General features: G+C 49.1%; 77 protein-coding genes across 77 annotated transcripts; 42 read left to right on the forward strand and 35 right to left on the reverse strand.

The window, feature by feature from the left end:
- Positions 1 to 464: 464 nt before the first annotated feature.
- Positions 465 to 2,774, forward strand: PG994_009245 (WD40-repeat-containing domain protein; the record flags this gene model as incomplete). Its single annotated transcript, XM_066860654.1, has 4 exons — positions 465 to 687; positions 752 to 2,120; positions 2,178 to 2,285; positions 2,309 to 2,774. 4 exons carry the CDS (start codon positions 465 to 467, stop codon positions 2,772 to 2,774), a joined length of 2,166 nt encoding a protein of 721 aa, XP_066714243.1.
- Positions 2,775 to 4,313: 1,539 nt separating this feature from the next.
- PG994_009246 (uncharacterized protein) lies at positions 4,314 to 8,386 on the reverse strand (the record flags this gene model as incomplete). The annotated part of the gene is made up of 4 exons (XM_066860655.1): positions 4,314 to 5,862; positions 5,925 to 6,583; positions 6,634 to 7,355; positions 8,365 to 8,386. 4 exons carry the CDS (start codon positions 8,384 to 8,386, stop codon positions 4,314 to 4,316), a joined length of 2,952 nt encoding a protein of 983 aa, XP_066714244.1.
- Positions 8,387 to 9,748: 1,362 nt separating this feature from the next.
- Positions 9,749 to 10,822, reverse strand: PG994_009247 (uncharacterized protein; the record flags this gene model as incomplete). Its single annotated transcript, XM_066860656.1, has 1 exon — positions 9,749 to 10,822. The coding sequence occupies one exon, from the start codon at positions 10,820 to 10,822 to the stop codon at positions 9,749 to 9,751; it is 1,074 nt and encodes a 357-aa protein (XP_066714245.1).
- A 2,490-nt stretch (positions 10,823 to 13,312) lies between these two features.
- On the reverse strand, positions 13,313 to 15,248 carry PG994_009248 (F-box domain-containing protein; the record flags this gene model as incomplete). The annotated part of the gene is made up of 5 exons (XM_066860657.1): positions 13,313 to 14,050; positions 14,411 to 14,454; positions 14,552 to 14,640; positions 14,715 to 15,198; positions 15,239 to 15,248. 5 exons carry the CDS (start codon positions 15,246 to 15,248, stop codon positions 13,313 to 13,315), a joined length of 1,365 nt encoding a protein of 454 aa, XP_066714246.1.
- Positions 15,249 to 16,441: 1,193 nt separating this feature from the next.
- PG994_009249 (uncharacterized protein) lies at positions 16,442 to 17,904 on the reverse strand (the record flags this gene model as incomplete). Its single annotated transcript, XM_066860658.1, has 2 exons — positions 16,442 to 17,502; positions 17,556 to 17,904. The coding sequence occupies 2 exons, from the start codon at positions 17,902 to 17,904 to the stop codon at positions 16,442 to 16,444; spliced, it is 1,410 nt and encodes a 469-aa protein (XP_066714247.1).
- Positions 17,905 to 20,478: 2,574 nt separating this feature from the next.
- On the forward strand, positions 20,479 to 21,567 carry PG994_009250 (uncharacterized protein; the record flags this gene model as incomplete). Its single annotated transcript, XM_066860659.1, has 1 exon — positions 20,479 to 21,567. The coding sequence occupies one exon, from the start codon at positions 20,479 to 20,481 to the stop codon at positions 21,565 to 21,567; it is 1,089 nt and encodes a 362-aa protein (XP_066714248.1).
- A 1,307-nt stretch (positions 21,568 to 22,874) lies between these two features.
- Positions 22,875 to 23,193, reverse strand: PG994_009251 (uncharacterized protein; the record flags this gene model as incomplete). Its single annotated transcript, XM_066860660.1, has 2 exons — positions 22,875 to 23,134; positions 23,187 to 23,193. The coding sequence occupies 2 exons, from the start codon at positions 23,191 to 23,193 to the stop codon at positions 22,875 to 22,877; spliced, it is 267 nt and encodes an 88-aa protein (XP_066714249.1).
- Positions 23,194 to 24,000: 807 nt separating this feature from the next.
- PG994_009252 (mannan endo-1-6-alpha-mannosidase DCW1) lies at positions 24,001 to 25,355 on the reverse strand (the record flags this gene model as incomplete). Its single annotated transcript, XM_066860661.1, has 2 exons — positions 24,001 to 24,737; positions 24,797 to 25,355. The coding sequence occupies 2 exons, from the start codon at positions 25,353 to 25,355 to the stop codon at positions 24,001 to 24,003; spliced, it is 1,296 nt and encodes a 431-aa protein (XP_066714250.1).
- Positions 25,356 to 27,967: 2,612 nt separating this feature from the next.
- PG994_009253 (uncharacterized protein) lies at positions 27,968 to 29,612 on the reverse strand (the record flags this gene model as incomplete). The annotated part of the gene is made up of 4 exons (XM_066860662.1): positions 27,968 to 28,637; positions 28,695 to 28,798; positions 28,881 to 29,164; positions 29,243 to 29,612. 4 exons carry the CDS (start codon positions 29,610 to 29,612, stop codon positions 27,968 to 27,970), a joined length of 1,428 nt encoding a protein of 475 aa, XP_066714251.1.
- A 925-nt stretch (positions 29,613 to 30,537) lies between these two features.
- Positions 30,538 to 32,350, forward strand: PG994_009254 (Cytochrome P450; the record flags this gene model as incomplete). The annotated part of the gene is made up of 4 exons (XM_066860663.1): positions 30,538 to 30,715; positions 31,032 to 31,396; positions 31,429 to 32,229; positions 32,315 to 32,350. The coding sequence occupies 4 exons, from the start codon at positions 30,538 to 30,540 to the stop codon at positions 32,348 to 32,350; spliced, it is 1,380 nt and encodes a 459-aa protein (XP_066714252.1).
- Positions 32,351 to 32,882: 532 nt separating this feature from the next.
- On the reverse strand, positions 32,883 to 34,610 carry PG994_009255 (Chk1 protein kinase; the record flags this gene model as incomplete). The annotated part of the gene is made up of 2 exons (XM_066860664.1): positions 32,883 to 34,452; positions 34,525 to 34,610. 2 exons carry the CDS (start codon positions 34,608 to 34,610, stop codon positions 32,883 to 32,885), a joined length of 1,656 nt encoding a protein of 551 aa, XP_066714253.1.
- Positions 34,611 to 35,616: 1,006 nt separating this feature from the next.
- On the forward strand, positions 35,617 to 36,294 carry PG994_009256 (ubiquitin-conjugating enzyme E2 C; the record flags this gene model as incomplete). The annotated part of the gene is made up of 3 exons (XM_066860665.1): positions 35,617 to 35,723; positions 35,792 to 36,124; positions 36,192 to 36,294. The coding sequence occupies 3 exons, from the start codon at positions 35,617 to 35,619 to the stop codon at positions 36,292 to 36,294; spliced, it is 543 nt and encodes a 180-aa protein (XP_066714254.1).
- An 855-nt stretch (positions 36,295 to 37,149) lies between these two features.
- On the reverse strand, positions 37,150 to 37,905 carry PG994_009257 (60S ribosomal protein eL31; the record flags this gene model as incomplete). The annotated part of the gene is made up of 4 exons (XM_066860666.1): positions 37,814 to 37,905; positions 37,654 to 37,739; positions 37,475 to 37,549; positions 37,150 to 37,353 (listed from the first exon to the last, which is right to left on the reverse strand). The coding sequence occupies exons 2-4, from the start codon at positions 37,735 to 37,737 to the stop codon at positions 37,150 to 37,152; spliced, it is 363 nt and encodes a 120-aa protein (XP_066714255.1). The 5' UTR covers positions 37,738 to 37,739; positions 37,814 to 37,905.
- A 1,082-nt stretch (positions 37,906 to 38,987) lies between these two features.
- On the forward strand, positions 38,988 to 40,246 carry PG994_009258 (RGS domain-containing protein; the record flags this gene model as incomplete). Its single annotated transcript, XM_066860667.1, has 5 exons — positions 38,988 to 39,181; positions 39,245 to 39,288; positions 39,359 to 39,559; positions 39,661 to 39,950; positions 40,010 to 40,246. 5 exons carry the CDS (start codon positions 38,988 to 38,990, stop codon positions 40,244 to 40,246), a joined length of 966 nt encoding a protein of 321 aa, XP_066714256.1.
- A 1,104-nt stretch (positions 40,247 to 41,350) lies between these two features.
- PG994_009259 (uncharacterized protein) lies at positions 41,351 to 42,299 on the reverse strand (the record flags this gene model as incomplete). The annotated part of the gene is made up of 3 exons (XM_066860668.1): positions 41,351 to 41,987; positions 42,059 to 42,210; positions 42,267 to 42,299. 3 exons carry the CDS (start codon positions 42,297 to 42,299, stop codon positions 41,351 to 41,353), a joined length of 822 nt encoding a protein of 273 aa, XP_066714257.1.
- A 2,275-nt stretch (positions 42,300 to 44,574) lies between these two features.
- PG994_009260 (Cu2+-exporting ATPase) lies at positions 44,575 to 47,790 on the forward strand (the record flags this gene model as incomplete). Its single annotated transcript, XM_066860669.1, has 4 exons — positions 44,575 to 44,684; positions 44,740 to 45,596; positions 45,640 to 46,066; positions 46,125 to 47,790. The coding sequence occupies 4 exons, from the start codon at positions 44,575 to 44,577 to the stop codon at positions 47,788 to 47,790; spliced, it is 3,060 nt and encodes a 1,019-aa protein (XP_066714258.1).
- Positions 47,791 to 47,816: 26 nt separating this feature from the next.
- Positions 47,817 to 48,167, forward strand: PG994_009261 (CLAP1; the record flags this gene model as incomplete). Its single annotated transcript, XM_066860670.1, has 1 exon — positions 47,817 to 48,167. The coding sequence occupies one exon, from the start codon at positions 47,817 to 47,819 to the stop codon at positions 48,165 to 48,167; it is 351 nt and encodes a 116-aa protein (XP_066714259.1).
- Positions 48,168 to 49,072: 905 nt separating this feature from the next.
- On the forward strand, positions 49,073 to 50,133 carry PG994_009262 (uncharacterized protein; the record flags this gene model as incomplete). Its single annotated transcript, XM_066860671.1, has 2 exons — positions 49,073 to 49,282; positions 49,339 to 50,133. The coding sequence occupies 2 exons, from the start codon at positions 49,073 to 49,075 to the stop codon at positions 50,131 to 50,133; spliced, it is 1,005 nt and encodes a 334-aa protein (XP_066714260.1).
- Positions 50,134 to 50,944: 811 nt separating this feature from the next.
- On the forward strand, positions 50,945 to 51,673 carry PG994_009263 (uncharacterized protein; the record flags this gene model as incomplete). The annotated part of the gene is made up of 1 exon (XM_066860672.1): positions 50,945 to 51,673. One exon carries the CDS (start codon positions 50,945 to 50,947, stop codon positions 51,671 to 51,673), a length of 729 nt encoding a protein of 242 aa, XP_066714261.1.
- A 547-nt stretch (positions 51,674 to 52,220) lies between these two features.
- PG994_009264 (uncharacterized protein) lies at positions 52,221 to 53,306 on the reverse strand (the record flags this gene model as incomplete). Its single annotated transcript, XM_066860673.1, has 3 exons — positions 52,221 to 52,354; positions 52,474 to 53,065; positions 53,151 to 53,306. The coding sequence occupies 3 exons, from the start codon at positions 53,304 to 53,306 to the stop codon at positions 52,221 to 52,223; spliced, it is 882 nt and encodes a 293-aa protein (XP_066714262.1).
- Positions 53,307 to 55,314: 2,008 nt separating this feature from the next.
- PG994_009265 (F-box domain-containing protein) lies at positions 55,315 to 56,463 on the forward strand (the record flags this gene model as incomplete). The annotated part of the gene is made up of 1 exon (XM_066860674.1): positions 55,315 to 56,463. The coding sequence occupies one exon, from the start codon at positions 55,315 to 55,317 to the stop codon at positions 56,461 to 56,463; it is 1,149 nt and encodes a 382-aa protein (XP_066714263.1).
- Positions 56,464 to 57,235: 772 nt separating this feature from the next.
- Positions 57,236 to 59,145, forward strand: PG994_009266 (acid protease; the record flags this gene model as incomplete). The annotated part of the gene is made up of 3 exons (XM_066860675.1): positions 57,236 to 57,437; positions 57,529 to 58,549; positions 58,617 to 59,145. 3 exons carry the CDS (start codon positions 57,236 to 57,238, stop codon positions 59,143 to 59,145), a joined length of 1,752 nt encoding a protein of 583 aa, XP_066714264.1.
- An 825-nt stretch (positions 59,146 to 59,970) lies between these two features.
- On the reverse strand, positions 59,971 to 60,298 carry PG994_009267 (uncharacterized protein; the record flags this gene model as incomplete). The annotated part of the gene is made up of 2 exons (XM_066860676.1): positions 59,971 to 60,244; positions 60,291 to 60,298. 2 exons carry the CDS (start codon positions 60,296 to 60,298, stop codon positions 59,971 to 59,973), a joined length of 282 nt encoding a protein of 93 aa, XP_066714265.1.
- Positions 60,299 to 60,756: 458 nt separating this feature from the next.
- On the reverse strand, positions 60,757 to 61,911 carry PG994_009268 (uncharacterized protein; the record flags this gene model as incomplete). Its single annotated transcript, XM_066860677.1, has 5 exons — positions 60,757 to 60,909; positions 60,963 to 61,187; positions 61,250 to 61,323; positions 61,400 to 61,793; positions 61,867 to 61,911. 5 exons carry the CDS (start codon positions 61,909 to 61,911, stop codon positions 60,757 to 60,759), a joined length of 891 nt encoding a protein of 296 aa, XP_066714266.1.
- A 1,832-nt stretch (positions 61,912 to 63,743) lies between these two features.
- PG994_009269 (Platelet-activating factor acetylhydrolase) lies at positions 63,744 to 65,135 on the forward strand (the record flags this gene model as incomplete). The annotated part of the gene is made up of 3 exons (XM_066860678.1): positions 63,744 to 64,015; positions 64,581 to 65,058; positions 65,115 to 65,135. 3 exons carry the CDS (start codon positions 63,744 to 63,746, stop codon positions 65,133 to 65,135), a joined length of 771 nt encoding a protein of 256 aa, XP_066714267.1.
- A 3,342-nt stretch (positions 65,136 to 68,477) lies between these two features.
- PG994_009270 (uncharacterized protein) lies at positions 68,478 to 69,156 on the forward strand (the record flags this gene model as incomplete). The annotated part of the gene is made up of 2 exons (XM_066860679.1): positions 68,478 to 68,573; positions 68,692 to 69,156. 2 exons carry the CDS (start codon positions 68,478 to 68,480, stop codon positions 69,154 to 69,156), a joined length of 561 nt encoding a protein of 186 aa, XP_066714268.1.
- A 172-nt stretch (positions 69,157 to 69,328) lies between these two features.
- Positions 69,329 to 70,623, forward strand: PG994_009271 (uncharacterized protein; the record flags this gene model as incomplete). Its single annotated transcript, XM_066860680.1, has 2 exons — positions 69,329 to 69,653; positions 69,815 to 70,623. 2 exons carry the CDS (start codon positions 69,329 to 69,331, stop codon positions 70,621 to 70,623), a joined length of 1,134 nt encoding a protein of 377 aa, XP_066714269.1.
- Positions 70,624 to 70,643: 20 nt separating this feature from the next.
- On the forward strand, positions 70,644 to 72,038 carry PG994_009272 (uncharacterized protein; the record flags this gene model as incomplete). The annotated part of the gene is made up of 1 exon (XM_066860681.1): positions 70,644 to 72,038. One exon carries the CDS (start codon positions 70,644 to 70,646, stop codon positions 72,036 to 72,038), a length of 1,395 nt encoding a protein of 464 aa, XP_066714270.1.
- Positions 72,039 to 73,300: 1,262 nt separating this feature from the next.
- On the forward strand, positions 73,301 to 74,037 carry PG994_009273 (uncharacterized protein; the record flags this gene model as incomplete). Its single annotated transcript, XM_066860682.1, has 2 exons — positions 73,301 to 73,418; positions 73,505 to 74,037. 2 exons carry the CDS (start codon positions 73,301 to 73,303, stop codon positions 74,035 to 74,037), a joined length of 651 nt encoding a protein of 216 aa, XP_066714271.1.
- Positions 74,038 to 75,092: 1,055 nt separating this feature from the next.
- On the reverse strand, positions 75,093 to 78,217 carry PG994_009274 (Sporulation protein rmd8; the record flags this gene model as incomplete). The annotated part of the gene is made up of 6 exons (XM_066860683.1): positions 75,093 to 75,397; positions 75,586 to 76,243; positions 76,317 to 76,889; positions 76,979 to 77,032; positions 77,543 to 77,698; positions 77,927 to 78,217. Coding segments are annotated over 6 exons (2,037 nt in total), but the record flags the coding sequence as incomplete, so codon positions are not given.
- A 459-nt stretch (positions 78,218 to 78,676) lies between these two features.
- Positions 78,677 to 80,013, reverse strand: PG994_009275 (uncharacterized protein; the record flags this gene model as incomplete). The annotated part of the gene is made up of 2 exons (XM_066860684.1): positions 78,677 to 78,872; positions 78,920 to 80,013. The coding sequence occupies 2 exons, from the start codon at positions 80,011 to 80,013 to the stop codon at positions 78,677 to 78,679; spliced, it is 1,290 nt and encodes a 429-aa protein (XP_066714273.1).
- Positions 80,014 to 80,989: 976 nt separating this feature from the next.
- Positions 80,990 to 81,490, forward strand: PG994_009276 (uncharacterized protein; the record flags this gene model as incomplete). Its single annotated transcript, XM_066860685.1, has 2 exons — positions 80,990 to 81,070; positions 81,101 to 81,490. 2 exons carry the CDS (start codon positions 80,990 to 80,992, stop codon positions 81,488 to 81,490), a joined length of 471 nt encoding a protein of 156 aa, XP_066714274.1.
- Positions 81,491 to 83,628: 2,138 nt separating this feature from the next.
- PG994_009277 (nicotinate phosphoribosyltransferase) lies at positions 83,629 to 85,007 on the forward strand (the record flags this gene model as incomplete). The annotated part of the gene is given in 2 exon segments (XM_066860686.1): positions 83,629 to 84,154; positions 84,169 to 85,007. The coding sequence occupies 2 exon segments, from the start codon at positions 83,629 to 83,631 to the stop codon at positions 85,005 to 85,007; spliced, it is 1,365 nt and encodes a 454-aa protein (XP_066714275.1).
- Positions 85,008 to 86,080: 1,073 nt separating this feature from the next.
- On the reverse strand, positions 86,081 to 88,821 carry PG994_009278 (uncharacterized protein; the record flags this gene model as incomplete). Its single annotated transcript, XM_066860687.1, has 3 exons — positions 86,081 to 87,303; positions 87,410 to 88,596; positions 88,634 to 88,821. 3 exons carry the CDS (start codon positions 88,819 to 88,821, stop codon positions 86,081 to 86,083), a joined length of 2,598 nt encoding a protein of 865 aa, XP_066714276.1.
- Positions 88,822 to 89,718: 897 nt separating this feature from the next.
- Positions 89,719 to 91,695, forward strand: PG994_009279 (HET-domain-containing protein; the record flags this gene model as incomplete). Its single annotated transcript, XM_066860688.1, has 2 exons — positions 89,719 to 90,357; positions 90,466 to 91,695. 2 exons carry the CDS (start codon positions 89,719 to 89,721, stop codon positions 91,693 to 91,695), a joined length of 1,869 nt encoding a protein of 622 aa, XP_066714277.1.
- A 1,537-nt stretch (positions 91,696 to 93,232) lies between these two features.
- PG994_009280 (MFS general substrate transporter) lies at positions 93,233 to 94,762 on the reverse strand (the record flags this gene model as incomplete). The annotated part of the gene is made up of 2 exons (XM_066860689.1): positions 93,233 to 93,723; positions 93,793 to 94,762. 2 exons carry the CDS (start codon positions 94,760 to 94,762, stop codon positions 93,233 to 93,235), a joined length of 1,461 nt encoding a protein of 486 aa, XP_066714278.1.
- A 1,277-nt stretch (positions 94,763 to 96,039) lies between these two features.
- On the reverse strand, positions 96,040 to 97,670 carry PG994_009281 (NAP1-binding protein; the record flags this gene model as incomplete). The annotated part of the gene is made up of 2 exons (XM_066860690.1): positions 96,040 to 96,908; positions 96,965 to 97,670. 2 exons carry the CDS (start codon positions 97,668 to 97,670, stop codon positions 96,040 to 96,042), a joined length of 1,575 nt encoding a protein of 524 aa, XP_066714279.1.
- Positions 97,671 to 100,960: 3,290 nt separating this feature from the next.
- On the forward strand, positions 100,961 to 101,828 carry PG994_009282 (uncharacterized protein; the record flags this gene model as incomplete). Its single annotated transcript, XM_066860691.1, has 2 exons — positions 100,961 to 101,094; positions 101,171 to 101,828. The coding sequence occupies 2 exons, from the start codon at positions 100,961 to 100,963 to the stop codon at positions 101,826 to 101,828; spliced, it is 792 nt and encodes a 263-aa protein (XP_066714280.1).
- Positions 101,829 to 105,489: 3,661 nt separating this feature from the next.
- Positions 105,490 to 108,321, forward strand: PG994_009283 (uncharacterized protein; the record flags this gene model as incomplete). The annotated part of the gene is made up of 4 exons (XM_066860692.1): positions 105,490 to 106,154; positions 106,328 to 106,508; positions 106,574 to 107,768; positions 107,870 to 108,321. 4 exons carry the CDS (start codon positions 105,490 to 105,492, stop codon positions 108,319 to 108,321), a joined length of 2,493 nt encoding a protein of 830 aa, XP_066714281.1.
- Positions 108,322 to 109,541: 1,220 nt separating this feature from the next.
- PG994_009284 (Wdr1p) lies at positions 109,542 to 112,398 on the forward strand (the record flags this gene model as incomplete). Its single annotated transcript, XM_066860693.1, has 3 exons — positions 109,542 to 109,688; positions 109,751 to 110,642; positions 110,696 to 112,398. 3 exons carry the CDS (start codon positions 109,542 to 109,544, stop codon positions 112,396 to 112,398), a joined length of 2,742 nt encoding a protein of 913 aa, XP_066714282.1.
- A 4,373-nt stretch (positions 112,399 to 116,771) lies between these two features.
- PG994_009285 (uncharacterized protein) lies at positions 116,772 to 117,420 on the forward strand (the record flags this gene model as incomplete). Its single annotated transcript, XM_066860694.1, has 2 exons — positions 116,772 to 117,129; positions 117,200 to 117,420. 2 exons carry the CDS (start codon positions 116,772 to 116,774, stop codon positions 117,418 to 117,420), a joined length of 579 nt encoding a protein of 192 aa, XP_066714283.1.
- An 825-nt stretch (positions 117,421 to 118,245) lies between these two features.
- On the forward strand, positions 118,246 to 118,856 carry PG994_009286 (uncharacterized protein; the record flags this gene model as incomplete). The annotated part of the gene is made up of 2 exons (XM_066860695.1): positions 118,246 to 118,423; positions 118,477 to 118,856. 2 exons carry the CDS (start codon positions 118,246 to 118,248, stop codon positions 118,854 to 118,856), a joined length of 558 nt encoding a protein of 185 aa, XP_066714284.1.
- A 747-nt stretch (positions 118,857 to 119,603) lies between these two features.
- PG994_009287 (uncharacterized protein) lies at positions 119,604 to 121,358 on the forward strand (the record flags this gene model as incomplete). The annotated part of the gene is made up of 1 exon (XM_066860696.1): positions 119,604 to 121,358. The coding sequence occupies one exon, from the start codon at positions 119,604 to 119,606 to the stop codon at positions 121,356 to 121,358; it is 1,755 nt and encodes a 584-aa protein (XP_066714285.1).
- Positions 121,359 to 122,423: 1,065 nt separating this feature from the next.
- PG994_009288 (uncharacterized protein) lies at positions 122,424 to 122,951 on the forward strand (the record flags this gene model as incomplete). The annotated part of the gene is made up of 2 exons (XM_066860697.1): positions 122,424 to 122,557; positions 122,636 to 122,951. The coding sequence occupies 2 exons, from the start codon at positions 122,424 to 122,426 to the stop codon at positions 122,949 to 122,951; spliced, it is 450 nt and encodes a 149-aa protein (XP_066714286.1).
- A 1,686-nt stretch (positions 122,952 to 124,637) lies between these two features.
- Positions 124,638 to 126,208, forward strand: PG994_009289 (uncharacterized protein; the record flags this gene model as incomplete). The annotated part of the gene is made up of 4 exons (XM_066860698.1): positions 124,638 to 125,069; positions 125,124 to 125,388; positions 125,652 to 125,831; positions 125,886 to 126,208. 4 exons carry the CDS (start codon positions 124,638 to 124,640, stop codon positions 126,206 to 126,208), a joined length of 1,200 nt encoding a protein of 399 aa, XP_066714287.1.
- Positions 126,209 to 126,760: 552 nt separating this feature from the next.
- Positions 126,761 to 127,018, forward strand: PG994_009290 (uncharacterized protein; the record flags this gene model as incomplete). Its single annotated transcript, XM_066860699.1, has 1 exon — positions 126,761 to 127,018. The coding sequence occupies one exon, from the start codon at positions 126,761 to 126,763 to the stop codon at positions 127,016 to 127,018; it is 258 nt and encodes an 85-aa protein (XP_066714288.1).
- A 642-nt stretch (positions 127,019 to 127,660) lies between these two features.
- Positions 127,661 to 128,891, reverse strand: PG994_009291 (proline iminopeptidase; the record flags this gene model as incomplete). Its single annotated transcript, XM_066860700.1, has 3 exons — positions 127,661 to 127,961; positions 128,113 to 128,199; positions 128,311 to 128,891. The coding sequence occupies 3 exons, from the start codon at positions 128,889 to 128,891 to the stop codon at positions 127,661 to 127,663; spliced, it is 969 nt and encodes a 322-aa protein (XP_066714289.1).
- Positions 128,892 to 129,621: 730 nt separating this feature from the next.
- PG994_009292 (3-hydroxy-3-methylglutaryl-coenzyme A reductase) lies at positions 129,622 to 133,224 on the reverse strand (the record flags this gene model as incomplete). The annotated part of the gene is made up of 2 exons (XM_066860701.1): positions 129,622 to 129,991; positions 130,049 to 133,224. The coding sequence occupies 2 exons, from the start codon at positions 133,222 to 133,224 to the stop codon at positions 129,622 to 129,624; spliced, it is 3,546 nt and encodes a 1,181-aa protein (XP_066714290.1).
- Positions 133,225 to 135,834: 2,610 nt separating this feature from the next.
- PG994_009293 (isochorismatase) lies at positions 135,835 to 136,587 on the reverse strand (the record flags this gene model as incomplete). Its single annotated transcript, XM_066860702.1, has 2 exons — positions 135,835 to 136,482; positions 136,531 to 136,587. The coding sequence occupies 2 exons, from the start codon at positions 136,585 to 136,587 to the stop codon at positions 135,835 to 135,837; spliced, it is 705 nt and encodes a 234-aa protein (XP_066714291.1).
- A 550-nt stretch (positions 136,588 to 137,137) lies between these two features.
- Positions 137,138 to 138,735, reverse strand: PG994_009294 (uncharacterized protein; the record flags this gene model as incomplete). Its single annotated transcript, XM_066860703.1, has 3 exons — positions 137,138 to 137,568; positions 137,657 to 137,951; positions 138,196 to 138,735. 3 exons carry the CDS (start codon positions 138,733 to 138,735, stop codon positions 137,138 to 137,140), a joined length of 1,266 nt encoding a protein of 421 aa, XP_066714292.1.
- A 1,072-nt stretch (positions 138,736 to 139,807) lies between these two features.
- Positions 139,808 to 140,795, reverse strand: PG994_009295 (uncharacterized protein; the record flags this gene model as incomplete). Its single annotated transcript, XM_066860704.1, has 2 exons — positions 139,808 to 140,428; positions 140,478 to 140,795. The coding sequence occupies 2 exons, from the start codon at positions 140,793 to 140,795 to the stop codon at positions 139,808 to 139,810; spliced, it is 939 nt and encodes a 312-aa protein (XP_066714293.1).
- A 2,613-nt stretch (positions 140,796 to 143,408) lies between these two features.
- On the forward strand, positions 143,409 to 144,268 carry PG994_009296 (uncharacterized protein; the record flags this gene model as incomplete). The annotated part of the gene is made up of 2 exons (XM_066860705.1): positions 143,409 to 143,473; positions 143,533 to 144,268. 2 exons carry the CDS (start codon positions 143,409 to 143,411, stop codon positions 144,266 to 144,268), a joined length of 801 nt encoding a protein of 266 aa, XP_066714294.1.
- Positions 144,269 to 144,521: 253 nt separating this feature from the next.
- PG994_009297 (uncharacterized protein) lies at positions 144,522 to 145,549 on the reverse strand (the record flags this gene model as incomplete). Its single annotated transcript, XM_066860706.1, has 3 exons — positions 144,522 to 144,985; positions 145,066 to 145,315; positions 145,376 to 145,549. 3 exons carry the CDS (start codon positions 145,547 to 145,549, stop codon positions 144,522 to 144,524), a joined length of 888 nt encoding a protein of 295 aa, XP_066714295.1.
- Positions 145,550 to 146,764: 1,215 nt separating this feature from the next.
- On the forward strand, positions 146,765 to 147,757 carry PG994_009298 (copper transporter integral membrane protein that functions in high affinity copper transport; the record flags this gene model as incomplete). The annotated part of the gene is made up of 3 exons (XM_066860707.1): positions 146,765 to 146,959; positions 147,022 to 147,548; positions 147,613 to 147,757. The coding sequence occupies 3 exons, from the start codon at positions 146,765 to 146,767 to the stop codon at positions 147,755 to 147,757; spliced, it is 867 nt and encodes a 288-aa protein (XP_066714296.1).
- A 141-nt stretch (positions 147,758 to 147,898) lies between these two features.
- On the reverse strand, positions 147,899 to 149,797 carry PG994_009299 (uncharacterized protein; the record flags this gene model as incomplete). Its single annotated transcript, XM_066860708.1, has 1 exon — positions 147,899 to 149,797. One exon carries the CDS (start codon positions 149,795 to 149,797, stop codon positions 147,899 to 147,901), a length of 1,899 nt encoding a protein of 632 aa, XP_066714297.1.
- A 1,459-nt stretch (positions 149,798 to 151,256) lies between these two features.
- Positions 151,257 to 152,299, reverse strand: PG994_009300 (Cytochrome P450 monooxygenase FUM2; the record flags this gene model as incomplete). Its single annotated transcript, XM_066860709.1, has 2 exons — positions 151,257 to 151,909; positions 152,143 to 152,299. 2 exons carry the CDS (start codon positions 152,297 to 152,299, stop codon positions 151,257 to 151,259), a joined length of 810 nt encoding a protein of 269 aa, XP_066714298.1.
- A 938-nt stretch (positions 152,300 to 153,237) lies between these two features.
- Positions 153,238 to 154,594, forward strand: PG994_009301 (uncharacterized protein; the record flags this gene model as incomplete). Its single annotated transcript, XM_066860710.1, has 5 exons — positions 153,238 to 153,481; positions 153,529 to 153,859; positions 153,914 to 154,161; positions 154,211 to 154,341; positions 154,424 to 154,594. The coding sequence occupies 5 exons, from the start codon at positions 153,238 to 153,240 to the stop codon at positions 154,592 to 154,594; spliced, it is 1,125 nt and encodes a 374-aa protein (XP_066714299.1).
- A 578-nt stretch (positions 154,595 to 155,172) lies between these two features.
- PG994_009302 (uncharacterized protein) lies at positions 155,173 to 155,967 on the reverse strand (the record flags this gene model as incomplete). Its single annotated transcript, XM_066860711.1, has 1 exon — positions 155,173 to 155,967. The coding sequence occupies one exon, from the start codon at positions 155,965 to 155,967 to the stop codon at positions 155,173 to 155,175; it is 795 nt and encodes a 264-aa protein (XP_066714300.1).
- Positions 155,968 to 159,286: 3,319 nt separating this feature from the next.
- Positions 159,287 to 160,331, forward strand: PG994_009303 (uncharacterized protein; the record flags this gene model as incomplete). Its single annotated transcript, XM_066860712.1, has 4 exons — positions 159,287 to 159,306; positions 159,478 to 159,681; positions 159,804 to 160,075; positions 160,162 to 160,331. 4 exons carry the CDS (start codon positions 159,287 to 159,289, stop codon positions 160,329 to 160,331), a joined length of 666 nt encoding a protein of 221 aa, XP_066714301.1.
- Positions 160,332 to 164,261: 3,930 nt separating this feature from the next.
- Positions 164,262 to 165,033, forward strand: PG994_009304 (uncharacterized protein; the record flags this gene model as incomplete). The annotated part of the gene is made up of 3 exons (XM_066860713.1): positions 164,262 to 164,363; positions 164,467 to 164,859; positions 164,968 to 165,033. The coding sequence occupies 3 exons, from the start codon at positions 164,262 to 164,264 to the stop codon at positions 165,031 to 165,033; spliced, it is 561 nt and encodes a 186-aa protein (XP_066714302.1).
- Positions 165,034 to 165,561: 528 nt separating this feature from the next.
- Positions 165,562 to 166,515, reverse strand: PG994_009305 (uncharacterized protein; the record flags this gene model as incomplete). The annotated part of the gene is made up of 1 exon (XM_066860714.1): positions 165,562 to 166,515. One exon carries the CDS (start codon positions 166,513 to 166,515, stop codon positions 165,562 to 165,564), a length of 954 nt encoding a protein of 317 aa, XP_066714303.1.
- Positions 166,516 to 167,113: 598 nt separating this feature from the next.
- PG994_009306 (transposase) lies at positions 167,114 to 167,497 on the reverse strand (the record flags this gene model as incomplete). The annotated part of the gene is made up of 2 exons (XM_066860715.1): positions 167,114 to 167,360; positions 167,400 to 167,497. 2 exons carry the CDS (start codon positions 167,495 to 167,497, stop codon positions 167,114 to 167,116), a joined length of 345 nt encoding a protein of 114 aa, XP_066714304.1.
- A 584-nt stretch (positions 167,498 to 168,081) lies between these two features.
- On the reverse strand, positions 168,082 to 168,294 carry PG994_009307 (kinase-like domain-containing protein; the record flags this gene model as incomplete). Its single annotated transcript, XM_066860716.1, has 1 exon — positions 168,082 to 168,294. One exon carries the CDS (start codon positions 168,292 to 168,294, stop codon positions 168,082 to 168,084), a length of 213 nt encoding a protein of 70 aa, XP_066714305.1.
- A 9-nt stretch (positions 168,295 to 168,303) lies between these two features.
- PG994_009308 (uncharacterized protein) lies at positions 168,304 to 168,783 on the reverse strand (the record flags this gene model as incomplete). Its single annotated transcript, XM_066860717.1, has 1 exon — positions 168,304 to 168,783. One exon carries the CDS (start codon positions 168,781 to 168,783, stop codon positions 168,304 to 168,306), a length of 480 nt encoding a protein of 159 aa, XP_066714306.1.
- A 501-nt stretch (positions 168,784 to 169,284) lies between these two features.
- PG994_009309 (uncharacterized protein) lies at positions 169,285 to 170,425 on the reverse strand (the record flags this gene model as incomplete). Its single annotated transcript, XM_066860718.1, has 3 exons — positions 169,285 to 169,746; positions 169,856 to 170,017; positions 170,078 to 170,425. The coding sequence occupies 3 exons, from the start codon at positions 170,423 to 170,425 to the stop codon at positions 169,285 to 169,287; spliced, it is 972 nt and encodes a 323-aa protein (XP_066714307.1).
- Positions 170,426 to 172,154: 1,729 nt separating this feature from the next.
- PG994_009310 (amino acid transporter) lies at positions 172,155 to 173,363 on the forward strand (the record flags this gene model as incomplete). Its single annotated transcript, XM_066860719.1, has 4 exons — positions 172,155 to 172,246; positions 172,316 to 172,469; positions 172,536 to 172,621; positions 172,709 to 173,363. The coding sequence occupies 4 exons, from the start codon at positions 172,155 to 172,157 to the stop codon at positions 173,361 to 173,363; spliced, it is 987 nt and encodes a 328-aa protein (XP_066714308.1).
- Positions 173,364 to 178,580: 5,217 nt separating this feature from the next.
- On the forward strand, positions 178,581 to 181,327 carry PG994_009311 (uncharacterized protein; the record flags this gene model as incomplete). The annotated part of the gene is made up of 5 exons (XM_066860720.1): positions 178,581 to 178,727; positions 178,795 to 178,899; positions 178,977 to 179,371; positions 179,530 to 180,054; positions 180,913 to 181,327. The coding sequence occupies 5 exons, from the start codon at positions 178,581 to 178,583 to the stop codon at positions 181,325 to 181,327; spliced, it is 1,587 nt and encodes a 528-aa protein (XP_066714309.1).
- Positions 181,328 to 182,540: 1,213 nt separating this feature from the next.
- PG994_009312 (synaptobrevin) lies at positions 182,541 to 183,628 on the forward strand (the record flags this gene model as incomplete). Its single annotated transcript, XM_066860721.1, has 2 exons — positions 182,541 to 182,714; positions 182,774 to 183,628. 2 exons carry the CDS (start codon positions 182,541 to 182,543, stop codon positions 183,626 to 183,628), a joined length of 1,029 nt encoding a protein of 342 aa, XP_066714310.1.
- Positions 183,629 to 184,080: 452 nt separating this feature from the next.
- Positions 184,081 to 185,431, reverse strand: PG994_009313 (uncharacterized protein; the record flags this gene model as incomplete). Its single annotated transcript, XM_066860722.1, has 5 exons — positions 184,081 to 184,353; positions 184,421 to 184,672; positions 184,754 to 184,842; positions 184,893 to 185,105; positions 185,218 to 185,431. The coding sequence occupies 5 exons, from the start codon at positions 185,429 to 185,431 to the stop codon at positions 184,081 to 184,083; spliced, it is 1,041 nt and encodes a 346-aa protein (XP_066714311.1).
- Positions 185,432 to 187,057: 1,626 nt separating this feature from the next.
- Positions 187,058 to 188,470, reverse strand: PG994_009314 (uncharacterized protein; the record flags this gene model as incomplete). Its single annotated transcript, XM_066860723.1, has 1 exon — positions 187,058 to 188,470. One exon carries the CDS (start codon positions 188,468 to 188,470, stop codon positions 187,058 to 187,060), a length of 1,413 nt encoding a protein of 470 aa, XP_066714312.1.
- Positions 188,471 to 190,320: 1,850 nt separating this feature from the next.
- Positions 190,321 to 191,881, reverse strand: PG994_009315 (uncharacterized protein; the record flags this gene model as incomplete). Its single annotated transcript, XM_066860724.1, has 3 exons — positions 190,321 to 191,111; positions 191,169 to 191,415; positions 191,474 to 191,881. 3 exons carry the CDS (start codon positions 191,879 to 191,881, stop codon positions 190,321 to 190,323), a joined length of 1,446 nt encoding a protein of 481 aa, XP_066714313.1.
- A 2,178-nt stretch (positions 191,882 to 194,059) lies between these two features.
- Positions 194,060 to 195,520, forward strand: PG994_009316 (N-acetyltransferase; the record flags this gene model as incomplete). The annotated part of the gene is made up of 4 exons (XM_066860725.1): positions 194,060 to 194,121; positions 194,238 to 194,289; positions 194,669 to 194,908; positions 195,191 to 195,520. 4 exons carry the CDS (start codon positions 194,060 to 194,062, stop codon positions 195,518 to 195,520), a joined length of 684 nt encoding a protein of 227 aa, XP_066714314.1.
- A 1,982-nt stretch (positions 195,521 to 197,502) lies between these two features.
- On the forward strand, positions 197,503 to 197,898 carry PG994_009317 (uncharacterized protein; the record flags this gene model as incomplete). The annotated part of the gene is made up of 1 exon (XM_066860726.1): positions 197,503 to 197,898. The coding sequence occupies one exon, from the start codon at positions 197,503 to 197,505 to the stop codon at positions 197,896 to 197,898; it is 396 nt and encodes a 131-aa protein (XP_066714315.1).
- Positions 197,899 to 199,097: 1,199 nt separating this feature from the next.
- On the forward strand, positions 199,098 to 199,444 carry PG994_009318 (uncharacterized protein; the record flags this gene model as incomplete). The annotated part of the gene is made up of 2 exons (XM_066860727.1): positions 199,098 to 199,202; positions 199,331 to 199,444. The coding sequence occupies 2 exons, from the start codon at positions 199,098 to 199,100 to the stop codon at positions 199,442 to 199,444; spliced, it is 219 nt and encodes a 72-aa protein (XP_066714316.1).
- A 1,295-nt stretch (positions 199,445 to 200,739) lies between these two features.
- Positions 200,740 to 202,671, forward strand: PG994_009319 (Alternative nadh-dehydrogenase; the record flags this gene model as incomplete). The annotated part of the gene is made up of 3 exons (XM_066860728.1): positions 200,740 to 201,127; positions 201,235 to 202,539; positions 202,598 to 202,671. The coding sequence occupies 3 exons, from the start codon at positions 200,740 to 200,742 to the stop codon at positions 202,669 to 202,671; spliced, it is 1,767 nt and encodes a 588-aa protein (XP_066714317.1).
- Positions 202,672 to 203,549: 878 nt separating this feature from the next.
- On the forward strand, positions 203,550 to 204,683 carry PG994_009320 (uncharacterized protein; the record flags this gene model as incomplete). The annotated part of the gene is made up of 1 exon (XM_066860729.1): positions 203,550 to 204,683. The coding sequence occupies one exon, from the start codon at positions 203,550 to 203,552 to the stop codon at positions 204,681 to 204,683; it is 1,134 nt and encodes a 377-aa protein (XP_066714318.1).
- A 2,252-nt stretch (positions 204,684 to 206,935) lies between these two features.
- PG994_009321 (phospholipid-translocating P-type ATPase) lies at positions 206,936 to 211,176 on the forward strand (the record flags this gene model as incomplete). Its single annotated transcript, XM_066860730.1, is given in 6 exon segments — positions 206,936 to 207,975; positions 208,005 to 209,830; positions 209,848 to 210,131; positions 210,188 to 210,286; positions 210,337 to 210,854; positions 211,005 to 211,176. The coding sequence occupies 6 exon segments, from the start codon at positions 206,936 to 206,938 to the stop codon at positions 211,174 to 211,176; spliced, it is 3,939 nt and encodes a 1,312-aa protein (XP_066714319.1).
- Positions 211,177 to 242,958: the final 31,782 nt, after the last annotated feature.

The following is a 242,958-nucleotide window of genomic DNA, read 5'->3' on the forward strand; positions in this document are numbered from 1 at the left end:
TCTCAGCTTACCATCCCGATTGTAAAGGAAGGGGCACCCCCAGCTCGGCGAGAGGTTCCATTATCCAACCAGGAATATATCTGCTGGGTGTCTCTTCGTCGACACTTGATTGACTTGCAGCCAATCATCCATCGTATTCCGACTTCCTCCCAGCTGAGACCTTAGAGTCCTCCCTAACTTAGCCAAGACACGGGCTTACCAGCCAGCTAAGGCAACCAAGAATACACCTATCAGCGCCCCAATCAACCCAATCGAGCTGCTCCCCGACCTTGATAGTCTGCCGTCGCTTCGGTGAGGCTCGCGGGGCAACGGCCAACCAACCTTAATAATAAAAGGCTCGTGAGCAACCACGACAGCCTCCTGAGTGTTGATCAAACCGACAATTACCATAACTACCTAACCCATCATCTATCGCAACCTCTCCCGACTGTGTACGGCCCTCGTATGTCTTTCGGGTCGCCAAGATGAAGTCCACGCCATTGATCATACACTGGCACGACCAAAATTCGCCCATTTACTCAGCTCACTTCGAACCTCACGGCAAGGGCAGACTAGCTACCGGTGGAGGAGATAATAACGTCCGCGTATGGAAGGTCGACTGTGAAGGCGAGGACAGGAAGGTCGAGTATCTGTCGACCCTGGCAAAGCACACCCAGGCTGTCAATGTCGTGCGATGGGCTCCAAAGGGTAAGCACCGGCTTTTCGAAGAACCTATGATCTAGAGTACTGACATGTGGTCGTTTCTGCACAGGCGAAGTCCTCGCGTCGGCCGGTGACGATGGCAACGTGATTCTCTGGGTCCCCTCGGACAGTCAACAGCCTGTGTTTGGCAGCGAACAGCGAGAGGACAAGGAAACATGGCGGGCGAAGCACATGTGTCGCTCCACGGGGGCCGAGATATACGACCTTGCCTGGTCTCCGGATGCCGCCTACTTCATAATCGGAAGCATGGACAATGTAGCCCGCATCTACAACGCAGGAACTGGCTCTCTGGTGCGACAGATTGCCGAGCACAGCCATTACGTACAAGGCGTGACTTGGGATCCTCTAAATGAGTACATTGCAACCCAGTCCTCAGATAGGTCGGTGCACATCTACTCTTTGAAGACCAAGGACGGCCAGTACACCTTGAACAACCACGACGAGAAGACCACCAAGGTTGCCAGCCACGCCAAGATGGACTTACCACCGAAACGCATTACCTCGGAGAGTCCCGCCGCACCCGACTACCGTCAGCAACTCGCGGCCGCTGTTGATACGCCGGGGGCTTCCATGGGTTCGCCTGTCCCTTCGGCCCCTGGTACGCCAACTTCGGTGCCCCTGCCCATGAACCCTCCCAGTGTGGTGAGCCACAGCAGACGGTCTTCCTTTTCTTCTCATTCGAGGCGTTCCGTCTCGCCTGCTCCCTCACTTCCATTGCCTGCAGTGATGCCCATGGAGCCGTCGCCCAAACCGAGCAGTTCGGGGATGAAAAACGCTAGTCTTTACGCAAACGAAACCTTGACTTCCTTCTTCAGACGATTGACGTTTACCCCGGATGGGAGTCTTCTACTTACCCCGGCCGGCCAGTATCAGATACAGCATGTTACAGCAGAAGGGGCTCGGTCCACCAACAATTATGAGGTGATCAACACCGTCTATATATACACACGAGGTGGGATTAACAAACCACCTATTGCACATCTGCCGGGACACAAAAAGCCTTCTGTGGCTGTCAAGTGCTCGCCGGTCCTCTACACATTAAGACAGCAGAATCCCCCTGCAACCAAACACATCACCATCGATACGTCGTCAGCTGAAGACCCAATCCCTGCGTTGCCTGAGCCAATCTCAAAACTGTCTCCTGCGCCTTCAGTGATGGATCCGCCGCCGCCACCACCACCAACATCGGCTGCAGCGACAACAGCGACAGAATCAGAAAAGAACGGTACTCCGTCAAAACCTCTCAACTTGGAGACAGGCGCGTCTACACCAGGACCTAAACCAACATTCGCTTTGCCGTATCGCGTGATGTATGCGGTGGCTACCCAAGACTCAGTCCTTCTGTATGATACGCAGCAAATGACCCCCATCTGTGTTGTCAGCAATCTTCATCTTGCGACTTTCACTGACTTGGCGTGGTAAGTTACATGGAGCAGAGTGAACCTGCAGAATACAACCTACTAACACCTGATCAGGTCGAGTGACGGTCTAACATTGCTTATCTCATCATCAGATGGATATTGCTCTACATTATCTTTCGAGCCCGGGGAATTGGGACAAGTTTATACTGGCGAGATGGGCACGTCCAAAGCCCAGCCATCTGCAGGCATAGCATCTTCAAACCAAGCCACCCCATTGCCTACGCCCACGTCCTTTGCGCCTCCTTCACCTTTCCACGGCGTCTCGCATCAACATCGAAACTCGGCGAGCTCGTTTGCGGCGCCATCTCCCCGACTACGGCATCGTTTGTCAGCATGAGGCCGTCATCGCCAGCGCGGTCAAATAGCACATCATCCGTCACCACACAAGCATCAGCGGCTGTCATGACGAATCCAACATTGATTGGTGGCAGCGTGCCTGGAATTGCGGCTGCCAGTTCCGGGAAAGTCACAGGCGTCCCTATCACAACGCCCCCAGAAACACCCCGACCAAGCGCTGGCAGTACCGCAACTACTGCAGGAGCTACTGGTGTAAAGCGTGAAGCAAGCGAGAGCGAGAACGATGGAAGTGCTGGCAGCCAGCCGAAAAAGAGACGAGTAGCGCCTACGCTTGTCAAAGACTCGACGGCATAATGTAGCTTCGAAAGGTGGCTGGGTGATGGACGTCGGTGAGCCAGTCAACACCTTGCTGAAGATCCATCAGACCCCGACGACGTTAGGAGGATCGACACGTTTGATTTGTACGAGTCTTATGAGAACGTTTCGTACGTACCCAAAGAGGGAACACATGAGATGAGGACACTGGAGGTTTCAGGCATAGTCAGGCGTTACAGGCGGGATGTATGTAAAACAGCGCGTTCTGTGCAAGGAGTTTGTTGTTGTCAAGCCCATGTTTTCTAAGGCCAGGTTCGTTCATCCTCTTTGTTATTCCATGTAGCCAGGAGAGCCAGACTTGGGTTGCCTGTAAGTATTTGTGTGCCATTGTGGACTGCTTTTGCTCGGCAGGGTTGTGCTACCGCTTACATGGGAAAAGTTAAGAGAAGGGAGGAGCTGTGCATACTCTGGTTGTTGCACTGGAGAGATACCATTTCATTTCTATTGGCCGTCAAGGGGAGTCATTTGTGTATGTAGTTAGTAGCTTGTCGAAAAACCTGCGTCTAACTAGCTTCAGTTGACGAGATCTTGAGATGTATCGTTTATTGTGAACAGAGGAACCCGTCAAACAGCCCCAGCCAGTTTACAGCTGTGTCATGTCACTCGCATTGGATCACATACGAAGGCAAAGGATAAGCCTAGGCTTTGTTTCATACAGCCACATTTTTGTCTATATACGAACTGTCGAGATCTCCCCAGCATTCATCCATGCCCATGCCACTTCAAACGATGTGATCCATTTCCACGAAGCTTCGCCAGACCAGAACCCCTCATGCAAAGGGGAAAACCAATAGCTACCTGCTTTTGTCTTCCAAGATTGATACCGTCCGAGAACTCCAAAGGCAAGACCAGATTGTGCAAGAGTGAGAAATCCCAAAAAGAAGGTCCAGCAGGGCGGGGTTGCTCGACTCGTATCGGCGAGCATTGTGTAGAAACTCATCCGGGTGTAGATCCAAGTGGTTTCACAATAGTATATCGTGTCGCTAGCGAACATCTATCATTGCGTGTAGCTCTCATCCTGTAAAGAGGCGGACGTTGACCACGAGAAGAAGAAAGAAAAGACATAACAAAGTGAGAATAGCATCCCTTGGGAGCCAGAACAGAATCAAATGAGTGTCGAATGTAAAGAAAACCTGTCAACCCATCCTCGGATGTTTTGATTGACATTGTGCTGGGAAACGAGTGTCTAACAACGCCAGCAAACATATGTCAAGTGTCTCCAAATGCACCTGACTTTTTGGTATTATTACATGGCACCAGGGGGGTCCCCAGGCCGAATGATGAGGCGACGGATCCGGATATTCCAAGCAACGGAGTCGGTATATGAAAAAGTATGGGCCACAACATACAGGCGAGTGATGCCGAAAGACAGTCTTGACGGCATATCGGTAGATTCTCTGCCCTTGCGGTGTGTTGGGTAAGATTGGGCTGGAGGAAGGTTGTTGTAGTGTCAGCCAATCTGTACTGCAGGAAACGGTCCTAAGTCGGGCTTGCCCCGGCGTGTCAATGGCCACTAGCCTATGAGACGTGGACAAGGATGACGATAATGGCGATGAGAATGTAGATTACTGCCTCGACCACGAGCATCAACTTGATCGTGTCCCTCTGCTTCTTGGTGAGACGGAAGACCTTGTCGTCCGTGTAAGATGCAAGAAGTGTATTGAAAGAGCCGTGCAATGCCATGACCCCAAAGAAAGGAAGAATAGACAGAACCAATGTCATGTAGAAGAACTGCTTACGTCGCTGACAGCCCCAAGGAGACGTGATATCGACTTCGGCGGACTCTACATCGGTGACGCTGGGCTCGTCAATTGCATGTCCGCCATTTCTCCGAGCACTCTTATCAACTGGAAGTAGCCGTGGTTGGCGCGGTGGCTGCCCGATGGTGAACCAGTTGATTCTGGGAGCCTTGGAGTTCGCAGTATTCACATTTGTGATGGGCGTCATAGAACCACGCTCTCCTGCTGTAGGTGTGGGCGTATCTAGAACAGCCAGCCCATTCTTGTCTCCGCCTACAAGCCAAGAAGGTGGCGAAAAGCATGAAGATAGGGTCGAGGCCCTCCGAAACCGTCTAGTGCTCGAATTTCGATGAACGTAAGCACGACGTGGCTGTTGCAGTTGAGTAGGCGTAGCCATATCCCGGCCAACCGTGCCACTCATCGCACGCTGATATCTTTGTGTGCTGTCCTCAGTTTCGTCTGTAACACCACTTTCCCTCTGCTTCATCTGCAAATCCTGTGCCTCATGTAGATCCAGAAGGGGGAAAGGAAAATTCGTGCCTGTAGGAGTAGTCCTATTATCTGTAGGACTGACTGTCGCCACGGGTTGAGATTGCTCCCCAGGATCGAAATAGGCGTCCTCGATGCTGCGATCACGACTCGGGCCTGGATTTTGGATCTCCGTGTCACGTCGTTCATCATATGGATTAACTTGTGCATTAGCCAATTCCAGGACCTTGTGCGTGTTGATTGAACCCATCGAAGTGGATGGCAGAGTGTCGTAGGTACCTCTGGTAGCTTGATTCATGGCGCTTACTTGTCCATAGCTGGAACCCGAGTCACGAAAGTCGTACTTGGAAGCCTTAGTACGATCTCGTGCGTGGCTGAAGTAGCTGCTAGGCTCAGCACGCTGATATCCGCTTCGTCTCCGTGTGAAGGGGTTTGATATCTGTGGTCGCATGTTTGGGGGAAAAGGGTGCAGGTTCGACCTGAAGGGAACGTCCGGTCTGACCCGCAGCGAATTATGGGCAAACCCATTGACACGCGGAATGTTCGGCCTTGGGAGCATGACCCGCTGCTTGGTGTCTTTGAGGTCGCGTACATTATATCTCTTCGATGACGCAGTAATATCACCAGGCGGATGTCGGAGTATGTGATTGCGTGAGTTGAATCTTCTTAGTGGTGCCTCATCACTCTCGTGGTCGGAAATATCGGCGACACTGCTTCCTGTAGCTTTGATGACCTGGCTGGCACCATCATCACTGGATGGTGCAGTAGCACCAGTGTCGAATCCGACTTCACTCGTCGCCTCAGTGACCCAGTCACCCTCTTTTGTCGCCTCCTCGGAACTGCAGCGCGTGTGCCACTGGCCCTCTTGGCTTCCAAGCCAAACAAGTGATCATGTGCATACTCATTGTCGAGGACGTGCCCTTGTGCTTTTAGTGTCATGATAATCATTCTGATATCACCGTCGTCGCACTCTGGCTTTGGTCCATAGCCACCCAGAGCATCCATCGTTCTGGCATCAAAGAAACTTCCCTTTGAATGGGCCAGATGTGGACGGGTAGCAGTTCTGTCAACCTTGTCATTGGCATTCACAATATCCTCCCCTGCTGGTTTGTTTCCAGGATACGTGAGAGCGCACTCCGTATCTGCCCCGACCTCCAAAGCTTGGCTAATCTCCCTTTCTTTGGCAGCTTGGAGTACTGCTCTGTACTCTCTGCTGTCGTATTTGAAGGGATCGCTGTGTGAATCGAAGAAGCTGCCACCTTCTGAAGACGAATTGGCTTCGACACGCGGATCAGATTGGTGAACTGGGTCGGCAAATACATCATTGGCATCGGACGGCACACGCAATGGCATGGGCAAAAGGCTGCGATGATCATGTCTCAAGTATCTCAAGGTGTCCTCATCAATGAAAGAAGGATCTGATTCGGTAATAGTGACGTCCTCATGGGACAACGGCCTCGTGCGGGTTCTGACATCGTCATCAGGTGTATCCAACATCGACTTGTTTGGTGACACACTGCGAGTAGGCGTCGAAAGAAGCGGCTTCGTATGGCGGTTGCCCTATTGATGGTTAGATAATACTACCTTGAGCCTTGGGACCTTTCACTTACTGCCGGAGATCCTGCCCGTCCACTGTCCTGAGCAGATGGTTTCTGGCAGGGGGGGTTCGAATGCGATTGAGCTGGCTGGCTGGAGTTCCGATTGCGGCCTCGAATTTTCGGGAAGGTGAGGACATAATCTTGGTTCAAGCTGCCATGGCTTGATTGTCTCCTAATGCCCGTTTCAACATACCGATGAAGAATCTTTCCAACCGTACTCTTGGAGGCGTCGGGATTCTGGTTCTTGGCTGTCGTTTCGCCCACAACCTCTTCTGAGCTTAAATCAGACACATTCTCAATGGCCGATGAAAGAGCGCACATCGAAGAACTCTGGGAAATACGCTCATTATGGGTGAGAGACCTGCCACTGTCCAAGCGCTGAGGATAGGCCGATACAAATTCGGCCGGTCTACGAGACAGCTGACCGCCGAGCATCTTTCCATTGCTGTCAGGTAGACTTGGGCTCGAAAGGTCTTGCAAAGGGATATCATGGCTAGAGTCATGAGTTGGGGTTGCGAATGGGTTGTTCGACTTCAACCGGTTGTTTCCTATGATGTTGCGGTGGGCCTCGCTGAAATCGCGGAAGATATGGCCGCGGGGCGTCAGACTTCGCTTGGGTCGATCTGGAGTCTGCTCATGTACAAGCTCCGGAGGTGAATGGCTGAGGAAAGAGGGGGGAAGTCGCCCTCTCCACGGTGCTTGCTGCTTCCAGGCATGATGACTGGTAGTAAAACCTGGGAAGGGAATGCGTGTTAGTCAAGGGATAATCGCGGGTAACCAAGCCTTGGTGCGAAGCAGGCAGCCACTTACCTCCTAATGGTTGCGAGAATAAATGACAATTCGGGGATCGCAGGTAGGTGCTGACAAAAATTTGCCGCCCTAGAACGAGGCGTGTAAGTCCACTGGCCGGTTGGAAGGAGAGGGCGGTTAGGGGAGGAGGCAGGTGGGCTTACCTGAAGACTCCAAACAAGCTGTCAAGACCTGAAAAACTCGACTTCAAGATGATGATGGACTTGAGACGGAATTGGGGGGAAGATGGCAACACCGTTAGAAGGAAGAAGTGCAACCGGAAGAAAGAGTAGTACCGGTTGTGAAGTGGAAAACGAGGGAAGGTACGACTGATGTGCTGCTGTGGGGGGGGGGGGGAAAGGTTGTGACATTCCTTGATCTTGAGATGGACCAACAAAAAAAGGACAAGAGCCTTCAGATGCTGTGAATTGTCTGCTTTCTCCTTAGCAGATACTACGAGGCTCACACTGCTGGGAAGATGGTGGTGTTGAGATGCAATGGATCACAGAGTGTTCCCCAGTCTCGACGATTGCAGTATGGGGTATGCATGTGTTGTGTTGCATGCTGGTGGAATTTGTCGGCGATTAAATCGAGAATATTCATTTGGTGTTTTGGATATTCACAAACAATCGCATTGTCACATTGCCTTCACATCATTTTCGCAGTCACAGGTGCGTATTGTTGGACACAGCTTGTGGCCCACCTTATGGTAGTCAAATTGGTTCACTATTCACTTGATAGACACTCCTTCATCACCCTACTTGATTTACAATTTAGGAAAGCAGCATGAGATGAAACTTCCTCCTCCCGCTGCTGCTTGAAGAGGTGTCATCCTTATGATACCTATGTCGTCGATTCCCCTATTTTGCATCTAACCTCTCAGAAAAGGAACACTAACACCCCCAGGTATTCCACACAAAATCGATAGATAGAGACTTGCAAGCATATACGTACGATTCCAGCGTATGTCAGCCATTATGGACCTGGTACTTGCGAGGTATGTAAGGGGATGATGTATTCTTTCTATTTCTCCTAATCTTCCTCCGTTTTGACACTGGTTCTCCACGGCTATTTTAACCCGCTCGAGGACCTGAACAGGCGTGGGAGCCTTTTGACGGGAAAGTGTAATATAATTCCATGAGGGCCTTGTACTCTGTTGCTCCCTAATACCGTACTCAGACAAATCCCAAAGCCACGTGCAGAGTTCAACATCGCTTCCCTTCCCTACTCTCCGATCCCCTTCTTCTCCCCACCATCACCACTGGCCCTACAGACCTTACAGAGCAGGTCGGCATCATGCCAGTTGGTCGCAGCCCTAATTAAGCACAGGTTACACCTCCAGCAGCAGGAGAGGCAGAGCGAAGAAGAACACAAGAGCCCAAGTAAGCCTCTTAGTAATAGATAGGTGATGGGCCGGATGGCGTTTTCTACTGGAATTTTCAGTGATGCAGATTGTTTTTGTAGTGGAGGTGGCAGGAGTGAGTAGGTAGGGGTAGGGTCATAAGCTTGCCGCTGTCAAGTAGAAAACTCACCATCTGGCATGCTCATTGCCCTACCTCTTCAGTATCAGGCGGGCTCATTGTAGTAGTTGTGATTCTGGTAAGTCTGGGAAGCAGGCTACCTGTCCAATTGGACCCCAGGCTCCCAAGGAAGAGCAAGCTGTATAACGTGATTGTATTATCACATGCCGATGCAGAATGCGTGTCTTCAAGGCAGATCAGGAGGGCATATTCTTTTTTCGCCTTGAGGCAGGCAGGCTGTGGGGATCAAGAGCTGTCTCACACCAAGCGCCTGTCTACATGTATGTAGTATTACTGACTACTCCTTTTCTGATTGACTCGGATCATAATCGCAGATGACAGCCTTACTTTGACCTTCACCATTCAGAGGGGCGTACGGGCACTGCAACTGGTCTGGCCAGAGATTCATGCTTATAATATATTGGTAATACATGCAATAGATAGATGAGTGCCTGTGTTGCCCATCTCAATGTAGACCAGTCTCTTTGGCTGGTCTAGAATTTCTACAAAGAACAGTGCCCAAACCGCCGTATCCCAGAACCCAAGTAACCCTTGAAGCCGCCGAGAGAGAGAGAGCCTTATACACAGATAAGAGTATCTACAAGCTGACAATTAATGCGCCCCGGATCTAGTACACCCATGAACAATACATGACTCCCAAAAAATGCCACACAGCCCAGGACATGGAACGCCGGTGCCATGCTTTCAAGTAAACAAAAGAAATCCCAACCCATGGTTCCCAATAAAAATGCCATAACGTTAAGCCAAAAAGACATCGGATTGAGCTTGCTTCCATTTCGCAAGCTGTGGCGTTCCAGTTAACGTATATCAGGCCAGGCGCTCCGAGACCTGGCCATGGGAGGAGCCCAGTCATCATGCCTGGGGAGTTGCAAGTTACAACTGCTGTGGACGTCGTCGTGATCGTGCGTAATATGTGTTTGACGGAAAGCGTCCAGGTCTGCCTCCATATTGCTGAGGAATAACGTCTCGGGCCCGGCCCATATATCGATGAGCTTTGCAATGCGGCGGAAGCCCTCGGTGTGCCCTCCACAGCGTCGAGCGCTGTGACCACAGCGAACGAACATGTAACTGTGAATCATCTCGTGCAAGAACGTAGAGATAAGCAGCCGTCTGCTATATCTTTTATCCCTCAAGTAATGGTGTGAGAGAATGATGAGAGTCTCGATCTCTCCGGTATGAGCCGCCTCCCGCAACGCCGTGGTCCCAATAATTGTGCTGCAAAACTTAGCGTTGGAACGATCGGACCAGTCCCAATCGACACGACCCTTGAGACTGCCGAAGAAGAAGATTTCGTTTGCCGCATAGAATATGCTCTCGAGAGCGTCGTTGTCAAGCGTAAACTCTTGGCCTGGAGACCTGGGCGAGATAAGGCTCCTCAAGACTCGTTCGACCTTGGTGTTACGGCCCCGCCGAGAACGCTGTGAGATGTGCCTCTGGACCATGCGAGCGGCTAAGTCGTCCAGGCGACTGTCGAGGTCGCCATCCGCCTTCTCCAACGTGCCGTCCTCAACAGCCGGCGAAAACCCGCTTGGTGTGCGTTGGTAAACGGAGCCGTTATGCCCACGTGCTGCGAAGTTGACACTTTCGTAGACCTCGCCGACCTGGCTCCTCGCCGCTGCGCCCATGCCGTGGGGGCTACGGTCTGGTACCACACAGGGATCACCAGCTTCCTTGATGATGAAGAAGGCTGGCCGGTCTTCTTGCTGGAGGCGGCTTGCTAATCGTGGGCGTTTTGACTGTCGAAACAGTGTCTCATCATACGACGGAATGTAACAGTCATATCTATCAATGTAGCGTTTGCCTCCGGCCAGTGTTGGATAAGCAAGTTGCCTATGATCGGGTACGGCGGAGGCACTTGATGACCGCTCCATGGCAGTCCCTCCAAGATGCCAGCCCTCCATTGATCATAGTTGGCAACAAGACTGACCAGGATGGAGGGAACGGACACAGGCCAGAGATCACGAAGGGTCGATGTTGGTGAGGAGAAGATGAAAAGATGCAAGTGATCGATCTGTTGGGGGACTGAGTAAGAACTTCACACCCGTCAGAAAGCAGACATCGTTGCTTGCAGCAGCAGATGCGGTGTGAGACGGAACACCAGGGTGGTAGAGCACGGAGAGCAGTGCGGTGGAAGCTCGGACACAAGAGGTCGAGAGCAAAAAACCCTTGGACGAATTGTAAAAACAAAACAAAAAGAATATTGGCAGACACGAAAAGGAAGGAGGAGAGAGAGGAAGCTTTTTGCCTCACTGGGCATCTATTGGACGGAATGACACCATGTAACAGCCGATTGGAACAAAGAATGGGTGGATCGTGGTTGTCTCAAGAGTCAGAGTCGACCAGCAGCAACCAGTCTTCAGGTTCGAGGCAATGGGACCCAGGGTTAACCTAGACAGAACCTAGAAAGAGAGGGAGAACCACATTAAAAGGATGCATGGTCTTCCTTGGATACAATGCGCTGGGCGTGTGCGCTTGCAGCACGGCGCACGCGGGATGCACTCTGACTGCCGGGACCGCGGATCACACCCTTCGACCGGGGATGATTGGATGGTTCAGATGGAGTGGGTAAACAGATAGAGGGTTCAAAGAGGGAGAGCTTGGAGCGTTACTGTAGCCAGCCAAGCACATCCCTTCCTGGCACAGTATGCCTGTACTAGAGGACTGGACTGGACGGATGACCAAAGCTTTGTCGTTGCAGTTGCAGTAATGACCCGGCAGACAGCGGTGTGGAAGATATATTGACTCGGTCGCCGTAAGCCCCCATGCAGCCAATCTGTCCTTCGGTGATCACTCAGACCTGATTTCTTCTCACCCTCTCTTCCCTGTCTGAGACAGCAGCAAATGCAGTTCATCAGGTTGAGTACAGCATAGCATATTGCATACCCACTACTGTCCACCTCACCACACCGCACTGCATCGGACTGCACTTGCATACATACGGTGCTGTACCATCCCCAAGACTAGAGTACAGTTGGCACGTCTAGACTCGACTCCAAAATTGTGGAGGGGCATGGTGGCAAAAACCACCTGAGCTCTGGGCCGGCCGGGGCAAGCTGTAGTTAATCGGGAAGTTGACAAACAAAGTCGTCGACAGATGTCGTCAAATATCTCAGAATTTGGAATGGGAAACAACGGGCATCGTCCACGTTGCTCGACTGAATTGGACATGTGCGCCTGCACTCGAGAAGATCAGACACGGACCAGTGGATCACCCACTTGGCTGCTTGGTTACAGGGGGGGACTGCTACCGGTAGACTGCTGGCCAAAAACTGCCCACTGGTTTAATGCATTGCCTCTTCTCATTGGCTGCCTCACGTTTCGCTGCGACAACAGCAAGGCAAACCAGAAGGAAGGAAATTCTCGAGGCTGGCAGTCATTTCCACTCCAATTTGCCTCTAATGGAAAGGTTCTTGTTGGAGAACGTCGATGGTATTAATAGGCTGTAGGCTGCATGGGACTCGGCGAGAAGTAGGTATGCTGCACTCAAAACAGTACGATATGCAGTCAAGTAGGGTATCCAGTGTACACGTACTACAAGACTTCGACTTTACCACTTGATGGGACCCGACTGCTGGAGCGAACCTCCTAACCTCCTGCGTCTGACCATAGATCACCACATTTTCCAAGTCCACTACCGCGCATTTGGAATACTGAGCATATTGCCCCGCCTCACCGGCATTGGCAATTGGCAGGATCACCCGCCTTGCTTTCAAGCTCCAAGCAAGCCCGGCAACGTATGCGGGGCTATATTTTGAATTCAAGTAAATAATGGCTCCGAGAACCGATCTTTTCCATAACCACCCTCCCGGAGTCTCCTTGTGCTTATTTGCCTAGAGCCTATATGTTACACAAGACTACACATAGCCATCTTATCACTAGGGATTCGTTCGCTATACAGAGATGAGATGGCGTGAGAAGCTTCTCCACAACATAAAGCACACAGCATGACCACAAATTTTTGGCTGATGCTCAGTACTCGAGTAGGTAAGCGACTTTCAGGGTCTATTCCTTCTTATTCCAGTCGTTATTCCACGTTATCTCAGTGTCTCAGAGGGGGTCTACCAAGCAGGAACTTTAATGTTCACTTACCTACCTACTTGTGATCGTATTGCTTCGGTGCTGCGCTTGCACACTGCCTTATCGCTGCTATATTGTATGTAGAACCGCTGCTGCTGCTACGTAATGCCAAGTGGACCAGATAGGAAGTAGACAAAGAACCCGCTGTGGAGACTAGGGGAAAACGAGACGTGGACATATCGAGATGATCCTACCCACAGTGGGGAAACCACTCTCGCTGCGATGGGAATCCATAACAGCCGCGATAAACTTCGTGATCGCCGTTATCCCCGTTCTCCCAAACCTCAGCCGCCGATACCTGCTCCAAGGACCTTAAACAAGCGGACCCCGTCAGCATCTCGCTCTAGGGCTTGCCTCATTCTCTCCTCATAGCGTTGTTTCTCTTTCTCGACTGCCACTTCCTCGGGCGTTCTTGTGTCTCCTTCCTCGAAATCATCAGCCGTGAAGCCTTGCTTCGATGAGAAATTAACCAGCCCCAGCTTTTCGCCTGTCCACAGCAGGATGTCGTCGTCGTTGGACTTGTCATCACTAGCTTGACGTGACTGTGTGGATAGGAGCTTCCGTGCAATCTCTCCAGAGCCGGGCATCTCCGTGAAGAGAGACGGGTGATCAACAACCCTTTCAGTTGGCCCAATGTAGTGACGGCGGACCTCGGTAAACCCGTCCCTCTCAACCCATTTCAAATAGCCCTGGCCATCCGAGACCACGAGACAAGTGCCATGGTTGATCACCGAAAGCAGCTTCGACTTAGAAGCTGTCTGTCGGTTTTTCATCACCGAGTTCAGACTGACCCCATAGGACTCTTGTCCCGGCAGCGGAGGCCCTAGGCCGTATATCTCAAGTGAGCCCTTGGTATTGTACTCCCCACAAGCAACCAGAGTTCTGCCCCCTGTCGTCTCCTTGATCTTCTCGACTTGTTCAATCGAGAGCTCGCCCTTTCGACGGAGTTCACTATCAACACCGGAGAAAGGGTAAGGGAGTGACGTGAGGCTGCAGAGTCTGGCGCCGGAGTGGAGAGAGCCCTTGATTGAAGGGAAACATGCGTCGGTCGTAGTTCAAGATGTTGGAGAAACGCCCGGCAACAAAAATATCATCGGATACCGCCTGTTTGTTTCCAGGTTGTTCAAGGTGTAATATGCTCAATGGGTTTGAGTGAGGTAGCGGCGCGTACGGGGAAGAGGATCTGAAGACAACAGTAGTGATAATCGCCGTGGCGAATATCTGTCAAAGTCGTCGATACGCTCTTGGCGAGTTTGTTCAACATAACGCCCATACCTAGAATCATGCAAATGAATACCATGGAGAGTACCTATAGTTAGCGGAACTCCCGGCTGAGCGCTAGACATTGTCGTAATAGTCCACTCATAAGGTTGATCCCCTACGACCTGAAGTGTTCCCAGGTCTACTTCCACGACATGGCCCTGCACTGTGAGATGTGAGTCAGTACATGATCTAATATGGAGATTGACACCCGCACTTCAATGTAGCGCGGAAAGCAACTCGCCATCCATGAATCCACTCACCTGCAAAGAACGCTCTGCCTCTGGCGTTGTCGACACTCACGCAGTCTGGGCTCAAGTATGGACTCTTGGAACTACCCATGCGGAGCAACCTAGCCTTACTCTGCTGCAAAATTGAACCTTTTTTCTTGCCAGGGCGCATGCCTTTGACATCCCATAAGCATACAGAGCCGTCATCGAGGGGGAGACGGCGAAGACTTCCTCGTCACCATGCTGGTAAACCGCAACGCCCTTAACTTCGATAGTGTCCTTCAAGCCGCCGTCCCTGAGTTGAGGCCGCTCAAACCACGAGACTGAAATGGGGCTGTTTCGGTGGATGTACTCGTCGTACCAGCTGATGGTTTCACCAGGAAAGGAGGGGTCCCAGTTCGCCGTGATCTTCTGGATCTCCTTCTTCCGCGCCCCCCTAGAGGCCCACGGGAAGTCCAACGGCGGAATGGGTTCCCTGTCAGAGCTGTGGTGGTCTTGCGAGGCTGCGTCGTCGCTGAGAGCCCCTTCGAATATATTGGGGAGGCGTACGCCACGTCGGAGGTTAATACCCTCTAGGAAGGAGGACGTCAAGAGGCACCTTGTCCGCCAGAAAACATTATCGCGGCTCAGCTTCAGGAGCCTCCGAGAGCAGCGTTGGAAGTGGATAATATCTTTGGTTTCTAAAACTGGATTATCAAACCCCAGTCAGTGTTGCTCCACCCGGCGTCATATTTGCGCCTGCGCGCCGTATTCTGGGGACCTACAAGACAGGATCTCGAGGATGATCTCGTGGGGGAGAGACTCGAGAGCCGAAAGCCCCGCCATGTCCTCAATTGGGGCACGGTCTCGGACTACACGCGTGTGTGCATGGACAAGAGAGCTTATAGATCTAGGCGATAAAGGTTCAAAGGAAATAACGGGTAGTATGAATACTGCGGTTGTATTTTCTTCTTTCCAGCCTGCTGGGCCGGCGGGTATGGTATGTGGAGGTGATTGGAGGGTTGGTTAGCTAATCAATTACGGAAAGAGTTGGAAATCAATTAACCTGCTAGGTGCCCCGCACCCAACTCCCCAGCCTGTTTCCCCGCAGTACTGTATGTTACCAGCTCTTATCGTAGAATAGATAACACTTTGTGGAGAGATGCAGGTGCCTTTCTTTGGGGGTTTGCGGTCACATTGCCATCGTATGAAGAAGCATGAGGAGAAACTAGAGGCTCGGATGTGCTCCATGTATCATCATCAACACTTTTGACATTGACATAGGCTATGTTGGGAAGGGCCCAGGCCTGCTCAGAACAAGCCCGTGACAGTTCCTGTATCACATAACGTAATCCACGGTCTAACTGAACACACGGTCCAACTGAACACTTTAAATCGCATAGAAAAACTATCCGTGCGTAACCGTGTATTTTAATTAATCTTTATTTAAATTAAACCGGATTTTGAATTTTATATTCCTTATAACGTATAATATAATATTATTTAATTTTTATTCTTTAAAATAATATATTAAAGCTTATAAATTAAAATATATTAAAATAATCCTTATAATAAATAAAGAATAAATCTTTTAATAAAATAATTATAAAATATTTAAAAACTTTACTTTATAAGGTATTTTATAATAAATATAAAATTAAAACCCCGGTTTAATTTAATAAAAAACTGATTAAAGTGCACGGTTACGCACTAATAATGTTTCTATGCGATTTTAAGTGTTTAGTTCAACCGTGTGTTCAGTTGGACCGTGGATTACGTTAAGCGAATTGTGTTACAAGTGTTGACCGTTTTACTTTATGCACGTGATCGCCAAATGCCATTTCGCTATCTATCTTGGTGCAGAATAAACAAAAGCGGCCTGTAACTGTTACTGTCTTATTGTTTTCATTTCTCACTCGGCCACTATGAGCCTAGTCAATAGTCTTAGCCTTGGTACTTGAGTGAGAAGACACCGCGCTCAATGCTGTTGAGCAGGATGTAACCGCTCTTGAAGTAGGGGTAAACACTCCAGGATCCATCAAAGGTGGCCTCGCCATTGACAGCGTCATCTTCAGGACGGCAGTCGAAATACCCAGCCTCCATGAAGCCACTAGAGGCACCCTCGTCGCGGTCAATGGAGCGCACATCGACAATGCGGAGTCCCGAGCCATAGTTCGACTGGTACGAGACGCCATCGATTGTGTACTGGTTGTGATCGATGCTCTTGGCAGGGCTCTTGTAGACCGACTTGAAGACGGGATACGTGAGGTCCGTGATGTCCACGACGTAGGTCGTGGTGCGCTGGTCAGCCGCGGGGCCGTTCTTGCGCATCTCGTCCAGCTCGTCGTCGAGCAGCAGATACATCATGTCGGCGTTGGCGATCCAGCCCTGGTGCGTGTAGGTCGCGCCGTTGTACGTCGTGCGCGAGAGCGTCACGGGCGACGGCTTGCGGCTGACGTCCACGATGGTTAACGCATCCTCGTTGTAGTTGAAGCAGATCTCCTTGCCCTGGTATGCCACCTGCGGACCTGTGTAGATGACACACTGCGCGTCGTGGACGTAGCCATCCGAGCTCACGCAGCCCATGTCTTGAGGCCGCTCGGGATGGAGAACATCGATCATCCAGAGCCCAGCCCGACATGGCAGGGATCGCTCGGTTCCTACGACATAGATCATGTTTGTCTCTTCATTCGCAACAACATTGTGGCTGCTGCCAAAGGCATCGAAATGAGCTGTAAGAGACGACAAGGGGAAGGTCACCGGGCTGGCTGGGTCAATATCGAGAAGCTTCCTCATGTCGAAGATTTGAAGGCCATGGCCTTCCGCTTCGGAACCAATGTAGATGTGGTTCTTGATCGTTTTCATGTCTCGCCACGTTGAAGGTTCGGTCTGGGTCGGCAGCCGGCCCAAGTAGACCAAGCTGCCGTCGGATTTGACCTCAACGAAAGCGGTGCCTTCAGCTTGACCGACAGCGCCAAACTCACGCCCATCGGCAGAAGTCCATCCTTTCCAACAGGTTAGCTTTTCCGTGGTACGCGAAAGACATCGGAAGACTTACCCCACACATCGTTGCCCTCTAAGACCTCGATAGCACCCATGTCCTGATGGCGGAGAAAGTCTAACAGGTCAACGCGGCTGCAAGCATAGCCAGCAGCGGTTCCATTGACACATGCAGCGGGGCCGGCTCTCTCGTATCTATCACGATCGTAGGTTCCTGCAGCTCGCTGTGCTTCCCTGTGTCCGATCTTTTCCTGCTTCATGGTCGCCATAGAAACAGCTTGAGGGGCATTGAAGGCTTGAAGCTGAGCAGGACCGAACATCTGAGCGTTGACCTGGGCTTCGTGAGGTCGAGCCTCACTGCTAGCGCACATGGCGGCTAGAAGAAGTGACGCAGCAGTGGTCTTCATCTTGACTTGGCCTTCAATCAGACGAGTGAGGATACCGAATGGGAACAAGAAGGACACTCGTCTATATGGTGCCGGTTTTCACTGTCAAGTCGGGAGTTGTGTGCCAATATGCATTTATGTGTCCGTGTTTGTTGGGCCACTGGACATACTTATATGCTGTCAGTACGAAGTCCATCTGTATACTCCCCACGGATTATGGATACGATTCGCTTTCTCGCAATCAAGGCTGGGCACTCCATCGACCGCTACATGAAAAAGCAAGGACCTTCCGCAAATAGCAATAGGTGCCGCTCCCAACTGCTCTAGAGTATAGCACATGTATTGTTATGGGCGACAGCAGACATTCGGAGGAACCTATCTCGGCTCTGTATCCCGGCTGCGTGGTGGCGACTGCGCGAAAAGAAATGATAACAATCTTGGCGATAACCTTGGCTCTTGGCATATTGTTGAGGCAACCTAAGAGGCAGTTGCCTATGAAAGTTCCACATATAGAGAAGTAGATTCTTGGAATAATTCAATAACCGACCAGGGGTAGCAGTATCTGCTGCAACTTGGTATTTGGTTGTCTGGCCTGCGATAGAGCCTGGTCTGATCCGCCATTCTGGGGGTTATGAGCTTCAGACAAGTCAATGACTTTAGCGGTGGATATATCTCGTTAAAGTGCTTGCAAAGTTGAAGCCATCAAGTTGGATCTACCGACCGTACTCAGCTTTCGACGACTGCATCGTGGCTGACTAGCAGTATTGATACATTTTCGATTTTGTTATCAGACAACTCTCGTAGAATATTGCCGGGAACCGTTGGGGAACATTCAACTTGCCATATTTGGCAGCTGACTCTTTCGCCGAAATCCTATGATTCCTGGGCATTAGGGTTTGCCTCCCGGCGATATGAATGAACTAGAAAGTAGAGCTTCCTTCCTGAGCCGGAAAGTACCGTCAAGTATGGCGGCTCGGCCAAGATGTTAGCCGGGTCGTCCGGGAGATGGGGTGCGGGGGTCCCATGGGACTTGGAAAGGATCAGCGGGGCGGTTCTTAGATGGATATGCATGTCTTGTCACCTGCCGAAAATGGTTACAAGTCTCCTCTCAGAGCCTCCGTGATTATCAGCTTGCAGTCTGTCAGACTATTTGGATACTTGTGGATGTGGGTATTGTACGAATTCGTTTTGGGGACAGGGTCTACTCTATCCGCTGGATCTGAATTTGCATCACTGTGGAAGGACATCTTGTCCCTCTCAGCTCCCCATCCTGTCCGGAACTAACAGTATCTCCGTCAGGTACTCGGGTGACATAGGCGAGGTGGCGCGCCGCGAGCCTCATACATGGCATGCAGCTTGGATTCGGACGCCAAAGCCATCTCGGCCACCATGCTGGCCAGCGTCTGGTCGATGCTGATGCTGGTCCGTCCCTGTTTCCACACGATGCTCCTGCATCAGTCGCGACTCCGGTTGAACGACTCTACCAGTTCGTCGACTAGATCCAACGGTCCGGCCATACCGCCAGCGGCAGGAGGAGATTGGGAGGACGTCTTTGCAGTACTCGAGTGTTCAGCCTCTACAGAGGTCGGTGTTGGCTGTGGCTGACGGTCATGTGTGTGACCTGGGTTTATGATGTGACGAGAAACGGTGTTGGCACTAGTTTATTTACTCCTTGTCCACTCACTGAACGTCCCCTAGGGCTCTAGGCTGACTTGGCTAAGCACTAAACCATCAGGGGGCTAAAGGCACCGGCACCGGCACCGCTCAAGCGAACCAATCATTGAAACCCCCGACCGTTACCGTTCACAAACTCTTGCCCTCCTTCGTGCCATCTACAGCTGATATTGAATCTACAGTATCACGACAGCAAAGCTTTATTCCTCGGTCAGGACCTGGTGCGTTGTCCTGTCTAGAAATCATTACTTGATCAAGTAGAACTGAAAAGCAACCACGGATGTCTCAGAACACACAGCGCAGCTGAGAATACCTCGCGTCACAAATACATAAAATAAGCAAATATACAGGATGCAAATGGCGCTGGACTAATTCTCGTCACATCCGATCAATCGCTGATTAGAGTAATGGGCCACCTCCTCTGCGAACCCCGAAGCGCCCCCCTGAAGAAGGAAGAAGAGCGAAAAACGGTTTATTCTGACAATGCCACAACCCAGTCGAACCATGTGGTCACAACCAGGTTCTATATGAGCAAGCCAGTTGTATGTTGACGGCGGGCTGTTTTCTTTCTTCGACACTGGTCTGTTGGGTTCAACCCAGTATATCAAAGTACCAGTGCAATGCAGCAAAGACCAGCTTGAGTCAAACATACTCTTAAATTGGTTTATATGGCGACTGAAATCTCCTCGCGGGAACCATTTACTACTAGGAATCTGGAGAACACCAACGCTAAGAGCGCAGCCATCTCATCTGACACCCCCGTTGCTATATATCACAAGCTTTGGGAGGCGTTCGTCAAGTCGCCACTGTCAACACCAAATTACTCCTGGTTAAACCTCACATAAAACTTTTCAGGGTCACTCACGAGCCATCAAGACGCAATCATTCACCCATTCGTTCACAACCACAGAATCATGCGCAATGTCTCCTCGGAGCGCCAGCGTCATGACAGAGCCCTTTACGGGCTTATTCGATGACGTCTACCACCTCTACACCTACACCACCAAATTCTTCAGCCTTGGCGATAACGACGACACTACTGCACCAGCAGAGGCGGGGATGGGGTTGGGGACCACCACCCCCAAGCCCAAGCCGTCGTATAATTCTGGCAGAGGCAAGTTTCACATTGACTACCAGCACAAGGTCATCATTCATATCCTACACAGCTGGGAGCGCACCGCGCTACATCAATACGCCGACTATGAGGTGCGCACGCAGCTGGTCCGCGACCTGCGCCGTCTGTACGAGTGCCTGGACATCCTCTTCTTTGAGGGCATGCTGCGGTTGAAGTACCGCTGCCATGGCTTCCGGACCAGGCCTTGCGAGCGCGTCCGCCTCGACATCTTCGAGTCCATGCCCTCAGCATGGTGCGGCGGCCTGCGTCGCTACCTGGGAGTCCGCCGGCACGCATTCTCCTCTGGTGGCTGTGGCAGCGGTCTAAGCAAGCGCTGTCGTGGTCTTAGCTGTGGTGGTGGTGGTGGTAATGGTTTTGGTGTTGGTCGTGGCTGCTGCCGTAGTGGCGACAGAAACGGAAGGGAAGACGAGGACGAGAACGAAGAAGAAGTCGAGTACGACGAGCACCCTGGCGCGACGGTCTGGACCAGCCTGCTCTGCCGGAGCGCCAAGTCGCTGCGGCGCCGGCGGCGGCTGCGCATCGGGCTCGTGCTGCGCAGCCCCGACGACGGCGGCCACTACAGCATCGAGCACCTGGTGCGGGCGCTGGTGCACGAGATGTGCCACGCGTACGTCGAGAAGATGTGGGAGGCCGCGTGGCCCGCGGCCGACTACGAGGCCTTTGTGCGGCACGGCGGCGACGGCCACGGCGTGCTGTGGCAGGCGCTGTGCTGGAAGGTCTTGGAGGAGATCGAGAGCTGGGGCGTCGACTCGGCGCAGGGGCTCTGCCGCCAGGAGCCCATGCTGGCGGACCTGGCCCTGAGCCGGGCCGGCGTGCTGAGGATGCCGGCGGAGACCGAGGCCATCTTTAGAAGCCTAGGGCCGGGGCTAGTGTAAACTTCAGTTATTAAAGGGGGCTAAGGAAGAAGTGGATTGCGTGCCCATAGTTGGATAGACGGAAAACGTAGTAATGGGATAAATAATGACAGGAATAGGGGACAAAATCACCGCCAATGACACCAATAGATGCTTCACTTTTTGTTTCAACCGGTATTGGACAGAAGTGAAGAGCACGCTGAGTTTGGTTGATCCATGTAACAATGACTGTATGCTTCATAATATCGAGGGGGCTGGTTAGCCCCTAGGGGATCATACATTGCTACTATTCTATACGGGTTTCTCGACTAGGGTTGAGACGGTATGTGATAACAGCAACATCCCATGGGCATCGTGTTACCTGCGCTGTCTTTGTAGTAGATGCACATGTCGCTTGTAATCCTTACCCCGGTGAGGGAGTGTCGGGCTTCGCCCTACCCCTATCATAGGATTAAATCACCTTATAAAGCCTAAAATGTCTTGATTCTTTCAGCATCTGGTTAATTGCCATCTCACCGAGTGGTTCGATTAATCAGATGTTCCTTTTTTCATTGCTTATGGGTTTTACTTACCTGTCGGTGCAGGTTTCGAATCCCTAATAAGCCTGAAGCTTCGAAAGAAATTTGTGGTTTTTTACATTGAAGATGCAGTTTCTATAGAGCCAGCCAAACCATATGAATCCTAATAACACTGTTTTCTACCCTGAATTGATCTGTCGGAATCGAGCCTCGTCGAGTGGTAGTTGACCAGGTGAGCCGAGATCTTGTGCTTTTTTTTGTACGGCCAACTTCCGACCCGGGGTTCGAATACCTGACAAGCCCCCCTGAGGACAACACAGAGAGATTCTTTTTTAATTCCTCTTCAAGAAGCATTCAACCCTTATAGATCCAAAGCCCATTATTTCCAATAACGCTTTTGTCTACCATGAGTGACAGTGCTTGACAGGCGTTGTCTCCAAGTGGTTATTAACAAGACCACGCCTCCCTTCCTGGTTATTCTTAGTATCGTGGTTTTCAGGACTCGTACCTGAGTTCCCAATGGGCCCTGCGGCTACTGGTGCATTTTTTTCCATTGCCACTCTTTTAAAAAAAGCTAGAGAGGAGACTAAGTCTATACTGAGTCACCTTCACAAAATCGAAAGATACATAACAGGGTGAAAATTACCCCTAAACAGCCAACGAGCACAAAAATAGGGTTTCTATCCAATGCCTTCGCAACTTAAGAACAAGTTTCCATCTGAATGTATCACAAGTGCCTCTATAGTCAGCTGGGCTAACGTCAACATATAGCAAAGTTATGAAACACCCCTTTCGTGCGTGTAGATGTTCCTAGCTCTGTTCCACTGCCTGTATCTCCACCGTGAAGAACTCAAGCATGGCCCGCCGGAACGCCCCTTCGTCCCTCGCGTACGAAGACAGAATCACGGGTGCCAGCTCGTTCTCTTGCAGACCCAGCCCACTGTTCTCGAGAAAGAAAGAGACCGCCTTGGTCACACGCCCTTCCCGGTAGAGTTCCAACGCGTTGTCGACGGCCCCGCGTTGCTGCTCCCCCAGTCGCTCATAGACTCGATCGTACTGTTCCGCTGTCACTACGCTCCCATTAGCCGCCACCTTCAGGTGGTCTGGTCGTCGTGCACTCACAAGGCATCATGTATCCTGTTGGTTCCTCGTTACTGGTTCCTATCGCACTCGGTCTCCGTTGCGTTTCCCTACCTCACGACCAATTCGAAGCACAACACTCCTGTGTTAATATGCGTACCTTCTCCCGTCTTCTTTGTCCTTTCTTCACTGCAAACGGACAACCTTCCCCGCCGGTCATACCTTTGTTCCCCTTCGCAGTAATATAAGATGCCTTTGTCGTTATCGGCTCCCCGGTACACCCCCCTTGTGCCGTCCTATGGTCGCGTCGTCCCCTCCGCCCCTCGTCTGTCGACCGGTGTATTTTCCATTCTCTGGCCAAAAAGGGTTTGTAGGAAAGAAGAAAGGGAGATTCTCTTACGTCCCGTTCAGCTTTTTCTTTCTTGTTACCACTCTCATTACCTTCTTCTCCTCAATTAGTTCGTCGGGGATGTGATGGGCTGGCCAGTTCTGCACTAAACCAATCATTTTTGACTCTACTCGCTTCGCGAGTTCCCAGATCAAAAATATTCTTCTGCATACTCATACAATAAGATTCATAAATAATACACTAATATTCACGAAGAGTTAATTTAGAGCCATGTACGGCAGAATAGAAATGTGTCTTTGATGTTCCGAGATCTGCTCGTCTATGACACTGAAAACGCCGCTGTGATACGGGAGAAAATAATCTAAAACCCTCGAAGTTTTTTCCAGACCTACTACGCCTCCCTATTGATCATATGTTTTACACAAATATCCATGTGATGATATTCTGGCCGTTACTCGTTGTTTATAATAAGTTTACAGGGGATAAATCCTGTAGCCATGAAGCCTTTTACGCCTTCTGGTGGACACTCTTCGAGAACTTGATCCGGGGCTGGGGAGTTTCAGAGGGCTGAGCGGGCGTGGGGTATTGAGCACCTTGAGCCGTGGCCAGCTTCAGGGGCGCATCCAGGACCAGCAGGCTCTGCACGATCTCGAGGGCGCTGAGCTGGGTGCCGAAGTCCTGCTTCCCGGCCAACGGGGTGCTGGCGGTCCAGAGGTTGCCGCAGGCCGCGCCGCTGCAGGTCTTGGCGGCGGCCGTCGCGCTCTTCTCGAGGAGGTCGGTGATGGTCTGGCGGACGCTGGGAACGAGGACGGCGGTCCGGCCCATCCAGCGCGCCAGGCTGGACTTGAAGCTGGTGTTGTCGGTGTTGCACTTGTTGCTGGCCTCGCAGGCCTCGCGCATGATGCCGTCCTCGGTGAAGAACTGGGCCTTGGCCGTGTTGACGAGGCCCTGGACCCGCTGCTCCCACACCTTGTCGCCGTTGGTGTAGGCGAACATGTTGGCGGCGCCCATCATGTAGGTGGCGCTGTTGTAGGTCCATTCGTTCTTGTCCTTCTTGGTGCAGTTGTCGCTGCCGGCATCACCGGCGCCGTCGACGACGTGGAAGTCGGCGGTGACGAAGCCGACGCCAGTAGACCAGTCCCAGACCTTGTTGGCCCAGTCGGCGTACTTCTGGTCCCCAGTGTACCGCGCGAGTCTGGCAGCGGTCTGGAAGAAGCCCCCATTCGTCACGGAGTTCTTGTAATCTGTAATTTTTCATTAGCCATCATCGTTCTTAAGCTAAAACCATAGACTGCTTGCTTACCGTAACCCTTGGCCGCAGGGTCGAACTGCCACTTCAAGCCGCCATTGCAGGTTCCAGCGTCCGCAGTCCAGCGGCTCACGAAGCGGTCAAATGCATTGCTGCCGATCTTCACCCACGCCGTCTCGCAAGGCGAAGAGCCACCACCGGGACAGGGCAGGGGGTCGAAGTTGTACTCCATGGCAGTGAGGGCGTTGTAAACCCAGTAGGCCTGGTCGTCATTGGCCTCCCAGCTAGCCTGCGAGGCGGGGACAAAGTCGTATTTCTCGCCGACGTTCTTGGCCAGGGCGTCCAGGAGGGGCTGCTTGTAGGTGGTGTCGTTGGTCAGGAGGGTGTAGTCGAGCAGGCCGTTCCAGGCGGTGCCCGAGAGCCACCAAAACCAGCTCTGGGGCTGTTTGAACTGTCCAGTGGTGGCGGCGGCGTCGTAGTAAGTATCGAAGAGACCCTTGGCGATCTGGTCGGCCGTGTCCTTGATGGTGATATCATTGTCTGCGGCGAGAGTGTAGGCGGTGGTGGTGGAAGCCAGGGCCGCAGCCAGTCCGATGCGAGCAATGTTTCCCATCTTGGTGTGGGTATGTGTTTCAAGCAATGAAGTTTACTAAGCGAATATGGTACTCAGGGGTGCCTTAAAGTAATGAAACAAAGAAGTCCAAGGTATGTAGGTTGGTGGTGAGAATCGAAGCTGCTACTGGGCAGAAGAGACTGGAAGGGTATGGTTTATGTGCGTATGGCTCTGCCAGCATCTAGTGAATACAAGCGTGAACAGAACGGACAAGGAAGAACGAGAGGAAGGCAAAAGTGATTGACTGGATGGTACAAAAGAATGGCAAGGTCAGTCAGAAAGAGCAACAAGAGGGAATGGAATCGAGAGGAATGAGCATTGTCATGAATTTAAAATAAGCCAACAACCAACGTTGAATACATTGAACAATCGCCATGGCACTCGTAGCATAGCCCCCCGCCAAAGAGGTGTTTGGCTGGCTCGACCGATGGGTACTTGGTGAAAACCGAATGACGAGCGTTGCCGCAGATGGATCGACAGGCCAAATCCGGGCATCCGCCTGGTCCAACAAGGACTGATGAACAGGGGTCCAAAAGCAGGGGGAAGGGGTTCCAGACGGTCATTCTGGTAGGTCTGGTAAGGAGGGGCCGAACGGAGGACGTAGCGACGACGCACGAGAGCCAATCGAGCTTCTCGCGAATAGATTAACACTTCACCCCAGCCAAACCCGAATGATTGGATGACCAAGAACCGCCGTGTTGGGGTGTTGCGGGCGTACCGCTGCGTGCAACAGTACCTACTCCCCACTGCGGTTACGCTTACTGCGCACCACGGGCTACGCAATCAGGTACATGTGGCCACTAACTCGCAGTACCTACAGTAGCGGTTAGCCTGTACGCCCACGGGCCAGAACCGGGTCCTCCCCAGTTGCCAAGCTTCCTCCTCCAATGCGGGCATTCGCAGACAGCTGCCGCGCATGAAACGCCGGCTTCCCTCTTCGTTATTAATAGGTGAGCATTTAACCCATCTTGACTCGTGTTGGGCCAAGTGTGCCTCGTGTGCCTCCTTTTGGACGTACCTGTAAGACCGTATGTAGCCCCCTACCCCTTCAATCTATTACAGCCTGTTACCGCCGGCACTTCTTCCTTTCTTTTCTCTTTTGCATGCTGAAGATTCAAGAGAAGTATGTAAGATAACATTACGCCAGTCAGCTGGTCAAACAAGCTGATTGCATTTGCTTGCCCATCCGAGCTCTGAATCATAACACCAACTCTGGCAGCTAAATGGCCAGGACCACAGAGCGTTTCGTGTCGCCCTGTTTCTGCCCGTGTACTGCAACTCCTAATTATCCGATCGCTTGATCTTATGTCGATCATCGATCAGTGGTGACGGGTGTTTGGTTCAATGCCATGTGTAGCGTCCGCCCTTTTCGTCCATCCCCCCATGCTGGAGAAGCTGGGATAAAATGGGGTCAACTCATGGAGACAAGCATAGACTGACACAAATAGCATTACGCGCTTATGCAGCAATTATGCATTGATAGCATAAGCAATTGCCCCATAAATTACTATATCCTGACATTACTATATTCGGCTCCTGAGCCGGCTGCTCCTGGGATTTAATATTAGCGAGATGCCCGAAAGGGCCAGAACGTTATTCTGTCCTTTGTCTCTTGTAAACTGCACAAAGCATCTTGTTTGCTCACTGACTCTGATGGGTTGTCTGTTCCCGAAATTCCGCCATTGCCACGCGTAAAGATACATATGGCATCCTTTATTGATAATATGGATATTTACAAAGGCTTTTGCTTTGAGACATTGACTTGTCATCATCTTGCATCATGTGTCGGAGTGACTAGATCCACTACATGGATACGATGTAAGACACTGCCATGGCCGGAACTTCATCTGTTTGCTCAGCTTACACAACATACAGTAAGCGATGGGGAGAGTACACAGCCTCATCAGCCGTCTAATAAAAGGCCTTACCTGAGGCAGGTGGCTCCTATGCGGCCGATATAATATCCTCCGACGTCCATATTCAATAAATCTGGGAATGGGGGCGAATTCTGCAGTCTCGAGCTCTGCTACCTGGACCGGTCTGCTTATGCTGCATAATGTAACTACAGCCCCGGGCGAGTTCCCCCTAGTACGAGCGCCGTTTAACACAATTATATAGCAACCTGGCCCAAGACCTCCAAAGTAGGCGCTTACGGACTTGGCATACCGTGTGAGGTGCTGTGAATCCCACCACAGACTTAAAACTCGACTCGCAAAAAGGCCGACACCGTCACTTAAACTAATAGCAGGCAATAAGGTGATCGCCGAGTATACACTGACACAAGCTCGCAACAGGCTCGTTTAGCTTGATGGTAAAGCACCTTGACTCTAAGAAGTGATAAGGGGATACTGGTTCGAGTCCGGTAGCGAGCATATTTCATACTTACCTTTTTATGTGCTTCATACGTCTAAGCCCATCGAGGTATCTTATATATAACACTTGGCTTTGTTCACACCTAATTAGGTATCTATTTAGACAAGAAGTCCGAACCCGCCAGAACTGGTGGCTGAACTTGTAACCACCTTTTTATATGTTTTTTATTTACTATATATGCCCACTGTAGAAGTACATAGGTATATGGCTTGTAGTATTTCTCTAGATGTCCAAGTACATTAGTCGGTATTGAAAAGTATTTCCTCCCACTTTCGTCTGAAGGACGACCCAAGGGGCGTATCTAGCCAGAGAACGACCCTCATTTGAGCGAGCACATCTTCCCAAGTGTACAACCCCAGAACCAGCGTGCTTTCTGCCGCTCGTGTTCTGAACCACTGATGCTCTGCGGTGTCGACAGAGGCCACAAGACCCACCGAGACCAGCCACAACAACACCTCGTCGTGCTTGCGGCCCATTGCAAGTAGTATTTCAAGCCCGCTCTTGAGCTGAGGTATGATGCCATTCATCATCGCCGTATGCGGGAAATAGGTTGGCCCATGTATGATGAACATATAAAGGACCACAGCGTGCCGGATGCATTCCGATATTGTCGTAGACTGAGAATACTGATCCGTCTGACACGGTAAAAGCAATAGCCTATGAATGACGTAGCAGGTCAAGTCATGAAGGTCAGTTGTCGATAAGCCTGCACTTTGTGACTCTCGGCCAACCTGATTTAGGCGGACTAGGATGACGTGTATGTGAGATTCCAAATCAGGAGCTTGGATGGACAGGACTTCCGGCTCTATAGGGGTAGAGCGCCACTGTGATATAGGGCTGAGCCCATCCCCACAGCCCTCATCATCCTGGACTGGAAATTGCGGAGAACCTGTGACAATCAGACATACCCTAGGCACATAGTCACATTAGTATCGTCCAGTCGGGTTCGAGTAATACATGACTTACCAGGCAACCATCCGTGCTGTCAAGGGGCTCGCAAGCTTTAACTCGTTGATCCCGCCTCGCATTCTCACCATTCGTATTATACCAGTGATGTGTAGCTTGCTGATCTGAAAGTTCCGCTTCCCGTGCTTCGTTGTTTTGTACGGTTAGCCCGGCCAGTTGGCAACAAGATCAAAAGGGGGGTCTCACTTCGATGGCGGCCAATGTGACAACACTATCCATGGTTGCATCTTCGATGGCTGACGTGGGATTTCCGATCTTCTGTCTCACCAGTGACAGAGAATCTGCCATGAGCATCTCGGATATGGGGAAGCCTTTCTGGGCAGCTAGCTCTTCGTCCAATGATGCTGTTTGCAAAGACACGTGGAACAATGCCGGGTCTTCCAGAGCAACAGGCCACCATGAGACGATGAATGGGTTGGAGTCCGCGCTGAGGTCTAGTGGGTAATATTGAAAAGCGATTTTGGATAAGACTGAGAGCACGTTTAGCAAGTGGCCGGTAAATGAGCATAGACAAGTAACAAGATTAGAACAACGTTTCGCAATCTTACAGTGATATATCAACCGTTGTACATGCTGCCGTGGTAGACGGGTCCTCGGAAACGAATCAAAGGGGTCGAGTGAAGTGATGCTCGTGGGTAGTGATACTATCAGCTGTTCGGAGATGGGTGATTCCGGAGCTTGGTTCCGGACCGCCAGCATCGGCACATCATGAGTGACAAGAGTCCAGTCGTGGCCGTTACGAGTGGGAGAAGCCGGCGACTCTGGGGACTGGGATTCGGCAGGCGAAGTCAGAGGCTCATTTGCGTATGAGCAAGTGGCCTTCCTTTTGAGGCAACGGGAACATTGCGGTGTGCGGAGGTCGCAGCTGAGCTTGGACTTGGCGCAAGCTTCGCAAGACCTCCGGAGGGTTCTTCGCATCATGAAGTGGTTCGCGCAAGCCGGATGCAGATGTGGTGGGATGTGTGGTAGGCGCTAGCGAGCAGAGCAGCCCCTACCGTAGTGCTCATTTTGCTGCTGCTGCTGCTGTCATCCCTAGCAATTCCGGGTAACAGGGTTGAGTAAGTCGGTACGGAGTAACGAATCTGCAGACCGCTCCAGGGAAGTGCAAGCAAGTGGAAAGTTGGAAAAGACTGGACCACCTCAATGATGAACATGTACGAAGTCAAAAAGCGAATTCGTCACTCAATGGACAGGAAATCGCGCTGGGCCGGTTGCTGCTGCTTACGGGATGTCGAATGCCACAGTCACATTTGATACCTACCCAGGCTTGCCTAAACTAACTTCGCAACTGCGGGTTATTGGGGGTTAAGGTAAAACTAGGCCAGAAGAGGACTAGACTCCGAGCTTCTGCGGCGAGAGAAGGAAAAGGGGGGCACAACGAAGGGCAGACGTGCAGACGTGCAGACTGAGAGCAAATATCCGAGCGAATGGCTACTGGAAGGGGTCTCATCGGAGACTAAACCTCTTCCGGCTAGCCCCTCTCTTTTCCGAGATGCCGTTGTCGACTTCTATCGATGAGGTAGGCTGATGACACCGCTGCCCCTGCTGCTACAGAAGGGAGAAACAGGCACAGTTGCAAATATGAGGGCCGTAGCGAGATCAAACTCGCTTCCGGGCCGCAAAATGGACTGTTCAATGTCAATCAGGACCCACTGCTGGGACTGCTTGGAATCCTGATAGCACTTACATCCCATCCATATATCCATATATAAGAAAGGACACATGTCCTCTAAGCGCAGTGTCTTGCTCTTTGTCTTAACTGATACAGGCTCCAGTGTCTCTGGGTGAAGTTTTAGCTTCCAGCGTTGGTATTTGGGCGACTTCATCCTAGTCTAAACCCATCATGGCTTTCATTGTCCAGGGTGGCAGTATCCTGCCATCTTCTTACGCTAATGCGACCGAGAAGGTCCAACAGACTCTGACAGGCCAACTGGAGAGTTTTACGTCCAGATATATCGCGGACCTCGGTTTCTGGAAGATCGCCCTGACCATTCTGCTTGCCTTGGTCGCGTACGATCAATGTAAATCCCTAAACGTCAATAAACCGTTCTTCCCACATCCCACTTACACGTTAGCAGGTAGTTACATCATACAGAAAGGATCGATTGCCGGCCCTTCATTCAAGGTACCCTTCATAGGACCCTTCATTCAGGCAATTCACCCAAAATGGGAAGGCTATATGCAACAATGGGCCAGTGGCCCCCTGAGCTGTGTATCCATCTTCCATAAGTAAGTTCGCCATATGATGTCGGCATTTAGGCCCAGGTACTAAACAGTCTCAACAACAGGTTCGTCGTTTTGGCTTCCGACAGGGACCTTGCGCATAGGATCTTCAAGTCCCGGCCTACCTAAAGCCCTGCATTGTGCCTATCGCAGAAGACATCATGAGCCCGAAAGCCTGGGTCTTCAAGCAGGGCAAAGAGCATGTAGAGTACCGCAAGGGGCTCTCCGGCCTCTTCACCAACAAGGCCATCGCGACGTACCTGCCCGTGCAGGAGTCCATCTACGACCAGTTCTTCTCCCAGTTCGTCGCGGACAGCAAGGCCAACGATGGCAAGCCGACTGCTTTCATGGTCCGCTTCCGCGAGATCAACTGCGCGCTCTCTCTCCGTACCTTCTTCGGCAACTACATCTCGCAGGACGCGGTCCAGCGCATTGCCAATGACTTCTACCTCGTCACCGCCGCCCTCGAGCTCGTCAACGTCCCCTCTCCATGTACATCCCCGGCACCAAGCCGTGGCGCGGCAAGCGCGTCGCCGACTCCTGCCAGGTCGACTTTGCCCGCTGCGCCGCCGCCTGCAAGGAAAACATGGCGCGCGGTGCGGAGCCGACCTGCGTCGTCGACCAGTGGGTCCTGCACATGCTGGCGTGCGAGCGGTACCGGGAGCGCGTCGCCGCCGGCGAGACGGACGCGGAGAAGCCGCCGAACTTGATCCCCGTCTTCTCCGACGTCGAGATCGGCCGCACCCTCTTCACCTTCCTGTTCGCGTCGCAGGACGCCTCGAGCAGCGCCACGACCTGGCTCTTCCAGGTGCTGGCGCAGCGGCCCGAGATGGTGGCCCGCGTGCGCGCCGAGAACCTCGCGGCGCGCGGCGGCGACCGCCGCCGGCCCTTCGACCTCGACATGTACCCGGCGCTACCCTACACGCGCGCCGTGGTCAAGGAGCTGCTGCGCTACCGGCCGCCCGTCATCTTCGTGCCCTACGTCGCGACCAAGAAATTCCCCATCACGCCCGACTACACGGTCGGCAAGGGCGCCATGGTCATCCCGTCGTGCTACCCGGCCCTGCACGACCCGGCGGTCTACCGGGACCCCGAGACCTTCGACCCCGAGCGCTGGATCAGCGGCGACGCCGAGTCCAAGACCAAGAACTGGCTCGTGTTCGGCGCGGGACCCCACGACTGCCTGGCGCGCTCCTACGTGCCGCTGCAGATGGCGCACATGATCGGCAAGGCGGCGTTGGACATCGACTTCGTGCACCACCCCACGCCCCGTTCGGAGGAAATCAGAGTGTTTGCCACCTTGTTTCCCATGGTACGCTGGCCCCCTTCTTGGCGTCTTGATACTACTACCTGTATCTTTCTGGTTGCAAGATACTCAGAACTAATCCGTGATTTAGGACGGCTGCCAGCTTGTCTTTACCAAACGAGAGTAGGCATTTAACAAGAAATCGAAACAACGGGGGGAAATACCAAAATTAATAATCAACGATAAAGAGTAATCTTGTTTAACAGAAGGGTAACAGGCAAATAGATGGCGTCTTGGATGGACCATGAAAAAAAGATGCATTCTCGCGGGATTCATACCCAACAAGGCTTATGGCGAAGCGAGGAACAAACACCTCGTATAGATATTACCCCCAGGGAGAATTTTACTTCAGCGGCTGCCCATCTGAACGGTTTGCCTACCACTGGAATCAGCGTTAGCAGCGAGACACGTTACTTACGACTATGTGCTATGCTATTCATCTACACTAGAAAGGGCTTACTGGAAACCTAGTGTATATCCGTGCCATTATTACACAATCAGGCCAATGCCTCCGCCTTAGCCAGAACCTCTAGCACAAAAACTCCTTGCCAATGAATCTACATACATACATGTAGTGAGCCAATAATTAATACATACCCCAATGCAACCGTGGAAAGCGAATGCACTTACCCCTGGTCGAGACGAGACCGGGCGCCCTCCTAAGCATCCGGCTTATAAACACCATCTTTGCAGAGCAGTACCACATTCTTGAAGAAACGTCGCCATTCTAGCGGATCACCTTTTGTCTTCACGAAGCGTACCTCCAACAGTTCTTGCGACTCAGGCAGGTAGTATTTGTCAACCATAATCTCTCCGTATAGACCTTGCCGTCGTCCGTCCGAAGTCTTCACCCTCAGAGTCGTAATATGATCGCTCTGCCCGATGTACGGAGTACCCGAGGGCAGTGGCACGTTCAGGTTATGAAGGGCATCGCTGAGCATTTGCACGAGGAGTTGGGGAGGCATAGGGGAGAAGAAGCGCGTGAACCCATGCGCAGGTACAATGTCACGAAATTGTCGGGCCTTCTGCGTCAGCGTTATTGCCACACCCGGCGTTGAAGAGAACTGCGATATGGACGGTTCTTCAGCCAATGCCTCAACCAGACTCGGCGACTGCGTGTGCGAGGTGTAAGCGCCCGCATCCGCACGGGATGTTGGCTGAGTAAACGAGACATTGTGAGCTCCTATAGTTCGCAATTGGGGGCGTTCCCAGTCGAAGAGCACGTCGTGGATAGGTGTTTCTGGCTGTGTAGCCGGTGTCTTGTAGTCAAACACAGGGGCTGGATCAATATCCATAGCATCACCAGTCGCGGCCGGTTGTGAGTGTCGCTGTGAGGATGATGGTTGCTGACTGAAGTCGATGCGGAGGTTCTCAAGCATCTGAGTGGCCAAATTGAGGGGATCCGAAATTTGCCCGTTCGCTGCGAGGAACCTGTTGTGACGAGTATACCATGGGTGCTGACGGATCTGCGCAAACGAGAATCGCTTCTTCGCCTCGATGTTCATCATACCGCGAAGGAGGGATAGTGCGTCGGATGGTATTCTCCCCCACAGGTTATCGGTGCTGCGGCCATTCGTTCGCACATACTCCTGGAACTCCCAGCTATCCTTAGTCGGCTGGTCCCATGGCGTATTGCCAACTAGCAGGACGAACAATATGACGCCGCAGGACCACATGTCTGTCAGCTCAGCTGCATATTTTGTCACCTCGCCCGATTTCTTGTCGGTCCTGCCACTGGTCAAGACTTCAGGCGCAATGTACGGTGGGCTGCCGCACATGGTAGTGCTCAGCTTGTGCTGGCCCTTGTACTCGAACATGGTCGCCATGCCGAAATCAGCCAGTTTCAGGTTTCCGCTCTCCGACATCAGTATGTTCTCTGGTTTGAGATCGCGATGGGCGACTCCCTTGGAATGCATAAAGCTCACTCCGCTAACCAGCTGCAAGAAGTAGAGGTGAGCGATGTCTTCAGTCACCCCCACATCGGCCTCGATCTTGTCGAATAAGTCGCCACCTTCTGCATACTCCATGGCTATCCAACGCCAGACCGAGTCTTCGCCAGTTGCAAACCACTCGATCACGTTGGGATGTTGTCCAATGTGCGAGTGCAATGAAACTTCCATGGCGATCTGCTTGGCAGATATCCGGCCTTTTTGGACGGCATAGCCCTTGTGTATAAGCTTCACTGCGAAGACAGGAGTGGGTGTGTCCAGTGGGGCCGCCTTCTTGATGCTACGCGTATGGAACTATTGTATTAGTCGGGATTCCAGATGATGTTCTGCATGTTAGACTGGCAATACTGACGAGGCATAGGCGCCCCTTCCGATGGTCTTGGAGATGATTCGGAAGGGCAGGTCCTTTGGAAGGGGATCAAGTTGGGACTGTAGCATGATAGCGCGTTAGTAGCTGCTCTGGTCTGTGTGTGCGTGCGGTGAACGGTGAGACAGGCACCCCGCTCATTAGGGAGTCCCAAAAGGGTTGCCCAAGTGGTTCTTCAAGTAGTAGTGGCTTCTACTTGTAGAGACGAGGCCATCGCCAAACCCGACGCGAACTACTCACCATTCTCGCTGCGTTACGCGATTCTGTCGCGTATTCTCAATTAAAAAAGATTTTGACTGGATGTAAATGAAGTAGCGAGTCCTCAATGTTTTGTCTAAGGGCGCCTGGTGCCATCATGGATCAGTTAATTGGCAGGCAGCCAGACCCCACCAAAAACCATTTAGATTTACTTGTAGGCCCCTTGGCGCTAGTCCTATTCCCTGTCTCATCCCTGCCCCTCCCAGATCTTATCGCGGTTGCCATAGGCTGCTGCTTGTTGACGCGCGATTGGCAAATAGACTGCAGCTCGAAGAGGAGGTGGTTGACCGGAGAGACAACCGATCTTCTCCCCTGCTACCCTACCGACCACACCACTTGTTGGACTTGTTGATCGACTTCTTCTGTCTTTCTTTTCCTCCCAGCCTCAAGCTAACCTCAATTGCAAGTTTCCCGGGCGTATCCGTTCTCTTCTTGTTCTGATTTCCTGCGTAGGACCGTTGGTCTCATAAGGTTCGTGCTATTCTCCCAGCCATATCTGCATGTCGTCGTCGATACATATCCAAACTACTCGATTCCCGCCTTTGATTTTTCTCTCCTTCCATGTACGGCCTGTAGTCCTCGACTTTGGTTTCTTTAAGGCCGTTTCGAATCAAAACTAACAACCATTGTCATTCCAGAAGATTGTCTCTTTCTTTCGGCCCAGCCGCCCCCGATTGAAGCAAGCCAGTTTCAACGGCTGTCATCTTTGTCCAGTCGTGCCATTGTCGCTCGAACACTGAGAGACATCTCTCCGAAGCAATACAATACTGGCCTTGAAAAAGTCTACACGTCGGCCACAGCCCATATAGATTATCCAAGATGGATTTCGAGTCGGAAAACAGCCAGAACTCTGCGCCCGGCAGCGTCCAGGCCGCTAAGCTCGGCGGATCGCGAAAAGGACCTGATGCTCAGAGCGTGACGAAGCGGTACGTAGCGTCGCCTCACACCCGAGACTACCCACGAAGTTTATACTACTGATACGGTTTTGTTTCAGACTGCAAACAGAGCTCATGCAGTTGATGACATCTCCAGCTCCCGGCGTGTCTGCCTTTCCCTCAGCCGATGGCAACCTGCTGTCCTGGACGGCCACCATTGAGGGCCCTGACGACACGCCCTATGCTGGCCTGACCTTCAAGCTCACGTTCGCATTCCCCAACAACTACCCTTACGCGCCACCGACAGTCCTTTTCAAGACGCCTATCTACCACCCTAACTTTGACTTCTCCGGTCGTATCTGCCTGGATATCCTGAAGGATAAGTGGACTGCTGCATACAACATTCAGACTGTACTTCTGAGTCTGCAAAGTCTTCTGGGCGAGCCCAACAAGTACGTGGTTTTTTTTCTCTATATCGATACGTGTATCAAGATTCTTGCCTGCTAATACGCAAAATAGTGCCTCGCCCCTGAACGGAGAAGCCGCCGAGTTGTGGGACAAGGACATGGAGGAGTTCAAGCGCAAGGTGCTCGCTCGCCACCGAGATGTCGACGATGACTAGATGATTTGCCTAAAAACGACGCTGGTTTGGTGCCATTTGTACTATACCCCCCAAATCCTCGGCTACCGCTCGAGGATATGATTCTACGCGAAACAAGCATAGCCGGCATTGGAGAAATTGGAGTCATGCTTCTTGCATAGGGTAGTTTGCTCCCATACCGATCTTCAAGGATGGATGGCATTGCACTCGTACATGGTTTTGCTTTTCAGGGTTCAGAACGTTCAGGGTTTATAGAAGGATCCGGGGAACTTACCTGGGAGTGCCTAAACAATATATTACCCTGAGACAGCATGCATGGATATTTGATTATTTTGGTGTTTACGCACTCTGATTTTGCTCGAACAGACTTCTGCTTCACTTGATGGATTCGATCTGTGACCTGAGCTGCAGTATACTTCTTTCAATACAGGTTGGCCGTGGTATCCCGAAATACCGCGATTGGTGGTTGTAAGTCATTCAGGCCATGATCATACCAGCCTTTCTCTAGTACAACGTGAATCGTCTTAGACATGAGTATTCGACTGGACCAGAGTTTCACAAAGCATTCAGGGCGACAGTGTATCCAGCCTCAGCGCAAGTGGGTTTTCACATTGTCTCGAATTGATTTTTTCCTTGACCAGTGAAGCTAGAATCCATGTCATGTAAAGGAACCAGACGGAACTCCAAAACCATGCCCTTCGTGTGTGAGAGAGATAGAGAACCTCGATATGATGATTCCATTCCACCATACTCTTGTGGTGTAAAAATATCTAGCCCTCGGACCACACCCGTTTACACACAAATAGACGCCGCCGCTCGTCAAGTCGTTCTTTTCTTCTTTCGTCGTCTTCATCCACGCGGAAACCGGTAGCGAACTTATTCCTCGACGACGGTCGTCACGAGACCCTTGGGGTTCTTGACGTTGACGGCCTGCACGTAGCTGTACAGCTTCTCCTTGGCACCCTCCTCGTCGTTACGGCGGCGGCTGATGCGCACGCGGATTCTGTAGGGGACACCCTTGACACCCTGCTCCCACACCTTCTTGTTCAGCTGGGGGTCGAGGCGGACATCGGAGGTACCCTATTGCCGGAATTCCTGTTAGTAAACACGCATTTCGTCTTAGGTATTCCAATCGTAGGTGTGATGTGGCGTCGAGGGCAGCTGAGTCGTAGGATAGCATGGCTGGGGGTTAATATCGTACCATGGTCTTGTGGGCGAACTCTTTGATCTCCTTGATGGCCTTGGGAGCCCGCTTCTTGAAGGTAGCACCATGTAACTGGAGGTGGAAATTTCGTCAGCAATCTCGCGATTCAAAAAACCAACTTTCCTCCAAATGGTCCAGACAAACATTCCTCCCAGGATCCCTCAAGGTAGACGTACTCTCTTGTGCAGGTGAATGGTGTACTCGCGAGCGACAACCTGCTCAAGGGCTCCCTTGCCTGAAGACTTCTTTCCGGACGACATTTCTGTGATTTGTGGTCAGATTGATTCGGGAATTTGACCTTTGCTGAAGAATAGCAGTGATAGCGAATGCGCTTACTGTTTGATGTGTTGTCCTGTGGGTGGTTAGTCGAAATGGTGGTCGTGTCGGGCTACGTCGTGTATTCTCACAGAATTGCTGTAGTCCAAAAGTCCCGATCGAGAATATTTCCTGCTGCACTGGGAAAATTGTAGATGGGCTTGTGGGTTGAGAGGGCAAGAACGTTGGCCAATGAAGAAGGGCTAGAAGTGGGGGCTTGGAGGGAGTGGCTGTGGTGGCTTTAATGGCTTAATAAATGCATCTGCCTGCTGTGGCTAGTGAGAATTAGCGCTGAGTGGAGACAGCAAGTGACAATCGAGCAATGAGCGGGTCTTTGCAAAACAACACTCGCGTGAAGCTTAGACCAACCTTTCAGCCTTCAGCACACGACGACTGCAAGCAGCTGTGCTGAGAGCTGAGAAGGCTGGCCCGTCCATGTCAAACACTGACAGAAGAGGAGGGAAAAGAAAGACTTGGCGGGAGAATCACAATTTGGTTCTGCTTCGCCCGGATCAAGCAGGTCAATCAGGTACACTTCTGCTTTCTGAGCTCGACTTGAATCGCCTGCCAATCACGCGCTACAGCTCACAGCCCGACAGGCACACCCACCACAAACAGTACGACTACAGTACCATTCCATGGCTGCGCCCCATTCCTGTCTTAGAGCAGCAGAGACAGGACTGTGCTATCAATTTCCGACCCGTCGTGACGTCTAATCTCAAATTTGTTCTATCAAACTCGCTCGTAATGCTTGCAACACTCGCAACACCCGCATAACTCAAGCTGTCAACTAACTTAACCTATTGACAAGCCCAAACACTACTCCAAGGTGCCGAGCCAACCTTATGGTTGCACATTCTGATCCAAGTTACATCTGTTGTCGTCGCAACTCCTGATGATAATCGGATAATCGGTTCATCAACTACCATTCACTCGCTCACTTGGTGAATATCTTCCTTACCCGAATCTTCCAAGGCCTGTCAGCTCCACATTCCTTCCCCCAGCAACCACGCGACAATTCATCACCCAATCTCGACTCGGTCGGTCCAGTTCGCGAAAATAGCCTCCCGCTCAGGGAGAGCCAACCTCAACCACACTCGTTCACACCGAAACCCAAAGCGACACATTGTATCGCGCCCGACGGAAAAAGGCTATTTTACAGTATCAATTATTTCGTTTCGATACAGCAGCCAAAATGGCCTACTCTGGCCATGAACCGCCGAACAGCTTCTCGAGAGGCACCCCGTCGCCTATCCCCGATATGACTAGGAATCGGCTGCCGACGCTCTTCGAGGTGCTGAGTCGTCGCACTCATCCCCCGGTCGACCTGTTCTCTTTCTACATTTACATGCGTGATCAACAACGATCCGTCGACTACCTTGATTTCTGGTACTTCAAATCCGTAATTGGAGGGTGACGAACGAGCGAAAGATGCTGACAATTGAACTCTAGGCTCGATGTTGCTCAGCACATGTCCCTCTGCCGCCACTATGTTCGTGAACTTAGAAGATCAGTCCTAGTTGGAACCCCCGACGGAGAAAAGTAGATCGAAACGGTCATCGGCAGTATTGGAAGCTATGGGCGACATGCGCGATGGCCCGGCCGGCCCTTCACATTATTCGACCGAGAAGGAGAGAGAGCAAAATGCGCAAATGTCGGCATACCTTCGTGATCAACCCGTCACTCCTGGCAGCATGCAGCACGAGGATTCCCCGGCGAGCAGTCGAGAACGCCGCGCTCGAGCCAGTAGCCATCTCAGTACTACCCGTGGGTTGACAACCGACTCGAATTCGCCAGCTCACGCAGTGGCTAGAGAGAGGATATCCGGGCCAGCGCAGAAAAGATCCTGTATACCTTTCTTCTGCCAGGTGCCGAACGTGAGATCACGCTGCCGGGCTCCATCACTCAGGATATCACAACCGCAATCGAACAAGATGGACGGGATGACCCCGAGGTCTTTGACGTCGCTAAGGATTATGTCTTCCAGGCCATGGAGCGTGATGCCTTCCCTGGCTTCTTGCGTGCCCGTGCTCTGGGTAACCTGATCCCGCCCACCATCATAGCAAGGCTGATTACTGGTCTCATTGCCATGTTTGGTGCCTTCTGGACTGCGTTTGTTCTCATCTTCCTGAACATGTCCAGGCAAACTCGATGCTGGGTACGTGCCACATTTTGAAAAACCCCCGTCATTAATCTTGAAATACTTACGTCTTCCAGGTCATCTTGCCCTTCACTGTAGGAGTTTACCTCCTAGCCTCATACCAGTACTCCCTCGATCCAATCATGGGTCTCATCGGGTTCTCCGAGTACACGCCCTTCAACTTTTCTCGCATCACCGAGCCATACGTACGTAAGCTGCTCGTGAAGCGGTCGTTGATGGTGCTTGGCATCACGGTGCTCATAGATGCTGCACTATGTGTCTTGTTCATCCTCGTACCAGGCAAGAGGTTATAGGTGTATTTCCGCAGTATGCCTTGTTCCTCGGGGATATTAATCATTCACGATGTTATGACTCTTTCCTTACCTGCTTGTCTTTTGTATTCTTCATCATCATCAGCCGGCGTGCGTGTATTCTGAATAATACCTTCTCTTCGTTATCCTCCAATATTCGACCGGGTTAAGGGTGAATCGCTTAGTGGAGATAGGGAGATTTCAGAGGCGAAAATAAGGCGTTATGTCATGTGTTTGAGACACAACAATATGCTGGGTGTTTTGGACACGTCCATTCCAGAACTTGACGTTCCAGCTGGGGTTTTCTTTTATTCAATGTTTCCTACGTCCGAATTGTTGGATTACGTTACCAAAAAGTAAGGAAGAGCTCTTCCAATGGCGAGCAAAGCAAAAAGTCGCATGACGACGATTGTTAAGGGGTGAACATTCAATCTAGTTAGGAAAAGTAAAAATTATACCCAGGAACTCATCCTAGTAGTGTTTAGATAGTTGCCAGTAACATATTACATCTGGTCTTCCAACTCGGCCCAGAAATATACGTGTCTTTGGAATATGAGCAGGTAGGAAGCTCAAATGATACCACCTTTGGGGGATCAAATGTATTTGCCATGAAGTTTTGTGGCAAGGGTGGTGAAATCTCGTTGATGCCGTTGTATACCTCGGCAGGTAGGTAGACAGCGCTATTGCACACCATAGGTACTGATATATACCATAACCTCTTATCAACCGACTGTGACCTGGGGTTATTCGTGGGGGTTATACTGTGAATCAAGTGTATGATCCAGATTATAAAATCATCCATGCCACCGATCTCTCTACTACTAGAACGAAAGCCACATGAGCAAAAATGCAAAGTACTGAGTTCTCATGTGCTTCATTGAGGGCTATGGATGTTTCCCATGCCCAACATAGATTCTATGATGCCTGTGGGCATGTCTGCTTCTTCCTCTAGGCCCAACCCAACCTCTATTCCAGCCCTGCTTCCTGTTTGGCAGGTTCAGATGCACATCACAGCTTCCGTGTCCTTTTCTGCAGAGTTGTGCACAAGGGCAGGTCGTATGCCGGCCGATTCACCACTCCAACTCGATGTTGTGGTTCCGAAGTGCCTCACATCTTCCGTCTGTTAACTCGCTTCTTCCCAGCACCGGAAGCGGCCCCCTCGAAGCCTTCGTTGAGGTCCTGGTTATCGTCCAGGTCCATTGCCTCGTCATCGTCAGCCTCAACCTCTATACTATTCCCGCCCCTGTCCCGCTTACCATATCGTCCACTGCGCATGCCAGCAACGGCACGGCTAACCACGTTGCTCTGGTTGTGGCCGTGTGCACCCTTTTCGAATGACTTTTCGTCATCTATCAACTCTTCTGTCTTGCTCGTCCACGCCTTCTTTTCGCCGTGCTTTTGTGCAGCAGTATCCTTGATGGCGGCGATCTGCGCCTCGAGTTCGGCCAAGGTTGTCGTGCAGCGGCCAGACCACTCCTGGAGACTGGCCAGCATCGAGGGAATCGAGTTGGGAGCCAAGTCGCGTAGAGGTGACACAGAGGATACGTGGACAACCTGGTTGTGAGGGTCAAGTTGGGCTGTGATTAGATCTGCATAGATGGCGCTGATAACCAGATCCTCTAGGGCGCGAGCATCACTCAGGCCCAAGGCGGACTGCAGAGAGGCATAGCTCAGGTTGTGGGGATCCTTGGCAAGAGTCAACAGGGAAAGTTGGCGCAACTTCAAGGTCTGCTGTTCGTTCAGGCTTGGGAGGTTCTGGGTGGCGCGGTAATCGGAGTAGGTGCCGTAGGAAATATCTCCAGCAGGGTGTAGTACTGGGCGTATTCAGGTGCCTGGGGAAGTGCTTGAATCTGTGGTGACTGCAAGAGCTCTGCGAAGACATAAGTGTTTGGTGTTGAGGTGGCTCTCGTGACCAGATCGGCGGCAGCGCGGGGCGAGGTTGCCGACTTGGTTAGGGCCAGGAAAGGCTGTACGTCGTGAGATTAATAAATCTGGCCAGGCAGGATGATGAGGTTCCACTAACCTCTAACGCATTCAAAGCTTTTATCTGCGCCATGATGGATGTAAAGAGCCCTACGAGAGGCCGTGAGGTGATGGAGGTAGCCTTGCGGTCAGTGAGGTCAGAGACAAGCCCAAGACCTGATAGCCTCGTTCACGGTTGGAGGGGCTAATCAGGCGGCACGACGGCTGACTGACGTCTCTCTCTCCTCTTGGCACGCTTACCCAGTGCGGCGCTGCAGATCAAATAGTTCGGATGATCTCGGGGAAGGAATCCACTTGCAGGTCAAAGAAGGAAGACTGAGACTCCGCGAGAGTTACTAATTTCCGGCAGCAGTACCGGTAGTGTGGTTGAGTGTTTCTTTAGATTTTCCTGGTGTCTGGTCTCTCGTATCATGAGTGTATCAGTGTTGTTTGAGCTTCCAAGCAAGCGCAGGCAGCCAATCCACCTGCCCTTCAAAGCCCGGAACCCGCTAGGCTACAGGAAGCCTAGCCCGATGGAGGGGCAGCATTGGTGGGGAGCACGAACGGCAAATAGAGGGTGATTGATATGCTAATGCCTCCTTTGAGAATGACGCCGAAATTCTGCATCCCTAATGGACGGGAATACGAATTGAAGATGCACAGTATCAGTATAACATGGTGTAGTGTGAAGTACTTATTCACAGCTCGTCCTTCCAACACCTTTAATGATGATGCCTCTGAGGAGAGCAGGACAATCAGTACCACCTACCTAGCGTACATGCAGTTGCAATTGGAGATGCGCATGTACATCCTAATCAACAGTCAGATGTCGCCACGTACCTAACACGCACCACTACAATAACTCTGGGTTGGAACCTTACTTAAGCTTTGCGATTGGAAATTCAGCTGAACGAGTTGAAGCCCTGAGCCTTAGAGGGTTCAAGTCTTTTCAGTGGCTCCTCAGCTCGTATTGGGTATTGGCGTCCAAAGTTTTAGCTTGCTGAAGCTGGAACCGTTTCGCAGTGGATTCGGTTCGAAGTCTAGGCGAAACAATCCAGAGAGGCCTACCAGAGATCGAACATTGAAACAGCCCGGGGCGAGGACTGGGATGTCCCAAGTACCTACATAGGCCTTGAATGTCTCGACTTTCTTTCGTGGCCAGGACGGTCGCGCAGAGAAGGACAAAAACACGGTAGGCATCGAATATACGATGAAATACCAGTCTACCCCTTATTCCACGTGGAACCGCTTGCGATCATTGCGCGGGTGTCTATACGGAGTGGACTGTAGATCAACGGTTGTCGTGCATTGTTTAAAAAAAAAATTGTCCGGCTGATTTCCTAGTAGCCCGTACAGGAACATTGGCATCGCTAAAAGCTGCTCGTTTCAAAGCATTTGTTACCAGGCAACATAGCTTCATCTCTCGTCCTTCCACAGGCCTAGCTTTAGCTCCGATGCCATCGCTGCTACATAGTATGTATGTATGCCGAAGCGTTTATCTGTGGTTGCATCCATGTTGCGAGTCATGCAACCTGAAATGGGACGTTGGGGTGAGCTTGGTGGAGATGGCTCGTGGCGTTCAATAAAGTCGACATTGAGTGTGTGATGGCCAAGCTTCCAAGTTAGGCAGGTTAGCTTCGGCAAATCGCTGCCGCTACCGTGTTTGCCCAAGCCTACAGAGACAAAGGTGTCTTGGAGCACATGCGGAATATAAAGAACCTTTGATTACATCTATGAGCATCAATCTTATTCATCGCCCGCGTTTCTGCTCACAAATCAATGAGTGTTGCAGTGGCCAGTCGAAGTATCCGCCGTCCCGGTTTCTTATTATTTGGCCTACGTTCGTTCGCATAGAGAGACGGAGCTTCTGGACGGAGAGAGCCACCATTACGCTACAGGCCACGGGGAGGGATGCATTAAAGATCCTGGTCTGGTCCCCTGATCCTGGCCCACTGTTCCAGCAATACTCCGTAGTATCCGCACGGTCCGCCTAAGATTCGAGAAGACATTCAAACCCGAGCGCGCATTTTCACAAGGGTCTTCCCCGACCTGGTTGCTGACGGATACTCCTACATAATCGCATCCTGCCACAAATCCGCCTTCCATTTCTTTCCTTGGCCAGCAACCCTACATAAGCTGACTGTAGCCACCCATTTATCTATCCTCTTACACCTGCTGTTGCCCGGAGCTGGACTTCTGATGATCGACTGAGCCAAGTTTCTCTATACCCGACTGTTTGTTACTGCGTTTTCGCGAGAATTATACCATGCCGACCACATTATAGTCGACCTGCTCCTTTTTTTATTCATTACAGCGATCTCATCGCCAACCACCTAATCGATACGGGCAGTCTTCTAACAAGTTGCGCGATGGCTCCCGCAAACATCAAGGTCCCGCCGAGGGGAGCGATGCAATCCTCCCTACCAAACCCCAAGACGGCCACCTGGGCAACTACGACTCTGAGAGTCGGTGGAATGACGTGAGTAGTATTGCGCTACATACGCTTTCAACAATTGGTTACTAACAGCTTGAAGATGTGGTGCTTGCACCTCTGCTGTTGAAGTTGGCTTCAAGGGCGTTGATGGCGTAGGAAATGTGTCCGTCAGTCTGGTCATGGAAGGGGCGGTAGTAATGCACGACCCCGAGCGCATCTCGGCCGAGGCTATATCCGAAATCATCGAAGACCGTGGCTTCGAAGCCGAGGTTCTCTCAACCGACCTGCCTTCGCCCGCCTTTAAGCCCTTGGACAAACTATTTGACGCCGAAGACGACGACGAGCCGACAACGACAGTGACGACGATAGCGGTGGAGGGAATGACCTGCGGAGCTTGCACCTCTGCTGTTGAGGGCGGTTTTGCTGACGTTACTGGCGTCAAACACTTCAGTATATCGTTACTGTCCGAACGCGCCGTAATCGAACACGATGCTACTCTGTTGCCCCCAGAGAAGATTGTTGAAATCATCGAAGACCGAGGTTTTGGGGCGACATTGGTCGACAGCGAAGAGCAGAAACCATCGAGAAGCCTAGACTCGGACGGCGATGTAAAACGGCCGACGTCTGCCACGACCACCATTGCTATTGAAGGCATGACCTGTGGCGCCTGCACATCAGCGGTGGAAGGTGGCTTCTCCGGAGTCGACGGTGTTCTCAGGTTCAATATCAGTCTGTTGGCCGAAAGGGCCGTCATCACCCATGACCCTGCAAAGCTGTCTGCTGAGAAGATCTCGGAGATTATTGAGGATCGCGGCTTTGGGACAACTGTGTTGTCCACGGTTTTTGATACTAGCGATCATATTGGCAACTCGTCCACCGCCCAGTTCAAAGTCTATGGCAGTCCAGACGCCGCTGCTGCAAAAGGGATCGAAGAGGCCTTACTGGCTCTCCCCCGGCGTAAACACAGCACGCCTGAGCCTTGCCACTTCTCGTCTCACAGTCACACACCAGGCAGCCGTGACTGGTCTTAGACAGATCGTTGACACCGTGGAACAATTGGGGTTTAACGCCTTGGTTGCCGATAGCGATGACAACAACGCTCAACTCGAGTCTTTGGCGAAAACTCGCGAGATCCAAGAATGGCGTCGAGCATTCAAGGTCTCGCTTACCTTTGCCGTCCCAGTCTTCTTCATTGGCATGATTTTCCCAATGATGATACCTGCACTCGACTTTGGTGCCTTGCAAATTCTGCCTGGTTTGTTTCTTGGCGACATCATTTGCTTAGTTCTCACGATACCTGTCCAGTTTGGCATTGGGAAGCGTTTCTACGTCTCAGCGTGGAAGTCTGTCAAGCATGGGTCTCCCACTATGGACGTACTAGTGGTGTTGGGTACCTCATCAGCATTCTTTTTCAGTGTCGTGGCCATGTGTGTGTCCTTCATGTTCCCTCCCCATACCCGTTCCGAGTACCATCTTCGACACAAGTACGATGCTCATCACCTTCATTACCTTGGGTCGATTTCTCGAGAACAACGCCAAGGGCCAGACATCTAAAGCTCTTTCACGACTTATGTCGCTTGCTCCGTCCATGGCTACCATCTACGCGGATCCTATCGCTGCTGAAAAGGCAGCCGAAGGGTGGGATGATGTGCAAGCTTCAGGAGTGCCGAAGACTCCGGTTGTGGATGGCAATGCTGCGGAGGAGAAGGTCATTCCTACCGAACTCATTCAGGTTGGCGACGTTGTTGTTATCCGACCTGGAGACAAAATCCCCGCTGATGGTCTGATCGTCCGTGGAGAAACCTATGTCGATGAAAGCATGGTGACTGGTGAACCTATCCCGGTTAACAAAAAGAAGGGAAGTCACCTCATCGGCGGAACGGTCAATGGCCACGGGCGCGTTGACTTTCGAGTCACGCGGGCTGGTCGTGATACCCAACTCAGTCAGATCGTCAAGCTTGTGCAGGATGCCCAGACCACCAGGGCGCCGATTCAGAGGCTTGCAGATACACTTGCGGGTTATTTTGTTCCCACGATTCTCTTCCTTGGCCTCATGACCTTCATTGTGTGGATGGTTCTTAGTCACGTCCTTAAGAATCCTCCCAAGATCTTCATACAAGAGCAGAGCGGAGGCCGACTGTTTGTCTGCGTCAAGCTGTGTATATCCGTCATTGTATTTGCCTGTCCCTGTGCTCTGGGATTAGCTACGCCCACCGCAGTCATGGTTGGGACTGGAGTTGGTGCGGAGAACGGTATCTTGGTCAAGGGAGGCGCTGCTCTGGAGACTACGACCAAGATTACGCAGGTTGTTCTCGACAAGACGGGCACCATCACCTATGGTAAGATGAGTGTCGCCACTGCCAAGCTTACTTCACTTTGGCAAGGCAACGACTGGCGCCGACGCCTCTGGTGGACAATTGTCGGTCTTGCTGAGATGGGAAGTGAACATCCCGTCGGAAAAGCTGTGCTAGCGGCTGCGCGTAACGAAATTGGTGTCGACAAGGAGAGCGCAATTGATGGTAGCGTAGGTGACTTTGAGGCAGCAGTCGGCAGGGGCATCAGCGCTACCGTCGAGCCGAGCACCAGCGGCCAGCGAATTCGCTACAAGGTGCTGGTGGGCAATGTCCGCTTCCTTCGGGAGAACAAAGTGGAAGTGTCCGAGGACGATATCGAGGCATCGGAGGAGATCAACTCCAAGGCAAACAAATCCAAGTCCTCCACATCTGCTGGTACCACGAATATCTTCATCGCCATTGATGGGAAATACGCTGGCCACCTGTGCCTCGCAGATACTATCAAGGAGGGTGCTTCAGCTACCATCGAAGTCCTTCACCGGATGGGTATCCGTACCGCTATTGTTACTGGTGACCAACGTTCTACCGCTCTAGCAGTTGCTTCGCTGGTGGGAATTGCTGAAGCTGATGTGTATGCTGGTGTGTCGCCCGACCAGAAGCAAGAGATTGTGCGCCAGCTACAAGCTCAAGGCCAATGCGTTGCAATGGTCGGTGATGGTATCAACGATTCTCCGGCCCTTGCGACAGCCGACGTCGGTATCGCCATGTCTAGTGGCACGGACGTTGCTATGGAGGCGGCCGATGTTGTTCTGATGCGACCCAACGACTTGATGGATATCCTGCGGCACTGCACCTAGCTCGCACGATCTTCATGCGTATCAAGATGAACCTTTTGTGGGCTTGCATGTACAACATCGTTGGCCTTCCCTTTGCCATGGGCATCTTCTTGCCCCTCGGTTTCCACCTTCACCCCATGGCTGCTGGTGCTGCGATGGCTTGCAGTAGCGTCAGCGTTGTGGTCAGTTCGCTCCTGCTCCGATTCTGGAAACGGCCGGGATGGATGGACGAGGCGCTCCTGGCGGAGAAGGGCGGCATCAAGAGGCGTGGACGCGGCTGGGGCCTCGACAGCATCTTGACGAGGGTTCAAGGTGTTGCTGGTAGCGTCCTTCGCAGAGGGCCCAAGACGGACGAAGGGTATGTGCCACTGGCCACTTTGGATAGGCACGATGTATAGTTGTTACTGCACATGTTTGTTTCCCTTCTGCATATAGCTTGGAGTATAATGGCCCCCATTGGCGAACCCAATTGTTTTGTAAATAGGGCTGTTCGTTCCTTTGAGAGTGGTCCTAGTCGGCTCACTTGTTCATGATATCAAATATACCTCCTTTCTATTGTTAACATGCTTTTTCACTATGATGGTTTCCCTCTGATCCCCGCCACCTTTCTTCTCTTTTCTTTTCTGTTCTTCTTAGCTTGCGTCAGCCAACCAAGCAAGCTGTAAAGGTGGCTCCATCGGGCTGGCTGCTAGCGCAACTGGATCGTTGGCTATTCCAGACCGCATCCGGTGGATTGGCTACAAAGTAGGGGGACAGACTCAGCAGAAACGGTGAAGAGGGATCCGAATCAGCTGGTCGTCATCATAACAAACTGGTTGGCATTGTGTGAGTAAATTTTGCTGCTGTCAAGTCGTGACACCATACCGCGTTCATGTGGTTGGGTGGCCTTACCTGATACCCCGGCAACCCGGCCATACCCCTACCCCTGTCTGCCTGTATAATATGAGGCGCACTATTCTGCTGTTGCCTGGCATACACGTCAACGCGTTGCTCCGTGCTTTCCAGCCCCATCCAGCCATCCCCATCCATCTCCTCCCGCACGCCCGGCCCGCTAAAATATCAGAAAATGGGGACCAAATGTTGATTTCTTGTCACACCGCACCACACCTTCGCTTGAAGAGGTTCTGTGCCATACCGGCCTTCCCACTTTCTCCCCTCCCATACCCGCTACACAGAATGAACTCATCGTCTCATTGATCTGTTGGGACCTTTCACCTCCGCTTGACGCACATAGCCTGCGAATCATTTACGCAGAAACAGCAACCGAAAAGTCAATCGCTTATGGAAGAGCCCGCATCTGACCATGGGGGACTCGCACCGCAGCAGCCGCAAGCACAAGCACAGGGACAAGGACCAGCCCGAGTCCTCGTCCTCGTCGCGCAGGCACAGGGACCAGCCGGAATCCTCATCTTCGCGCAGGCACAGGGACAACACGGATTCCGCCTCGCGAGTTTCGCGGCGGGCGGGCGTCAGCAATGACGACCTTCTCCAGCCGCAGTCGGCCGCCGGAGGGGTGTATGGTCCGGAGCATCCCAGGCGCAGCCGTCGCGGTTCTCGCTCAACTCGCAGTTCGCTGCCACACGGCAGGAAATCGAGTTCGGGTTCGACGACGGGGCCTCCTCGATGTGGGATCAAGGGACGGATTACGGATCTGTGTACCAGCAACAGCAGCAACAGCAGCCGCAGCCGCAGCAGCAGGCCGCTGGCAGCCCGATCCCCGCGGCCCTGCGCGACGTCTGGCAGGCCCGCAACTTTTACGAGCTGCTCTGTCTGGCCCCGAACGCGCCCGCGGCCGAGGTGCGCCGGGCGTATTATCGGTACTTCACCTTGCTACATCCCGACGCCCATCCGGCGAAAGCTCGCCAGGTTGCCCATATCTACTGGGCTATTGTCCAAGAAGCCTTCGAGACCCTGAGCAATCCTCAAAAACGACTGGTGTACGAACGGGACTGCTTGGGGGAGCCTGACCAAGACAGCGATTTGCCGCTCTCTGTCTCCCCGTTTCGGACTCTCGAGGCGACGGCCGACCGCGCTCGTTTGAACTTGGACCATAGCCTCGACACCTTCGACTTCAGCCTTCGCGTGGATGCGGAGGGCCTGGTTCGTGCACTTCAGGACGGCTCAGAGCCTTCTCCCTCCATGCTGAAGCCGGTTGATTTCTTCACAAGCCACTCTTTCACTGTACCGCTCCCTGGACTTGGCAGGAATCTTGACATGGTTTATCTGCTTTATACGCCACACCATCTTCTCGACAGTGAACCGCGCATTGTCCTTACTGGCGACGGGTCGGAAAAGGAGTCGGCTCCATTGGCTGATGAAGAGGACCCTGGTCTCCAGTTCTACAGGCCCGACCCACCAGGTTAACAATCAATAGCAGTATATATGGGTTTATGCAGGACCTTGCAACTGTGCCCAGTGCTGCTTTGATCGACAATTACCAACCATGTCTGCCCGGCTACATGCCCAGAGATCATGTCGCAAGGCTGCGAGACGGCCTGGTTCAGCCACTGATCACACTCACCTTGCAGCATAGCCTGCCGTCTACGAGACCTACGCAGTCCAGCCGCCCTATAATTGAATTGGAGTCCGATATCATTCCGCTGCCTGCAGTGGGACTTCGAGTCACTCATTGTGTGGCCTTGCCCATGGACACGAAGCAAAGCATTATCCAAGTAGCTACGAAAGCCCCTGTTTGGCAGGGAAGACTCCCTCGTCTGTCAGCTCTTATACAGCGGCCCACAGCCGGCGGTCTTCTGCTATGCAAGGCCGAGAGCGGAGATTGGATTGCCAGGCCGGACCAGATATGCCACGCAGTCGCTCAGTTCTCCAATATCAACAGGAGGTTCCTCAGCCTCGTACTCCCAGTGGCCCTCCCTCCGAGATTAGACCTAGCATACACGACGCAATATTCAGCTCGGTCTACCAGCCTATTGGGGCCTCTGGCCACACAATCTGCTGGAAGAAAGAATAAACCATTGAATCGTCGCGGCGTCTCTTTAACAGTCGCTGCAAACGCAGAGCCTGGCTGTTTGGGCTCGTCCGCCATGCTTTCCACCAGCCTAAGCTCAATTCTGAGCTACCCCCGACGCTGGATTGGCAAGCTTTTCAACAGCAACGACAAGCCTGCGCTGTCCCCACCGAGGAAGCCAAACTGAGCTTTGGCCGCCGGATCCGCATGGAGGCCGGAGTATCCTGGACGTCGATCTGGGCCAGCGTGCTCACCCTGCGTTGCCTGCGGACCACAGGGCGTTTCTCCGCTTTCGGCTTCGAGATCGGCCTGAGCGCACACAACCTCCACTTTTCCTTGTGTTGGTCGCGCCTGGGCGGCCAGACCATCCGGCTGCCCTTCCTCGTCTGCCCCGCCAGCCACGCCGCCCTCAAGGCGCGGACCGCGCTGCTCTGGAGCGCGATGGTGCCGTTCGCGACCTTGGCGGCGTTTGAGCTGCTCCGGCAGCGCAGCCGTGTAGCCGCAGCCAGACGGCGCGAGGCGAGATGGCTGGCCACGGTGCAGCAGCGCCAGGCCGAGGCCGACGAGGTCACGTTCCTGCTCGCGGACAACATGCAGACGCGACAGGCGGCGGAGCGCGGCGGGCTCGTCATCCAGAGCGCCAAGTACGGTGTCAAGGCCACGGCGCTCGCGGAGTCCCGCCGCAGCCACAGCCGCGGCCACAGCATCGCCTGGGGCGGCGAGGAGGTGGCCGACGTCACGGTCGCGGTCGCGGCGCTCGTCGGCGACGGCCGCCTGTGCATCCCGGCGGGGCTCGAGAAGAGCAACCTGCTCGGGTTCTGGGATCCGGCGCCCGCGCTCGAGGAGGTCCTGCACGTGCGGTACACGTACCAGGGGGTCGAGGGCGTCGTGGAGGTCAGCGGGGACGAGGAGCTGGGGTTGCCTCCGGGGCAGTAAAGGGAGAGGGAGAGAGGGAGAGAAACAAAGAAAGGGAAGGAAGGAAGGAAATGGGAATTGGAAATTGGAAACGGAAAATGACTGTTATGTTTATTATGATTTGTTGCGTAGACGATCTTATGATTTGCTCGAGACAGATGACTCAATGAGACGATTACAAGTTAATTACATGTTCCTTGCCATTAACACATCTTCGTGTTCCCTTCAGTGATTTCTCAGCAAGCACCGAACAGCCGCCTAGAACAAATCACACAAACCACAACTAACTTAAACCGAGTATAGAGTTTACCAAGTAATGGATTGAAAGCCCCTGAATTGGAAGTTAATAATATTATCATTAACAGTAATACATGTGTCGCCAAGCTCTTCTTCGCGTTGTCCAGACATTCTGACAACATACATGTACCCCCTCAAATCATGTCCTAAAGAGGCCCCCATCTCATGAACTCGTACCTATTCTCCACGACGCCTCGGTATTCCGTGATCGAATGGAACAAGCCACCCCAAGTTTACGCCTATAACAATGGCATCGTGTGACAGGAGTTGCCTAGCGGCGCTTCGCCTTGGAGCAGACAGCCCCGATGTTGGCGAGCGGGATCTCGCCGGCGCAGCACATGCCGGTCATGCCCGACGAGGAGCACTCCCTCATCAGCTGGGTCGCGCTGAGGTTGCTGTCCGAGGCTATTATTCGGAGTTATCGTGATTAGCAAAGATCGTCTCCCACAAAAGAAAGAAGAGATGTATCATGTGTCGTGTATTTGCTTTTTACATACCTTCTTAGCAGGGCGTGCTGACCAGACCCATGACATCCAGCTGGCAGCACATGGCCTTGTTGCTGTTGCGCTTGCCGTACTTGGTGTTGCCCTTGCAGGCGGCGGGACCATTGTTGTCCGTGTTGCCGCCGGCGGGGTAGCTGCCGTAGCCGTCGTCGCCGTTGTTGTCTTTAGGGCTGTCGTCCTTGGGGTCGTAGGTGGTGTTGTCGTCGCCAACTGGGTAGCCGTAGCCATAGTTGCTGTTTTCGTTGTCCTTGTTATCCTCGTCATTCTTGGATTCCTTGTCATTCTTGGAGTCGTTGCTGTTCCTCGCGCGCACTGGGTAGCCATATGTAGAGCCGCCATCGTCCTTGTCGTCCTTGTCGTTCTTGTCCTTGTCGTTCTTGCCGCCCTTCTTGTGGTCTTTCTTGTCGTCCTTGTCATGGTCCTTCTTGTGATCCTTCTTGTCGTGGTCCTTCTTGTCGTCCTTATCTTTCTTGTCGTCCTTGTCGTGGCTATCCTTAGGGTCAGACTTACCCTTTCCGCCTGTGGGATATCCAACTTCATAACCGTCATGCTCCGTCTTTGGGTCAACGTTGCTGCTTCCACCGGCTGGCGGGTAGCTAGTTCCGTATGACGGCTATGGCAGGGCGATTGTCAGCTCCGTACATTGCTTTGGTCTTGGTAAATGTAGAAAAAATATACATGCCCCGGGACCAACTTACATCAGGAGCGGCGTAGCCACCTCCGGGGGCGATGACGACGGCGTCATAATCCTTGTCGTTCTTGTGGTCCTTTTCGTGCTTGTCCTTCTTGGAGTTGGGCGCCGCCAGGGACACCGTGACCAAGATGGCCAAGATGGTAGCTCGGTTCAACTGCATCTTCGCGTGGGTTGGGTTATTAGAGAGTGGATAAAGTGGTGAGTTGCTAAACGAGTGAATAGAGAGCTGATGCTTCAGGTAACCCAGAGGTAGCTGGGGCTGGTTGAGTTGCCGAGGAAGATTGTGGTGATAGTGAGAAATGGTATACTGGATAATGTGGCAGTCGATGCCTCTTTATATTCAGACTCTATCATGGCTACCCTACGTACCTTACACTGGCCTCTTCGGCGCATCGCATCAAGACTGTCTCCGGTTCGGGTGCTTCTGAAAGAGTAAACGCTTTGTTGTGATCTGCATCCATAACGGTGTTCCAGATCTGCAAGAACTCATACGAAAGACAAGCACCATGGAGGTTATCCGGGAGTTCCAGTAATTGTGATAAGGCTATTCTGGGTGGATGATTGGTCCCTTGACCGATCCAATGCTATTATGGACGGTGAGGAGGCCGAGATGAACAGAGGCTTGCGACATCGTACCAAAAGCAAAAAATACAGTTTTGGCTGAAGATTTACGAGCCAATAAGGGGAAGGGGATTTGCATCATCACTTTCCCTTCGTGGGCCGACGAGTTCTGTCCTGCCTGACAATAATCTTCTCTTCAACGGCAATCACGATTTTTGAACTTTGACTTGCCTAATAATGGCCTACGTGCTGTTCGTATTACTGTCTCAGTATAGACCCATCTCCCTTTCGTACTATCACCGTCCTTGCATACGTGGCGGCGTGAACAACGACAGAAGCTCATTTGGATGCGCTTATTATGCGTTTTTTTATTGATGACCAGCCGTTCAATGAAAATTTCACCAGTGCAACAGCACGAGACGCGTATACAAGTCGCGAAACAAACGGCAGCACGCCAGAACTGGCTGTTCACTTTCACGTCGTATCCCACCCTACATTGCCATGGCAGGACAATCGGGACTGCCTACTCTCCCAGAAATAGTTTCGTGGCCGTATTGTTCTGTACGGAATGGCAACGACCACCCCAGCTTACAGATACTGAAACCCAGGAGGTGGAAGGGATTCTCATTAACGATTCTCAGGATTATCACAGTATGTCAGTTACACGGCCATGCCAAGTTACACGCGCAAGCGTGGAGGTTCTCAGACCCAGAGCCCTTACGTCTCTTCCATGTCCGTGCCGTACCTTCGGAAGCTTCGATACTTCCTTACCACGAGTTCTGCCCATGGCACATGACGGCAAACTACAGATATGAGGGACCATCTTTCAGGATGCCAATCTTACCCTGGACTTAATGGTAATATTCACATATCCCGGAGTGTTCCTTGGCTTCCTATGCTTCTCATGTCATGTCCTGCCGTCTGCCACTTGAGCCAGGGGGGATGCTGGTCAGGGGCTTGAACCAATCTACGGAGTTACGTTTCCTATTAGAGAGAACAGGCAATCAAAGTGATCTGCCACCGAATTGGCGTGTATCTGATTGGAGATGCCCATGGATCACAGTCGAACTCCAATCACCTGTTCAGGCTCTCTTCCCCTGCTTGAGCCATTAATTGCATGCAGCTTCCTGATCTCAGAATCAGTTCAAAGTTAAGATACGCAGTCAAAGCGTTACCCTGGATTTCCGACCTTGCCGCAGTTTTCATTGCCTGCTTCGCCAACCTCCATATGATACGGGGAAAGGTCCCAGCGGAGAGCTGAGACAGCCACTTTAACCGGGAAATCATTTATGAAGTTGAGACACCCTGATGGCCCTCAGTTGAGGCTGATAAGTTCGTGCCTGTGGCTTTGGGATATAAGTCCGCAGAGTTTATGCCATGTGGTATTGCCGTGCGACACAGTTGACTCAACGCCTCAACCCGAAAGTCGTCCGGCATCTTGCGGTCTCAGACCGAGATGTCGGTGCAATTTTCCAGCTTCAACAAGCGTGACAGTCATCAAAGCGTGCCGCCTGCTCAGGATTCGCCTTTAAGGAGACAGCTGGGCCGCTGTTGTCTGCCGAGTTCTGGGTGAACCTTTTACGGCTCCTGATCTCTGCTCGCCCACCATGATTGTCAACTGTGCTAAGCGCGGCTGGTTTCGGACCAAGAAGCTATCTCTCCAACTCGAATCGACACTGCTGAGCCTTCCGGTTGAGATATTTCTACTCGTTGTCGAGAACCTCTCCTCCGAAGCTATCCTCTGTCTGGCTTTGACCAGCCACGCCGCACTCGAACTGCTCGAGCATCGGCTCGAGTCGCTGGTAGTGCAAAAGCCCGACTTGCTGCTGCTGTTGGAGCGAGACTTGCAGAACCGCTTCGTCTATTGCCATACGTGCAAGCTGTTGCATGCCTGCGATGCTGAAAGAGAAGTGGCCAAGGCCTTTGCTTCCTCATTACCGTGGTCGCCGTGGTGCCGCTTCTTCTATCGCAACATCGCCCTATGTTGCGTCAAATCAGAATACACGAGTTTCAACCCGCATTTCCAGCTTCGGCACTATCATGCCCGCCTCATCAGGAACGACTTGCTCTACGACTATGGCCAGTTCTCCGAGCTGCTGCACGTCACGGCCGACCCGAAAGCCGTCATGAAGCGTGTGCCCCATAAGCCCTTCTGGCGCCAGACTACCCGAGTCCGGCTCATTGACGAGCAGTTGTTCCTCGCCATCTCCCACGAGCTGGTCTACAATGGCAATGATGCACCGACAGTACGAGATTACCTGGACCACGAGCCCCATTTCATCTGTGGACACTATGGAACTCATACCGGGGCCGAGCTGCCTGGGCTCTCCTTTCGGGTGCCCGGGCTCGCTGTCAGCAAGAAGGAGCTCACGGGATCGACCATCACGACGGTGGACTATGACCGGGCATTCTGTCCCATGTGTCTCACGGATTTCAGCCTGAGCCAGTCCGATAGCGACTCGGAAACCGACGAGACGGACGGGCCGGGCGCGGCGAAGGAACAGCCATGGGGCCGGGCGCGAACTTGGCTCAACATTGTGGCTTACCACCAGCTGGGAAGCATGGAGCCCGAGGACGAGTGGAAGTGGAAGTCGTTCGCGCTGCCGAAGTGGTCCAAAGCGTCACCACAGCTGTCGCTGCGGAACTACTCGGTAGACTACCCTGGATGTATCATAGAGCGATGGGATACGCGAAAGATCTCTGGCGACACATGGTGGCCGTATCGCAAAGACCAGGAGCACCATGGGTGCATCTGACTTGACTAACGGCCCGAGCCAGTCCACTAAAAATAGAAATACCGACCACAACAACCCCCTGGCACTGGGCTGCAGCTATCGGCTCCACTACCACTTGGCTGCCTAGTAGTAGATCTCTAGCTTGCTGTAGCTGCCATGGGTCTGTTACATGTCCAACTCAACTTCATCTATCTATCTATCACGCCGCCGCGGTAGACTTGAATGAGAATAGACGAGCAACCACTTAATATTCATTGCACATATGTCAACATACCTATTATACTACTACTACTACTACTTCAATTACGACTCACTTGACAAATCCGACAATGCTTTAGTAGAGGGGTTTTGGACGCAAAGAGTCTGTCGACGGCGCCGGACCGTTAAGATAAACTCCACATGGTTCATCCCAAAGCAGACTCGCCGAACCAACTAACCCAACCCATGCCCCCAAACCAATATCGCTTAGGCGGGCCTCAGACATTTTCGGAGGAAAATTTGTGACTTTATGAGACGACATGAGATGAGATGACTCCTTGCTGTGCCGCGGTCCGCAACGCGCCAACGGGGTTTGCTCACGATGCTGGCCACCGGTCCTTCGATTGGCATTTTACTTAATGCTCTCCCCCTCCCCCCTCCCCTCCCCCTCCCAACTATGTCTCGCTAGATAGATAGGTTTCTGTTTTTGGGTTGCGCCACTGCCGATCATGGTGTTATAGTCGATGAGTCATTCGCTTTCCTCTTTGTATACAGATCTATACGATCTACCTAATAGCTGTCTTCCATCTCCACAATGAAGACGTCCACTCGTTTGGTGGCGATTGTCATCACTGCCCTTGCTACCGGAGCGAATACCCAACTACTCCTCCCATTCTCGCGCCAGGCACCACGACATGGCTCTGCCCACCAACAGCGTCGGTCCGGGTCAGAGGATACAAGTACCGACCTGAAGTTCTTCCACATGGATACGACCTACATGGTGAACGTATCCGTCGGTACACCGCCGCAAGATCTGTCTCTGGCCTTGACCCTTTCTGATTACCGCTCATGGGTCCCTGACGCCGCTCGATGTGATCGACGCTCTAGCTACTACAGTTACTACAACAAAGGGACCAGGGAGGATTGCCTGCGCCCTGGCTTCAGGGCCAACGCGAGTTCCACCCCTGGTGTACGAGCTCGACAATAACTATGGCTACGACACAAACAAGTCCTTCTCGGTCTCCTATCTCGACGGCACATCGGCGTACGGAGACAGCGTACGGGATGTCATGGAATTACCCGGCGGGGTTCAAGTCACCAACCTGACGCTCGGCCTGGCCAGCAGCACGACCACGGCTACGGGCATGCTGTCCCTCGGCTTCAACAGTTCGACCCGTTCTTACTATGATCCCGACGATCCCACCTTCGTTGACCGCCTACTTGCCGGCGGCCAGATCAACTCCAAGGCTTTTAGTATGTGGTTGGATAGCGAAGACGCCACCACGGGCAATCTGCTGCTTGGCGCGGTGGACAAGTCGTCCTTCGAGGCGCCGCTCGTGCGGTTCGACATTGAGCAATCGCACAAGCACTCCGATGGCTACACCTACACGACCAACACCTTCAGCGCCTGGGTCTCGTCCTTCAACACCAGTACCGCCAACGAGGGCGTGCTCACGCCTGTCCAGAACAAGACCGCGTTGCCCTTTGTGACGATCGACCCTTCTTACACCATCTCCGAGCTACCACAGGACCTCGCCGAACACATCTGGTCCATGGCAGGCGCGACTTGGGACTCATCCCTCGACTTGGCCACAATCAACTGTTCGCAGCGTGACAATCTGACGGGCCGGGTCGGGATCCAATTTTCGAGCAGTTACGGGCCCAATCTCACTGTCCCCTTGTCTGATCTGGTGCTGCCGACGGATACTTGGACCACCCAGAAATGGGACTGGGACCTGCACAGTGCTACATCAATCTGCCTATTTGGTGTCCAGAACGCGACCAAGTACAACCGCCAAAAGCAATCGTGGGGCGAAGACCCCGAGTACACGATTGGGGCGCCGCTGCTGAAGCGTAGCTACCTCGTATTCGACCTCGCTTCCAAGGAGATGGCCATGGCGCCCGTCAAGTATGGCGTCAGCAACACGGAAGGCGATATCCTAGCTTTCCTGACATATGGTGCCAACATCCCCGAGTCGACGCACGCCATCTGTTTGGAGTCGCCGAGCAACTATCATTCGGACGATTACAATTGTTCTTCCCCCGATGGTTCTCATGGGGGGCCGGGGCAGCTCCGGCTACGACGACGACGACGAATACGGCGGCCTCTCCCGGGGCGGCATCATCGGGCTGATCGTGGGCATGAGCATCTTCGGCCTCGTCATGCTCGGCGTGGCGATCTGGGGCATCGTGAAGTGTGCCCGAGACAACAAGCTCCTGAAGCCGGAGAACGCCGCGTACTCGGAGAAGGCGATGGTGCCCACCATGGCGGAAGCAGAAAAGGACGCTGCAACCAGCTCCGTCGCGGCTCCGGTCCTGGCTCATCTCCCTTCCTCTAGGGTGGTGCTGATGCTGCAACGCCCGGTGCGGCCCCAAAACTACCTTCGATTCCCGAGGTTAGCCAGCTCGACCTCCGAGGACGAGAACTCCGTAGGTCACCAATACTTAGTTGTCTTGATGAACTCAAAAGTAACATGGGAACGCAAAAGTATATATAATTTTTAATGTTTCAGCCATCACAGCGCTTCGCAATCATATGACCCTTCTGTTTTCGTCTGATTTAGGAATCGTTACCATGAAAGAAACAGAACAGTTGCGCCCCACAGGTTCATGCATCTCGTCCCCAATCGTAAAAGGAGACCTCGCGTCTGATCATTCTTAATAACGAGTGTTCTTGCTTATATAGCGGTGTGTTGAGTTGGCTGAGATAATAAGGCCACTCCAGATCACTTCTTGCAATCATAAAGTATGTATTGGTTGCAGCGAACTCATGGGAAGTCATGCGCAGCCACGACCACTTTACTTACAAAACCCTGACTAAGGGGGAGGCATAAACAGCTGCGGTGATGTGGTGTCCGTCACCAACCCGCACAGCGCAGTCAATAGTTTACAGAGCACACTCATGGAGTCAAACCCTGTGTGATTGTGCTCGTTATTCTCTAACTCAACTGACAGACATATAAAGCGAAGCATATATGTTTATCCCGGTAAATCAAATCTCAAATGTGAGCCGCGTTGCTTTCAATCTTGGCTTTTCTTTCGTGAAACAGACTCCCAAGGAGATGAGCTACACTACCAGCCTCCTTGGCACCGAAACACAAAACAACATCCTCATATATCGCTGTTGCAGCGGGATATCTTCTTCTAGACCTGATTCTTATTTTTATTCTATTCCTTCTTGTATTGCACCTCGTTTACCAGTCAGCTGACCAGCGCGGAACTATACCCCCTTTCAGCACACACGCATCTACACGCAAGCTGGCGATAGCGACGGGGAAACACCCACAACAGAAGACAGAAAACGAAACTTAGAAACGACATTCAGAAGAATCATAAACAGGGGAAGCAGGTGGCTGCCAAAGGCACATATCCGAGCGAACCACCACCACTAAACCATCTTCCATCATCATCATCATCATCATGCCCCTCACCCTCCTGACCTGCATCGTCCTCGCGGCCCTCGTCGAGACCCTCGCCTTCAGCGCATACTGCAGCACGCTGGAGGAAGGCGACGGGTGCTGCTACCCCATCTTCTCCTCCTCGGCTGGTTCCTCTTTCTCCGCATATGGGAGGTCTCGCCATCGTCGGCGGAGTAGTGTTAGGGCTGGAGAGGTCCGTAGCAGTGGCGGCGGCGGCCGTCGTAAACGTACAGGGACATCATTGGCTCCGGTCGTGACGACCAGTCCAGGGGACGGCGAGGATTCAGCTTTCTCTTCTTCGGCGACCTTGATTCCATCAGCGTCGGAGGGTAGTCTCAGTCACCCTAGTAACAGCACTGGCGGGGAGCTACGTCATGGCCGAGGATACAGTCTCCGGCAACGCATCATGAGGAGGGCCTCAAGAGGTTGATGGTAGAGCTTGTGGGGGAAGTGGCAGCATTATTCAGCAACAAGTCTGTATGTAGGTGTAGGCTTTGACGCATAAAGAGTTTTGAAAGTGGGATCAGATTAATTCCCAATATCTACTGCTGGGCTAACAGAGTTTATTTCTACAAGTACAACAATCCCGGAGTTGAACAAGACCAACTATGTCCAGCCAGGCATCAAATCTAGTCTATCGTCTCATTGGTCGCCAAAAATAAAGGAGGTTGCTTGCTAAATATTACAATTCTGTTGTTTAGAACTTGTAGACCTGGTCCTTGGTGTAGCCCAGATCCTTAAGGATACCGGTGAGCTCACCCTGGTCCTTGGGGCTGACCTTGTTGCCTGAGATGGCCTTGTACATGCCGGGAGGGCCGCAGACGAACACCTTGATGTTCTCTGCCTTGGGCTGGGCAGAACAGTCTTCAGCAGGTTCTTGTCGATGTGGCCCTTGCCGCCAACCCACTCCTTGGGTGGGTTGTCCAGGACGTAGAAGGCGCGGAAGCGCTGGGGGTATGTGTTCTCGAGTTGTTCGAGCTCCTTCTTCAGCAGGATGTCCTCCTCGCTGAGACTACCGTACACGAGCGTAACCTTGGTCTTGTCGTCGGGGTTGTTGAAGATGGCGCGGCAGAGCTGGTACATGGGCGTGATACCGGTACCACCGGCAATCAGGGCAATGTGGTTGTGCTTGTTAGACTCCCAGGGTACTTGGGAAGGGGGCCCTTGATGTCCAGTCGCTGGCCGGGGACCATGTCGTGAAAATGTGTGGACATGGGGCCATTGGGGTACTTCTTGATAATAAGCTCCATGAAGCCCTTTTCATCTAGAGGGGAAGCTGGCGTTAGCGATCACCTGCGCACTGGGAGTCATTAACCATCGGGATGTTGCTCAAAACTTACTCTCATCGCTGGTAGGCGTGTAGGGACGCAAGACGGGCTTCTCCATGCCCTCGGTCTTGAACTTGGTCAAGATGGCGCTGGCGACGTGCAGACCCGAGACCATGTCATCCTCGGGCAGCTTGAAGCGCAGCCTCTTGGTGTTGTGGTTGAGGACCTCGGAGTCCTCGAGCAAGAGGGAGATGAATCCCTGGTCCCCGCCGGTCAAGGCCACCTTGGGTGTCCCGCTCGCGACGCCCTTGACTTCCTTCTCGGCCTTGTGGGCCACGCTCTTTCCGGAGGGCGTGGCCGTGAAGTAGTAGGCAGCGCCACCGACACCGGCAGCACCGGCGGCATAGAGGAGGGGGTTGGCGCCCCCCTTGGCGGGCTCGGTGGCATAGGATCGCGAAAGCAGGTTCTGTGAAGGGTTGTGTCAGCTTCAATGGATTCGAAACGTTGTAGGTCTTTTGAGGGTATTTTGGGCTTCTTACGCGCTTCAACGGCTGCGCCGCGCGGAATGCAGATCTGGCGAACATTGCGACGGGGCTGCTAAGGATCAATACGTTTACTGAAGGACCCAATTGGAGATTGTGAAAGGACGCGGATGGTGCGAAGTTCTACTACTCGTAAAGGAAAGAACAAAATTGATTAGAAATCTACGAGTTTTGCTATCCGCATCATTGCAGCAACGGCACAGCCCGGGAAGGCACACCTACTGTAAGCACCTCCCAAGCTCGCCATTGGTCCGAGCGCATGACGTATTTCGTATTTTGTCGGCCCACACCCCACCTGCTCTACTTCCGACCTGACGAGTGTTCGGACTTAGTACCTCTGTTCCCACCAGGCATTGCGGTATCAGGTGTCTCCAGCAAGTCGAGGCTGGCCGAATACCATATGTAACAGAAGGCATCGCTGCTAATGTGACATAAACCTTCCGATACATGCATGTAGGTCCAGACTCTGTGCACCTGTCAAAGTTGCGTAGCCTAACGACTGGCAAACGTTGGAAAGTTGCGTGTGGGCTTGGATGCACTTGAAGTCTACCTGTCCCGATCCGAGCCTGCTGAATAAGTGCAACTCGCGACAGTTGGCAAGTTGGATAGGACTTCAAGGAGTGGTAGCATACCTACCTCCTACCCAGCAACAGCACATGCCACAACAGAACCAGATGCCTAACACGGTACCTGACTGCCCGAGTCCGACAGGCCGGACAGCCTAGGTCACACTAAAACGTGGCCCACACGAGGAACAATCCCAGTGGTGGAAAGCAAAGAGAACAAAAGTCAAAGAAAAACTAGAGATGGCGACGTCAGTTAGCGCCAGGTCATTGGCAGATTGGGTTTGTATCATCGCGATCGCCAGCTAGAAACATTCTGGTCAGGGTTTCGCTGGTATATACTTACTGTAGTTATGACGTAGGCTCCCCTGACAAATCTTCGGGCAGATTCTGGATCGCCGACCCCGGACTTGGCTCCGTAGGCACGCGGCATACGAGCAACGAGCGACGAAGGTCTCGCAGGAGTAAGAGAGCAGAGACGTCGAAGTGGATGGCGAGAAGGAAGGGCAAACATTATGCAGTGGAACGGGCCCTAACTTGGCAGGAAACGTGTTTATTCCTTTTCGGTTTTCTCTATTTCTTTTCTTGTTTGGAAACCCCGAATAACACAATAACAAACCTACAAGCCCGTGTGAGAGAACGAACGTTTGAGCAACCCAAGCTCTGGTTCTTCGTTTGCATTCAGAATAGAACTTGCTATAATACTGTCACGATACGGAATGACCTTTACCGTTTAGGTATTACTCAACCAATAACCACGATTGCTTATAACAGATATCGTATCTTGTTCTGCATATAGACCACACCCACTCATGCCACGAACGCTACGAAAGACCCTACCAAGCGTGGTGCCGAAAAGCAGCAAGTTCCTGATCACGACCCCTGCCTCAAAGATGGAGGGGACGAATTTTCCACTCGCTGCCGTCGTATACTGTACCCTTACTCGGTAGGTACTATGGATATGGAGGTTCCCGAGCGGGAGCGCCGTCACTTTTCCCACATCAAGCGTGATCACGACTATGCGCTTCGCATGGAAACTGTTCTGTTATCTGTCTACTATCCGACGGACCTTACCTATTACGCCAAGCACGGCAACAAACCGTCGAGGGCGGCCTGGCTGCCGAGACCAAGGGTTCAGACTTAGAGGGGTTATGTGAAGTTCCTCAACGTTCCTCATATGTTCGTCACTGGGTACATCACCGTCACTACCATTTCCGGTCGTCGTGTTTTCTCACGGGCTTGACAGTTCCAGGACGTGTTATAGTGCACTCTGCGGCGAACTGGCGTCGAACGGTTTCCACTGTCGTTGCCATGGAACACTGCGATGGGAGCGGTGCGCGGTCCTATGTCAACATCCCACCAAGCAGCAATCTCACGTATGGCAACCGTATCGACAACACGGAACCTAGGACCCTTTATGAAGTTGACTGCATCTTCCCCAAGGACAATTCTCAGGACACTGCTCCGCATAATGCGAAAGGGGTTGATACAGAGCTTCGAAATGCACAGATTGAAATGCGGATGGCCGAGATCGAAGAGGCGTTTAGCGTGCTAAGCTTGATGAACTCTGGACAGGGGATCTTGTAGCCAAGTCGAATCTGCGTAAGGAGGGCATTATTGGGTCGAGTTCCAAAGATCTTGAAGGTGTAGACTGGTTGGACTGTACTGGGCGTATGTTCTTCGAACGTTCCACCATCATGGGCGGCCCCTTTGGCGGAGCTACATCTGTGCAGATCTGTCGGGAAACAGAGAGGTTCCCTTGAGTCGGACAAGGGATCCTATTAGGTGCCTAGGGGCCGGCAACACCTACCGACTCATGGCGTAAGTATTACCCTTTTTGGAGTAAAGGGAATGTCTCTGGAGGGAATAACCCCAACTCCTCGAATAAACGGTGAATCCATCCCCCTTGAGACACTGTGATAACGAGGAATAATGGCTGGAATAGGAAGGAATAATCACCAAGAGTCGCTTACCTGTAGTCGACGAGAGCAGTAAGAACCGAGTGCAAAGACCGATCCTTGCCATCGGCTCCGAGGCCTTCATGCATTGGCAGAATACCTTTGAGAGGGTGGTCGACATTGGAAATGAGACCAGGGGCAATTACTTCCCCTGCTGGATGATGACTATCAAAGGCTCAACACATCTTAGGCAGACAGACTTTACTTTGCTCTATCCGACGTGGATGTCATGGCTGGGCAAGACATTGGTCAACGCAAAACGAGCCATCTACCTCGCCATCAACTCTTCCTTAAAATCCCGCAAGAGAACACTACCCGAAGACCAAACTGTAGTAAATCTCTGGCTGGTTGAAGATATTTTGGATACCACCCCTCTCGTCACCCACAGTTCCGTACCGGCAGATTATAGACCCCATGACAGATGGATCACGGCGCGGCTAAAGGTCCCGAACGAACTGCGTCTGCGAGTGATGAACTGGCTCTGCGGAGCTCCCAAAAGTGCGCCTACGGACGCAAATGGAAAGCCACTCGTCGCCGTCATTACACGGGCTCTGGGAGATGAGGTCTGGATGCATATCAGTCCCTCCAAGAACGATACTCGCCGTCGCAATGACCACATCAGTGGACGCATAGCCCGGAACGGCAGTACTTTGTCATCATCAGTGAAGGTATGATAGGTGGGATCAGGTGTTGATCGAAAGAATCGACACTTCTTGTGCTTTAGCGATTCCTTGTATACCCCTAGGCGAGTGAACTTTGCATAGCGAGAAGCGGGATGGAAGGTACATGATGCGGTGTTTTCTGGGATGCATTTGCTGTTTTGCAGGCGGCACAGGCTGCATACTGCTAATGTACATCCAATACAATGTCGCACAGTCTGTGTTCTATAAAAAGAACAAAACCCACGTGCATGGTTTTATTGGCAACTTGGATTATCGCCCTTTCGGCCGTCGTGGCCTTTCGTAAGTCCCTTGCATGACACTCGGGCGAACATCATGTCCTATACGAAGGTCCGGTGAGGCTGTAAGGTGGCATCATTTTCTGAACTTGACAAGCGCATACAAGTTTTGGTATGTGTCGTATAAATCAACGTATCGTGTTCCACGCCTGGTATACATAGCAAACGCCTAAAGTCAGACTTGTAGTTGGATCGTCTGGACTAGTCCACTAGCCAGGCACCATCGAATACTCCGCGAGCTGACTGGGCACGGTGGATTCTGGAAGACTGCTGGATTCAGCAAGTATCAGCGATGTGACGCACTCCACTAGATTCCGATCCTCTAACGCATAAGCGGCCAGTAAGCAAAGGGCGCTTCAGCCCTTCTCGTTGGATGGTGTAGTCGCATGCGAGCCGGAAAATTCTGTTCGCTTTCGGCCCTGTCAATATATTGCGGAAAGATTGTGATGATCGAAACTGGATTGCATGGTGGCGGGTGAGTTTTCGCGCACCATGGGTTGCATTGCAACCCATTGCTAGAACGAGGAAGCTTGTCGCCTCCCGCGTCCGTGGAGGACGCTTCCTCGGTGCCGCGTGGGAAGCATGGTTGGACGATGATGGTGCCACCGGAGTGGTCATTGACGACGGGCGATGTGGGGTTATAGTGCGGCTGGAAGGAAGTTGCGGACGGCGGGCTTGGCCAAGCCTAGGCGGCTAATTCGGTTAAAGTGGCCCTACAATAATCGCCGAAAGCGCACTTTGGCATCGTGAGTCGAGTTGGCGAGCTTTTGATGTGGTGGTGGTCGGTCAGAGCATCATACCAATAGGGTGTCCAGGAGTATGGACTCCGGGGAGAGCCACTTGCTAGCTTGGGATTGGTGGATGCTACGCATACTGCTGATCGCTACCATAACGGGATCATTCCGCGGAAGGCCTCGGCGTCAGCAGACACTTGCCGTCCATTCCACAGGTCCTTCAGGCGGTCCAAAGTCGGGCAGTCAGGATGCAGGTCCCGTCTGAGTCTGCCGAAATCGATCGCGTATGCTGTACATGAGAAGCCTGACGAAGCTACACTGCAAAAGGCTGAGTATCTTGAGGGCTCCGTTGTAAAAGTGATCTGCAAAGCGGACGGGGCCATGAATGAATGGGAGAGACGCTGGACCAAGTTCGAATCAGGGACAAAAATGTCAAAAAGACACCCCCGGGTCCATATCGAATGCCGAACTCAGGTCAAACCGCAAGGCTGCTGCTTCCCAAGGTCGCTTAGATGCAAAGCAACCAAAAGCTGACTGGGTATGACATGGACGTAGGTGACGGCATTGGACAAGCATACATGAGTTCTTTGCATCTGCATCTCGATATCGGAGGGCCATTGTCCAAGTCATGTACGGCAAAGAAGGGGTGGACCACTGTGCATACCTACTTCGATTAATATGTTCTATTTTAAGCTTGTTCTTCAATAGATCGAGGACAACAGGGATCCAAGCATACATGCCTTCAATCGTGAGCTCCCCCGAGGGCCCGAACGCCTCCGGGTTCTTTGGCGGATAATTACCTGGTACGGATTTAAAGCACGAAAGTTGTAGAAGAAGAAAATGAGCTAACATCAGGATTATACATTCAGTCCCGAAGACCCTAGACGACCCGCCTAGTCACTACATAGTAGTCGGCCTAGCTACAGTGAGACTAACCCCTCCCCGGCGCCCCTCCCCCCAGTTGAATCCAGGGATTGGGATCGATCTACAGTGGGCCTAGGTAAGCTGATGGGGTTTAATGGGTCCGCTGGTCTTGGACACACCACTGGAGCTTACTGTTATTCCAATGACCTCTAAACAACATCATTCGTGTTACTTTTGTCACAGTTTGATACTTAGCCAGTTTGCTGGCACCACGTGCAGACCACCAGGCTCTCTACGTATTTTCTTTGCCTGCGGGCGTATTACGTGTTGAAAGTAGCTGCCAGGCATCGGTGGCTTATTGAATTGGACGGCGATGCATGTTACTACTGATTGATTGACTGCCCGCCCCTATGTATCTTTCTTGTTATCCTTCTAGGGCTTTGTTACACCGCAGGAACACACACACACACCCAATCCTACGCATCGGTGAGCTGCTGGGAGACCTGTCAACCTGGTATGCGAGCTGCCGAGCAGCCAGTCTTGCTTCGCTATGTCCGCTTGCTTTAGCCAACATTTCCTGGGTTCACCTGAGGCAGTACATCCAGCAAACATTGCTTGGCAATGTCCTGCCTTGGGCCCCCCTTCGCCTTCTCTTCTTTGTTCCGCCCACCTCTGTTTCCCCATCACTTGCTCACGGTAGGACGAACCGGCCGGACAGGGAGCTGGCTTGGATGGGGCCATGTGAAGGGCCGATTTGCAGCTGTAACAACTTTATCGTGATCATCCTGGACATCCCCAGTTCTCCGTCTCCCGGTCTTTCAGGGGCTAAACGAGGTACCATGTCTTTGCCGGTTTGTAGAAGTAGAAAACAAGTGCGCGTCTACTTTCCTGTCGTCTCTTTTTGACTGGATCGATCCTATTTATTGCTTCTTGCAAAGTTGGTTTGACCGGTTGGCTTTCGTGTTCATCCCCATCGAGTTGGCTCTGCTCCCCCTCAGCCCCTCGCTTGCGCACTATAAGGAAGGTGTCTTCTTACATCCAACGGCTACACCACCGAAAAAGTCCGTGGTCACATTAACTCCATTTAAAAGACACTATCTCATTTTCTCCTTTCCCTTTTTGCCCATACCGAACCTCGGGTCTCGTAGCGGGCCATCCACCAGTCAGTCGCACAAGTTGGGGCCTACCGCTTCTCGGCAAAAGCTTCAATAAGCAACAAGTACCTGATCGTTCGAGGTATCGGATCCGACAGTGAGAATATGCACTGCAAGAGCCAGATCAGTGTGTAGTAGTATTCTTGCATTCTATACACACCCCGACCATCACACCCTCAGGATCTATCACTTAAAAAAAGAATTCCCCAGATTTCCTGCAAGACAGGAATCTGAGACCGGCGGACCAGACTTCGCTGCTGATGCCATTGCAACGGGGGAACGGCCCTTTATCCCACTGCGAACCAAACCACGTAGCTACCCTTAGCCGAGACAAATTACTCTTTTCATACATCCTGATTTGACGCGTCATGTCCAATATGGCCATAGTACGGGGTGCCAGGTCAGAAAGGCCAGGCATGCCAGGAAGGCAGGATAGTCTCTCGCGTATGTTGGAGTTGGAGAAGCACTACAAGGTACGCTGCCTCGGGTATTTGCCTACTCTACATACGGAGAACGGCAATGCTTGCCAGTCATATTGACGGCCCCTCCATAAATTCACCCACTAACACGTCTTGTTCTCACTCCCTATAGATACAGCGCACTCAAGACAATGGCTCAATTCGTCCCACCCCGGCAGGACCAATAGGTACAAGACCACCACCATCCGCCCTTCCTGATTTAGCATTGCGGGTTCGGCGTGCCTCTGCACATCCGCCACCCACTCAAAATATGAAAGTCGCTCGGAGGTCTGCTGCTTTGCCTTCTCTGTCAATCTCAATCCCTCCGTCCCCAACTTCGACCCAGGGTGCCGGAGATGATGAGCCTCCTCCCACAGAGAATCCGGAATTAGTTTCTGAGCCTAGGAAGGAACTTGGAGAACGTACCAAAACCGTGACGTTCTCGGGGCCTCAGGAAGACGAAGAGGACGACTTATCAGACGCGGCGTCTTCTATCTGTCATTCACCCAGCTGGGAAGGGTTCGGACAGAGTAGCAAGAAGAAGGCCAAGAAGCGAGAGAAGAAAGAGAAAAAAGAAGCTGGAGGAAAAAGCGACTAAGGCCTCCAAAAAAACAATTTAACAGACTGAGCAAGGCTCCTCCCAGGATACGAAAAGCGTCCAGGCGCTCAAAGCTTCAGATCGCTCATTATCAGCACCGGAACTGGAACGGCAACTGAAACTAAATCCAAGGAGTCTCAATCGGTCAACGAGTGACTTCCCCCCGGAAACAATGGCGGTCCACAATCCAAAACCCCAGGCCTCAGGCGATGAAAACGTCAAGTCGAAGAGCAGAGGGTTTCTTGCGAGTCTTAGAAGCAGCTCCACAGGACCGAAGAAGGCATCGACTCCGAGGAGCAGTGTCGAAGAAGCACAATCTATTCATGGCCGTACTACCGCTGGACCTCCCTCGCACATGTACAATGACCATGACTTCATCAATCCGCGCCAAGCGCCGTCAATCAGATCCAGTGGCTCGGGATCAACGCAGTCGATGTCTTCCCAAGAAAAAAGGCCAGGGCTGGGTCGGCACCCTTCGAACCCTGGCCACGGTCGCAGTATGTCCCTACTTTCGAGACTCAAAGGGCCTTCGTATCTCACTACCAGCCCTCGGACTCAGAGACCAAGGAGGACAAACCTCGCCCGCCTCTTTCGCGCTCAGCAATGAGTAGCATAGAAGTAATGCCTTCCCCACAGCACGACACTCGCCCAACGTCAGCCACCTCTTTCCTGCAGAAGATGGAAGGGGCACCGGACAACGGAGAAATTCGGGGACGACAGCCAGCGGCGCAATCATCTCGTCCAAGAGACTCGAGCAGCGACTATGACGAGGCTGATCTCACGGAAAGACGGGAACGACGACTACATGCCACAGGATATATGTCTGCCCCCCAACAACCTGTCGCGAACGAAGGGCGCCGACGTCCTCACAGCTATGCCGCCCAGACCAAAAGCCGCAATGGCGAGGTCGAGGCCCAACCAAGCGGAGACCAGACCACCAGTAGCCAGAAGAGCCAGGCCAGGGAACATGCTGAGGCGCAACGGGTTTCCCAGCGCCCAGTACAAGCACCAGAAGACCAGGTGCAGCGCATGGAACAAGCCGGAAAAGAACCAGACTACCAGTCTAACATAGACAGCTATGCTTCACCCTACATGGATGAAATCGATCGATTGAGTGTCAGACATCATCTACCTCACGAGGAGGATCGTGGCTTTGCAGGCAGACATGTGTCAACGGCCAAACAAACTTCTGGAGCACTCGACCCGCGACTGACGGAACATGAGGCGCCTGCTCCGGCAAAAAAGGCATCACCTTCACCAAGCGTCATTGGCAGGGCCGTCAGCTATGATGATGACTTTGAAAACGCCACGGATTCAAGCGAGGAAACACCTGTGACCGAGGTAGTTACCAGAGTAGAAGAACCTTTCATAATCTCCAGCACTCATCAGAGACCCTACAAGATGGAGAAGCCTGCCGATTACTTCGCGTTCATTTCCGAGTCCTACGCTCCTTCATCTTTGAGTTGAGATCCCCTGCAGAGGGCAGAATGCCATCATCACCTCGAATTGAAGAAGCCTCCGAAGAAGAAGATGATGAAGAACCTTGGAGCATCATGGCACAGAGCCTAGAAAGTGCGAGAGAACCATCAACACAGCCGGCGAACGCAACTGCTCGAGACCCTACGCTGGTACCAATATCATTGTTGGGTGGCCCAGCGGTTGTCATATCACCAGCCATATCAGTTGACCAATCGGATAGTGATGTGCCAGCATTCGAACATCTTGGTGATGCGGCCCACGAGACAAATTATGCAGAGACTCACTATCAGCCTCGATCTCTGCAAGAGGAGCAATCCAGTGGCAACAACTCGGAGAGATCTTCATCTTCTACGAATGGGGAAGCTCGCCCCCTGACCTCGGCGATGACGACTCCAAACAGTTCACGGCCACATTCCCGCAGAGGACACTCAGTGGATATTGTTCCGCGGTCTACCGTTAGGTCAGCACTCACACAAGCCGACGAAAGAGCAGCTCAAAAGGCCTACAGAGCATCGATAGTAGATTCACCTACTGGAGGACGCGTTTCTCGCACGTTCAATCCTGACGCATACATCCAAGATGATAGTTGGAGCCGCACCGCCCTGCCGATCGACCACGACACCCATTCTGTGACGTCTGCACGCTCGCACCGACTAGACGCAATGGCCTCGACGCCCTCGCCGGCGGGAACGCCTACCTCGGTAGCCTTCGCTGATGAGTTGAAAGAGGGAACAGAAGAGTCGGTACAGGTCCCAGAAGCGCCACGGCGGCAGCCCCTTCCTCCCAAGGCACATTCTGCGATAGACCTACATGCAACCAGTTTCCTACCTCCGCTCAGACATCAACCTCTCTACCCAAGGAAAGCCAAGATGAGAGGTTTATCCACCACCAGTCTTCCTACCAGCCTTCCGAATTCTCCGCCTCCAGAGCTCGGTACGGAAGCTCCAGCTTTACGGCCGACTTCGTTGAAATCGTCGCGGAAGAGCAGCTCGACCAGCCAAGACTCGCAGCAGAATCCTGCATCGGCCAGTGCTGCCTACCTTCAAGAAGCTCGAAAGACGGTGCCGGTTCACCCCTTATCTTCCCGAGCACTGCGCCCGGTCTACCCGCCAAAGGGCACCCTGCCTCCCGCAGCACGCCCGGCGTCACCGGAGCGGAGAGGTGAGCCGCTGGCCAAGATGCTCGTCGAATGTTGCAACTGCAAGTTCTTCCACGATATGCCCTCCCGGGTGTACGAGTGTATGGCGAAGCCCGACTCGGTGGTCGAAGACAAGCTGCTCGGGGTCTCGGCGACCATCACGACTATGGTCAAATGCCCTTGGTGTGCGCACGGCATGACGACGCAGTGCTGCTCTGGCTACGCAGCCGTTGTATATCTGAAGGAGAAGCTGCATGGTAAATGAAGATGCACGTCAGTACGATTTTGGGGCTTTCTCGTATTTATTTTCTACTTGGGCCTTCAATAGGGATAGTGAGACGATGCGGGTATGCCGGAGCTCCCCTTTTCTCCTCTTCTCATTTGTTCATATGACTGACACATGATGATGCACTTTTTCCGCCTTCTCTCCTTTTCCAGTGTCGGTTCGAACGTTACATAGCGCATTGTCCTTGCATTCGCCCGGGGAAGGAAAAGAAAAGTCGATGAGTTTATTTTATTTGCATACATGCGTAGATGCTCCTTGCTCGTACGGGGAAGCATCGAATGTGGAACGTTGCAGTTTTGTCATATACACCCGCTTGACATTGGCGCGCGCATCGTTTATACGAACAGCCGTAGCACAAATCTGTACATTGTAAAACATATTCATAGCCCAGAAACAAGGACTTTCAGCTTGTGCACATAACGCCAGTATATGCTATGCAGTGATTATAGCCGGTTCGGCCCGCTTTCGAGATGCTAGGCGTCAGAGAGGCGAGGCGTCGGTGGCTGGTGTAGATATGTTATTGGTGGTTTTAGGTCAGCATTAAACATATCGCGTTGGGGTGGTAAGATTCCTGGGCGCCGAGGCTGCTACTATCGCTTTTCCATTGCATCACGACATATTGAATACGAGAAAAGCGTGTCATCTGGACGATCATGTGTATTTTCTTTTGAGTCAAGTCCTAGTGCTCACCAAGGTCAGGGCTGGATACGAGGTTGCCCTTAGTAAGAAACATGCTGCGATACCAAGCGACTGGTGGGATTCTGCATCTCGCTCGCTTTCGCACAAGCAGCGAGGGCGGGGTTGCACGTAGATCGTCGTCGTTCGTTTCCTAGAAGCACGAGATCTAGGGAGGCTAGCTAGCCCCTCCCAAATAGAAATGGTCAAGACATTGATGAGACACTTCAGCTCCCAGCAAAGATTTCATCATCGGCAGGCTGCATGTCGGTCTCCATCTCAGTACATGTAGGTTACCAACCACCGAGCCACTTACCTACCTCCTTCCGCGATCGTACTTACTCCACACCCAAAGAAGCCAAATGTCGCAGGATCGCCACGCACTATTGAGGAACGAAAGACGGGTAACGTAGGAAGGCATTCGACCATCGTATAAGTAGGTCGCTGGATCGCGCTCTCATTCAGCCAGAGACAGAAGCAGGTCGCACAGTTCTGTCTATCCACTCACTCACTCACCTACATCGGCGACACAGTTCTCACCATAATCGAAAAATCACTATCTTACGATGCTCTCCAAATACTTCACGGCTCTGGCCGCGTTCGCCACCGGTGCCGTCCTAGCCGCCAACCAGACCGGGCCATATCACATCCACATCACGGGCAAGACGGACAAGTCCATCGATGGTAAGAACTGGTCTACCCTTATTCTTCCCACTGCGCCTCCTACGCGCACACGCAAAGAACCCAGGAACTAACAAGGCGATCCCTAGGCTACGGCGCATCGTACCACGCCGGCGCCGCCATCGAGGCGCTAGTCTACCTGGCGGGCCCCGCCAACGGCACGTCGCAGGAGTACTACTACGACTACCTGTCCTACAACCCGGAGACGGGCGCGGTGTCCCAGCCGGGCTACCTCGTGTGGCAGCTGCCGCTGTCGGGGCCCAACGGGACGACGTACGTGCCCGAGGCCATGATCCTCGAGACCCAGGGCAACTGGGCCTCCAACGTCGCGCCCGCCATGTTCTACCCGGGCGACGAGCAGGGCGCCGCCGTGAGCTTCTACGACGACGACGCGGGCGCGCCGGCCAACCACTCCGTCTACCTGACCGGCCGCGACGACTCGGGCTACACGGACGCGCGCCCCGAACAGGGGCCCGGCCCCATCGTCGACGCCACCAACTGGCACCTGTGCTACCAGTACGTCGGCGGCGGCTACTGGTACGAGACGGTCTCGTGGGTTTTCTCGCTGCCGCCGAGCAACCCGACCTGCCGCCCGGTGAACCTGGCGCTGGAGCTGATCTAGGGAGCGAAAGGGGGAAGAGATCCGACTCTATACCTACATCTGAAGTGTAGTTTTATGTTGGATGTATGTGATGGGATTAATGAGATCATGTTTATTGATGAGTACGAACTCGTAATGTTAGCGGTGGAGGAACATGGGTGGGCAATGAACGATATTTGCCCTCCCAAACCATTTCTTACCATCTCACTCTAGCCTAGCCAGAATAATGTTTCTATTACTCCACGATAAGTTGAATAAACAACTCGGCAGCCCGTGAAAACAATCATTCGTCGGAGACCGTTACGGGAGATGAACCGGGTTTAGTAGTGGTAACGCCCAGAACTGAGGGTCGCCCGGCGCTTAGTGATCTAACACCGGAACTATAACATGATGGATTACTCTAATCCTCTTGACTAAGACGGATCAATGTGCGGCTTCAAGATGTCTTATACTGGGCAACACTGAGGATGTAAGTTCGGCATACTGATTTATATGGCTTCTATTTGTCACGGCTCTATTCTTCGCAGTCAGATAGAAAGGGTTATCAATGACTGTTAGATATTAGGGGAGATGGGAATTCGACTTAGTCCGCATCAAGGAGCCCGAGGAAGCTGGGAAGAATCCTTGGAGTGTTCGCAAGTATAACCGTATCTTGACCTGGAGCGATGGCAACCCTCGCATCATGGAGCCGATGAAAGACGCACCTGTGGTCACGAGGGAGCAGACACTGGCGGTTGCCTGATGTGGAAATAATGGGCAATTTGTATTTGCATTAACAATAAAGACTCCCGTTGAGTCGAAATCCAAAGCACAAGCAAGGCCACTTGTCAGTACTCCTACATAAAACAGAAAGCCTCGTAACGCCGCCTGATGTCCACTAAGATGGGCAAGCCCTCCCATGAATGGTTTGTGTTTCCCTCTTTCGGAAGGGTATCGCGATCGCTTTCTGATAATATGGTAAAATCAAACGCCATTCACGCTAGACAGTGTTTCCCTTGTGTAACCGTAGAGAATGATGGATGGGGAAAATCTCAAATACCCGCGAACGTGGTGCCGACGTAATCAGAGCCACATACCGCACCACGCTGCTGCTCGCTCAAGCCAGCGCTCCACAGCTTCAGCTCGGCCAAGCTCGCGTTTCCAATGGCGCCATGAAGCTTCACCCTGAGGATGTCGGCAGCGTTTCCGTTCCCTCCGTTACTGTTTTCTTTCTCCTTGCTCAAGATGGCGAAGCGAAGCGCAACCTCCGTTACCGTGACTAGGATACTGATGATAATTAGGACGATGACGATCCAGGTGATTGCGCTCATCTTGGCATCGGCAACGGAATCCGAGAGGATTTCAGCCAGGTCCAGGAAAACGCGACAACGCTCGTTGAGCACTTTGATGCGGGGGGTCAATTTCCAGGTACTCCCGAATGGCGACATAAAGGGGATGTAACATGGGCTCGGCATCCCAGAAAAAGTTAGGAACATCGAGGATATTCGAAGCTGTTGCATCACGAATCAGTAACCCTTTCAAGACTGTCTCGGCAAATGCTTGGTTGGAATGCTTGACTGTGCCACTTACATAGATTGATGTCGACGCGGCTCTTGAACAAGCGTCCTAATATCTTGAGAATCTCGGTCCTTGTCATACTCAAGTCACCGGTTAAAGCCAACCGCTTAGGCACATGTTGGGCGTTGAGCATGGTCTCGGACATGCGCTCCTCAAAGAAGCATAGCTTGGTACTTTGGGCAATGGCATGGCTGATGGTCAGCTTGACCATATGGTCGGATCGCGGCAATAGCGTGATCATGTCGTTGAAAATCCGGGGTCGCTTAATATTAGCGTTGTACTCGAAATGAAATTCCTCCGTCTCGAAGTCGTTCTGCTCGAGGGGGCGTGTGACGAGCGACACCCCTGACTCGTTCTCGGCAAATGCGAGATCAGCCAAAATGTTCTTCTCCTGCTGCTCGGTAAAATTCCAGAACACCACCACACCATAGGAAAAGACAAACATCTCGGCAAATTGCTTAGCGTCGGGCGCATGATGATTGGTGGGATTATTCGAGGCTTCCTGCGCATCATAATTACTATCGTCAGACGCAGAACGATGATGGCCGTTCTCGCGAGTCGGGCTGGGACTTTGGCCGTAGCCGTACTCGTCGTAGTAACCCATGTGCTCGTCTCTCTGCTCGTTTCTCTCAATCTCGAGATCCACCACCGTCTTCCCCGTGCCCGGTGACTTCAAGATTGGCCGACTTCTAACTCGGTATCCATCCGTGCCAGGTAAGAGCGGGATGTGATATACAGTGTACAAGCAGTCGTCGTATAGTTTCGTCTTCGCATCGTGCTTCTTTGCGCAAAAATTCCGAGGTCGCCTTAATCTTGTACGATTGGGCCGTGCAATAGGCCGTCAATCTGGAAAGCTTCTCGGCTCTCTGCACTTTGGGTAGGCGTTCGGCATAACTCTTTCCTCGCAATGCGCCCCGTTTGTTGAGCATATCACGCTCGTCGTCCTTCAGAGGCCTGTCCTCTTCCTCGATCATGCCGTCTCCCTCGTCATCCAAGATCTCTTCATCCTCATCTGTCACCGGCAGCAAAACAAGCTTCTCGCTGATTCTCGAGGTTCGTGAAGGTATGTTGTGTTGGCCTGTCCGCGAGGCGAGATTGGGTAGGCCTCCACCACTTATCCGGCGGGCGCCGCTGACTGCACGAGGAGAGACCCCTGGGGGAAGTCGAGGTTGACCGGAGGGGATTTCTGAAGCATATTGTAAGACATTGTCGACGGAGATGAAGCGCATCGATGACATGCGTGGAGGTGCTCCAGTTGCTGTTACGGGCAATGGCTGTGCGCTTCGAGAAGCAGGTCGCTGACGCGAGTCGGTGACCTAGTTATCAAGTAGTTAATAAGTAGGCCTACTCACCCAAGATTGCACTGGGATTGAGAAAAGGGTAGAAAAACATCGTTTGGTCTTACCAGCATCGACGGGCCCCGTCTTCCGGAGAACAGACATGACGGAGCGACCAAGGTCTTGAGAGGACAGTTAGGGATGATGGAGAAGCCGGGCAATTTGTATGGTAACGATGGTTACAAAGAGAGCATTATGATACAGATCGAAATTGATTCGGTAACGTTACAGCTTCACGATGTTGTATGTATGAGCTGCCCCAAGAACTCCAAAGCAATGTTGCTTTTGAATTGATTGATCGGGAAGCGACGCAACGTACGCAGTGCAGTCCGTTCAGCGCATTGAGACTTTGCAACGGCTAAATGCACCAGCCACAGATGACCTCACTAAAAACCGAAAAGTTGGGCAGGGGTAGCTGTCAGCCACAGAACGCAGTCGCAACATGACACAAACAACATATTACATGCAGGAAGAGAAGATGTCTTTTTATTGACTTCATCTTGCTGTTGCTAACTAATACAAAAGGGCCATACCTTCCTAGAAACCCTTCTTCGAGGCTGTAGCCCAGCGGCAGCATCTGGGAAGCATTGGGTCAGCTCTGAAAGAGACTGATCCTACAGATGATGGCAGACTTTTTCAGCACTCCCTTTGCTATTGGCCAGACCGCGCCCGTAGGTTTTGTCGCCGCTGCCCTGGAGGTGCCATCCGCTGGCATAGTTACCGGGTGTTGATCGGCATCGGGTATCGATTTCGGCCATGTAATTGTCTAAATCAGAGCCGAGACAGTTCTGGGCAAACGCATAATTACAGATATAAACCTGCACTGTGCTTTCACAGCCAATCCATACTATCCATCTGTGTTGGGGGAGCTGATCGCTTTGTATCAGCAGTTGTCCAAGTTTACCAAGTCAAGACCTGGGAAAGTGACAGGGAAGGATTGCTCTACCCACCATCTCCCCTCTATCGCACCAACCAGACATCCTCCCCGCCACGTCGTGGTAGCATGACTCGCTAACCACTTCACCGTCAATACAGTCCCATTGATCCTTGGTGCGAGGAGTGAGGCGAGAGTAGTTGGTCACGGCCGGATTCGACGGGTTCGCGGCGATAGAAGTGGTGTTACTTATTGAGTCATCGGTGAGATTGGTATGCACGAAAGGTTTGCCATTCTCGTCGACGGCAATGATATAGCCACCATCAGGCAGCTTGCTTAGGAGGATGTCGACACCGTTTGCTTCGACTGGGGTGCCAGAGACAGCCCAGCACAAGACTAGTAGGGAGAGAATGGTGCCAAACAACGAAGGCATGTTGGTTTGTGAAAGGTATGATGCTGAAACGATGCCGAGAGGATTATTTCTATATAGATGGCGAGTTGATGGGAGTTTTAGAGAGTAGAGATTGTGATAAAAAGATGCTCCATGACTTGTATGCCTCTCTACGTTGGTGATATCATCATGTGGATTTGATATGATTTCCTGGTCAGTATCAGCAGTAGCTCTTGCCATCACGGCGCTACATATTGTCACTTCCTGTATTCCCTCATGAGAGCTACTGCCTCCAAACCCAACAAACATTGCACACGGTAGAACGCTCTCTTACGATCGGAAAGCGCGTATTGATAAGTCAAGGACCACTGCAACTCGGGCGATTATGGTATACAAACAAGCGTCCAATGCTGTCAGAGTCATGGGGGTCTAGTTTGGCGTTTCCCAATTTCTAGGTACTTTAGTACCTATCTTCAATGTTGTGGCCCCTACATTCTGACCTCAGGGGATCCTGAGCACATCGTCCACATGGACGACCTGTCCCGTGGCGATCGACTTGTTTGCCGCAATACCAGTCAGAATGGACAAGGCGCCATCGATATGGCTTGCTGCCCGCATATAGGCATCTGTAGTAGGCACGCCGAAGAGGTCGTTGAGCAACACCGCATCGCCACCCCGTGAGCTCCAACCCCGGCCGCTATCTCAACCTCCCGTGGCTTCTCGAACAGTGGGCGCAGAAGTAACGTCGTCCGCTCGATGCTCCCCTCCGCCGCCTGTTCGCCGCCGCTATTGGCGTAACTGTTTTCCACGACTTCCAGCTCCAGCCGTCCGCCCGTGCCGTTGAAGCTGACGCGAAACCCTTCCCAGGGGGCGTAGGCCGTTAGCGAATACGTCATGACGGCCCCGTTCCGGTACCGGACCAGCAGGCTCATCGTGTCTTCGATGCTGATGCCGTCCGAGAACACGCTCTGGTCTCGGTAATACGCATCCTCGTGCTCGGCGTCGAGGTAGAGCGCCTTGAGCTGCTCGTGGTCCTCTAAATGCAGGGCAAAAGGGTCATTCTTGGCGGCCTCGCTCCCCCGTGCCCGCGCGTAGAACTCCGTGGCGCCGCGCCGCTCGGCGTTCTCGCGGCCGTAGAACTTCAGATCGCCCTGCGCGTACACGGTGGCCGGGCGGGTCTGGAGCCAGAAGTTGACGAGGTCGAAGTGGTGCGTGCTCTTGTGCACCAGCAGCCCGCCGCTGTTGCGGCGGTCCCGATGCCACCGCCGGAAGTAGTCGGCGCCGTGCGACGTGTTGAGCATCCACTCGAAGTGGACCGAGGTGACGGTCCCGAGGGCGCCCGACCGCAGCAGCTCGAACACCTTGGTGTTGTGCGGCGCGTACCGGTAGTTGAAGGTCACACGCACCCGACCCCCCTGGCCCTGGCCCTGGCCGCCTCCCGACGTCCGCTCCACGGCGTCGAGGATCTCCCGACAGCGCGGCACATCGATGGTCATGGGTTTCTCCGTCACGACGCTGCAGCCCAGCTCCAGGGCGCGGACGATGTATAGGTTGTGTGTGCGGTCGATGGTCGTCACGATTACCTCGTCGGGCTTGGTGTCCCGGATCATCTGGTCAAATTGCAAGGCCGGATATGTTGGAACCGAGGCATGGCCCAAAGCCTCCAGCTTGGAGTTCGCATAGGCCATTCGGGTTTGGTTGGTATCGCATAGCGCCACAATCACGGACGTTGTCGAGAAGTCTTGGGCGATGGCCGTGTAGTAGAAGATGGCACGACCCCCTGTACCCACGATGGCGTACTTCTTCTTCCGGTCAACAGCTAATTGTGAGTCGGACATGATAATAACTCTTAGCTTGTCGATATTTTTTTTCTACCTTTTACTTCGAGCTCGAAACGTACCTACAAAACATACCAGTGGATGGATTGTGGAAGTAAGAGTCCGAAGAACATCACCGGAACGAACTCATCTTCGTCGACAACTACGCCGAATGAAGCCCATCTTACCCCGAAACCCGAAGGATGTTTCCTATGAAAAGTGCGGGGAGCCCAGACTATAATGCTCCACTGCTGAATGTCCTCATTGGGGGCTGAAACTCCCAGCATCGCAGGAGAGCCTCCCTGCCTACTCCAACAATCAAAATGGCAAATGAAAGACCGGCATCAGCTCTACTAGTATCTCGAAACTCATTAGCAAGAGTGCAATCAGTGGAGCTCAAGTGCTTTGGATCAGTTGCTCTGCGTTCGCACAGCTTGTGATGCAGCCCCTTTAGTCGCCATCCTACTGGCCAAGATTCCCTATGGCAAGCCGGACGGCAAATCCACCGTCGTTGGATGGGGCGCTTGTGATGCTGCTATGACATTCTGTAAGCGCCGAGGTGATTGTTGAGCTCCTTCGAGGCCATGATCGCGCCTCGCGTGCGTAGCCGTCAAAGCAGATTATGCTGGGCCAGAGGCCCGCCGAGGTGCGTAAGGTGAAGAGCAAATATGTCAACCTTGTCGACGAATCCAGGCAAAGAAAAGGGGTCTTGACCGACGCAATGCAGGTAAACGGTGCAAGTAGTGGAATTGCACACTCAATGACCAATTTAATAAGCGATACCGGACTCAATGGTATCAATGAATTGGAAAGAAGCATTTCATCTTTATTTGTTGAAGCGACGCTGGAGGCCCTCCTGAGCGGGTAGATAAATTTTGTAAGTATATCCTGCAATCATATTATCGAGTATAACAAGCTTCAGCTTCTTTTTGTTCCGAGATATATAAGGTCCAAAGAAGACTTGAACCACTTAAGTATGCAATCGTTTTGCCATGTCATGGCAATTGATCCAAGAATCCCAACTCTTCTTAGCCCTGTGGTTGATCGGCCAGAACTGAAGCGCTTGTTTCGTGAAATAGTAAAGGTCCGGTCTGCACTCGAGGTATAGCGCCCACGCCTCCTCGCCTTCCCCGCGCTTCTTTTGCTCTCCATCGACGAGCCAGTCGCGCGCGGTGCGCCCTTCTTCGTCGAGGGCCGCGACGTCGCTGCCCTTCTCGGCGAGGAAGGTCAGGCAGGGAAGCACCTCCTGAAGCTGATCCAGGGTTGTGGCCCGCCCTCGAACCAGCCGCGGGACTGTAGCCTGAACACGTTCTCGCAGAACGTGTGCAGCGGTGTCCCGAGCGCTGTGCCGCGGCCCCCGCTGACGTCGACCTCGCCCCGGTCGATGAGGAAGTCCAGGATTCTGCGGCGGCACCGGCAGAGCCCCTTCTTGAATTTGTCGGAGAACGCCAGGTCTAACACGAGCCGCAGTGGCCCCGCCCGGTCTTCTGAGCCGTAGCGGTTTTCGGACGCACGGCAAGCGTCTTGCGGGGTGTAATGGTATAGGAGTTTGAAAAACCCCAGCCAGGAATTTTCCAGGCGCGCCTGACTACAGCTGCAGTCCTCTAGGAATGCGAAACTCCAGGCTCGTCTCCCCCTTCACTGGAATTAGTCCATGTGACTCGGTAGTCCTGGACCAACCTCTTTACTATATATGCCAGCGTCCTTCCTTTCCTGGAACTGCCGGACCGTAGAGCATACAAAAAGTTCCCAATAGGGTAGTGGATTTGGCGCTCCTTTGCATTTGGCACTTTTCCTACGCTCCACCGAAGCACCAAGTTGATGATTTCTACGCTGACATTACAAATCCTCTTTCGAGGCAATGCCGCATCCAACGCCATCTCCAAAACCCCCTTCGTTGCGTTTCTTCCGCTGAATCCGAGATCTCCATCGTGGGCCATCAGAAACTTCAGGCCCCTGGGGTTAAAACATATGGCAGTTTTAAACCAGTCCTGACACGTCGCATGATTGGGGGGGCCGAGGCGTCTCATAAGATACTCTAAGGTATCATTAGGAGTTTCTTTGCGGAGGGCGATATCGAAAAGTCTCTCGGGGTCATCAGCAAAAAAAGGGAGGGCTTGGTAAGATTTCCGTGAGATACTTAATCACATCAAGCTCCCCTACTTGGACCGCCATCATGAGGAGAGTTAGCCTGCCTATCTGATGGAAGCGCCAATCTTCGAGTGGTATTTTGAGATTGGATAGCCATTTGAGAAATGTCAACTTCTGGTGGGATGCTGCCTTACCCAAAATCGAGATTTGGGCGAGGTTACCCTCACGTCTGGCCAACACTGGCATTTCTGGGCGCAATGGTCTGGGCCTCTTGGTGGAATCCAAGTAGAAGGAGAATGTAGCCTCCTTGGGGTCCCATGGCGCAAACCCAGCATCGACTGCTTTCCGCAGGACTTCCATATTGCCATAGGAGGTGGCATTTATTAGGAGGCAGTTGAAGGGATCCGAAGGTGTCTTGGCTGATTCGCGCACCTTTCGATACCACCACCATGGAGAGCAGAGTGTGTGAAGATCTCTGCAGGTTTGGGATAGTTTCCTCAGAGATGGGGCCGTGAGGTTGGACATGATTTCGTACCAGAGCTCCAACGGGAGCTCCGTCAAGATCAAGGACATGTTTCAAAGTACCTAGATCCTGTTGTATAAGGCCATGGCGAGCATCAGAAGCATTTTTGTCGAGAGAAACCGTTGCGACAATGTCTTATTTGGTCCACAATCTTATTAATATATCGTTAGCTACTTACATAGTGTGTGATGTCCATGGATTGCTTCTGAGATTTTGCTATAGTGTTAGTGTTAGTCGTTACCAAGGGTCCATCAAATCTTTAATGATCAAACCTCAACGGACAAACTATCGTGTCGATATAGGCCCCCTAGTATCAATCAATAAGTACGACCAAAAGACGGTACCGGCGCCATGATAATTGATCCGGCGAAATCAGCGCCACCGGACCGTTTACCGGCGGCAGACGATGCGCTACAGATATATGCATATCCGAAGGCTGGGGCAGAAGCATCCCTAGAAAGGCGCGCGCGTGCGTGAAGTGGGACAAGCGACATGGAGAAGAGGCATAACAATAGGGAGCAGCAAAAGGCATGAGATAGCTAGTGCCTAGTCAACTATCCCGTACTCGGCTTTCGCAAGAATGCCTATAGAAGTACCGTGAATAGTCCAAAGTTCGCAACGAGAAGAAGATGGATGTTGAAGAAGGGACTTGAAGACCCATTTCTTTCAGCCTCCTGTGGCTCGAGCTTGGAGAAGCTTGTTGCCGATCGCAGACTACTGTTTGAGGAAGGTGGGGGCAGGGTCTGTTCGTTTGTTGGAAGGGTTTGGGGGGTGGAGGGGTAATTCGGTGTTTGTCCCTGTAGTAGCACCGGAGCTGAATGCCTACCAGTAGCTACAAAAGATCAATGGTAGGCCCAGACCGAGAGTAGCTGAGGTCCAAGGTTTACTCCCATCTCCGAAATACAATTACCGCAATACCTGACGCATACCAATATAGTATAATTATTGCTTCCCACCTATGACCGGAACATCATAACCATTTGAAGCGTTACTGTCTACATACATACATACATACACACACCATGTTGGACTTCAACTCGTCGACGCCCTTCCCCGAGGGTGTCATATCCTTCCTCGACACCGATCTCTACAAGTTGACCATGCAATGCGCCGTCCTCAAGTACCACCCCGACGTTCCCGTCACTTATGCCTTTACCAACCGTACTCCCGAGAAGAAGCTGTCGCGCAAGGCCTTCGAGTGGCTCACCACCCAAATCAGCAAGCTTGGCAACATCTCCCTCTCCGACGATGAGTTGCGCTACCTGCAAACACACTGCAACTACCTGAATACGCAATACCTCGACTTCCTCAAGGAGTTCCGCCTCTCTCCTCGCGAACAAATCGTCACGACCTTCCAGCCTATAGGCGACGATACCGGAAGCCCAGACGACATCGGCGACTTCCAGATCCATGTCCGCGGCAAGTGGGTCGACACCATCCTCTACGAGATCCCCCTCCTCGCCCTCACCTCGGAAGCCTACTTTCGCTTTATGGACACGGAATGGAGCTACGATGGCCAGGAGGAGCAGGCATACAACAAGGGATGGAGTTGCTCGAGGCAGGCTGCATCACCTCCGAGTTCGGCACGCGCAGACGAAGAGATTACCACACCCAAGCTCTCGTCTTCCGTGGCCTGGTAAAGGCCAACCAGGAGGGCGAGAAACGGGGTTTGCCCGGCAAGATCTCTGGCACAAGCAATGTGCACCTGGCCATGCGCTTCAACATCCCCCCTATTGGAACCGTGGCCCACGAGTGGTTCATGGGCACGGCAGCCATCGAGAATAACTACCAGGAAGCGACAGAGAAGGCTTTGCAACGATGGGTAGGATGCTTTGGTGCAGGTGTGCTCGGAATCGCATTGACCGACACATTTGGCACGCCCGCTTTCCTCCAGGCATTCAGCAAGCCTATCAAATACCTCCCGGGCACCCCTAACGCGCCGGCAGCTGCGGATGGCGCCGTATCGTCTCGGACGTACGCCGAGGTTTTCACAGGCGTTCGCCAAGACTCTGGCGATCCAGCCGAGTTCGTCAAGTTGATGCGCAAGTTCTATGATTCACAGGGCATCAAGTCCAAGACCCTCGTCTTTTCCGACTCGTTGAACATCGAGAAGTGCATAGAGTACAAGAAGGTTTCCGAAGAGGCAGGCTTCCAACCCACCTTTGGTGTGGGGACATTCCTCACCAACGACTTCGTCAATCTCAAGACGGGCAAGAAGTCGTCCCCGATGAACATTGTGATTAAGCTGAGCTCTGCCGACGGCAACCCGGCAATCAAGATCAGCGACAACGCTGGAAAGAACACAGGCGACCAGGCGAAGGTGGACGAAGTCAAGAAACAGCTAGGATATCAGGAAAAGGAGTGGGTGGAGGGCGATGAGACAGCAAGATGGGGCAAATAAGGAGCGACGGGGGTTCATTGCGTCGATGATGATACTTGGACAAAACGTGGAGTTTGGCTGGGCCCAAAACATTGATTAATCGCTTAGAGACGGGTCGGCAGCGTTCTGATTTCGGTTGAGAAGAAAAACGGGATACCCAGGCCTTTTCAGTCTTCTTGTTTACAATAACAGGACTCTACGCAATAGACAGGTAGCAGGCACACAGTGGAGTTGTCGCGGTGCCGACATACAAGCGATGTTGGCATGATTTAATACCATTTAGACAACTCGATTACAATATGTCATTTGTGCATTCTTGCGAGAGAATACTCATTAGTGAGTTCCCCGGTTGGAGAGGAGATTCAGCAAACAGACTTAATCAATGACACTTCTTAGCCACCCTCTGTATTCCTGAACAGCAGAAGATCGACTTGAGCCAGCCTACTCGATGCCAAAGATGCTACATATAACAAACAGGCAGAAGCTGTACATGCTCTCAGCATTCTCGCCACCAACAGGCAGCAGCTCCAACCAAGCAGGCAGCAGTCAGTTTACACATTCTTGGCCACTGTCTTCGTATATAAAAGCCGCATGCTCACTCCTATATTCGAACGCCTCTCTTTTCCCTCCTCAGCTTTCTTTTGCCTTTCTGGCTAAGATCAAGTGTAGTATCTGTTCTTGCTCAGTTTAATCGCTGGGTAGCGCTTACTTACCGGGGCGCCGATCCAACCGATCTCATATTTTTAGAAAACTAATAGGTGACGGAGGCCCAGCATGCTAGCCATGGTGGTGCCTCTGTCTCCCTCGTGTCCCTGATATTACACTGCTTTCAGGTTGATGCGTAACCTCATGCTTCTATTTTTCCCCATCTTCGTTTTCATCGCAACGTCAGGTTTGGCCTGGACTGTGAAGAAGATGGATCGAGAAACAGAACCAATCGATAAAAGAATAGCTAGCTAGTAGATATGGAATTGACTCGGGAAGTATATAGATACACATGGTAATTTAGGAAGTGCTTCGGGGGGATTCAATTAACCCAGGGTAATAACAGCAGACTTGTTTAAAGCACCATCTTACACCAGCCCCAAACTTCCTTACTGTCCACGAAGGGAAACTCCCACCAGGCTCTGGAGAAAGGCAAACAAATAGGCAAACAGAGCTAAAACATAGGCATACAGCGAATTAGCCGGCCCAGACCAAGAAGCCGCCCACGCACTACTCTCCACAGCCAGGAGCACTCCCGTGGCGGCGCCGCCCAGCGTGAACAGCACGTGTCGGCTGCGACGGAAGAACAGGGCTACGGCGCCGGCCACGGAGAGCGCCCACATGAGGGCGGGCCAGTGGTCCCGGGCCAGTGCGCTCAGCTCCGCGAGCGACGCCGGGACGCACTCCCGCAGCGCCTGGTAGATCTGCACGCGGTACACCATGACGACGGAGCAGGCCGCGAGCGCGACGGCGAAGCGGGGCCGGCGGCCATGGGACCAGTTGACCTCGTCGTGGGCCTGCCGCACCGCGTCGCGGTAGTCGAAGAGGGTGGCGCCGTCGCGCTCGACGGTGGCGTCGACTACCGTCCCGTCGGGCCCCGTCGTCGTCTGCTCGTTCTGGCGCGGGTACATGAGGCCCTGGTAGTAGACGACGACGCACTTGCCGATGTCGAGGATGCGCTGGCCCTCGGCCTGCTCGAGGTCGGCGTCCGACATGCGGGGGTCGTACTGGCGCTGGCTGATGCTGCCGCCGCCGGGCAGGGTCACGCCCTCGTTCTCGGGCCGGTAGCGCGTCACCATGGGCCAGATGGCGTACTTGACGCGGGCGCCGCGCAGGCGATGGTGGCGGTCGACGCGGAACTGGCGCTCCAGCGCGGCGAGGTGCTGCGCGGCCTCGGGGTCGCTGCTGTCGTCGCACTCGAGGCGGGCCTCCGTGAGGCGGGCCTGCTGCTCCTCGGTCCAGTCCTTGTCGAGGCGCTCCGCCTCCTCCTTGCACTCGAGGTACAGCTCGTAGCTGGCCTGCGCCTCCATGCCCCAGTCCATGCGGGCGCCCGGCGTTGCCGACAGCACGTGGAAGATGGTCGGGTCGCGCGCCATGCAGACGGCGAAGTAGCCCACCTGCGCGATCAGCGAGTGCAGCTGCGAGTACATCTCGAACGTATCGGTCCACCGCTCCGGCGCGCGGAAGTAGCACAGCAGGTTGGCCAGGGGCAGCAGGACCGCCATGGTGCTGTTGGTCAGGTGGTCGACCTTGGTCCAGAAGTGCGACGACGTCGTGCTGCTGCCCAGGAACATGTTGATCATCTGGCTGCGGAGCTTGGTTCGGGGGTAGCCTATGTAACGTTCATGTCAGTCAGTCAGTCAGTCACTAGCCAATAGCAGGTCACCCGGGATCGTCGTCATGTGAAGGGGGTAAAAGCTAGGTTCAAGCACACATACCGTCTGCGGCAAGGAACATGGAATCCTGTTTCTCGAGCTCCTCGCTCTCGGCCTCGGACGCACCGAAGAGAAGCTCGCTATAGATCTTCTTCTCCATGATCTGGGACAAGATGCCCATGACGAGCCACTTGCGGTGCTTGCCCTGCTTCATCATGGTGTCCCAGGGGGCCATGAGCCAGTCCTCGGCGGCGGCGAGGTTGGAGTACTGGACGAACTGCTCGCCGTAGTCCTCGAGCCAGGCGGAGCCCTTGTAGTCGGCGGGGAAGTCGACGTCGCCGAACCAGCGGGCGCAGAAGCGCGCCGACTCCTCGTAGAGCTCCCGGTTGCGCAGCGAGAACCACTTGTCGCTGGGGTTGCTGTCGTGCATCGGGGCAAAGTCGATCCGCGCGATCTGGCGGCCGCGGGGCTCGTCCTTGTCGCCCCCACTGTCGCTACTGTGGGCTCGCAGCTCAAAGAGCTGCTTCATATCCCTCTCCTTTTCTATCGCTTCCTTGATTTCCTCCTTGGGCTGGTCGGGACGGAACTTCAGCGTCGTCCCCGGTATGGAGATAAGATCGCTCTCGGTATCCCCTTCCTCCTCCTCTTTGGTTTTCTTGGAGCGCGTCCCAGCAGTGAAGAAGAAGTCGTCTACACATAGCGGGGCATAGACGTCGGTCAGGTTTCGCTCCGTGAAGCCCTTCTGATGCGCCGCCTTGCGGAAGGGCTTGGATCCGTACGACTTCTCCCCCGGAGTAGTATCGAACGCGGTCATGATCTGTCTCCAGTACTTCTGGGCGGCGGTCGGCTTGATAGCGCCGCACTCGGCGCAGATGTCCGACAGGCACTGGGGGCATTGGACGAAGGCACCGTAGCCCTCTTTCTTGGCCAGGAAACTCAGGCGCACATACTCGTTCCAGGCCGTCGTGCATCCCGGCTTGGGACAAGTGTAGTATTTCTCGGACGCCTTGGATCCGTCCCAGGTGAAACTGATTGGACGACCCCACGCTGGCCTGCTGCCATCCTCGCCACAGGCGGAGCACGGCGTCGTAACCAGCTGAGAAGGGAGGTCGACCTTCTCCTCCTCTTTGGCCTTGGTTGCCGCGCCGCCTTGTGAGATGACACTCCATGGGTACACCATATCCTTGATTGCCACTCCATCCATGACAGCCTCATAGTAAGGAAACCTCGAAGTCTCCAAAGTAGTGCCCCTTCAGCTTCATGAGTTCCTTCGCATTCCTGAAGAACCTAGCCCTCGACCACTTCTTGACCACCGCAAGGCGCTTGAGGTCGAAGAACAGCTCGTTGGCGACGGTACGCTGCTTCAACAGCCAAGGCTGGAAACCGAGAGAGGTGCCATTCTTGTCGGACACGTCTTGATGCCACCGCCCATATTCGGCAGACAGCGAGTCCCAGCGCGGAAACTTAGAAATCATCCTTATTGTTTTCTCTCCGACGATTATGCTCGATTTGTAGGGAAATGGTCCAGAGTCCGTACGAGCCAGAGCTAGGTGGGGTGTCGTATGGGTAACCCGTGAAGTACGACAAGGGGCAACGGAATAAAGACGGCGAGGCAAATACAGCCGTGGTATATGAGCTACACAATAGGAACAAAGCCAAGACTGGTGCGCTTTGGGGATTCAAAGACGTTTATTGGACGTTTTCGTCATGATGGTAACGGTTTCAGCCGGCGTGCCTATTGTGGCTCTGCGACAGCACATTCCGGGGGCGAATGCGGCGCACGGGTGAGAAGTCCACCCAGCGACGAGCACTTGATCGGGGCACTGGCCGAGAACAAATGGAAGCAGGTTTAATACATTCCATTGAAAACTATAGGGCATTGAAAGCGGCTGGAACCTCAAAATAGCTTTCTCGAGGGCTGCGACCCGTCATCCCTTGCATTACATACCTACGTGGTGCGCCAGGCTTGTACCCTGCTTCGCCATTACACAATCTTGCCAGATCACGCTCTGTGTAGGTAATCATGAATGTAACCGGCGCTACACTATAGACTATTTCACTGATCATTCATTGATTATTTCTTCCGCCCAATCATATATTATACTTACGTATGTGTTTAGTGGTATGAAGCGCTAGTTTGGACGCAAGTGACTTGATGATAATCCTCGGTACAAACGCATTATTGTACGAGGGGCTGAGAAGTACAGTTGATGAGCTTCGCTATTACACCAGCGATGGATTCTTGGGTGTAACTCGATTTGATTGGCCACTTCTTGTACATAAGTGCTTACATGGACTTCGACTGTCCCCAACGTAGTAGAACAACGGGCTTGATGTTTCATGAACTTTGACCAGTCCCCGAGATGGTAAACATGCCGAACTCATCGGTCAACGACGTGTATAAACCTTTGGACTCTTCCAAAGATGAAACTCGCTTGGTGCGCATTCTCCCCAGCACGTCCCACACGGCGCCCCTAGAGTTGCAGCTGGATGTGTTTTCTCTGCAGAGCGGTGAAAGCAACTTCCAGGCGCTTTCATACACATGGGAAACACCCTCCGAACCGGGCGCCAGGGGCATCATGCTTTGCGGGAGACCGCACTCGGTGTCTGCCAATCTATATGCCGCTCTCCGTCGCCTGCGGCAGAAAACAACTAGCCGAGTCATGTGGATTGACGCCATCTGCATCAACCAGGATGATCTGGAGGAACGAGCGGCCCAAGTCACGTTGATGAAACAGGTGTACTCCAAGGCTCGCGAGGTATTGATCTGGCTAGGTGACTCCATCTCACCGGCGCACCGCTCGGCAGGCGAAGCGTCTTGTGAGTCCGGCAGCAATGCGGGACAGCTCTGCCATGATTTATCGGTAGAGGACGCGAAGCCGTTCTCCTGGCTCGTCGACAGAGCAGATGCGCTGGCCAAGTCTTCATCGGAAGATGATGCGCTAACAGCCTTTGCAATGTTATATCTGCTCTCCATCAACGAGCACTGGTGCCACAAGTCAATATTTCATGTAGGCGCAGATCTACGCTATAGACTTGTACCGGGATACGAGGCGTCCTGGAGGTCTCTCCTCAAGCTCTTCCAAATGCCATGATGGACAAGGATATGGGTGCAGCAGGAATTTGCTCTGGCTCGCGACGCCCAATTTGTTGTCGGCAGCGTCGCGGCACCGGCAAGCCTCGCCCGGGATTTCTACAGGAGCTATGCGAACCACCTGCCGCCCGGTGCTTGTTGCCATGAGAGTGTCACCTGGCGGATGACCTCAGAGCTATGGGATGACATTGTGCAGAAGCGCCTTGCGCTCTGGGGTTCTAGTGCTGTTCGTATGATGCATCTATCAGGGGCCCGGGGCAACACCAAGAAAAACCCAGGGACCATGTTGAGAGAACTGTTATGGCTGCTACGGACCAAGAGTTCCACTGATCCACGGGATAAGGTGTATGGTGTTCTCGGCCTGTTGCCCGAGGTTTCGTTCGATGAGCAGACTCTGCTGAAGCCCGATTACTCGCTCGCGGCCTCGCAAACGTTTGCACGCTGCACGCAATATCTGATTGAATCGGAAAAGGACCTCATGGCGCTGGTAGGGCCCAGGACACGCCAATCGGATTTACCAAGCTGGGTCCCGGATCTCGTCCCACAAGATGGAAGAGGCGCCATATTGTTCTTTCAAAATATTTCAAAAAGGATTTCGTGCACCGCGTTGTTCAATGCAGCCTCAGGCAAGGACCTCGACTGTTCCTTCAGCGGCACGGAACTAAGAACGAGCGGTAGGCGGTTGATGAAAGTTCAAGAGGTTCTGCCGCCGTTTCAGGATAACATAGATCACGATGCTATAAGACAATGTCGCGACCTGGTCAGAACGGCGGCCCAGAATACACCGTCGTCTCGATCACCTGAGCGACTCAGCGGAGCCCTGTTGCGCTTGACACTCCGCGACACCGTCGTTGGCGAGACCAGTCGACGGGCCAGTGCCCGAGACTGGATTTGCTGGAATATCGTCAGCGTGTGGCTGGGCGAAAAAGACCCCTCCAAGCGGTCGGTGCTGGCGGCCTCGCACCCTGACTTCGCGAGCATCAGAAAGTCCTTATTCGTAGCGATGCAGTTCCAGAGCTTCTTCGTCACCGATGATGTACACATGGGTCTTGGCTACGATCCTCAGCCCGGTGACGAAGTTTGGATCCTTGCGGGTGGGAAAGTCCCGTTTATCCTGAGGCCGGTGACCGACGGCCATAGCCAAGAGCCACGCTATACACTGGTAGGCGACTGCTATGTTGAAAGCATCATGGACGGCGAGCTGGCCGAAGAGTCGAGTTGGGATACTAGTGCCCAGCGAATTGTGATATACTAGTCAGAGCACAATATTGGTGATCAGTCATAGCGATTTTACATGGTACTTTGCTACTCGTTATGAACTGGTTGACACAGGATTCAACCCTGAGGCAAGTTGTTGTTTATGCTCCAAGCACATCCATATCAACCCATCAGCCACATATCCATCGCTCCTATGTGCCCTTCTTTGTCATGATGACACAATAAACACCGACATCTCGCCATTGACATCTCTATAACTAAAAGCTCCGCTGACAACGGGCCCCAACAAATGATGGGGCCAAGGGGGCACGCCAAAGACCTCTGGGACACGGGATCGGAGAGAATCCAATTCAAGATTTGTAGTCGTGTACGGCACCGGTGAGCCAAAGACATCATCCAGGAAATCAATCTGCCTTATGCCCACGTTGCAATTGGTACGCAAACGACAGTTGCTTGTATGGTATCTTGATCCCGAACATTGTTCGGTCCATTCTAGGACTAAGGTGTAGTGTACCTCGAGGGATCGTATCGTACTTGGCTAGAAATGCGGGAGAGCATATGTTCACCAAGCTTTCCTCGGAAGTTCGGCGCAGTCCCTTGAGAAGTTGCTCGTACGAGTTCATCGAGCCGGCGTATGCAGGGACCTCGAGACTGAAGATTCGTAAAGTACGTGTTCTACTCTCTCTGTTGACGAGCAACAGCGGAGTGATGTAGCGGTTACTTCTGTACAGGTAGACAGAGTCCGCCCGCGGGGAAGGGAAGAACAAGCGCCTCGGTGTGAGCTCTTCGTTTATCAGAACGATATCCCACTGCCAATGTAATGGTCAACATCTTTTCCACGGAGACTGAATGTATGAAGCTTCCTTGACTAGTGCGGAAGCAGGTCCGGCTGTCGAAGAAGACGCAGCCCCGAAACCAAAAAGATACGATAATGCTTTTAAGACACTTACGATCATTTCGCGAACTTCTAGAGGCAACTTCGGAAAGTGGATGAACGCCATGATGGAGTCGCGGCGACGGAAGGCTTGTGAGGGAGAGACTGCATCGGAGTTCTTAGTTGTTACTTGGCGTGATCACAGGTTCTGATGCTTAGTTCAGGGAACCGTTCAGATCCAGCAAGTTCTCGGAGTAGTCTGTCGCTGGCTAGCTTGCTGCTTCTGAGGATAGTCTCTCGCTGTAGGGGCTGATATAGTCGATGGTGGAATGAACTGTAGGTCTAATAGTTGAGTTTTCCACAGTCTGGCTGGATGAAGGCGGACGGAAGAAATGAAGTTCCCAGGTGTCCAAGGTCGCTCTACCAATTCAGTCCGATATTATGCGGCGTCGATGCCCTTAGGCGACTGGAGTGGTGTGCGAATTCGTTGGTCTAGGCAAGCAAGAGCAGATTTCACAGGCTAATTTGATTACTTCAGTCTCATAACCTATCTGCCAAATGGTCCAGGGGACAAACACATAAGGAAAACTAATGCGATCCATGATCTTACTGAAGGGTGCTGCTATTAATCAACATTGTGTATTATATCTCGTAATATGTTTGCTTAGCCACGACGTTCCGATGCCCCACGGATACCTCGTCAATACGTGTACCTGAACCCCTCCGTCCCCTCCAGCACGACCCTGCCCCTTTTCTGTCGCGAGTTGGCCCGGTAGAAGTGGAGCGAGAAGGCACCGATAACAGCAATGATGAGAATGTGCGAGCCGATGGAGACCCAGACGGCCGTCATGTAGCGCGGGGCCTCGGGCTGGCGCACGATGAAGCTGCCCGCGATGCCGCCGGCGCCGTTGCAGGCCGTGACGGCGGCGGCGGTGAAGACGCGCTTCCACTGGCCCGCGATGTTGTTGGCCTGGTAGGACGACAGGGCGGCCCAGTTGGAGATGTAGGCGCCCGTGGCCAGGTAGGTGCCGACGTAGCGGACCGTGACCTGCCGGGCGAACCCGAGCATGCCGAAGCCCGCGACGAGGCACAGGCAGTTGAAGACGATGACGGGCCCGCGCAGGCGCAGCCGGTCCGCGACGACCGACGACAGCAGCACGGGGATCACGCTGTAGTAGTAAGGGCGGCGCGCTCAGCAGGATGGCCGCGTCTTCGGAGAAGCCCATGCCGCTCTGCAGGATGATGGGCAGGAAGTAGGACAGCGAGGTCGAGACGAGGTTGAGCAGGAAGAAAGGACGGCGAAGCCGTAGACCTTGGGGTCGGTGGCGTGACGCAAGACCTTGCCCCACGCGAAGGGGTCGGCCTCGACGTCGCGGCGGTCGTCCTGGATGCGGCGGACGGCGAGGGCCTGCTCGTCCTTGGTCAGGAACCAGAGAGACCGGTGCGCGTTCTCGGGGAAGTCGACCATCCAGAAGTAGGTGACGACGCCCAGCACGCACGAGATGAGCCCCTGCACCAAGAACATCCAGCGCCAGCCGGCGAGGCCCTCGCGGCCGCCGAGATTCTTGTTGACGGCGAAGTTGACGATGCTGCCCGTCGCCAGCACGATGACCTCACCCGACTGCAAGAAGGCATAGCGGGTTTGTTGTTCGTTGCGGCGGTACCACGTCGAGATGAGGTAGGTCAGGCCGGGGTAGACGCCGCTCATGGCCATGCCCAGCAGGACACGCAGGGCGATCATCTGGCGCCAGGTCTGCACGAAGGCAGTGCACAAGGTGATGAGGCCGAAGGCGAAGGTGATGAGGGCAAACCAGGGCCGCGGGCCGACGGTGCGCACGGCAATGGTCGACGGCAGCTGGAAGGCGATGGACGCGATGGTGAATATGAAGATGGACACGCTGTAGCGGTTACCCGTCAGGTCCAGGTCCTCCAGCATCGACGTGACTGACGCCGACGAAATGACGCCCGAGTCCAGCAGATTCAGTGAGCACAGGATGCTGGCGATGGTACAGAGACGCATGTCGATCTTGAGGCGGAGACGGCGCTCCAGTACAGCCTCTTCTTTGGTAGTTGTCGTCGACGCAATACCATCATCGTTTTCGTCTGCCTCGGACTGCTGGGCTTCGGCCTCAGGCCGAGGCTTCTTGATCGAACGTGTGCTCTGCGTGGGACTCGTACCCTTGGTTGTCGTGGGCGCCCCCGCACCAGCAGCACTGTATGAGGCCGCCATATCTGATCCGAAATGGCGAGCAGGAACCGGCGACAGCACTTTCAGAGGTGAGAAGACGAGGCAGCAATGAACCTCGCTCATCCGTGGTGGGTTTGTCTCGACGAAGGAATTCGGCTGCCACGACCAATCAATCGCCTATCGGGTTGCAGATGCAGATCACTATCGAGACAGGCTACTTGTAGTTTACAAACTCCGAACAGCAGTGGGCAACAACGTTGCACATATGAGGAACTCTTTCTTCTGGCTGCCTAGGGTATAGCAATCACCAGTTGTTTGACTCAACTAAGTTAAGTTTCGCTATATATGTGTGAGTACACGCCGCACACAGACTGTATGTGCCGACTCGAGCTAGCTGACAAACGCACTGGCTACATGGTGGAGGGCCAGGATCGGGGCTGGGGTAATGGTGTTGTAAGCTGAAGTGCCCGGATTGATCATCGCTATTGGTAGAAATGTAGAGATAAAGTAAGCGGACGCTAGGGCTACTTCCCGCATTCGGCACGCTTCTGTCTCCATGGGGGGGGACGCTTGGAGTTTCTTTGGTCGGTGATTTGTGAAGAACTGATAATATGGCGGTGTTAACATGAGGGGATGACAGGGGAGGGGGGACAGAACAGAAAAACAATCCTGGTCCAACTCGGCTTGCCTTCGCCTCCGCCTCCGACCCGGTCTCCGGTTCTGATACCGAGCGTATCAAAGCGTATGCTATGTACCAAACCTACCTACTTGACATGCTGGGTGATTATTAGACAAGCTGCCAGGTATTGGGATTAAGTGTGTATTGACGAACTTCTCTTTCTTCCAATTCATGTAGACTCTCAGCAGAGTGAGTTCCTAACCTCCATCCGAACTCTCGGAGTTCATCTCTGTTGACTTGCAACTTCATTCTACCACATCTCCCTACAAAACACTACCTGTGTTTTCAACCACCTCTGTTTGGCTATCGCACCCTTGGCTGGGTGTCACCGCCTCGATTAAGCACCTCCCTTGCATTGAAGAGACGAGTATCGTGTTGGTCGGGGCTCGCATGTGCGGACTTGCTCAGATGAGGGCATGCAGACGCTAATCTACACCAACCGCGAAGGCACCGGCATGGCCAGTGCACTAGGACCAGTGTGCCAAGTTGCACGGCCTGCGAGCCAGTGGATAGGCCCGGCAAGATGCGTATGATGCTTCGCTGTAATGGAAGCATCGAGTGCATCTATAGTAGCCGCTCTGAAGCAAGTTTTCACCATGGATCTCTCCGATAGTAAACTAAACTGTCGATTTCTCTAAACTCATCGTTCTGTTGGCCCCTTGTCTTGCTCTTGATCCAATTCCGAACTCGCTTCCTCGACCGGGGATGCCAGCTTCTTGTCTGGCAGAATCTCCAGTGGCTGGGATTTCCTCGACGACGAGTCACTGCGCCCAATCGTGTCTTGGCTGCCCCGCCTGCCCATGCCCGAGTCGAAGGAAGACTGAGCAGTCGGTGTATTCGCCTGGCTGCCTCCGCGCTGCCCGTGATAATGAACAACCTGAGGAGGCGGCTGCCCAGCTTGAGAGCCCAACAAATGCGGGGGATATGGGTCTAAATCCTTGCTAGACGTAGAAAATGTCGAAACCACAGGTTGATGATATCCATTTGTGCTTGAGGTGCTCTGCGTCGGTGCATGACCGCTGCTGCTGTTGCTGCTAGTGCCGCCGGTAGCGGTGGCGGCGGCGGTGGATGGAACGACATGCTCAGCTTGTGTTGGAGTTCCAGTATCATTTGGGGTGCCTGCTGCAGCTCCCAAGTCTCCAGTAAGGCTGTTCATGCCGCCCTCGATATCTCGCAAGAGGCGCACGTATTCTTCGGGGACAAGTCCGCTCTCCTGTGTCTTGGGATCCTCGGCGACTAACCAGCCTTGGCCATGCCTATATGAAACCCATATAATTTGGCCCTCGACCAGGGGAAGCTCGTTTTCGTTCTCCCGCTCGAAATCAAACAGTGCCACTGCCTTGCCATGCATCTCCTCATCTGGTGACGTGATGGTAAACTGGTAGTCTCGCGAGTAGCGCGACTCGTCGTAGGGGCGGAAGCCAGGAGAAGAGGCGGTGCTAGAGACGTCTGATTCGGATTTATACCCAGATTCGTGCTCCATATAGTGGCGCGGCTTCTGCTCTTGCGCTTGATACAGGGCCTGCATTGATTGCCGCAGCTGTTCCGAAGGATACGTAACATACTCCCCACCAGGCCCATTGGCCTCTCCTCCTGGCTAACGTAGTAGCGCTCGCTCCCGTCGCCCGTACTCCCAGTCCCAGTGAAATAACCCCTCTGTCTCTCATACCTATCCGGGCTCATCATTGAGGCTGCCCCGAGAGTTCCGTGTTCTTGCGCCGAGCGAGACTTATGATGTCCTAGCGATGCTGATGACGACTTGTGCTTCTTATGGCGAGAACTGACAACCGGACTCTGGAGGTCTTCATCCTCGCTCCACGGAGGGCCATCACCAAAGTGGATTGGTGCCAGTCTCTCGCCCTTCCCCAATCCGCCATCTGTAGTCCACTCCCAACTTGTTGGAGGGTCTGACAGACGGCGTGTTTCACTTGCTGGTGTAGTCATACCAGATGCAGGTCTCGATCCTTCCGGCGGAGGTCCATAATGCATAGGATGTATGGGAGGATATGCGAAATCTCGAACGATGGTATACGTAAGACTGGAGTGAAAGATCGGGAAGAGATAGGAAGGCGGTCGCGAACGCGACGGGACCGACCCCACCGAATATTGAGAGAGTCGGTTCTTTGATGCGTGCGACATTGGGGGCGGTATTGCGCTGGCTCGACTACTTGTCGGCGATGTAATCAGAGGAGGGAGCGTTGGGTGGTTCGAGTTGGGCGAAGGCGAAGAAACTGCAGTAGGCGATGGAGCCGGTGATGAGCTGGGGGACATGATTGCAGCCATTTTCAGAGGAAAGAGTCCTGGTCCAGCGTACCCTTTAAGAGACGTATACGAAAAATCGTTTGAAATACTGGCAAACGCGCAGTTGCAACAGCTGTGTGTGTGCCACAAGACGGGGCACGCTGTTACCGCCTTGAACAGACTTGTCCAGCAAGCTGTTAGGCGCAATGCATGCGATCACAGAGCGGCGGTCGAAGAGGAATCGAAGTGAAGCGCCGATTGAATTATAATATGGGGTTTAAATGGCGAAAATGACAACGTGTAGCGAAGGCAGGTGCAACGGGGTTTGTTCGTTGGTGACTCTGCCGAGAATCCTGTGCCCAGAACGAGCGAGCTGGATCAGAGGTGACGGACGGGACGCTTGAGAGGGAGGAAGGTAAACAATTTCGCAGAGATGGGATGCGCCTGGCCGGGTTCGAGAAGATAGAGGGGTGGGATTGCTGTCGGCCCGTACCAATGTTTCCAGAAATAGCGCCGCCGGTGTTTGGCGACAGCAATGGCCGGCCGACGAGGGTTCGCTCACAAAGTGGGTTGGAGGGAGGGTTCGTAGGTAGGTTAAAACTCGATCGTTTACTCCAGTCGGCCGACTTGCCTACGTATCTACTCCACCAGGATGAGTAAATGCCCTAGAATATACAGAAAACAACTTGAGAGCTTCCACCCAGCCACGAGTGACCTGTAGTTGGAGGCGAGGGAACGTGATGGGAATAGAATCGAAGTGCGTGGGGAAACTAAGGTAAGTAGGTAAGGAAGGTAGCAGCGATGAAGGCAGGTGCAGGCGGTGATCTGCTACCGAGAAAAAGAATAAGCGACGGGCCAGCGATGGGGGGAAATCGACGAGAGAATTGGATTGAGCGTCTAACCTTGACGAGCGAGGTCGAGTCGGGTTGAAGGTGTGGTCAAGTAGAGGCGACTGACTGACTGTCAATCTGTCTATCTGTTTTGGTGGGCTGGGGCTGGGCTGCCTTCTGTCTCTGCCTCCCTTTAACTTACCTGCTGCGCTGCTCTATCTTTACCACGGCAGTATGTGCGTGTGTGTGTGTGTGTGTGTGTGTGTGTGTGTGTCTCGCTCTCAGCCTATCTTAGGTCGGCCTAGTCAAACCACCCCCAAAAGACCTAACTGCAACCTAAGGCCTGGGCCGAGATCAGGTCAGGTTAGGTTTTCCTAGGAATCGTTGTGAATGGCCAGTTGTTGCGTCGGCGCAGTTCTAGTTGGTCCTACTAAGCGCGTGAGGCTTGATTCTACTGGTCGGGGCTCTCGGGGGAAGACAAGAGGGGTCTGGAGGAACCGCCAGGGGAGGGAGGACGAGGAAGAGGGAGGTTTTGGCTTATCGACGACTACCTATCAAGCTCCGACTGATGATGGATCGGTCACTGGTTGGAGTTTCTAGCGACCAAACCCTCTCTTTTGCAAAAAAAAAAAAAAAAAAAAAAAAAAAAACCACCAGATCGTGAAGCGGTTTTTTGTTGTAGACTATAATTGAGTGGCTATGAGCAGAAAGGCCGGGATACCTAGATTGCGCAGTCTGAGGGCCCGACATAATGGGAAGTCCCCGAAATTTGTTCTGTGTTTCCAAGTCAGTGTCGAGGATCCCAAAATGCCAAGCCTCATTCTTTTTTCGTTTCCAACTGGCTCTAGACTGCGACCCCGGTATTGCCAAGCCCACGGATGGATATCAAATTAGCATACACGCAAATACGTGTATGCCGATGCCCATCTTGGAGGGAAGTTGACGTGGTACACTGGGCATGTCTCATGATTTCTATGTAAGGTTAGCAGTCATGATGCTGTTTGTCGAGGCTTGCCCACCTCAATGTCTCGTTCCCAAGTTCTAGATATCGGGCTTGGCAGCTCGGGAGACCTGTCCCTGCCCGCCAGTCTTTTCGTATTAGAAATACAGCATTCAATATGTATCTGTGGCTTTGTGGCTCTCTTGCGTCGAAGTAGCCGACTGCCCTTGTCATTGTAGGTTATACCAGTTCAAGGGTGAATAGAAGCAACTATATCCGGGCATCGATATGGCGTGCCTTTGTGTTACCATACTCCACGACTGTGGAAGCCGGTTCCTAGTAGTACGAAACACGCACTCTTCTTAGGTCATCAACTGTTACCTCTTTTACATTAGGTACGAAGAGACTTTTGTATCAGACGTGATCATAACCTCGCGATTCCATCGTGGATCACGAATGTGCTGGTCTCAGAGAATACAGTGCCACGTGTGTCTATGGCTGGATTACTGTGTTACATACATATAGAATGCCTTTATCCCCACGGACCTCAGTAGCTTACTCTTGCTAGTGTGTACCTACATGAGACAAGGTAATGGTTAGTTGTTCTCCATACGTATTTAGGTACGCAGCTATGAAATCCAATTGCAAACACCTGGTTTGATGAGACACAAGACTACCATGACTTTATACCCCTTGTTCCACCTGGGTATGCGTATCGATTCGCTTCTATCTACGATTATCGGTAACAAATGCCCAGCAGGCTGTTATTAAGGTAAAGATATACGGAGGACAGTGAAAAAATACAATGTTCCATGCTTAGTGGTGCATTGAACATTGAATGCTGAATGCCACATGCAGTTTCAGGCCAGAACTTATCGCTATCCAACGTGCCCCACCTTGACACAATCAGCCTGGCTATTTCTTCCCACCATAACTTTTCCACCGATCACAAACTGCTTTGGCGATTTTGTCTTCTGTAAACATTTTCCAACGCGATCGCAGGTCCACGCAAATGCTGCCCGAATCAGCACCTGCCTGCTTTCGCATGTTTCAGACCGTAAGCTGAGGCCAGCTTCCCGTCACGGGCCGTCTCTACCTCATCTCAACGTGATGTGACTAGTAGCGGTCGGCTTCACAACTCTCTTCGCCTCTTCCGTACGGCCAGGTTGAGAAGTCCTGCGTCATTGCAATTTCTAATCGAAACATCTCCCGTTCTTCACCCAGGTATGTCCGTTTATCTGAACACGTTGAAATAATACGCGCTGGAGCACTGCACCTCTGCCCTCTGAATGATGAAATATTTTATTGGAGCTGTCTGACTACTCATGTTGATACTTTAATTTAATTACGCAACTTTTCTGATCTCGTCCACCACATCCACCATTCTCTTCCAAACCGAGAGTGTTCAATCCACTGACACTACGTCAACAGCACAGGCTATTTATTTAATCTCGCCCTTCCCGACGAGCGCGAACACTGTGTGTTGTAGTTGTTTTTGCCACCTGACACAACTGGCTGAGACTTTACCGACGACTTGAAATTCTGACATGATGGACGTCAACGGTGCGTCTACTGATGCAGCAGTACCGGCATCGCAGCCACCTGCTCAAAATGGTGTTGAGGGGGTAGGCTCGTCAGGTTACAAGCTGAAATTCTGCACCGTATGTGCGAGTAATCAGAATAGGTGAGTCGAAGACCTGTGGCGTTGTCTGTCTAACTGCCTGTTACATAACTTACTCTTTTTTTTTCTCAATCTAAAGGTCTATGGAGGCGCATCTGCAGCTCTCTAAAGCCAACTACCCAGTCATTTCCTTCGGAACCGGTTCTCTTGTTAGATTGCCCGGCCCAAGCATCACCCAGCCCAATGTCTATCAGTTCAACAAGACCTCGTATGATAGCATGTGGAAGGAACTGAAGGAGAAAGACGAAGACCTTTACACACGAAATGGCCTCCTCAAGATGATTGATAGGAATAGAGGAGTCAAATGGGGCCCAGAACGCTGGCAAGACTGGCAGATTGGTATCCCCCGCCTTGAGCATGCTACAGACCGTGGCAGTGAAGGCATTGAGGGAGGCGTAGCTGATGTTGTGTTCACATGCGAGGAGCGCTGCTGGGATGCTGTTATTGACGACTTGCATAATCGTGGTACCCCGCTGAACAAACCAGTTCATGTCATCAATGTTGACATCAAGGATAATCATGAAGAAGCCTCGATCGGAGGCCAGGGCATCCTTGACCTCGCGAACTCTTTAAACAAAGCTGCCCAAGAAGAACGCGAGGTCGTCGGTGCTATGTCCTTCGATACTGGAAGCGCAGCGGGTCGGGCCTCTTTTGACGAAAGAGTACCTGACATAATCGGTGAGTGGCAGGAAAGATGGCCCAACCTGCCGGCGACATGGACATTAGCCTGGTTTTGATCAGGTAACCATTGCCCTTTTGCCGTCTACACAAACCATATTGAGCCTTGAGCTCACAAGATGATACCCAAACACCCATATATAAACTTGATTCACAAGTCAGAAAACTTGCAAGTTGGTATAGCATGGTGATACAAAGCACGTGCTATATTGTTGTACCGTTGAGTTGTTTTATTGCCATGCCAGTCGACACCTCCTTTGGCAAGTAGCAGTGCAGTCAGTACTTATTAGACAAGCTCTAGAAGACGGAAGATGACCAATCATTGCGGAATCATCCCAAGTTCTATCCCCTTGAGTGCTGAGTACAACAAAACAAGTGGGGTACATTTTTTAAACCAATCAAACAGCGTGCATGCTGCTCAAAAAGGCCGTGAGCCACCAGCACGTAGCACTGAGTGAGCTGTGCGACCAATCAATTCACATAGATTATGACCCACTTCTTTTGTTGTACTTAGCGCTCAAGTGGATAACATGACTCGCGATGCAGTTGCCCGGAAACATGAGGCTCAAAGAGTACACATGTAACCTCCCCCTGCCTGCTTATTTAGGCACGACACGCACCGCGGTCCATGCTTCGGATGTCCCGAGAGACCTGCAGATACTGTAGAACGAAAATAACATATTGATCGAAGTTTTTCCATCAGGCATACACCCTTCCAGTCATTTCATGGAAGATTATGTTCCAATCGCATTAATGGAGTGCATGTGAGTTCGTATGTTGCACTCATATAGGTAAGTCGGCAATATCCAAGCAGAAGACACGTTTAGCATGGTAGAATTAGGTCAGGAGCCAATCGATAGCCACACAACTTGTCGCGTTCATGCTCTCGGGATCGAACTTATCCAGAAATGTTGCAGAAGGAAACCTGGGACATGCAGCACAACATGTTGGCTAATTGCGATATGTTTCTACTGCAAATAGCTCCTCGAAGAACAGTTTCTCTAGGGCTTCGTGCAGACGGCCAAATTGTCCGTAGCAGTTCAGTAACACAGCAATGGAGGTTGGTTCCTTCTCCCACCCAGTAAATTCCAAAGTATGGAAGACGATAGGATTGTCATGTGGATTCGATACGCGTCACGTCATTTCGAAACTGCTCCGCCTAACAGCGTACTTGATGAACATCCATCTCCTGTTCAAACCAGCTTGCCAGTTGTCGGCTTTTTTCCCTTGGATAATAAGTCCCGTTGGCGCGCGCCAGTATGCAGTCGAGGAGACCTGCCGGTTCAGTCCGTCTCAAGCCCATTGAAGCATGGTGGTCACGCTAGAGATACAGTACGACTAATGTAGGTACGGATAGCGCATAACCAATCGAATCTAACCTCCAGAAATGCTTGCGCCTCAGGGGAAAGCCCCATACATAGCGAGCTCATCGGTGACAGGGGGTGGGCATTTCTAAATTGCTTCGCGGTGGAATGATTTAGATCATGACTTGAGATAGGAGACGGGGCTGTGCAATGGTTCTTCCTAGGTGTCTCGAGGTGTGTTGTCTCTTCCCTGGACGGCTTATTGACTTAGGTAAGTGATGGGAATGGGACACGCGTGGTGCGTGCTCTAACAGTACGTCAGCCGAGCACTATGGTTGCAAAGGGAAAACAGCATGTCGATCTCCTCGGACGCGATACTGATCATGCTGAAGACGGGGAGCGATCACTGCTGAAGAAAAGGGCACTTGGGGAAGATGGAAGCCAAAGGGGCGGAGACATGGACATCTGGCCTCCGTGCTCACGGTTGGCACTTGGTTGCTGCCATCGAAAGGTTGCCCGGCCTAGCTGCTAGCCACTACTGAAAGACCAAGATACCTGGTAGGGGGGGTAGACCATGTCAGATACCTACATAGCATTCAATGGCGGCTGATGACTGATAATCTTAATTCATCTCCTTTCACCAGACCCAGACAATCTGACAAGCAGCAAGACTGATTGATGAAAGTCTGAGAGGGGGGTTTATGGTTTTAATGAAAGGTCATGTGTGCTACGTGTGAACTTCCGCTTTGCCATGAACGTCATATATATGAAGTGCACAGCGAAATCAACACGGGAACCTGTTTCAATCGAGACGTCTTTCGATCTGTGAGAGGGCGAGAAGAAAAAAAAAGAAGAAAAAAGGGATAGCCTAATTGTCCTTGTAGCCGTAGATCTCTTGAGTCTAGGTCTGATGTCGCCTTCTAGTGCAGGCTGGGGGTGAGGAAATAAGTACCTGTCAATTTAACAATTCGATAGGTAGGGAACTAGAGAAGGCAGGCTTAGCGAATAGCGATTAGGTTGACTTGATCGAATCGGGTGCGTGCGGTGGTCCTCCCTTAACCAACTTCGTTAGTTCGTAGGATCCCCCCGAACCACCCCCTAGTCCTTCGCTCGCCTCTCCTTGCAAGTTGCTGGTTGTGGTTGGTTTCATCGGTCTAAGAAGGCCCTGCCTTGGTTTGGAAGTATCAGAAGGTGGTATTCTCGGATAGAAAATACTTGACCTTAGACCTGCCAGCGACCAGACCAATTGAACCAGAATCCACCCACCTCCACACCCACTCGCGCCGCACAGCGCAGCAAAGACGCTCTCAAGAACCCGGCACATTCTGAGACTTAGGAACTCCAGCGACCTGCAGCCGCTCGGTCTCTCGGGGGTGTTTGTGCCTGTAGCCTGCGGCTCCCCTTCACGTTCCTGTCTTATGCTCCAGGCCTCGCCTTCTTCTGTTCAGAAACCTTATTGATTGTTCCACAGTTTCCCCAGCAGCCAGCTACCCGACTGTGGCCATCAACTCACCCAACGAGCAAGGCAGAGAGAGTGTTTATCGTTTATATTCGCTGCTTTCTCTTTTGTAATCGTTGCACCGCGCACCGAAAAGGCCCTTGCCTGCTACGCTTTCCTCCCTCTCGGCTCCTTACCGTCCCGTCGCTATTTCGAAGCGCTGTTCGCGGTCCCGGCCAACAAGAGTCGAGTATACAAGTGCCAACGAGAACCAAACAGAGATCAAGTCAGAAAAAGACACCTCGGCAAACGAAACGCCCATCGACAGTTGCTTATCAAACTTTGCGTCTCTACTTCGTCCCATCGCCATTGCCGCCCGTCCGTGGTTTCCTCGAAGGGAGGCACTTTGTGTGTTCTTGAAACAGCATCTGACACGACATAAACTCAATTGACTCGGACCGGCGCTGTTCCCCGCAGACTGAACTCAAGACCGTGCTCCTGTGCGATATATTGACAGCTGACTGAATCGATCGTGGTCCAGTTCGTTCACATACATGTATCTTGAAGGCGCCCGACCAACTTGGAGGAAATTGGAAGGCAATATTGCTCCGTACCAAGTACACCAAGCCTGATTGTGCAATTAGCATCAGTCACCCGAGCAACGGCAACCCAGAGAGATAGCACCGTCCAACACTTGATACCGGAATCAATACCGATACACCGAATATCGACCCGAGGATCCAGGGATATTGGGCGAAACGCATCAACGGTGCATTCAAGAGGCTTTTTTTTTCATTTTTTTTCTGACGTTAGTTCTGGTTAGAATTTGGGAAACCGCGAGACGTTCAAGTGGCGCATACACGTACTTCCTGCTTGCTGGGTTTTCGAAGGCTCTTTGTTCTTGCAACTTGGCGCTGCGGCGGTACAGACCAACTCCATTGATTCATTTGCATGAACTAGTGGCTGAATATTCCTACCATGAATACTCGAAATGCGCCGCTGTCACCTGTCTCAGTAGGCGGCAGCGAATGGTCTGGCATCACCAAATACCAAAATCCCGACAACTACGACCCAAACAACCGCGGAGTGATATCGCCACCGTATTCGGGTGGACGTAACGGAAGTATGAGCGGCTTCCCCGGCCCTGGGCCTGGTGGCCCCAGAAGCGTCGGCCAGCCTTCTCCGCCACCGTCTATCGGCCGTTCCAGCACCGGCATGTATGCGAGGAGTGAAAGTGGTCGCAGCATGCGAGACGAGAACAACGAACCCGTTCTCAGCGGACACTATGTCGCCTTGAGGAAATTTTTGCAACAGACCTCGAAAGATGGTCGTGCAAACCCACCACCCAACCGAGCCCGTGATAAGCTACTGCGTCTTTCAGCAGTGCAGTTTCTCGAGTTATCCACCGATGTCTACGATGAGCTGCTCAGACGGCAGGCCTTGAGTCGAAGAGCCCCTGGGCCGCAAGTGCCGCCCTTCCTCCAGCCTGAAGATACCTTCCATCCAAAGCGAAACCAAGCACGCCAGAAATTATCGACACTAGGACCCCCGAGGTTCCGCGACTTGGCCACCGACGTTTTCTGCGAGCTCGAGCGGCGTTTCCCGCACTTTTCTAGCCCTGAAGTTGGTATGGGAAGCCCCAGGTCTTCTTCGCGCGGCCCTTCGAGTCGATCAGGAACTCCTGTCAGCAGCATGAATGGGCTACCTCGGGGTATGCGACGGCCCTCAGATGCTAGTTCCATCCGCTCGGGGGCGCCTCGTATGACTGACTACGGTGTTCCGCCTTCCCCGGGATACCTCCCAACAATTATGACAGGCCGCAGCAGAAGCAGTTCCAGAGCAATACGATAGTGCCCAATAAGAGCACCATGGTTGAAGAGGACGATGACGGTGCCGACGACACTGAAGATAACGAGGCATTTGGCCTGGAAGCGGCTGGTAATGGCCGCGAAAGCAAGAGGAGTGAGGCTACTGGTATGAGTGGGATTATGTCCGAGGTATGTTCCAAAAGAGCCACACACTACATTAGCAGTGTGATTGTTGTACTGACCTTAGCTTCAAGAGTGACAAGAGAATGCTTGAGGAATCCCAAGCCCAAGCACGGGATCTGCAGTCGAGGCTCGATAGCCTAGAGGATCAGCTGAAGAAGAAAGACGACGAGCTGGCGCGTGTTCTTGACGATGAGCGGTCCAAAGCGTCATCCGACAATATGGAGAGGAAACAATGGACCGACATGCAAGCCGACCTGGAGAACCAACTGGCTCAAGCCAAGGACTTCAGCGCAAACCTCCAAGAGGACCTTGCGCGGATGGAGGAACAGCACAGTTCAGAGATGCGGAGGCTGCAGCAAGAACTGGAAGAGGCAAATCAGAGCAGCCGGAATATGGCAGTTCCAAGCGGATCTGCTGATGCAGAATTGCGAAGGGAAAATGAGGAACTGCGGATGGCATTGGAAGAACAGCAACAGGTGACCGAGGAAGTCCGACGTGAAGCGCAACAGTTTCTGCGGGAGATGAAGATGCTCTCTCAACAACATGGTCCTGCTTGGGAACGGCAAACAGAATTGGAGAAGGTGGTGGAATCCCTCGAAAACGAGGTCCGCGACTGGCGTAACCGTTATGCTCGCACAAAGACTCAGTTGCGCAACATGAGAGCCTCCTCTCTCGGCCTTACCATTGACCAGGACGCCGGCAAATACATTCGCGAGAAGGGATTCACTCAAGACAATGGTCTCGTCAAGGACGTCCACGTGACGAGGTTCCAGATCGCTATTGATGAACTGCTACAGAAGGCGCGAACGGATGTCCCAGACAAGGTGATCGACTCTATGAAAGCGGTCGTTGTCAGCGTTCGACGGATTACTAAGGATATCGATGAGTCGGCGCCCAACGATGAGAGCTTACATCAACAACAGCAAAGGCTCAAGAGCAGAGTTTCCGCTACGGCAAACAACCTAATCACGGCTTCCAAGAACTTTGCGGCCGCCGCGGGTATCTCGCCTGTCTCGCTTCTCGATGCTGCTGCATCGCATCTGGTGGCTGCTATTGTTGAATTGTTGCGAACCGTCAAAATCCGAGCTACGCCTGCTGGTGAGCTGGAAGATGACGACGACGGCACCGTCACACCTGTTGATTCAAACGCCTTCTTCTCGAACCGGTCAACTCAGCAGGATGTATATGCTAAATCAGCTTCGCCGCAAGCTACTCAATCGCCGCTTGACCCGCCCCCACGTTTCAACGGCCTTGGGCCCCGCGATAGTATGCAGTCCTCGGCATATAGCCCAGTCAGCTCTCCTCGCGAGTCGGTCAACCCATACAACCAACCTTCGCGTAATGGTGGTCCAAACGGGTTGAACAAGGGCCCCCCCCTGCTCCGGGCGGCTATGGTGGCCCGCCGCAGGACAACCGCGCTGAAGATTTGAGGTTTTACGTCGAGGACCAGACGGCGGTTCTTGTCCAAACTATCCAAAGTTTGGTCAGCTCTGTCCGCAGCGACGCATCGATTGCACAAATCAACGATCAAATCGACACCATTGCAGATGTTGTTGGGAGAGTCATGTCCGAGGCACAATCTAATGGCGTTGGCAATGATATGCTTGACCGCCTTGCGTCCTGTCGGCAACGCCTTCTCGAAGCCGGTGAACATGGACAAGACCTAGCATCGCGGGGTCTTGGCGCCGAGGACAACCAATGGCGCATGTGGACTCAGACCCTGCCCCCTATAGCCTTCGAGATTGCTCGCGAGATGAAAGAGTTGGCCCAAAGTGTCGGCCGCTTAGTCATGTCACCTTCGGCTGATGATTTCTCATGAGAGAAACGTCCCTTCTCACGTCTTTATTACTATCGGCATGTTACATAATTTGACGACGCATACGGCCTTCTGATTTCTCGACCTCGATTGCACTTGTTCTTGCCGAGCTCTTGATACCCCTTTTCATCCCCGATGCTTCCCTTTACAGTGTTGTTTGGTGATGTACAACCACTACAGCATGTTACGAAGTGCGACGATATTATTGTTAATCCAGCCGTCCTCATTGCCGGGCAATAGTCCCAAATTGTTGGCAGTGTCTCCGTACCTCACAAAAAAAAGCCTTCACAAACTGTGTAAGGGTAAGGTACGGTGATCTGGGTCTTTGTGCTATTTGGCCAGAGCTAGGTGGGGGCAGCTCATTTCTTTATTTATAAAATAGACGACGGATGGAGTCGCGAGTCGTTGGCTTTGGTCGGTTTGCTTTTCTACTAGCGTTGTTGGCGACAGAAGGAATGGCGGGAACAAGAGTGGTCCCCCCCAAGTATGATAGGGCCTCGGTAATACTCTGTCCATGACAGAGGCAGGGCTACTATATTTGTATGCTCTCTGTCCTTGCGCTCTTCGCTCACTTTGGACTCTTTTCGGCTCATCCACGAGCTGTTCGAGGACTTGAGTCGCGAAATTTGAAGGCCGAATGGAACGACGCCGGACCAATCCACAGCAAGCATGGTTTCTCTGTTGGTTGTGTGAGCGTCAAGATTGGATGAGGTCATGTTCACACTTGTATGATAAACAGCATAGGTTTAGCTGTATATATTTTGGAATTGACTGTCTTGAAGGTCATTTTGCCAAGCTCTTCAGGACATGTTATGCCGTGCACGTCGATCGCCCGTCAGCTATGTAGCTTGATCAAGTCATCTCCATGGCAACGAACAGCCGAGAAACTTGACATTCTCCATCTCGAATATTGCATCCTACGTAGGCAGTTAGTGCCTAAGGTACAGCAGACAGTATAGTTAGTGGAGTTCAACGTGGTCAGGAGTCGGTTTTGGTGTGGGGCATCCAGTATTATCGATGAAGCGATAAGATAAGCACGAGCCATAGCTTAAAATTTTCTAAAGGTTTGGGCTGGTTGCTGGCTGCAGGTCGAAGCCGCTAGGGAAAAAAGTTCGAGACGAGAAAGTCGCCTGGAGGTTTTGCATGCTCCTTAAATTAGGAGTCAGCTTCTCTCGTTCTCTACAAAGACCGCCTCGGGTCCCGATCGAAGCAGCAACCTCAGGATGGATATTCACCGTTGCCGCTTTGTGCCTTACCCAACAAGCGCAATTAATGCCGTCGCCTTCTCTTGCTCCCAGTTGACCGGCAGGAGAAATCCCAACCTGGTCCGCCTCGCGATTGGACGCGCCAACGGTGACATTGAGATATGGGTAGATATCTAATACCCACCCCGGTCACGTAGCTATTACGGCTGACTGACAATTGAGAAAAGAACCCTCTAGGCGGACAGTGGCACCAGGAAAGCATTCTCCATGGCGGTAAAGACCGTAGCATCGACGGCTTGGTCTGGGTGACGGAACCCGATCGATTACTCTCCGATGGACGGCGAATTCAGGGTAGGCTCCGGCTGTTCAGCATCGGCTACACGAGTACTGTTACCGAGTGGGACTTGGAGAAGAGAAGGCCTAAGAAGCAAGCGACTGGTACGCATGGAGACATATGGTGTCTTGGTGTTCAGCCATTGGAAGACTCTGCCAAATCCACCAAGACGGCAAAGGGCGGGAGCAGCGCACCCAAGACCCAGAAGCTCGTCGCTGGCACCATCGATGGCAGCCTTGTACTCTACTCGATCGAGGATGGCGATTTGCGATTCGACCGTGTTCTTGTCCACTCGACCTCGAAGAAGACCCGATTCGTCAGTATCTGCTTCCAGAAGCGCAACATTGTCGTCGTTGGCTGCTCCGACAGCTCCATCCGCATTTACGACATACGCTCTGGGCATCTCCTACGCCGCATGACCTTGGGTTCGGACCTTGCTGGAGGCGCCAAGGAGATCATCGTGTGGTGTGTCAAGTGCCTGCCAAACGAAGATATCGTCTCGGGTGATTCAACTGGCCAAGTTTGCATCTGGGACGGGAAGACCTACAGTCAAGCACAAAGGCTACAAAGTCATAAGCAGGACGTGCTGTCGTTAGCTGTCAGCGCTGACGGCTCGACCGTATTAAGTGGTGGTATGGATAGGAGAACAGCCTTGCACCGGAAAACGTCTGGGACAAGCACAAGATGGGCAACTATTTGGCACAGGAGATACCATGGTCATGATGTGAAAACCATGACCTCTTTTGAAAGCGAACAGGACGGCGTCAGCGTGATTGTCTCCGGAGGTTTGTGAACACCTATTCCACAATCCCCGAATCCTCAACTAATGCTTCAACAGGCCCCGATGCGAATCCAGTCGTAATTCCCCTACGCGAAGCTGGGATGGAAAACCACCGAGCGCTTTCGCATCTGCCTCAAGCACCACCTCTGATGAGCGCTCCCCGAGCACGAATGATGGCCAGCTGGTGGGATCGCAAGGTACACATATGGCGTCTACACAAGCCCCTGAAGGACATAGTCAACGAGACTGGGGTCGATGCTGATGTCACGAAGAACCGCAAACTGCTAGCTCGTATCCTCATCAAGGGGGAAGCTAACATAACTTCTGCCTCCATTAGCAGTGATGGCTCGCTGCTTGTGGTCTCGACCACGTCAGATATCAAGGCATTCCATCTTACAGCTATTTCCGACCCTACCATGGACGAGCTTAAGATTGCTAAGATTGACGTGCCTCTTAGTGTTGCGGCGCTCGGCGCAGAACGCCTCAAGATCTCGCCAGACAACCAATGGATATGTGTCGTGCAAGAGTGCAACAGGGTATCCCTATTACGCGTCAGCACGGGATCCGAGCCCACTGACGTGCCCGTTATTGCTCACAAGGCAGTCAAACTTTATCGACTGAAGCGAGACATACCTAAGCACATCGCTTTTGGTGGATTGGGAGAGTACGAGAGAAGCGTAACACAGATCGCTTTCTCGTCTGATGCTAAGATGTTAGCCGTTGCTGATGTGGCTGGTTACATTGACACCTGGGTTGTTCGCGACCCTGGGTCCGTTTTGCAGAATGGTGTGAACGGCGACGCACAAGACGACGGCTCATCAAGCGAAAGCGACTCGGACGATAGCGAAGATGAATCTGCTGGCACTGATCCTGCTCTCATGACCTGGACAAGGAACCCCAACGCTGCATTGCTCCCCAAGCTTCGCAATGCGCCAACCCTGCTATCCTTTTCGGACCACATCCCAAGTGGAAATACGGAGTCTACTGATGAACAGGATGACTATGTTCTGTTTGCTGCTACAGCCAAACCCCAGATTCTCTTTTTGCACCCGACGATTGGAGGTATCACACCTTGGTCGCGGCGCAACCCAACCAATCGACTGCCTATCGAGTTTCGGAACATACGGGATCTAATCAAGGGTGCTCTTTGGTCAGGGGATCGCATATGGATGTACGGAAACACCTTCGTTGCTATGCTGGACCTCTCCCAAGATGTTGCAGAAGACGCCCCTGATGAGGCACCAGCTCTTGTTTTGCAAGATAATCAAATGGATCAATCCAAGAAGAGGAAACGTGGGCCCGACACCGGTGCCGGTAACAGGATGAAGAGGGGAGCTGCTGGTCCGACCAAAGTGGAACATTTCACGAATGGCAAGAGCGAGGCCCTCAGCCTTGAGCGCCGGGCGACTGACCCCATGGACACGGACGAGCAGAGCCAACCTGGCGATGACAGCGAGGAAGACGACTCTGATTCTGAGCCTCGTGGCGAATTGGCCCTGAAGCGCAAGGCAGAGCGCCAACAACAGAAAGCAGAACAAAGTGGTCAAAGCATAGGGTTCTGGCATACCCTGAAGTACCGTCCTATCATGGGCATCGTACCCCTCAGCGGCCCGGAAGACGAGGAGGAAGCCAACGGACTCGCAGTTACGTCGAAGGTCAATGGCCAAGCGAGGAAAACGTTAGAAGTGGCGCTCGTAGAGCGGCCGTTGTGGGAGGCCGATACGCCTGATCGATATCTAGGAGAAGGCGATTATGAATGAGGCCCTGGAGGATTAGAGTTTCTTGTGCAAGACCACGTAGATATATACCAAAGAGTGTTCAAAAGCGAAGCTTGTTTCATTGGCTTATCTGACTTGTTGCTAAAGGGGATTAATTATTGAAGTATTATATGTCGGTTCCAGGTAAAACCCATGTCTAACTCCGGCACTTGTTGTCGTGGGATATTATGGCTTTTGGTCTATCTATTCTCTCAGGTGATATATATCAAGTCGTTCCGAGTCAAGATTGGTCGACATCTATTGTGGGAAGGGAGTGTTTGCTAATAAACCTAGGCTTGGCCCCCATTTCATCCTCGCCCCTTCGGTGAGCGAGACCAGCTTCTTTCGAACCCGAGCCCAAGACAGGTCCCACCCCACGATTCTGTGACGAGGCTACCCGATAACATAGGTGGTCTGCTCGGGAATGCCACCAGGAAGAGTTGGTTCCACGACCTCTGTTTACTGGACAGAGGAGCAGCATAGGTGCAAATGATGACACTGTTGTTCCCGGCCGGCATTGACGAGTCGCTAAAGATGGGCTACGAAGACCACGACGTTATGTAATGCGAAGCCAACCCATTGGTAATCCGCCGGGGGCGTCTGGTGGTATATATGCGCCTCTACCTTTGTGAAGCGGGGGGTGTATTCAGAGTTCCCAAGACGAGGTCGTTCAAATCTTCGGGGCAATGTTGTATCCCTACTCTATTTTATTGCGCAATAAATGGCATATCCGGAACCTGCACGTACACCCAATTTATCAGATTAGAGCCAGTGGTAGTGTATGGTAGATGCTTGCCATAAAAATCAACCAGCCACCCCTATTTTAAACCAAAAAGGGATGGCTAGCAAAAGGCCCCTGGGCGCCAACAATGACGAACCAATTTCAAAGATGGAGTTCTCGAATAGGGCCAGTACTCCAAACTGGCTTTTGCCCTGAGGTAAATCGAGACGAATTATGTGGTCACACTAATAATAACAAGTGCCAACTCTCTAACATGTCGTTGTAACCGAGCTTGCCCGTCTCTTGGTACTTTGTAGTACAGAAGACAGCATCTTACGGGGCAATGTACTCCTATTCTTGAGTTTGAGAGTATTCTGTGACTGTTTACAATATCAGAAGAGACCCACGGTAGTCGTGGCCTAATTGAAAACGTTATGAGTGTCCCTTTAAGTCACCTTGTGTCACACAAAGAGAATTGCATTCAATATTCCTCGAGATAATTGTCTCCACCAATGAGGCTCATCAACTCGGACACGGTGGTGTAAACCAGTGCAGCATGGTGGGTAGGTGCTGCTCTGGTACCAAGTATCACCTTGATCACCCTGGGGAATTCGTCGAACAAGTTAGTATGAATGAGTGCAAGCATGGTCTGGTAAACTAAAATCACTATCAGGTGGTCGGAGTTAGGGGGATGGGTAATAGAAAAAGTGAGGCAGTGAAGAATATTAATATGCTGAATTATTATTGTGAACATGCACGAGTCATTACATGATATGCCTCTGTATCTAGGTAGCAGGCACGTATGCGGTACTATGTACGATTTTTGAGTAACAACAAGCAACACCATCGCGTGGTGTATCATCATGGGTACGAAGGGATGGGCAACGGTGAGGTGAGAGGCGGCAGCTTCTTTGCTCTACAGTAAGTGGCACAAACAACCATTCTTGAATACAGATACAAGCCAGCTCTCCAAGACAAGTACCTTACCAGAGGTAAGCAGTAATAAATAGCTAGATACAAGGTTGTTGCCTCAAGGAATTTCTGGCCGGATAGCCCCCTCATTATATGCCATCTGGCTGTGGTCTCTGTAGTGCAGTGGTAGAATGGTCTCCTGGTCTCCTGGAGCGGACTTGAGGTAACAGGTTCGATGCTCAGAGATGGCAGGAGAAGGTGCGGCCAGCTCTCCCGTTCGACACGATTCTCCAGAGGCGATCCTATTTTTGACTTTTCTTTTCTGTATTCATTAATCTGCTTTATTTTATGGGCTTCAAGACTCCCTATCTCCTGATATTGTTACGATGGTATTTTGTGGTGTCTATTCCAGGTTCACCTACTCCTCCTGGTGTTAGATCCTGAGCTACATGTGACAGCTGGGTGTTTAGGTGACAAAAAACAATTGCTTTACTACAAACGTTCCTGCTATTAGTAACAGCTTCAGGACTTAAGTACGCTTTCCCCCCCTACATGGTAATTGGAGAGATGTTCGCTTACCATATCGTTTTTACTAATCTACTGTGGCGCCTTTTTCTACATGTCACCCTTCGCAAATTACACGATCCGACATACGCCAGGTCTATGACACACTAGCTGTGAGGCGACTTGATTCTCTGTCAGGCAGTACACGAAGAATGACCCAAGGAGCTGAATGGCACACCTACTACCTACAAATAACAGATTTGCTGATAGGGGTATATAAAAAGGGGTGTTCGTGGCAACCCTCCATTCTGGTTTAACGAACTCCATCCCACGATGTTTCATTAGTATGCCACCTTATAGAGCCGCCGATACTCGTCATACCTCGCATCCTAATCCCTCAAGGTTTCGTAAACCTCGACCATAACCCCTCCAATCCCCGTCCTCATCCATCCAACATCGGGCCGAATGCAGTTTATGATGGTTTCCATGGGCTATCCCAGTGGGTGCGGCACCGAGGACCCTTAGTCCTTCCGGATGATATCCACAAACCATTCGTCCTCTTCCTGTCCAAGATCGCTACCGTTATCACTTCTTCTTCTTCCTCCAGGTTGGTGGTAGCGGACACGCGGTCCAACGCCTCGGCCCCGAGGGCGCATGCAGTACCTGTACCTCTGCGACAATCCCGGCTTCAAATGGGCCACGGTTTCGCCTCCTCCTGCTGTAGCTTTCGAAGCACTGCAAGCTGAGGCAATGGCCGTCTTGGTGTTTGGTGGTGAATCGCAGCAGGTGTCCACATGCCAAGCACCGGCACTTTCCAAGTCCAAGATGTTGTTGCTATGGCGCTGTCACTCCTCTCTGACGCAGAAAGAAAAAGGGAGACATTTATCTACCTGAAGGCTCTGTTGCTCAGGAGCAACGGACAAGCGACACTCGTGTCCAGAGCTTTCTTGCAACCATCGCTCAATTCGGGATAATCAAGGTTCATGAACATTCCATCCAGCTGTGGACCCCAAGCCAGAAATGAGAAAACAGTTAAGAGCACGAACGAACAGGTCAAACAAACAATAGCCCCTTTCTCCCTAAATCGAGCTTGTCATTCAACTCAGGGCGTACGGAGTAATGCTGCAGCCCAGCCTGAAGTCTGGTACCTACCTCGTTAAGATGTAGTCTGATAGCGCATGTGCTGCTCTATCTTTGTTACTCCCAAAAAGAATATGCTTCTTCCTAAGAATCATGGCCAAGGTACTCCATAGGACCAGCAAAAAGACAATCACACCCGACGTGGGGGTCGAACCCACAGCCTTGGGATGGCCTTCTAGATCGCAGCTCCGGGGTGGGGCCGGTCACGTAAAAGTCCCACGCTCTGCCATTGAGCTAGCCGGGTTGGCAACTTCGGCAGCTGCTGAGAGTAGCAGCTGATAACCGATAACCACTTATCGGTGTATACTCATTGTACCTGCTACCTTGGATCATCTTTTTCGATTTTCCAATGCTCGACCACTAGGGAGCTGCCTCGGCCTCAATAGTGAAGAATCAATAATCATAGCTGCCTCGATAAGGACTTGTTCAACTACAAGCAGGATACTTTCATATCAGGAAGGGGGCAATTCCACGCTTTCGTGGACCACACTGCGAATCCCTATACCTTCGGCGCCTATTGCCTTTAGCAAGGTGCATTACCCCTCGCATGCAGAACACGCTTTCAATCAGGAAGGTGCATTGCGTACAATTTGATGCGAAAATGTTGATTTGACTGACCGTCGGTGGTAATGTCTTCTCTTCAAAGCTGGCAGACAACTGGCGAATAAGTTGAGACCTCGGCATAAGGAACTACATGTACACTGACATAACATAACGGAAGTAGGACTTCCAACTTTCTACTGACCCAAAACCCTTCTTGAAGAGCCCATCATAAAAAATCCGAAGATTTTCTACGTCCGAACACTTTATTATTCAAGCAATATGGAGGCTAATCCACCGCGGTCGATGAAACCTGTTGCACTGTGTCTAATCGCTGGCTCGTTGAAAGCTGAACGGTGTTCAATCGCTGTCGGGCTGACAATCCCTCGCGTGATCCTTGGTCTTTGGCAACTTGCAGGAGGACATGACGCCGACATTGACATCTCCAAGGCGGCAGAAGCCATGAAACCACTGTGCGCCGCATGCCCAGCTCCATAACGTCTACGAAGCTCATTGACACGTTCTTGCCAGGGTCGATGCGGGGCTGGATTGCTTCGATATGGCCGACCACTACGGCGAAGCAGAAGCTGTTGTCGGCCAATTCAATGCGTCCTGGCCTGAGGCTTCACAGCGCCTGACAGCCTTCACCAAGTGGTGCCCGCCCGAGGACGAAGAGAAATCGTACAAGAACGCCAGGGCAGCTGTCAACCGAGCACTTAGCCGGATGGACCAGAAGAGCATTGCACTCATGCAGTACCACATCTGGGACTACGAGGATGACACATGCCTCTATAACCTGGCCCATCTTCAACCCCTTCAGCAGCTTGGCAGGATACAGAACATCGGCCTCACCCAACACCGACGCGGCGCACCTGAAGAAGTTCCTGGAAATGGACTTCCACATCGCCACAAACCAGGTATCCTGTTCCGTCATCGACCGCCGCTCCATCCAGGGAAATCTCGCCTCGGTATGAACCGAGTACGGAGTCGCCATCCTAGCATATGGAACTCTCTTGGGCGGTTTCCTGACGGAGAAATGGCTTGGCGTCGACGAGCCCCAGGACGTGGACGCTCTGAATTGGAGCCTTCGCAAGTACTTGCGCTTCATCCACGCCGCTGGCGGCTGGGTGCCTTTCCAGCGCGTGCTGTCGTGCCTCGCTCACGTCGCCCAGAAACACGGCGTGTCCATCCCCGCAGTCGCGATCTGATGGGTACTCGACGTCCCCGTGGTGAGCGCCGTGATCGTGGGCTGCCGCCTTTCCAATGACAGCTTCGACAAAGCCTTGCCCACCTTGGGGGCCTGGGTTTTCGTTCTCGACGATGCAGATAGAGAGGCGATTGCAGAAGCGCAGCGTGGCTTGACGGACATACCAGGAGACTGTGGCGATGAGTACAGGCGCCCGCCATACCTCACCGCAACGGGCAATTTAAGCCATCATCTGAAGGGGACCAGGGCTGCAGGGGGTAATTGAATATTGTAAGGTTGGGTTATGACCATGTTATGTGGCGGTACGACGCAGCCAGCGTTGTCGTCGAGACGATAGCCAACATCCTTACTGGACTCACCCATCATTAGCCAGAGAGGCACAATCAGCTAGGAATGAAATTACCTTAACCACACTCATTCTATTGAATCTGAAGTTCTACGAAGTCTTGAGTTTGTTGCGTATGAAGAACCGCCGTGACACATCCACAATGTCCACAGGGTTGCCCACATCAATGTCTCTGTACTCTGTATACTTGTTCCACTCCGTGTCGTCCTTCAACTGCTGTGGCAATTCCTTCTCAAACTGTATCTGCAGTTCCATACCCTCGTCATCACCAGTCGGCCCGTTGCGCGGAGGGTAGATGAGGATCGAGTGTCTGGTGATGGTGTCGAACAGGTGCCGGTAGGCCAGGGCTGGAACCCGAGGATTCCTGTTACTGATGGAGAAGTCGTTGCATCAGTGCTGTGTTAGTCCTGCGGAATCCATGTTTGACAACATGTCACTGGCGCAGAAGGACCTCGCCGTTAAGGCCAAGATAGACTTGGCATGGAATCTACACCCTCTGCTGTCCAATGGCTCCGACTTCATAGTCCTGCTGACATCCCCGGCTGGAATCATCGGCCAGATGGCGACGACCAACTATGTTGTGGCGGTTCTTCTTTCCAGGACGCTCTAGCTCGATGCCGTGTCGAGCATGGAATGGAATCTGTGTCCCTCGAATCGGGTGGGTACGTGATATCGACCTCGTCGCCGAGTCAGCTGCTTCTCAGCCGCCAGGGTATGATACAGACGACATGGGCGGGGGCGCTCTAGACAAGCTATCGCGACCCGGCGGCCCCACAAATGACTCCGGAGCACAGAACCAGGGCTGCAGATACCCACCGACCGTCTCGCCTAAGGCTCAACATATCCGGCCCTTGTTCGCCGCCTTCTCCTGTGTTTCGGGCGAAACCATGGCCGATGCGGAGCAAGAGGTGGAAGCATCTTTGCAGCTCCGGACCGCCGCTGACTCGGGGGACAAGGCTCAGGTGGCCATCAAAGCGCTGGCCGTGGATATCTCGACAGCGGATTCGGAGCTTCTCCGAGCTGCTGTCAAGCTATTTTGTTGGCTCTCTTATGGCGGTAGAGCACTGCGACCGGAACACACGCGGCTTTGACGCCACGGTGGCTGTCTCTACATCCTGGGCAGAACACCCATCTTGAGCATGGCGGGGCCTCGCAGATATCAGAACGATGGCGAGCTGATCTGCATATTGTGTGTTGTCTTCTGATTGTAACGGGACGGTCTTGTTGTAGGAGCAGGAGATATGCAGGAAGCCACCTGAAACATCAGCAACGCGATGCCGATGCCCGACAGTGTTAGTAACGAGATCAAGTAAGCCACGGCGATAAAAGACGTAGAAGTCATCGATTTCAGCGGAACGGCTGATAACGAAACGGAGCCGCTTCGCTCCACCTCCAGCGATCAAGAGCTGATAATCTCCAACAGCTGCGGTGGTGGGCCAATCGGCAGCAACTGTCGGCACCGAGGACGATCTGCATCTCCAACCTTTAACCTAATAGGGTACCCCAGACTCTCCCAGGTGGGGCGCAACCGCCGTCCACCTCACCTTGTCAGGAAAGTCGTCCTGACGTCCCCATGAATAACGGCTGGCATATATCACATTGTCGTCCGTGGTTTTCTGCGTGGTTTGGGGGGTAAAACACACCATGAAGATGGCGAGAGATCACCAAGAAATAAGCTGGACCACGCACCGTACTGAAAAGTAGGTGAGACATCTTTACAAAGAAATCCCCCTACATAAGCGTCTGGGCAACACCAAGTTGGAGCCGGTGGGCTATTCATCATCTCGAACTTCTACACCATCTTCCTCTTGGTAGGCCTCATCCCGTTGTCCGCGACAATGGAGGATCACAGTGTGGCCCTGAGCCCTGGCGAACAGGACCAAGACTACAAGACGATGACGGACCAAGACGCGGCACTCAAAGCTCCCGAGGACAACCCCTCGCACGGAATAGAGCGAATCGAGACCATCCCCACCGGCGTGAACGCGTCGGGGCACACCCAGGAGCTGGCCCGGAACTTCAACCTCCTATCGCTGGCGGGCGTGGGCCTGGTCGTGGGCACAGTGTGGCCGGCGGTGGGCGGGTCGATCCTGACGGCCATCTTCAACGGCGGGCCGCCAGGCGTGCTCTACGAGTTCCTCACGGTGACGGCCTTCTACAGCACCGTGGCCGCCAGCGTCGCCGAGCTGGCCAGCGCCATCCCGTCGTCCGCGGGCGTCTACCACTGGGCCTCAGTGACGCCCGGCCAAAGCGGCGGCGGCGGCTGGGGCCGCGCCGTCGGCTTCTTCGCCGGCTGGTGGAACTACCTCGCCTGGGTCCTGGGTGCCGCCAGCATGGCCTCCATCTTCGCCAATACCGTCGTGCAGATGTACGCCGTCAACCACCCGGGCTTTGTGGCCCAGTCCTGGCACGTCTTCGTCGTGTACCTCGTCGCGACATGGCTTGCGTGCGCGCTGGTGTGCTTCGCGAACGGCGCCATGCCGCGCCTGAACACGTTTGGTATATTTGCGGTGCTGGTCGGCTTTTTCGTCACCGTCATCGTGGTCGCCGTGATGCCGGGCCGCGACGGGCGCCCGCCCCATGCGACATCGTCATTCGTCTGGAAGGAGTGGTCAACCGCTCTGGGCTATCCAGACGGGTTCGTCTTCATCGCAGGCATGGTGAACGGCGCGTACAGCTTGGGCGCCGTCGACCCTCTCACCCACTTGGCCGAGGAGATTCCAAATCCCGAGCGCAACGTTCCCATCGCCATCGGCTTGCAGTTCAGCATCGGCTTCAGCACGGGATTCTGCTACCTCGTGGCCATCATGTACGCTATTAATAACTACGATGCCCTTTTTGAGTCGTCTTACCCGATTGCCGAGATCTACCGGCAGGCCACCGGGTCCGCCGCGGGAGTGACGGGACTTTTGGCCATTGTCATGGTGTGCATCGGGCTGACCGTAATCGGTCTTTACATGACGGCGGGGCGAACGCTGTGGACGCTGGCCCGCGATGGCGCCACGCCCTTCTCCGACCGCCTCGCGCACGTGAACCCGCGCTTCCAAGTCCCGATTGCGTCGACGGTCGCCTCGGCCTGCCTCGTCACCGTGCTGGGCTGCATCTACGTGGGCAGCAGTACCGCCTTCAACGCCTTCGTCGGCAGCTTCCTGCTCCTCATCACGAGCTCGTACCTGGCCGCCATCCTGCCCAACCTGCTCACGGGCCGGAAGAATATCCGGTACGGGCCCTTCCGCCTGTGCGGCTGGCGCGGCTTCGCGGTCAACGGGGTCGCCTGCGCCTACATGCTGGTGTGGTTCGTCGTCTACAGCTTCCCCTTCGCGCTACCGGCCGACGACGCCCAGACCATGAACTACGCGTGCCTGATCTGGGGCGGGCTCACGCTGCTGTTCAGCCTGTGGTGGCTCGTGGTCGCGCGGCACGGGTACCAGGGCCCGACCACGACGGGAGGCGGTCTTAGCGCCGTGCACGAGGGTCGGAGTGTGGTTCCGGTCTCGAGGAGCCGTGAGGTCCAGACTTTGTTTTTGTTTTGGATGGGGTACCATTTTGCGTTTGTCTTAGAATTGCGCCCAGGTCTATTATTAGTAAGGTAGCATCCAACACGGCTTGTCACGTTACGTTTGTCGATTCTCCATCGTTCCTGCAAGCTGGTGTTCAGTCGCCCACTGTCTTAGGAGATTGATATTTTAGACGTTCCCGTCTAGTTCTCGCATGCAAATCGCGTATCTGCAATTGGGTTCCATAGCAGCCGGGCCGAATTCATTAATAACTAAGTAGCAAGACATGCTACGGTGTTGTGGTGGAAACCCATAAACATATGAGTAAGTGCATGATGTTCAACAGCCCATCAACCTCGGCAGAACGGAAACACGGCATCGAGTGCGGTGCTTTGTTCTTCAATTGGTATTGATGGAAATTCCACTGTGGTTGCCCGTATGATCGATCGGCTGTGCTTGTCAGTTCGATCATGTTATAAGGTTACCTAGTGGCAGAAGCTAGTGGGTCGGATCAATCGACTGGACTGAACGCTTCTTCGCTTCAGGGACTTCTTAGCGCACTTGATGCCCTACGGTTAAGCACTTAAGCACTTAAGCACTTACACTTACATCAGTGCCGCACCCGCATGCTTACATATTGGCTTGCACTGACACCTCCTGCTGATGTCATGTTCTTAGTTAGACCGTCAACCGTCTGGAAGCCTTCTTTTTGCCCTTTTCGGTTCATGGCCCGGATTGGTCTATTTTCAAGTTCCTCATTTGGTCTCAGAGTCTCTGCCCTGACTTGACGAACACGTTACATTGGGCAGGTGAGTTGGCAGTTGCATTGCCCCCCTTGACCCCGTAAGTAACTGGCCCCACCCCTCCTCTCCTGCTTTGCCGGGTGTGGATACGAGATCTGAACTGCCGATCATCGTCATTCAGGGACCAAGAAGCAAGAGACGAAGGAGCATTAAGCATGGTTTCCTTTTTTCGACACATCGGATAGCTTACGATGGCTCCTCATATAAATAAAACCTCGAAAGCGCCGCCTGTTTGATATTGATATTACTCACAAGCCACTCCCACATCCTCCACGACGATAATACAATATCATCATAAAACCAACTCACACTCTTAGTCTTTCACCAACAACCAACAACCAGCAACTCATCGATCAATATGAAGTTCTCTACTGCCGCTCTTGTTGTTGCTGCTTCCGCCGTCGTCTCTGGCGCGGCTATCCAGAAGCGCAGTGTCGTCTACCAAGTCTCCGACTTCAGCGCTGCATGCATTCCTCACAGCACCCAATGCCTGTAAGTCTGCTTGCGCCTTTTCCAGGCGATGGCCATCCTGGCACAGGAAGAAATCAAAACCTAACAATTCTCTTCAAGGTATGAGTTCGGCGTCTTCCAGCCCGGCACCATGCAGACCGACCCCATCCCCTGCCAGGCCATGGTCTCGGCCAACATCGACGGCACCCTGCCCGACGTCATGTACGGCGCGTGCGAGCAGTCGTCGCGCACCTTCAATGTCGTTCGCGACGCCGAGGGCCTGGGCTTCCTCGTCCAGGCGCCCGTCAGCCCGCGCAGCAACACCACCGGCGTCTACCACATCCCCAACAGCGACCTCGTCATGTCCGACCGGCCCAACGCCGTTGTGCAGAGCTACGCCGGCCCTAAGGCCTTTGACCTCGATTTTCTTGTCTAGAAACTGAGCACTCCAAAATGAGGTGTGGCGAAGGGGGGGGGGGGGTTATATAATAGAATTAAGAATGCGTATATATAGCAAGGGTAGAACACCCTCAAATTTTAATGAACCATGATCACAAGAAAGCAACGCCAATGCAACCTATCTTATCGTTAGCCAGTGTTATTGGTCTGTCTTGCTGTATATGGAATGCGCAAGTGCCACCATGATGAATACGATTGGTCATTGAATACCCAGAACTAGAAGGTATTATTGACACCTACATACAGTACTGCAGCTGCCCAAGAAACATCTGCCAGTGATAGGCTTGGCAAGGTTAACAGTGGGTGCGTTTGCGGGGAGAATTAGGGAACTGGGGTTGAGTGCACGCTCCCTGCAATGGCCTGTGAGGTCATAGGTCGCATCAACACTGAAGCTCAGAGCAAATCATGACAGACCTCACAAGGCCGCCTCCCACTACATGAAGCTCGCATGCGATATTATGGCGCAACCCTGAATTGCTAGTTAGTACAGCGACTACACCAAAGCAGGAGTATATGTCAGTTTTTGGCTACACCCTCTTCTTGCGCAGTCTCCTCCCTCTTGCGCTTGTCAGTCCACCAACCGAAGGCCGAGTGTGTTCAAAACATCGTGGGATGCACCGGTAGACCCCAGTCGCACACCAAGTTCTCTGCAGCGCCATGGGATTCATGAGATCTAAGATAAGCTGCAGACTGGCTTTCTACAAAGCCACTACTAAAGCTGCTGCCCCGAGGCCCTTATAAAAGGGTGGTCTTGGCACAATATGGAATATTTACTTCCCAGGTAAGCATTTCGCTCAAGGTTGTGCTTGATCTTGGTGATCCTGGAAAGTGCGAGTGAGTCTCCGAGAGAGAGAGCGATTTCTTGCTTTGGCTGTCCGCTTTCCGATACAGTCTTAATCTCGGGTACCTGCATTACCGGATTCTCTCGGCGGCTTCGTCAAGGCCCGGCGCAACTAATGTGCTGCAAACACGAACTCTGCGTCCCGCTTCTGGAACTTAATGGTCATGGTCGAGGCCAAGCTCCGTTAATGCAATCCCCTCAGTTCCTTATATCTCATTCGCAAGAGCTTCACGGCACCATACGATCACGTGAAGCAGGAGAATGAAGCAGTTCCTACTCGGCATCGCGCTTCTAGCGCTCGGCTGTGAAAGCCTGCGTACCACCACGGGCAAGCCTAGTATTGGGATGCGAGGTTACTCTATCATCGAGCCCATCCAGATGCGTGCCCCTGTCCAGCACATCGTTACCTGGGATGAGCACTCCCTCTTCGTCAACGGAACCAGGGTCTTAATACTCAGCGGCGAATTTCATCCCTTTCGCCTTCCAGTACCATCTCTTTGGCTGGATGTGTTTCAAAAGGCTCGAGCCTCAGGAATAAACGTAATTTCACTTTACATACATTGGGCGCTGGTGGAGGGAAACCCGGGGCAGTTCACTGCCGACGGCGTTTTTGCCCTTGAACCGTTCTTCGAGGCTGCCCGTATTCTTCTAGGGTCCGACGTAGCTAACAGAAACTGTCATCAAAGGCGAGCGGCGGTGGTTATCCTGGCTAGCTCCAACGAGTCCGGGGGCTTTTGCGAACTGCTGCCCCTGATTACTTGGCGGCCACTGATAATTATATGTCCAATTTCTGCAAGAAGATCGCGCGTGCTCAGATCACCAATGGCGGACCAATCATACTGTTCCAGCCCGAGAACGAATACACATGGGGGAGATGAATTTAGCTCATTTCCGGATGGCGCTTACATGGAGTATGTCATGAAGCAAGCCCGCGATGCCGGAATAGTCGTACCATTCATCAGTAATGATGCTGCTCCATTGGGCCACAATGCTCCCGGCACCGGAGTGGGTGAGGTGGATATATACGGCTACTCACTGGGTTTTGACGGCGTAAACCCAACGGTCTGGCCAGCTGATGGTCTCCCCACGGATTGGAGAGCCTTGCATCTACAACAGAGCCCGTCCACGCCATATTCAATCAACGAGTTCCAAGCTGGATCGTTCGATCCCTGGGGTGGATGGGGCTTTGAGAAATGCAGTCAACTTGTGAACCATGAGTTTGAGCGGGTGTTCTACAAGAACACCTTTGCCGCAGTAAGGCTCTATCGCTTGTCAGTCTTGGTAGATGATGTTTAGCTGACCTTCCAGGGCGTCTCAATCCTGAATCTGTACATGATCTTTGGGGGGACTAATTGGGGCAACCTGGGACATCCAGGCGGATATACCTCGTACGACTATGGAAGCGTCATCAGAGAGGATCGCACCATCGCTCGTGAGAAGTACTCAGAACTCAAGTTGGAGGCCAACTTCATGATGGTCAGCCCTGCCTATCTGACTGCCACCCCGGCTATCAACGCCACCCATGCTTATAGCGACAACGCGGAAATGATAATCACTCCGTTGCTCGGCAAAAGTACGGCAGACGGGTCGTTCTTCGTTGTCGGCATACTGACTACACCAGCCTGGCTTCAACTTCGTACAGGGTCACGCTGCCAACATCCCGGGGGAACATAGCCATTCCTCAGACTAATCATAGCCTGAAATTGAATGGCCGGAATTCCAAGGTGATGGTTACAGATTATGACGTCCAAGGCATAAACTTACTCTACTCAACCGCGGACGTTTTCACACATCAGTCATTGGTGAATGGCGAGAAAGTCTTGATAATTTACGCAGGGCAGAATGAGTTCAATGAGTTCGCCATCAATAATGCGGCCTCTTCTTTTAAGGTTATCGAGGGCGGAATGAAGCTTTTCAGGCTCGGGTCAAATTCATCTGCTTCACTGGTCCTGGGATGGCCAACATCCACTGAACGGACTATCGTACAAGTAGGCGACTTGACAATTTACCTGTTGGGTAAGTACAAGTTCACTTATGCAATGTGACTTCGGATATTGCTGATTACCCTAGATCGTACCTCTGAATATAACTATTGGGTTACCGATGTTGTGGGAAGCCAGTCAAAGCTGATCGTCAATGGCCCATATCTCCTAAGATCCGTCGCTTTGAATGGAAGTGAACTCTCTATCAAAGCCAACTTCAACGTCTCGACGCCTATCGAAGTCGTTGGCGCCCCTTTAGGAACCAAGGCGATTCGGATCAGCGGAAAAGAAACACCCTTCAAGTATTCTGGTCAATCCCCCACAATGAACATCATTGCCAGTCCACCTTTGGTCGACTTGCCTAATCTCGCATCAATCCCTGGGCTGGAAATCGGTCGACTCGCTACCTGAGGCACAGGTATTCTACGACGACTCGGCATGGACTGTCGCTGACCGGACATATACAAATAACACCTACTTCCCCCTTCGGAACACTGTTTCCACCTACGCGGCCGACTATGGCTTTCAATACAGGTACGCTGAGTTACCGGGGTCAGTTCAATGCCAGCGGCTGGGAAACATCTTTCAATCTTTATGTACAGGGAGGTCAGGCTTTTGCCTCGAGCGTCTTTCATGATGGATCTCTCCTCTCATCCTGGGCGGGTAACGGATCCGCTTCCGCCAACCAGAAAACCTACTCGATCCCACCAGGGAAGCTCGAGGTGGGCTCACCGCACATTTTCACCGTGATTGTAGACAACATGGGCCACGACGAACAGTCCGTCGGCGTGGACTACATGAAAGCGCCGCGCGGCGTCCTGGGATGGCGCCTCTATAGTGACACCAAAGCCACCAGCACGCCCATCACGTGGAAGCTCACGGGTAACCTGCACGGCCTCGCGTACGTAGACAAGGCTCGCGGGCCCCTCAACGAGGGCGGCCTGTTCGCCGAACGCCGAACGCATGGGCTACCATCTCCCCGGCGCTCCCCTCCCTTCTTCCTCTGCACCGTCGTCCCCGCTCGACGGCATCCCGCACCCGGGCGTTGCCTTCTACGCCGCACCGTTCAACCTCTCCCTGCCCTCGGACGAGTGGGACATCCCGCTCGCCTTTGCGTTCCCGGACGCGCTGTCCAAATCGTCACCCAACCCCTTCAGGCTCCAGCTTCTCGTCAACGGGTGGCAGTTCGGCCGGCTGAGCAGCAACATCAGCCCGCAGTAGGTCTTCTCCGTGCCCGAGGGCATCATGAACTACCAGGGCGAGAACTGGGTCGGCCTCTGGCTCTGGGCCCTGAACGAGGGCGGGGCCAGGGTGCCGGCCATGGAGCTCAGGGCGACCAGTGTGCCGATCTGGACGGGGCGGGAGAAGGTCGTGCTGGTGGACAGTCCGGGTTGGAGGGAGAGGGAGGGTGCTTATTAGTGTTTTTTCTATTTGTGCTTTCTTCTCTAACGGATCCAAACAGCTATCTCCCATGGGAGTTTAGTGAAGTGGCTTGTATTTCGTAATCACAAGAACGAAAAGGAGTGTTGAGGTTATACCTATCATTGTGCTTATAAGGCCCGCATCACAAACTGCTCAATTTTGGACCTTGCTATAGCTTTCGTTACTAGACACCGCTTTCGTAGTCACGTCCGATTTTCTGCCACTGAGTTCCGAGCGAAATGATTGAGGTGAGCTTCGTAAATGGTATTACTCGACCGAGGTCGACGCTTCAAATTCATTCTAACGCGATTGACTTCCATACAAATATCCCCTCATCAATAGCGCGTCATGTGTCATCTACCATCACCATCCCGGCTTACACGTCTCTTGAAGAACCTACTAACATCCACCTCACACCCACGCCACTTTGTTTCCTTCCCCTTACGGCTTGATCGACTTGTACTTCTCGACGACGTCCATGAGGGCCTCCTCGATGGTCTTCTCGTGGGCGCTGTGGCCCGCGTCGCCAACGATCCGGTAGTCGACGTTCTTGTTGGCGGCGCCGCCAAGCGCCTGGTAGAGGTCCCAGCTCGTCTTGGCCGGGCACACGACGTCGTAGCGGCCCTGGACGATGGTGATGGGCAGGTGCGCGATCTTGGACGCTTCCTCGACGAGCTGGCCGTCGCGCATCCAACCGCCGTGGACGAAGTAGTGGCACTCGATGCGGGCGAATGCCAGGGCCCTTTTAGTTTGTTGAGCGGATGTACGTAGTAATCAACCCACCCAGTGTTGACTGTGTCAAACTTCATGGCTCTATTTCTCCCCTTATACGTGCGTAAGGAGAGAAAGAGGGGGAGAGGGAAACAGGAGGGGAGTTTCTTTTAAGTACTTACCATTCGGGGTCGTCCGCTTTGGCAATATAGGCCGGGTCAACGATAAGCTTGCTGGTCGAGACCTCCCAGCGGCTCCAAGCATCGGCACTAGTGAAAATTTCGTAAGAAACTTGGTTTACGTACGTACGAGACTCATTCTATTTACCCCCTTGGCATATCCAGTTGATAAGAAAAGGGCGCGCGGGAGATTAGACGTACCACTTCAGCTGCTCATCCTGGTCGTCGTCGTTGGTCAGCCGCTTGTAGTAGGCCTTCATGAGGTCGCCGCGCTCATCCGCAGGGATGGCCTCGCGGTAAGCCTCGAAGTAGTCCGGAAACAGGAAATTGGCGCCCTGCTGGTAGTACCAAAGCAGCTCCTCGCGGCGCAGCGTGAAGATGCCGCGCAGCACGAGCCCCAAGCAGCGGTCCGGGTGGGCCTCGGCGTACGCGAGCGCGAGCGTGGAGCCCCAGGAGCCGCCGAAGACGAGCCAGCGGTCGACTTTCAAGTGCTCGCGCAGCTTCTCGATGTCGCCGACGAGGTGCCAGGTCGTGTTCTCCTCGAGCGAGGCGTGCGGGGTCGACCGGCCCGACCCGCGCTGGTCGAACAGCACGCTGCGGTAGTGGGCCGGGTCGAAGTACTGGCGGTCCGTGTCGTCGATGCCGCCGCCGGGCCCGCCGTGCAGGTAGACGATGGGCACGCCCGTCGGGTTGCCGCAATCCTCCCAGTAGATGCTGTGGATGGAGGAGACCTGGAGGTGGCCCGACTGGGTCACGTCGAACTTGGGGTAAATGGGCGCCATCTTTTCCTCACAAGGGGACTGGGAAATGTGCTTATTATCAACTGGCAGTTTTTTACGTTTCGCTACGCTACGCTAAGTAGGAGGGAGGGGAGATAATAATAAATGGTCGTACGCTTTTCGGCCAAATCCTTAATCGGACGTCTTTTGAAAGGCCCCGCCGAAGACCGCTGGTTCCCCGCATCTACGCCGCCCAGATCAGCGATCCTTCTGATTCTATTTACTGTTTGGCTTCACATCTGGATATGGCTGGAGTCGTGCGTTTTAACATTTCGTATATTTATATATATATTATCTATATCCATCGCACGTTCCACATTGCAGCCTTTCGTAGTCTTATTATTAAGTAGACCCATGCAAGTGCTTGGGAGCTGTTATGTCTACCATTCGAGTCTATCGTCTCTAGCCATTCCGGCAACTCGTTGAGGAATATCGGGGTTTTTCTTCCCTGTTTTGTCTTCTCGCGGCATGAATCATGGCACTTTCCCTGGTCTCCTCATCAGCCAGCCAGCCCTCACCACTTCTACTGCCAGCAAGACGTCTGTATCCTTACTGACCTGTTTCCCCAAGAGCCTTGCGGCCCGTTGCGACATAGGACGAGTGAGTAATGTATTTGCAAATCAACCCGCCTATCCCCCTGAACTCCGTTGTTTGACTTCTAACCAGTCCATATGCAATTAAATGGGTTAAACGCGCTAAGATAGTTGTTGCCGAATAAGGAAAGAAAGCGCAATCATCGCTTAGCCCGCTCGGCCGCCGCCGCACTCATAGACCCGCTGGTCATGGATAACCCGGCAGGGATGGGTGTCCCAGGGGCCGGTGTCGAGCTTCGTGTGGCGGGTGCAGAACGGTTGTGGGCCATGTGAGCGCTAACCAAGTGGCCAGCGGCAAGTGCCGAGCAGAGCGAAAGTTCACCGGCGAGAACGGCGGCACCAATGATGCGGGCCAGTCGTCGGGCGTTCTCACCAGGTGTGGTAGGGTGTGATCCGCGAACGCCAAACATATCAAGCATGGCACCTTGTGGCGACAGAATAGTACCGCCTCCCAGGGTACCAACCTCGATGGAGGGCATGGAGACAGAGATTTGCAGGCTGCCATGGAGACTGTAGTTTTGTTAGCATGAATTTCGCCGCTGAGGGGAATAGATACGGGCGACTTACTTCTTCATAATGGTGATACAGTTGGCACTCTCGACCACCTGAGCAGGATCTTGACCGGTGGCCAGGAAGACAGCGGCGACAATGTTGGCGGCATGGGCGTTGAAGCCTCCAACGGAAGCAGCCATGGCAGATCCGATCAGGTTTTTGGAAATGTTGAGATCAACCAGAGTGTCCACGTCGCTCTTCAGCACTTCCTTGACAACCTTGGCGGGAATGATAGCCTCTGCGACGATGCTCTTGCCACGTCCCTCGATCCAGTTGATGGCTGCAGCCTTCTTGTCGATACAGTAGTTACCAGAAACGGAGACGATTCTCATGTCATCAAAGCCTCCCTCGGTGGCCATGATCTTCAGGGAGTGCTCGACACCCTTAGAAATCATGTTCATACCCATGGCATCACCAGTCGTGGTCTTGAAACGGATATACAGGTTGGTGCCGGCGATAGCCGTTGTCATAGTCTGTAGGCGGGCAAATCTGCTGGTGGAGTTGAATGCCTTCTTCATCATGGTTTGGCCAGCATCGGAATCCAGCCAAATCTTGGCAGCACCAGTTCTCTCGAGCGTCTCGAAACTGACGCAGGGGCCACGGGTCATACCATCGCCAGTCAAAACAGTAACGGCACCGCCTCCAGCGTTGATCGCCTTGCAGCCACGGCTCGTGCTAGCAACCAGGACACCTTCAGTAGTAGCCATGGGGATGAAGTAGCTCTTTCCGTCAATGACGAGAGGGCCAGCTACACCGACAGGAAGGGGCATGTATCCGATGACGTTTTCGCAGCAGGCTCCCAAAACTTGGTTCCAGTCATAGTTCTCATAAGGCAGCTTGGAATCGGCGAGATAGCTTGTGATATCGGCGGTAGCAGGGGTTCGCGAGATGACAGCACGACGAATCTTCACAGCACGGGTACAGTCCTTGAGACTCCTTTCCAGAGCATAGCCGGGAATCTTGCCCTTGAGCGACAGATCGATGATTTCGTCGTCAGTCATGTCATAAATACGTTTCTCGGTGAGCATCTGGGCCAACTCGACTTGACTGTGGGAGATAACCGGTGCTCTTGGCGGCTCAGGTTTGGTGCGTTTCATGGACAAGGCATCGGCCTCGTCATCTGTCGAGGCAGGAGTAAGGGGCTTTGACTCTGATATCCTTGGTGTCTGGTTTCCAACAGCAGGAAGCGTAACAGTGCTTTGGCTAGCGTTGAACCTCTCGGCCTCATCAAGCTCCTTGGGGTCGATGGGGTGGTCCGCAACATTGGGGTCCTTGATACCCCATCTGGCCACATTAAACAAATATCCGTTCAAGGTGATACTCATAGCAAGAGCGATGACAATCCACTTTGACAAGACAGGGTCCTCAAGGCTGGTCAAAATGCCGCCAACCATTCTCCCGCCCATACCATACTCTCCAAGCGGGGCATATTTTTCCTGGCCATCGGCAGCATCTTCAGTACCGGCTGGTACGCCATAGTGAACAGAAGGAAACTCCAGTTCGTACTTGATTGGGGTCAATACGGTTACTACGGTCGTATGACCATGTCCCCGTGCCGTGTACACGATCTCATCCAATCCGTTCGACGCAACCTTGAAGGGGTCGACAGGAGGTGTAGTAGCCACGCCGCCAAGACCACCAGTCCACGACATGTAGCCGGGAGTACGGAAAGGGATGGAGCAAATGTTAATCAAGTTGACGGCGAAAAAGCCAACAACCATGTAGAACTTGAACTTGGGGATGGCACTGCTCCTCATGTTCTGACCAAAAATAGGAGCTTCGGCATTCTTTGAGTCGCCGCCGGGGTAGTCGTTGCTCTTAGCAACATTCTCGGCCACACGTCGACTAAGACCATCGTCTTCGAGAGCTCTGCGCATCGCAACGTGGCGCTTGATGCGGTTGATCTCGAGCTTGATGCAAAGAATGGCAGTGTAGAAAGTGAACAGCAAGATGCCGTCGAAGAAAAGGATCCATGCCGCCAGGAAGCAGAATTGTTGCAACCCACCCTGGACCCCGGAGGCAGCTCCGGCAATTAGGATAAGAATCTCAATAACATAGTCTCGAACAATTTCGAAGCCCTTCTCCTTGATAGCGCTCTGCACGGCATATTGGATGACGCCTTCAGGGAGAGCGGGCGATTTGCGGGTAGCCTTGTCCGAATTTCCATTCGCTTCATCAGGTCTACGGTGTTCGAGGGCGTGGGACAGCACAGCTCTGGTGAGGACAATGTTCTTCTCGAAACCAACGATGACGACCAGGAACGGGAGGCCTTCGGACAGAAGCACAACGGACACGGGCACACCGAGCTTCCAGGTGACATTCAAGCCGAAAAGGAACGCGAAAAGCGACGAGAAGAGGACGCTGGTCGCCAACCAAACGTTCGAGCCCATCTTCCTCATGCTCAAGAAGAGCGATACGAAGGTAAGGTGCATTGAAATGTAGCCAAGAACCATAATGATGATGTCAAGGGTTTCGGCATTCTTCAGCAGATCCAGGAATTCGGACCACGCGTTGTGAACCCAGCGAGTCAGGCTTCTTGCGCTGTTACCACGCGCCACCTTCATAATCCACATCTTTTGCTCGCTGTGGCCCTTCTCGTTCGTGAGGGACTCCTGTTGGGGGCCATCATTGGGGATTTCCTGCGCAGCTGCGATGAACTCGGGGGCCTCGCTGTACTTGATCGAGAAAGCCAGGGCGCTGTCTTGAGAGTAGGCAGTCAGGCTGTTGGAAGTTGAGGGGAGGTGGGCGATGGAGAGGTTGCTCGGCAGAGGAACAATGTGCGGTTGGGGAGCGGTCTGCGGGCCCTCCTCGGAGGACTCGGGGAACACCAAAGTCACAAGTGCCAAGTGGTCGGCGTCCTTGGGAACCTGGGCGACGCTGTCAAGATTCTGCCACTTCCAGCTTGTCTCTGGGCCAGCAACTAGGTTCCTGCTTCCTTCGACCAAGGAGCTCCAGTCGGCTTTCCGGGCGCTGCTTGTCGCCTCGTAGAGGCTGTCTTTGACAATTCCGACATAGGTAGTGCTGGCTATGAGGGCAATAGCGCAGATTGTGTATATGGGGTGGACGCAGGCGATCTTTGAAAAGTATTGCAGCACGGGAGTGACCTTCTTGTTGATCTTGGAAGGGGGCTGCGGCTTGCCATCGGGCTGCTGGCCGCGAAAACGGGCAGGAAGTAGCGAGAGAGCGTTCATGTCGAAGGATGCTTCTCGCACGAAGGCATTCCTGAGAGAACTCGGGCTTTCCTGCGTACATGGTGACCGAATTAGCTCGAGTCTTGAACAAGGTGGCAGGGAGAAGTGCCACGGTGTTTTTTATAGGCGGAAGAAAGAGTGCGCATCACGAAGCCGCGGACAGATTACGGCTGGGGTCTTGCCATAATACATGTGTGCGCAAAGGCAGAGGGAGGGTAAGAAAGTCGGGGAAACTGTCGCAATCTTTCCATGCAAGTCAGCAGTAAGCACTAACCTGGATGGTCGAATTTGACCAATGTCTTCTTATCTCGACGCGGCCGTATCTTACGTCGCACCAACTGCGTCGCGTAGAGTCAATGGCCAGAGCAAAGGTTACCCGTGGCCGGCGTCTCGGGGAAGCAAGTGGCTTTTCGGGGATGGGTGGAAAAGGAAATCCCCGACACCTTTTGTCTGCTTGGAGTTTCGACGGCGTCGAGTTTATAAGACCGACGTGCCCTGCTAGAAGCAATGGAAGCGTAGAATTGGCGGCTCAACAGATCTGTATCGAGCAATTACTTCTAATTCAATGGAAGCAATGGACAGTGTTGGGATCACACAAAATAATACACGGCAGACGGGGAGGCACAAGACGAAGAAGTCGCACCGACGCACACACGCACACCGCGATTGAGAAGAGGGGGATGGGATGGGATGGGATGAAGGTTCACAAAGGGGGTCTTGCTTCGATAAACAGCCCGGACCGTGTTCACTAGGTTTTCTCCCTACATCTCTCTCGCTTGAGAAATGGGTCGGTGAAGGGAAAACCATAGATTAATATTAAAATTTAATTACATAACCGTACAGTACAAGACGGACTAATAAATTGTTGACCCTGGCGAGCGGGCCCATACTCGCCAAGTCGCAATGTCGCCAGGTCGCTTTGCTGGGGATGGAACCCGTAGGGGTCTTCTAGTGCAAGCACTAAGCACGATATGTAAATTTCGGTTGATCAACATGAAGTATTCCTCTGCATTCTGCCCCTTTCAATGGAACAGTTGGAAACCTGATATCGCCCGCCGCCGAATGCATCATCCAAAGTGGGCTGAACATGAACAGCTCACGGCAGACCAGAACTGTAGAGAACAGACTGGCGCTCGCGCTGGCGCTGCTGCTACTGCTGGCACACAATCCCATTTTCCAATGCCAAGCCCCAAAACGACCAAAAGATTGACAGCCTGCAGCTTCAAAAAAAGGACCCCCACATGTAGGCCAATTGAACTCGGGTCCCCTGCTGTCTCACATAATCAGCCCTTCGTCTGACATAGAGGATCAATCACCAACTGCGCTTATCGTCTCAATCGTTTCTCACGTACGCGAAGCAAGAAGGCCGCAGCTATGCCCAGCTCTAGCTGCATACATATATGCAGCTCCTAGCCCGCCATGTCTTGACCTATAAGTTATGCTTGCAAGCAGGGCGGGCGTGAGGTATACAGGGCTCGATGCTAGTGGCCGACACCCCTGCTGGCCCCTGCAGCCGACACGACATCGATGGGTGGAAATGAGCGGTGATCGAGACTTGTTGAATCCCATCCTGCCGCCAACACCGGGAATGGTTACTCCTCTCCCAGCAAGCCGTCTCCCGGCAATGCCCATTTTACTAATGGCTGATGCTATGTACTCTGTTTGTTTCCTTTGAGCACCCAAGGACAACTTTCCAGCTTGTTAGCGCTCGCGCTCGAGAGAGAAGACACTTGGTGTCAAATGCAGCAGGTCGATGCGGGGGCCAAATGTCTTAGTCTCCCAGCCGTTTGGGTTCCTAGCACCGTTTTCTACTATCACCAACCCCGTCTCCCGAAGCCCGCGCCATCACCCGAGTCAGTTACGATCGTGTCATGCAATGTCAAGCAGCAAACCCAGCAGAGGAAGATACTGTACGCTCTGGATACATATTGATATTGAACTTAAAGTGTCATGATCCTGGTCGACGAAATAACGTAGAGATAGAGACTACACGTGGCATCAAGGTTTCGTCGTCAGTAAGTACTTAGTCATCCAGGAACCGGCCACATTTTATATACTTCGTCGATTTGGCATACGGTAAGTTAAAGAGCAAGGTTTTCTTTTCTTCTTCGCAACATTTACCATCACATTGGGTATATCGTATTATTGATAGCGTGCTTGAAGGAATTGCGTCTCTTACATTCAGCAAACATGCACCTGTCTCTTTCGGCACGTCAGAAAGAGGTACAGATAAGAAGACACTTATCTTATTCTGGCGCTCTCCACCCAATGGATCTTGACACACGTTTCCCTGCATCGGCGTGGGGTGTAAGCTCACCCAAGCTTCCAGGTGGCCACACGTCGGCCGGATCGGGGTCATAGTGGCATATTCCGTTGACCGTATCTTGAAACAGCAACGTACTGCTACCGTTGCTCAAAGCACAGAAACAAGAAAGATTCAAAGGGCAGGTTCAGTGAAAGGGGACATGGACATCCATCCACTGCAAAGGCTGAGAGCGAATCCTCGACTTGCGGGTCCGTGTAGGCCGATATTCCTGTGTATCAAGTAACCTAACGCAAAACTTACCCGTATAGCAACACGTAATACATGTCGCCTTTATGCTGTCCCCCCTAAAAAGCCGTCATTAATCTCTGTACCTCGTCGGACTGCATGGTGACCACACTGACGCCCTGTTTCTCCAACTCTGTCCGACATCGCGTCCAACTCTCCTTGTCCACGGGCCGTGTGCCCTCCTCGACTACGAAGGACCGGAACCCCTCCTTGGCGGCGTCCTCGGCGCAGCTCCGCACGCAGTAATCCGCTGCGAGCCCCACCACGTAGACGTCTGTGATCTGGGCGTCGCGCAGGCGCTTCGCGAGGCCGCTGTCGCGGCCTCTCGGGTGCTCGAACTTGTCGTAGAACGGGCTGTACATCTCGACGCGGGGGTCCTGACCCTTTTCGATGATGGCTCCCTCGTCGATCTTGCCCGCCTCCAGCTCGGGCACGAGCTCGGCACCGGGCGTGCCCTGGACGCAGTGCACCGGCCAGAGCCTGGTCTCGTAGCTCTCGTCCGGGTTGGCCGGGTTGACGACCGTGGCGTAGTCCGTGAATGACTGCTTGTTCGCGTGGTTGGCCGCGAAGGAGACGTGCGAGGCCGGATGCCAGTCCTTGGTGGCGATCTTGGTCACGAAGGGCAGACTGAGAAGCTGGTTCACGACAGGTGCTATGTCACGTCCCCCAGGTACGGCAAGCGAGCCGTTCTGTTCTTCATCATTAGCCTTGTGACAACAAGATTTATGTAATGCCTTTTATAGGAGACAGCCTACCGGTGGACAGAAATCCTCTTGAAAGTCCACCACGATGAGGGCTGGTCTGAACACCATGATGACTGTTTGTAGCTTCCGTTGCAAGCTTGTGATTCAGCGCATAAAGTGTGCACTGTACTGATGACATCTCATGTCCGTTCGAGTGTGGCTTGAGCTTGAGTCTGGGGAAGATAAGATGCCGCGGTGGCGCTTCCTTCCCCGCCCCCAATTGATAATTATGTTTCAGCGGAGAACTGCCGCCCAAACTCTACTTCACTTATTCAGCAATGGGCAAGTAATCAACATCGTCCAAAATGTGTAATACATCTGCTCCTAGCATCAATCACTCTTATCTCTGACGTCTCGCTTTATTTTGGTGTCTCGGGTGTAATCGCGGCTGGATTTTCCTGCCACTATCCTCCCACTTCGTCCGGGGCAGTCACATCAAAGCAGAATGTCATGTCATGTCTTACGATCTTTTCATTTCGCTAAAACACGGGTTGTACCCCCTTTCACTCATCTGCATGGTAAGTTCCCAAATTTTTCGTTGGGGCCCATAATCCATCAAGTCCTCCCTAGCCAGAGATGAAGGCCCTCCGGATTACCAGGAAGGAACCCGAGTATCCCATTACGCTGGAGCATAACGTCGAGCGCTCTTAGACCAGTTCGCGAGGGGAGGAAACTCCATATCAAGATTGGTCTCTTCGTCGTCTTGATCGCTGTCTTCATCAATTTCCACCACCTCTTCATCCGGGATCGAAACCCTGTTTCTCGTTGGGTACGGTTGGCTCCGTGATAATGCTTCGGCAACGGCTGAGCCTGAGCTCAGTGGCCCTTCGGCGTCTTCTCCGGCGAACGAAGAGTGATCGTCATCATCAATGTCCAGCCCAGCCAACGAGACAGGCTGCTTCCCCTTGTCGCGCGAGGTGCTAGGGCTCGCCGGCGTGAGCGGAGCCGCGGCGGCGGGTCGCGAGGAAGCCACGTCGGATGGCCCTGGCAATTCCGAGTTGGGCGTCTTCGGAGTATGTGACTGACGGGCCTTGGGGCTCTTGAGATTACCTATGAGTTCACGTTGTTAGCAACAGCCTTTCAACCCAAACTCCGCCCTGGGTCCACATCGCCAGGGGATCTGCGTGTGGGAACGTACGTTCTTCTGTGGCGTCGCTCACTTCATGAGCATATATTTTAAAGATGCGGTCATCCTGCTTAGTATTATGGCCCAGATCAACGAAGTGGTTCAGTGCTCTGTTCCATTGGAAGGGATGTGCTTGGAAGTAAAATGGAGTTGTATGGTGTTTTTTCTTGCATTTCCTATTATTGCAACGTAACACATAGAAGCCCGGCAGATCCTTATATCTGAAGACGCATTCATCCGGCTTCACTTGGGCTAGACTTATCGGACTTCTCTTAGGGGTCCGGTCAGAATCAGATGGTACGTCATGCTGGCGATTGCGTCAGTCGGCCAAGATTGCGAAGAGAACAGGAGTGGTGGATACTTACGTTATTCGGAGGCAAACATCTCTGTCGCTTATTGCCCCCCTCACGAGTTGCTTCATCACTAGGTTGGCGTTTTGATGCGTTTGGTGCGTCGGGCATTGCTGATAATATATCTGCACATGTTCGTGGTGACGCTAGTTCCAAGTTTGACAGAACGGGGCTGGCAGGCTCTGTTCTGTTTCCATTCACATCCGAGTTGATGAAGAAGTCTGCCGGAACGCCTCTGTGGGCAGCTGGTCGTGGATCTTCGGCTAGCATGGTTGCCGACCGAGAAGGGCTGATGGCTCTCCCGGACAAAGCGTCCATAGCAGCCTCAGGCGCCCTGGGTTGGGACGGACCAAACGTGCCCACCTGGCCCTGGCGAATAGGGAATCCAGTTGAAGCTGACCGCGGCGTCTGCGGTGTACGAAGCGAGACAGCCTCAATTTGTCCATGTGAGCCCGTCAAAAACTCCCCTTCCAAGCTATCGATCAGCGTATCGATGGCGTGATGGAGCTCGGGTCGCACGTGTTCTAGGTACTCCCGGCACTTGGCATCGTAAAGCTGATTCTGCTCCGTGAACCAGACGAAAGCTTTGACGTTCTTGGGAATTTGTTGCCGTAGTGCCTCGTCTCGTTCTTTGTCGAGCGTATCCAAGCCTTCGTGCCTGAGCCTTTTGCCCACGGCCTCGCTCACAATGGCTTGGATGTTATCCCGGAAGCTTTCTGCGCCAGCTCCCGGAGCAGTCATTGGCATGAATCCAGCCATTGATTCGAAGACCTCAATGCCACGCAGCTCAAATGAAGTAACTTCAATGATGCCTGGGGTCGGGCGAGAATGGGCTCACGCGATAATCAAGAGAATTACAAACGGACCTGGTGTAAGTCAGTTGGGAGCTAGTGCGGGCGGACTTTGGAGTGGCAAGCCACAATATATACATGTAAGTAGCCTGCAAATTGTAGCCAATGGAGGGCTGCTAGTTAAGTGGCGAGGTAAGTGGCCATCATACTAGGCAGCATTCTCCCAATCAACTGTTGAATCACCAGATGTGTATCAGAAACATGGGTTCACACTCAGGGGCCGTTAGCAGTGAGTTAGGCTCTGGCATTTCAGTATGCGCTGTATGATTTTTTTGCATTGGAGGCCTCGAACTGGCTCGATAAACCCCTATGAGTTTCAGGGGGGGTTGTCGACCTTGACAATGGGGACTTCGCCACGGCCAACAAGAATGCGACCACCTACGCCACGTCATATTTGGATAATAGCCAGCTGCTCAATGGAAGGGCATTTCGATAAAGACACCGCTAGCGGTGGCTTTAGCAAAAACCGGTTTCGAGAGATGGTTATCCTGCCGACCGTCACCCCGCAATTCCGACCTTCAACTCTCTTCAACCAACCAACTGCATACCTAAAGTGCATGCATTTGGCCGACCAATCACGGGTCTCGATGTAAGTGTATTAACATGGGTGATAGATCCTAGTCGATCTCCCCGCCCTGTTACCACACTCTCCAGAATGAAAAGAACGACTGATCAGTGCATAAACATACCTGCCGGGCCGCTGTGGCTTGGGTCGACGACACCGTAATCGCGGAAGCATACCTAAGACAGCATGACATGACCAGTGATTTGAAGCCGGGATGGACAGATAGGCACATCAACATTTGCACTCAGACCGTCACAGCTTACATACTATTTGATGCGCCCAACACACTATCTACAAAGAAATTGATACAAAGAGGAATACGCAAAATCCGAGTACCATCATACAGCCTAGATCAACAAGCCCCGAGGGCAGGTCTCGATCCAACATTATCACGTCGTCACCCCTCATCCCCGTCTTCCTCTCCTCCGCTTTCGCGTCCACCTCCGGAACCAGGGCGCAAAAAATCCTTCGCCGCGTGCATCTCCTCGCCGGCGGTCGCGAAGGACTTGGTCCGGTCCTTGCGGGCGATCTGCCGCGCCGCCCGGTGGAAGCCAAGCAGCAGGCCGGCCTTCTCCTCGTGGTACGCCGCCCGCGTCTGCCCCTTGGCGATCACGACGCCCTCGGTCAGCAGCTCCGACTCGCCGTCCCGCGAAGACAGGAAGCTGGGCCACAACACCGCCGCGATGTCCTCGATGTCGCTGATGCCCTCCTCCGCCACGGCGCAGGTCCCGGTGCTCTCGCCGCTGCTGCTGCTGCCACCACCCTCCGTGCTGTCATGGGGCTGCGGCGCTGCGGCGCTACTACCACCGAAGTCGGGCAACTCGATCAGCCTCCAGTCGTTATTATCGTAGGCGTCGAAGCTGGGCTCGATCTTCTCCTCGAGCAGCTGGAGCCGCATCCACTGGCCGCAGATGTGCTTGCAGACGGCCTCGAGAGAGGACTTGACCTCCTCCTGGCGGGCCTTGGGGAGCAGGGGCGCGACGCAGGCCAGGATGTCGAAGACGGCCTGCTGGATGCGCTTCTTGCCGTTTCTCCTTCTGGCGCGAGGGGGACACGGGTAGCAGCACGGAGCGCAGGTAGGTCTCGCGGCCGTGGTCGTCGTCGGCCAGGGAGGCCAGCACGCCGCACAGCTCGTTGCACTGCAGCAGGTAGGTCGGCTGGAAGATGTGCTGCGCGCACACCCAGCCCAGGATCCCCACCAGCGCCGCCACGCGCATCCGCTTGGCCTCGGCCGAGTTGGACAGCGGCAGCGGGATCATGCGGCTCACGCGCGGGTGCGTCCGCAGCGGCGCCCACTTGTCGTTCGACAGCGCCGCCGAGAAGGCCGCGGGGTCTAGGTCGCCCGCGAACAACTCCAGGGCCCATGTGTACGCCGCGGTGAACATGGAGCTGAGCTGCTGTTGACTAGATGCGTGCAGAGTGGCGTTAGTGGTTGAACCTCAATTATGGGTAAGGATAGATGCACTTACGTGGTCACAGGCGGTGGCGTCTTCATCTTGAATGACTGTTATCCCAGTGTATCAGGGGATGGACTCACCGTTTACCAAGGAGTTGCCTTTGTTCCCTCCTGAGATATCACGTATATTCCAAAAAGAGTAACACTAACGCCGAGAGTCGGTAGGATCTCGAACTAGTTGATATAGATATATATTCAAATGCTTGGATGCAAGAAGTTGATTCTACGGATGTAGTAAGTTCCTCAAACTCCAATTCTCCTTAAACTGAAGTCAGTTCTGGTTAAGTTCTGGTTAATCTGAACTCATGCCTGGTTTATTTATCTTCATTGCTAATACCAGACTATACAGATCATCGTTTTCAACGGAGATCATGTTGTGCCACTCCAGGACTATCCCGAGCCTAATATCCACCACTTTGACATGATTTAGGGCCGTCCTGTAGAGGACGGCCGACTGCTCCTCAGGGTCACGGCTCGCGACCATCTCAACCTGATGGCTCTCACAAGCTCCAGACACAAAGACGAGAACTGGAATCCGCGGTCCCCAGAGGTCATTATCATCAACCGAGGGTATCTGGAGAAGTTGCAGGCCAATGGCTTCCCCCGGTACACCGCCGAGCTGGTCGAGAAGGCCAGGGCGGAGACGGTCCAACAGCTAGAGGCCTTGGCAAAGGATGCAAACGCTGACTAGTTCACTTCTGTTGATCTCTTGAACACACTCGACACGACACTGTTACATGAAGTAAGTTCTATCTATAATCAATACTTTAAGCCTCTAGACACAGGAAGTTGGAAAGAGAGATAGGGCTCGCAGTGCTAATAGTTGCTTTCAGATGAGTCATTTGGGTCTTATGAACTGGACCATAGACGTGGACGAGAATTGTTATTTCTGGGATAATGTCATCAAGCTGAAAACCTGCCGAAACGCTGGTAAGTAACTTCAAATCGACGCTTTGCTGTTTGGGAAGTGGCAGTTGACTAACGGCATAATATCGAGTAGAAAACATTGCTTATTTCGTTATCCTTACCGACTTGATCAAGAACTACGGGCTGAAAGTCCTCGAAGATGGGTCAATCATGCCCATTTAAGGGGTTATTCAAGTATCTGTTCCGAGGGGGATAGCTACATGTAGCGACGGGATAGCTCCTTAACAACGGAACAGCTGGTAATGGAATAACCTGTGTATGATCCACCGAAGCTCATCGACCTCTTCTTCTAGCTGTGGCGCGAGCAGAGGAAAGAGTTGCATCATCATAAGGAGCTACAGAAGTAGTCTGTGATTGTTGTTGAGTAGGGTCAGCAGGCGAATGGGGTGGAAGCTTGTCCACGGAAGCTGAAGCAGGAGTGTCTGATGGTGTTTCCTCCAAGGGCCTTTTTCCTTGGCCAGGTTTAGAGCTTCCATCAGAACTTAATTCGAATATCTCCGAAAGGTCGAGGCTGACTTGCCAGATGTCGGCAGAAAACATAGGGTTACAAGCAAAGAAAAGGGGGCGCTTGGCCAGTGTTACAGGAACGGACAGGTGTGGAGGAGAACACCATATCAGCCAATAAAGCTCTCCCGATATCAAGATAAACACGAAGCGGCTCTCCGAAACCGACTGAGGTGACTTGAGATGAGATCAGGTGATACGAAATCTAGGTACTTTAACCAGCCACTCTCGGTAGATAAGTCACAGTCAGCTGTCGCGTGGGGGGTGAGGGAGAGTTCTGTGCTTCGATTAAAAACAACTGATGCAATATGCAATCCAACTTTCCCTATGGCAGTAGCCAGAGACTGAGCTCGGAATCCGGCACAGTCAGGGTGGTGCGATTAATCTGTATTCCCGGATCCTTCTTTAATTAAGCTCGGCTACCGTCGTGCTGTCGCGCTTCGTTTCCTTAATACACGTTAAGTGTACCCTCATACTGACACTTACCCGAGTTGGATTATTGTGCAGTAGAAGCACAGAGATACAGGGTGCAAAGATCTGCGTACCTGCAGACCCTTTTCAACCGGCTTGGCAATCCGAAGGCCGCCGAGGTTGCGTCAAGCCTCGTTGGGGGGTTGCAAAATGGGAGACGGATGGCAACATGAAGCTGTGCGACGCACTTTGCTCAACTCGGTAGCCCGGAAGAGGCCAATGAACCCTTGGAGGCCCCGACGGAACGCTGGGTGTGACACTGGACGGCGATTGATACGGGGGGCTTTTAGCCGCAGGTCGGGTTCGCTTCAGAACTCCCCGTTCCCAGATGCTGTCCACCCGGAACACCACGTATCAGATTCATGGACTTTATCTCTTGGCACTATAACTCAGTTGCAGATCCGCGTTGCAATGGGCTGTTGCCATCACCATGTATAATCTGTCAGGTTTGGGAAACGTGCCACTCTTGACTATTTACATATGTATATATATAGCAAGGACGTCATTGTCTGACAGAAGGCATTCAATCCAGACTGAGCAATGAAACAATTCAGTGACATGAGCCAGCGACTTTGAAAGGGCTTGCTTGAGACGACAAGATTGAGCAAAGGCGGCAATCAGCTGCGGAATTCAAATCAAGATGGGCCAGGCGCCGTCACAACCCGGGCCTGCAGGCACCAAGTTTCGAGTCATCGGGGCCGGAATGTAAGGACAATTACGCAGCACTACTTGCTTGTCGTCCCTCTCGCTAACCAGTAGTCCAGGTCTAGAACAGGCACCAAGACCCTGAACGAAGCGCTTACCATCCTGCTGGACGGCCCGGTCCACGATTCCGGCATCCAGTCGCTCGGCGGCCCCATGCATCACCAGAGGACGTGGGTGGAGATCATGGAGCTGGCGCCCCACTGTCGCTCGTTCTCCGACGAGAAGAAGATGGACTACCTCTTCTCGTCCATCCTCGAGGGCTACGTCGCCACCATGGACTGCCCCGCGGCGACGCTGACGCCCGAGCTCATGCGGGTGTACCCGGATGCGATCGTCATCTGCACGACCCGGAGCCAGGAGTCGTGGTGGAAGAGCATGGAGTACCTCAACGACATGATGGGGACCTGGTACCTGCCGCTCATGGTGCTGTGGCTGCGCAAGTCCCAGATCTATGGTATCTGGCGGGAGCGTTTCCAGAAAATCATGATCTGGCGCTACGGCGACGACAAGATCCTGGAAGGCACCAAGCAGAAGCACGAAGACCATCTTCGGCAAGTCGTACCCCCAGAGAAGCTGTTCTGGTACAACGTCAGCGAAGGTTGGGAACCCCTTTGCAAGATCCTCGGCGTGCCTGTGCCTGATCAGCCGTTCCCACACAACAACAACAAATCCGAAGCGCGCAAAGTCTACCGAGAGCACATCATTGCTGGGCTGGCTTCTTGGGTCTTCATGCTCGCAATTATCACCATGGCCATCTACTATGCATCCAGCTGGATGAGACGCTGGGCGGTATAGGGAAGGCAGACGCGAGAGAAACGGCACCGAGATTTCCTTTGTTAGAATTAGGCAAGAGCCGTGCTAGATTTCTTTCGCTGTATATAGTCGTGAAGTCGTGATACCAAAATCGTTCATATTACATCTCCGACAAAACGGATACTGTCCAATCTCGTTGACAATCAATACGCCGACAATATCCAGATAGAAAATAAACCGACCAAAGGGACGGACATTTTGAAGGATAATTATAGGAATAAGTCGTGCGTTTCCCTTAGCTCGAGGCAGACTGCAGGGCGTACAATTCTCTGGGTTTGCCGCCGGCACAGCTGCTGAACTTCCACCACCCGGAGTGCCAAGAGCCTGCGAGATTCTCCAGACCCCATTTGATCGGGGCGGGCATGGGTGGCCAGTTGGCCCACATGCCATCCTCCACAGTGCCATCGAGATTGAGCAAGAAGAAGGGCACGACGTCGAGAGTCCCGGCCTTGGAAACGGTCGACTTCCCCCAGCTCTTGAACAGCGCCCGTGTCTCGGCCTCCTCGTTCGAACCTTCTTTGGGCGCCTTTGGTTGTTCGGCAAGCGATGCGATCGTGGAGATTTCGGAATGGAAGTGCTCGTCGAAGGACTCTTGGAACGTCGACATGATGCGCAGCAGCTCGGTGCCCGAGAAGTCGGCGGGGGACGCCAGCGACGTCAGGTACTTGTGGAACTCGCCCAGTCCGCCAAGGAAGGCCTCTGTGATGCCGTTCGGTGAGCTTCGCGTGGGACTAACAGGCAAGATGCGATGCACGGGAAATCGGTAGGAAACTACATACCATGCTCCTTCAATGTGCCCTCCCAGATGGTCTTGTCATCGAGGACTTGCGCAACGGCGGTGAAGAGGGTCTCCTCCTCGTCATCGTGATGCGACACCACGAATTTGTGCCATGTCAAGCAGTATCCGATGAAGTCGCTGTAGTCGGCGGGCTTGACATGGGCTGCTTGCTGGTAGATGGAGTTGTAGCCGCGTAGGATTGAATTGTGAACCAATGCCATGTGGGTGGCGCCGGTGGTGAAGATGTCGGTCTACATCAAAATGCGATCGTAAGCATTTGCGTGCGATTCCAAATGCCCGCCGCGACCTACCTTCTTGGTCTCGTATTGCGGCGTTGCGACGAGCTTAATCGGGCCATCAGCCCAGGGCTTGGATGCAGAGGGAGCTACAGTCGCCATCATGTACGGTGACCTCGTGAGGAATAATCCGATGAGAATGGGGATAACGAAGAGCAGAGGTCTGCTGAGAAGACCTTGGTTGGCCATTGTCTGTGATGATCTTCCCAGGTCGGAGGGACGGGCGAATGGTTATTTATATAAGCGAGAGCAATCTAGCCAAGTTCCAATTGCTTCCTTCCCCCTCCTGCACGGCGCATAGGTTACTGCATGCGTGCATACACTTCGCACTTTCGGGAGCTTATCAACCAACCTACCGACTGTGTTACCTGGAGGTGAAGTTTCAACATGCCATGTCAGCTCATCCGAATGGCCCGTCGTGGAGCTCTGACAGCTCTAGCCCCTCGGCACAGCTCTGCTGAGTAAATCATAGCGCTGATTGGGTCTCGCTGGGTCTCGCTGGGGCCTTCCAGCGATTAGCTCCCGCGGGGACCTCTTGCAGGGGAGAGGGGTAATATCTGCCCTGTAGGGGTTGTCTCCGATCTGCCTCGGCGATCTGATATTGCCGGTTCCTCTGGGACATCGGAGCTCTGGAAACAACATACGATAGTCTCAACTCAAGCCTGCACGTATTTCAAGAACTGTTTGATTGCACGCAGCAGCATTACCTCATAGTGCCGTTTAAAAATTTGTCAATTCAAAATTCAGTGTCCAACAATTGGATGGCAAAGGAGAGGAATCGAGCTTGAACCGGTCTTTGCCATACATGCCCGACCCTGTTCCGCCAGCACCCTTAATCCGAGATTGATGAGAAGACTGGTGTCATTCAGACGCACCCTAGAGGCTATGTAATCCTTTATTGTTCATATCCATTATTCCGGTGATGTGTTCTTTCGCCTAATGTAGGTTCTCAGATTTGTGTTGGACCCCTAGAATAACTGGTCGATGGGATAACTACTTACATAGCCATTGACGGAATAGTTGCCAGTAAAATCTCGTGATATCTTATTACTGAACATCCTTATCATTACTGATCATGGCGGATAAATCCCAGCAAGAGTGATGTACGATGGGGGTGCCTGCTCGATCTTGGACAAAGCGCGAACAAGTTTAGAAATTCAAGCTCGACTTGAAGTGATGCTGATTTGCCCACCTTGTGCCGTCATCTTCTTTGAGGCCACAGCAGCACTAAGACCAAGAATGCCAGTCGGAACCTTTGTCCGCACGCCACATCCATCGAGAATCCAGACATAGCCTCCTCTCACAAAGAGCCGCCGCTGTAGTATCACTAAGATACAGTCCTATCCCAGCCTCTCAAAGCCGCGCGCCCTGACTCGTCCGTCTCCCTGCCGCACCCAAGCCAGAATGGAGAATATGCCAATGTCCATGCCCGGCATGAACATGCCGGGTCCCATGTCGACGGCGCATGGGAACCTCACGACAAGCCTCACTTCCACATCAGCCACACAATCCACCATGACAGCAATGGAGCTATCGTCGGTCAATGGGGCCGACACGAATACGGCAATGACGATGACCATGGGCGAGTGTAAAATAAGTGTAAGAACCCCATCAATCCATCTATCCCATTTGAAACCTAAGGATGACTGACTCGGCTCTAGATGCTTTGGAACTGGAATACGGTCGACGCATGCTTCCTCGCGGAATCATGGAAGATCAAATCCGACGGCGCTTTCGCGGGCCTGTGTATCGGTGTCATTCTCCTGGTGATCCTGCTCGAATTCCTCCGACGAATTTCCAAGTTCTACGACAACCATATATACCGGGCTCATCAGTTACGAGCGGTTGGCCTGGCCGCTGAGCGCGCCGGTGCCAGCTCGGCGGCAGAAGAGGGACACGCAGGCAGTGGAGCACCGGCAGGTCCTTCTCCGGACACAGGAAGGGCCAGCGCGCCCGGAACACCATCAAATGGAATGTTGGAACATGAAGGCATGATAGAGCGGCCTGCAAGATCAGTCCCGCGACAGCAGTCTGCTGGTGCTGCAGCCCAAGCGCAACCACTGTTGGCTAGGATGGCCAGCCGACCTTACGCCTCGGCTTGCACGCCAAGTGTCAAACAACAGGCGATTCGGGCCCTCATTCACACGCTGCAGTTCGCTGTGGGCTACTGGATAATGCTGTTGGCTATGTAAGCACATTGCGCTTAGGCCAGGCCGTGATGTATCAACTCGAATGCTGACGTGCTGCCACAGGTACTATAACGGCTATATCATCATCTGCATCTTCATCGGTGCATTCATTGGCGCGTTTCTTTTGCGATGGGAGCGGATTGGCGGCCCCTCGCTCGAGAGACCTGGAGAATCGTCGAGTGAGCCCACAGGGTGTCATGGGGGGTAAGTTAAGTAGGACGCAGGACATGCGAATTGATAAGGTTAGAGACTTGGGATGAGGGTGCTGGAACAACTGTACTTTTAGCTTTTAGAGGATACCCATATTCTGCAGGCACCTGCTAGATTGCCAGCACATAATTCAGCTGTATCATACAAGCAGAGATGTGTGATCTAGCACCTTGAAGCAGGCTGCGATATCCCATGTATCGGGGTTGGTACAGGCACGGTGTTCCCAAACCGTGCTCATCACACTCAAGGCCTCCTTGACCGCCCCAAAGATCTGCAAGACACCCATGGCGTCGACGAGCTCACGGAAGACGGGTTCCTGGTCTGGAGTGGCGAGGCAGCCCGCCACCGCGTACGGCCAGATCAAGGTCCGTAGACACAGCGGGCTCGGCAGGGTGCGGAACATGCCGATGATGTCGGTGACGCTGGCCCGGATCTCGGGCTGGCAGGGCTGGAGCCCCGAGACAACGACGCTCAAGTAGATAAGAACCGCCTGTGCCCAGATCCTGGCGCTCAGTGAGTGCGATGGGGTGGTGCGAAGCTTGTCGAAATCATGGAGTGCCTCGACGCCCAGCGCAGCGAAGCTGTGCTCAGCCAATGGATCCGCGGGACTGACCGGGCGATCGCTAGGCGTGTGGTTTAACTGCACGATCCCTGACCGTAGTTTTTGTTCGATCCTGGAGGCACGTTGGAAGAGGTCGGCCATGGAGAGCAAACCGGAGGCCTTCATCCCCTTCTTCCACGCATCTAGAGTGGCGATCTCGGAGATGAGCAGGACTACCCAGTTCGGACATCCCACAAACTCTTCGGTCTGTAAAGCTGGGCTGGGTCCTTCAAGGAGCTCGGCGTGGAACTGTTGCAACCTCGGGGCTCGTTCAAGCGCGGTCGACGCAATGATGTCGTTCCATATCAGGCTGGCCGTCATAAAGCGGAAAGCAGCCTGGCTTGGCGCCCACGGATGCCGACCATGTCCCAAATGCTTAGCCATATGGCCGGGACTCATGCTCGCGAGGATAGAGAACCAGGGTCTCTCCACAGTATTTGCGTGCGTTTGGATAATCTGCTCGAAGAGCACCGACGCGCCGTCGAGATGCACCTGCCAGTTCTGCGTGTTGGCCACGGCGACCTCGAAATACAGCGCCTGCGCGATGCCCTCGAGGCAGCGCACGCTGTTCTTGAGCGAGCGCGCCACGCCGCGCTCGTTGACGCGCTCGAGGTCCCGCTGCAGCGCCTGGATGCCGAGCTCCTGCTGCTTCTGGAGCTCGCCCCAGTTGTGCACCTTGCAGTCCTCGTGGCTGCCGGGCTCCCAGCCCGCCATGATCACGGCCGTGAAATACGACGCTAGGCTGAGCGCCGTGTGGAAGAGTGCTTTGTTCTTTATCAACAGCACCAGCAGCCATCCGCGCCCGCCCTCGGATAGTTGGGGCCGGTAGAAGGGCGACAGGAAAGGGAACACGTAGTCGATGTACAGCATGGCCTGGTTCAGCTCTCGGTCTGCTTCATCGTCATCGTCATCGTCATCGTCATCGTCATCGCTTTGGTTGGTGTGGATACTTGATTGTGAGCGAGCGGCCCTGCGATTGCTCGACAACTGCTGGCCCGGATGACTGGCCACCTCTGATACGCTCGTGGCGGGCGTCGTGGAAGACCTGTCACTACTACTTCCAAGAGTATATTGACAGTGTTCTTCGCCAGAGTCGAGGTCCATCAGGGTGGCCATGCCATGCGACAGTGAGCTGTCGGCATCCACCAACGGCTGCTGCGGCGGGCTAGGCCTGGCGACTACGGTAGTAGGCTGGGTGGCGGTATTTTCCAATTGCGACCATTTCTTCTCGCGACGTTTGGTGGCTTGATCCTTGACCATCTGCTTGATATCTTGTGCTATCTGCTTTTCGCGTTCACCGCTATCCAGCCAGTCTGGCTTAGTATCGCTGAAGTGGCAGGTGATTTCTAGAGTACTGCACTCGGAACAGACCGGTTTGCCCTCGTCACACTTCTTCCGCCGGAGTCGGCAAGTCCAACATCCGCCTGGGACCAACATTAACATTTGCGATTGACAATCCGCGCTTGACTTACTCACGAGAGCTCCTTATTTTTACTGACGTTGACATCTTGGGTATTACACTGGGTATTTCTCTAATCTCACGATTCCGGGAAGAAGATTGGATTGCGCAAGTGATGAGCCTGGCTGCAATAGCTGTAAGGCTAGGTTTCCTTTCGACCGCAGCTGACGCTGAATGGCGGCGCACGGTCCCCGACAGCCGGCGGGCTCAGCCGACATTTTCAGCTGGCTTTTTCCGTCCATCCGCCCGTTTGTTGTCCAGATTCAGCTGTGCGTCTCATAACAGCTGATGCTGAATCTCTTTCCGTACGGTAACGGCCTCTTCCGTGCTACCGTCGAAATAGAGATAGCGTTCATCCGGAGCGTCGAGGGTCGAGCGCGAGCAATACCACACTCACCAGATTTGACGCACGCCAACGGAAGGACGGACGAGACCGAGCGCGAGCAATGCCATACTCACCAAAATATCATCGCACGAGCCCCTTCCCTTAAAAGCCCTGAGGCCCCTAGAAGGTCCCCTAGAAGGTCCCCTATAAGCCCCCCTAGAAGGCCCCCTAGAAGGCCCCCTAGAAGGCCCCCGGGCCCTCGGAAGGCCCCTAAGGCCCTCGATCAGCCGGAATCAGCGGAATCAGCGGCTGACAAATCATCGGTGCGAATCAGCCAGGGTCCTATCACCTGATTGGTCAGAATAACGAGGTCTGATCGCAGAATTCAGCTAAAGTTTATTTCAAATCAGCGGTCGATGCGTATGAAACACCTCGCTGAGAGATCTAGCTTATATGCTTATAGCCCGAAAAGCTCCAGCTAGCGGTCAAAAGGAAACGTAGCCTAAGTTTTGTCAGCCGCTAATAAGACGGGCTTTATCGGGCTCTACGCTTCCGGGTCAGCCCCCGCCCTTCACTCATCCGACTTCAAATCTCAGCCCTTCCTCTTTCATACTACACGTCCCCTTCCTCTTTCATACTACACGTCACATCACGCAAGTAAAGCATCAAAGCTCGCACGAAAAACCATGAATATGTTACATTCTAAAGTTATCAGCGAAGAAACTATCCAGCTTGTTATCAGCGTTTTTCTGTTGAGCTTAGCCTGGATAGCCTTCCTCCATGCCAGTATCAAGCTTACTACGCTCTTCTGAAGGAGCGCATCAGAAGAGCTCTTGATATAGCATCATTCAAGATTCTCGAAACCCTCCATGCTCCCCGCGAAATCTTTCATGACTCTATTTAGCTGTGACTATAACGCATAGTCTTTCTTTCTGCCAGAGTGCGTACGCCTTTTGCTCTAGCCACCTCTGGCTCTCTTCACAGAGCTGCCAGTCGAAGGCGAAGATCAGCCTCGCGAGAATGAGCCGCATCTCGTGCATGGCCATGCTAAATCTACTGTCAGTGATAATAGATGGCGACACAGCGCAGGGGTGACTGCACTTACTTCTGGCCTAAACACAGTTGCGGTGACCCCAGCCAAATGGACCGTGGGCTGCCTGGTTGTCATCGGCATACCGAGGGTCTCCGAGCCAGCGCTCCGGTACAAAAGTCTCGGCTTCCTTGAAGTTGGCCTCGGCGTGGTACGTCGCGTAATGGTGTACGGCAACTCGAGTCTCCGGGGGGATCCAGCGCCCAAGGATGGATTTGCCGCCTTCGGGGACGACTCTTGGGGAGCCAATGGGCACAGCTGGGTATACTCGCGAAGTTTCTTTCAAGCAGGCGTTGAGGTAGGGCAAGGTAGCAACCTCTGAAAAGGCAATGTCCTTTTCTCTTCGGAACTTCGTACGTATTTCCCGAGACAAACGGATCATGGCGTCAGAATGTGTGAGCAGTAGGTAGATGGCACCACTGAGCAAGGTGGCTTTGAACCTAGTCAACACGGGATGCATTGCATTTAAGGGAATGAGACGGGTGACAATGTACGTACCAGTAGTCTCGGACCCTGCGAGCATGAACAGCTCAGCATTTGAATGCATTTCTTTGAGCGAGAGCTTCGTATCGGGCGTCTCAACATGGCCCGCAACGAGTGCCCACACGTCCGGCTGGTTTGATCCCTCACGTAGCCGTTGATCGACACGATCCGCCGAGTAACCGTTAGATACATCTCACAGCAGCCTGGCCTAGCTCAGCCTTGCGTCTTGGGGTTCCTGCTTACTATTTCCGGAACAGAGGCTCCTGTACCTTAAGAGCACGCTCCGAAAACGCGGGCGAGAATGCCTTGCGGACTCGAGAATGGTCTTCCAAGGTAGCTGTGAGCATACTTGGAACGCCTAGGGGCCCATGGTGGCCAGTCAGTCTAGAATGAAGTGGATGCGTCAGAGCTGGTCTGCAGCTTACCATTAACAGGCTGCACAGAGAACTCGAGGGCCTTTGGGTTCTCCGGCTGGCCCTTGACCAACCCATGGATGTCCTGCCAGGCGTCGGCAGCCGTGTAGCTGAGATCCGTCGGACCAAAACGTACGACGGGCCCGTACCGCTGGTGCAGTCGGTTCATCCAGTACACGTCGACGCCTCAGAAGTAGGCTACCCAGTAGGGCAAGCGGCTGATGGCACATAGCTTGGGCCCTGGGATGCTTGCAAGAGGATGAAGGGTGGTGGCGTAGACGGCACTCGCAACCAGGTAGGCCAGTACCAGGCTGCTCAGCAGCGAGGCCAGGCCAAGTAGCGAGAAAAAGGGGATGGGGTTCGACATGCGATGGTTGGCGACTGATGCAACGGTGTTCCGTAATATGTCAACTTCCTGCGTCCGGGGGAGGGACTTGATTGTATATCACACACAGGCTCGCAGCTGGATTCTCGAGCATTTTCGGCGGATCCACATAGACAACCACAAACAGACATGTCTGCCGGCGCAAACCCCTCAAGTTAGCAAATCGGAATGGCGCGACTTGTGGACTGTCGCAACTTGCAGGTACGGGCGACCAGCTGGGATCCCCGCGAACCCACAGTCGTTGGACACTTGTGTAGCAAATCTACATGTGATGAATTGACGTCCCTTGCGTCCCAAGCTGCCAAGTCTGCAACGAGGTGGCGCGGGAAGTTCTTACACAAATATGCATGTATCGTTCTGTCGGAATCGGCCAGGATGACCACCAAGTTAGGTAACTGAGACTGCTGATCAACCAGATTCTCAAGGACAAGTAAATTCGGCCTTTTATTTGGAAATGACAAGTGACAAGTGCAAGTGACAAGTGAAAACCAACAGACCCTATGTTGTTCCGAGTGGCCGTTCCCTCTCTGCCCATTGCCTTCAACAGTAACTGCATCTATGTAAATACTTACCTGGCGGGTTGAATTTAGAAAGATGTAACCAAGAGTGACTCTCAGTCCAAAGCCGCTCACGCTTTCTACGGCCGCTTCTTCTGATCTCTGCAGTGAATCAATCTTGTTGGCACTCTCCCTCGGAACTCAGCCCTACCAAAGCAAGTAACAATGGCCAGCCTGGAGGCTTCGCCGTCTGGCGATGAGTTGTCGGCCATGGCTTATACTTTGCCACCCATACGACCGAACGGCTTGGGGCTGGCTGCCGAAGTAGTTCTGATACTCTGCAGTGTCATATCCTCGATTGTCGTTCTCCTTCGGATTTGGGTGCGTGCCGGCTTTTCTCGGGTCGGAAGCGCAGCATGGGGAGCTGATGACAGCTTAGTAGTCACTGAATTCGTGAGCTTCCCTTTGAGTAATACTATTCCAACCGAAACGACCCATCTCCAGCTGTCTAACCAGATTCTTTTTGGAAGCTTCCCTACATTCCGGCCAGCGTGTTTGGCGTATGCGCAGTTCGATATGGAGTCGGATCCTACGACGAGCAGCTCCCTAATCCACTATATCAGATGCGAGCGTTCGAGTACATCATCTACTGGGAACTGCTGTACTTCATCTCCTCAACCATTATCGAGTGTGCCATTGGCGTGACCTGCATACGGATCGATCGGCGCAGGCGCATCACATACTCTATCACGTTCTACATGTGTCTGATGATAGCGACGGCCATAGGAGCATTGATCTTCGTCTTTGCCAACTGCAGGCCGTTTGCTGCAAACTGGAACCCGTCTCTGTGAGTGCTAATTACCGTAATTGTATCATTTTCTGACCAACCAACTGCCACCAGAGGCAAGTGCCAACAAGTCATCACGCTCACGACCGTGAGCTACATCGTTTCAACGATCCAGATGGTCACCGATTGGGCTTGCGCCATCATCCCTTTCTTCATCGTGGCCGATCTTCAGATGCCGTGCCACGCAAAGATATCCGTTGTCTGCATCCTCGGCCTGGGAATCCTGGCGAGCATAGCGACGTGCGTCCGCATGCCGTACCTCAAGTACTGGGACGCTGCAAAGTACCCTGAAAACCTCTTGTGTCAGTATATCCCCAACATTTTCTTGCTTCAGTGCTATCGTTTGACTAGACCATGTTGCTGTGACTGTCATATGCTCCAACATAGAGAACAGTCTGGGGGTTATCGCATGTTCTCTACCGCCCTTGCGAAAGTTATTCCGTTCGTATTCTGGGTCTTCAGGTGACCACATCAACTCCAAGGTGGGCTACACTCACTCCAAATATGTCTAAAGTACCAGGCCTTTGTTCCATTCTGAATTTGCTAATGCTGGTGTGTTCCTAGGATACAAATTCGTCCCAGGGACATCCTGTCAAGCTAACGCCCCTGAATAACGATTACCGCGCCTCTGCTCAGAGTGGTACGCGTGCTAACGGATGGGAGGAACTAGACGATGATTGCTCTAGTCGTAAAGGGATTGTGCGCAAAACTGATATCGCAATATCGATAAAGTAGTATAATCCCGATTCGCGCCGTATAACTTTTCCCCGTAGATTAAAACCCATACCCTAGCCTTATCTTAAAACTGTAACATACGTCGGCCGGGAAATAGCGGCTTTGAAATCGGGACTAAGATCCCGAATAGGAAGCCAACTATCTCGATATCGTCCCAGGGCTGTCTATCCGGCACCTGCCCCGTACGGCGGCATGCTATGCGTAAACTAAGGGCAGCATCATCACCCTGCCTTGTTCCTCTCCGACGAGCCAAGCATTGCCTGCTTACTGTGAACTCGTTTGCTCGTTTTCAAAAGGCACCAGCCATAGGTCTTTCATGTGTCCTTTGTCAACATGAATAACCCAATCCAAACCCTGGGCCCCTGGCTTTTGTCTGAAGCGAATTTCGAAGCGGTAGGCAGTTAGTAGGTGTGGCATCAACCCCTGACCCTGCCCACACTGTCTTGCATCGCCAGCCCCAACGTCGACATCACCACCACTGATGCCTCACTGTGTATGGTGACTGAATAGCAAGTTCATATACAGAGCTTGCTGCTTGCAAGGTTGCTATTACAGTCATTGGAATGCCTTGAGAACATTCACTGCACCTTCTTGAAAAGTCCCACAGCCTTGTTCCAAATCGTCGACACGCCCTCGCTACCGGTGTTTCCCTCGTCGTACTTAGACTTCTCTGTATCGTCGTCTTCCTCATCGTCGTCGTCATCCTCCTCAGCGATGGATCCCCCCATGGCTCGCGCGCGACAAGCCTTGGCAAGGTTTCTGACGGTCGCGCGCAGCTCCTCGGTAGGGATCTCGGATCCGACGAGCGCAGCGGCTAGGTAGCGCACGGGGCGGGCGAAAGACCATCCCTGGCCCAGACCTGGCCGGAATGGGGGACCCATCTCGGTGAGGTGCGCGTCCTCCATGAGACCCTCCACCAGCACCACCCGCTGCGCATAAGTCTCAGAGCCCTGGGACTCCACCATCGCGCGCTGCCACGCCGCCTCGTCCCAGCCGATGCAAGGGCTCCCGCTGGGTAGCCCGATCTTGTAATCGTGCATGTCGTCGCGCACGACCTCGGTGGCGAGGCGCATGGGCTCGAAGCGAAACGCGAACATGCCCGCGAGGCGGTCGGCGCGCCGGGCGAACTCGACCTCGTCCTCGACGGCGAGCAGACGCTCGAGGCGCTCCTCAATGGTGGCGGCGGTCAAGTCCTCGACCCGGCCGTGGCAGGCCTCGAGCAAGGCGCGTCCGCGGTGCCGCAGGTAGAGGATGGTGGCGGCTCGTTCCCGGCTGCTGGCTTGGCGGACCCTCCACTCCGGGCCGGCCGATGGTGACGGGGAGCGGGCGTTTGCGGCGAGCGCTCGGGCGGCTGCTTTCCATAGACTGTACATTGTGTCGTGTTTGAGGCGTGGTAAGACTATATTGATCTAAGTAGCTTCGCAGGTATTGTCCAGTGCTGATGCTGCCAAACTTTCTGTTTTGTTATGGCGGTTGATTGCGGTCAGGCAAGTCTCAAAATATCAAATGGATTCTGATAATTTATTTGTTCTTCCTATTCAACTGCACCTGTCTATTGTGTTCCATTTATAGATACCCTCCCTGGCTACCGGAGATAGCATGGGTGGAAGCAGGGGGGAGCGCCGTTGGTTTTTCCCAACCAAGGTTTGTAGATAAATCGGGCGACCTTTTCGTAAAAAAAAAACCTCTGTTTAATTCTGTGAGTAATCATCTTGGGAAACCTCGAATTTTTGTAACTTGTTGATATGGACATGAAACCATCTCTCAGAACGCGTGGGGTGTTCCTGCGCGGACGCTGGAAGACGTAGGCGGCTTTTTGTCTACAATATGCGCAGCCAATATATGGGCGGGCATGGAGACATATTAGTTTGAGGGAACAATTAATTCATTAGATGTTTGGTGCATTGCACTGTAAGGCTCAAGGCCGGTGTACGGGCTGAATCGTTACAAATTCGCTTCACGGGTGAAAGAGAAGAAATCCTCGTCATTTTTGGTGTTGGAATTAGAACTGCGAAGAGTGTTCGAGAATAAATAGGATACCTAAGTATGCTTAATAGAATGGAAGGCAAAAGGATCAAGCGAACAACAAGTCCTGAAAAGGACTTGAAGAGAGCAAAAAGACAAATTGCTCCGAAGCAGGGAATCGAACCCTGGGCCCGAGAATGAGAATCTCGAATGTTGACCACTACACCACATCGGACTTGCTTCTGCTCATCCATATACGCTTGATGGTAAATCGTAACTCATTGGGATTTAAATAATGTGGGAAGCTGGCTGCAGTTAATTTATTGTGCTGCTGGTAAGGAAGGAAGGGGCAGCCACGCGGGTGGAGCAAACGGCAGCTGTTTGAGCTGCAAAGACCCGCCAGCAGACGAAAAGACAAGATACAACTTGGAATACTGGATGAAGCCTGTGCTGGATCTGGTGACCCACCTTGGCTTTGAGGGTACCGATTGCTGTCGAGTCACATCTGCAGACACTGATTCTTGGTGCCTATGTAGGTATGACTCTAGGCCATATGTTGGCCCAGCCTTGCAAAATACATTCTAGGGTAAAGCTCAGCTACAATGCCAACAACTGTCAATCTCATCATGTCTTCCATCAACGCGGCACCGATGATTGAGTTCACATCACATACGTTGGTTATCCCCCTGACGGAGTGGACTAGTTCGTTCGACCGGGCGAAAGTCCATGGTAGTATGGTCACGGCAAGACTTCCAGCAGATATCGTACACCCTAAACTTGGTGGGGAAAAAGGGGGGGGATAAGAGGGAAATACTGCCACAATATCTTAGGGCATGTAGGATCTGGGGCATGTCCCTTGCTAACGTGATTTAGTAATGGCTAAGGCTCGATAGCGGGAGTCGATTTGAAAGGGGCCATATATCACTTGATTTCTCATACTATACTAGTAGAAAGACTCCCTTTTGCAGTCTGTTGTGGATGCTACCCAACCAAGGGGCAAGGCATCTCTCTAATGTTGTCACACCCGGTAGACCGAACCATTGCTTGCTACGTATGGCTCTTGTCAGCTGCAAGTGGGTGAGAACAAGTGGGTGTGCAAAATAATAGCACGAGTCTGCTATCCTTGCCTTGAGCTGCGCGACTTAAAGGGGTCAGACCCAATAACAGAGAGAAGCTCTATCACAAAACTGCTGTCGGTGCCGTAAAATGCCTCATGATATGCGGAGAGGGGAAGTCCAATCGACGGGCAGTTTGGAGCCGGTCATCTAGGGGCGTTTTCGCTTTTGCCGGAAAGGTCGTACTCGATCATCCTCATGTGGCTCAGCTTTCAGAATAAAGCTGTCGAATGGCCATGAGAACTTATGGCAGAAGTAATTCGCCTCTATTGTATAAGTGATGATATTGTTTATCACACCGCTGGATTACGCGTGTCTGATGTGTCCAACTATGATTAGGAGCAATCAATTGACAGTACTACATAGAGTGCCACACCATACCAAGACGACGATCTCTATCTTTATTACCTTTCAGCTCCAAATTCCACTCTACCGAGGGAGACCACACCCATCTGAATGCAGTTCGCAAAATCGGGTGGGTTCTTTTCTAGAAGGGGCTAAGATGTTATTGAGTGATGGTCCCAATCATTGGTGGCTCGCTTACGGTACTCAGCCCTCTCCTTGGAACCGAACTTCTTTCTAGAACGATTCCACCAAGACTGCGGCAGCCCAGTAAGCATCTACAATTGACCCGCAATTTCCATTTCGGTAAGGGGGTCTTCGCCTCCAACGGAAAGAAAAGTACCTTGGTCCGTTCACTGACGAAAAATTCCATGGAGTACGGGGGACCGAGATCGCATGGAAGGTAATCACTCTGCACTGTCAATGCTTGCCGTTATGTGAGTGCATGAGCTCGTCAATAGCATCGGACATAGCGGGAACATTTGAAACTCGCATGCATATAGCATCATATGTTTCAAGGCGCAGCAGCTTCGCAGCGGTTGATGGGTGGATTACGTATACCAACGCCCCCATTGGCCGACCTTCCACATCTGACGCTTCTTTACCCCTGACCTCTCGTAGTAGTAGCAGTGGTAGGAAGGAATGAGTGATTTACATACTCCTCATAAAAATGGGATAGTCCTGAGCAGTCAAGCATTAACGGCACTATCAAGAATGATAGCTCATATAACTGCGCCATCGGCTGAAGAAGCTTACGTCCTGCCGGACTGCGTGGCGCAAACTAATTCGCCCGACCTGGCATACGCAATTACCTAGGTAGGAAGTTGCTTTTTGACTGGGTAGCGGGTTACATTAGGCAACAGAATTAACTAGTTGTGTCCAACCATCTGAATAATTGGGTTACATTGCGGGTTCAATATACCCCAGGCTGACTGGAGATGCCTTGTGGGTAGGTAATTGGTCGAAAGCTTGATGCGTGTAGAGCACTTGATGCGTATATATATATATATAACTGGCTGCCATTGTCGCTTTGGCATTGTAAACCTGCCATGCTTCAGTAGTTCATACCGATACCCTTCTCAGCACTATAGCAATATGAAGTCTCTTTCAATCATCACCACTCTTTGCTTGGCTGCATCTAGCTATGCGCATCCCCATCTCCACTGGGCACCCCTGGACCCGGCGATGGTGAGACACCCTCTTCCTCTTATGTAGGACCATCTGGTATATGGCTGACTGCTTTTCGTCATTAGTACGAGGGCCATGCCCCATGCTGAACAGCCTGGCAAAGTAAGTCTCTATCCCGTTCATTACATTTGCCCATAGTGAGACGCCGTTGCGTGACAGCAAGGTCTCCAGGTCTGAGACGCGATTTTTGTACTTCTGAGTTACCAGGAGCGCGCGTGTCTTGGTGGAATAGATATAAAACTTGGACGCGGCTGACCTAAATCGAGATAACAGCCATGCCTATCTTCCGCACGATGGCAAGAACATCGATGTTACCATCACCAAGAAGGCGCTTGCCGATGCCCTGAACGTTGAAGAAGAACTCGGCCAGTTTCTTTTCGACAATGCCATCACGACGAACCCGGTACCGAACGCGACGGCCTACTCGCTCGCAGACCTGAGCCGGCACAATGTCCTGGAGCACGATGCCAGTTTCAGGTAAGAAGCCGGCAGTCTATCTATTCCTCACCACCAGAATAAATACGAAACCGCCCTCTTTCCCCCTTTCCCCCTCTAGACGGTTTACCTTTTCTAACCTATTCATGATGCAACATGAACAGCCGCCAGGATGCTCATTTCGGCCCGCCAGACAAGTTCAACACTACCATCTTCGCCGAGACCCAGTCCTACTGGCACGGCCCCGTCATCAATGTCACGATGGCGGCCGAGGCCCGGCAGGCACGCATCCGGACCTCCAACGCGACGAACCCGGAGTACAGCCTGAGCGAGCTCGGCTCGGGCTTCAGCATGGGCGAGGCGGCCGCATACCTCATCATTCTGGGGGAGCGGGCCAACTACACGGCACGCAAAACTGTGGTGGAATACCTGTTCGGTAAGATCCTCGTTCCTACCTGTCCCCTTCCGAAGTCGAGAGAGGGCGACAGAATTAGCAGCTACCCCTGTTTGCTGACGTTTGAGGCATGGCTGCCGCCTGCTCGCTAGAGAACGAAAGACTGCCTACCAAGTTGGGCTGGCAGAGGCCGGAGCCCATTGTGTCGTTTCAAGAGCTGCGGGATGTCATAGACAAGATCTACAACGAGACGGACCCAGATATACGCACACTAGCTCGGCGTGGAATGCATGGCTAAACGGACACAAGTGTCATTGCGGGTTGGTACCGCAGAGTCAGGTTAATTGGGCAACATCAACCGGCTAGTATGTCGGTGATATCATCAGCTAGCGAGATGTGTGTTGGCCCTTCTCTTCTAGTGCAAACAGAACTCCCCGTAAATAATTGCATGATTCCGGTTTGAACCGGTGTCAGGAAATCCGATAAAAATGTCTCACACGTATGTTCCCGTGCTTGGGGTGATTGTACCCGAGTGAAGGGCTTTCGCCCGCGGAGACGGGCGTTGGTCGGCCGGCTCATCAGGTGCAAACGAGTATGGGGGTGAGGAGGAAGCTCTAGCCTCTTGGAGCCGTTGTATATAAAAATAAACTCAGAGACGGGTCGGGCTAGGGTCAACTCTACCAGGTGGAGCCTACGGGGGAAGGCGGCAGGCCCAGCCTCTCCCAACCTTAACCCCGGCGGGATCATGCATAAGGCTTCACTACCTGGGTACCCCCGATCAATTCGCCGTGCTCCCCTTGGGCTGTCAGGCGTTTTTCTTCTTCGTCAAGCTTCGAGAATAATACTTCATAGTCGCAAAACATAGAAGTCTGGGAATTTCCCTGCCCCAAGTGTGCAAGGCCTATGACAGCTACACATCGAAAGGGCGCCTTGTCAAATTAATTTCCGCGACAGATTAACCGCGCGGAACCCTATCAAAGTAAATGAATCAGTCTTGTACTAATGCGGCTCTGCAGCAACTATCTGGGCCGCAATCAACAGCTTGAAAGTGTGGGGTTTTGGATGGACCTCGACATATCATGACGTGAACGCGGGAGGAGGTGCCTGAGCCGAGTCAAGAGAGACAAGGAAGAGTACTTCAGTCTTTGCAGTTTTGAGTTGCGCTAAAGTGCGTGGATAGGAGCCCAGGGATTTCCTCTCTACCTAGGCCTTGTCGACTGTACAGTATCGTCGTCGGACCTGCGTCGGAAGCAAACGCAGAGACCCCGCGCCGCTACCCAAGACATCGGGTCAGGCACAAGGCACCAGGCACCATATCATCGCAATGACCTTCGCCAGTCAATACCGAGTCGAGCATATCCCAGACATGCAGTAGTCCTGACTGTATCAACATCGAGACCTGTAAATACTGGGATCAATCCGAATGCGAAAAGTCGACAATGACGTGGGCCTGGAAAACGGCGTGTCATCCCAATCGGTTAACTAGCCAATGTAACCTAACGATGGGTTTGCAGCGTTTGTTGCTTCGAAAGACTCGTTCTGAGGTTACTGTCGAGGCGGCTGGCCGAGTGGGTAATGCGCTGGCGGTGATAGCTCCGATAGTCGACAACGGGTTGATGCACGTATCCCAGCCACCGAGGCGGTCAGCGAGGGCTGATGCGACCTGAGGTCCTGATCGGCCCGTTCGAGAAGTCACTTGAGCGACTATACGACACTAAGAATAGAACAGTGAATCAGAGGCGTCGGCTGAAGACGCCGTGCTCGTGCTCCGGATGACACAGGAACTGCCCGTGAACTCGTATGAGATGTGTGACTTGGGCCGGAAGATTTTGCCGTGTAACGTTCCTTGGAGGGGGCGGGGTCGGCTGGTAGGCAAGCAGTAGGTAAAGTTGCGACCAGCGCAGACGGCAGCGCACGCTACCGATCGCTACCAATCGCTACCGACCACTAAACACGATGGCGCCTGTCTGCCCATTGGCCAGCTAGCCAGGCAGTCCAGATCCTTCAGCTGAGTAGAGGTGCATGGCGTCCCCTCCAGAACCCTCCGCTCGGTTGCTGGCACGGAACCTTATGCCGTCTCGCCCCCACCACACCAAAAAGAAAAAAGCCCAGCACTGCAGAATGGGAATGCGCTTCAGCTGTCAGCAAAAGGTCGCTTGCCCAAGCCAATACGAGTTTGGGCGGGGCCCAAGATCGCCATGTTCGACGTCACTCTCCGTATCCCGCCGCCCGGCTGTTTGTTCTCCCCACGTCGTTAGTCCCGACGCAGCGAGGCCAGATGGTAGGGTCACTGGGCCGATCGCTCGGGGTAGTGGGCTGCCGCACGCAGGCCTGGCCTCTGTATATAATCTGGGTCTTTGTCTCCGTCTTTGTCTCCACGATTAGCATTGACGTATTCCATTGATCACTCCAACCAACCTCATCCACTGACCGCCTACCAGCCAGCATCATCTTTGCGACCAACATACCCCTTAGGCTTTTGCTCATTGTCAGATACTCGCAGCCTTTTTGTTACATATCTCTATCAGAATGCAGTCCTTCGTCGTTGCCCTTGCTGCCCTTCTGCCACTGGCAGCTGCCTCGCCCCTTGGCAGACGGGACGACAACAAAGGCTGCAACGCCGCTGCCTTCCACAACTTTGCCTGGGAGGTCAAAGACTTTGCCTACCATGCGTCCTACATCTTCACGACGCCGGCCCACCAGAACAGCTGGGGATATGTCAACTTCAACCTGTCCAACCCGGCGCTGCTGTACGACGTACAATGCAGCGCCGACAGCAGCCAGCTGAGCGACTTCTTCTACGGCAACATCCCGTACACATGTACCGGTGGCCCCGAGGGAACCACCACCCAGACCACATTCGATTTCAACCGCCCCAGCGGCCAGCTCGACATCAATCAGACCTGGGTCTGCAGCGACGAGGACCCCCAGTGGGCGTAAGTGGGCCCCCTATTCCGCATGGTCGTAGTCGTCGACATCAATGCTAACCTATGACATCAGTTCTCGTTTCAACGCCTGGGGCTCTGTCAACTTGACTCTGGATTGCACCGACGAGACCACCACGAACCCCAATTGGACGATTGGTGACATATACTCGGACCGGGAGGTCAAGTGCACACCGTCGACGGTTCCCATGAAGCCATACCAGATGTCGGCCGTGGCTTGAAGGCGAGGTGCGCCAAATGATACGAGGTTCACGACTTATGAATGAGTTAATGTTGACTGTTTTGGATATTATTGCTGGCTTTTTAATCGTAATATGGGAGTAGTTTAGATACCTAGAGCAGATACTGAGCAATCACCGGTCGCATCTGCGAACACGTTAGGTCTCCAAAGTATGTACTCAGCAAGACGCTTGCTCGTGAATGTACTCTCACATGTTCAATAACGTTGCTCAAGATGATGGATGATATTATGTAGGAGGGAAGATGGCTGGCCTGGAACTGGGTTGGCTGTGAATATTCCGTACAACTGATTGGTTGCCAAGTCTTTACTAACCTTCCGCGACTCATGGGGGTCGACATTCAGGAGATCTGCATGGTTATGCTTGACGACAAGTGGAGACTGGCATTAATTCATGCGATATAAGCATCCCAAAGTGCCGACAGAGCTGATCAGCCAACTCAAAATCATCCGGTCGACCCCAAGACCAAGATGTGCCTTATGCTGATCTGTTTTCAGCCCCAAGATGAAGCCAAGGATCCTGGAGATCTTTCAGATGAAACATCACCGTCCCGCTTTTAATCCCAGCCGTATGCGTCCAGACGAACTCAAATATATTCAACCAGCTTCCCCTTTCAAGGGACTAAGTTGACTAAATATAGATACTCGTGACGATCAGCAGCTTGTAGTGGGACAAACGTCCAGATGTAAGCATTCCAGCCTTGAATTATTCATCTATTTTGCTCATCACTTGCCTTATTTCGTCTAAACAGTCAGTTTGGTAATATATTTGAGTTTCCTAGCTGGTCGACGATACCCCACACAACCATGATGGCTTCAAAGATGTGAGTAAGAATAACTGTGACGATGCTAGAACTGTGTGCCCCTGAACTGCCTCTCGAGTCTCTATAAGAGCTTGAACTTCATCCCTCCAACAATCTGTTACACCTTTCCTCTGCATCCAGTCTTTCTCAACTGCAACACAACTCACTCGTTCCAATACTCCAAGCACATTCCTTCAAACTTTCAAACAAACCATCGTACTTATTGCACTCACTTCGTCAAGATGCAGTTCTCAATCACCACCGCTCTCACCACGGTCCTCGTTGCCTCATCCTCAGCCTCCGCTCTTACCATTCGCCTTCCGCAATCCTCACGAGATGTTACTGTAAGTCATCAAATCGTGGCTAGAGACACTCAGCCCCACAACTCCCTTTTCAGAGTTCCCTTCTTGCGACAACCAGCGCTAATCCTTCCCCTTAACCACCTAGCCTTCTGGGGACAGCCAAGCCCAAGACAAGATCCAGAAGCGGGAGGTCCTCACGTCGATCCTCACCACGGCCGGCACGCAGATCGTCATCGACCTCACGACCCGGGCCGTCAACGCCGCGACGGCGCTGGTCAAGGACATCAGCAACTGGGACCAGGCGCGGCAGGACTTCACGCAGGCCACGACCAAGGCCATGATGGACAACAACCCGAACCCGAGCCAGTACGTCGCCGCCGCCTGCTACAACAAGGACTACAGCGTGTCAAACCCCGAGAACACGGACGGCAAGAACAGCGTCTCGTTCAAGCTCGGCGCCCTCCACACCAACTACGACTGCCTGTACATGAAGGCGCCCAACACCTTCTACACCCACAGCGACGGTGGATACCAGAACGTAAGTGGTTTGGTTGTCCACCCTTGGAAATGCCTTCCTCTTCTTTTCTCCTTAGCCCTGGCCTGTCTTCTCGGAAACCGGACAAATGCTCACATATCTAATAAACAGCTTGCTTATCGCAACACGAACGCCTGCACCTTCGACAAGTCCACCGGTGACCTCACCTGCGCCTAAGAGCCCAAGCCTACATCTATATCAAACAACATCGGCTAATGTTACACCTGTTATAACTAAACATGTCGATTGCACTTTTGACTTGGCTTTTCTTCATCCGCCACCCGCTCAATTATTGAGATGACGATACATGACATTTCTTCTACCTCTTCTTTTTGCCTTTTCTTTTCTTTCTGTCCCTTCGTGCATTTCAGTTGGCTGGATAGATCGTTCTTTTGCGGCTTTCGGCTTTTAGGTGAAAATAGGGGGACACATAAGAGACACCGGTTGCTGCTACGTTCTGTTGTTCGCTGCGGTATCTGACGGCTCTCATCCTCGAGCTGCTGTTCGTTATGCATGACTGGGTTTGATTTTGATCTTGTATTATTACTGAAAGCTTTCGGAATTTCTTGGGTAGTTGAATTGAGGTTTTACGTTCCTGATTGCTTTTAGCAACATCACAACATTTGGTGTAAGGGTGACCGCAATGAGTCTTTGACAGCCATGCCCCACATCCGAATAAGTCACTCCGAAGTCTTAATAACCCTCCTAATCTTCACCATCAGAAGGCGGCGGTGCATGTGTGAAAACAACGCCAACTCGGTCCAGCATCTGTTCTATCTGGAGCAGCTGTGATTCCATTAGCCAGTACCTCGTGCACTTAGGTTCCGATCGTAGATGCACGCTCCGCAGGCTCAAGAGCCCCTGCAGCTCCTGATCCTGTTGTTGCTTTTTCTCCTCCGGTGGTCGCACCGCTTCGGCCAGATGCTGGAACTGGCGGATCAAGACATCGAGGTAGCGCTCCGGATGGGGGAGGAGGGAGTCGCCAAAGTCGGCGTACGCCGTGTTCCAGGTGTCGCAGAGGTCCAGCTGCTCCAGGTTGGGGGTTAGCAGATCGCGAAGCGACAGGTGCCGGATCTGCTCCGACGGCCCGAACAGCATGAAGATGTCGATGCTCAGGCGCCGGAGACTCGTCATAGTGGGCAAGCAGGCGAGGCGGTTGGCAGCACCGATGTGGGTGTAGAAGTGACGTCCAAACCCCGCCAGGTGCAGCTCCTCGAGCGTGTCGGCGTGGAGCCGGAGGGCAGCATCGAGGGTTGCTTCTGAGTGTGTGTAGGCGCTGGAGTCGCTACAATCTATGCGGCCCGCACCCGACGACAGGCGGCGCAGGTTGGTGGCCAGCTCGCAAAACGCGTGGAAGTGCTTGCAGTGGTAGTTCGGGCTGGACAAATGCCGCGTCAGCCGCCGGAGAGAGGGGCTGTACGCCAGTGTCCGGAGCAAATGCGCCATTTCTACGCTCCCGCTGTCGACAATTATGGTGCGGTAGAGCCGAGGGCGGGCTTCCGCGGCGGTGGAATGGCATGCGAGGCAGAGGTTCCGCAGCGCAGCACGCTTTTCCCGGAACTCCTGCGAAGGCAAATGAGAGCCCGAGTCGAGTTGTGGGAGCTCCAAGTGACTGACGATTTCTGATCTCAGCTCCGCTGGCAGACTGTGCCAAGACATGCTGATGTCGATTGTTTACTGGTGAATAGGAGTTTGTATATCTGGAAGTGTGGGGTAAGCTGAACTCATGCATCCTAACAGGGAGGAATGCTAGAACAAATAAACCAGGCGATTTAATAAGCACTGGGGGGATTTACGGCTACCTAAAGCGCCAAACCCCACCGCCTAAGCTAATCGCTTCGTGGAATGTTTCTGCCCCGAGTCCCTTCGATTCCGGAGCCCAAATTAATAACTAACATCGTTACCCACATGTAATCTCTAGTGTATTAACAGTATGCACTTAGTTCTCGCTCAAATGCTGTGCCCAGGTACACGCGCCGGAAGGCCACGAGCTGCCTTGCGGGCTGCACCACCGACAACGCCCGCGCCAGCATGTACGCTTGGGCGACGAGGCTGCCGGGCAAGGTGCCGGTGTTGCAGACTGTGATGGTGAAGGTCATGGTCCCGGTGGAGGCGGGGGGATCGGCCGGCTGAGTCGAGATATTGATGTCTCGTCCCGTTCGGTTTCGCCTTCTCCTGGAAGTTGAATAGCATCCTTGACAATAAGCCACTACTAATGATATCACAGTAGTCTCTTATAGCTCGCCACGACGAACGTTCACTCCTGGTTCCATCCTTGGCCGCCATACTTCCCATTTAGGTGCTGTTTGATGTGGCGATCCAGCATATCACCTTCCGCGGCCTTGCGACGTGTTTTCTCGTCCCAGAAATCACTAGGTTCGGCGAATTCTCGTACTTGGGCATGCGTTGGAGGAAGGCCTAGAGCCTGCTGGGCAGTAATCCATGGCGCCAAATGCTTTTCCTGGTCAGGACTGAGCCTCTGGAGATCTGCCGCACCCTCCGATCTGGATTGTTGACCTTTTAGTCAGTTCAGGAGCGTTGACCTGGGAATACCGTATTCCCGGGCGGCCTGCTTAGTTGGAGTACCATTTGTGATACAGCCCAGAGCCTCCTGAAGCTCTTCTTCTGAATGCTGCTTCATGATTGATCCTCCGTGCTATATATAACCCTTCGACTACTCTGGAATCCCTCAGAGTGTCACGTCCGCGTATATGCAACTACGTATAGGAATCGGACACATAGCGACCCACCTAAAGCGCATTGGTAAGACCGACGCGGACGTCTGTATTATAACGCCGAATGTAGCCAGTCAGCACCGCCTCGGGGCCGTGATCCATAGGAACTCTGGCAGTCTGGACGACGTGGTGAACCTCGCCCCTCTATACCAGCTGCAGGAAGATAATACAAACCCCGCCAATTTGAACATGCTAGGTGGCATCTCGAATGGTCTGGCTGCGCCGCTGCCTGCATCATGCCTCTACTCAAGCTATTCTCAGAGCTTCGGCGGCCACGTTCGTTACTAATTAAATAATATGAAGGTTTCGTTCGGGCTATCTTTTATTTTATAAAGGGTTGTTCTCTTTGTATAACGTGATAGTCTCGGCTGAGGCTATTTCACTACGTCTATTATCTGTTTCTCGTCTAGTTCCTAGTAACTCTGATCAACTTTCTATTCACGCGGGGAATGACTTACACTGGGCACGAGTGGTAAAGCGGGAACCACGACTAATGTCTAGCCAGCCACCACTCCAGGTCCACGTTGCGCTCAGTTTCCATCGCACTTCCAAGGGATCGCATCGTGAGCTGGAAATCAATCAGCATTATACTACCATCGGTGAGGCGGAGAACATTGCCGGGGTGCATGTCGCCGTGCACAAGGCCGTTGTCATGCAGCTTCTGCACGACATCTCGGCAGCCCTGCTTATCTGCATCGGTCATCCGGTATCCTTATTTTCGTAGCTGGTGGAAGCTGCGCGCCCCTTCGTTGTACTCCATAAGAAAGCCAATGACGCCCCGCGACTGCTCCGTCACCAAGCCGATGATCTTGGGAGCTATGCCAAGGCCCAGAGCTGCGACGTGGCGCTGCATGTTGATCTCGTCGGCAACCTGCCTCTCCAGACAGGCCTCATATGAGTCCGCACTGCCATCTGAGGATATCCAGTTAACAGGCAGTTCGGCTATTTTCCGGACCATCTTGCCGCATCCTCGGAGATCCGGGTGTTCCACCACACAGACCCGGTCGCGGGGACGCGCAACCGTGCTCAGAAAGGGCACGACATTCTCGAATGAATCATAGTCGTGAGAGACGGGATACGAAATCCCCTTGATGCCCTGGAGCTCGACCTGCAGGGGCCGGACGGCCAGTGCAAATCCCCGATATAGCTGAAAGCACTTCACTCCACTCAGATAATTGAGCTTCAAAATCATGGTGTCACTGCCGTCTATTAGCTTAGACTCTTGGTCAAGTAAGTCCTTGGTTATATTGACATACCTGATAAGGTTGTCGATCCTGACTTGCATCGTTAGCCCTCCAGGGTTCTGAATGGCTGACAAAACGACATTGGGCATGTTGGAAGCCATGATGGTAGCTAGTATGTGTATGTATGGTTTGTCTTACCGGCTAGGATGCTGATGGGATTTCTGCGATATATTCTTCTAACAATGGAACAAGCGCATGGCGATATATATATCCGGAAATCATATACTCTGGGCCTCATTAACAAGCGTATGGAAGACTGTAGCATGTTTTCTCACACTAACTTTCTGCTCGACACAATGCCCCTGTCTTAACAATAGCTTTGTTGTTACTATGTACTGTGCTACCACTACCCTGTTCAGCGAATTCTTTGTTCTCCGGAAACCCTGTTTCCCCTGTTTTCCAGTTGCTGATGTCTGTTACATCGCGGCGGGCTTTCATGAAAGACATTGCTAGGCTGTCAGCGACCTAGCAAATTCCGGCAGGATCGACGTGACTTTCCCCTTCTGCTCCAGCATAACCCAGTGCCCAGCATCGAGCAAATACTCTGTGTAGTCATTGGTGGTCCATGGCTTCGTGATGGCCGTCATCTCCTCAGGGATGCAAATTTGGTCTTTGGCGGCTGAGACAGCAACAACGGGAACCCTGAGCATCTTGTCCTCGTTGCTGAGACCAGCCTCGTCCTCCTCGAAGATGCCCCGCATGACGGCACGGTAGTAGCTCAAGGGCGCCTCGGTCGCATTGGGCTGGCTGTAGAGATGCAGCCACAGCGACTTGTCTTCCTCCGTCAGCCAAGTCGGGAGCGGTTGGTTCTTGTTGGCCTTGAGCCAGGCGCGGGCGGCGCCGATCATGGCAAAGTTTTGGCCCCATTGTGCCGCATCGGCATGGTAAAGGAGATGAAAGAAAGACTCGAGCTGAGTTCGTTGTTAGGCCTGTTTTCCTTTCTTTCTTCCTTCCTTCTCCTTCTCCTTTTCCTCCTCTACCTCTAAGCATAGTATCAAGTAAAGCCGGGACAACACCTACATTTTCGCTCATGAGCATTCCCGCGTCGAACGAGTTGAAGAAGTACCAATAACCAAACTGTGTGTACCCCAGCGTACCAAGGGTCCTTCGATTTGTCGCTTCCACGTCGAAGAAGACGCCGGGTGGGAAGTATGACGAGCTGAGGAACACGAGGCCCGAGAACTTCTCGGGATACCACACGGCCACTTTGGACAAGATGGCCACGCCTCAATCATGGCCGACGCCGATGACTTTTCCGAGAGACTCCTGATCCACTAGCTCTTTCAGGTGTCCGCTGATGCGCTTCGAACGGTATGCTTCGAGGTTGGTGGGTTTTTCGCTGTCGCCCATGCCGAGCATGTCCGGGGCCAGCACCCCATAGCCAAGTTGTGCGAGGGCGCCCAGCTGATATCTCCAGTCGTGACGGGATGAAGGGTATCCATGGAGGAGCAGAAACGTCGGCAGCGTTTCGTTGACGGCGGGAGAATAAGTGGAGACGTAATTTGTACCGTCCCCCGTCGTAAGTCTTTTAGCCTCCCCTCCTGCTGCTGCCGTCAGTGCTGCCGTTTGGGCAACATTGGGCAGCGACATTTTCCAAGTCGCTTCAAGATCCGAGAACACAACAGGTAGTGCTTTGCTAGCAACAATCTCACGGACTTGTTGCTTGTGAAGAATGGGGGGAGGGGAGGGGGGAGGGGTTGAATAGGCGTCATGTCATATACCAAGTCCCTAACAAGTATGCATGCAGTCTGATAAGTCACAGATCATACGTTGATGCAAGACCGGCGATCTGCAGGGGCGAGTGTGGGCTCACCATTATGACAGGCCAATGAGAACCCCTACACCCGACGGGTCCGGCACCGACCGTGCCGCAGACCACCTGGCAAAATACGGACATACCTCGCTGGGCAGCTGTCTGGCAGGCCCGTATACCGACTGCTCCGGCCGGTGTGGGCTCTCAGCGTTCATGAGCTCCGATTATTCAGCGGTCGATCGGCAAAAGGTGTGTGGGTGTGGATGCATAACGTGCGGCCTTTGCGGCTTTAATCTAGCTTCTTGTTTGTCGACCAATACCTTCAAGGGAAGCTATACCTACTCTAGCACTCTCGCAGACAATTTCTATTTCATACAATACTTTGATTACAAATCTGCCCCAAGTCGTGGTAAGCCTTCCTTGGCATCCCGATCCGCTTAGCAAAGGCGTGAAGCGGTCGAGGACTCTTATACGGATTCGATTATTCCGAGTTATTTCGAACAAAACGGACAACGAAATGGACATTCATGTCATAGTGTTTCCTACATAGTCGGGTACTAGAAAACTGTTCGATACTAGAGTTGCTTGGGTCAGTACACAGCGTATATGTATAACGGGTGATTTACCTCTAGAAGAGCATGATGATACCAAAATAGAGGCATGCCGCAAAACGGCCCCTAAACCCAAATTACTCCTCCGTTTCAGTAGGCCATTATAATTGATTTGTTAGATAGTGACACGCTGCTGGACGCGAGAAGAGCCCCTATAGTCTCATATCAGGTATTCCTATCCACAACAGGATCCCGAGCTATGCAATAATGGACATAGCCAATCACATGTGAATAGAAGTTCACTTAAGCACCTCATTAATTAAGGTTTTCTGGGTTTATCCTTGCCTGCTTTATGCTCAAGTCGAGGTCCCACCTCGGCACTTGCCGTTTACCCCTGGCTACCGCTATGACATGACTAAGTAGACTTGTTGATATGCTGATAGGCTCTTTTTTGCCTGGAAATATCCAGAAGAACGATCTTATCTACAAGGGTGTTCCGAGATCGAGCCGCTCGGCGTGGGGTGTTATCGGATATTGACCCCATTGGGACGAGTCAGGCACGCGCAGAATGCATCGGCAGGAAAGGGGTGTTCCCATGCTCGCACTGCCGCTTTGACGTTTATGTCCTACGTATGTCCAGTTACCCGGTTGAGGATCCCACCAAGTGCAACATATCCATCATCACGCATCGGAAGGCCAGCTGAATTCAGCTAGGAGTTCGTTCTGTTCCACACTTGCCAGAAACATTTACGAATATACATCGGTTTTTGGACGTATATGGCTTCCACTCCCGGACCGATAGATAAGTGACTCATGTGCTGCCCACGACGATCTGCCGAGGCCCCTCTCGTTTTTCGTAAATATATATGGAGGATGTGAGGAGTATGAAGATGATTCCAGCCCGTGATATCTGTCCGCGTCCTCTACTGCTGCTTTGAAGCCTTCATTGGCCCCCACGCCTGCTCAACTCTATTTCTTTGCTTTGTACTGCAGCTTTTACCGCAGGCTACCCAGAATGTTGAAGCTCGCATCTTTGGCAGCCCTGCTTTTGGCAACTGCGCACTCCGTGTCAGGCGCATGCACCAACCCCTCGATTCGCAAACCTTGGTAAGCCCGTCGAGCGTCGATCACACGCTACGTCTAATCACGAGATCGGGTTGCTAACGTTCCGCTCAGGACGGCTTTGACTGACAACGAGAAGCACGACTTCCTCCAGGCCGAGCTTTGCTTGATGGAAACGCCGTCCAAGACGCGTTATGCCGGTTCTGTCACCCGCTGGGACGAGCTCCAGGCGCTTCATGTCGCCCAAGTACAGTATATTCACACTACTGTAAGTTCACCCACCGAGTCGAACTGCAAAATGGGGCCAGCGATCTAACCACAAGCAATTTAATAGGGCTCATTTTTACCGTGGCATCGGTATTTCATGACCGTTCACGAGTCGTTGCTCCGATCAGAGTGTGCTTACAAAGGGGTTATCCCGTGAGTCTTCCCATGCCTCCCCAAGACACGTCATGGGCAGAGCCGGCACCCCAATAGTAGTAGTAGTGACTAAACCCCTGCCCGCAGATACTGGGATGAGCAAGCCGACCAGGCCGCCGCCCCCCTGTATGCCTCGTCAATATTCAGCGCCGAGACCGGCTTCGGCAGCAACAAGACGGACGAGCAGGGCTGCCTCGTCGACGGCCCGTTCGTCAACGTCACCAACAACCTGCTGTCCGAATTCACGCGCGGCCCGCCCCAGTGCATGATGCGCGCGCTCGACCAGGCGCAGTTCGACCTCGTCGCGCAGGCCAAGGTGGACGCGTGCACCGACGCGTCCGCGACGTACGTGGACTTCAACGCGTGCATCAGCGGCGACCCCCACGTTGCGGGCCACTTCGCCGTCGGCGGCATCATGCTGGACGTCGCGCTGTCGCCCGCGGACCCCTTATTTTTTATGCACCACACCAACCTGGACCGGCTGTGGTGGGTGTGGCAGTCCCGGGACCTCGGCGCCCGCCTCACCGACATGGGCGGCATCAACGTCGGCGTCGCCAGCATCCTCACCGAGGCCCAGCCCAAGTCCCTGACCGCGGACGCCTTCGTGCCCTACTTCGGCGATGACGTCGACAACGTCACGACCCTCAAGCACAATCTCTGGGTGGGCGATATCCTGCCCAACGTCACGATCGCGGAGGTCATGGATCTCCACAGTGATGTCATCTGTGCTGAGTACCTGTGAGGCAGAGAAATCGTCCGGTTGAGCAGGGGATAAATAATTAATGAGGGTAGAAATTGCACGAAAGTAGAGGAAACCAAAACACACGCACATGCCAATAGGTATAATCTAATTATAATATAAGATATGTACATGTTAGCTTATCTGTAATAGAGCAAGTATATACTATAGAAGATTGCATATGTCTTCCCATTTTAGTTGACAAATTACCGCCTAGATGGACTTCAATGGACTGGATTGTAGCAGTGCGCTTCCAATGAGGTTTTCTCGACTAAGCATAGTACTTCGCAAAACCCTGCTCGATGCCCAGGGGCCGGGAATGAGAGCCTTGCAAATGGTACACTCAGCTGCCATTGTCCGGACCCTACGATCCCGAAGAAGAAAGAAATGGGCCGGATATGCGGCAGGTTAGATGAAGGGAGGTATTTGTTCAACTAAGTGCTTCGGAAGCAAGGATCCGGGTCATTAGGGTGACGTCCCCAGTCGGAAATGGCCCGCCGTCAACACGAACCCGCCATCAGGGCTGGGTTTTATGTACAATCCCCCTCTATCGAAACCACATCGACAAGAGCCCCATTATAACAATAAAGCCTGGAAGGCTCTCGGCACTGTCGACGAATGCGGAAATACACCCACGGTCACCAAACGCTACCCAAGATCGGTTTCAGGATTGAGGGGGAGGGGGACCGGGGGGGGGGGCTCATGGCCCAACAGCAAACTTGGAGAGGGTTGGCTCCCGCACAATAACAGGAGAGGAAGGGGTACTTAATCTACTATAACCGCGGCCGAGATGCACAGTCTGAGTGTGTGATACAGTACTTAGTCATGGAAATGCACCAGGCTCTACCATCCACAGACTGGTGCCGAAAGGTGGCAGTGAGTATAGTATCGAGTTATGTACTTCAGCACTCAACTTTATTTCGGGTGAGGCAGGATGGGGGCTTGTAATATCGAGAGCTGATGGCCAGACTGGGCGCCATGGACAGAAGATCGACACGAGGAGGCTGCTTTCAGTGCGTATTATCCACCCAACCCATTACCAGAGACCATTTCTCAAATTAGCGGGCATTCAGTGAGTGCGTTTTGGGACAGCTTTCCTAATCCAGCACAGCGGGAAGCAAATAAAAGTTCTGGGAAGAGAATAATGCTCCTGGGTCCTGCGATTCCCGGCTTAGCCATATAGCGGTTGCTTTTTAGTCGAGTATCAATGCTTTAGATACACGAACCTGGGTCTATCCAAGTATTAGCACGGAAGACCTCTACTTCTAACTCCTCGGCCCCATAGCTATCACAGCATTGTCCACCCTGCTAGGCTTGTATCTACGGATACGAATTATTGAACTATACTACCGCTAGCAGCTTTAATATCATAAGGGTCTGGGCATCAAGGTATGACTAATAAAGATGGTCCTTGCGAGGGCCTGGACGTGGAGGATAGTTATCCCGGGATATTGCAATTACAACGGATACAAGTGAGGGAGTTGAACTAATAAGTGTCATGAAATACAGCCAGCTCGTTCGCTTCTCTATGGCACAGCCACATCAGAGGGCTGGGTTTTAAGCATCGGAAAATTTCCGAGCAAGGTAGTGGGAAGGATTCGCGCCGCAAAAATTTGTCAGGACTTTTCCACTAGGGCGTGAAGATTGAGAAGCTTGGGTTCTTTGCCGCGCCGTACTAACGCGATACCGAGTGCTGGTGCAAAAAGCTCCACGTGGATACAAGTAAGCACGCGTTGTCCGTCATTGCCTAGCCCTAATCTAGGGAGGCAGACAGCCCTCGTTACGGTTGTTATGGGATCAGGACTCTTTAGGCCAACGACCTTGAGCGGCAAAGGACATTGACACTAGCTTATCCGTGGTATTATGAAACTAAGCGCCATCCGGTCAAGGGTAAGCCAGCTAACGGTGCTACGGTCACCTCATGCAACGGCGACCCCTAAATTTAGATAGCCCCTGACAGCACCACATATAAATCAGTATATAAACTAGTCAGCTTTTAATTTATAATTAATTAAATAATACTATCGTTTTCCTTTTCTTTTCCTTTTTTTGATAGGCCGTAAACTTGACGAGTTAGTATTATAACGCGCGATTTAAGATGTTATAAATGACTCGTTAATAAAATAAGCCGCCGAGAAGTATAATATCTTTAAAATAACTCTAAAGGCTCGGATTTACGGCCGTAAAATTATAAAATAATGGAATAAGTCCTTCTAAGCCTTAATAATAGCGGAAGAGTCTTAAATTATAATTTAGTACCTTATATAATATAATTTAAGCTGCTTACTAACGTACGTTATTTTCTAGATATTCGCTTAACAGATTTTTTAAGCTAACGGGATTAATATAATCCTTAATAAATATTAAGTTAAAAAATTTATTACTCGTTATCTATTTATTAGTACTATTTTTTTTAAAAGGATAAATTTTTTAAGGCTTAATATAACTTCTGTAAAAAAAATTATCGAGTTTTTCGAGCGGCTTAACAATCCTATTTTAAAATCGATCCTTTTAAAGTTTCGGTTTAATATTAACGAGATCGGTAACTAGTTCGGCTATAAAATAAATATAATAGTTATTAGATTTATTAGAATAAAAAGAATATTAATTATAAACTCCTTTAACTAAGAATAGGCTTTTACGGTCGAATATAATAACGTTTTAAGCCGAGCCTTACCTCTTTTTATTATATTTAAGGGTTAATAAATCTAGTAGTAATAGTTTTTAAAAAAGGAGGACTCGCTAACGGATATTATAGAGGATTAGGTTTTTACGGTATCCTTTAAAGGCTGGACTAATAAGGAGCTAGCTTTAGTATAATTAAATAAGGTTTTTATTTTTATATAAAACTTGAAAACGAGGACTAATAGCGGCTTATTATCTTAGATAGTTACGTTAGCTATGTAAGCGAGGATTTTATTATAATGTGTTTAAAGTATAAAATATAACTTTTCTTCTTTCCGGTATACTCGTCGTACTTATTATAACCCTTAAATCTTAATCTTTTTAATATATTAAAGAATACTTATTATTAAAAAGTAACCTTATACTATATAAGGTTTAATAATATAAATATAAGTAAAAGGGATTTTCTCCGGTGCTATAAGCTAGTTAGAAGGTTTACCTTTCGGCCGTATATAATAACTAGCGGCTAGGCCGTAATTAATATATTCCTTCGCGATATTAATAAGCCCTTTAATAGCCGGAACCGGAAGATGGAAAACTAGGTAGAGGTAGGATTATTTAAGCCTCCCCTCGACGTTTTCGATAAATAATTCTCCTCTATAACGTTACTAATATTTACGACTAGCCGCTAGATTAAAGAGTTAACGGATACGTTTAGTAGTAATGATATTATTTTCGATAGCGCGACGCGCCGGGTTTTATTCCGGAAGCTTTAGAAAAGTTTAAATACTTTAAATGGCTAGATCGGCTAATTAAAGCACGAGAAGTTAGTTTTAAAAGGTAATTTAGAAAAAGAAAGAGGTAAAAAGAGGAAAAAAGTAATGCTTAACCTTAATTAGAAGTTTACGCGTATACGAAATACTATAATAATTAAGAGGGAAATAAATGGCGTTATATCGAAACCCTAGGTTATTACTCCTTTATTGTTAGCGCCGGAAGCCGTTATAATTAAATCTAATTTTAAATTTAAGATTAAAAGTGTTATAAAAGCGTTTCGGGATTGAAATAATATTTTTAAGATTTTATATTAATTTTTAATTAAATTATTCGTATTATTATTATATAATATTATTGTTAGTTTTTAGGGTCGCCGTTGCATGGGGTGACCGTAGCACCGTCAGCTGGCTTACATGACTGATATTGAGCTGAGCTATCGCGGTTTCGAATTAAGGGGGATGGGGGGGAGGGTTATATATGCATGCGATGATGTGGATGGAAGCAGAGGAGCAGCTGTCCGCAACGCCCGCTTGCTTGAAGAGGCAGTCCGACGGTTGTAGTCGCTTAGAAATGACTCATGAGTCGCGGTGATCCTGACTCATCGTCTTGGACTTTGGGGTGGAGCCTTCACGATAGTTCGTTCAGACAGCCCTGGGCTCCAGTGAGCTTCCGTCAACTTCGGCTGTCAACTACGGTACTTGCAGTATATGCAGTTTTGTCAGTCGTTAGCATGCCACCAACACTAGTGCTGTCAATATTCGAAAGGGCCGTAGTAGTGACCTAGAACTTGCCGGACTCAACGCCAGCCTCGGCATCGTACGACAGAAGAATTTCGGCAGCTAGGAACTCTGGCTACCTCAGGAACATTGCGTCTAGTATGGGTCTGGAATAACGTGACTCGCAAGAAGGCAGCGTGGGCAAGTGTGGAGGTGCAGGATGCACGGAACGGGCCTTGGAGAGAGTTTCGGGTCGATCTTGGTCGGAGATGGGGGAGGTTCGGAGGTAGAGATCTAGATATCGAACCATGCGCTCGGATGCTGCAGAATTTGTGGAGTGGGGACGAAAACAAAACAGCGGCTGAAGAAAAGGGGAAGTGGTGGGACGTTTGGGTGCCAAAATGCCGTCTAAGCGAGCTGCCAGTTTGCTGTCAAGACCTAAACCCCATCTGCCGATCTGCAAGAAAAAGTGGTCTGACTGCGGTAGAGTGATTTGAAATCCGGGTCTGGAGCTGGGAAGAAAATAATGAAATGCTTGTACTGTAGAAGGAACTTGAGGCGGACAGCGGCCTCCCGGAGCCGGCCCGGAAGCTAGCCAGGTTAGCTCCATCCAAGCGCAACGCCACTTTCAACATGCTTGCATTCCCCCCTTGAGCCCTGCCTCTTTGGGCAGGACTATGCTGTTGTGGTTCTCAGCTCTCGAGTTAGCTGAGCCAGCTCGTTTCGCAACCCTGAGCGTTGGCCCTGCTAGTCCGCCCCCGGCTGCCCTCAAGATGCTGGCGCAGAAGGGTGGCAAAGTCCAGAACTATGAGAACACCGGGCCCTTCCCTCGGCTAGCCTATAGGCACTCGCGCTAACAAAGAACGTCTCTCCAGTTGAGCAGGCAATAGTTGAGTTAGTTCAAGCGCTTCGGGGACATGTCCCGATCATTCGGGACGCATAGAAAATATTCCCCTTTCTCGTCGGATATAAGACTTTCTACGTGCCCCGTGTTACCATCATCGGTGCAGCTTCCTCTGTTGTTTCCCCAGTCCTGACAACCATTGACCAATCTGACTACCGGCTTCGCTCCAGCATCTCTCCACCATCCTCCGTAGTCGTCATGGCGGAAACCCGAGGACCGCAGATTTCGGCTAACGCGTGGGCCTTTGTGGTGCTGTCCAGCATCGCAACCCTACTGCGGATATACTGTCGTGGCTGGGTCATCAAGTCGTTTGGGCTCGATGACTGGCTTGCTGTCGCGGCGCAGGTACGTCTTCCCTACAGGTCCATCCTTCTTCCACCAAAGCCAGATACTCATGCTGCATGCATAACAGATCCTCTTCCTCGTATTCAGCTCGTATGAGATCACCGGTGTCACGTATGGCACTGGGCACCACTTTGCCGATATACCTACGGAGAGCTTCAGCAAGGCCATGCAGGTGAGAATTCCGACCCTGCAATAGAAGAAATCCCCTGCACGCATGAACTGTACGTACTGACTTGTTGTGATCTGCAGATGTGGTGGACATGCGAACCAACGTACGTGCTCACCAACATGGCCATCAAGGCCAGCATTGCCATCTTCTTGAGCCGTATCTGCATCGAGAAATTCCACAAGATCATCATTTGGTCCATCCTTGCCTTGACCGAGGTCTACAGCCTGTTTTTCTTCCTGCTTTTCGTGCTCCAGTGCCGGCCCACCGCGCTGTTCTGGCTGCGCTATACCCTCGAACCGCCGGCCGGCATGTGCCTGGATGCGACTATTGTAGCCAAGAGCTTCTACGGCTACTCAGCCATCAGCTGTCTGACCGACTGGACGTACAGTTTGCTTCCCATCATGTTGGTGTGGAATCTGCAGATGAACATGAGGATGAAGATCTCCGTCGTCCTCTTGCTGGCCGCCGGTGTGATGTAGGTCCTCCCATTAGGTCCTCCCATTAGGTCCTCTCATTATTACTCACCCCTTTTTAATTTCTCTTACTTCTTACATCGCCCAATGCCCCCTCTCATTTGTCATACTGCTTAATGGGGTACTAACACAATCTTTTTCTGCTGTTTAGTGCTTCTAGTGCCACCATTGTGCGTTTCCCATACCTCTACTCCCTGACGGACGTCGACGACTTCCTCTACTCCACCTCGGACGTGGCCATCTGGTCGACCGTCGAGACCGGCATCGCCATCACCACGGCGGGCCTCGCGACGCTGCGGCCGCTGTTCCGGAGTGTCTTCGGGCTGGGCTCCTCGGCCCCGGGGGCCGGCACCTCAGCGCAGCAGCAGGGCTACCTCAAGACCAACAGCCAGAGCCGCCGGACCAACCGGACCGGCGGCGGCGGCGGCACCCGCAGCAACAACGACGACCACGACGGCGGCGCGTTCGACCTGTACGAGCGCCCCGTCCCCAGCAGCAAGATGGGCGTCACCACCTTCGTCAACTACGGCAGGGAGGACCCGGAGAAGGGCACCACCTTCGACGGGAAGTCGGTCGCGTCGAGCTCCGTCCACGAGCGGGACGACTGGGACGGCAGCAGCCAGGCCGACCTCGCGCAAAAGCGCCACCAGCCGGAACGGTCGGGGTGGAACATCACCGTCAAGAAGTCCATTATCCAGACTAGGAATGATGACGGCTCCTAGATAGGAGAGACGTCGCCAACTAGTTAATGGCTGCACGTCGGTAAAAATCGAATGTGCTGCCGCTCCATCGCCGGCCCTGATACGGGGTCCGGTTCTATATACCTGTAACCAAACTAATAATGAAAGAAACCCTTAACCAAGCACCGAAACATAGTTTGACTTTCTACTGTGAAACTTGACCTTTTTAGGTGCTAAGAACAGTACAACAGGTCAATAGGTGCCTAGCCCTAGTAACTCTTGTAAAAGCAGCTTTGAGGTCTACTACGCCTTGCCTCCTGTAAATGATCTGAATATCTACTTAAGGTCCTGTAGGCAAGTCTGGCATCAGGATGTTATCGAAGGTCTCCTTTTTGCCGGCGACAGCCGATTCGCCCAACGCGGTGCGGCGTTTCTTACGCGAAGATAAAACCACCGTCTTGGCGCTTCTCGGCATGCGTCATTGTGGTGAGCGGCCGCTGCGCCGTAGACCCGTGCTGACCTCCCCAAGTTGATTGATCGGCGTTTTGGAGAAAGACAATTAATCTCGCTTCCCTTGCTGCCTCCCAGAACTTTGTGGATGCCAGATTAATCAATGGCTCCGCCAGCTGGCTACGCACAGAGCCACGAAAAGCTGCCAACCCCCATGAGTCGCTCTACATAATCACAACACGACTCCTGCATCACGGATAATCACTTGTTACAGCCCGACACCGCTGTTGGGGTCTAGTACGCCCCTGCCTGACATCCTTCCTCAATCCACAGAAGGAACCAACCAACCCCCTTTCTGGTGGCATCCGGGCAGCTCATCAACCTACCATGACGGGCGTGAGCACCTCGTGCAGCCCCGTCAATCTGGCCATCCTGGCGCTCCACGACGCGGACTACGCCTACATCCAGAGCGACGGGAACGCGGTCCACGTCCAGGCCATGACGGCGTGCTGCGCGCCCCAGCCGGCGCACCAGGACGGCTGCTACACGTGGTGCCGGCTGCCCGCGGGCGACGACATCGACGCCCCGGAGTCGCAGCTGAGCTGGGAGAGGGGCTTCCAGTACTGCCTGAACTACCAGGGGCGCCTCGCGAGCGACGGCGGGGGACGCTTCCGCGCGCCTTGGGTCCGCGCGGTGCATAACAAGAGGGAGGAGAAGGCAGCCGTTTCTGCTGCTGCTGCTTCGCGACGACACATGGGGGAGGTGGGCGTGGTTAAGAGGGCGGCTACGTTCTTGGTGCTTGGGGTTCTGTCCTGGGCTTTCGCGTGAACTCCGGGTACTTAACAAGCCGTTTTACTTGGAAGAAGGAGCGATGTACATATACAGCTCTTTGTATATACAACACTATATGAAACAACACACGGACGCTTATTTTGAACACCTGGAGAGGATTTCGACGGCTTGGTACTGATGAGAATCATCGGATCTAGCGAACCCTTCGAGGGTTCCCTGAAGACTTGAACGCCAGTAAACTTCATATGTGACGGTTCGACTAAGGCGTTGTCGCCATTTTCCACGGTTAGTTGCAGACACGCAGTTCCGCTTTCGGAGTCGATTTAGAGCCGCGACACTTCCGGACCCGATCCTAAGAGTTTGGTCCGCAGCTTGTGGGCTGCATCGTCCAAGTAAACTTCATGTCACTAAAGGGGGTCTTCTAGGCAAAGACTAATGGCCGGGGCTTAGAAGGATGGTGATTGCCGCACTATAAGGGACTACGAACCCAAAGGCCCCATGGGCTAATCGGGGAGAACAACGATATTCCGTTCAACACCAGAGTTCTTTGGCGATGGACGACTCCTTCGAAAAGCCGTTGTCGGAGACTTAGGAAGCAGCCTTATAGTATCAACGAGTTCACTCTCCTGACCCATGCCAATCCGGCTCGTCCTACACGATAGACGTCACCCCGCAATCGTCGGATCTGCCAGGGCAATGGGTGTGGGGTTGTCGCGGACTCGGAGCCGAGAAGGACTGATTGAGAAGGCATGGCATGACAACCACCTCTTAATGAGCCTAGCAATAATATTGACTTTGTATGCATGCGGGTTTATTATTATCATCAAGGGGGTTGGTTGTTTACTTTCTGCAAATGGCCCAATCAATTGGGATGGAGGGGGGGTTTCATGTGAAAAAGGTTCCCTTGTCCGGCGCTGGCTGCCCCACCAACCGGGCCCTGCAGGAGCTTTAGCAGCTTATGGCCTTTTGTTGGCCACTAAAATTAGGCTGGTAAATGCTAAATGACACACGACACGTTGTTGGCCTTGCTGATGCAACCACTAACTGCCAACTCTATAGATCCCGGGGATCCGGGGTAGAAGCCTTGCCAGTGTCAACAACACAACGGCCCAAGCCACGTAAACAAGCATCCCTCATTTGGTTAAGATATACCTGCTTCTTCTTCGTCTTTCCTTCCTGAGCGACCCCAGCAGCTACGAGTTTTATTGGCCAAGACCAGTCAGTCAATCAGTCGCATGCCATCGCCATCATGGCTCGCCTCACACAAGCACCGATGACGCCACGCCGGAGCGTCTCCAACCCAGACTCCTTGACAGATCTGAATCGCCTGCTCGCGCGTCTGCAGCAGAATATCCTGCAAGCCAGCGCTGACCAAGAGCGACGCTTACGCACAAGCGAATACGAACGCAACAAAGTCGGAATCGTACGTACTGCCTCTCACGTTACAGCCCACCCACTGACACAGCGCGCAACGCTCTATAGAACCTCGAATATGCGCGAACGCTCCTCACCAAGGTCGAGCAGGATGCGTCCAGCGTCAAAGTCCACGCCCGCCGCCAGGACATACAAGCAGACCTGAACCGCAAACGAGAACTTTTCGAGCAGCTGGCAGAACGTCTGCGCGAGCTGGAGGACTTGAGCATAGACAGCGATGAGGAGAACGAGAGCGACGAGGAAAGCGAGGACCTGCTAGCCGGAATCATACATACGCCCGACGACAGCCCGAATCCGATACGGGCCGACGACGAGGACCGGGATGCATGGTTCGAGCAGGAAGAGGACGACGAGGCAGAAGTCACGGTTCTACACGTACCGCAAGCCACACCCTCGTCACAGACGAAGCCCATTGCAGCGGCTCAGCCGACCACAGTACCCGCGCCACGGATACCAGAACAAGCGGGCACCGCAACGTCGCAGACCGTGCGTACCCGTGGCAAAGGTGGTGTCGATACGCCAGCGGGAGCGGACACGGCCGACACCACGGCCCGCAACCAGCTCTTCGGCAACAAGCCGTCCGCGGCCACGACGGCGCTCTCGACGACGGCCACCACCGAGGCCCTCCTGGACCACCAGCGCGACGAGCAGGACAAGCTGACGGAGTCGCTGCTGGGCATGGCCTCGGCGCTCAAGAGCTCGTCGCGCGCCTTCGCCACCGCGCTCGAGGAGGAGAAGGACGTGCTCCATGCGGCCGGCACGGGGCTCGACAAGAACGAGCGCGGGCTCGAGGCCGCCGCGCGCCGCATGGGCACGCTGCGCAAGATGAGCGAGGGCGCGGCCTCATCGGCCGGTACATCCTCATGGCCACCATTGCGGGCATGTGGGTGCTCGCGATCCTGATCGTGTTTGTGCTCCCGAAGTTACGCTTTTGAGGCAAAGAACGAATGGGAAATGGGGTAAAATCTGTAACAGTTATCGAACACCACAGAGGGCGTTTGGACAGGAGGGGAACACGACTTGACGACGATACCTATATATATATTCATGTATGCACAGCGTTCAATGCCACAATTTTGTAAAAAGAAAAAAACATCGCTCACGCTTGTCCCGATTTTCAGACACTTCCGATGTTAGTCTCAAGATACTAACTGAAATTGCATTATGAACTAAGTAAATTCAACGCAAACATGCGTGTAACACCCAGTAAGATGAGCTGATCCTGTCCCCGGCAATATCCCTCCTCTTCTCGAAATACATTATCGTTGTAAAAGGTTGGAAAAGATCGCCCGCCATAAGCTCAACCTCGAGATCGTCCATCCACCAGATGATATTCCTAAGGTGTTCCAACACCTCTACAAGGATCCGTAACCCTCATCGTCAGCATCACTGCCATCGTTCACCGTGATGGTAATCACCGAGACGGTGCTGCTGGGATCATCTCCCATGTCAATGCCGCTATCGTCCGCATCCTCATAGGCGTTGGCGGTGACCGATCGTGCGACGATGGGCAGAGTAGTAGTGGTGGCGCTTGCGCTGCCACCGCCGGCATCGTCAGATCCTTCGCCGAGAATGGTGTTCATGTCAGGGACCTTGCCCTTGACCAAACCGATCGGCTTGCCACCCGCCTACGTTAATAGGTACATATTAGCATATTGTTCTTTACGTCATCTCCTTCCTATACTCTCAACTTACCGGAATCTCGTAAACGAAACCACGGCCCGCGACATTGCCCTTACCCTTACCCTTACGGAAGGCGGTCACGCGCTCGTCCCAGTCGACGCCCGTCTGACGGGCGAAGAACTTCGTAAAGTCCTTAAAAGCGGTATCGAAAGGACCGCCGGCCGCGGGGCCCTCCATGCGGTCGTAGATGGCCTTGGCGCCCTTTTTCTTGTAGTAAACCCGTCCGACTTGGTACGTGTACGGCTTGGCGTTGGACTCGAAGAGCTAGTAGAGAGCAGAGTCGTCGGTGGTAAGTAGGTATGCTTTCTATATGGAGGGACAGATCTGGGTTCCGAGTTTACTCACCGTGACAGTGTGCCGTTCTCCGTCCTCCCGGCCCGTTAAGGTGATCTCGTAACGGAAGAACGTCTCGTCGGTATAGGCCTTAAACAGACCTATTTACATTGATTAGATACCGTCGGGGTTTAGTGGTGGAGAAACCTACCAGGGTGGACGTAGGTCTTAGCCAGCACCTCGTTCTGCGCCTCCTTCTTCTGCGCCCGGAGGCGCTTGTCCTTGGTCGACTCGGCGATAGTGCGGCCGCCCTTTGCTAGCAGGTAGCCCTCGGTGGGCAGCTTGCGGCCCTTGATGAACGAGTCCTCGAGCCAGTCCAACGAGACGATAACAAGGCCCTTCTTACGCTTAAGCGCCGAGTTTACTGAAGCAGCATGGAGTTAGTAAACTGAGATGAGAAAAAAAGATACTTACCGGATAAGGGCAGCGGAGTTACTACTGCTGCTGCTGACGCTGCTTCCTTACGATGTACTTACCTCGGGCGCTTCGCTTCTTGGGATCAAGGTCCTTGGAGGTAGCCAGCAGGTGCGTGACCTTGGGGTCCAGATCGAACGAGAAACTTCCGCCCCAGGCTTTGATCCAGCGCTGGATATCCGTGTCGGACCAGTCCTTCCGGCCCTCGTCGACGTTACCCGTCGTGGCAACCACGACGCCGCCGAAGATGGGTCTGGGGGGTGTGACCAGAGACATGTTGAGTGAGTGAGTGCTGGTGATGTTTATCTGTTGTGAGAGGGGAATATTGTAAGTTGTGGAAGGGAAAGAAGAGAAAAGAAAGTGAATGGTCTCCCGGACCTAGACTGAGATGGTGTGATGGAGTTCAGACGGGTTGATGCTTGGGACGGTTAGAAAGAAAGGCAGTGAAGATAAAATCCTGGATGCGGAATTTTTCGAGGATGAGAAAGGGCGAGAGATGACTGACAGATAAAGAAGGCAACTCAAATGAGAGATGATGAAGTTCTAGAATACGGGGCTGTGAGGCACGGGGTAGTAACCTTATGCTTGTAACTTACTTCTAGACGGGTCCTCTTCGATACCTAGTGAGTGACCAATACTGAGGAGTTCTCACGTAGATCAAGAAACTCAATGTCACTGCCTTGCGTAATGCTGCGGATAAGGGAAGCTGTGATGGGCTGAAGGGAAAGGTGAAGAGAAATGGAAAGATAAGTCACTGTTTGAAGATTCTGGAGATGTATTGTCGCGGCCTTGGTTTGCCTCGACCCGAAGCTGCCACTCTCTTTTTAGAACTCGCGTTGCCAACCGGAAGGTGCGAAACTGGACGAAGCCACATGGGACAGATTACCGGTCCAGTTGAGAGAGACCTGGATGAATTTAAGCCGGCAAGAAGGAGGTATTGGTTAAAAGAATGCGAGGCTGTCGTGATGGCGCTGTGGGAAAGGGCCGAACACTTGTCGTTCTTATACGCGGCTGCAACAATCTTTCTTCGGCGATGGCAACTCAAGCCTGATGTGTAAGACCCCAATGAGAATGCTCTGTCACATCATGGTAGGAGGAGACATTTATCTGAGCTCCCCTGTATTTGCACTCACCGTTATTCCCATGAGTAGCAAGATACGCTCCCTGATGGAAAAGGGGCGGCGACTGGACCAACTTCTTGGAGGCTGACTACGACTCCCAAACATGGCACAGAAGCAGTGAAGTCTTCCCCACCGATGCTTGTAACCAGGGCCAAGTGTCTGCAATGTACATTTGGCTAAGAACGTAAGAATATTAGTCGCATGAAAGCAGCCTCTTTGGCCTTCCGTCTCCTATTTTACCTCCAATACAGGTCACTTAGCCTATACCCCAACTGGGTCGACACAGTTTCGACAGCAAAAGGCATGGTACAGATCTTTCATTCAGAGATCCTGTTCTCTCACGACTTGTTTTCACATGGCTGTTCGGCTTCTCACCCAGTCCCGAATCCCATTCTCCAACTACATGTTGGAGCTCGTACTTGTCCCTGCAAGGGCACAAGGCGACCACAGCTCGCTTGAGTTGAATATCAAAAGGAGCGCTTCACTAAAGACTTGGACAAGAAAACCTTCCGAAGCTATTGAAATTTCATATCATTCATTATTTCTACAACAACTCATGAGCGGGCAGGCACATGCTGACCTACAATACGCATTCATGCCCATGAAAAAACGTTGACCCCTGAACGCCGCCCCTCTGAGAAAAGGCCACGCTATGCAAATCCCACATATAAAGCAGCCCAAAAACCACTGGCATCGTTGTTGGATTCCAAATCCAACCGCCACCGGAAGTTACCCAGTAGTAGAAGTATCCTTCCACCATCGGAGACCCTTCTCCTGTAAATCAGAAGAACACACTATGCTTCTTCTGGACCTTGTTCGTAGCCACGTCGCTAATGCCCCTCCTCCTCGACGGGCCAGCTTGCTGCTGCGGAGGGCCTCCGCCGCGACCAGCGTGACCATGCCACCAACTACTGAGCCCGCCATGCATGGAATTGTTATGCGGCGGCTCCGCACTCATGGGTCGCGGGGGCGGCTGCTGCGCCATACCGCCCGCCATGCCGTTGGGATGCAGCTGTTGCGAGTGCCGAGGCGGGACCTGCGGCCTTTGGGCGTCGATGTCCTGCCCCTGGACGCCGTACTCCCGCCGCAGCCGCTCCGTCTCCTGGGCGATTTCGGCTTCGCGACGGCGGCGCTCCTTGTCCTCCTCCTCGAGCATCTTCTTGATGCGCTTTTGCTCCGCCTGGTCGCGCTTCTCGCGCTCGCGCTCCTCCTGCTCCACCATGGCCTGCAGGCGCTTGGTCTCGGCATCAATCTCCGCCGTCTGCCGCCTCGCCGGGGGCGCCATGTTATTGGTGGTCGACGAGGACGCCGCGCCGGGTGGCCCACTGCCGAGACCGCCGCTCATGGTGTGTGCCGGGCTGGAAGAGGAGAGCGGCTTGGGGGATGACGAAGACGGGATGGGACGCGAGTTCTTCCGCCTGGCCGGAGGCGGGGCGCCCACGATATTGAAAGAGTCCCTGCTGGGGAACAGGTAGATGTCGCGGATGGTCTCAGCCCCCAACAGCAGCACCACCTCGAGTCCCTTGCGGTCCTCGACTTCCACTCTCCGCAAGTTGGGCTCGTATATGGTGAGACCGGGCTCTCGGCCCTGCTTGTACAACGCGATGGTGATATCCGGGTCTTTGCTCTTCTTACCTGCCATGGACGTCCCCGTCAGGTAGCACGTCATGTCCTTGGAGAACTTGCTATCGCGCTTCCACTTGAAGCAGACCTTGGGCGTCAGCTCACTGGCGACCGGATCGTTCTGCTGCCGGTCCAGCTGCGAGGCGGACGGCATGCGGAAGCTCTGCTGGGGCAGCTCAAAGTCCCACGACTCCTTCCCCGTCCAGGTGCTCTTCTCACCCCTCACGGCGACCTGCTGGTCGGGGTTGTATAGCTGGATGACGAATCCGTCTGGGATAAGCGGAACGGGGGGCGGCAGGACGCCATTCTGGGCGCGGATCTCGGCGGCGGACAGCGTGGGCTGCTGCCACTCAGGTTCGATGAGCACCTCGGCAAAGATGACGTCTTGGCTGAATGCATCGCCCGGGGCCAAGGCGAACTTGTTCTTGGACTCGGGCCGCTGTGGGTTGGGCCGCCTGAAAGTGTACTCGGGGGCTGGCTCGGAGCCGTTCTGGGTGAAGTAGACGACGGTCGAGAGCGGGTTCTCGGTCGAGAGCCGAGAGAAAAAGGTGGGCAAGTTTTCGTCGAGCATGGTTGGCTATCGGATACTGGGGTGGTTCTCCAGTCGGGAGTGAGCTGGCTGCTGCGGGAACGCTGGCTGGGGAGGAAAACCAACAGCAACACGAAGGTGGTAGTGATGGGTCTGGTCTAGGTACACTGGCGTTGCCGGAACGCTTGTGATTGTTGGACAGGACTCTCTTTACACCGAGAATGGTGACAGGTTTGAAACGAAAGAAGGTTATAATAGGAAGTCAATGACTCGAAGGTCAGGAGAACGAAAGCTTTGAAGCCTCAGGACTGGGCTGACGAATCTCGGGGGATTGGATCAGCGCAAGCAAGGCTGTGTCAAAAGATGGTGAAACTGCGCAGCTTTTGGTTCTGGGGCGCGCAGACGGCGGAAACTGATAGCTGGGTTTGGGATGATTACGACGACATGGCTTCAATCAACGGATTCGCATTCTATTGTAGTTGCAGGCTAGAACAAGAAGAAGAGGGATCTGTTAATAATTAATGTCAACCATTCTAGAAGCCTGCGCACGAGTGGGCTTGAAGGAGGGTGGGCGTGGTCGTTCCATGGTTCTGCTGTTTGCGGCGATCCGCTACCCGCTGACTTGCCATTTCCCGGGTAGGTTGGTGGGCTTGGTGGTGGGGGAGGAGCAGTTGGTGGGTGTGCTTTGGTGGGCTGTGTCTTGGAAAGGAAAGACCCTAAGCCAAGGCTTGAGGAATGTGCAGCTGCTGTCGTCACTCGATTCTGCAGCCGGTCCAAGTGCTGCCAAGTCTAAGCCACTCCTGACTCCATGCTGCTGCTGCACACTGATTGGCCGAGTCCAGCTCAGCTCTCAGAACAGGGCAGTGTTGTTTGCATATGTGCCTAATGTTTGCTGCAAGAACTTAATTAAGAACATGTTCGTCGTCTTTCGATTGCGACCGTCGGAACGCGCGGTCACTCCAGGATCGTGGGCTATCGAAAGTTGGGAATACTCTGAAATATTTCTCGATACATGAACTGCTTGCTGTCTTTGGGTTAAGAAATATCCCACTAGCAAAAGGATGCGGATGATGCGCATGTACGCATGTTGGTTGTTAGTCAGCTCCCCCATCATCTCCCGATTCGAACAACTCTCTTCGAGATGCCCGATCCCAATAGACTGGAACCTTCTGGCGAACCCTATTTTTGGCACCGCGTTGCCTTGTCACGGGGCTCAAATATCAGAGAGTGATCCAGATATGTTCCCCGGATTGGTGGCTGAGGAAACATGCTCTTTTCTTGGCTCGCTGTCGCAGGTCGAAACCGCTGTGGAGGAATCCCCTCTCCGCGTCTCAAACCTCACAGCCAAACTGCCAGGGTGAGGACATCACCAATCTGATCCGCCAACTTAATTGTCGATTGGGTTCAAAGTCGATACGAGACACCTGTTGCTCATTTGCTCATGCTCCCGCAGCTGTTTGAGGATTCGATTGGTTTGGATTATTGTACGTATGACTTACATCTTCCCATATTTCCGGCATCGCGCGGCCTTGCGATGCCTTCGTCAGGTCTCCCCTGGAAGATGTGTTTGTATACATGTGTGCAGCTCGACTTGTGTCTGAGTACCCATATGGTAAAGGTCACCAGTGAGGAAATACGACACCCCCAGCATCCCTCTACCTGGCACCAGGCCAGCCCAGACCAAGAGTTGAACCTTTGTCATCCCCTCTCATCCCCTCTCAACCCCTCTCCACATCTTCATGGTACAATATAAGAGTGTATATACAAGTTAGCGGAATAGAAACAGTGATACACTGTGCAGGTCTATTGCGCACAGTCCACCAAGCGTCGCCCAAATCGTCTTCTAGGTCCATGTCGTATTATCTAGATGTCAAGGATCCTGATCATTGTTGTCACCGAGACCCTGCCGGTGTTTGCGAATTGCTCGATTGGTTGGGGGCACCAGGAACCGGTGGTGCCTCGTCATCGTTTTGTTTGCGCTCATCTGCTCTCTTGATGCGCCCTATTTGCTGATTGACCCAGCTGTTAACACTCCGATATCTGGCTGGCCGGTCTTCACTAGTCGCCGTATAGACCGTCTCCCTATCTCCCGCTCTTCGGCTCATCCATGAGAATCGACTGGCGGCGGGCGGCGGTGGTTGCAGTGTCGCTGGCGGGGGCGGGGGCGGGGGCGGAGGCGGTTTGAGGGCGGATTCTGGGATGATGTCGCCGTCTCCGAAGCCCGAAGACAGCGAAGATAGGTCACTTGCACGATACGCCTGTCGTTGAGTCGGGTCGTACGCATCGGAAGGCTGACGTGCCAACTCGGACTGGTTGAAATAAGCGTCGGGCATTCGCGATCTCAGGGTTGAGTTGTATTCGCTCAATGCCAGAGCCTGGTTCTTGGTCAGGGTTGCGTATTCTTCCGCAGGGATCATCACTACGGATCCTGGTGCCATTGGCCGTTGCATCATGGTCTGCTGAGAGTGTACCGTGTTCGATCGCGCCAAGGACCCTGATATAGGCAGCATTGTCTTCTCGTCCCCGTAGTAGCCGGCATTTGCCATCGAGTTCATATCTCCCCGCTCGTTGTCTGGTGATTTACGGCCGCGGAACTTCCTCCAAAACTCGGGGCCGGAATCAGCTGGCTTCTTCAGGGTACGATAAATAATCCAAGAAACGAAGCACACCAGTATGAACGCTCCTAAAAAAGTGGTCAGCCAACCTCACTCGCTAGACTGGGCGCAACTGCTTGTCATACCTATGGATCCAGCGGCAACCAGGACGTGCTCCCCTGTCTCGTCCAGACCATTGTTGCTCTGGTTTCTATGGGGTCGTTGATCAGGATGGTCGTAATTTCTGTCCTGGTCACCGGTGACTTGAGGCATAGCGGTTGCTGACGTTGCCGTAGTAGGCTGGTCAATACCCTTGCGCGGTTGGCTTGTAATAGCATCCAGTGGCGTCGTGGTCATCATTGGGACGGAGATCCATGTGGTCTTGGTCGCAATCTGCTCTCTGTTAGCGATCCAGTTCTTTTAGTCTCGAGTAACCGTGCGATTTACTCACGGCCGTGCTTAGGACTACACTCGTGACGTCCACGTTGGATGGTCGCATTGTCGATGCTATAACCGGGGCTGTGGTGGTGTGGGTGTTCGTCGCGCTGACTGGCGGGCCAACCTTTGAAATCGTTTCTGTTGGCTGGATGGTAGGATCCGATAGCCACAATGAACTGGCAGGCTTCTTCTTGTTTTTGTTGGGTGGTGTTTTGCCACTATCTGATGATCCATTGCTTGACGAATCGTCCTGGTATACTTCCAGATGCCGACTAGAGTCCTGGTCGTAGTATTTTTCATCGCCGCGTGTTTGTATGGAATCGTAGTTGGCGCTGATGACCTGAGCAGCGCCTTCTTCAATCGGTGGCAAGTCGTTCAACCACCTCCTCAGAAGCTGTGCTTTCTCGTTGAGTGGTGCCATTTCTTCGCAAGTGGGCATCTCTTTTCCCAATTCAGCAGCCTCCGTCACAGCGCGTGATAAATCGCTCTTCAACTTCAATACATCGCCGGGGAAGGGAAAACGAGTGAGAACAGAGTACGACTGTGTACGTCTATAGTGTAAGAAAATTAACAGGAGCCAAGCCAGTAACAAGAAGAATCGAATAAAAACCCAAGACTAGGGGCAATGAACCGAAAAATCAAAAGGCCTGCCTTGAGAAACGAGGGAATGGAAGGGTTGAAGTGGAAAAGTGAGAAGTGAAGAAGAGAGTGTGTAGTATGTAGGTGGTGTGGGAGAGTGTGCCTCAGATGCGTAAATCATGGGCTATGGAGACGGGCTACTCTTGGGACTACGACTCAAAAGCATAAAAATGGCCCTGCGCGAGATCCCTCAAGGGGGGTACGAGGGAGTACTGCGAGGCGGAGGAGGCAACGGGTCTTGCTCGTTCACGGCCGTGCACACCAATCCACTTTATTGCGTGTACTGCAAAGGGTCCGTCCGATGCGACTGCTACCGAGAGCATAGTGTCCTAGCTTAAGGAGTGCTCGTCGTCTGTCACTGCGAGAGCCGGGTCATCCTTCTCGTGCGTATCCGGGTCAAGGGCTGCGAGCGCACCGTAACAAAGAAGGAACCCTGGACAGGCGTGGATGTGTAGTCATGGCAGCCATGCAAGAGGCTGATGAAATGGCCAATCAAACTGTAAAAGTTGCCTCCGAAGGCCGTGGCATCTCTTGGCATCTCAATTTTGTGCTGGATCCCGACTTCCAAGCAATGCAGTGTGCGTGCCGTTCAGCGCAAGGTGGTAACTGGCTCATCTTGCGATTGGTCCGAGAGAGGGTGGTTTGCGATATGGGGGACATTTCCAGACGGTTTCCAGGGGCCGTTGTTACTGTCACAGTTGCGTCGCTTAGTGGTGATGGTTCACCGTTTGGCAGGCTGGCAGGCCTGGCAGCTTTCACGCTTTGCTTTGCGCGCGCTGGCTTGCCTGTTCTGAAGTAACCTGCGACATCATGGTCAAGGATGCCGCGTCTCAGCAGGGGTCCGTGGCGGGGCGGCAGGTTTCAAATGCCATCTGAACGGGCCCTCCAGATTCCGGTGGGCGAAGACCCAAATGCACAGGCAGCCAGATTTCTGGCCAGACGACTAGCCAGCCAGCCAGACAGCCATAGTCCTCGTTTGCACATCGACAACTCGACTCTGTGCTGACTCTTCGACTCTCGTAGCGATGAACTGAATGATAAAACATCACCACTATACCGGGTTTTCCTATGTCCGCAGCCCGGACCCGGCCTGGACCCGTCTCATGGAAGCACTGTGACGTGATGATGCGAAAACAAGCATGGCAATGCAAGCATTGGGAAGGGATGATGGTCAGCGTCTGGTGATCCTGAACATTCGGCTGGTTTCGCCTGCGGCAAGTGGCGGTTGATTGATGCAAAGAAACCTCAGATATGTGGAGGCAAGACCTGATCTCATTGTTTATGGGTTATGGAGAATGATCCTTTCGGGGACAAGTCTTGATTCCAAGCCGTAGCCAGGCCGGAGGAAATTGATGAATCTCTGATCTGAATTCCACCAGCCAGGAGGACTACCTGTGTCTTGTATGCGTCTGTACATCATGGCGAGAGACCCGTAGTGAAGTCCTAACTCGTTCAAGCCGACATCAATGAGCTTTCAATTGGTTGCCTACCCAATGGACGCCTCGGGCTGCTTCAATGTTTGATCTTCCTTCCTCACAAAAACAACCGGGCCAAAGTGTATTGATCCTTCCCTCACTCTGGCGGCACAGCCACTTGGCACCTGCCCAGGTAAATCGATAGCGATAGCGGACCACCCCCGCAAACTACTTCAGTAGGTACATGTAGGTATGTAACAGGCATGTAGATTACCGAGCAACCTGGCAATCTGGCAATATGTATATCGATGGCAGGTGATCTCATTACCTAATAAATGTGATATCGTGCAAAGCTTCTTTCTTTTCTTCCCTTCTATCGACGAACCCAGACCCTACCGTGTTGAAACGTTTCAATATATTATATTCTTCTCAAGTTAATTATTGGCCTGCTGCTGTCATCAGCTGTGGCTTGTGCTTCAACGTTGTTTCTGAGAATCGCTTACAGTTCCCTCGTCTCGCCGTTCAGACTTTCTGCTTTCCCAGCCATGCCAATCAAGGTCACGGCCCTTACGGAAGCCGACATACCTGGTGCCGTGAAGGCCATCCAGTACGTGTGGAATCCCATTTTACTGCGTGCGATCCTAAAACCCCATCTGCGCACACGGAGACGGACCGTGGCCAGTCAGTCGGCATCCGATCGTGGCTAACAGCAATTGTTCCAAGGGAAGCATTCGCAGACGACCCTTACAACAATTGGGTGTTTGATAAAGCCAATGTAGGTCTCTTGCTGTGTTTGTTTTTGCCCAGCGTGGCCTGTTGCCTGCCGTTCATCGGGAAATCCGACTTGGCCTGTCTGTTTCCAGATGTTCCATGCCAAGCCAGCAATCCCGTTTCACGTTGTGGATCCCTTGCAGATCTGAAAATCTAGGAAGAGCCGCACAGCCAAGTGATTGCAGAAAACAAGAGAACGAATCTATCTGCTACTTACGCTCTGTCGCCCATGAGCTTGGCGGCAGAACAAGGTTAAATTGCAAAATTCACACAGCGGGATCACCCCTTGCTCTACCAGCTTTTTGCGCTCTAGATTTTGACAAATACCTTCAGCAACAATCAGCATGCCACAGTACTGCGGACGCTAACATTCATTCGCAAAGTTCAACGCCCAACGTAATGCTGCGTCCCTGGGAATTCGGTGTCGATGGGGTATGCGCAATGGCATCTTCCATGTAGCCAAGGAAGAGGGCAGTGATCAAGTCCTCGGCGTCGCTTGTTGGCTCAGACCCCAGAAAGCGGACAAGTCCAGGAGTTGGAATGATTGGCTCGAAGATTGGAAGCTATGGCTGAACCAGGTCTCCATGAACCTATCCTATGGTCGCGGCGGTCTTATTGTCAAGGTGCGTCTTGGATTCCTTGTCGTTTCGTTTCCGTTATTCGCAGATCACGGGGCGCGGCATTTCGAGCATCCCGGAGTACCGAAATACCTTTCGGCCTCCGCAAGCCCTTCCGCTTCAGTGGCAAGACAAGAGTTGTAGTTCTTGTGGATACATATCTCTAACCCCCTTGGAAGCCCCCTCCTTACCTAACTCGATTAGGCCCCTCTCTTGTCCGGCTGAAACCCCCGGTGATCGCAATTGACAATAAGCGCTTCCACTCCTACTGATTATTACCATATGCAGCGGTATTACATCTGGAAGGAAGCCCAAGCCCAAGCGCAGTCATCCGTATGGACCGATCGCCGTGGATACTACTTTCTCAACATCATGGTTGTCGTACCCGAGGCCCAAGGCAAGGGAGTCGGCCGGCAGATGATGAAGGCAGTCACAGACCAAGCCGACGCCGAAGGCATGAAGTGCTACCTTGAGTCGAGCCGCGATAAGCCAAACATGCAGATTTACGGCCGGTTCGGCTTTCGTTTCGCGAAAGAGCTCGAGTGTGACGATGATGGCACTGCAATCAAGCTGTTCGCCATGGTCAGAGAGCCCGACGCCAGCCCGCAAGACAATTAAGTCACGCCAGTGCCATCTGAACATTCGGCGCATAATGGTAGCTCCCGTCACCAACTATTTAGCCGTTGGCCGAAGCGCCTGCCATGGTTATGACAACGGCCGCTGCTCATGGGAGGTAATGAGGGTGACCACTGAGATTGAGGTGGTGTTGAAGGTAAAGCGGTAAAGCGTTGGGCACCTTGAAACACCTACTCCATTCATGGGTAGACCTTTGGCGGCAGCCTCACTTAGTAGATCTATAATAAATATGAATCTCACAGACCATCCGGTACACACCCGTCCGAACCCCTTTCCCCCTCAAATAGACTCTGGCTTAGTTATAGTTATAGGGCCGTCTTCTAGCAGATCTGAAGTAACAAGGATATCACTGTGATGAAATTGTATGTGACCGCTGCCTACGCCTCTCTCGTTCCTTCTAAGTTGATGACTCCTAGTATTGAACATAGGTGAAGGCAAGGCGACATACCCTGTCTCAACTAATACATCGGTGTATCGTCTAGCAGTTGAGAAGTTGAGCGATAATGATTCCTCATCAATATTAAATGCAGATGAGAAGCTTTGTTTCGTTATCTCTGTCATGTCTATAGTAACTGTGATTGTCAGATATAAAATATTTGATACACATTGTGAATTCTCAAGTATCGCCGTGCCAGTACTGAAAATGCTCAGATATCATGCATACTGTACCTAGATATTATGGTCTTATTCAGACACTCAAAGTCTATGAAGATATGAAAATTAATCTCAGACTCCTATATCCTACGTGTCAACACGACTACGCCCCAGGGGTCTTTTCTCGCTCCCAGGCGGTCTCATCCTGTGTTATACCCCCTCCTCTCCCCCGATGTTGTTATTGTTATTGGGGGGACGGGAAGGATAATAGGGATCGAACCAATATGCGCATGTGCCCACCATACTTTCATCTTCCTAGTAACATGATATCAAGAATTCAGTAAGTTCTTTACCTGTATTAATATACACATGTCTTACCCTGAATGTTTATACCGCAAAGAATTCAGAGTCTAGTTCTTCTTTGTATATTGTCCTTAGATTTATGGAAAAGTCCATATTCATTTGGTGAGTTTCAAGCTCTGCCTTTCCGACATACCATCAATACACAATAGAGCAGTCACGTAATTGCAGATTTTACACGTCACAATAGCATAATTGGTCTCAGCTTTATACCGGGATATGGCCAACGGTAGCAGATCCGGATGTCAAGCTAATCCGCAGAGGAAGATATTTAACAAATACTATACTCGGGGAAATCATCAGCATGGTTGGACCAGGAAAGGAACCCGAGATTGAACATGGACCAATGTTACTGTATCCAAATACCCCATTTTCCCACAAAACATGATTATCGCGAATAACTTGCCAACGGATAGGATGTGCCGTCTGAAGATGTCTCGAGTACCCCATTTATTTAATACACACGAGGAGTCTTGATATATCTACGTGAGCTATTCAAATCCATGATACTCGTTCTTTTCCAATATCTTGTGGGAATTGAAAGTCAATAGAACAGGGTTATGGACATAAAACTATATACTGTGGATAGAACAATACTGTAAATAACTAATAGGGGTGCCCCTGATTAGCATTTTATAATACACGACAAGCATGGTAATAACAGCAAAGTTTATGGAAGATTTCTTTGGGAGCCTTTTGTTTCCGCTGGACTGACTTGGAAAGACAAGAAGAACAAGAAAACGTGTATCCATAACTTGACGAACTAAAATTATCCTGACGGGTTCTATTCAATCGATTGTGTTTTAGGTAGAAAGTGCAAGTCGCAGAGTGGCACCCTTCTTGGCCTACTAGATCAGCTTGCCACTTGTCAATAGACTGCATTCGTCTGACACAGCAGAGTTCGTGGCTGAGTTACGAGGGCAACGTTCAGCAACGAACTGGTATTGAGCCCCAAAACACGTGGGCCTGATAGCATCGAGGGTTGACGAAGGATCAACAATGATTGGCTAATGAGCATTCTATCACATTCTGCTGTTGGTGCGTTCCTGGAGGCAGAGGCTGCCATTGCCACACAGGTGCTGCTCAACCAAGTAGATGCCATCGTACCGTCCGAGGCGATTGCTGCTTCCGTGCTTACGCGGTCGGGCCTAGAGGAGGACGAAGAGTCCAGTGGCGAGAGGACCGTCATCAGCTTCATGGACGAGAATCTCCGCCACAGACCAGCTGTGCCAAGGTCTCGGTCGCTACTGGAAGTTCTTCGGGCTGCACGACTTCATCTGGCAGTGCAAGAATACGGCATCAGCTTCGCAAACGAAATCGTGGCTGAGTTTCAACTCAATCCATCCAAACCTACCAATGTAATACGCCAAGAGATATGCCAACGGGAGAACGACAACAGCTTCTGATGGCATCGTAGATCACGATGCCGCTTGGGGCGCATTTATTGTAGAATACGGTCTAGCTGAAACGCCCTCCATACAACATATCATGTTATTTGGGGTCAGAGAAACTGCATCAGATCCCCCAGGCTGAGACCTGCGAGGAATGCTACGGGCTATTTCATCATTCCCACTGGTGGCGTTGGTCCCCCCGCCACGGAGCTTTCCCTCTACGGCGGGCTTCGAGGTGCAAACGAGCCGACCCACATCGTCTTCCTCGAGTGGTTGACACCCGATGATGATGTTCTCCAGCTGAAACCAGATCCAGGCACCAGGGCCAGCGGACGGCTGGGGACGAGCATACCCAGAAGAATGCCGGGCTCACTGGGTGTACCGAGAGTACCGTCGCGACCCGTGCCGATGCGGATATATCATATGGGACGGACGTAGGCTGGCGGCGATCGACCTCTTCCAGGAATTATGGAACAATCTATTTCGTTTGTGCGGTGCGGCCCGGGAGCAGCAAGAGGCCGTGCAACGACGGGCCGGCGTATATGGGTTATGGGAAAGGAGGGAGTGGATCGGGAAGAGCTGCGGTTGTGGCTGCTGGAGCTGGGCCGATGAAGGAAATAAAGCGAGGTACCCTGGGTAGATGCAGTAGAGGGAAGTCATCCGAGATAGATGTCTGAGCCGGGCGGCCTGTACACTCTTGCGCCTGAATGTTCGCTCAGTCGACATGCATGCCTACCATGCTCAGATCTTGATTCTGTAGCCACTGTCAATGGTCATGTTAGTCGCCGACTCATCCGCGCCAGAACTTGGCGAACCTTTGTTCATCCACGTCTAGAACCCACTATATGTTGCTAATAACTCTTGTATTTGTCAAGTACCGGACCGCCGGGTCGGTCGTCCCTCGGCGTGCTATGGCAGGTACAGTGTGTTGTACGTACATGATATCATGTGCGGAGCTGCAGTACGGCGGCAATCGGGGTTACATCCGCAAGCCTCCATTAGGCGTTTCTTTTGGTCCTGTATACATATGTAATCGTGTACACAACGCCAGATCAAGTCCAACCACTACGATCTGGATGCTCCATCGCTTAAACCCAGATTGCTACGTCATGTGCAGCAGCCCCAAAATATCGACACACGTGGGCCCGGACCATGATTCCCATAATTCAATTCGCATCACGTCAAATTAATGCACACGGGCAGATACCAAGCCAATGAGCTTCTGTGATGATGTCGAGGGTGAGGTATGCAAGCCCTCGGCGCACACCGACTTCATCCGAGGCTCGGAACTTTTCAGCTGCGGTTCCGTACTATCCGGCGTATGACTTGACGACTGAGATGCGGTATGTGTAAGTACACAACCCGAGCTTCTGACATCAAATTTGTAGACTGTACTGATCGTCACTTTGATCTTATGAACCCCCGGAAGGCTTAATCTAGTAAGTAGTCGATGCGGGAGCTCTTGGTCCAGAGCCTCGACCAACTTAGCGAGAAACAACTTGCACCCGTCAAGCCGCCCGCCTCGTGGCCGGCTGCAGCAGAGTCTGTGTCTCTGGGCTAGACTAGGCCAAGGCGCCTACAGTTAGCGTCCGTCCGTCCTGAGCTCGCTAGTGGCTGAAGGAATAGGCGCGTGCTTGAGTCAAGAGTTGCACTGCGAGTAGTCTAACACTTAAGATAAAGAGCGATTATATAGGGATTATAATAGACACGAGATGGCCCTGTATAGTATAGGATGTGAAGGGGAGCTAAAGCCCGCCGTTGCCAGCTTGATCAAACAAATCTCCTACACAACGACAAGCCGCGAAACGAGGATAGCCATGGTCATGGTATTATTTATAGAGCACCTAGTTTTCGTCAAGGTATGACGGAACCTTAGGCTTTCCGTTACGTGGAGCGTCAAGCTGAAGAAGTGGTCTCCGCGACTTAACTTTGGGATTATCCATCACCTGCATCTAGCATATCACGTTTGCTTCGGGTGTTGTTTGGTTCTCCTATTGAGGGTATCGTATTAACTTGACCACGAGTTGAACTGGTCGAAATGAGCTGCAATTAGAAAGTGCATCCGGCGATCCGTCCAATGTGCGGCAGCCAAGAGCCCAGTCCGCTGTACTCCGTAGTTGCGTTCCTTTAGCGGGAACGTGCCCCACTGAAAAGTTGAACGGACACCAAGGCCCATGCCTAGCAGCCCAGGATGCACCTATCGTGAAGCTCCTGTGCAGGGCGGGCCAGGGCATGCTCGTTTCCGTCACAGCAAAACTCGGGGGAATGGAGCAAAATAATATTTTTCCGGTGTGTTCAGGAATGGGTGAAGGGAGGGGGAGTGTGGGAGGAGGAGCAGGACACGCACGTATGGACTTATCTATGTGGCCAGCATTTGAGGACAGCAGACAGAGAGTGAGGGAGTAGGCATTGAATTGATTGATAGCGGGATTGTGCCAGTAAAACATCCATAGGGCCCCCAACATCCATAGTACACAATTTTCTTCCTTTTTTCCCTGGCAAGTTTCTTATCAATCCAATTGTAGTCAGACCTAGTCAGACCCGTTCTTCCAGCCTTTTGGTTTTGGGATCCCAGGCACCAGGGCCGTCCCAGCTCAGCTCGAGCTACGTTGAAACTACGTCTTCACTGTTTCCCTTTTTTCCAAGTCTCCAGCCCAAAAGTCCACTTTTGCCTGGTTTTGGCCCACTTCGTCGCAAAGTCGCTCATCATTTTCATTGACTCAGCAGCTCGCCCTTATTATAGAATTATTTCTTCTGACCTAAGAAACTCCCCAATTTCTCGTTCACGAAAAGCGTATTCTACTCAAGAATCCTCTCGACATTCTTCAAGTCGCTCAAACTCGGCCAATTGGTGTCATGGCTTCGACCTCGAGGGCTCTGACCCGACTTGCTGACCCCCAGCTTGGTCTCAGGGCTGCACAGCGACAGCTCTCTGCTGTTCCCGCAGTCGCATCAATCGCTAGGCTGTCGACGTCATCTACGCGCAGAAGCCTCCTGCTCGCCTCCAACCTCACATCCAAGACCCGACCTACGCTGAGCTTATCGCGACAAGCCCGACGTGCCTATGCTGATGCCGCTCCCGCCAAGAAGCCTCGCAAATTCCGCTACTTTCGCTGGGCATGGCGCTTGACCTACCTCTACGTCCTCGGATCCATTGGTTATGTCATCTACGATGGCTACAGCTCTCGTCACCCCGATATTCAGTTCCAGCCCGACCCTAGCAAGAAGAACTTGGTCGTTCTCGGTAAGTTGGCAAACTACCCTTCCGATTGACCCAATTGGGCTCGGCCTTCTCGGTTCAGGTACATGTGAGCACAGGATCTTGGTACTGACGTGTGTCACGGGATAAAGGTACCGGCTGGGGCTCCGTCGCGCTCTTGAAGAAGCTCGATACGGAAAACTACAATGTTATTGTGGTGTCGCCGCGCAACTACTTCCTCTTCACCCCTCTCCTGCCATCATGCACGACCGGTAACATCGAGCACCGCTCCATCATGGAGCCCGTCCGCCAGATCCTCCGCTCCAAGAAGGCTTCTGCCATGTACTACGAAGCCGAATGCACCCACATCGACGCTGAACGTAAGGTAATTAAGATTTCCGACAACAGCGACATCAAGGGTGATGTCAACATGACCGAAGTCCCCTACGATATGTTGGTCGTTGGTGTCGGTGCCGAGAACGCTACCTTTGGCATTCCCGGTGTCCGTGAAAACAGCTGTTTCCTGAAGGAGATTAAAGATGCCCAGGCTATCCGTACCAAGATCATGGACTGCGTCGAGACCGCCGGTTTCAAGAACCAGAAGCCCGAAGAGGTCTCCCGTCTCATGCACATGGTCGTCGTCGGTGGTGGTCCCACTGGTGTCGAGTTTGCTGGCGAGCTTCGCGACTTCTTCGATGAGGACATCAAGAAGCTGGTCCCCCAGATTGCCGATAGCTTCAAGGTCACTCTCGTGGAGGCACTGCCAAATGTGCTGCCCATGTTCAGCAAGCAGCTGATCGATTACACCGAGAGCACCTTCAAGGAGGAGCACATCGAGATCATGACCAAGACCATGGTCAAGAACGTCACGGACAAGTACATTGAGGCCGAGATCACCCGCCCCGATGGCAAGAAGGAATTGACCAGGATCCCCTACGGTCTGCTCGTATGGGCTACTGGTAACGCTCTCCGACCTTTGGTCAAGGATCTCATGAGCCAAATTCCGGCACAGAAGGACTCCCGACGTGGTCTCGCTGTCAACGAATACCTTGTCGTACAGGGCGCCCGTGATATCTGGGCCGTTGGAGACTGTGCCGTTGCCGGATACGCACCCACCGCCCAAGTTGCTTCCCAGGAAGGCGCATTCCTTGCCCGCCTCTTCAACAACATGGCAAAGACTGAGGCTCTCGAGGCCAAGGTCCACGAGCTGAGCTCGACCCTGAACGTACAGCCTGGCAACTCTGCTCAGATCGTCCAGGAGATTGAGTCAACGGAGCGCCAACTCCGCCGCATCAAGGACATCAAGCCCTTCCACTACTCGCACCAAGGCAGTCTGGCTTATATCGGCAGCGAAAAGGCCGTTGCTGATGTTGCCTGGTTGAACGGCAACATTGCCTCTGGTGGCAAGTTGACATACCTGTTCTGGAGAAGTGCTTACCTGAGCATGTGCTTCAGCAGTGAGTAACCCCATTCTATCTACCTTTTATCACGACATGTTGCTGACACCTTTCATAGCCCGAAACCGTGTCCTGGTCGCTCTGGACTGGATCAAGGCCAAGGTCTATGGCCGTGATGTCTCGCGAGAGTAAGCGTGACTCTCCAATCGATTGACACAAAAAGCGCCGTTTTTCTTTACTACTACACGCGAGGGTCAAGGTCGCGCTTGATACCATTCCCACGGGTTCCTCTGTTTGCAAGGAGTTAAGGAGGGGAACCAAATAGACACCGAATACTAGACGGTTGGAAATAAAGCGCAAACCTGGGAGGGTGTAAGATATTACAGCCGAGTCGAGACCTAAGAAAGAATCTAGAAGGCCCTCCTTTTGTCTGGGCCACCTTACGAACAGAATTTTACTTATTAATGCTACGTATGAATGAAGACCCAATCCATGAAGCTGCCATGATCCCGTTTCAGGCTCCTAAGTTGCCCTCATAACAGCGGGCCATTCAGTTATCTAAATTGCGTAGACTACATCATTGGACACATACAGTACCTTACTAGGCCTATGGTGGCCTATAGCATCATGCCCATCGTACCTAAAGTGCCCGTTGGTGAAGCTGGATTTGCTGCTGAACTCATCATGTTGCAGTGGTAACCACCCCCGAACTCTTGGCCTGCATGACACTACTGTATGCAAGATGTCCGCCTCCTCCGCATGCAGAATGCGGGCGGGGGGAACCTCGGTCGGCTCAACTGTTAAACCTACATGTATGTACATATAACTTCAGACGGGATCGCATTGAAAGTGAGGGATCACATTATCCTTCATCATTCGTGTGCTCTAGTTTTTGATAAGTGGCAATCAAGATTGCAGGCTTGATATATCTGATGAAGCGCCTTGAACGTCATACCAGCCTATCCATGTAGGATTGCCAGTCGCATCATCAGCATCTTGCTTTGCGGTATCACCATCACTTACAGTTCTACGAGAGAGCATCACACCCGAAAGGCTCATAATTGTTCATTATGGCAGCAAACAAACCAGCCTATTCCACCACGGTCGATACCCTCGTCCCCGGGGATCCGCGCGTCCAGCATCTCGACGCCGAGATTGGGCCCTACACCTACCATTACATGCTGGCGACGCCGCCGGGGCCCGACGCCCCGCGCGCCACCATCCTGCTCGTCCACGGCTGGCCGGACCTCGGCATGGCCTGGCGCTACCAAGTGCCCTACCTGGCGAAGACGCTGCGGTGCCGCGTCATCGCGCCCGACATGCTCGGCTACGGCCGCACGTCGGCGCCCGCCGACCCCGCCGCCTACACGCTGCGCAACATCGCGGCGCAGATGCGCGCCCTGGTCGCGCACGTGCTGGGCCCCGACGGCGGCAGGCAGGAGCCCGTCATCCTCGGCGGTCACGACTGGGGCGGCGCCGCCGTCTGGCGCGTCGCCATGTGGTGTCCGGACCTGGTGCGCGCCGTGTTTAGTTTGAACGTGCCCTTCGCGCCGCCGCTGCGCCGCCTCGTCGAGGGCGAGGAGCTCGTCGAGCGCGTGCCGAGCTTTCGCTACCAGCTGCAGCTGGCGTCGCCCGAGGCCGAGCGCATCGTGGACGCGAGCCCCGCGCGGCTCCGCGCGTTCATCAACGCTATCTACGGCGGCTCCGTCGCCTCCGCCTCCGAAGCTGGTGGCACCGGCCGGCCCAAGTTCGCGTTCAGCACGCAGACGGGCGTTGTCGAGAGCGCGCTCGACGCCGGGGTCGGGCCTGCGTCCCTCATGAGCCCCGACATGGTCGACTTTTACGTCCGCGAGTATAGCCGCCACGGACTCCACGGGCCGACGAACTGGTACCGGACCCGGCGGCTCAACTTCGAGGACGAGCTGCCGCGCTTCGTCCCGCAGGGGGGGGATTCGAATTCCCCGAAGAAGGAATGGCGGTTTAAGTGTCCGGCCATGGTCGTCATGGCCGAGAAGGATATCACGCTGCCGCCTGCGCTGGCGGATGGCACGGAGAAATGGTTCGAGGGTCCCGGCGGGCTGCGCAAGGAGGTCGTCAAGGGTGTAGGGCATTGGGGCATGTGGCAGGACCCGGAGACGGTGAATGGGTACATTGGGAGCTTCGTCGAGGATGTGCTGGGGGGTAGGCTCAAGGAGAAGCTATGAGAAAAGGGGTAGGTATAGCGGTGGGGCGGCTATCGAGGAGGTTTTCTTGTAAGCATAGGGGCGGCGTGGTGCCACCATATGCAGAGGCTATTGATACACTATTTCTCCGAATATCATCATCGCTTTTTGACCACATGGCAGGATGTTTCGCCTGCCGTGAGAACCAAGTTTGTTGTATCATAAGTTCAAACGAGGTCTCACCTAGGGTATGTCCACCGCGCACTATATATACAGAGGAAGATTTTGATCTTCTTCATACGATTGAGACTTATGTCTACTTCTTCTGGACCATTCTCGTCAAGTAATAGCCCGGACGAACAGTTTTGAACATGACCGACCACCCTTTGGTCGTTAAGTTAACACATGACCCCTCACTGCTAAAATGGTAACACTGGGGTTACGGAACAATTCGAAGATTGTGATTCCACAATTCGATTCTCAAGGGAAAAAAGGAGGACGGGTGAAGTTCGCACTCGTATCGGAGGTTTGTGGGAACCGTCCCGACGCGATAAGAGGAAGTCGATCTGATGAACAGGTGCTGGGCCAGATCGCACAGCTAGTGTTTTGTTTACTTGATGCACCACTCCTTATAGGAGTCTGGTAGGGAGGCGCAATGTCGCGATGCATTGGACTGGGCAGTGGACTGGGCCCCCCCCCCGAAATTACCGTTGAGACCGCCCCGGCCCGCAACAAAAAGCACACACCTGGCGATACAAAGCCGTTCAGCTAACCTAAAGTCTCCCCTCCACATCCATTCGTCTGGCGCATTGCGGAAGTTGTGGTGGCTGATGCTGATAAGTGCTGCATCTTCGGACGAGCCGCCATTCAAGTCAGTAAGAAGAACTTTAATATGCTGCTATAACCTTGCTTCCCAAGTCCCGACTGAAGCTATATGAGGTTGGTGGTAAGGTTAAATATGGTCCATCCCAGACTGCTAGTGCTCCAAATCATTTGAAGTGTGGATCTGACGACGACAACACCAGACAATAAATCTTCAGCTTTTAGATGCATAGCTCCTGCCCGTGCGGTCTTGATGCGTTGTCTGTCTGTTGTCTGATGCAAGGACGTTCGTTCAACTGATAAAACACAGACTGCCAAGGAGTTGCGTCGCATGCCAATCTGCCTGATCGGTTGGCCGTTGGTGGCACATAGTGAGTAAGTGAAAAACAGGTCTCTGGTCGGGTTGTTGAAACTTGCGGCACACCATCAGTCAGCGAATGACTGGCCCAAAAGTGCTAGTCAGGGGTCTCGTTGGAAAGTGGCTGGTCTTGGTGGCATTGCATTGGTCGCTGGTATGACGACGACCAACCTTTTTCGTTTCGGTCCAAGCTGGCGGCGGGCAGAGCGTTGCGCGTGGCCAGGCGGAATGCGGAATGCGGAATGCAGGCAATCGATAAATCAATTGCAAGATGGCTCATCAATGGACAGCAGCAGCAAGCATCAATTGGAAGGCTGTGCGTGCGTCTGCGTACCGACGTACGAGCATGTTTGTGCTACTGAACCGGATAATTGCTGAAGTCGATTGATGAATTAATTTGATGCCAAGAGCGCAATCCTGCGGCTGCAGGCCCTTCATCGTGACTGGCTGAACCCAGAAGGCTGTGCAGCGTTGAAAGGCCATCGGGGACTGTGAGGCTTCTGTAGGTACTTTGTCTGGCCTCTAGCAGGTACCTAGCTCCGCCGCTGCTTACCTAGGTGCCCCCCCGTAGCGCCCCCGTAGCAGCTGTGCCGTGCAGCATGTACTCCAACACGAGCCTACCTGACCTCCAGTCTTCTTCCGCCTACCTTGCTCGTGTCCCGACCCTTGATCCATCCTGCCAAATGCGTGCCATGAAAGAGAGAGAGAAGAGCAAGTACCAACCATCCCCGGCATTGTACTGTTGTGTATGGGTTTGATGTTTTACGCTTTCTCATTTACTACCTGTTTCGTCTTTTGAAGACTCCCTCCATTTTTTCCCGACTCTCCCTCGAAACGTCGACGACGGATTAGTTTATCCTCCAAAAAGTAGACTGCGAATGCCGCTGTCTGCTTCTCTTTTAATTCAATCCAGCATTGATTGCGCGCCGTATTGCTCCTAATTTCCGCCACGTCCCCCTACCGAGACAACTTAATTTTCGAGCCATTCGTTACCTATTAGACACGACACGAGCATTCCGTATGCGGTCCACCGCGCCTTTCTCCCCCCCCCTCCCCCTAACCTGACGACTTCCATTCCTTTGACCGCCCCATCCGGCATTGTCGCGACTCGGTCATGTCTGGAAGAGCGCCTCCTGGGGGCTTGTCCGGCTCAAGGAACGACAACCATGACCTGCTGCTCGATCTGGACGACCAGCCCGCCTACGGAGGAGGGCAGCCGCCGCCGATGAACGATGACGAACTCTTGCGCGCCTACGAACACGATCATGATGCCTCCCGGCCCTCCGTCTCGTACGATGATTTCATCGGCGGCAGCGAAACAACACACCCTTCTGCCAAGAACCCCCCGCTAGGCGCCCCTGCAGGACAGCGACCACCCTACATCAGTGACGCGGACCGACAATACAGCCAGACGTCGGGCTTGAATCATTACGCGCGGTATGCCGACGATCTCGACGACTATCCGGACGACGGCCAGTCCTACTATCAGCACGGAGGGGGGCAGGATGAAATGAACCGCAATAACGCGAGGAATCGTAATAGCATCCTCAGCTTAGGCGGTGGAATCTTGGGAAAGGCCAAGAACATGATGGGCATGGGCCAGGGCTACTCCGAAATGGACCTGCCGCTGACGGAACCAGGCGGACGGCCGAGGCAAGATTCGGTAGCCGTGCCGCCGCCGAAGCAGGGCAAAAAGTTTGACCTGAAGAACTTCAAGTTTGGATTTGGGGGAGGGAAGCCAGATCCTGCGACAATGGGACCCCGAATCATCCACCTCAACAACCCGCCCGAGAATGCCTTGCCTAAATACGCCGACAATCATGTCTCGACGGCCAAATACAACGTCATAACCTTTCTCCCTAAGTTCCTTTTTGAGCAATTTTCAAAATTCGCCAACGTCTTCTTCTTGTTCACGGCTGCGCTCCAGCAAATTCCCGGGCTCTCGCCGACGAACCGGTATACGACTATTGGTCCTTTGATTGTGGTGTTGCTGGTATCGGCGGGTAAGGAGATGGTGGAAGACTATAGGAGAAAGCAGGCGGACAGTGCGCTCAACAATTCCAAAGCCAGGATACTGCGCGGCTCGACATTTGAGGACACAAAATGGATCAACGTGGCTGTAGGCGATATCGTGCGTGTTGAGTCGGAGGAGCCGTTCCTGCCGATTTGGTGATTCTTGCCAGTTCCGAACCCGAAGGACTCTGCTACATCGAAACCGCCAACTTGGACGGAGAGACGAACCTGAAGATCAAACAGGCCCTGCCGGAGACTTCCACCCTGGTCAGCCCTTCAGAGCTTAGTAGGCTTGGAGGCCGAATTCGATCCGAACAACCAAACAGCAGTCTGTACACATACGAGGCGACCTTGACCATGCAGGCAGGCGGCGGGGAGAAGGAACTGCCCCTGACTCCAGAGCAGCTGTTACTACGTGGTGCTACCTTGCGAAATACTCCTTGGGTTCACGGTATCGTGGTGTTCACAGGCCACGAAACGAAGCTTATGCGCAACGCCACGGCGACCCCCATCAAGCGTACAAAGGTCGAGCGCCAGCTCAACAAGCTGGTCCTGGCACTCGTCGGTATCCTGCTTGTCCTCAGCATCATCTGTACCATTGGTGAGCTTATCTGGCGGTCCACGCGAGCCGACCAGATCCCATATCTCCAATTGGACCACTTAAATGGTGCTGGCGTTGTAGTCCAGACCATCCTCAAAGATCTCGTCACATACTGGGTTCTGTTCTCAGCTCTGGTGCCCATCTCTTTGTTCGTTACGGTTGAAATGGTTAAATATTGGCATGGTATTCTGATCAATGACGATTTGGACATCTACCACGAACCGACCAACACGCCGGCAAATTGCCGAACGTCAAGTCTTGTCGAAGAGTTGGGTATGGTGGGCTTTGTTTTCTCTGACAAGACTGGCACCCTGACCTGCAATATGATGGAGTTCAAACAATTGACCATTGGTGGCATTCAGTATGCCGAAGACGTACCGGAGGATCGGCGAGCAACATTCCAAGATGGAGTAGAGGTGGGAATCCATGACTTCAAGCGCCTTGCGGAGAATCTGAAGTCCCACGAGTCCTCCGTTGCCATCCACCACTTCTTGGCCTTGCTCGCGACATGCCACACCGTCATCCCTGAGCGTGATGAGTCCAAGGGCGGTAAGATCAAGTATCAGGCCGCGTCCCCCGACGAGGGTGCTCTGGTGCAGGGTGCGGTGACTATGGGTTACACCTTTGTGGCTCGCAAGCCTAGGGCTGTGATTATTGAGGTCGAAGGCAAGGAATATGAATACGAGCTTCTGGCTGTGTGCGAATTCAACTCGACGAGAAAGCGAATGTCTGCCATCTATCGGTGCCCCGATGGGAAGATCCGCTGTTACTGCAAGGGCGCTGACACTGTCATCTTGGAACGGCTAAACGACAACAACCCCCATGTGGATACTACTCTTTTGCATCTCGAGGAATACGCCGCCGAAGGTCTCCGCACGCTGTGTTTGGCCATGCGCGAGATTCCCCAAACCGAATTTCAGGAGTGGTATGCCGTCTTTGACAAGGCCCAGACGACAGTCGGCGGAAACCGCGCTGAGGAGTTGGAAAAGGCGGCCGAATTGATTGAACGCGAGTTTTACCTCTTGGGGGCTACTGCTATTGAAGACCGGCTCCAGGATGGCGTTCCCGAAACGATTCACACCCTGCAACAGGCGAATATCAAGGTATGGGTGCTGACAGGAGACCGGCAAGAGACTGCTATCAACATTGGCATGAGCTCCAAGCTGTTGAGCGAGGACATGACACTGTTGATTGTGAACGAAGAGTCTGCTTCCATGACCCGCGACAACATCCAGAAAAAGCTCGAAGCCATCCGGAACAATGCCGAAGGCGCTATCGAGATGGACACGCTGGCACTCGTCATCGATGGAAAGTCGCTTACCTACGCGCTTGAGAAGGATATGGAGAAGACGTTTTTTGATTTGGCTGTCATGTGCAAAGCCGTTATATGTTGCCGTGTTTCCCCGCTGCAGAAGGCTTTGGTGGTCAAGATGGTCAAGAAGTTCTCCCCGAAATCCTCCTGGCTATTGGCGACGGAGCCAATGACGTCTCTATGATCCAGGCCGCCCACATTGGTGTCGGTATCAGCGGTCTCGAAGGTCTCCAGGCTGCGCGAAGTGCCGATCTCTCGATTGCGCAATTCAGATATCTGCGTAAGCTGACTCTCGTACACGGCGCTTGGAGTTACCAGCGTGTGAGCAAGACTATCCTGTTCTCTTTCTACAAGAACATCACCTTGTACATGACACAGTTCTGGGTAAGTGTAACGCAACGCAGTTGCTCTTCCTTTTTGTTTCATGCTAACGGCCGTAGTACACGTTCCAAAACGTCTTTTCGGTGCGGTCATCTACGAATCATGGACTCTCTCTTTCTACAACGTCTTCTACACAGTTCTACCCCCGCTTGTGCTTGGTATCCTTGACCAATTCATTTCGGCGCGTCTCCTGGACCGCTACCCACAGCTTTACAGCATCGGCCAACAGAACCAATTTTTCACTCTCAAGGTGTTCTCGCAGTGGATCCTTAGCGCCATGTACCATTCCCTCATCCTCTACGGCGGCTCTGAACTCATCTGGTACGGCGACATCTCCCTCGGCGATGGGACTACTGCCGGACACTGGGTGTGGGGTACCGCTCTCTACGGCGCTGTGCTGGCCACTGTTCTTGGCAAGGCCGCGCTGGTGACCAACAACTGGACAAAGTACCACATCCTGGCCATCCCGGGAAGTATGGCCTTCTGGTACGTCTTCATTGCCGTCTACGGTACCGTGGCGCCCATGCTGCACTTTTCGACCGAGTACGATGGACTCGTGCCAAAGCTCTTCACGTCGCCGGTTTTCTGGCTCCAGACGGTGGTGCTGGCGGTTCTGTGTCTGCTCCGCGACTTCGCATGGAAGTACGCCAAGCGCATGTATCGCCCGCAGACCTATCATCACATCCAGGAGATCCAGAAGTACAACATTCAGGATTACAGACCAAGGTACGTTTCCTCCTTCCGTTCTCGCCAATTACCCGGTTACACCACGTGCCTTCTGGCTTCCACTTTCTCCACACATCCCGTGTGCTTCTTCTTCCTCCCCTCTCATCTCCTTTTTCTCATGTCTCCGACAATACTAACGCAGTAGTACAGAATGGAACAATTTCAAAAAGCCATTCGCAAAGTGCGCCAAGTCCAGCGCATGCGCAAACAGCGTGGCTACGCTTTTAGCGCGGCGGACGAAAGTCAAACGCGCGTTATCAACGCGTACGACACTACAAAGGGCCGTGGAAGGTATGGCGAGATGCCCACGCAGAATAGGTAGCAGCAGCAGCAGTTAGCTAGCTTGGGTTTATAGGGGGATGACAGATTATTGATGTATGACTTGTTTTTATTTTGATCTTGTTTACTGCTCCCACCATTCCCACTCGTTTCCGATGGGGGTTTCGGGGTCTGGGTTCACCCTCCCACGGGTGCTTTCAAAGACACAGAACAGATCAGTTTGGTTTGGCTCGCCCTGCGCATTCAGCGAGAAATTACGGGAACCGGAGCTTAAGAAGGAGAAGAGAAAGATGAAGAAGACGAAGAGAAGAAAAGATATTGACATATTACTTACTACTGAGCGTGCCTTTCCCCTGATTTGGGCGGCTAAACGAAGTCTGGGCGTGGTAGCTGCCCACCTGAATGCATTCTTCATGTTGGATGGTCTCGCGTACCATCGGAGTCGATCGCCGTGGAGGTATTGTCTCTCGCATGCGCGCATACGCCGAGACTTGACCATTCTCAATACCCGCATATATGTGTTCACGTACCAGGCTGTAGATGGCATGGAGTACTAAAAGTTTATTTACGCCTTCATGAGCGCGGATTCGAATCAGCCTACCATCAAGCCATGCTTCCAAGTCCTATGTAAGCGAGGAAGGTTCCTACGGGACCGGCCGAGGTGGTGCGATAATAAAACTCGGCCCCATCACGCCCACGGGGTCTTATATCTGAACGGCCGCAATTGACCAACTAATATCTCACACTGGTTCTTAGACCGCCGATCGAGTCTGACCGACTTGACTTGACTGGCCTGGCATTGTCTGACTTGACTGATCTGATCGATCGGCTGGTTACTCAGTCATGGTAAGTGCGAGTGGCAGAGTGGAGGGTGAATTAGAAGAATCAGCCGGAACCCCTGAATATCAGCTTTGGTAGGGGAGATGCACCAAAACGAGTACGTAGGGGTTCCCTAGAAATTCTCCTTCGAAATTCTTAGAACTGCATACACCTTTAGACGTCGTATACGATATCTATTATACGCTTTTTAATCATAACGTACCTTATAAGTAAATTAAATATATAAGTAAATTAAACACTTCTTAAGACTTAGTATAACTAAGTATAAATTAATTTTATTATAACGTATTTAATATTTTAAAATTAATCGGAATCTTTATCTCTAGATATTTCTATATTATTTTAATAGGTACGAGTATTATGTTTAAGCTTTTCGTAGATTTTATAGCGTTATAAGCGCGTCTTAAACGTTTTTATACGACTACTCTTTTAACGCGATTCGTTTTATAACTATTTATTAACGTTCTTTTAAAACTCTAGGTCTTTTTTAGCTTATATATAAAGTGATCTTTTATTTTATAGCCGTTTTTTTTATACGGCGGCGCCGGTTAAGTATTTTATTCGCCTTTCGTAATATAGTTATTTTATTTTTTAATAAAGCGAGCCGGTATATAACCTGCGTTATATTTTTCGTAATTTAATTAAGCTTAATTAAAATTAGTATTAAAGAGTTATTTTAATATTATGCGATTCGATTTTTAATATACTCGGTTTAAAATTAAGCTTTAATTAAATTATTTAAGGTTTTTAATTTTTAGGGTATAAATAAGCCGGAAGAGGTCGCCGGAGGCGTCGGCGTACGTAGCTTTATATTTAATTATAAAATAATATATTCCGGGTCGTATAATATAAGTCCCGCCCTTCGAAAACCTCCTTAAATATTTAAAACAGTGAAAATCGCTTGGAACGCTTTTAAAAACGTTAGTAAGAAGTCTTCCTTTAAGATATAAGTAAGATACGCTCGTATAAAACGCTCGATTTCTTTCTCGTATAACCTTTTTAATATACGAAAACAGCCGATATTAAAAAGTTAGAGCTTATATAATAAATAAAAAAGTATATAAAGTATAATAATCGAGTTTTTTTATAATAAAGCTCGAAAGTTATTAAATAATAGCTCTTATAGCCATTAAAGATTAATAAGTAATAAATATTTTTTATACGAGACTTTATATACTTATTAAAATATCGAATTTAGTCCTCTTTTTTTGTTTATAATCTAGCCGTTTTTAATAATTATAATTATTTAATCCTTTAATAATAAATTGTTTTCGTATTAGAAAAAGAGGTGCGTTTTCTCGATAAATATAATATACGGAGGGATAGCGTAACCGTACGATCCGACGCCCTAGTGTAACGAACGCTATCTAGGTTTTAAGAGAAACTTAGTAAAACGTACTAAGGTTTATGTTTAATAATACGAAAAAGTATTTAAACGTGTGATAAAAGTCCGCTTTTATCGATATAATATATAATAATTATAAAAATAAAAGTAATTAAAGTGCGTAAATTTAAAAATATTTATAATAATTTTATTAAAAATATTTATTTTATTAATAAATTAAATTAATATTTAAATTAATTATTAAAATAAAGAATGTTTATATAAAATATACAAGGAATTATTCGTTATTATATATTTAATCTCTTCTTTATTAATCTTTATTAAATCTTAAGGATTTCGTAGCTTTCGCGAGATCCTATCGAGTTAGCTCTCTAGCTCTCGTCGCGATCTAAGAGTTATCGCCCGTATACTTATTTTATTTCTACGTAACTAATATTATCCTATTGTGGCCGTCTATTCCTAGCTATTTATTCTTAGCCGTATATTTTTAATTATTTATTTTTAATAATTTATTATTATAATATTAATTATTATAAGTTTCGTTAATTAATAAAGTTTCGTTAACGAGTAAAGTAGCGCTAATATAATAGGGTTTAAAATTATGCTAAGTTTTATATATAAATATTCGAGGTATTATTAAGCTGTATTATAAAGTAGGTTCCGGGTTATATAATTAAGCTAGGTTATAATATTATTTCTTCCTTTTTACTTACTTTATTTTTAAAGTAGTTTAGTCGTTATAAATACCTACGGGTTATTATTACGTTAAAATCTTTTATAAAATCTTTTATGTTTATTTTTATTATAATATATATTTATTATATCGTTTAATCGTATTAAAAAACGTTATATATTAAAATAACTTAAAACGGAGAAGTTTTATATTAATAACTTTTTTATTTAAACTATTTTTTAAAGTTTTATCGAGATGTTCGACGGTTGTTCTTATTATATTCGTCGTGGTTTTATTTATCGGTCTTTGTCGAATAATTTTTCCCGGTGTAATAAATACGTCGCTAATTATTAATTTAGGTATAATATAAGTTTTTTAACTAAGGTATTAATAAGTATTACTTTTTAATATTTAAAGTTAGAGGTTGAAATTAAGGAAGTTAAAGAGCGTTATTATAAAATAAACGCGAAGGTGTAACGTTTTTAAAAATAAAAGAAACTATAGTTCGAGAAGATAATACGTACTATTTAATAGGGTTTAAATTTTATTAAGGAGTTAAAACGCGTAAAACGAGAAGAGGTAAAAAAGGAGGTTTATTAAAAGGTTATTATAGAGCCCGTTTTAAGGCTTGTGTTTATATTACTTTTCGATTTTTTGCTCGATTAAAACGCCGTATATTTTAATATTTTATTAAAGCCGTTATTATTAGCGGCGTTTAAGGTTACTTTTTAAACTTTTAAAGCTTTTTAGCGGCGTTTTTTAAGTATTTTTTAAGTTTTTAAGTATTATTTTTTAATAGGTAACCTTTTTATTTAATAAATTCTTTTAACTCGTTTTTTATTAAAAATTATTTTAATTTTATACTCGTGTTAATTCGTTTCGATTTCTAGTTATGTTTCGATTTTTATATTTTTAAAGGTTAATTTAAATAATAAGATATAGAATATTAAGTATATTTATATTATTTTAAGTAGTAATAATTAATAATTAGTTTTTAAAATAATTTTTACGATTTTAAATAGTCTAATCTTTTTAAAGTTTAGTTTTTCGCTTAGTCGTTTAGTTTTAATATTTCGCCGTAAGAGGTAGACTTTTTTTTTAAGGTTAGTCTTTTTAATTTAGTTTCATCGGCGTATTTCTTTATTTGTTATTAGAAGAAGGCGAAGTCTTATTATAATGTTATTTAGAGTTCTTTTAGTTTTTCGATTTATATAGTTACGATAAGTATTAATTTTTTTAAGGGTGTTTTAATAACTTCCGGGTCGTATTTATAGTTTATTTAAAATAGTAATATATGTATCGTTTCGTTATTTACGTTATTATATACGAATTATGCTATAAGTAATAACTATATTTAATTATTTTATTTATAGTTAACGTAGTAGTGTAAGTATTATTCTAAGGTTTAATTTATTTATTCGGTTTATTTATTTATTTAAGGGTGGTAGGCCGTGAATAATTTATATTTTACGCCGAGTTATATTATAAGCGATTTTTAAAACTTAGTAATAAATAGCTTATCTCGGTTAGAGATAATTGTTTTAAGTAGTTTATATTAATTAACGATTACTCGTAAGAACGTGTAGGCTAAGTCGTTAATATTACTAAACTCTTTATACGATAAGAAGTAGGTATATTTTATAAGTTTATTTATAATTATTAAGATATTATTATAGCTAACTTTAATTAAGGGTTCTTTTAATAAAAGTAACGTACCTTATAAGCGAGCTATATATATAAACGAGCTGCGCACTTTTAATTAACTTTCTTATAATTAGCTTTATATTAACTTTTCTACTTTAATAAGTATAGAATAAAAAAATAAAAAAAAAGGTTTAATTTAACGCTTTAAGCGCTTTAAAATAACTCGAAATTAAATATACGAAAAGCTATAGCGATATATCATGTCTTAGAGTTGACGTTACGTAGCCGATAACGCGGAATTCGATCACGATCTAAAATCTCTATAAACTCTCGAAAGCTTTTTAATTTTAAAAAGGAATTAATTATTCGATATATTATTAATTTAAATACGCGATCGCTTTTTCTTTAATTAAGTAATATTAGCGAATCGATTATTTAGTTTACGTAACGCGGGACGCGTCGGCGTTAATTAGGCCTCTAATTTCGTATAACGATAACTAGACCTCCGGACGCGTTTTAACCGAAGAATTAATTATTAAAAAGTTCTTTATAAAAATCTTAACGCGTATCGCGCGTAATTTATTTTTATATAAAATATAATTAATAAATATAAAATATAAGAAGAGGATATATATAACTTTAACGAGACCGGGCTTTTTATAGACTAAATCTCGTCCAAAATAATCGTAACCACCTCCGATCGACGCGGAAGGCCTAAGGTAATATAATAAAAGAACCGGGAATAGGTTATAATTTTTTAAGGCGTCGGATTAAACGGTTACGCTATCCTTCCGTATATTATCTTTACCGAGAAAACGTACCTCTCTTTTTAATATAAAAACAGCCTATTATTAAAGGATTAAGTGATCGTAATTATTAAAAATAGCTAAATTATAAATAAAAGAGGCGAGGACTAAATTTAATACTTTAATTAATATATTAGGTTTTATATAAAGGGTCGTTATTATTTTTTAATCTTCAACGGCTATAAAAGCTACTACTTAATAGCTTTCAAGCTCTATTACGAAAAGAATTCGATTATTATATTTTATATATATTTTTATTTATTATATAAGCTTTAACCTTTTAATATTAGCTGTTTTTATAGGTTAAAAAGGGCGTACAAGAAAGAAATTTTAGGTTTTATACGGGCGTATATTACTTATATCTTTAAAGAGGACTTCTTATTAACGTTTCTAAAAGCGTTCTAAGCGATTTTTACCGTTTCGAATATATAAAGAGGCTTTTAAAAGATAAGACTCGTTTCGTATAATCCGGAATATATTTATTTTATAATTAGATATAAAGCTACGTATTTTAATACCTCCGGGGACATTTTCCGGCCTGTTTATTCCTTAAGAATTAAAAACCTTAAATAACTCGATTAAGGCTTAGTTTTAAACCGAATACGTTCGAAACCGTATTATACGATATTAAAATAGTTTTTTAATATTTATTTTAATTAGTTTTAATTAAATTATAAAGGTTATAACGTAAGTTATATATTAAGTTACTTTTTTAAAAAGTAAGAACGCGATACTTCGAAAGATAAATAAAATATTTAACCGGCGCCGCCGTACGAAAAAGAAACGGCTATAAAATAGAGGATCACTTCGTATATAAGCTAAAGAAGACCTGTAGTCTTAAAAGGATATTAATAGATAATTATAAAACGAATCGCGTCGGAAAAGTAATTATATAAAAACGTTTAGGACATGTTTATAACGTTATAAAATCTACGGAGAGCCCGGGTATAATACGCGTACTTATTAAAATGATATAAAAAACTTTAAAAATAATAATTATTAATATATTTAATTAATTTTAAACGTTATAATCGAATTAATTTATAATTTATAAAGCTTAATAATAAAAAGTGCGCAGCTCGCTTATGAGGTACGTTACTCTTATTTTAACCTTGCGCCGAGTAAAATAAAAAAGCTCGTATTTTATTTATGTTTTTAAGTATTTAAATCCCTTAGCTTAAAGTTTTATAATATAAGCGGGACTAATATTAATAAATTTTAAAATATTAAAAGAAATTTTCTTTATATATATATTAGTTTTAATTAATTAGTTATTACGACTTAACTTAATTCTATAATTAAATTAACCCTCGGCACGGAAATGTTATAGCTTAAGGCGTTTATAAAAACTAGTTTTAAGACTTACTTTATCGATTAATATTAACGAACTTATTTATAATAATAAGCTTTACTACACTACTATAATATTATAATAATTAATAGCACGATAATAACACGGCGAGACTATTTAACTATAAATAAATAAGCTTAAATAAAACGATATAAATAATTAAAAATAAGTTACGTAATAATAAAACTAAACATATTTTAATAAAATAATATTAAATAGCTTAATTACGTTTAATAAGTAATATTAAACGTAATTAATAAAAAGGGATTAAATATATATAACGACGGATATTTTTAATATATTTTATATAAATACTTTTTATTTTAATAATTAATTTAAGTATTAATTCTAAGTTATTAATAAAATAAATAGCTTTAATAACTCTAGTATATAAGTACTTTTATTTAACCTTTTATTACTACGTTATGACTCTATTATTATGTTTTATTAATAAAAGCGTTACTTTTATTATATGTTTAAATATTTTTTTATATTATTAATATAAACCTTAATACGTTTTATTAGGGTTTTATTTTAAAAACTTAAATAATTTTTATTATATTTTAATTACTTTTATTTTTACGAATTATTATTTAAACCCTCGAGTAATAGCTTTATAAGAATTATATTTATATTTAATCTTAATAATACTATTTTAATAAAGAAAGATTCTTACCGCTACTTTTAATAACTCTTAGCGAAACCCCGTTATAAATATTAATAGCGACGATAATAACGATAACTTAAGCCGTAGGCGTTAGTTAAGCGAATTAAAGAATTCGAGTAAGAGAACGCTAACTATTAGAACTATTACGCTAAGCTTAAAAAGGAGCGTAACGAGCTCTTCGTTAAAAGCACCTCGAGACGAACACTTTATAATATTAATAAGTTACGTAAAAAAGTACGTCTTTTTTATATAGCCGCTAATATTATTTAAACCCTTATTACGTTTAAAAAAGGTATAAAGATTAATATATTAATATTATTTAATAAAATAAGCGGGAATTTTTAAAGCTTATTAATAGTTTTATAAAAAGACGTTTTAAAACGTTACTTAGCGAGTTATTTACGCCGCCTAGTTCTTTAAAAATAAGCTATTTATTTAGTTTAAGCTTTATTTAAATAAATTTATAAATAACGATTAATAAATTAAATTATATATTACGACTTAACTAGCGACGTAATTAATACCTACTTTTAAAACGGAATTAAAATAACTTAAAGCGCCTACGAATTAATAAACGGTTATTAACTCCGCTAATTAACGCTTATAACCCTACTTATAATAATAAGAGTCTATTATATTAATTATAATAACTAATACTATAATAATAAATATACACGGCTAACCTAAGATAGCACCCGGAGGATGGCATAGGATAGATAAGTAGGAATAGACGGATAGAAATAGCTAGTGTAGGATAGATAGATAGAACGGAGTTACGTACTAATAAAATAAGGAATTATAAAATCATGACGCTCTTAGTAATCTCGAAGCTATAGGATTATAACGCTTTTAATAATCCGGCGTAAATTAATAAAGAAAGGATTAAATATATAACGATAAATAATTCCTTATATATTTTATATAAATAATTTTTATTTTAAATATTAATTTAAATATTAATTTTAATTTATTAATAATATAAATAACTTTAATAAAATTATTATAAATCCTTTTTAAACTTATATATTTTAATTACCCTCGTTTTTATAATTATTATATATTATATTAATAAAAGCGGAATTTTATTATATATTTAAATACTTTTTTATATTATTAATATAAACCTTTAATACGTTATATTTAAATTACTTTTATTCTTACGAGTTACTATTTAAACCTTTAAATAATAATATTTATAAAAACTATATCTATATTTAAACCTAATACCCTTCGCTACGAAAAAACCTTTACTACTATTATAAACACCTCTTAATAAAACCTTATTATAAAAATAAATAATAATAATAATAACGGCCTTACTTAATAAGTACTAATTAAACGAATTAAAAAGCTTAAATAAAAAAACACTAACTATTAATATTATTACGCTAAACTCGAAAAAGAGCGTAACGAACTCTTAATTAAAGAAATTTTAAAATAAACATTAAATATTAACAATCTACGCGAGAAAATACGCCTCTTTTATATCGCCGTTAATATTATTTAAACCCCTATTATTTTTAAAAAAGGAATAAAAATTAATACCTTAACGGCTTTTAATAAGATAAATAAGAACTTCCGCGGGTTCTTTATTTAAATTAAAACTTATTAACGGTTTTATAAAAAGATATTTTAAAATATTACATAATAAGTTATTTACGCCGCTTAGTTTTTAAAAAATAAAATACTCGTTTAATTTAAACTTTATTTAAATGAACTTATAAAAATTGATTAATAAATTAAATTATACCGCGTAAAAGTATAACGAATTTTTAAAAATTATAATAATTTTAAATAAGCTCTTAAACTACTTTTTTAAAACCTTAATAAAAAACGATAAGTAAAAAAAGAATTAAAAACTCTTAAATAAAAAGAATTAACCGTTTTTTATACCGCCGAATTTTAACGTATTATAGCTCGATTAAATTATATAAAAACTATAAAAATTATAATATATTATTAAAAACTAAAAAAAATATTAAAAACGAACTTAACTAATTTAATACCGTTAATAATTTCCTTTTATATATAGAGCTTATTATTAAAATCGATACTTATATATATAAACGCCGCCGCGAGAAACAAAGCGGGCAATAACGGTAAACCGGTTAAATCTAAGCTAATATAAGGCGATTACGGCATTATAATAATATACTATTAAAAAATAGCACGGCGTATAATTATTATAATAAACCTATAGATCTTAACGCTACGAAATATAATGAAAAATAGTATATTATTTATTATAATTACTAAAAATAAGGATATTACGCTTAAAAGTATTAAGCACTGAAAAAAGATTTCTAAAAAGTTTTAAAAAAACGATATATTAATATTACTAAAATAAAAAATACTGTTATAATAATTATAAAGAATAATAACGTTATTATTAAACACGGTAATTTATTTTAAATAGCTTACTATAATAATAAATCTACCTCTTAATAAATAAAAAAACTATTAAATAATTTCTTAAAACCCTTTAAAAAAAGGAAAACCATAGCCGAAACGTCGCGATAATACGAAGGGAACGACCTCTTTTATATAATAAAAATAGTAATTCGCCGAACGACACTATAAGCCGGTTAAAATAACTAATAAACCACGGGCGTCTAATTAATATACTAATAAACGAGTTAATAAACGAGATTATTAAATTTAAAAACTTAAAAACTAACGGATAATTAGCTATTCCTAATATTCTTTATTATAACGAACGTTATTTAAGTTTTAAAAGAAACTTAGTAAGACGTATTAAGGTTTATATTAATAATATAAAAAAGTATTTAAACGTGTAATAAAGGTCCGCCTTTATTAATATAATATATAATAGCCGTAAAAACGAAGGTAATTAAAGAGTATAAATTTAAAAGGATTTATAATAATTTCGTTAAAACTGTTTATTTTATTAATAAATTAAAATTAATATTTAAATTAATTATTAATATAAAAAATATTTATATAAAATATATAAAAAATTGTTCGTCGTTATATATCTAATCCTTCCTTTATTAATTTACGCCGGATTATTAAGAGCGTTATAATCTTATAGCTCCGGGATTACTAGGAGCGTCGTGATCTTGTAGCTCCGGGATTATTAAGAGCGTCGTGATCCTATAACTCTTTATTTTATCGGTACGTAACTTCGTTTTATCTACTTAATTTATATTAGTTATTTCTGCTCGTTTATTCTTATTTATTTATTCTATACTATTCTCCGGGTGTTATTTTAAGTTAACCGTGTTTATTATTATAGTGTTAGTTATCGTGGTTAATATAGTAGACTCTTACTATCGTAGGTAGGGTTATAAGCGTTAATTAGCGGGGTTAATAACTGTTTATTAATTCGTAGGCGCTTCGGGTTATTTTAGTTCCGTCTTAAGGGTGGGTATTAGCTATGTCGTCGGGTTAGGTCGTAATATTATCCCTTTTTTTTATTACTTTATCTTTAAAGTAGTTAATTATTATAAACATTTATTATATACTATTATATTAAGATTTTATAAGTTTCCTCTTTTTTTTTTTTTTATAATATATACTTATTATAGTTTTAAAATATTTTGAGAAGTTTTATTTTATAATTATATTTCTTTTAATAATCGTTTAATTAATATATTTTATTTATATTAATTTAAAAATAAAAAATTAAATTATTTTCTTATTATAAAAAATATATAAATCGCGGTTATTTATATAATAATTTTTTAATTATTTCGTTTTTAAAAAAAGTTTTAAAATAATAATAAAAGTTAGATATAAATAAAGAGGACACGAATAAAAAGCTCTTATCGCTTTATTTAAAACTAGTTAAGTTTTAGTTTTAGCTCGCCGAGGCGGCCGGTCGGTTATTACGAATTTAAAAAATCCGTCGAAAGGTGAAAAAAAGGGGCGCCGACTTGTTTAATCGTAATATAAAAGAATTAGATAAAAAGAATAGTATTCCACTTATATTAAATAATTATAAGGGTTATTTAATTAATAACCTTTAAAACTTAGGCGTTTTTATTAATATAAATTAGTCTTTTTTAAACTTAATTAATTTTAAAGGCTTAACGTAATCCACGGTTTAATTAAATATACGGTCTAATTAAACACTTTTTTATAATTCTTTATAACTTATATTTTACTCTTTATATTTCTATTACTTATAATAGTAAGTTAATAAAAAAAGAGCGATATATAATTAACGCTTTAAAAGCTTTAAAAAAACCTTAAATTAAGCGTATAATCCGTAGTATAAATATATAATATCCCTTATATAACCTTATATTACCGGTATCGCGGTAGTATTTCACGACGAGATATATAATCGCTAATATAAAAGCTTACGAATTTCGAAAAGTAATTAATCGTACGATATATAATCGATCTAAATTCGCGATCGTTTCGGCCTCGAATAAGTAGTATTAAAGATATAACGAATCGATTATTCTATTAACGTGACGCGGGACGCGTCGGCGTTAATTAAGCCTTTAGTTTCGTACGACGATAACTAAACCTCCGGACGCGTTTTAATTAAAGAATCGATTATTAAAGAATCTTTTATAAAAATCTCGACGCGTATTACGCATAGTTTATTTTCGTACGGAATATAATTTATAAATATAGGATCTAAAAAGAGGATATCTATAACTTTAACGAGACCGGTTTTTTTATAAGCTAAATCTCGTTTAAAATAGTCGTAACCACTTTTAATTAATACGAGAAGCTTAAACTAATTTAATAAAAGAACTAAAAATAAGTTATAATTATTTAAAGCGTCGAGTTATACGATTACGCTATCCTTTCGTATATTATATTTATTAAAAAAACGTACCTCTTTTTTTAATAAGAAAATAACCTATTACTAAAGGACTAAGTAATCGTAATTATTAAAAACAGCTGAATTACGAACGAGAAAAGCGAGGACTAAATTCAATATTTCGATAAGTATACGAAGTCTTATACGAAAAGTGTTTATCGCTTATTAGTTCTTAACGGCTATAAGAGCTACTACTCGATAACTTTTAAACTTTATTATAAAGAGAACTCGATTATTATACTCTATATATTTTCTTATTTATTATATAAGCTTTAATTTTTTAATATCGGCTGTTTTTATATATTCAAAAAGTCGTACGGGAAAGAAATCGAGCGTTTTATATAAGCGTATCTTACTTATATTTTAAAAGAGAACTTCTTACCAACGTTCTTAAAAGCGTTTTAAGCGATTTTCACCGTTTTAAATATTTAGGGAAGTTTTTAAAAAGTAAGAATTATATTATACGACCTAGAATATATTACTTTATAATTAAATATAAAACTACGTATATCGACACTTCCGGCGACCTTTTTTAGCCTATTTATACTTTAAAAATTAAAAACCTTAAATAACTTAGTTAAAACTTAGTTTTAAACTAAATACGTAAAAAATTAAATCGCGCGGCATTAAAATAGCTCCCTAATATTAATTTTTACTAAACTTAATTAAATTATAAAAGGTATAATATAAATTATAGACCGGCTCGCTCTTTTAAAGGGTAAAGTAACTATATTACGAGAAGTAAATAAAATATTTAGCCGGCGCCGCCGTATAAAAAAGAAACGGCTATAAAATAAAGGATTACTTCGTATATAAATTAAAGAAGACCTATAGTTTTAAAAAGATATTAATAAATAGTTATAAAACGAATCGCGGAAAAGGAGTGGTTATACGAAGACGTTTAAGACACGCTTATAACGCTATAAAATTTACGGAAAGCCCGGGTATAATACTCGTACTTATTAGAATAATATAGAAACGTTTAACGAAAACGATTCTAAATAGTTTTAATTAATTTTAAACGTAATAGTTAAATAAGTTTATATTTTATTATACGAAGTTTTAAAAAGTATTTAATTAGAACGTGTATTTAATTAAACTATAGACTACGTTAAGTTCTTTAATACCTCTTATTGTTACTCGAATTCCCGAAGTTTTTTTATAACGTTCGCTAGGTATTTTTTAAGTTCTTAAATATTATTTTTTAATTAGTAATCTTTTTATTAAACGAGGTATTAAAGGCCTCGTTTAGTTTTTTTTTAATCGATAATTTTCTCGATTTCGTATTCGTATTAATTTATTATAACTTTTAATTATATATCGATCGAGATATGTTTAGCCGCTAGTTTAAATAATAAAATATAAAATATTAAGTATATCCGTATTATTTTAAATAATAATAATTAATGGTTAGTTTTTAAAATAATTTCCGCGATTTTAAATAGTTTAATTTTTTAAAGTCTAGTTTATCGCTTAATCGCTTAGTTTTAATATTTCGCCGTAAAAAATAAACATTTCCTTTTTTTTTAAAATTAGTCTCTTTAATTTAATCTAATCGGCATATTTTTTTATTCATTATTAAAAAAAGATAAGGTTTTATTATAACGTAATCTAAAATTCTTTTAATTTCTCGACTTATATAATTGCGATTAATATTAATTTTCCTTTTAAAGGTTTCTTAATAACCTCTAGGTTATACTTATAATTTACTCGAAATAATAACGTGCGTATAGTTTTATTATCCGCGTTATTATAAACGAATTAAATTATAAGTAATAATCGTACTCAATTATCTTATTTATAATTAACGTAATAATATAAATATTATTTTAAAGTCTAGTTTATCTATTCGATTTATTTATTCGTTTAAAAATAATAAGCCGTAAATAGTTTATACTTAATATCGAGTTATACTATAAATAATTTCTAGAATTTAGCGGTAAATAGTTTATTTCTATCGGAAATAATTATTTCTAGTAGCTCGTACTAGCTAACGATCGTTCGAAAAAACGTATAAACTAAATCGTTAATATCGCTAAACTCTTTATTTAATAAGAAATAAGTATATTTTATAAATTTATCCGTAATTATTAAGATATTATAGTAATTAACCTTAATTAAGGGTTTTTTTAATAAGGGCAGCTTAACTACGAAATTAAACGCGATTATTTTCTATATTTTATCTAGCGGTAAAATTAGTTATAATTCTTTATATAATCGGTATCGGGCGGCTTTAACTTTATCATATAAATCGTATTTATTAATTACTTTAATTATAATTAGTTTAAAGTTTTCGTAATTAAATTACTTAATAATTAGTTTTTAAGTTTTAAATACTCCTTAATATTTATATATAAAGTGCTCGTAAAATTCTTTAATAAAGTCTTTACGACATTATTTAAGGATATAAATCTTATCTCAGTAAAAAATAAAACCGTCTCGGTTTTTAAAGTGGTTTTTAATATAATCGGCGGGATCGAGGGTTTAGTTAAATTATTAAAACTTAATAACTTAATCGTTATAATATTAAACGCGGCTCGTAATATTTAATTATTATAATAATATAAGGTTACCGTTTTAATTATAAATTAAAATAGTTCGCGTCTCGAATAAAACTTCTTTTTAATAATTTAATCGTCGGCTTAATATATTAACGCGACCGTTTTTACTATTTTTCTAGTAAATAATAATAAAGTTAGATCTTAAAAAGAATTAAACTATTATATTTATTATTCATTTAATTTTTTAATAATAGTAAACGTTATAAAGTTTTCATAATTAATATAAACCTTTATTAATTTTACCGCTTTATTAAAATAATATCTTTATTTTTTATGAGCTTTAATAATAATTATTAATTCTTTATTATAAATTTAATAATGAAGCTCTAATTTATTAAACTTTTTAAAAAAAAATACGACGAGATATAACTTCTCGTTATTATTTTACTAATTTCATTATTCTTCGATCGTATAGTTTAATATATCGGTCTCGATTTTAAAAGGTTTAATAAGGTTTATTACGCGAAGTATTAATTTGTTAAGGATTTATTTTTTAATATCGTAAAAGGTTTCGGCTTTTTTTCTATTTATCGAAATAGTTTATCTTTTTTTATTAAACCAGGGGATAAAAATCTAGTAATAATTAATTAATTTTAAAAAAGATTTAATTTTTATAACGCTTATAAGCGTAAGCTATTCTTTAATTATTAAAATTTTTAAAGGTTATATCCGAATTTCGCCTAAAAATATTATATACCTTACGAAGGTAACGAATCGTTAATAGAATTCGTTTTTTCTAGGTTAATTAATAAATTAACGTTTTATAGCTTTTAAAGTACTAGCTTTACATACTTTTAATACTATTTATCGTTTTTAAAATAAATTAAGATACTATTAAAATATATTATAACGAACTTATTAAAATATTTATATAATACGTAATTAATGATTCTTTAAAAGCTAATTAATACTTTAATTAAATTAAACGATATAGCTTAATATTTAAAGTATTTATACTTAATTTAAAATACGGTCTTTTATTCCTCTCTCTTTTTTTAATCCGGATTAAGTTATATACGTTAAGGAGGTTAAATATTATAAAGATTTTAGCGTATAGTAGTTTATTTCATAAGTCGCCGATTAAGGGTAGGGGGTGCCGGTTTTTAATAGTGATTTCGTTAAGCTTTTAATAATTAATATATATACACTATTTAAGTTTCCCGTCTTTACTTTTTTTCGGGATAAAAAGGATAAGGAAGCCTATTAATAATATAAATAATTATATAACTCCTCTTTCGAGGTTTTTTATAATATATTCCTTTAAGGCTTATTCGTGCTCCTAATTAAATTTATATATAAGTGTAAATAAGGGTTTTTTTATTTTTAAAGGGTATCTTATAGTCTTACCGTGTATAAGGCGGTAAACCTATTTTTACTTTCTTATTAAAAGAAGCTTCGAATTACCTATACTCTTTTAATATAATCGTTATAACGTTTAGCTTAAGCTTTTTAATAATAACGTATACCTTAAAAACCTTAAATTTATTAAAGGGTCGCTTTTTAAACCGCTACTTATTAATTAAACCTCTTTTTAATATATCTTATTAAAATTAGCCTATTTTTTAATTAACTTTAAAACTATCTACCCGTAATTAAAGTATCCTTAAAATTATATTATATCTTACGACGTCCGTAATATTATATATAATTAATTTATATCGTTTTTTAATATTAATTAAAAGGTTTATAACCTTTTTTTATACTTCTTTATCGTTATAAGTTATAAATCCTTTATCGACGGTTTTAAATCGATATAAGGCGTCTTTCTCCTACTATTCGAATTTAAAGTAATTAAAAAATTATAATAAAATATAGTTTCTTTACGATTCGCTATCGAGTAGCGTTTTAATATAAACTCTTTTTACGCCTATTATTAATATAATATAGTCGTAAATAGTTCGATTATTTATTATTTAATACAGGGACTTATTTTAATCTACTTATTATTATCCCCTCATAATAAGCGGCGTCTATTTCTTAAGCGCTACTCTTATAAATAACTAATAATCTCTTATAATTAATTATTATATCGTCGCTATTATTCCTTTCGTTCTTTATAAGGAGTTTTTTAATACGTTAGCGGAGGTATTTCCATACTCCTCTCCGTATAAAATACTATCCTTAATACTTAAGGTTCAAGTTTTTTAAATAGTTCGAAAATCTATTAAATTCGTTATAATTTATAAGCGCTTTATAAATTTTTTAATATATTAAAGGGTTTTGTTTATTAAATATATACCTATATATTCTAAAAGTATAAAGCGCTTTTTTTTAAACGTTTATAAGCTCGCGAGTTTGTTTAAGCGTACTTAAAATATTAGTTTTCGAAACACTTCCTTTAATCTCGTCCTTTTAAATAACACCGTTATAGCTACCGTGGGTCTTTTTATATTAATAAATATACGCGTTATCTATTAAAGATTAATATCCGGATTTTTTTAATAATATAATTAAGGTATAGTTTTATAATAAGTTACTTACTAATCTTTTAAAAAAAAAACTATTCGTACTCGAGTTTCTTTACGAAATATTTTATATAAACGTCGTATACGTATAAGATTTATAAGAGCGTAAAATATTTTTCGTACATAGTAGAGATTTAGATATCGTTTCTTATTACGTAATTACCGTAAATTATTTAATTAAACCTAGCAGTAATAAATATTTAATATAAATACTTTAAATCGGGGTAAAAAATATTAAAAATAACTAACTATTTATTAATTACTTTAACCGGCTCATAATATTATCCGTCGAATCGCTATCTTTATCGTATAAAAAGGGTCGTTCTTTTCGTATTATCGCGACGCTCCGGCTATAGTTCCTTCTATTTTTAAAGGTTTTAAAAAACTATCCGGTTCCTTCTTTATTTACTAAATAAAGGTGTACCTATTATTATAATAAGCTATTTAAAATAAGCTGCCGTATTTAATAATAGCGTTATTATTTTTTATAATTATTATAAAAATATCTATTTTAATAACGTTAATGTATTAATTTTTTTAAAACTTTTTAAAAAACTTTTTTATATACCCAATATTCTCGAACGTAATACCTTTATTTTTTAATAATTATAATAAGTAATATATTATTTTTTATTATATTTATTATATTTATTATATTAATTATAATAATTATACGTTATATTATTCCTTAACGGTATATTATTATAATAACGTAATCGCCTTATATTAATTTAAATTCGACCGGTTTAGTATTATTACCCGCTTTATTTTTCGTAACGGCGTTTATATATATAAGTATTAATTTTATTAATAAACTTTATATATATAAAAAATTATTAAAAATATTAAGCCGGCTAAGTTTATTCTTAACGTTTTCTTTTAATCCTTAATAATATATTATAATTTTTATAGCTTTAATATAATTTAATCGAGTTATAATACGTCGGAATTCGGCGGTATAGAAAACGGTTAATTTGTTTTATTCAAAAGTTTTTAATTCTCTTTTTACTTATCGCTTCTCGTTATAGTTTTAAAAAAAATTTAAAAACTTATTCGAAATTATTATAACTTTTAAAAATTCGTTATACCTTTACGCGGTATAGCTTAATTTATTAATTATTTTTTATAAATTTATTTAAATAAGGCTTAAATTAAACGAATACCTTATTTTTAAAAAATAAAGCGGTATAAATAATTTATTAAATAATATTTTAAAATATTCTTTTATAAAACTATTAATAAGTTTTAACCTAATTAAGGAATCCGTAGAAGTTCTCGTTTATCTTATTAAAAGCCGCTAGGGTACTAATCTTTATTCCTCTTTTAAAAATAACAAAGGTTTAGATAATATTAGCGGCAGTATAAAGGAGGCGCACTTCCTCGCGTAGCTCGTCGATATCTAATATCTACCCTAAGGTGTCCTTAATTAAGAGCTGGTTACGCTTCTTTTTAAATTTAACGTAATAATATTAATAATTAGCGCTTTTTTATTTAAATTCCTTAATTCGTTTAATTAATGCTTATCGAGTAAAGCCGTCGTTACTATTATTATTATCTACTTTTATAATAAGGTTTTACTAAGAGGTATTTACGGTAATAACGAGAGCTTTCTCGTAGCGAGGGGCGTTATTAAGTTTAGGTATAAATATAGTTTTTATAAGTATTATTATTTAAAGGTTTAAATAATAATTCGTAAAAATAAAAGTAATTAAAATATAATAAATATTATTTAAGTTTTAAAAAAAACTTAATAAAACGTACTAAAGTTTATATTAATAATACGAAAGAATATTTAAACGTATAATAAAAGTCCGCTTTTATTAATATAATATATAATAACTATAAAAATAAAGGTAATTAAAGTATATAAATTTAAAAAGATTTATAATAGTTTTATTAAAACTATTTATTTTATTAATAAATTTAAATTAATATTTAAATTAATTACTAAAATAAAAAGTATCTATATAAAATATATAAGAAATCGTTCGTTATTATATATTTAATCCCTCTTTTATTAATTTATACCGGATTACTAAGAGCGTTATAATCTTATAACTCTAAGATTATTAAAAGTATTATAATCTTATAACTCCGAGATTATTAAAAACGTTATAATTTTATCGCTCTTTATTTTATTAATATATAATTTCGTTTTATTTATTTAACTTATATTAGCTATTTCTACTCGTTTATTTTTATTTATTTATTTTATATTATCTTTTTAAGACTACCTTAAGTTAGCTATATATATTTATCGTTATAATATCGGTTATTATAATTAATATAATAGACTCTTATTATTATAAGTGAGGTTATAAGCGCTTCGGGTTATTTTAGTTCTGTCCCGAGGGTGGGTACTAGCTACGTCGTCGAGTCAGGTCGTAATACTTAGCTCGTTTAAAGAGCGAAGACCCCGCTATATTAACTTTATACCTTAAGTACGAGCCATTTTTTTCTATTTCTTAAAGCGAATTAGTCGAGCTACGGCCTCGTTAATTTAACGCTATAGCTTAAAGAAATGCGTCTCCGTAGCCGACTTTTTATAAGAGAGACGGTCGTACTTATTTTATACTTAACGAAGGGAGGATAACTAAATACCGGTTTTATTATAAATATAATTAATACGAGTATACTTTTTATACTTATTAATACCTTTTATTATAATATACGACTATCCTATTAAGAAATAACGATTATAAAGTATAACGTCGAAACTAAACTTATCGAAAGCCTCGATTAAATTCGTATAACGAATAATAAAAGAGCGAATAAATTTAAACCGCGATTTTTTAATACGACTAGATATAATAAGCGTATATTATAAAAAAAAAGTAAAAAAAAGAGAAGCTATTAAAATTCCTAACGAAAATAATAAAACTTAATACTTATAATAATTAATTACTTCGGGGATAAAATAAATAAGAGAAAGAGGATAGTATTACGACCTAACCTAATTATGCGGCTAGACCTACCCTCAGTACGGAGATATTATACCCCGAGGCGCTTATAAAAACTAGCACTAAGACTTATTTTACCGGTTAGCACTAACGAACTTACCTACGATAATAAGCCTTATTATACCGCTATAATACTACGATAATTAATACTATAATAATAGTATAGCGAGACTATTTAATTATAAATAAGTAGGTTTAAATAAAACTATATAAATAATTAAAAATAAGTTTCGTAATAATAAAATTAAACGTAGCTTAATAAAATAATATTAAATAACTTAATTACGCTTAATAATATTACGACTCGACTTAACTATACGGCTAAAAACCCCACTTACCGGCACGGAACTACTATACCTCGACTAAGCTACGATACTATAGCTATAAACCGCACCGCCAGCTATACTAACACGAAGCTAGACCTTCCTTAATAACGAATAACGATAACACCACCTCGCCCGGCGATAGGACGAATACGCCTATAAGCAACGGCGGCCGTTAACAAGTTACGTAACGCGACGAACGCTCAGGCGAAACTATTAAGCAGCGTAAAGCGTAATTAAGGGAAATTATTAAGTAGTGCCGAACGCGTTTAAACGAAATTATTAAATAATAACGGATTAATAAAGAAAGGATTAAATATATAACTACGAATATTTTTTATATATTTTATATAAATACTCTTTATTTTAATAATTAATTTAAATATTAATTTAATTTATTAATAAAATAAATAATTTTAATAACTCTATTATAAATACCTTGAAATTTACGTACTTTAATTATTTTCGTTCTTACGAGTTATTACTTATTATATTAATAAAAGCGGACTTTTATCGTATATTTAAATATTTTTTTATATTATTAATATAAACCTTAATACGTTTTATTAAGTTTTTTTTAAAACTTAAATAACGTTCGTTATATTTTAATTATTTTTATTCTTACGAATTATTATTTAAACCTTCGAATAATAATACTATAAAAATTATATCTACGCTTAGCCTTAATAACATTATCCGATAAAGAAAAATCCTTATCGCCACCCCTAGTACTTCTTAACGAGACCTTATTATAGAGGTCGATAGTAACGATAATAACGACGAGCTTACCCGATAAGCGTTAATTAAACGAACTAAAAAGCTCGAGTAAAAAAGCGCTAATTATTAACACTATTACGCACGGCTCGAAAAAGAGTATAACGAGCTCCGGATTAAAGATACCCTAGGATAAACACTTTACGATATTAATAAGCTACGCGAAAAAGTACGTCTCCTTTATATAGTTATTAATATTATTTAAACCTTTATTATATTTAAAAAGGGTATAAAAATTAATACTTTAATATTATTTAACGAGGTAAGCGGGAATTTTTAAAGCTTCTTCGTCTAAATTAAAGCCTATTAACGATTCTATAAAAAAACGTTTTAAAATACTACTTAACGAGTCGTTTACGCTGCTTCGTTTTTTAAAAATAAAACACTCGCTTAATTTAAACCTTACTTAAATAAACTTATAAAAAACGACTAGTAAATTAAGTTATGCCGCACGGAAGTATAACGAATTTTCGAAAATTACGATAACTTCGAGCAAGCCTTTAAATTACTTTTTTAAAACCCCGACGAAAAACGACAGGCGGAGAGGGAACTCGAAACCTTTAAATAAAAAGGATTAACCGCCTCTTATATAGCCGAATTCCGACGTATCATAATTCGATTAAATTATATCGAAGCTACGAAAATTATAATATATTACCGAGGATTAAAAAAAAACGTTAAAAACGAACTTAGCCGGTTAAATACCTTTAATAACTTCTTTTTATATATAAAACATATTATTAAAATTAATATTTATATATACGAATAACGCCGCGAGGAATAAAGCGAACTATTATAATAAATTAATCGGATTTAAATTAATACTACATAACCACGTTAATATAATAATATATCGCTTAAAATTATTACGGCGTATAGTTATTATAATAAACCTATAAATTTCGACGCTATTAAATATAATAACTTAAATAAAAAATAGCGCGTTATTTATTATAATTATTAAAAATAAAGATATTATACTTAAAAATATTAAATACCGAAGAAAAACTTCCGACGAGTATTAAACAAACGACACGTGTAACGAACGCTATCTAGGTTCTAAAAGAAACCTAGTAAGACGTACTAGGGTTTATATTAATAATACGAGAGAGTATCTGAACGTGCGATAGAAGTCGCTTTTATCGATATAATAAGTAATAACTTATAAAAACAAAGGTAATTAAAGTGCGTAGGCTTAGGGGTATTTATAATAGTTTTATTAAAGTTATTTACCTTATTAATAAGTTAAGATTAATATTTAAATTAATTATTAAAATAAAGAATATCTATATAAAATATATAAAGAACGTTCGTTATTATATATCTAATCTCTTCCCTTATTAATTTATTAAATCACTTAGCTTACCCTCGTATCTTAATAATCCGGGTAATCCCTTTATTAATTAGATTACCGATTCATTTTGCCGTCCTTAATGATCCCCGTGATCCATTACGTGATATTATCTTTACTGCTTCCTTAAGCCGTGTTTAGCCTATTACGGTTTAGGATATTATCGTCGTAATCGCTATACGTTTTTATAATATTAGTACGCTTATATTAATATAATTAGCGGCGCGGTTAATAGCCGTAATATCGTATTTTAAATGGGGTATTATAAATCCAGCCGGGCGGTTTTATAAGTCTTAACCGTATAATTAGGTTAGGTCGTAACACTACCTTCCCTCTTCTAGCTACTTTATCCCCGAAGCGCTAAGTTCTTTAAATATCCTTACCCGCTTATTATATTAATCCTTAATAAGCTCTTTCCTTCCCTTCGTTATATCTTTATTATAATATTTATTTATTATATTAAATCGAGTTAAAAAATCTATTCCTTATACGAATTTTAAAAAGACCGAATAGCGTTATAACTTAATCGCCCTCCTTAACGAGTTTAGTTTCGAAGTTATGCCGTGTTTTTTTTATTTAAAAAAAAAGTAGAAATACATTATATTAAACAGTATTTTTCGCTATAAAAAATACGTTTATCGTGGTCGGTCTTACGATAGTTCCGGTTTATCGGTTTTTATAATGTCTCGGGTTATTAATAAGTCCCGTCGCTTACGCTTTAAAGAGTAGGCGGTTAGCGACTCTTTACGTAAGGCGAACGTAGCTCTAAAGAAGGCTTACCGGGAGGCTTAAAAGGCCTTTTAGTACTTAAAGCGAATTCGGTAATAACGGAACTCTTTAATAACGCGTAACGTAAAGATAGCTAGGCGTGGTCTCCGTTTTTTAAACGAGTTAAAGGCGGCCGAGTACGTTAAATCCGAGGCGGTTATCGAGGCGCAGTCTTTCGAAGCGTTTAAAATAATAGATTAAAATGCGATAAATTTTAACCTCGTTTTATTTTAAACGTTTATAATTTTTTCGCGGCGTTTATTAAGTATTTTTTAAACTTTTAAATATTATCTTTTAACGGGTAACCTTTTTACTAAACGAGGTATTAAAAGCCCTGTTCTCTTTTTTTTTATTAATAATTTTATTAACTTTATATTCGTATTAATTTATTTCGGCTTTTAATTATATATCGATTAAGGTTTCCTCAGCCGCTAGCTCGAGTAGCGAAATATAAAATATAGGGTATATCCGTATTATTTTAAATAGTAATAATTAGTAATTAGTTTTTAAAATAACTTTTACGATTTTAAATAGTCTGATCTTTTTAAAATCTAGTTTATCGCTTAATCGCTTAATTTTAATATTTTATCGTAAGAGGTAAACTTTTTTTCCTTCTTTAAAGATTAGTTTTTTCAACCTTGTCCGGTTGGCGTATCCTTTTATTTATTATTAAAAGAAGGTAAGGTCTTATTATAATATAATTTAAAGTTCTTTTAATTTTTTAATTTATATAATCGCGATTAATACTAACTCTTTTTTTAAAGGCTTTTTAATAATTTCCGGGTTATACCCGTAATTTATTTAGAATAATAAAATACGCGTAATTTTATTATTTATATTATTATAAGCGAATTAAGTTATAAGTAATAATTATACTTAATTATTTTATTTATAATTAATATAATAACATAGGTATTATTTTAAGGTTTAGTTTATCCGCTCGATTTATTTATTTATTTAAAAATAGTAAGCTATAAATAGTTTATATTTAATTCCAAGTTACGTTATAAATAATTTTTAAAATTTAGCGATAAATAATTTGTTTTTATTAGAAATAATTATTTCGAGCAGCCCGTATTAGTTAACGATTATTCGAAGGAATATATACGCTAGGTTATTAATATCGTTAAATTCTTTATACGGTAAGAAATAAATATATTTCGTAAGTTTATTTATAATTATTAAGATATTATTATAGTTAACCTTAATTAGGGGTTTTTTTTAATAAGGGTAGCTTAATAACGAAATTAAGTGTAATAGTTTTTTATACTTTATTCGGTAATAGGATCGGCTGTAGCTCTCCGTACGGCCGGTATCAGGTAGCTTTTGTTTTATTATAAAGGTTATATTTACCGATTATTTTAGTTACGATTAGATTAAAGTTTTTATAATCGAATTATTTAATAATCCTTTTCTAGGTTTTAAATATCCCTTAATATTTATATATAAAGTTCTCGTAAAGTTCTTAAATAAAATCTTCGCGATACTATTTAGGAATATAGATCTTATTTCGGTAAAAGGCGAGGCCGTCGCGGTTTTCGAAGTAATCTTTAAAATAGTTTACGAGGTTAAAGGTTTAATTAAGTTATTAAAATTTAATAACTTAATCGTTATTATATTAAATATAGTTTATAATATTTAATTATTTTAATAGTATAAGGTTGCCGTCCTAGTTATAAATAAGGATGGTCCGCGTTTCGGGCGGGACTTCTTCCTAATGGTCCGGTTATCGGCTTAGTATGTTAACGCGACCGTTCTCGTTATCCTTTCGATAAATAATAATAAGGTTAAATCTTAATAAGAATTTAAACTATCGTATTTATTATTTATTTAATTTTTTTATAGTAGTAAACGTTATAAGGTTTTTATAATTAGTATAAACTTTAACCGGTTCTATTATTCTATTAAAATAATATCTTTATTCTTTATAAGTTTTAATAATAGTTATTAACTCTTTGTTATAAATTTAATAATTAAGCTCTAGTCCGTTAAGTTTTTTCGAAAAGAATATAACCGGGTATATTTTCCCGTTATCGTTTCGTTAATTAAGTTATCTTTTAATCGTATAATTCGATACGTTAATTTCGATTTTAAAGGGTTTAAACGGGTTTATTACGCGAAGTATTAATTCGTTAAAAATTCGTTCTTTAATATCGTAAAAGGCTTTATCCTTTTTCTTTATTTATTAAAATAGTTCGTTCTTTTTTATTAGGTTTATTAAGGGTATCGCTATTTTATTAAATCCGAGGATAAAGATTTAGTAATAATTAGCTAGTTTTAAGAAGGATTTGATTTCCGTAGTATTTATAAGCGTAAGCTATTTTTTAACTGTTAAAATTTTTAAGGGTTCTATTCGGATTTCGTTTAAAGATATTACGTATCTTATAAAAGTAACGGATTATTAATAGAATTCGTTCTTTTTTAAATTAATTAGTAAGTTAGTATCTTATAATTTTTAAAGTATTAATTTTACTTATTTTTAATACTATTCGTTATTCTCGGAATAAATAAGGATGTTATTAAAGTATATTATAATAAACTTATTAAGGTATTTTTATAAAATATAATTAATTATAAATTAAAAGTTAATTAATATATTAATTAAATTAAACGGTATAACTTAATATTTGAAATAGTTATATTTAATTCGGAACGCGGTTTTTTACTTTTTTCCTTTTTTAATTCGGATTAAATTATATATATTAAAGAGGTCGAGTATTATAAAGATTTTAACGTATAATAATTTATTTTATAAATCGCCGATTAAAAATAAGGGGTACCGGTTTTTAATAATAATTTCGTTAAGTTTTTAATAATCGATATATATACGTTATTTAAGTTTCCCGTCCTTATTTTTTTTTAGAACGAAGAGGATAGGGAAGCTTATTAGTAATATAAATAGTTAAATAACTCTTTTCTCGAGATTTTCCGTGATATACTTTTTTAAAGCTTATTTATACTCTTAGTTAAGTTTATATATAAATATAAATAAAGGTTCTTTCTTATTTTTAAAGGGTATTTTATAATTTTATTATATATAAAACGGTAAGTTTATTTCTAATTTTTTATTAAAAAGAGCTTCGAATTACCGGTACTTTTTTAATATAATCGTTATAATATTCGGCTTAAGCTCTTTAATAATAATATATACTTTAAAGATTTTAAATTTATTAAAGGGTCGCTTTTTAAACCGTTATTTATTAATTAAACCTTTTCTTAATATATTTTATTAAAGTTAACCTATTTTTTAATTCATTTTAAAATTATATTATATTTTACGATATCTATAATATTATACGTAATTCGTCTATAACGTCTTCTAATATTAATTAAAAGGTTCGCGACTTCTTTCTATATTTCTTTATCGTTATACGTTATAAGTCCTTTATTAATAGTTTTAAATCGATATAAGGCGTTTTTTTTTTATTATTTAAATTTAAAGTAATTAATAATTCGTAGTGAAATATAATTTCTTTACGTTTCGCTATCGAGTAACGCTTTAATATAGGCTCTTTTTTATACTTAGTATTAATATAATATATTTATGGATAGCTTAATTATCTATTATTTAATATAGGGACCTATTTTAGTCCGCTTATTATTATCTTTTTATAATAAGCGGCGTTTATTTCTCAAACGCTACGTCTATAAGTTATTAATAATATTTTATAATCGATCTTTATATTATTATTATTATTCCTTTCGTTCTTTATAAAGTGTTTTTTAATATGTTAATAAAGGTATTTTTATACTCCTTTTTATACAAAATATTATCCTTAATATTTAAAATTCGAGTTTTTTTAATAATTCGAAAATTTATTAAGTTCGCGGTAATTTATAAACGCTTTATAAGTTTTTTAATATAATAAAAGGGTTTTTTTATTAAGTATATATCTATACGTTTTAAAAGTATTAGGCGTTTTTTTTAAACGTTTATAAGTTCGCGATTTTTTTTAAGCGTATTTAAAGTATTAATTTTTAAAACACTCCCTCTAATTCTATCCTTTTAAATAATACCGTCGTGGCCACAGTAAATCTTTTTATATTAATAAGTACGCCGTGTCGTCCGTTTAAAATCGATATTCGGATTTTTTTAATAATATAATCCGGGTATGGTTATATAATAGATTATTTACTAATTTTTCGGAGAAACTATTCGTACTTAAGTTTTTTCGCGAAATGTTTTATATAAACGTTATATATATACGAAATTTATAAGAGCGTAAAATATTTTTTATATATAAGGGAGATTTATAAATTATTTTTTATTACGTAATTATTATAAATTTTTTAATTAAAACCGGCCGTAATAAGTATTTAGTATAAATATTTCGAGTCGGGGTAAAAAATATTAAAAACGGCTAATTACCCGCCGGTTTTAAAGTTTTTAAGTTTAGTAATCTCGTTTATTAACTTATTTATTAATATACATATTAAATATTTATAGTTTATTAATTACTTTAATTAATTTATAATATTATTTATCGGATTATTATTTTTATTATACGGAAGGGGTTATTCTTTTCGTATTATCGCGGCGTTTCGGCTATAATCCTCTTTACCTTCCGAGGTTTTAAAAAATTATCCGGTATTTTCTTTATCCGCCAAATAAGAGGTATACTTATTATTATAATAAGCTATTTAAAATAAACTGCCGTATTTAATAGTAACGTTATTATTTTTAATAATTATTATAGGGGTGTTTTTTATTTTAATAACGTTAATGTATTATTCTTTTAAGATTCGTTAAAAATCCTTTTTTAATATTTAATATTTCCGAGCGTAATATCTTAGTTTTTAATAATTATAATAAGTATTACGTAGTTTTTTATTTTATTTATTATATTTAATAGCGTTAAGGTTTATAAACTTATTATAATAATTATACGCTATAATATTTTTAAACGGTATATAATTATATTATTATAATCGCTTCGTATTAATTTAAATTTAATTAGTTTACCGCTAAGGTCCGCCTTATTTTTTACGGCGTTATTCGTATATACGGGTATTAATTTTAATAGTAAATTCTATATATATAAAAAAATTATTAAAGGCGTTAAGCCGGCTAAGTTCGTTCTTAATATTATTCTTTAATCCTCGATAATATATTATAATTTTTATAACTTCGGTATAATTTAATCGAGTTATAATACGCTAGAACTTGGCTATATAAAAAACGGCTAATCCTTTTTATTTAAAAGTTTTAAATTCCTTCTCCGCTTATTACTTTTTGTCGGGGTTTTAGAAAAATAATTTAAGGGCTTGTTCGAAGCCGTCGTAACTTTCGAAAATACGCTATACCTTTATACGGTATAGCTTAATTTATTAATCGTTTTTTACGAGTTCTTTTAAATAAGGTTCGAACTAAGCGAGTACCTTACCTTTAAAAAACGAGGCGGCGTGGATAACTCGTTAAATAACGTTTTAGAAAATCTTTTTATAAAACTATTAATAGGTTTTAATTTAAATAAAAAAGCTTTAGAGGTTTCCGCTTATTTCGTTAAAAAGGGTTAACGTATTAATCTTTATACCTTTTTTTAATATAATAAGGGTTTAAATAATATTAATAGCGGTATAAAAGAGACGTACCTTTTCGCATAGCTTATTAATATTATAGGGTATCTATTCTAAGGTACCCTTAATTAGGAGCTCGTTACGCTCTTTTTTAAGCTTAACGTAATAATACTAATAATTAACGCTTTTTTATTCGAGTTCCTTAATTCGTTTAATTAATATTTATTATATAAGTTCGTTATTATTATCGTTATTATTAATATTTATAACAGGGTCCTGTTAAGAGGTGTTAAAAGTGGCGATAGGAGTCTTTCCTTATCGGGCGATATTATTAAGGCCAGGTATAAATATATTTCTTATAGTATTATTACTTAAAGGTTTAAGTAATAACTTATAAAAATAAAAGTAATTAAAATATAACGAATATTATTTAAGTTTTAAAAGAAACTTAATAAAACGTATTAGGGTTTATATTAATAATATAAAAAAGTATTTAAATATATAATAAAAGTTACTTTTATTAATATAATAAGTAATAATTTATAAAAATAAAGGTAATTAAAGTGCGTAAGTTTAAAGGTTTTTATAATAGTTTTATTAAAGCTATTTACTTTATTAATAAATTAAGATTAATATTTAAATTAATTATTAAAATAAAAAATATCTATATAAAATATATAGGGGACGTTCGTCGTTATATATTTAATCTCTTCCTTTATTAATTTATTAAATTATTTAGCTTACTTTCGTATTTTAATAATCCGGGTAATCCCTTTATTAGTTAAATTACCGACTCACTTTGCCGTTCCTAGTGATCCCCGTGATCTATTACGTAATATTATCCTTGCTGCTTTTTTAGGCCGTGTTTAGCCTGCTACGGTTTAGGATATTGTCGTCGTGGTCGCCGTGCGTTTTTATAATATTAGTGCGCTTATATTAGTATAGTTGGCGGCGCGGTTAATAACCGTGATATCGTACCCAGGCGGGGTATCGTAAATCCGGCCCGGCGGTTTTATAGGTCTTAGCCGCATGATTAGGTCAGGTCGTAATAACACGTTAACGTTACTAAGGTAAAAAACACCTTAATAATAGCTATTAAAAGTAGCAGCGCTATTACTAAACACGGCAGCCTATCTTAAATAGCTTGTTATAACGACGGGTACGCTTTACACCTAGCGGACAAGGAAAGTATTAGATAGTTTCTAAAAGCCCTTAAAATAGAAACCATAACCGAAGCGTTGCGATACTGCGGAGGGAGCAACCCCCTTTATATAATAACGATAGCGATTTTATAAACGATATTATAAATTAATTAGCGTAATTATTAAACTATAAACGTTTAGTTAATATACCGATAAAAGAATTAGTAAATAAGATTATAAAGTTTAAAGACTTAAGAACTAATAGATAATTAGCTATCCTTAATATTCCTTACCTCGATTTAAAACACTTATATTAAGTACTTATTACGGCTAGGTTTAATTAAAGAATTTATAGTAATTATATAGTAAAAGATAATACCCGAATCTCTTTTATATACGAAAAATACTTTACGTTCTTATAAAGTTTATATATATATAATATTTATATAAAATATATTACGAAAAAACTCGAATACGAATAGTTTCCTCGAAGGATCGGTAAATAACTTATTACGTAACTACACCTTAATTATATTATTAGGAAAATTTGAATATTAGTTCCTAACGGACGGCGCGTATACCTATTAGTATAAAAAGATTTATAATAGTTACGATAATATTACTTAAAAGGACGAGATTAGAGGGAATATTTTAAAAATTAATACTTTAAATACGTTTAAAAAAAATCGCGAGTTTATAAATATTTAAAGGAAAGCGCTTAATGCTTTTAAGATATATAAGTATATATTTAATAAGAGAACCCTTTTAATTTATTAAAAAACTTATAAAATGTTTATAAATTATTGCGAACTTAATAAACTTTCGAATTATTTAAATAACCCGAGTTTTAAGTATTAAGAATAATATTTTATATAAGGAGGAGTATAAAAACACTTTTACCGGTATATTAAGAAACGTTTTATAAAGAATAAAAAGAACGATAATAATAATATAAAGATCGATTATAAAGAAGTATTAATTACTTATAGAAGCAGCGTTTGGGAAATAAACGCCGCTTATTATAAAAGAATGATAATAAGCGGATTAAAATAGGTCCTTATGTTAAATAATGGATAATCGAGCTATTTACGAGTATATTATATTAGTAATAAGCGTAAAAAGAGTTTATATTAAAGTGTTATTTAATAGCGAAGCGTAAAAAAATTATATTTATTACGAATTATTAATTACTTTAAATTTAAATAATAATAAAAAAACGCTTTATATCGATTTAAAACCGTCGATAAAGAATTTATAACTTATAACGATAAAGAAGTACGAAAAAAAGTCGCGAACTTTTTAATCGATATTAAAAAACGCTATAAACGAATTATGTATAATATTATAAACGTTATAAGATATAATATAATTTTAAAAATATTTTAATTATGGGTAAATAATTTTAAAATTAATTAAAAAATAGGTTAACTTTAATAAAATATATTAAAAAGAGGTTTAATCGATAAATAGCGGTTTAAAAAGTAACCCTTTAATAAATTTAAAATCTTTAAAATATATATTATTATTAAAAAACTTAAGCCGAACGTTATAATAATTATATTAAAAAAGTATTAATAATTCGAAACTTTTTTTAATAAGAAATTAAAAATAGGCTTACCGCTTTATATACGGTAAGATTATAAAATACCTATTAAAAATAAGAAAGAACCCTTATTTATACCTATATATAAACTTAATTAAAAGTATAAATAAGCTTTAAAAGAATATATTACGGAAAATCTCGAAAAAAGAGTTATATAACCATTTACGTCGCTAGCAGGCTTCCTTATCCTCTTTATCCCGAAAAAAAGCAAAGACGAGAAACCTAAGTGGCGTA

This window comes from Apiospora phragmitis (genome assembly GCF_038363925.1).
Source record: "Apiospora phragmitis strain CBS 135458 chromosome Unknown utg000008l:1.0-3514335.0:1.0-3519231.0, whole genome shotgun sequence".
Classification (NCBI taxonomy): domain Eukaryota; kingdom Fungi; phylum Ascomycota; class Sordariomycetes; order Amphisphaeriales; family Apiosporaceae; genus Apiospora; species Apiospora phragmitis.